At 46.8% G+C, this 283,603-nt stretch overlaps 11 protein-coding genes, 1 long non-coding RNA gene and 2 pseudogenes across 26 annotated transcripts in view; 8 read left to right on the forward strand and 6 right to left on the reverse strand.

Moving 5' to 3' along the window:
• The first annotated feature begins 17,402 nt into the window (after positions 1-17,402).
• Positions 17,403-96,655, forward strand: RNF24 (ring finger protein 24). Of its 2 annotated transcripts, none has more exons than XM_070419967.1 (6): positions 17,403-17,480; positions 51,885-52,034; positions 64,984-65,026; positions 67,505-67,546; positions 77,386-77,465; positions 96,482-96,655. In XM_070419967.1, the coding sequence occupies exons 2-6, from the start codon at positions 51,892-51,894 to the stop codon at positions 96,630-96,632; spliced, it is 459 nt and encodes a 152-aa protein (XP_070276068.1). In that variant the 5' UTR covers positions 17,403-17,480; positions 51,885-51,891; the 3' UTR covers positions 96,633-96,655. The 2 variants fall into 2 exon arrangements, with proteins under 2 accessions (XP_070276068.1, XP_070276069.1); XM_070419968.1 differs by lacking the exon at positions 96,482-96,655 and adding an exon at positions 78,174-83,777.
• Positions 86,153-122,359, reverse strand: PANK2 (pantothenate kinase 2). Of its 2 annotated transcripts, none has more exons than XM_070419965.1 (7): positions 122,058-122,359; positions 102,338-102,690; positions 96,090-96,343; positions 94,858-95,034; positions 90,938-91,061; positions 89,267-89,392; positions 86,153-87,240 (listed from the first exon to the last, which is right to left on the reverse strand). In XM_070419965.1, the coding sequence occupies exons 1-7, from the start codon at positions 122,314-122,316 to the stop codon at positions 87,190-87,192; spliced, it is 1,344 nt and encodes a 447-aa protein (XP_070276066.1). In that variant the 5' UTR covers positions 122,317-122,359; the 3' UTR covers positions 86,153-87,189. The 2 variants fall into 2 exon arrangements, with proteins under 2 accessions (XP_070276066.1, XP_070276067.1); XM_070419966.1 differs by having other exon boundaries at positions 96,090-96,270; positions 102,481-102,690; positions 122,058-122,351.
• Positions 122,360-122,596: 237 nt separating this feature from the next.
• Positions 122,597-124,371, forward strand: LOC139013726 (uncharacterized). Its single transcript, XR_011472114.1, has 2 exons — positions 122,597-123,001; positions 123,697-124,371. It is a non-coding gene; the product is annotated as an uncharacterized lncRNA (long non-coding RNA).
• A 10,803-nt stretch (positions 124,372-135,174) lies between these two features.
• On the reverse strand, positions 135,175-156,214 carry MAVS (mitochondrial antiviral signaling protein). 3 transcript variants are annotated; one of them, XM_070419972.1, is made up of 7 exons: positions 156,125-156,214; positions 152,022-153,612; positions 150,497-150,671; positions 148,814-148,986; positions 147,923-148,079; positions 145,251-145,750; positions 135,175-144,330 (listed from the first exon to the last, which is right to left on the reverse strand). In XM_070419972.1, the coding sequence occupies exons 2-7, from the start codon at positions 152,136-152,138 to the stop codon at positions 143,875-143,877; spliced, it is 1,578 nt and encodes a 525-aa protein (XP_070276073.1). In that variant the 5' UTR covers positions 152,139-153,612; positions 156,125-156,214; the 3' UTR covers positions 135,175-143,874. The 3 variants fall into 3 exon arrangements, with proteins under 3 accessions (XP_070276073.1, XP_070276070.1, XP_070276072.1); XM_070419969.1 differs by having other exon boundaries at positions 152,022-152,198; positions 156,125-156,213; XM_070419971.1 differs by lacking the exon at positions 156,125-156,214 and having other exon boundaries at positions 152,022-154,364.
• A 7,491-nt stretch (positions 156,215-163,705) lies between these two features.
• Positions 163,706-174,267, reverse strand: AP5S1 (adaptor related protein complex 5 subunit sigma 1). Its single transcript, XM_070421449.1, has 4 exons — positions 174,222-174,267; positions 169,046-169,377; positions 167,041-167,229; positions 163,706-164,859 (listed from the first exon to the last, which is right to left on the reverse strand). The coding sequence occupies exons 1-4, from the start codon at positions 174,231-174,233 to the stop codon at positions 164,433-164,435; spliced, it is 960 nt and encodes a 319-aa protein (XP_070277550.1). The 5' UTR covers positions 174,234-174,267; the 3' UTR covers positions 163,706-164,432.
• LOC139014784 (small nucleolar RNA SNORA48) lies at positions 172,018-172,162 on the forward strand (annotated as a pseudogene).
• A 4,654-nt stretch (positions 174,268-178,921) lies between the features above and the next one.
• CDC25B (cell division cycle 25B) lies at positions 178,922-189,158 on the reverse strand. Of its 4 annotated transcripts, XM_070419973.1 has the most exons (16): positions 188,833-189,158; positions 187,633-187,742; positions 186,981-187,032; positions 185,156-185,197; positions 184,947-184,983; positions 184,637-184,759; positions 184,413-184,535; positions 184,099-184,230; positions 183,615-183,695; positions 183,346-183,522; positions 183,101-183,196; positions 182,483-182,545; positions 182,263-182,361; positions 181,937-182,070; positions 181,191-181,302; positions 178,922-181,039 (listed from the first exon to the last, which is right to left on the reverse strand). In XM_070419973.1, exons 1-16 carry the CDS (start codon positions 189,033-189,035, stop codon positions 180,899-180,901), a joined length of 1,725 nt encoding a protein of 574 aa, XP_070276074.1. In that variant the 5' UTR covers positions 189,036-189,158; the 3' UTR covers positions 178,922-180,898. The 4 variants fall into 4 exon arrangements, with proteins under 4 accessions (XP_070276074.1, XP_070276075.1, XP_070276077.1 ...); XM_070419974.1 differs by lacking the exon at positions 182,263-182,361; XM_070419976.1 differs by lacking the exon at positions 187,633-187,742 and having other exon boundaries at positions 188,833-188,847.
• A 3,082-nt stretch (positions 189,159-192,240) lies between these two features.
• LOC139014368 (ubiquitin-ribosomal protein eS31 fusion protein-like) lies at positions 192,241-193,566 on the forward strand (annotated as a pseudogene).
• A 7,158-nt stretch (positions 193,567-200,724) lies between these two features.
• On the forward strand, positions 200,725-203,587 carry CENPB (centromere protein B). Its single transcript, XM_070419977.1, has one exon. The coding sequence runs from the start codon at positions 200,946-200,948 to the stop codon at positions 202,758-202,760; it is 1,815 nt and encodes a 604-aa protein (XP_070276078.1). The 5' UTR covers positions 200,725-200,945; the 3' UTR covers positions 202,761-203,587.
• Positions 203,588-206,334: 2,747 nt separating this feature from the next.
• Positions 206,335-210,109, forward strand: SPEF1 (sperm flagellar 1). 5 transcript variants are annotated; one of them, XM_070419980.1, is made up of 8 exons: positions 206,335-206,944; positions 207,966-208,077; positions 208,353-208,509; positions 208,711-208,750; positions 208,881-208,941; positions 209,086-209,209; positions 209,304-209,407; positions 209,670-210,109. In XM_070419980.1, exons 1-8 carry the CDS (start codon positions 206,824-206,826, stop codon positions 209,860-209,862), a joined length of 912 nt encoding a protein of 303 aa, XP_070276081.1. In that variant the 5' UTR covers positions 206,335-206,823; the 3' UTR covers positions 209,863-210,109. The 5 variants fall into 5 exon arrangements, with proteins under 5 accessions (XP_070276081.1, XP_070276082.1, XP_070276083.1 ...); XM_070419981.1 differs by having other exon boundaries at positions 206,335-206,932; XM_070419982.1 differs by having other exon boundaries at positions 206,335-206,766.
• A 1,005-nt stretch (positions 210,110-211,114) lies between these two features.
• LOC139013734 (small ribosomal subunit protein uS14-like) lies at positions 211,115-218,674 on the reverse strand. Of its 3 annotated transcripts, XM_070419988.1 has the most exons (4): positions 218,163-218,674; positions 215,840-216,136; positions 214,812-214,952; positions 211,115-213,313 (listed from the first exon to the last, which is right to left on the reverse strand). In XM_070419988.1, the coding sequence occupies exon 4, from the start codon at positions 213,303-213,305 to the stop codon at positions 213,135-213,137; it is 171 nt and encodes a 56-aa protein (XP_070276089.1). In that variant the 5' UTR covers positions 213,306-213,313; positions 214,812-214,952; positions 215,840-216,136; positions 218,163-218,674; the 3' UTR covers positions 211,115-213,134. The 3 variants fall into 3 exon arrangements, with proteins under 3 accessions (XP_070276089.1, XP_070276090.1, XP_070276088.1); XM_070419989.1 differs by lacking the exon at positions 215,840-216,136; XM_070419987.1 differs by lacking the exon at positions 218,163-218,674 and having other exon boundaries at positions 215,840-216,703.
• A 212-nt stretch (positions 218,675-218,886) lies between these two features.
• ADISSP (adipose secreted signaling protein) lies at positions 218,887-231,274 on the forward strand. 2 transcript variants are annotated; one of them, XM_070419986.1, is made up of 7 exons: positions 218,937-219,007; positions 223,620-223,641; positions 225,284-225,399; positions 226,781-226,923; positions 229,217-229,355; positions 230,229-230,351; positions 230,593-231,274. In XM_070419986.1, the coding sequence occupies exons 3-7, from the start codon at positions 225,381-225,383 to the stop codon at positions 230,691-230,693; spliced, it is 525 nt and encodes a 174-aa protein (XP_070276087.1). In that variant the 5' UTR covers positions 218,937-219,007; positions 223,620-223,641; positions 225,284-225,380; the 3' UTR covers positions 230,694-231,274. The 2 variants fall into 2 exon arrangements, with proteins under 2 accessions (XP_070276086.1, XP_070276087.1); XM_070419985.1 differs by lacking the exon at positions 223,620-223,641 and having other exon boundaries at positions 218,887-219,007.
• Positions 231,275-231,618: 344 nt separating this feature from the next.
• HSPA12B (heat shock protein family A (Hsp70) member 12B) lies at positions 231,619-251,946 on the reverse strand. The gene is made up of 13 exons (XM_070419978.1): positions 251,844-251,946; positions 246,090-246,149; positions 243,700-243,797; positions 242,030-242,154; positions 239,106-239,292; positions 238,667-238,771; positions 238,276-238,392; positions 236,229-236,403; positions 235,328-235,414; positions 234,724-234,828; positions 234,370-234,628; positions 233,741-233,844; positions 231,619-233,157 (listed from the first exon to the last, which is right to left on the reverse strand). Exons 2-13 carry the CDS (start codon positions 246,130-246,132, stop codon positions 232,496-232,498), a joined length of 2,067 nt encoding a protein of 688 aa, XP_070276079.1. The 5' UTR covers positions 246,133-246,149; positions 251,844-251,946; the 3' UTR covers positions 231,619-232,495.
• Positions 251,947-277,101: 25,155 nt separating this feature from the next.
• The window catches only part of SIGLEC1 (sialic acid binding Ig like lectin 1), an 18,739-nt gene continuing 12,237 nt past the window's right edge, over positions 277,102-283,603 (forward strand). The window contains exons 1-7 of the mRNA XM_070419990.1: positions 277,102-277,168; positions 277,446-277,805; positions 278,090-278,386; positions 279,559-279,825; positions 280,113-280,367; positions 282,376-282,675; positions 283,345-283,602. Of these exons, the coding sequence (XP_070276091.1) occupies positions 277,120-277,168; positions 277,446-277,805; positions 278,090-278,386; positions 279,559-279,825; positions 280,113-280,367; positions 282,376-282,675; positions 283,345-283,602 (1,786 nt within the window). The 5' untranslated portion in view covers positions 277,102-277,119. The remainder of the gene's footprint in view (positions 277,169-277,445; positions 277,806-278,089; positions 278,387-279,558; positions 279,826-280,112; positions 280,368-282,375; positions 282,676-283,344; position 283,603) is intronic.

Raw genomic sequence — 283,603 nt, forward strand, 5'->3', positions numbered from 1 at the left:
ACCACTGTCCCCTGTCTGCGATGCTAACTTTTCTGTAGAGGCTGGGGGCAGAGCATAGTAATGTACTATTTGTCGGTCCTGATGACTATGGGAGGATCCAAAGGGTAGAAAGATATGAAGGAAGTAGTAGAAGGAAGCCACAGCGACTGTCTCCTCCAGCCTTGGCCCTCCCAAGTTTCAGGTCAAAGGTGAGACAGGTCAGTAGCCAGGGCAGTGGACTGGGGAAACAGACAGATAGCTGAACAAACTGACAGAGCAGTTTACAGCAGATGCAGAAGGTCACCTCCCTAAAGATAACATCTATTGTGTTTCAGCTCCAGACCCAGAAAAGCATCAAAACCAAGTGGGCAACACCGGGACCAGCTGCAATGACTAACGACCCTTTGCCCTGACACTGACCAACCAGTGGAGGTCATAACCTGAAGGAGCACCCCTAGAAAACTGATGAATATTCTGCTGAGACCCTCCCCTGAGACCCTCCCCTAAGATTCCTGCCTGCAAGAGAGAGAGAAACGCCTCAACACAAAGGACCCAGCTCATGCTCTCCCTCCCAGGAGCACATCCAGGTCTTTCTCTCCCCTCTCCTCTTCCCCCATAGGCCTGCATCTCCTAACTCCACGGGACCCCACAAGGCTTGCAACCAGGGCAGCCACGGGCAGTGGCAGTTCATCCCAGGCAAACCCCTTGAGCTTGTCCCCAAGACCCCCTTTTCTCTGACTTTTCGGTGAGCCAAAGCAAACCAGCCTAGGCTCACTTCCCCAGCCCTTCCTTGTTTCACTGTCCCCAGCTTTAGCAAACATCCTCTAAAATTCACCTGGACTCGTGTTGTGAAATTTTTCCTGCACGAAGTCAAGAACTCACACACTAGCGGCCAGTCCCAGGCAGACCCGCTCAAGGCCAGGTCCACTTTCTAGTAACAAAGGGAGACATGGGAGAGGGTTTATCAGCAAGGAGAAGGGGGACAGAGGAGGAGGAATGAAGAAAAGGGAAGCTCCAAGGAGGAGAGTGGGGAATATAGGCTTCAAAGCTGCTCCCCTGGCCAGGTGGGCTGTAAGGTAAGAGCCTGGCAAGCCTCTCTCAACAGGTGGCAAAGATCCTGCAACCCCCCCATTATCCGCTGCCAAGAAAAGTCTTTTCTGCCTCATCTACCCACCCACTTGCTCCTTTATATCCCCTTTTTTCCTATCACACCTGATTCTCTGACTCCATGCACTCCCCCTCGTTTGCCCACTGTTTGTATCTCCAGTGCAGAGAATTTTGCCCAGTACCTGGCAGCAGCTCAGTGTTTATTACATGAATTCATGAAAGGCTTTATAGAAGTTGCAAATATATAATTCTTCCCCAGACTGCTACCAGCCCTATGCTTATACTGATCACATGCAGGCACTTCCAAGTAGGAAACCATGGCCCCATTTCCCATAACAGACCTAGTTTCTCTTTTTCTCCTCCCTGGTCTCAGAGCACTGCCTCCTCCCCTCTTCCTGCAATTCTAGACACTGTGAGAAGGCTCCACCCACCCTCCAGGCCACACTCCCTTCCTCTATTTTTATCTCTTGTGCATTCTTGGCGGCCTTCATAATTCCCTCTGGAAAATCCATGGGCTCCACCCTCACCCTGCCTCTCTGCAGCCCCACCTCAGACAGGGCCACTTCCTCAGAGGTGGACCCACCCTACCCGTCTGCTCACTGTTCCTCCTGTTCCTTCAGGCCTGGTCATTATTACCCTCATCTCACTTCCTTCACCTCCCTCCCTCAGACACACACACACACACACACACACACAGGCACACACACATGCATACACAAGCACACACATGCATATACAGGCACATATAAACACACACATATACACACACAAACACATACACTATACATGCACACATTATATGTATAACATTTTTTTTTTTTTCACTGAAATAGGGTTTCCTCTGCCCATTTCTTCATTCTATATGATAGCCCCTTTTGTCACCTTCCCTTTACCACAAAGTACTGGCTTACTCTAGACAGGTGTTGCCAACTCACATCCCCTTTATTCTGAGAGCTTGTTTGGAGGTTCTAGCAGGGGAGTGCAGCTACTCGTATACCCTTGACCCATCTTCTCCTCTCCCAGCACGCAGCTTTGGGGGGGATCGGTGAAGGAGGAGGGGGACACCCCCCTAACCAGCCAGATCAGTCCGGTCAACCCTGGCAATCAATGGGGTGATAGATGTCGCAGCCAGATCATTCTCTTTATTCTGGACCTTAAACTGTGGGCACTGTGGCAAGCACAACAATGGCCCAGTCCATGTCCTAATCTTTAGGGCCTGTGAATATGTTACCTTATATGGCATAAGGGTCTCTGTGATGCGATTAAATTAAGGATTTTGAGCCCTGGCCATTGTGGCTCAACTGGATGGGTGTGGTCCCGTGAGCCAAGGGGTTGCCGGTTCAGTTCCTGGTCAGGGCACATGCCCAGGTTTCAGGCTAGATCCCTGTTAGGGGGTGTCAGGAGGCAGCCCATAGATGTTTCTCTCTCTCTCTCTCTTTCTCTCTCTTCCTCTCTCTTTCTCAAAACCAATTTTTTTAATCTTTTTTTAAAATTAAGGATTTTGAGTTGGGGAGCTTATCCTGGGTTATCCAGGTTGGTTTGATATAGTCACAAGGTTCCATATAAAGAAAAGGGGGAGGCAGGGAGGTCAGAGAAGATGTAATGATAGAAACTGAGGAGAGAGAGGGAAATGTCAAGGTGTTACACTGCTGACTTTGAAGATGGAGAAAGGGACCACAAGCCAAGGAATGCAAGAAGCCTCGAGAAGTTGAAAAGGCAAGGAACCAGGTCTCCTCAACAAAGCCCCCAGAAGGAGCACAGAGCTGCCAACCCCTAGATCAGTGGTTCTCAACCTTTAAATACAGTTCCTCATGTTGTGACCCAACCATAAAATTATTTTCGTTGCTACTTCATAACTGCAATGTTGCTACTGTTATGAATCGTAATGTAAATATCTGATATGCAGGATGGTCTTAGGCGACCCCTGTGAAAGGGTTGTTCGACAGCCAAAGGGGTCGCAACCCACAGGTTGAAAACCACTGCCCTAGATTTTAGCACAGTAAATCCCATTTTTGGACTTCTGACCTCCAAAACTGTAAGGTAACATGTTTGTGTGGTGTTAAGCTCATTTGTTACAGCAGTGATAGGAAAATAATATAGGCATCAATTTACACAACTCCAGTAGCTGTTCATGGCAGCCCTGTCTGGTGCTGCCCACGCACGCCTTTGCTGCTTGCGGTCTGTCTGTGACTGAAGGATAATGGTGCCCTTTAACAGTTGCCATAGTTTAGGTTCCCACAGAAGCGGACTCTGAAACAAGAAATTTGATGCGAGATGTTTAATTAAAAGGTGATGCCAGGCAACACTGGTAGGGGAGTGAGACAAAGAAGGGAAGGCAGCCAATAAAAGTGCATTATTACCAAGTTACCAATCCACAGAGGAACTCAGAGCCAATGTAGAGCATGCCTCAGTATTATCCTCACCCTCCCCCCAACCCCCACAGGAAAGGGAGCTAGGGTGTTTCTATGCCTACTGCCATCAGTCATAGGTAGAGGGCTGCCTGGAGGTGGTGAGAGAGTATTCTGGTCTCTGAACAGCACAAACAAAACCCCTTACATGCTTTGGAGAAAGCCCTGAGGCAAAGAAATATGCATTCTAGTCACAGAGCACACTGAAGACTACTCAAGCAGTGAGGTGTGCGCCTAACCAGTCAGCAGTGTGTCCCCCACCTCAGAAAGGTAGCATCCCTATACCTGTGGTCTTCATACCTTTCCTGACTAGACTGGAAAGAATATGGGCTCTGGGTTCTAATTCATACAGCTCTGTGGGATTTTGTAGGCTGCCTCTCTATTTGGGTTTGTCTGGGGTTTTATCATGATTAATGTGAGATTAATGTGAGAAGCAATATTGTACCCTTCACAGTGCATGACATCAGGAGGTACATATAATGTCAATAGGGTTACTACTAGTGATCTTAACCTTGAACCCTTGGTTAAAGTGGTATGTGCCAGGTTTCTCCACTTTTATATTTTTCCTTTATACTTAATAATATGCTGGGGAGATACTTTGAGATTTTGTTTCTCATCAAATTTTCTCCCACTAATTTTAGCAACCATGAGTGGATCTTGCCTGTAATTGTTATTACCATAAGGTTTGCTTAATGGTGATTTTCTACTTCCCTTCTTTTTAGACCTAGTTTTAAGTTCTTTTGCACCTTAGTTTCCTCATCTGTAAAAGGGATAATAATTTTTCCTGCTAGAGACAAAGAGCTACATTACATATGGATCAAAAGATCCATCTACCAGGAAAGCATGAGAATCCTAAATGTGCATACATCAAAAAGAGCTTCAAAGTATATGATGCAAAAACTAAGAGTTGAAAGGATAAATAGACAAATCCATAATAATTATAAGTGGAGACTTCCTACTCACAGAAAATAATAAAACTATTAGAGAATCAACAAGATGTAGAACTGAACAACACCATCAACCAACAGGATATAATTGGCATATAAAAAATACTGCTGCCCTCCTGGTGTGGCTCAGTGGTTGAGCCACCTATGAACCAGGAGGTCACAGTTCGATTCTCAGTCAGGACACATGCCCAGGTTGCAGGCTCCATCCCCAGTGTGGGGTGTGCAGGAGGCAGCTGATCAATGATTCTCTCTCAACATTGATGTTTCTATCTCTCTCTTCCTTTCCCTTCCTCTCTGAAATCAATAAAAATGTATTTTTAAAAAATACTGCACTTATCTATAGCAGAACACACATTCTTTTCAAGAACTCATAGAATGCTCGCCAAGATAAACTAAATCCTGGACCATAAAACAAACCTCAACTAATTTAAAACAATCAACATAGACAACAGTATGATGATTACAGGAGGGAAATGAGGGTGGGGAGAGATAGAAGAGGATAAATGGAGGATAAATTGTGACAGAAAGATACTTGACTTTGGATGGTGAACACACAATATACAGATGATGTATTATATAATTGTACACTTGAAATCAATAATGGAAAGACAACATGAAAATCTCTCAAATTTAAAAACTAAACACACATCCCAATAATCCATCATCAAAGAGGTCTCAAGAGAAATTTTTAAAATATGCTGACCTAAATTAAAATGCAACATATCTAAATTGGTGGGATATAAATAAAGCAGTGCTCAAAGGAAAATTTAAAGTGCTAAGTGCTTAACTTAGGAAAGAGAAAAGGTCTCAAATCAATAATCTAAGCTCCCACTTCAAAAAACTAGAAAAAGGAGAGCAAAATAAACCTGTCAAGCTGAAGAAATGAAATAATAAAGAGCAAATATCAGTGAAATTGAAAATGAGAGGACAATAGAGAAAATTATTGAAACAAGAAGCTAGTTCTTTGAAAATTTTAATAAAGTTTATAAACTTTTAGCAAGACCGATGAAGATAAGAAGGGAGAAGACTAATATAAGCAATATCAGGAATAAAACAGGATATCACTTCATTTCTAAAGCCATTAGAAGGATAAGAGAATACTATGAAAAACTTTATGCTCAGAAATTTGACAACTTAAAAGAAATGGACCAATTTTAAACTACCAAATTTCAACCAAGCTGAAATAGATAATTTGAGTAATCCTATAACCATTAAAGATATTGAATCTATTATTTAAAAGCTCCTGAAAAAATTCTCCAAGTCCAGATGGGAATTCTAACAAACACTTAAAGAAGAATTAACACCAAATGTTACACAATCTCTTCCAGAAAATAGAAGTGGGAACATTTTCCAACTCATTTTATGAGGTCAATATTACCCTGATACCAAAACCAGACAAAGACTATACCAAAAAAAAAAAAAAAGAAGAAGAAGAAGAAGAAGAAAGAAAGATACATAAATGATGAATAAGTTTGGAGATGTAATGTACAATATGGTGACTTATGGTTATTATAAATTAACAATACTATATTATAGTTAAGAATAATATATTGTATATTTGGAAGTTGCTAAGAGAGTAGACTTTAAAAGTTCATACATACAGCCCTAGCTGGTTTGGCTCAGTGGATAGAGCATTGGCCTGCGGACTGAAGGGTCCCGAGTTTGATTCCGGTCAAGGGCACATGCCTGGGTTGCGGGCTTGATACCCAGTAGAGGGTGTGTAGGAGCCAGCCAATCAATGATTCTCACTCATTATTGATGTTTCTATCTCTCCTCCTCCATTCCTCTCTGAAATCAATAAAAATATATTTATAAAAGTAAAATAAAATAAAACAAAAAAACAACACAAGGGATCCTTGTGGTGTTCTAACTGTTCTATATATCAACTATGGTGGTGATTACATGAATCTACTTATGTGACAAATTACATAAAACTAAATACAAAACATACCTGTAAAACTGGAGAAAACTGAGTAAGATTGGTATATTGGATCAATGTCAATTTCCTGGCTCTGACATTGTGCTATAGTTATGTAAGATGTAATCAGTGGGGGAAACTGGGTGAAGGATACAAAAATTTTTCTGTATTGTTACAACTTCATCTGAATCACCAATTATTTCAAAATTAAAAGTTAATTTTAAAGAAAGTCCACTAAGAAATAAAACCTAGAGGAATGTATGTGCAGACAATACAATATGACTGAGAGAATGCGTTTGATTTGAGAGCAAGCAGTCACCCACACCTACACTAGAATAAATTTATAAACTAGGTAGTGAGGAGAGTTACATGATGGTGAAAAGAAGCTCTACATCTTGCCTTCTTCCCGATAACAGTGTGGGAACTACAAGGGCAGAAAGAACCGTCTGTAGGGTTCAAGGTGGCAAGAAGACACCCAACAACAACAACGAAAAGACTGCTCAACAAAGATGGCTGTGTGCACATGGGAAGTTGAGCCAACCCTGTCAGGGTTCCTCAAATCCAGCAAAGTGTGGAAGTAATAGAATGAGTTGCATACATCTGTGAATAGCCCAGAAAAATATGAAGTGTCCTGGATAATCCATCATGTCCCTTTGACGCATCACAGAACCTTAGAATACCCTATGAGTCAAGAGGAGCACCGGAGTGGGCTGAGATATCCAGCCCCCAAGGAATCATGCAGTCAAGGATGAGAGTTGTGCTAGAAAGGATTCTTGTGAACTGATCACCAAAAACAAGGTCAAAAGAGCACATCTCCTATGATGCTGAGGTGGACAGTGATGATGCAGACAGGACGTCATCTGCCAGTGCTTTGGATTCCTGAAAGCCTCCTAGAAACTCAGCTGACAGCTGACTAACATCAACACAGAATGAAATACACAATAGGAGTTGTATTGGTTTCCTTCCTTTCCCTGTCTCACCTCCTAATTCCCCTAATAGGTGCTTCCTGGAATCACCTCTCACATCAACCACTTGCATTTGAATTGTATCAGAATCTGCTTTGGGCGATAACTAAAAATAAGGTGTTAATTGCTGATCAGTGTCTCAAACTAAATGCACTGTGTTAAATAAAAGAAGCCAGACTTCAAAATGATTCCATTTATATAACATTGTAGAAAAGGTAAAACTATTAGGATAAAAAATAGATCAGTGGTTGCCAGGGGCTTGGGGGTTGACTACAAAGGAGTAGCATGAGAGCATTTTTTTAGCGTAATGGAACTGTTCTGTAGCATGATTGCGGAGTGGTTACATGACTCTACAATTTTCAAAACCCATAGAACTGTGTATCGTGAAGAATAAATTTCATATAAGTACAGATCGCCGTAAAAACACATAGAATTCACTTTGTCTATCCTTCACATGTACAGAGAATGATCCTTAGGTCCAGGAAGGCAAAGATACTTTCCCAGGTCCCACAGCTACTTCAAGACAAAGCCAGGACTGGATACCAAACCTCAACAGTATTAGGCTAGTGATCTTTCTAACAATAAGTGGGGTCAATGTCATTTAGCCAATTTACCTCAAAAGTCTGTGCCTGTAAGAAAAATTTGTTATGAAGATGGCACAATGGCAGTGATCATCTTGGTGATGACAATCCTTATTATATCTGTGTCTTGAGTCTCTCTGCTCCAAGTCTCCTCAATTTACCTTATATCAGCCTTGTGGGGATTCCCATATTTCTGCCTGTGTTGGATCCCCTGCTTCCTGTATCCTGTATCTTTCTCTTTGCTTTACTCCCTCAGTTTGGTAAAGTACACACTTCAGTTACTTCCTAGAAAAGGAAGCTTGAGATTTTGCGTATCTAAAATTGTCTTTATTCTACTTGTCTCTTGATTGATAGTGTGGGTGGGTATAGAATTCTAGATTGGAAACAATTTTCCTTTAAATTTTTTAAGATATTACTCTAGTATTCTACCTTCCAGTGTTTCTGGAACAGTTCCAGTGAAGTGTGAAGCCATTCTGATTCTTGGGACTTGCTAATAGCTGTTGTTTTTTTAATTCAACTTGTGGGTTCTTCTTGTCCCTATGCTTCTAAAATTTCATAGATACATACCTCAGTTGGACCTATTTTTAACCCATTGCACTAGGTATACATGATGGGCCTTTTCAACCCGGAAATTTGTTTTTTCAGTTTGAGAAATTTGTCTTGAATTATCTCTTGGATGATGTGCTCCCCTCATTCTGGAATGCCTGTTATCAGATCTTAAATCCTCTGTACTATTCCTCCTTCATTCCTCTTTTCTTTCTTTGCTTTGGCTTTTTCATTGCTTTGGCTTTTGGGTCTATTTTTTGGGAAATCACCCAGACTTTATTTCCCAAACCATCTGAGTTTTTCATTTATGCTATCATGTGTGTTTCTCATATTTTAAAAGTTTATTTTTGTTTTCTTTCTTCTAAGGTAGCATCTTATTCTTTTTTCATAGGTGTAATATTATCTCTTATCCTTGAGAATGTCTTGACTTTTTTCCAAGTTGCTTTTTCTGTTTATTTTGATTCTTAGTTTGTGTGTTTATTTTTTTTTATTTGTTCTCTGTCTCCCATGTTATCAGTTTTCCTCAGATGTCTAGTAATCTGTGGTAGATGTTATTGGTATCCTGTGGCTACCCCCAGCTGCTGTGGATGTTGGTTGTTAATAGAGTTGCCCCTTTCTCTAAAACAGCAATTTCCAACCTTTTAAAATCTCATGGCACACATAAATTACAAAAATTCTGCAGCACAATGGCCAATCTGACAAAAAAATAGGTATAATTTTGATTGATTTACAAAATAATAATAATAATAATAATAGTAATTGCCTACCCCTTTTGCTCCAAAGTGACTTTTTAAAAAATCAGGTACCTATCCTTGGACTTCTGGTACCAAGAATTAACCCATCAGACACAACCTTATTATGTGACATGACCAATAAGATGCAACTCTATCGTATGACCTATATATTTATGGTTCAGAGACAGGGCATTCACACCAGAGAGCTATTGTTGTGTTGGCTGTTGTCATTTTTTAAACTTGACAATCTAAGGGGAAAAAGGTCAGTGCCCCTGACTGGTCAGGTGTTGCATGTTTTAAAAATTCTTGTGGCACACCAGTGTGCAGCACACTGGTTGAAAATCACTGCTCTAGAGAATTGACTTCAGCCAGGAGTTGCCAAGTCTGGGAGGTTATGGCCACTTCCCTGGCAGCCCAGAGCCCATGATTAATATATGGACACACAAAAAAACCCCCTCTTGCATTAAGGTGAGATCAGTTCTGTGACGCAGTTCACACTCCAGGGTTCTCTGTGGGATCAGACTGAGGCGAGACTCCAGCTGAGACCACAGCCTTGCTCTTAGCTCCTTCCACTGCTGCTTTTAGAGAAGTGAGACGCGTGGTGGGGTGGGAAGGAGGGCTTCTCCTGAGAAACCACTCTCAATCAATCACCTGCACCTGAATTTCCACCTCAGCCTCTGTTTATAGCAACCTTGGCTGCACATTAGAATCACCTGGGAATCTTTTTAAAATACTGATTTCTGGGCCACATCTGGGCCACATGTTTCTTTGTTACTAATGTTGTGGCCCCACCCCATAAGAAAGAAACAGAATTTCCAGAGGATGAGACCCAGAAATCAGGATTTTAAAAAGATTCCCAGGTGATTCTAATGTGCAGCCAAGGTTGAGAACCACTGGTTTATAGGCAACCTAAGACATCATCATTAGCTGTCTGTTCTTAATTAAGAGTAAAGTTTATTGAACGTCCTGAATGTGAGAGTCAGACTTGTCAAGTCAGAGATTCACTGGAGGTAGATATTGGTGGTCATTTATTGGAAACGCCCATGCCAGTCCCCAAGTTCTTTCCTTTAGGGCTGGTCAGAGTACCAGAGAAGAGGGGTAGAGTGTGGCTGCCAGTGATTTGGGAAGTGAGCAGAAAAGAAAGCTGAGAATCTCAGCCTGCAGTAAACAAACACTCACTTAATGGCCCTGTTCTTCACCTGGAACTTTGTTCTCAGCTGTGCCCGGTGTCCCCAGCCCAGAGACCCTCTGTTTTACCCCCTCCAGACCAAGTCTCCAGCCCTCTGCCTGGTGGGAGAGGGCCCCGGCAGCACGAGGGTGTGAGAGAGGAACGAGGACTTTAACTGCTTTCCAATCACCTTTCACCCAGTTTTCCTGATTTTGGCTTGCTCCATTCCAGAGGTATCTAAGACTGCCAATTCCTTTTTTTTTTTTTTCAATTTTAGTATTTACCATGAAAGTAGGCCTATTCTTAGCTTTCCCTGGGTTTCAATTTTCTTGTGACTGCTAAATCAATTACCATTCACCCATCTGTTTTCCAGCTCCCAAAATTCTTTTTGCTATTGTCTCTTTTGTTCTCTCTGTCCTCATAAGTTTGTGTCTTTTTAAAAAAATATCTCCTTATAATAGTTTTAGTGGGTTTCAGAAGGGAGAAAAAGTAGATCGTGTATTGAACGATCTTTGTTACTAATGTTGTGGCCCCACCCCATAAGAAAGAAACAGAATTTCCAGAGGATGAGGCCCAGAAATCAGGATTTTAAAAAGATTCCCAGATGATTCTAATGTGCAGCCAAGGTTGAGAACCACTGCTTTAGGATGAGGTGATAGTGGCTGAGAGCTATTTGGGTAGATTGGATAGGTTGAAAAGAGGAAAGAAATAAACCACTATAATTCTTATTTCCTGGAATGGTTGTGGGCAAAGTTATCATCCCACTTCACTTCCTCCTTCAATCTCAGACCTAAGAACCCAAAAAAGGGAAAAGGTAGTGACACAATTGGGTGGAAGAACTTAGGAGGGGCAGGAATTGTGGTGATGATAGTGGTAGAGGCTGTGTACCCGATAGCAGGAGGATCTGAGTTAGGCAGCTCTCCTTGCTGCACAGATGTAACTGGAAAGTTCCCCAATGGAAAAAAGATTGGGAGACCCAAGATGGCAGGTAAACCCCGGTACTCACTGCCTCCCACAACCACATCAAAATTACAACTAATATACAGAACAAGATAGTGAAAACCTATTTGAAGAAATAATAACAGAAAACTTCCCCCACCTGGTGAAAGAAATAGACTTACAAGTCCAGGAAGCGCAGAGAATCCCAAATAAGAGAAACCCAAAGAGGCCCACACCAAGACACATAATTAAAATGCAAAGGGTTAAAGACAAAGAGAGAATCTTAAAGCAGCAAGAGAAAAGCAGTTGGTTACCTACAAGGGAGCACCCATACGTCTTTCAGTTGGTTTCTCAAGAGAAACTTTGCAGGCCAGAAGGGAGTGGCAAGAAATATTCAAAGTGTTGAAAAGCAAGGACCTACAACCAAGATTACTCTACCCAGCAAAGCTATCATTTAGAATTGAAGGTCAGATAAAGTGCTTCCCAGACAAGAAAAAGCTAAAGGAGTTCATCACCACCAAGCCAGAATTACAGGAAATATTGAAGGGTATTCTTTAAGAAAACAAAGACAAAGAAGAAGAAGGAGGAGGAAGAGGAGGAGGAGGAGGAGGGAGAGGAGGAGGAGGAGGAGGAGGAGGAGGAGGAGGAGAAGAAGAAGAAGAAGAAGAAGAAGAAGAAGAAGAAGAAGAAGAAGAAGAAGAAATATGAACAATAAAATGGCAATAAATACATAGCTATCAACAATTGAATCTAAAAATCAAAATAAACAAACAAGGAACCTAATGAACAAAATAAACTGATGAATAACAGAACCAGAGGCATGGAAACATGGAACAGACTGAGGAATCTCAGAGGGAAGGGGGGTGGGGGCAGGAAGAGATTAACCAAAAATCTTATTTGCATATCTGCATTACCTACGGACACAGACAATAGGGTGGTGAAGGCCTGGGGCAGGGTGGGAACTGGGTGGAGGGGGGCAATGGGGGCAAAAAGGGGGACATCTGTAATACTCTCAACAATAAAGATTTTTTTAAAAAAGAAAGTTCAGCCCTAGCCGGTTTGGCTTGGTGGATAGAGCATCAGACTGCAGAACAAAGAGTCCCCGGTTCAATTCCTGTCAAGGGCACTGTACCTCAGTTGCAGGCTCCTTCCTGGCCTGGGCCCTGGTCAGGGCGCATGCAGGAGGCAACCAATCAATGTGTTTCTCTCACATCAATATTTCTCTCTGTCATTCCCTCTCTCTTCCAATCTCTCTAAAAGTCAATGGAAAAATATCCTCGGGTGAGAATAAAAAAAAAGAAAAAAAAGGAAGTTTCCTGATGGTCATCTATAAGCAATGGGAAGTCAATGGATACATACTCCAGCCTCCTTCATCATCAGCTGGGAGGACAGTCTGAGGATGTTACCACAAAGTTTCTCAAGATGGAGCCCAGTTGCCCATGACAGTAACTGGCCCATCAACACACCTTAGTATTGGCTTCTCTCCCTTCCATATCTTGCTTTTTCATTTATTTATTCCTATTTCTTGGGATCACCTCCCAAGTAAATTACCTGCATCCCAGTCCTTGTCTCAGGGGCTGTCCTTGGGAGAATTCACTCTAAGACAGGTGTCCTGCAATCCAAACACGAGTAAGAGCAGGCTGTACCCCCTGAGAAATTATGCTTCCACTTCCTGTCTGCATCTGGTCTCAGATAGAAGGAGCTCACCACACGGGATCCTAAGCACATTTATGTTTTTAGGAGCTCTGAGTTCTGTTTGGGTCATTGGGCTTATATGTGCCAAAAAAGGCAACATAGATTGTTGATGCCTGGAGAAACAGAATGCTTGGCTTCTGCCTCAGATAGAAAACGCAGCTCAGTTCAAAGCTACTGTGCACATAGGAACCTACACTTCTCCCCCACTCATACTGTTTCATAGTCATGCCCACACATCCTGCGAGGCAATTCCATCACTCTAAGGGCAGGGTCACACCACAGCTAGGAGTCCACATGGGCTATGAGGAGGGGATGACTACTGGGAGGATTCTAGTAGGAGGAGACCCAGCAGGAGACTCTTTGGAAATCTCCTATGAAAGGGTTCAGGGAACATAGGACCACATCTCTGTCTCTTACAGAAACGTGAGACTCTTCTGCTGACCCAGTCCAAGGGGTCAAAGCATTGAATGGCCAGCCCTTGAAGGGATTATTCAGATCTCTAGATAATTAAGCAGTCAAATGGCCAATACAAAGGATGTTTTTCTGAGATAGTGTCCACCACTCAACATATGGATAGGCCCCACTAGGTAGGGAGGACAGGTAGAGAAGTTGGCTACAGACAACCTTTGATTTCTAGCTTTTGTATGAAAGACTGATTTTTGCCTTTATCGGTCAAACAGTCATTCAAAAACCTTGTATTGAGCCCTGGCTGGTATGATTCAGTTGGTTGGCGCATCATCCCATACACCAAAAGGTGGCAGGTTTGCCGAAACCGGTTTGGCTCAGTGGATAGAGTGTCGGCCTGTGGGCTGAAAGGTCCCAGGTTCGATTCCGGTCAAGGGCATGTACCTTGGTTGTGGGCACATCCCCAGTGGGAGATGTGCAGGAGGCAGCTGATCGATGTTTCTAACTCTCTATCTCTCTCCCTTCCTCTCTGTAAAAAATCAATAAAATGTTGTTGTTTTTTTAAAAAAAAAGGTGGCAGGTTTGATTCCAGGTCAGGTCACATAGCCAAGTTGTGGGTTTGATCCCCAGTTGGGGTGCATGTGGGAGGCAACCGATTTATGCTACGTTTCTCTCATATCAATGTTTCTCTCTCTCTCTCTCTCTCTCTCTCTCTCTCTCTCTCATCAATAAAAACAAAACAAAAACCTGTATTGAGCACCACATCCAAGATGAATAAACTCAACCTCTGCTCCCACTACAGCTACCATCAGAAAGCTGCTATTCCAAAATTAGTCATAGACATTTCATTTGAAATTAGATATAATTTCTTTCCCAAAAGGTAGAGGAGTCTTAAAGGACTTCTGATCATGTGGGTAGGGGCAGAGTTTTCTGAGAAATGGACTGGGGATAATGAAAATGCTTTAAAGGAAGTATAGTACAGGGAGAAGATGAGAGAAAATTGGGGGAGGGAAGGTAGAGAGAAAGAGGGTCATCCTCTGAAGGCCTAAACAGTGAAGTCTTTCCCTCCTCCTCCCACCCTCATTATGTGGAACAAGGGAACATGTTAGCTGAGAAAGCAACTACTTTAAGTTCCTGGATGCCTGCTGTTTGGGGTACCCACCTAAACTGCCATTAATAAATAAACCCACACCCCACACCCCCTATGCATTTTGCCTAGAGAGGGGGGTTTGGGAGTGGTGACGGGGGAGTAAAACCTTCTGTATCACTAGGCAAATAGGATGATGGACTAGCAAGTAAACCTCCAGCTAGAGATACCAGGAGACCAAAAACTCTGACTTCTATCCCAAGAGGGAGAAGGAACAATCCACTGTGAGGACAGAAGGGCAGGATCCTGTCATATGTATTGTGGAAACTGTGTGGCCAGGTTTCACCTGTCCAGTCCCATGGGGAGACTTTCTCTCTGACTCAGTGGGCAATTGGGCTAGCCGATGCCTCAACAAAATTTTCATAAGATGGGCTGCCCTGAAAATAGCAACGGAACACAGACCTACTCCTTACATCCTTACATTCTCTCTCCCTCTCTTTTTTTCTCTCTCTGCCCTAATTTTCACAAGGACAAAGGACTTGAAGCTGGAGCCACTCCACCCGCTAATCTACAGCCTGTTTGGACTAGTGAATTTCTAGCCAAGCTTCCTAAGCAAACAAAACAGGTTTCCAAACACTGGTCAGGGGAAGGGAAGCCACAAGAAGGGAGGAGAAAGAAAAGGAAGCTCAGCCTTTCTCTCCTCTGTGGAGCCTCCTCCACCCACCAGTGAACATCACCTCTCCCAGTGACCATTGCATTACCACTGTGCATTAGTCACCTGCGAGGTCTGGAGGAAACATTGTTCCTACTACTGAAGGGCTCACGTTCTGGTTGAGAAGGAAAACATTCAAATGAGTAGGAGCCCTAAGAGTGCATGGTGCTGAGAGAAAAGTTGGTACAGGGTACAGGTGAGTATTCCAAAAGAAAGTCTGTCAGCCCTGACCGGTTTGGCTCAGTGGATAGAGCGTCGGCCTGCAGACTGAAGGGTCCCAGGTTCGATTCCGGTCAAGGGCATGTACCTTGGTTGTGGGCACATCCCCAGTAGGGGGTGTGCAAGAGGCAGCGGATCGATGTTTCTAACTCTCTATCCCTCCCCCTTCCTCTCTGTAAAAAATCAATAAAATATATTTAAAAAAAAAAAAAGAAAGTCTGTCAACAAGGTGGGAACGGGAAGGAAGACTTCATTTAAAAAGTGAGTTTTGAGTGTTCCAAGATAAACGGTGCTTTCATAATAAAAAGAACAGCAAGAACACAGGCACTAAGGGTGAACATCGTATGGTGCTGCTCTGGAAATGGCTGGAAAATCAAAGTGCCAAGTGGGTCAGGAAAAGGGAAAAGGACAGAAACATGTGCATGTCATGTAAGTTGATTTGACTTCAGCAATAGCCCTGGAGAGAGAAGAGGAGGCCTGATTTAGACAAAGTGAGAAGTGTCAGTAAATCAGAGTTGAGGCCTGCTCCAAATGGGAGCTAGGATGAAGGGGGAGAGGGAAAAGGATCCTGAGGTTCTTGGCTTGAGTGGCAGGGGGGAGAGGTGTTGACAGGCAACGTTGGAGGAAGAATGCATCTCCCACATCTTTCCTTTTGCCATACTCTACCTAGCACATGCCTTCATCCATCTCTCACTTTGGGGACTGTGACAAGTGGGTAACTTCTTGATATCTGTCTTTACTTCCCCCTTGCTTTGGAGGTTTATGGTTTGCCAAAACGGAAGGAACTTGCCTGCAGGCCCTTTCCGTGATGACTTTTGCTTCCCAACATTAAGTCATTGAGCTGTTTATGGTTTATGTGAGAGGCCTGGAAGGTAGGAGAAGGAAGGAGAACCTCAAGGGGCACAAGGAGACTAAGGAAAAGAGAGACAGTCATTTCTGTAAGCCCTGAGCTGCCGTGCCTACACTCTCAGCTGAGGAGCCTCAGAGGGGATAGCTGTAAGCCTGCAGGAGGCTCCCAGAATCACCAAAGACTTTTTTTTAGCCCAAGACTGACAGAGCCAAACGTTTTGGAAACAGGAGGGCGCCTCCACAGAATACACTGTCTCCCAGAGATACTTCCCCAGACCCTCAGAGCTGCGTTGGATAGAACCTAGGCCTTAGAATTAGACAAGGGCTGGGGGAGGGGGTCAATTGGGGGAAAAGGAGACATATGTAAAACTTTAGACAATAAATAAACAAAAACAACATCTGAGAATATAGAAGAAGAAAAACAAACAGTTGCCGATCTTGTAAAAAAAATGAAAGAAGAAAGAAAGAAAGAAAGAAAGAAAGAAAGAAAGAAAGAAAGAAAGAAAGATTAGACAAGGGCTGAGCCAAGGTCAGTTTCTTGACTGCCCTGTGGAATGGGAGCTGGGGCTGAGGGGACTAGGTCAATGCAAAAAACAAAGGGATGCGCTCTTTCCTGCATTCTTTCCACCCACTGGGCAGATCCTGGATCTCATTCATCACTGAGGTGCCAGCACTCAGCCGCGAGGACCTGCAGCAGGCGAGACAGATGGAGGAAGGGGGCGGTGAGCACGTTATTTCCATCAAACTAATGGGAACACCTGTGCCCTGGGGGCTGGCAGACTGGATGCTAGGAAGCAGATGGCGTTCCAAGGTTTCGCTTTTAAACATGCTTATAGGACATGCAAAAGTACCAAAGATTAAGCGAGGGGACCTATTCGCAGCAGCTCCGCCCGTGGGATTTCCCCAGCAGGCGAGATGGGACCAGGACCAGCCCAGCAGCACGGCGCCTGCGCACTGCAGACCCTGAAGCCCGAGCGTCCTCAGCGAGGTGGGCGGGGGAGGCCGGGGCATCCGGGTCCCTCACCCCGCCCCGCTGCTTGAATGAGAGGCGCGGCGCCCGCCCCTCCCCCGCCGGGCCCGCCCCTCCCCCGGGCCGCCCCGCGCAGTCTGCCGCCGCCACCTCAGCCGCACTCGGTCCGGACCGACGCTCTCCACCCACAGCCTGCCGCTCGGCTCTGACGGTCCCGCAACGCCCGCCGCTGCCTCCGCCGGCGCTCCCGAGTGAGTGAACCGGCGAGGGCCGCGCGCCGAGGCCCGTCGCCCCCGGGCTGGGGCTGAGGGGACCGGGCGGGTCTGGGTTCGGGATGCTGAGGAGACCGCGGGCCCGCGCCAGCCTCCCACACACTCACTCCGGCCCCTCCGGAGGGGGGCGGGGAGGAGCGGGACCGCGGCCCCGGCGGGGCGGGGCGGGACGCGGAGGAGGGTCCGCCGGGGTCGGAGGGTCCGCCGGGGTCGGAGGGTCCGCCGGGGTCGGAGGGTCCGCCGGGGTCGGAGGGTCCGCCGGGGTCGGAGGGTCCGCCGGGGTCGGAGGGTCCGCCGGGGTCGGAGGGTCCGCCGGGGTCGGAGGGTCCGCCGGGGTCGGAGGCTGAGTCCAGCACAAAGGGCTGCGCGGGCTGTCACCGGGAGGTCACAGGGAGAAGGTTCGTGGCGCCCCGCACGCCCCGCATGCCGGTGGCCGGCGTCGGGCCCCGGGGAGTGGGAGGCGGCGGGGATGTGCAGGAAGGCGAGGCTGGCGAGCGCGGCCGCCTCCTCGGTGTTGGCGGTGGGAGCGCGCCTCGGGGAGCGCGGCGTGGCAGTGTTTTCCTGGTCCCCATCCGCTCCTCCCCTTTCTTTGTGGCGTTTGTCTCGTGGTCGTTTGTCACTGTGTGTACCGCTGTGGTCTAGGGTGCGAGCTCCCGCCTCGGCTCCCTCGGGGCGAGTCGGGCGGCGGCCTCCCGGCTGCGGGTGGGGAGCGCGAGCGCTTGCACACGCCGGGGAATGAAGGACCCTTCTTTGTTTGCAGAAGCCTAATGGGGTGTGTGCGTGTGTGTGTGCGTGCGTGTCTCCTGTGCAGTGAATCCGAGATCATTAAAAAGGGTCTGAGGAAGAAAGGACTTATTACTTCATCAGACTTTTACCCAGTTCTGTCCCTGATGTTCTTTCAAACAGTGTTTTGTTTGTTTCTGACTGTAAAACCGGTGGGTTTCGGTCATGGAAAATGTATGTCTGTATTCCCGTGGATCTCTGTGTTTAGAGCACATTGTTCGGAGGGCTCGGTTAATGACAGAATGCTGGGGGGGGTGGGGGGGGCCTGGGAACACTCCGGCACACGCAGGACACTGCTTTCGGGTGTCGCTCGTTTGCCGTCTGTCCCTGTGCTCATGCACGTGTATGGAGAAGCGCTCCGGGACGTCTAGGACCCCGTTTTCTCAGCTCCGCGGTCCAGGAAGGTTTTGTTTCTCCCTGCCCCGCGTGAAGGAGAAGGCGGCCCAGCAGGTTCTGTCCACCTTGCTCTTGTTCTTAATGCGTTGGCACCGGGCTTTATTGCATATGATTACCCTGGCATGTGCCCTTGCTTTGATCCGAGTTTTCTTGTCTTCTGTGGTCTGGCTGTGCAGCCCAGCTCAGTGGCTCCTCTTACCGGACCACTGGGAAACAGAACACCTTTTGTCGTCGCCCTCATCCCCAGAGAGAGAAGGAAACTGCAGGTTCCCACAGGCGTGCACTTGGTCAGTCAGACGAGCTGCCCGACTTTGTCGTCTTCCTAAAGTCAGGAGACCCCGAGTTACAAGCTGATGGAGACCCTTTAAAAAGGAGCCATTCTCATAGCACCCCAGCTATTCCTTGCTATTTCCTTTGGACTTTTTTTTTTCTTTCTCTTTTTAAACCAGATTTTTATAAGCTTTAGGAGATAGTTGATTGCATGAGCTTTTACAATATTTTTTATAATTCAGTTTTACCCGTATAGTTTTGTAAAGTGATGGGAAAGTAGTTAAAGTTAGTGATAAGGAACACACCTCCAACATATATTTTTGTGGTGATCTTTGATTCAAAATAGTGGCGGTAAAAATAATTAGAAGGGCTTACTGGATGATATGAGTAATTGAATTGGTTCAGTTTTAAGATTCTCGTGAAGATTCTTTTTTAATCACGTGTATTTTAATTTGTGGTAGTTTTCAGTACAAAACAAAATGTAAAGTAAGCAATCTTCCACAGCATTGTTTATTCCCTCTATTAAAAACATCTGCTTTTAATTTGAAAGGGGAAGCTTTCCGTCCGTTGTATTGGGATCCATTATTCTTTGTAAAATTCTTACCTGATGTTAGCATGGTCAAATTCTTTTTTTTTTTTTTTGTAAATGTTAAAATTAGTAAAAGTTGACTTTTCAATTTGGAGAAGTTTTGGTTTTATGAAATAAAATTATAATAAAAGTTTAATATCAATGATTTTTACTCAAAATAAGTTAACTTAAAAACAAGGGCTTCATTGATTTCCTTAACTGGTATCACTAATATTGAAGCAACTCCAATAATTTATAAACTGCCCACATTCAATTTTTTATTTTTATTTTTTAGGAATCCCCTTAAAACAAACTATAAGGGGAAGTCTTAGATGAACAAAGTAGTAAAACCGGAGTTGTCGCTGAAATAGGCTTGCATAGTACCACAATATTGTGGAACTTTAATTTTGCAAGAGTGACTTAGCTATTGTTTGAATCAACAAAGGAACCTAAAAACATCCTGGTCTTGTTCAGCATTCTGTTAACTAAATCTTTACCAACCCATAGTTTAGCATTTCCTATAGTAAGATGATTTTAAAAAGAATTCTAAAGTAATGTCTGTATCATCGAAATAGATTAAATTATGTTAAATGCTGTTTTAGTAGTAAATATATTCTTTATATTCATTAGAAATACCAATATTGTTATGTCAGTGATGGTAATAGCAGGTATGGTGACAGTTACCCAAAACGGGGATACATTACCCCCCCAACAATGTCTGATAATAAAAAGTAGAATGTTTTTTCTGTTGAGCATTTTCTATCAATATTTGTTTTCTGTTTCAAATGACAATTTAGTCTAAAATCAGTAGCAAAGTAACATTATAATGTATTGGACTTAAGCTATGTGAAATTGCCATTTTTTTAGATTGGGGAGTAGTAAAAAAATCAGCAATTTTATATGGTTCAACCACTTTCAACTCTCAGCAGTTCTTTCTGGTATTTACCTTTATTTCTATTTCATTTTTAATGTTTAAACTGCTATTTCTTTATTTTTCACCTTTGGATATTTGGGTATTATCTATTTTAGAAGTCTTTCTACCCCCTACTCATACTTAAATTTTATAGTTCCCAGTTAAGTCAGTTTTCAGTATTTATATGACTGTGACAATGTACCTGTTATTCACAGATGAGCCAGGTAGGATCTAATATTACATTTTCTTTCTTGTACAACTTTTGTTTCTCTTGAATTAAATAATTACCTCTTTTGTTTTTCATTTACTTTTTTTCTATGTACCAGTTACTAATTCATCCTCAAATTCTATGACAAAACTAATAGTCTTTCAGTATTTTCAAATAATCTGTTTCATTCTTTTTTTCTAGCTGTCATCTAAGACTTTCCTTTATCATTTTGGGAATTCCCTTTGCCTTCTTCCTGTGTTAGATCCTTTATTTCCTGAATCCTGTGTTTCCCTCATTCTTTTTTTTTTTAATTTTTTTTTTTATTGATTTTTTACAGAGAGGAAGGGAGAGGGATAGAGAGTTAGAAACATCGATGGGAGAGAAACATCAATCAGCTGCCTCCTACACACCTCCTACTGGGGATGTGCCCACAACCAAGGTACATGCCCTTGACCGGAATCGAACCTGGGACCCTTCAGTCCTCAGGCCGACGCTCTATCCACTGAGCCAAACCAGTCAGGGCTCCCTCATTCTTTAGTAGCTTCCCGAGAAAGGGCGCATACAAACTGAAATTCCTTCCTAAATTCAGAACTTGCATGTCTGGAAATGTCATTTTACCCTCACACTTGAATAGTGGTTTAACTGAATATTGAATTCTAGATTGAAAATTAGTGTTCCTCTTTTGAAAGCATTGTTCCATTAGCTTCCAGTATTGCTCTTTTTTAAAAATCCTCACCTGAGGATATTTTTTTCATTGATTTTTTAGAGAGAGGGAAAGACAGAGAAATGTTGATGTGAGAGAAACATATCAATTGGTTGCCTCCTGCGCTGCCCTGACCAGGGCCCAGGCCAGGGGCTGGGGGAGCCTGCAACCGAGGTGCATGCCCTTGACCAGAATCGAACCTGGGACCCTTAGGTGCCTATACTCTACCCACTGAGCCAAACCGGCCAGGGCTAGTATTGTTCTTGAGAAGTCCAATGCCATTCTAACCCCCATTTTCCTTTTTCCTCTCACTCTGAAAGATTTTAAAATCTTTTGTTTATCCCTGGTGTTTCTGATATTTCATGATGTTTCTTAAAACATCTTTTTTTTTTGCCATGGGACAGATAACATTTTTCTCAAATGACTATATGGTATATATGTCCATGCAAACACTATACACACGTCCCATCTCATCCAATATGCTATTCTTTATGGTGTTGACATGTCTCCATCAAGAGGTGGGGGTCTTTGTTTCCTCTCCTTGAACCTGTGCAGACATAAATGCTCTCCAGAATGTTGGGTCTTAAGACAAAATCATAATTTAAGAGCACAGCAAAATGATCAAGAGCATGTACCTTGTGTGTGTGTGGGAGGGGGAGGTAGGGGGTACCTTTTTATTTTTTACTTTTAAATGGAATCATCACTGAAAATGTCAGCATCAGAGAAAATTTCTTCAAGCAGTGAAATGCAGTCACCTTTGAAATCAACACAAAGACTACCAGGTACATTTTTAAAAATCCACCGTAGGGCGTGGCAAAACCATTCATGACCAAAAAAGAAACACTCTTTAAGCTTCACGATGAAATATGTCACGACTAAATATGACATGTATTATTTGCAACAATTTCTGTGATGAGAAGATAGACAAATGGAGCTATGTAAACCACAACTTGATTGGACATTGTCAGTGACTTTGTGTTTATCTCATAGATTTTTTTTAACCCATCAATTTTTTTTTTTCTATTTACAGCTCCTTCTCCCTCATCTAGCTTTTCCATGAGTGGCTGAATATTACTGGAGAACTTCAGAGTCATGATTAAAAATCTGAAGTGGGCTCTCAGCACCACCCAGGAAAAAGCTACGAGATTCCTAATAAGACTTTTTTTGCCTATGACTATTTAATAATTTCTCCCCACTCTTTAAACTCATGCACAGCCCACCCCTTTCCATACTGATAAGCAGGCCTCATACTTCATTTAGAAGTATTCAGACAGATACCCTTCATCTTTCCATCACTAAATCTAGAAATTTACCTTCCTTAAGACTCATGTTTTCTGTTTCTATCAGAGGTTAACTCCCCTCCAACTGTATTCCCTCATACCTACTCAAGGACTCGACTCCTGCATTTGAGCCCTCTCTAGCATTAGCAACTCTCCAGGGTACCATTCATATCAACATACACACATGCTCTGATATTGCCCATCTTTGAAAACTGAAGAAAAAATTACAACAAACAACTTTTCTCTGACCTCGCATTCATCTCCTTCTGTTTACTTTCATGGTTATATGTCTCAAAAGAGAACTCTGTATTTCTTCCCTACCTCCTGTATAATACATAGCACTCTCTGAAAATCTGTTGTTGGCTGATATTTTTGTCTCTTGCCCCCCATTGGAAGGTCAGCTTCAGGAAGGCAAGGATTTTATCTGTTCCCACTATGTCCCCTAGGACAGCAACTGGCACAAGTACCTACTCAATTATATTGGGGGGGGTGGGGGGGGGGAGCACAACTGACATTTTTAATCTAGTAGAGTGAATAGCTCTTTCCTTTTAAGTTTTTCTAACAAAGTCAAGTTTTTTTTAAAGATATTTTTATTGATTTCAGAGAGGAAGGGAGAGGAAGAGAGAGATAGAAACATCAATGATGAGAGGGAATCATTGACTGACTGCCTCCTGCACGTTGGGTCAAGCCCGCAACCCAGGCATGTGCCCTTGACCAGAATTGAACCTGGGACCCTTTGGCTGATGCTCTATCCACTGAGCCAAACTGGCTAGGGCAAGTTTTATTTTTAATTATTTACCACTTTTTGCTACACTTAGAGTGAAAAATTATGAAGATTATATTAATGATTGAATTTTCCCCTACATTACGTTACATTAAATTCTTTCATAAACATGATTTCATTGGCAGTCTTGCACCTGGATTCTGGAATCAGACTGGTTGGAGTTGAATTTTAGCTCTTTCACTTTTTGCCATGTGACCTTGGTAGGTTTCCTAACCTCTCTGTTTCCTCATCTGCAAAATGGAAGCAAGAGTATAGTACCCAGCTGATATGTTTGTTATGTGGATCAAATAACATGTAAAATGCTAAACTCATTACTTGATGTGGGTGTAAATCTAATGAAAAATCTAGTTATTTGTATAGCCTTCTTCAATTTCTAATATTTGATCTGACTTAGTCACTGTAATATTTTTTGTCCAGAGTACTTACGTCTCCTAGAGCAGTGGTTCTCAACCTTGGCTGCACATTAGAATCAGCTGGGAATCTTTTAAAAAAATCTTTAAAAGATTCCCAGGTGATTCTAATGAGTAGCCAAGGTTGAGAACCACTGCCCTAGAGTATGTTGGCTTTAAATGTGATTCAGCTGTTTTTAGTTTTATGTTCGTTTGTTTTTTTCTGATTCCTTGCCTCTCTATTACCCAGATTATCCCAGGTGATAGATGGGTAAAATGATCTACAGTTGACACATGAGCACCCCACAGCACTTTCCAGTAGTTTGATCATTTGATTAATCATTTTGATCACTTGATAAAATATTATTGCAAGCCAAGCCCTGTTCTTTATTTGGCTTGCCTAGGAATGAGGTTCCTTCTTCATGTTATTCCACATTAAGTTTTCTTATTTCTGGAAATGCAATACATCATCAACAGATTTTTTTTTAAGTAGTTATAAGACTGTTGTTTTCACTTACTAGTTAGCTGGGAATATAAATATGTGTAGCAACACAAAATCCACTATGAGGGCCAAATGAGGGATAAAGACAGGCTCTGTAGAAGTTCAAAGTAGGAAAAGTCGTGTCCTGCCAACCTTAAGGAATTCTTACAACTTTTTTGCATGTTAAAAGGTTTGTTTTAACCTATTCCCATATTATTTGTTTTTATTTTGAAAGCTTGCTTAATAATCATGGGAATAGTTTAGATTTTAAGCTGATAATATACAAGCTAAATCCTAGAGCAGTTTTTAATTTTAGAAATTGTTTCTTGACATAATTAACTTAGCAGTTACTCTGCCTCTTTCTTCTCTTATCTAGGTAAGCAGTAGGGACTCCAATTACCTGAGCATTTTTGACATCAGAGTGTGGTGTTGGGTAAATTTAGGGTTCAAAAAGAATGCCAGATGGGTTAAAGGAATTGTGAGCACTCCAACTAGTGCAGTCCATTGAAAGCCAGCTGGCTGAGCCTCATCTGCTCTGGAGGTAGGAACCAGACACTTTGTTCCATGCCAGCTGGCCCAGGAGTAGCTGGCCAGTGGCTTTATTTTGGTTGGCCATTCCTGGGAAAGCCAGCCTGGGACCCTCCAGCTGCCCTAAGGATCGTCTGAAATCAGAAAGTTGCTCTGTGCTTCCATGATGCTCTAGGGCAGTGGTCTGCAAACTGCGGCTCGTGAGCCACATGCGGCTCTTTGGCCCCTTGAGTGTGGCTCTTCCACAAAATACCGACTTCTGCGCATGGGCCACGAAGTTTCAATCGCACTGTACGTGCGCGCCTGCACGTGGTATTTTGTGGAAGAGCCACACTCAAGGGGCCAAAGAGCTGCATGTGTCTTGCCAGCTGCAGTTTGCCGACCACTGATAGGCAAACCAAAAAATTTATGAACTACCTGTATCTCCTATTGTTCTTACCCAACTCTAAGCATGAAAAATTATGCTCAGCACTCTAAATTTGAAATAGAATTTAGGTATCATCTCCAAATAGGCTCTTCACCTTGGACTAGAAGAGATTGGCAAATAATGAAACACCAGAGTATGAGCTAATTTAGTTTATGGGAAATGGGTGGGAAGGGAAGTCAAAGGTGTAGGCTTCCATTCTTTTCCTTTAGCGCAAAAGAAATTGCAAAACTTTTTCAAAATATGTTGAACATCTCATGCTTGGCGGTAATTAAATGAAAGTTTTTGCTTAAACTTATTGTCCCTGAAAACAAGCGTTAAGGCATTTTTGTGGTAGTAAGAGAGATATTTTAAAAATCATAGTATATCAATAGCCAGGGGCAATATTATACCCAGAAAGTCATCTTTCACCTCAGCTAATCTATGCCAAAAAATCTTTTATGCTAATACTTTACATGCATTGCTTATTTACTCCTTACAGCATCAACCCTCAAAGAGTTGTTTATGGGTGATAAAACAGAAGGTCAGAGAAGTAACCTTTTCAGGTTCACAAGGTCAGAGGCCAGGTTTAAAACCCAAGCCTTCAGTCCTAGCTGGTTTGGCTTAGTAGATAGAGCATCTGCCTGTGGGCTGAAGGATCCCGGGTTGATTCCTGTCAAGGGCACATGCCCGGGTTGTGGGCTCGATCCTTAGTAGGGGATGTGCAGGAGGTAGCCAGTCAATGATTCTCTCTCATCATTGATGTTTCCATTTCTCTCTCCCTCTCCTGTCCTCTCTGAAATAAATAAAAATATATTTTTAAAAAACCAAGCCTTCATCCTTTAGCCCACCAGATAGCATAGTTGATGTTATCAGTTTTCACAAGAATATATCTCTTTATTATTTAGATACTATCCTGCACTGGCACTTTTGGAAGACCATTGATAAAGGAAATTCAGAAACCTTTGCAGAAAATAGCTGGAGAATAATGAGACATTTGGGGAGCATCTATATTCTGATGCTCTTGAAGTAATCATTGCAAAACTACTGCAATAAATAAAGATGAAGAAAATAAAAATGACTTGTTAGACTTAGAATGGGACAAAAGAGCTATATAGTTTCATAAGGTTGCCATAACAAATTGCCACAAAATTGATGGCCTAAAACAACAGAAATTTATTCTCTCACAGTTCTGGAGGCCAGAAGTCTGATGACTTTCTGGGTATTGACAGTGCTTCTATACTTCCTCCCAAAACTAGGAGAGAGTGATTCTTCCAGCTTTTGGTGGTTCCATATGTTCCTTGGATGTAGCTACATAACTCCAATCTCTGCTTCTGTCTTCACATAGCCTTCTCCTCTTTCTCTCTCTAATAAAGACACTGTCCTTAGATTTAGGGACCACTGGATAACTCAAAAATGATTTCATCTCCAGATCCTTCACTTAATTACATCTTCAAAGACCCTTTTTCCAAATAAGGTTACATTCACAGGTTTCTGGGGCTATAACATGAACATTTTTTTTTTGAGGTGGGAGGTGGGGGTTACCATTCAATCCACTGCAGTGATAAGCACTTCCTTAGTGATTTTCATTTTGACTGCTGCATCACACAGAATCCCATATTAGACAGGTATTCGGTAGATCGGGATACAAGGTGGGGAAAGGTATTGGAAGTATAGAAGGACTGAAGTTCAGAGGAAGGTTAGGGGAGTCAAGGAAGGCTTCATAGAAGCTGTATTGCTTGTGACAGGTCTTGAAGGATCAATAGACTTTTTTCAGATGGTTGGGGTAGCCTGGAATATGCAGATAGTAATAGTTGCAAAGATAAGGATCCTTCTTCATTTGACTGAAGTATGGTACTTCGAGAAATAGTGGAGAATAGAGTTGAGTAGCCTAAGCCAATTCCTAGGAGGCCTTTAATGTTAGTAGATAAATTTGTATTTTGTTTAGAGTTGCTTATCCAGAGCACTGTATTACAAGGGTTTCTAACAGGCCTTCATAGTTATTATAAACACTTTGAAAAATAATGTAGTGTTTTTTTTTCTATAGAAAGATTTTCAGGTTAAGAACCACTGCTCCATTAGAAATAAAATGTTGCTTTATGCTTTGAAAGATGTCTCTGGAAGATTATTGATTTTCTGTTTGGTTTACTTTACTTGGAAGATAATTTGAAAATGGAGCTTCAAAGAGTCTTAGTCAACACTAACTGAAGAATACGTTATAAATTTTGCATACTAAAAGTTAAAATACTCTCAGAGATGTGAAGTAGGTCCTGCGTTCATAGAAAACTGATCAATTACACAAAAAGAAAAACAGCATTCATTTCAAAATGCAGCTATGACTTGTTTTTCTCAATTTTCTCTATTTCAATTCACTACCACCATCCATTTAGAACTCCAGAATTATATAAAATCATGGCACAGTTCTGAGGGGAGAAAACAGACAGCTGCATTTCTAAAAGTTGTGGTTTTTAAAAAATATATTTTGTTAAACTGTTTGTTCTCTACTGTGGGTTTTCAGTGGAATATACTTCAGGACTAAAACTATGTATTATACCGCTGTCCGACTGTTTTAGTCCGATCAGGCTGCTATAACAAAATATCATAGTCTGGGTGCCTTACAAGCAACAAAAATTTCTCACAGTTCTAGAGGCTGGGAAGTCCAAGATCAAGGCCCTGGCAGATTCTGTGTCTGGTGAGAACCCACTTCCTGGTGCATAGACGGTACTTTTTGTTTGTCCTCAAGTGGTGAAAGGGATAGGGAAGCTGTCTGGGGCCACTTTATAGGGCACTAATCCCATTCATGAGGGCTCCATCCTCATGACCTAATCACCTCCAGATATCATCACACTGGGATTTAGGTTTCAGTATATGAATTTGAGGCGGGGGGGGGGGGGGGGGAGCACAAACATTTAGTCTATAGCACTGACCATGTGATACAAGGAGAAAATTGATGTTTTCCATATAACTGACTCAATTTCTAAATAATCAAATGCTTTGTTAATTTTTTCACTGATCTATTTATATTCTACCTGAGATTAATATTACTTAATTGATTTACCTGTACTTTTTTTCAGGCTTCTCTGCTAAATTTTTTTAAAGATTTTATTACAAAACACTGTAGAGCCCTGACCAGTTTGGCTTAGTGGATAGAGCGTCGGCCTACGGACTGAAGGGTCCCAGGTTCAATTCCGGTCAAGGGCATGTACCTTGGTTGCGGGCACATCCCCAGTGGGGGGTGTGCAGGAGGCAGCTGGTCGATGTTTCCCTATCATCGATGTTTCTAACTCTCTATTGCTCTCCCTTCCTCTCTGTAAAAAATCAATAAAATATATATTTAAAAAAACAACAACAACACTGTAGATACACTCAAAAGTAGATAGTACAACACACCCCTATATGCCCATCACTCAGTTTCAACTATTATCAAGATTTTGCCATATTTGTTTCATTTACTTATTTTTCTTTTATCTTCCTTTGCTGAAGTATTTTAAGCAAATCCTGGGCATTTCTGTATATATACCCTGACATACTTCTATATGCATCTCTAAAAAATAAGGATATTGCCTTATAGAACTAAAATACCATTCTCACACCTAATAAAAGTAACAATTACACCTTGGTATCATCTAATAGTAGATCCTATTCAGGCTTGCCCAGTTGTCTCAAGAATATCTTTTTAGAGATGGTTTGTTCATAGTGGGATTCATAGTCCATAGATCATACATAACTGGTCATTTTGTCTCTCATGTCTATTTTGATCTAGGGCAGTTTCTCCTCCCTCCCTCCCTCTCTCCCCACCTTTTAGTGTGTGCCATGAACTAGTTGCAGGAACCGGGTCAGTAGTCCTGTGGAACTTCTCACATTTGGGATTTGTATGTTTGCTTCATCATGGTGTCAGTTTGTTGCTCTGTTCCCTTTGTTTCTTACAAATGGAAGTTAACTCTAGAGGCTTGATTAAAATCAGGTTTAAGTTTTTTGGCAAGAATGCTTAGGAGGTCTGTTGTGTCTGGCTATGCCACTACTTTTGAAGTTAAAAGACCCTAGTGATAATCATGTCAGTATCATTTGTTTCCTCCTATGTGGCAAAATGGTGATATTCTTATTTTGACATTTCTTCCACATTTATTCACAGTTGTATAAAGAAGACCTTTGCTTCATCAACTAGGGCTGTTTGGGGTTACCCTGAAATACATTCTGTATGAGGGACTGCCAAGTAATTTTATACTATTGTATTCTTGATAAAAGATAATGAGTTTGAATAAGAATAAAAGGAATTGAATTTATCTTTTGATTTAATGAGTGTTACAATAAAATTCTGAGTACTACAGCAAAATGTGGATGATTGCTTTTCTTTACAAGTGAGATGTGTTTACCCATTGCTCTGAAAGTTAAAGGTGGAGATATATAAAAGCCTTTTTATACTGGAATCAAGCGGTGGAAAGAATACTAGATTTGGATTAAAAAACTGAGAGATCTCTGGAGTTAATTTGGCTCAACCCCTAAATGTATAATCCATTCATTCTGCATAGACTGGGGTGTGTGTGTGGGGGGGGAGTGTATAAAATATTGTCAGCATTTTCATGAAATTGTTTATAGACTAAAGAAAACAAGATTATGTGTTATCGAATTAATGCTTTAAAATGTTTAAAGGCAGGGAGAATTCTCCACTGAATATTATTCTTTTAACTTAAATTACACTTCATGGGAGAAAGTTCTAATGATCATAGTTTCTCATAATACATACCTCTTGTTTAACTTCATGGCTTCACATTTTTATTCAGCACAATTACTGAATAAAGTTATGCTAAATAAAGCCTTACTTATTTGTCCTCCACTGTACCTTAGACAAGTTTGTTTTTAGTTGTCATCTGAATATGTGTATTCTGGGAAAAGTAAACTTGATATCAAATGAAAATTAAACAGGTCAGTGTTCTTAGGTTAGTTACCATTTCTAGACAGCCTCTAAACATCATTTGAGAAGGCCATTAAAAGTATATGCTAGTATGATTTCTCCTTAGGTAAACTTTTGCTATGATTATATTGTTTATTTAAAAATGATAATACTGTGGGTCTTTTGGGAATGATAAAGAATGTCATTATATGAAGAAAAGCTTTGCTTAAGGGTTGCATACTTTACTGGAGTAAATCTGAATGATCCTGCTCCTTTGGAACAAACAGTGCTTACTGGTTTCCAATTGTATTTAGCTTTGGGTTGGAATTTGAAAAAATGAAAACCTAAATAAAATAGGTGAAGTTCCCTGACTATTCAGGTGAATACACAACAACAACAACAAATGTCATTATAAAGGAATACCTCAAAAGATCATGGATAAGAACAGTATACTTATTTTAGTCTGTTGAGCTAAGCATAAAAGCTGATTATTCCTCATTAGGACACTAAAATGGTTTTAGTGCTGAAAATTACATTTTCCTGTTGAATTAAACAGATGCTTGTAGAATACCTACTGTGTGCAAGTCATTAGACTAGGGAAGTGGTCGGCAAACCACGCCTCACGAGCCACATGCGGCTCTTTGGCCCCTTGAGTGTGGCTCTTCCACAAAATACCACGTGTGGGCGCGCACGTACAGTGCGATTGAAACTTCCTGGCCCATGCACAGAAGTCGGTTTTCGGCCTGGGCGAGTCTATTTTGGAGAAGTGGCGCTAGAAGAAGGGGGTGTCGGTCGACAGGAGACGCGGTGCATGGGGGCCGCGGATACGCAGCGCAGGGGAGGTACATTGTTTTGAGGTACGTTCACTGAAGTCGACCCCTTCCAACTCTCCCATCCACACTCGTCTTGTATACTTGTTTCAGATAGAGTGTGGATGGGAGAGTTGGAAGGGGTTGACCTCAGCGACCGTACCTCAATCAGATTGAGGACGTTTTTAGCAAAGGCCAGCTTAGGAGTACCCTAATTAAGTTAATAACAATGTACCTACCTATATAGTTTAAGTTTAAAAAATGTGGCTCTCAAAAGAAAATTCAGTCGTTGTACTGTTGATATTTGGCTCTGTTGACTAATGAGTTTGCCGACCACTGGGCTAGGTGTTCAGTAGTAGAGTTGATTTCAATATTTGACAGAAGATAGAAAGAGCCCTCTAAAAGTTGTTTCAACTATGTTATTTCATCCTAACTTAATATAACCAATAGTTTCTGGGCTTAGGCCTCATCATGCAGCCTTTGTCCTATTTTCTTGTTTGTTAAGTGCTGTGTGGGCTAGAGAGTGGTGAGCACAGGGATTAGTGGGGTTGAAGCTCTGCCCTTTGGAGGCCCCAAAACATAGATATATATATATATATATTCTCCTTTTCTGTCCTCTGCCAGAAACCACCCTTTCTGTAAAGGGTGGTTTTTGTCTGTTTAGGGATATTTCAATTATTTCATCCAGTATGCTGCTTGGATTTACCATCTTACCTTTATTTATATTAATACCAATTTATTGAATATCTTTTAAGTGCCAGGTATTGTTCAGTCTGAATTTATAGAAATTCCACATCTTGTGGTAAGAAACTTTATTATTAATGAAGCTTAATGAAGTTAAAACCATTACAGTTAATAAAGTTAAGGTATATAGTTCACTTGTGGATTTATTAGATCTGAGGTTGTAATTTTAATATTGTTCTGGAAATTTTACATATGATCTCACTTAAAAGATCCTGTAAAGCTGAACAGAACTGGCTCCTCATGAAGAACTTCCTTCAGGCTAAGATAACTCACCACAAATGCAATGAAATTGATGGAGCCTGCATTTAGATTTTATTCAGACTAACCTCTAGCTCTTAATAAGTTCTGGGATTTGAATAAGTTCTGGCCCTACTATTTGTTAATAGTGTGACCTTGGTGAGTCACTACCTCTCAGCTTCAAATAGACATATTTATAATGGAATGCTTCATAGTTATTGAATTTATTGTAATTGAATAACTTCAGGGTTATTGTGAGTGTAATTTATCTTCTTTAATAAAGTGCCCTCGTAATGATTGTTGTTGTTAGGCAAGGGATGGGACAATGGGTATGTGAAAATAATCTCTGCTACATCTCAGTTCTCTCCTTTTCACAAACATGAGATCAGTTATGCTGCCAGCTTTGTCTGGATGCTGAGCTGTGGCTGGTTAGAGGTTCTATTGCACTAATGGTCAGATGATGTAAAAAGTTGTGACTACTTAACTGCCCTACATACTTTCTTTTTAGGAAATTGTGGATATATAATTTTTTTTAAGTATATTTTTATTGATTTCAGAGATGAAGGGAGAGGGAGAGAGACATCAGTGATGAGAAAGAATCATTGATTGGCTCCCTCCTGCATGTCCCACACTGGGGATTGAACCCTCAACCTGGCATGTGCCCTGACCGGAAATCGAACCGTGACCTCCTGGTTCACAGGTCAACACTCAACCACTGAGCCATGCCAGCCGGGCTGGATATATCATTTTTGATGGTTGTCTTAAGTCAGTTCTCTCCCCTCTTCCCCTTTTTAAACAGCTTTATTGAGACTTAGTTTATATTCCATATAGTTCACCCATTTAAAGTATACTGTACAATGTATATTCATAGAGTTGTGTATTCATTACCACAATCAATTTTAGAACATATTTGCCCTAGCCAGTTTGGCTCAGTGGATAAAGTGTCAGCCTGCAGACTGAAGGGTCCCAGATTTTATTTCAGTCAAGGGCATGTACCTTGGTTGCAGGCTCTATTTCCCCCCAACCACCCCCCCCCCCACCTCCATCCCCGTCCCCCACTTCCTCCCACACTGGTCTGGGCAAGTGCTGGAGGCAACTAATCTATGTTTCTCTCTCTGTCTCTCCCCAACCCTTTCACTCCCTCTAAAAATCAATAGAAAATATCCTCGGGTAAGGATTAACAAAAAATTAAAAATTAAATTTTAGAACATTCTCTTTATCATCATCCCAAAAAGAAATCCTACTTCCCTAGCCATCACTCCCCAATCTTGCCACTCCTTTCCTGGCCTAAGCAATCACTAATCTACTCTTTCTGTCTCTCTAGATTTGCCTATTCTGGGCCTTTCAAAATGGAATCATATAATATGTGGTCCTTTGTGACTGGCTTCTTTTACCTAGCATGATATTTTCAAGTACTACCCATGTTCTCTTTTTGTCATATTAAGGTGCTCAGAGGGACACTGACCTATCCTGTAGGAAGAAGTGATGAAGTGACTCTTTTTCTAATAAAGAAAGTTGACTGGTGTTCCATAACTGGTGTCCCAGTTGCAAAGATGAGAAAAGCCCTATAAACATTTACTGTAGCTGCAAACCAAAGAATGGTGTTCTAGTGTAGAATGTGGAAAAGATTTATGCCATTTGTGTACATGAATAATGTCATGATTGTTTGTACATCTTTCACTGTGGATAATAATGTGTAACTCTACAGGTGTATTTTAACTAAAACTGTTGCACCACTGTCATTTTTATTTGCTATTTTCTTCTCTCTTTTTTTTAAAAACTGTAAAGCACCATACAAATATAAGGCACTATGCTTTATTGTCCAATCTCTCTGGGACTCTGTTTCCCCATCTTTTAAAAGCAGGAATTACATTAAATTGGTGTTTCTTCTTTTTTTATTAAATTTATTGGGGTGACATTGGTCAACATGAGCATATAGGTTCCTGGTTTGGGTTTCTATGTTATAAGATCTGTATATTGCACCATGTGCCCACCACCCAAAGCTATTTTCCTCCTGTAGCTAATTTTCCTGCTGAGTGTTCTGCATAACTCAGACAAATTATATATAATGCCTTTAGTTATATGCTACATATTTTATCTTTATGTGAGCCTGATGAGCTAAATGCTAGGTATTTTATTTAGGGATAAACAGTGATTATGTATTAGTATAAATGAGTTGTTGGAAACAGGATATATGTAAGTACAATCCTCAGAGCATATGTTCCCCTCAAATTTGTGGCTGTAGTAAAAAAAAAAAAATCCCAGCCATTTGATTTTGAAAAACTCAACCTCTCTGTGGCTCAGATTCTTCCTCTGTAAAAGTAGGGCAATTGGGCCCTAACCAGTTTGGCCCAATGGATAGAGTGTAGGCCTGTGGACTGAAGGGTCCCGGATTCGATTCTGGTCAAGGCACGTAGGTTGCAGGCTCAATGCCCGGGGCGTGAGGCACCCAATTGATGTGTCTTTCTCACATCAATGTTTCTCTCTCTCTGTCTCTTCCCCTCCCTTCCACTCTCTCTCTAAAAATCAATGGAAAAATATCCTTGGGTGAGGATTAACAACAACAAAATAAGTGGGGCATTTGGACTAATGCAGCAGTTCTCAACCTGTGGGTCGCGACCCCTTTGGCGGTCGAACAACCCTGTCACAGGGGTCGCCTAAGACCATCCTGCATATCAGATATTTACATTACGATCCATAACAGTAGCAACATTACAGTTATGAAGTAGCAACGAAAATAATTTTATGGTTGAATCACAACATGAGGAACTGTATTTAAAGGGCCAGAAGGTTGAGAACCACTGGACTAATAATTAGTGCTGACGTTCTTTAACTCATGGTTCTGTGAAAATAATTGGTAAATGTGTTACTGATCATTCCAGACTACTTTCTACATCACATAAAGAAAATTGAATTGTAGCCCTAGCCAGTTTGGCTCAGTAGATACAGTGTCGGCACAGACTGAAGGGTTTTGGGTTCTATTTCAGTCAAGGGCACATATCTCGGTTGCAGGCTTAATCCCCGACCCCCGTCAGGGACCATGCGGGAGGCAACCAATCAGTGTATCTCTCTCACATCAATATTTCTCTCTCTCTGTCTCTCCCCCTCCCTTCCACTCTCTCTAAAAATCAATGGAAACTATTCTTGGGTGAGGATTAACCCAAAAAAGGAAAATTGCATTCTAATGTCTGTTTTCCTGTGTTCTAATTAGGATCCATGGTCTGATACTCCAAATTGTCTATTAATACAAAATAATTTAAAATAGTACTCACCTAGAACATCAGTATGTTAAATAGATGGGTTCATCTGTGACAGAAAACCCAGAATAAGTGCCTTAAAATGAGATTAAAATTTATTTCTCACTCATGTAAAAGTTGGCACAGATGTGGTATAGAGCTTCATGGCATCATGGATCTTTTACAGATTATCCCTTTTTCCCTCTTAGCACTCTGCCCTCTTCTTAGGTGTAAACCATATTCTTATTGAGCAAGATGGTGACATACACAGGAAGCAGGATGGAGAAAGGGATGAAGTAGAAGGTAGAAGGCACCTTCAGTGCTCTGTTAAGCATGATTCCCAGACATTTCTATGTGCATCCATTGCATTGGCTAGATTTGAGATATGTGGCCATTCACAGCTGCAAGGAAAGCTGGAAAGTGTAGCCATGTGCCCAGCTAAAAATTCTAATTAGAGTGGAAGAAAGGGAGAAAAGATTTTCGGGTTTGGGGAGTCTCTACTATAATCTGGTTAATGATAAACAAAAGAGAAAACTAAGGAGCATTTGCAATTACATCTCTTCCTTCTTTAGTAGCTGTTTCTAGTAGGTGATATTGGTTCTCTAAATGGAAATGTCCTTTTAAAGGAGAAGAGCTGACACCGTCTTGGAAACATCTCTTAAGAATGTTATTTTTGCCCTAGCTCGGTTGGTTGGAGTGTCGTCCCATGCATTGAATGGTTGAGGATTCAATCCCCAGTCCGGGTGGTTGTGGGAGGTAACCAATTGATGTTTCTCTTTCTCTAAAATCAACTTAAAAGAAAATAAATAATAAAAAATTTAAAATATTGTTAGATGTCATTCTCTTTTCTGTAATTGGGTTAACGCACAAGGATTTTCCAAGAGAGAATTCTAGATATATTTCCTAATTTTAATTCATGAGTTTATATTATGATTTATGAGCCAGCCTCTTGTGAGTTCAGTAACCCCTGGGGAAACTGATCAAGCCGAGAATAGACTCAACCGTACAGTGAACATACTGGGAACATATAACTGCAAGGCTTCATGTGACCTGAACCACCCCTCTCTCATTCCTGATCTTGAAGGGAGGGAAATCACAAACTTGTATAGTCTTACTATACCCATCTATAAAATCAAAATAATAGTGTTTAGCATGATGAATATGACGGGTGTGCTGGGGCTGTGGTCTCCTCTCCGCGTTCCGCACGGAGGGGGAGACTTGAACCGATTCGTGCAAGTAGGAGGCGCTTTCGGGATTAAAGAATAATGAAAGACAGACATAAAATAGATTAAAAGCTTGGGCTGGGTGTGGTGCCTGCCCTCTGGAGGGACAGGCACAGAGAGCCTGCCCTCTGGAGGGACAGAGCACTCAGAGAGAGCCAGCTCCGAAAGCTGATTTATTATATACTCGAATTACAGGAAGTTACATCACATCTGGGTGAACCTTTGACATCATGAGATCCATCCCCTGAACACTGGGCGGGAGAGTCAGACTGGGTGGCGTCCAGTCTTTGACTGGTCCTGCCCTCAGGGAGTGGCTCTGCCGTCCCCCTGAGTCCCAGCTGACGTAAATTAAGCCAAGTGTATTCTAACGGCCCTTAACACCAGTGGTCTTATAAAATGTTTTAAAGTAGGAAAGAACTTCCAGGGTTAATGATATGGCAAGTCTTGACTCTTAAAACCCCATTTAGAGAATTATTCATGTTTCTAGATTGTGGCCTTTTCAGAATTTTTGAGAATAAATAATCAGCAGAACCAGACTATCCTCCAGAATATTGAAATAATATATTTCATCTGCAGCATTCTCTCAGCTGCTCCATTACCTGCCTGAAATCATCTTAAGGATGAAGTCTTCCCATCTCTCTCTTAAAAGAACAAAGTGATCCCAGTAAACAAAGGAGACCATGCTTAGGACTATAATATCTAGAAACTTCAGTTCATTTTCACCAGTGTCAAAATACCAGGCAGCCTGTACACTTTGCTGGATTCATAACTATTTGAGGCTTGCTCAGTGAGTCATGAGCATTCAGATGCTGCTTTATGGCTGTAGAATTATCTTATAAAAGTAAGATCTCAAAACCAATAGGCTTTTGATTTACACAGATTAGCCATCTGGAAATTGTGTTGAAGAAATGCAGCTAAACTAATGACTGTTTCCCAAAATTCCCTTCTCAATCTGAGTCACTTCAGAAAGGAGTCCACTTGTGGCCCAGGCTCAGAGATTTGGATCTGAACCAGCATGGCCCAGGAAGATGAGGCCCAGGCTCAAATTATCCCTGACTCAGGAATATTCAAACACTAACCTCAGTGCCAACCTTGCAACAACAACAAAAAAAGACCTTGATCATGATGATGAGCACTCCTGTATGCCAGGCACATCCCCCAGAGACAGATGTTGTAATTTGCCTTAGTTTACACATGAGGAAATTGAGACATGCCTATGGTTCCGGAGTGGGGAGTAGCTAAGCTCAAGTCTGTAGTTAATGCCTCAGCTATGGCATCTTCCATGAAGCCCTCTGATGTACCCTCATTTCCTGATTAATGAATTTCTAAGCCACAGAGACATTGTTTTCTCTTATTTTCAGGGATGTGTTTTTCATTTGTTAGCTCGTTCTCGTTTTACCACTCTAGAATTGCTTGTGTTTTTACTAAACTTCCTTGTTTCAGTTTCAATACGTATAACTTATACATCTAAATCTTTCCTCTTCAGGGATCCTAAGCTCCTGTATGAATTCTGAATAACTGGTACCTTTTCTAGAATCTGAGAATTCAACAGTAAATTATTGGAATTAATGTGCTCAATCCAGAACCCTAGAGAATGGGAGGTAACCTATCAAGGTTTATAAAGGACCCTCTTGCCACTTCTCTCACAGTAACTTGAACAGGGTCTAGAGAATGTACCTTCCCAAGGGTTCAGGGTTTGAAATAGAGTCACCCAAAGCTCAGTAACTTTTTTATGCTATAGTTTAGAAAGGGAGATGAAGGAACAAAGGGGGACACCTGTAATACTTTAAACAATAAAGATAAATTTAAAAAGAAAAAGGAAAAAATGGAGGTCCATATGTAGAGCAAATTCAGCGCTGTCTAATAACTTTTTGTATACTTGGATTTAGTTATTAAATTACCCAGTCTGTAGACTGAACAAACTTAAGTCCTTTAATTTAAAACCAAATTAATCTTTCATGACTGCTCCATTAAACAGAGTTGTATTGATTTCTATCTGGTACCCTGTGCTTTTCCAGGGAATTATAACTGATTGTTGTTTTATTTTCTATGAACATGTGTCTTAAATACAGTTGACTGTCTAGATTATCACAGCCAACTCTTCCCTTTATTTATTTTGTAATGGATTTTAGAGAGAGAAAGGGAAAGAAAAACATTGATGTGAGAGAGAAACATCGATAGGCTGCCTCCCACATGTGCCCTGACTGGGGATCAAACCTACAACCTGGGTGTGTGCTGTGACCAGGAATCGAACCCATCACCTTTTGGTGTATGGGATGACACTCCAACCAACTGAACCACACTGTCCAGGACAACTCTTAGCTTTATTTAAAGAGTGGCTCTTGTTTTGGTTTTTAGGACCACTCTGGCTCTTTATTTTAGGGTGTTTCTTGGTTATCACATAGATCCAGCAGTTCCCCAGGGTGGGTTTTCAATATTCAAAGCTATTTCCAGAAATACCATGACATTTTCAAAATCAAATAAACCTTTATTAGTTTTAAAGACACAGTCTGTGTCACAGATTGGGGAAGACTAAAGAAACATAACTAGGAGAAACCAAGATGGCGGCATAGGTAAACACTGGAGTTTGCTGCCTCGCACAGCCACTTCAAAAATACAACTAAAAGACGGAACAGACATCACCCAGAACCACAGGAAGGCTGGCTGAGTGGAAATTCTACAACTAGAAGGAAAGAGAAAAGCATACCGAGACTCAGAGGAGGTGCGGTGCGGAAGTAAAATACTAAGGTACAGAGGCGCACGCCGAGCGGGCTGGCGGCTGAGGGCGCAGTAGTCTTTTTCAATCGGGAGGGAGTCTCAGGCTCTGAGCTCCAGTTCCGGGCGAGTCTCTGGGAACCTAGACTCATACGGGAGAAGCGGGACTGTCTGGCATCGGTCGGAACTCGAGGGCAGCTTTCTCTTGGAGGTACTTGTAGCAATTGCTGGGACACTGAGAAGCGGGGCCTCTGAAGGCACGACTGAGAGCAGCCATAACTGCTCGTTTGCTGGATAGCCTCAGGCAGAGGCTAGATTAGCACCTCCCTAGAGCTCCAGGACAGAAGTTCTCCCACTGCAGACACAGCTGATTCTCACAGCCAATTGGCCTGGAGGTCAACCCCTCCCAGTGTTACTTACAACAATCAAGGCTTAACTACAACAAGACTGTGCACAAAGACCACAAGGGGGAGCACCAAGAGTGTCCTCAGGTAATTGGGGAGGCTGAACCACTGGGCCCTAGAGGACACTTAGCACAGAAAACCACTTTATCAACACAAGGAAGCATAAAAAATGCGGAGACAAAGAAACAGGACACAAATGACAGAAATGGACGAAAGCAAACGACTGGATATAGAGTTCAAAACCACACTTTTAAGGTTTTTCAAGAACTGTCTAGAAGCCGCCGATAAATTTAGTAAGACCCTCGAAAAGACTGGTGAGGCCACCGATAAATGTAGTGAGATCCTCAAGAAATCTAGTGAGACCCTCGATGTTGTGATAAAGGACCAACTAGAAATTAAGCATACACTGACTGAAATAAAGAATATTATACAGACTCCCAACAGCAGACCAGAGGATCACAAGAATCAAGTCAAAGATTTGAAATACGAAGAAGCAAGAAACACCCAACCGGAAAAGCAAAATGAAAAAAGAATCCAAAAATACGAAGATAGTTTAAGGAGCCTCTGGGACAGCTTCAAGTGTACCAACATCCAAATTATAGGGGTGCCAGAAGAAGAGAGAGAGCAAGGTATTGAAAACCTATTTGAAGAAATAATGACAGAAAACTTCCCCTACCTGGTGAAAGAAATAGACTTCCAAGTCCAGGAAGCGCAGAGAACCCCAAACAAAAGGAATCCAAAGAGGACCACACCAAGACACATCATCATTAAAATGCCAAGAGCAAAAGACAAAGAGAGTATCCTAAAAGCAGCAAGAGAAAGAAAGTCAGTTACCTACAAGGGAGTACCCATACGACTGTCAGCTGATTTCTCAACAGAAACTTTGCAGGCCAGAAGGGAATGGCAAGAAATATTCAAAGTGATGAATACCAAGAACCTACAACCAAGATTACTTTATCCAGCAAAGCTATCATTCAGAATTGAAGGTCAGATAAAGAGCTTCACAGATAAGAAAAAGGTAAAGGAGTTCATCACCACCAAACCAATATTATATGAAATGCTGAAAGGTATCCTTTAAGAAGAGGAGGAAGAAGAAAAAGCTAAAGATACAAATTATGAACAACAAATACACATCTATCAACAAGTGAATCTAAAAATCAAGTGAATAAATAATCTGATGAACAGAATGAACTGGTGGTTATAATAGAATCAGGGACATAGAAAGGGAATGGACTGACTATTCTTGGGGGGAAAGGGGTGTGGGGGATGCGGGAAGAGACTGGACAAAAATCTCGCACCTATGAATGAGGACAGTGGGTGGGGAGTGAGGGCGGAGGGTGGGGTGGGAACTGGGTGGAGGGGAGTTACGGGGGGGAAAAAAGAGGAACAAATGTAATAACCTGAACAATAAAGATTTAATTAAAAAAAAAAACATAACTAAATACGATGTGGGATTTTGGATTGGATCCTAGAAAAGAAAAAGAACATTAGTGGAAAAACTGGTAAAATTTTAATAAAGTCTACAGTTCAGTTAATAGTGTTATATCAATGTTGATTTCCTATTATTGTACTATGGTTGTATAGGATTTTAACATTAGGGAAAGCAAGGTGAAAGTTATATAGAAATTCATACAACTTTTCTGTAAATCTAAAACTATTTCAAAATTAAAACTTTATGTAAATATATATATACTGATCCAAAGTGTTTGTGAATTATGATATTGGCCTTTCTTGAGGTTCTCTAAGGCAAAGATGACCTAAATACATCAGTATACTAGCACACTCACTGCCCATAGGAACCAGTGACAGAAATTGTTTCAAATATTGCCAGTCTGGTGCAAGCTTAGTAAGGCCCATGGAAGGCAGCAGGATCTCATGGGAAGCATAAGGATTTGGTTTCAGTCCTGAGTTTCAGTCCCTCTTTACCACTGACTAGTGGTTTCAGTTTGGCCAGCCAACTTGACCTTTCTGAGTCTCAGTTTCTTCATCTGGAGGAAATAATTCCCAGCCCATGGAGATTATAAGGATTAAGTGGGATTTATGTATTTGAATGTTAGTCAGAAACTCTAAAACACTGTAAAATGTTCATTTGATTAATATCCTAAGGAATGGTTTGGGGGGGCGGGAAGGATTCCCTAGTTTTGGAGATTAGGCTTAGGCTGGCTCTCCTGAGAGTCCGCCCCCCCCCCCCCCCCCCCCACGCCGCCCTCTTAAAGCTTGCCTTTTATTTCTTTCTCCTATTTCAGCATTATTTTGTGCTCTTTTTCCTACATACTCTTAATTAAGAGTCCCATCCTTAGTTAATTAAAAGACTGTAAAGTAAATAGAAATTAATAGTTAAATGTTAATAAGCAGATTATTTGTGAAATTACAGTGCATGTATGGTTGTCTGCAATAGGAGTCAGAGGGGAATATAAGACATCAAATTTGAATCCTTCTCCACCATCAAGTTCTCATAAAGGCCTGATGGAATTATTTAAATTGAAAATAGAGACTTTATCATCACACAAAAAATTAGACAAAAAATCTTTATGGAGCCAATACAGAATAATTCCTGGGAATCTGGCAGAGTAACAATAGACCCACCAAAATAACAAACATCTGAAATAGAATAGTGTTTTAGAAGACAAACTTCAAGTGTGATAGCAAAGATAGCACCTCAGACTTGATTTAGAAACTTTGGTAACACCAAGAAAGAGAAAAACTGTGCACAGATCCAGAGAAAACAATGGGAATAGGAACAGGAAGGGGAAAAAAACTGCAGAAAATGGAATTGCCAATAATAGCGTGGAAAATGATAAAAGATACAAATACTATTAAAAGAAACTGGCTAGAATTTAAGAAAAAGAAACCCTGAAGACTGTGATAAAAAGTATAAAGAAATTTACAACCTGCCTTAAGGGGAAAAAAATGGTATCAAAATAATGGAGTGGTCAGTAAAATTGAGGCTAGATGGAGAGATCCAGATTAAAATACAGATGGAGCCCTAACCGGCTTGGCTCAGTGGATAGAGTGTCGGCCTGCGGAGTGAAGGGTCTCAGGTTTGATTCCGGTCAAGGACATGTACCTTGGTTGCGGGCACATACCCAGTAGGGAGTGTGCAGGAGGCAGCTGATGGATGTTTCTCTCTCATCGATGTTTCTAACTCTCTATCCCTCTCCTTTCATCTCTGTAAAAAATCAATAAAAATATATATATATTTTTTTTAAAAATACAGATGGAACAGACAAATAGGTTATAACAAATCCTATGAATCTCAATTTTTGCACCTACAGCTTCCCTCTAAATAAAGGGGGTGAGGAGTGTTGCAATTAGGAGGATACCTCAGAAAAGGAAAACTTGAGGATATTATTATAGAGAAAAATAGACTTTTGCCTACAGATTGAGAGTTTGTGGAATTTTCCAGATTTGGCACTTAATGATATTATACCTACTTATCAGTTTCTTAAAACTGGAAATAAGGAAAAACTATCTACTGGAGAATAAAAGATAAGAATGACCAGACTTTGCAATTTGGGTTATAGAGAGAGAAGATGCATTTAGGGAAACATTTACGAAATACCACCCAATTTATCGTGCCTAGCTGTCTGCCTTTTGAAGATAAAAGATTTTGAACCCTGATATCTTAGAAGAATTTCCAATAGCCAAGTACCAGAGAAGATTACAAAAGGAATGCAGAGGAAACTTCTGAAATATAGGTGGCAGAGACTGGAGTACTTGGAAAGAAGTGAGGTAGTGAAATCATCCATGACTGGCAGCTTAGTTAGGTATTTGGGCAAAGAACTTCTCAATGAAGGATTTGTACCTGCACTCCAGGTGTATTTCAGGGTCTGGACCTCTAAAAGTACAGAAATGAAACCTTCCCTTAACTCAGGGATATAACCAGGGCCTAGGAAAACCTTGCTAACCAAAGCTGTCAGGACTGCCAATTTATAGATTTGTCATGAGAAATGGAATTTTCAGGTGAGCTTGAACCTTGATTAAGCACGAATAAAATTTTTGCACTCTTTGTCACATGGGGAAAACAGATTAAAATCATTGTATTACTTTGGTGAATTTAGAGTTAGAATAAAGAAACATAAGTGTTATAAGCCCTAGCTAGTTTGGCTCAGTGGATAGAGCAGCCGTGGGCAAACTACGGCCCGCGGGCCAGATGCGGCCCGTTTGAAATGAATAAAACTAAAAAAAAAAAAGACTGTACCCTTTTATGTAATGATCTTTACTTTGAATTTATATTAGTTCACACAAACACTCCATCCATGCTTTTGTTCCGGCCCTCCGGTCCAGTTTAAGAACCCATTGTGGCCCTCGAGTCAAAAAGTTTGCCCACCCCCTGGGATAGAGCGTCAGCCTGGGGACCAAAGGGTCCTGGGTTTGATTCTGGCCAAGGGCATGTACCTTGGTTGCAGGCTCCTCCCTGGCCCGGGCCCTCGTCAGAGCTGGTGCAGGAGGCAACCAATTGATGTGTTTCTCTCGCATCGATATTTCTCTCTGTCTTTCCCTCTCTCTTCCACTCCCCCTAAAAATCAATGGAAAAATGTCCTGGCGTGACGATTAACAAAAAAAGAAAAAGAAAAGAAACATAAGTGTTTAAGTGTTTAAGAAGTGTTTCTCTGCTAACGTTAAAGTATTCTTCCCTGGTGTAGTGCTTTCTGGTGGGCCTGTAATGTCTAAGTCGTTTGATATTCACGCTGGATATGGCAGGAAATGTATACTTAATTCTATACATATAATCTCTGCTTCTCTACAGACAGATATGTACTAACACCGTCTCCTTTTAAATCATTTAATACCATTGTCTCTATAGCTTTTATGTAAAGATGTAGGCAAATATTGGTCAAGTACATCACTTTAAATTTATTTTAAATTCAAAACATACAAAAGGATTTATCTATAGATATGACTGCCCTCCCTAGGGTACTTGTCCTCTCACCAAAAGCAGCTTGCATTATCAATTCTTGGATATTCTTTCAGGGATAGTTTAGCATATTCAATCAACTTTCTGTATTCTTTAGTAGTGACATCTATCAAATCCAACTAGTAATAGATGTTTGTAGTTTTATCAGTGACATGGTGCTGTGGGCTGAGCTGCAGAGCCTTCACGTCTACCCCTGATTGTTTTTTTTGTTTGTTTGTTTGTTTGGTTGGTTGGTTTTTTAAATATATTTTATTGACCTTCCACAGAGAGGAAGGGAGAGAGAGAGAGAGCTAGAAACATCGATGAGAGAGAAATATCGACCAGCTTCTTCCTGCACACCCCCCACTGGGGACGCGCCCGAAACCAAGATACATGCCCCTGACCGGAACTGAACCTGGGACCCTTCAGTCCTCGGGCCAACACTCCATCCACTGAGCCAAACCGGTTAGGGCTACCCCTGATTGTTAATACCAACATATAACATAAACCTTCCATCTAATTCTCTCAGGCTCAGGTTATTGCAGTAGGGCCAGGCACTGGCCAGTCCAGTGAGACCACACTGGCTCAGCAGCTGAACTTTAGTCACAGGCCTGAGAGAATGATCTCTTCTGCCATTGGTTCCTATACTCTAGCTGAATAGAACAGGGATGTATCCTGGTTACTTGTATTTATAATTTGTTCCTGTGACCACCTTAGATTATGTTAGAAAACAAAAAGATTGCACCTTCTGAAGTGCAGTGTTTGGGCACTGTCCCATTGGGCAGGGTCTTGAGAGACAACTTGCCAGTTTGCTATTTTGTCAGGAAGATGAGCTAGAGGTCCAAAACAAAAGTTATATTTGGTGATAAGTATTCTTTATAATTATTTTAGGCTCTGTATAAGTTAAAAACCCATGTAGAAAGTCACTATAGTCCTGGCTGGGTGGGCCAGTCACTTGGAGCACCATTCCGTACAAAAGGTTGGGAGTTCAATTCCTGGTCAGGTCACATACCTAGGTTTTGGGTTTGATCCCAGTTGGGGCACATACAGAAGGCAACCAATCAATGTTTCTCTCTCACATCTATGTTTCTCCATTCCTCTCTCTCTAAAAATCAATAAAAACATATCCTCAGGTGAGAATTTAAAAAATAGAAAGTTACTATGTTTAGTTGCCTTAGTGTATATTTTACAGCTAGTTTTTCTTAGAGTGCTCACTGCTCAGAGCTGAGTGTTCTGTGAGTTTTTTATTAAGATTTATTTGCATGCAGTCAGCTGGTTGTATCTTCCCTAAAAAAATTTTCTAGGTTCAGATCCAAAATAAATACAGATGCCCCTTGTCTTATAATGGACTTACATCCCAGTAAACCCTTCATAAGTTGAAAATATCGTAAGTAAAAAATGAATTTAATACACCTAACTTACTGAACATCATAGCTAAGCCTACCCTACCTCAAACCTGCTCATAACACTTACATTAACCTTCAGTTGGGCAATTATCTTGAGTTTCATCTCAAGAGTAATTGTCTTCCTTTTACCAGAAGCAGAGACACAGATAGGCATTTTGTAGACATTATGGGGTGTAAAAACACAAAACATGCCCAGCCAGCATGGCTCAGTGGTTGAGCATTGAGCTAAGAACCAGGAGGTCATGGTTTGATTCCAGTCAGGGTACAGGCCTGGGTGGTGGGCTTGATCCCCAGTGTGGGGTGTGCAGGAGGTAGCTGATCAATGATTCTCTCTCATCATTGATGTTTTTATTTCTCTCCTCCCTTCCTCTCTGAAATCAATAAAAATATATTTTAAAAAAAACAAACACAAAACACATCCAAAAAACACTGGCAACACAGCACACTGTGGAGTATCAGTTTTTACCCCAGTGATCGTGGCTGACTGGGAGCTGCAGCTTGCTGCCACTGCCCAGCATTACAAGTATCATACCGAATATCGCTAGCCTGGGAAAAGATAAAAATTGAAAAGTACAGTTTCTACTGAATGCATATCACTTTTGCAACATTGTAAAGGGGAACCATCATAAATTGGGGACCATCTATATACAAAAAGAAGTTGATTTTCTCTATGCTGGGAATAACCAACTTAGAAAATGTAAGGGAAAAAAAAATCCCGTTCATAATAGGAACAAAATATATATAATAATTGGGAATAAGCTAAAAAAAAGTGTAAAACCTATATGAATAAAGCTATGCAAATCTGAGAAGCATAAAATCTAGAATAAATGAAAAGACATATCATGTGTTTGGATATAAAGACCCATTCTCCCTAAAGAAAGCTATAAATGTAACATACTGTTGGTTAAATTCCCAACAGGATTTTTAAAAATTTGTTTATCTCAAAAAAGAAATTGCCTTGAAAATATTAAAAAGGAAGAGTAATGATGAAAATATTGACCTATTTTGTGTATGAATTGTTGTTATGCTAAAGTTATATTAAAACAAAACATTGAGTGCTAAAGCAGGACATAATAGACAGAAAAAAGGGAACAGACTACAAAATCCAGTAACAGATCAGGCATGTGTAAAAAGTGATTCTGAAAAAGGTACAGTTTAAGGCAGTGGAGAAAGAATTTTATAAATGCTATAAAAAGAAATGACTGGCCCCTGTGAGGTTGAGACGGCCCCGGTGAGGTTGGGACGGCCCCTGTGAGGCTGAGACGGCCCCAGTGAGGTTGAATCGGCCCTGGTGAGGCTGAGACGGTCCCGGTGAGGCTGAGACGGCACCGGTGAGGTAGAGACAGCCCCAGTGAGGTCAAGACGGCCCCGGTGAGGTTGAAACGGCCCCAGTGAGGTTGAATCGGCTCCAGTGAGGCTGAGACAGCCCCGGTGAGGTTGAGACGGCCCCGGTGGGGTTGCGACGGCCCCGGTGGGGTTGCGACGGCCCCGGTAGGGTTGCAACGGCCCCTGTGAGGTTGAGATGGCCCTGGTGAGGCTGGGACGGCCCCGGTGAGGTTGAATCGGCACCGGTGAGGTTGAAATGGCCCCGGTGAGGTTGAAATGGCCCCTGTGAGGTTGAGGCGGCCCCTGTGAGGCTGAAACAGCCCCCATGAGGCTGGGACGGCCCATGTGAGGTGGGGACAGCCCCTGTGAGGCTGAGACGGCCCCTGGAAGCTGAGAAAAATACCACATGAACTCACTCATTTATGGATAATAAGAAACATTATAGACTGATGAACAAAAATGGATACAGAGGCAGAGCAGCATTGAGCAGAATGTCAAACTACAGTGGGAACCCTGGGGAGGGTTGTGGGGAGTAGGAGATCAACCGAAGGACTTATATGCATGCATATGAGAATAACTAATGGACACAAGACACTGGGGGGTGGGGGAAGCCGGGGGAATGTCAAGGGGGAGAAAAAAGGAGACATGTGTAATACTCTTTGTAATACTTTAAGAAATATTAATTAATTAATTAATTAAAATAAAATAAAATAAAATAAATGACTATTTAGAAAACAATTTTAGGTCTTTTTTCCATGCCATGGAATCAGTTACATTTAAATATTTTAATTTAACATGGAAAACCATGTAAGTATTAAAAGAGAATATAAGTGCATATTTCTATAATCTGGTATGAGGAAATCAAAGATAGAAACCAGGTTCACAGTTCTATTACACATCATCTATATGCTGTATAGTATGTTTACCACCCCAAGTCAAGTCTCCATCCATCACCATTTATTGCTCCTATATCCTCCACCTCCCTCCACTCCTTACTCCCCACCACCCCCTGACAATCACCACACTGTGTCCGTGTCGATGAGTTTTCGCTCTTTTTTTTTCTTCTTTTTTGCTTAACCCTGTCATCTGACCCACCTGGCCCCCACTCCCCATCCCCCAATCCCCACAGCTGTCAACCTGCTCTCTATCTATGAATCTGTCACTATTTTGCTTGTTAGTTCATTTTGTTCATTGGATTTCACATATGAGTGAAATCATATGTTACTTCTCTGTGGCTTATTTCACTTAGCACAATGCTCTCCAGGTCCATCCATGCTGTCTCAAAGGGTAAGATTTCCTTTTTCACTGCTGAGTAGTATTCCATTGCATAAATGTACCACAGCTTTTTTATCCACTAGTCTACTGATGGACACTTGGCTGCTTCCAGATCTTGGCTATTGTAAATAATGCTTCAATGAACATAGGAGTGTGTATATTCTTTCAAATTAGTGTTTCGGATTTCTTTGGATAAATTCCCAAAAGTGGAATATCTGGGTCATAAGGCAGTTTCATTTTTTATTCTTAAAAATATATATTTTTATTGATTTCAGGGAGGAAGGGAGAGAGAGAAAAACATCAAGATGAGAGAGAATCATTGATCGGCTGCCTCCTGCACACCCCACACTAGGGATCAAGCCCACAACCTAGGCATGTGCCCTGACTGGCAATTGAATCATGACCTCCTGGTTCATAGATCAACGCTCAACTGCTGAGCCATGCTAGCCAGGCCCACTGCTTTCCACAATGGCTGCAGCAATCTGCATTCACACCAACAGTGCAGGAGGGTTCCCTTTGCTCCACATCCTCAGCAACACTTGTTTGTTGATTTATTGATGATAGCCATTCTGACAGGTGTGAGGTGATATCTCATTGTGGTTTTAATTTGCATTTCTCTGATGATTAGTGACTTGAACATCTTTTCATATGTCTTTTGGTCATCTGTATGTCCTCTTTGGAGAAGTGTATATTCACATCTTTTGCCCATTTTTTAATTAGATTGGTATTGTTGGTTTTTTGGGTTTTTTGGTGTTGAGTTTTTTAAGTTCTTTATAAAATTTGGATATTAACCCCTTACCAGATGTATCATTGGTGAATATGTTATTCCATTCAGTGGATTATCTTTTCATTTTATTGATGGTTTTCCTTTGCTGTGCAAAAACTGTTTAGTTTCATGTAGTTCCATTTGTTTATTTTTTTGTTTGTTTCCAGAAAAATATTACTAAGAGAAATGTCAGAGACTTTACTGCCTGTTTTCTTCTAGGATTTTTATGGTTTTTATGTCTAACACATAAGTCTTTTTTTTTTTAATCGTGGTCTTTTAAAATTTTTTATTGATTTTAGAGAGGAAGGGAGAGGGAAAGAGAGATAGAAACATCAATGATGAGAGAGAATCATCTATCAGTTGCCTCCTGCACGCCCCCTACTGGGGATCAAACCTGCAACCTGACCATATGCCCTGACCAGGAATGGAACCATGACCTCCTGGTTCAGAGGTCGACGCTCAACCACTGAGAACACTGGCCAGGCTAACATTTAATCCATTTTGAGTTTATTCTTGTGTATGCTGTAAGAAGGTGGTCTAGTTTCATTTTTTTTTTTTTTTGCATGTATCTGCCCAATATTTCCAACACTGTTTATTGAAGAGACTGTATTTTTACCCCACTATATGTTTTTTGCCTCCTTTTCATCAAACATTAATTGACTACAAAGGCCTGGGTTTACTTCTGGGCTCTCTATTCTGTTCCATTGATCTATATGTCTGTTTTTATGTCAGTACCATGCTGTTTTGATTACTATGGCTTAAAGCAGTGGTTCTGAACCTTCTGGCCCTTTAAATACAGTTCCTCATGTTGTGACCAAACCATAAAATTATTTTCGTTGCTACTTCATAACTGTAATGTTGCTACTGTTATGAATCGTAATGTAAATATCTGATATGCAGGATGGGCTTAGGCGACCCCTGTGAAAGGGTCGTTCGACCGCCAAAGGGGTTGCGACCCACAGATTGAGAACCACTGGCTTAAAGTATAGTTTGATATCAGGTAGTGCGAGTCCTCCAACTTTGTTCTTCTTTTTCAAGATCACTGTTGCTATTCATGGTCTTCCATGATTTCATATAAATTTTTGGAATATTTGTTCTAGTTCAATGAAATATACCATTGGTATCGTAATAGGAATTGCATTGAATCTATAGATTGCTTTGGGTAGTATGGACATTTTAATGATGTTAATTCTTCCTATCCATGAACACTATATAGGCTTCCACTTTGTATCTTCTTCAATTTCTTTTTATAGTGTCTTATAATTTTGTGAACACGGGTCTTTTACATCCTTGGTTAAATTTATTCCTCAGTATTTTATTCTTTTTGAAGCAGTTGTGAATGGGATTGTTTTCTGGTAGTTCATTATTGGTGTATAAAATTGTTTTTTTAATAGAGTTAGAAATATTTATCTCATTTAAGAAAAATAACAGCATAAGCACAACAATAAGTGATCACCAATATTTGGTTAGGAAGTAATAGGGGGTAGTGGAAATTGTGACAAATGAGAGCATACTGATCTCATCCCAGGCATGCCCCTCCTCCCCTCCCAATTGTGCAACAACATGGCAGTTTAGAGGCCCCAAAGCCACTCAGTTCCAAGCAATTGTTGCCATGCAAGCATGCAGCCTCAGAATTATCAGATCATCTGAGCTTTTCTCATGTAAAGCTCCCAAATTTAAACTGTTCTCAGTTGTTAAAACTTTGTATAGGTGCCGGGCCAGTGTGGCTCAGTGGTTGAGCATCCAGCCATGAACCAAGAGTTCACTGGTTCAGCCCTAACCAGTTTGGTTCAGTGGATAGAGTGTCAGCCCGCAGACTGAAGGGTCCCGGGTTCAATTCAGGTAAAGGGCACATACCTCAGTTGCAGGCTCAAACCCCAGCCCTGGTCTGTCCGATGTTTCTCTCTCTGCCTCCCTTCTTCCCTCCCTTTCACTCTCTAAAAATTAATGGAAAAATATCCTCAGGTGAAGATTAACAAAAAAATAAAGTAAAAGAGTTCACCGTTTAAATTCCCAGTCAGGCACATGCCCACGCTCTATCCCCAGTAGGAGCTAGCTGATCGATGTCTCTCATGGATGTTTCTATCTCTCTCTCCCTTCCTCTCTCTCTAAAAATCAATAAAAACATTTTTATATATATATATATTTTCCCCCTCAGCTGTGTTTCCTTTTTTTTTTAATTGTTTAAAGTATTTTCCCCCAATTGACCTCCCTCCTTCCCCCAAAAAACATATTTTTTTAAAAAAAAAAATTGTGTAGGCAAAACAAAACATATTCATAAGGCCTCAAAGTTAATGAACTCTGGCTGTATAGTTTTGCTTTTGGTTTCAGGATTATGCTTACCACTTTAAATGAGTTGAGACACTTTTCCTTCCTCCTCCTTCCCACACCTCCCTCTCTAGATCTGTAATTCTCTGGATAACAGAGGAATTATCTATAGAAGTTTAGTTTGACTTCCACATCCATTGCCCTCAGGGTCAGGGGCCTTTTTGTGAAGACAGAATTTTATATTTCCGGATTTTTTCTTGAGCCAGTTTTGGTAACTTTATCGTGGGTATGTATGTATCCAAAAAACCATAGTTTATATAAATATATAGGGTTTGGTACTCTTCAGGAATCCACTGAGGGTCTTGGAATGAATAGTATTCCCCAGGGATAAAGAGGTACTACTGTGCATGTACAAAGATGATGCTGTCTTGGTTCTTAGTCTTTATAACCTAATTTTTAAAATTCTTTTTCCCCCCACAGTTCATCCATGAGCTCGGATTTCCCACATTACAACTTCAGGATGCCTAATATTGGATTCCAGAATCTGCCTCTCAACATATATATTGTGGTTTTTGGCACTGCTATATTTGTCTTCATCCTTAGTTTACTCTTCTGTTGCTACTTGATTAGGTAATCAATTTTCATTCTGTGTTACTTTAGAATATGTTAAACAATCACTAATAAATTAACTTTCTCCCCTTAGGTTAACAAATGTTATAAGTATTGTAGGGGAGGAAGAAAATTTCCTCTTCTAGGCTCTTTCAGCTGGTCTAATAATCAAACTGACACAAGATAGATTAATAAGAGAAAAATAACCAGATTTAATTACATACGTACATATGGAAACCCCACATACATGGGAGAGTCAGAGACCCCACATACATGAGAAGATTCAGAGACAGAAAGTTAAAATGAGGTATATGTGGCCTTCTGAGCTAAGGATGAGATAAAATGCCTTGGGGCTTCAGAGGGGAGGAAGGTCATTTGAAGGAAAATAAGATGAGCAGATGTTCAGTAATTACATGTTTGTCCTGCCCTGTAGGTCATAAAATATTATTTATGGTAATAACTGTTATTATAGACAAAGCACCTAAGTTAGATTCTTTAAGGAAGAGATAAAGATTTCTCTTGACCCACAGAGCCTCAGTTGCCTTCAGCTCAAAATAATCTACAAGTCAAAGTAGCACATCTTAGGGAGGCCTGTTCTGAACCACTTCAAAATGATAATTAGCAAATTTTTATTTTTTTCTTTCTTTTTTTTCTTTTCCTTTTAATTAGCAAATTTTTAAAACTTAAAGTGGCTTAATACTTTAACATTCTATGAGTTACTGGTCAATAAAACACCTTTATACAGTCTTCAATCCTATTTGTTGATAGGATGTTTTATTGTAGGAGAAAATTGTTCTCATTTGTTTTTCCAACATATTAGCATCTGAACTGGATACACTTCTGTCATTGTCTGTCTCCAAGATTTAATCTACTTTCACAAAGATTTCAAAATTGCTTTTCTGGAGAGTGCTACATCATTGTTAGCTAAAGTCGTTAAGGATTAGAAAGCAATCTCCAAATAAGATCCAAGCCTTTAAACAAATTCTTGTGGTCTCTCAAGAGTATTTTAAGCCCTGGCTGGTTTGGCTCAGTGGATAGAGTGTCGGCCTGCGGACTGAAGGGTCCCAGGTTCGATTCCGGTCAAGGGCATGTACCTTGGTTGCAGGCACATCCCCAGTAGGGGGTGTGCAGGAGGCAGCTGATCAATGTTTCCAACTCTCTATTCCTCTCCCTTCCTCTCTGTAAAAAATAAATAAAATGTATTTTTTTAAAAATTAAAAAAAAGAGTATTTTAAGCTCCTGTTTGTGTTGAACTGATCAGGTGTTCAGGTGATTGATTATCTGCATAAATCACAAAGTATTCCACAAGCTCTGCAGCACATGTACTGACAAGTAATGAAGGGTAACAGGTCACTTAAAGGAGTAATGGATTTGGCCAGTAAAGATTCACAGTTGACTAATTCATAATTGTTTAAGCAAGCATTTTTCTCTTTTTAAGTATTTAAAATAGGGCCTAATTTTCAAAGCCAAACCTTAGACTATAAAAAATTTTATAGTGTATTGTTCAAAGAGCTTTATGAAATAAAATAATAGAAAATTAAATGTTATTATACAGCTATACTAGTACATCTGATAGTTTTTAGTGTTTGTACAGTATATTATTATGGTTAAGATAAATACGATCATCAGATTATCTTTCAGCAATAGTTCATTATTGCCCCCAGTGTTCCAGGGTACTTATTTACTGACAGTCAAATCTGAGTGAATTTAGTGTGTAGTTTCTAATTTTCTGACAAGTGAATTTATATTCTTCACAGAAGGTGAATCTCCTCTGAAGTTCTCACAAATTTAATCACTCCCTGTATCTTATAGATATGCTGGCTGCCTATGATTTTTTGGTCTTGCTTAGAGAAATAAATACTTAGCTAATATAATTATAGGATTTAGGAAACACTTTAAAAAATCTGTTTATTACTAGAAATTGACTTTTCCTAACATTTCTTTAATAATTGTTTGATAAATGTTATGTAAATATTCAGCTTTTTTTAAAAATTAGGGAATTAGCCATAATTAAACAGGACCTCATAGCATTAAAATATTCCTTTTTTCCAAACCTAATAAATTTTTTTGGAAATTTCTCTACAAATACTGGCTTAATTCAAATTTGTGAATTTAATATTTGAAACCGAATTATTTCTTAAAAGAAGATAAAAATATTTTAAAAGATTAAGGAAGAGCTTATATAAAATATTCTAAAATGTAGATAGCTCATAGTACAGTTTTTATTATTATGTCAAAGAATTAATTAAGCCTTAGATTTTTGTTTGCTTTAGGAAAAATACTAATATACCAGTTGTGATTCTGGGTAAATTTTTTGAGAAATAAGTTATGAAACACTATTTTACCTCGTATTTCTTTCAGTAATCAAGCAAGCAAAGGGATAAAGCAAAAAAATCATAGCAGTTGTTTTTATGCTATGATTTCATACTATGATCGCCCTGCTGGTCGCCCTGCAGAGGGAGGCAACTGGTGGCAGCTGGGGGTGGGGCTGGCAAGTGGGCAGTGCCAGGCTGGCCAAGGCAGGTGCCAGTGGGGGGGCCCCCCCGATCACCCCGCCGGTCGCCCCACAGATAGGCCCTGATTGCCAGCCAGGCCTAGGGACCCTACCCGTGCACAAATTTTGTGCACTGAGCCTCTAGTTTTTAAATATAACAAGTTCTTCAGCACCTTCCTAGGGAGCTCTTCTGTTCTCATGCAGAGAGATCCCTCCAGTCATAGCTAGACTCATCAGAACCATTGGAGGAACACAGCTTAGATCTAAACTAGACACCCTCTACCAACCACAGTCTTACACAACATTTTAGTATAGAATCTGTTGCCCATGACAGGGCTATAAATAGATCACTACTGGAACACAAAAGGACTCTTACCTTGCTAGGAGTTATCCTATTTTATAATGAATCATATAATATTCTAATTTATGTTTGTTATTTATCTCTCTCCCTGGATAGAGTCTTGTCTGTTCTGTTTGCTGTATCCCAAACACCCAAAACTGAACAATATCTGGCACAGTATCGGTACTCAATAAATGTTTGTTGAGTAAATGAAAGTATGGTGTTCCTACTAGGAAGTCATTAGTTACACACTGAAAAACAAGGGTAAAATTAAAAACTAAAAATGGAAGGAAAATATTGAGTTACCTAATAGATACTAGAAAGTCTTGAACCAAGACAATGACAGTAGAGCTAGAGAGTGTGGGTGTGTTATGGATGGTTGTGAAAAATACTGGGGAGGTAAAAATCAACAAAATTTGGTGACTGGGCATTAAGGACAAGGAAATTATGAGCTTAGAACTTTTCCTGGACTTTTAGCTTAGCTGTTGGTTGGATAGCAATCCCTTCACAGAGATAGAAAATGGATGGCCAAATTGGGTGAAAGGATAAAGTTTCTGTTTCACACATGGGAGAACTGTATTCCCTGTGTAACAGTCAAGATGTTTAGTATATAGTTGGATATATAGGTCTAAAGCTTATGAAAAGTCTGGTCTAAAAATAGAGGGTCATGTAATAATAGGTGGAAGTTGAAGCCAAGAATGTCCCCTGGAGATAATGTGTATAGTGAAATAAAATGGATGCAGGACAGAATCCTAGGGAAACATTAATATTTAAGAAGAGCCCTTGACCTGGCTGGGTAGCTCAGTAGGTTGGAACATCATCCCAATACGCCAAGGTTGTGGGTTTGATCCCCACATACAAGAAGCAACCGATGAATGTATAAATATGTGGAACAACAAATCAATGTGTTTTTTTTTCTCTCAAGTCAATTTTTAAAAATATATATATATTTTATTGGTTTTTTACAGAGAGGAAGGGAGAGGGATAGAGAGTTAGAAACATTGATCAGCTGCTTCCTGCACACCCCTACTGGGGATGTGCCCGCAACCAAGGTACATGCCCTTGTCTGGAATCGAACCTGGGACCCTTCAGTCCGCAGGCTGATGCTCTGTCCACTGAGCCAAACCGGTTAGGGCTCAAGTCAATTTTTAAAAAAAGAAGAAAAGCCCATAAAAGAGACTAGGAAGGGGGATAGCAGGAGAAAGAAGAAAATCATGATAGAGGTGCTCCACAAGTAGGGTTTCAGTGGATTGAGTCAGTTGTGTCAGCAGGAAGGTGTAATAAACAAGATATTTGTTAATCGATTGTTTACATTATCAGTAAGGCTTCTGGTCAACAGTAGGTTATTAGTAATTAAGTTTTTGGGGAGTCAAAAGTTTTATGTGGCTTTTCTTTTTTTTTTTTTTAATTTTTATTGATTTTTTACAGAGAGGAAGGGAGAGAGATAGAGAGTTAGAAACATCGATGAGAGAGAAACATCGATCAGCTGCCTCCTGCACATCTCCCACTGGGGATGTGCCCGCAACCCAGGTACATGCCCTTGACCGGAATCGAACCTGGGACCTTTCAGTCCGCAAGCCGACGCTCTATCCACTGAGCCAAACCGGTTTCGGCTATGTGGCTTTTCAATTGTGCAGGAAATTGGCATCCCTAACCCATGCATTGTTCAAGGGTCAGCTTTACATTTGACAATTAGGTTTGCATCCATAATCTTATAAAAGTTTCAGTAGCGTGGGTACAGGGGCGACAAAAGGTAAGCTATAATGGGACAAAGCTTCAGCAGCAGGTAATAAATATAACATCTTTGAAGAATCTTGGCTGAGAAAAGATGCGGGGGAGGGGGGGGAGTTTGCTCTAGAAATCAAGGAAGTATTTTGGTGCCTGATTATGTTTTTAAGTTAGAGATTTATAATATAAACTAGAGGCCCAGTGCATGAAATTCGTGCATGGGTAGGGTCCCTAGGCTTGGCCAGCAATCAGGGCTGATCTGTGGGGAGACCGGCAGGGCAATGGGGGGGGGCCCCCTGCTGGCACCCACCTTGGCCGGCCTGGTACCACCCACTCGCTGGCCCCACCCCCTGCCGCTGCTGCTGGTCACCTCCCTCTGCCTGCTGGCACCCGCCTTGGCTGGCCTGGTGCTGCCCACTCACAGGCCCCGCCCCCCGCCAAACAGTTGTTCCACAGGTCGTTCCGCTGTTCGGTCAATTTGCATATTAGGGTTTTATATAGATAGATATTCTATTTATAGGTATTAAGGAGAATGAGCTAGTTACGGAATATTTGTGAGAAATAATGAATCGTGGAGATGAAAAGAGACATACCTAAAAGTTATAGCACTATTATTCGTAAGCAGGAGAATACCTTCTTAAGACAGGGATGAAGGTAACTTCAGAAAACAATACATATGTAGGAATGTGGGGCTGGGAGTGAAAGAACTGCATACATGGCAACCTCTTTCTTTATGAAGTAGTTGAAAATGGTGGGGAGGGAGGTGATCGGGTAAAATTTGAGAACAGTGGCAAGCTTTTAAAATAGAAGCTTAGAATACTGAGCTTGAATATGTAGAATTAGAGAACAATGTGGAGGGTTTCATTGAGAATGGAGACCACAGATTTGTAGCAGCTGTAAGCTACATGGTTTTATCATTTTCTTTAGCACTGTTCAGCATTGCTAATCATACTCTCTTAGGTATTTTTTTAGGAATTAATATTTATTAAACACTTAATATATGTCAGACCCTGTGCTGTGCACTGCAGTTAAATAGGTAATTTTAGTATCTTTATTTTACAGAAGTTAAATAATTTTCCTACAACCACACATACACAGAAGTTGGTTAGAGTTGAGACTGAAATTCACTTGTATCTGACCCCAGAGCATGTCCTCATAATCACTTAAAAAATAATAATAAATTGTATTTTTCAGGCTTCATTCAAAAATAACCATTTCAGGTTTTCATAATCATTTTCAAAAGACAGATTTGCATATTGAGGCTATTCTAAAACCATTATTTTAATTTTGAGCCTGAAATTTTTAAATGAAGACTGTACCTGTTTTCCTTTTTAAAAAAATACATTTTATTGACTTCAGAGAGGAAGGGAGAGTGATAGAAACATCAGTGATGAGAGAGAATCATTGATCAGCTGCCTCCTGCACACCCCCTGAAGCCCAAGCAACAAAAGAAAGAATAGATAAATTGGACTTAAAAAAATTAAAAATATTTTTGCATTAAAGAACATTATCAAGAAAGTAAAAAGACAAACTTTAGAATGGGAGAAAAATACTTGCCAATCATATCTGATAAGAGATTAACACATGTTTTAAAAACTCTTACAGCTCAACAACAAAAAGACAGCTGAATTGCCCAGCTGGTGTGGGTCAGTGGTTGAGCGTCAATCTATGAACCAGGAGGTCACGATTCTATTCCCAGTCAGGGCACATACCCAGCTTGCAGGCTTGATCCCCAGTGGGGGGTGTGCAGAAGGGAGCTAATCGGTGATTCTGTCATCATTGATGTTTCTATCCCTCTCCCTTCCTCTCTGAAATCAATAAAAATATATATTTTTTTAAAAAGACAACTGAGCTTAGGCCAGTTTGGCTCACTGGATAGAGCGTCGGCCTGGGGACTGAAGAGTCCCGGGTTCGATTCCAGTCAAGGGCATATACCTTGGTTGCAGGCACATCCCCAGTGGGGGCTGTGCAGGAGGCAGCTGATCGATGCTTCCCTCTCATCGATGTTTCTAACTCTCTATCCCTCTCCCTTCCTCTCTGTAAAAAATCAATACAATATATTTTTAAAAAATAAAATAAAAAGACAACTGAATTGAAAATAGGCAAATGACGTAAATAGTCACTTTTCCAAAGAAGATATACCGGGTGGGGCAATAGTAGGTGTACAGTTGTTCATATGGAAGATATTACAATAATTAATAAAAGAATAAACTTTTGCATACTCACAACTATTAACCCACTTTTGCCCTACCCTGTACAAATGGCCAATAAACACATGAAAAGATGTTCAACATTATTGGTCATTAAGGAAATGCAAATTAAAACCACAGCGAGATACCACTTCACACCTAAGATGCTGTACTCAAAAATATGGAAAATTACAAGTGTTGGTGAGGATGCAAAGAAATAGAAACCCACACATGTTGCCTGTGGTAGTGTAAAATGGTGCAGCCACTATGGAAAAGAGCTCAGCAGCTTCTCAAAAAGTTAAGCATAGAATTACTATATGACCCAGACATTTCACTTCTAGGTGAATACCCAAGACAAATGAAGAGCTATGCCTACACAGAAACTTATACAGGAATGCTTATAACAGCATTATTCATAATGGTCCAAACATGTATAAAACCCAAATGTCCATCAACAGATGGATAAACAAATTGTAGCATATATTCAGCCATAAAAAGGAGTGAAGAACTGATGCATACTACAATTAGGATGAGCCTTAAAAACATTATGCTAAGTGAAAAGCCAAGCACAAAAGATCACATATTGTATGATTTGTTATATAGACATACATATTTCTATCCATAATAGGCAAATCCGTAAAGACAGAATGCAGATTAGAGGTTACCAGGAGATAGGAGAAGGGGGACTACCTAATGCAGTGATGGCGAACCTATGCCACGCGTGTCAGAGGTGACACGCGAACTCATTTTTTTGGTTGATTTTTCTTTGTTAAATGGCATTTAAATATATAAAATAAATATCAAAAATATAAATCTTTGTTTTACTATGGTTGCAAAGATAAAAAAAATTTCTATATGTGACACAGCACCAGAGTTAAGTTAGGGTTTTTCAAAATGCTGACACCGAGCTCAAAAGGTTCGCCATCACTGACCTAATGAGACCACTTAGTGAGATCTCATGTTTTTTGGAGGGTGATGAAAAATTTTGAAACTAGAGAGAGCTGGTGGTTGTACAACATTGTGACCACACTAAACACCACTGAATTATACAATTTAAAATGGTTAATTTTATGTGAATACAAATAAAGGAGTATTAAAATTTTTTATTAAAGGAATAAGAAAACTGACTCAAGAAGAAATAGAAAATATTAATAACTATATACCTAGTAAATTGAATGTGTTATTAAACATTCCTACAAAGAGACTACAAGCCAGGTAATTGCACCAGTGAATTCCTTCAAACAGTAAAGAAAACAATACTTCTTAAATGACTTCCAAAGAATAGAAGAAATACTCAACTAATATAATGGGAACAGCATAATTTTGATTAAAATTATACAAAGCCTCACAAGGACATTACAAAAAAGGAACTTACAGACTTATGTCTCTCATGAACAAAATATTAGTAAATCAAATTCAGGGATATGCAAAAATGGTAGTACATTATCTTCAAGTGGACATTATTCCAGGAATGAAGGTATCAACACAATATACCACATTAACAGTAAAGAAAAAAAATGGCAGGGGGAGTGATGGGGGAAAAAATTTTATAGAGTCCCGCTGGTGTGCTCAATGGTTAGTATCAACCCATGTACCAGGAGGTCACCAGTTCAATTCCTGGTCGGAGCACATACATGGGTTGCAGGCTCAATACCCAGTGGGGGGCATACAAGAGGCCACGGATTGAAGTTTCTCATTGATGTTTCTCTCTCCCTTTCTCAAATCAGTAACATATTTTTTTAAAACCACCAAAAACTAATACCTATTCATGATTTTTAAAAATCAAAAACTAGGATACAAGGGAACTTTGTTTATTTGAATCAAAGTTATGCACAAAAAATCTAGAGAAACATCATACTTAATAGAGATGGGTTTTTATTTTTAGTTATATAATTTTATTTTATGCATTTAAATTTTTTTTAAATCTTTATTGTTGAAAGTATTACATATGTCCCCTGTTCCCCTCCATTGACCTTCAGTAGTGATGTCACCACTTTTATTTGCCATTGTATTAGAGGTCCTAGCCAATGCAGAAAAAAAAGAGTAATAAAAGAAATGAAATAAAAAATAAAGAAGTAAAATACCTAAAGATTATAAAGGCAGAGTTTAAACTGTCATTATTTGTAGACAGGAAGATTGTATATATTAAAAAATCCAAAATATTCTACAGATAAACTATTTAAAAATAATAAGTGAACTTAGCAAGTCATTAGATACAGGACCAATATACAAAAAATTGTTTTTTCTATGTAGTAGCAATAATGAATTAGAAAATTAAAAAAATTATAATTTATAGTAGATCAAAACTTACTAAAATCTAGGAATAAATCTAATGAAAGATATATAAGCGTTCTACCTAGAAATGTATAAAGAGAAATTAAGATATAATAAGTAGGATCATAGATTGAAAACTCAATCTTGTAAAGATGTCAGTTTTTCCCCAGTTGATCTATAACTTCCATACAATCTCAGTCAAAATCCCAGTAGATTTTTTGTGGAAACTGACAAGCTCATGAAATTGGTATGGAAATGCGAGGACCAAGAGTAGCCAAGAAGTCCTCATAGCTTGAGGACTTCTAATACCAGATCCCAAAACTTGTTACAGAGCTCCAGTACTTAAGACAGAGTGCTATTCACCTAGCACCCAGATCCTGCTTTCTAAATACTATTCTCCAGTAAAAGGAACCAAGGTTCTTTGGAAGAAGTGGCTAATTCCACAAATGGGGCATGGAAAATACAAAATGAGCCGGAAACATCTTTCAGTGCTAATAAGCAAGGAAATTCATGGAAAAAGATGAGGGCACATTAAAAGGACACAGAAGTTAATCCGATGAAGCTCCTAAAGGCCAAACCTAAATCAATGTGAGCAATAAAATAAATAATGATCATATTGAATTCTAACCCATAGACTAAAACAAATATCCATGAGTCATAGTGATATAAAAAAATGAGGGAGAAGCGACTTATGTTCCTTACAGAAGAATTCCAGTTAATAATTATGCAAGGAATTAGGAAACTACAAAGCCACCACCAGGCAAACACTACAGTAATTGTTGCAAGCAAGATGAGTGCTGAATCAGTGGGCAAAAGCTTGAGAATAAGTAGGATTTTACATAGTTTCAACATCTCTCCCCCAAGATGTTGGTCAGTTTCAAAAAGGAAAATAATAACTACAGTGGAGAGACCCAGTAGACACTCCATGAACAAGTGATCATGGTTAATATGTCAAAATCTTGAAAGAAAAGAAAAACTAAGGCTCCTGCGACAGATTGGAAGAGGCTAAGGAGACATGGATTGGGTCATAGAACAGGAAAAGGATATTAGTGAAAAAAACTGGTGAAATTCAAATAAAGTCTCTTATTTTGTTGATATATCAACATTAAATCAATATATCAGTGTTAATTTACTTGCTTTGATTTTTGTACTATGGTTGTGTGAGATGAACATTGGAAAAACTGGGACTAAGGTATATGTGAACTCTTCTGTAAATCTAAAATTATTTCAAAATACAAGTTTTTTTTAAAAACACACACACACACAAAAAAAAAAACCTAGCATGGTATTGAAAACAAGGTGCATCAGTTTCCCAGGGCTGCTGTAACCACCTACTACAAACTGGGTGGCTTAAAACAACAGAAATTTCATCTTACATTCTGGAGGCTAGAATTTCAAAATCAAGGTGTCAGCAGGGCCATGCTCCCTCTGAAGACTCTAGGGTAGGATCCTTCCTTGCCTCTTATAGCTGCATTACTTCTGTTTCTGTCTTCACCTGGCTTTCTTCCCTATGTCTGTATTTCCACCCTAAATCCAATATGCACGCTGCATCCAGTATGACCTTATTTTAATTAAATAATCTGCAAATACTATTTCCAAATAAGGTTATATCCTAAGGTTCCAGTTAGATATAATTTTTAAGGGGACACTGTTCAACCTAGTATACAAATATGGGCAAATAGACCAGTGGAACAGAATAAAAACTCTTGAAATAGACTCACATATTGTGTCTGACTTACAACAGATGTGCCACTGCAATGCAGTGGGGGAGGAGGATCTTTGTAATAAATGAGTCAAACAGAAATCTGCATGTGGATGAAAAGAATCTTGACCTCTACTTCAAATCATACATAAAGACTAATTTCAGAATATATATATATATATATATATATATATATATATATGTATATATGTAATAGGTAAAATAACAAATTGTTTTCAAGAGAATATCTTCATGATCTGGGGGTAGGCAAAGGTTTTTTTAATTGGACACAAAAAGAACTGACATTATTGGGACTAGTTGATAAATTGGACTTAATTTAAAATAAAAGCTTCTGTTCATCAGAAGATACCATTAGGAGAATGAAAAGGCAAAAGCCCCAGAGTAGGAGTAGATAATTACAGTACACAGACCAAACAGAGGACTCACATCTAAAATATATAAGGAATTCCTATAAATCAATAAGAAGAAGGTAAACAACTCATTTTTTTTTAATGGGCAAAAAATCAAACAGGCATTTCATAAAAGAAGATATCCAATTGGGAATAAGCATATGAAAGGGTTCTGCACACCATTTGGGAAATGCAAATTTAAACCAAAATGAGATACCACTAAATACCCACTAGATTGGCTTAAAATTTTTGAACCGACCTTACAAAGCAGTGGCAAAGATGTGGAACAACTATAACTCTCATGCTTTACCCACAGGAGTAGAAATTGGTGCAAGCACTTTGGACCAACAGTTCTACTCCTAGGTATATACTCCACAGAAATGAGTCTGTATGTCCACTAAATGACACATAGAAGAATTTGTGTAGCAGCTTTATTCATAATAGCCTAAAATTGGAAGTAATCTAAATATCAACAGTAGAATGGATAAATTATATTTATAGTGTTCATACAAAGGAACACTATATGTCAGTCAAAAAGAGAATTACTGCAACAACATAAATTTCAAAAGTAACTGTTGGCTGAAAGAAGCCAATGCAAAAGAGTGTATACCAAATGATCCATTTATGTGGAGTTCAAAAACAAGCATCATCCTATATAATAAAAGGCTAATATGCAAATAGACCAAACGGTGGAACAACCGAACAATTGGTCGCTATGACGTGCGCTTACCACCAGGGGGCATGTGTGGAACATGGCAGGTGTTGGCTGCAACAGGATGGTGGAGCAGGTGAGTGGGGGAACCAGACCAAGGTGGGGCACCGGTCGCTGTCATTGAGATGAGCCTCTGGTGGTTACTGAAAATACTTTGCTCCTGTGTGCTGCAGTCCTGCCCGGCACTCGCATCTGCTGCCGGCGTTGGGCCTGCTCACACCCACAGCCGGTGCCAGACCCACCACTCCCACCCGCTGCTGGTGCCTGGCGCCAGTCCTGATCATTCAGCTCCATTAGCGGGTGTGAGCGGCAGCTGCTGGCCCTGATCGCCCAAGGGCTTCTCCACCTCCCCCTGCTCCTGAGGGGCAATCGGGGCAGCAGCCACCACTCGCACCCACTGACGGTGCCGGCCCCAATCGCTCTGCACTGTCAGCACTTGGGAGCGGTGGTGGCGGAAGTGGGGCTGCCTGCAGACAGGACAGAGGGAGGGATTGGGTGGGATCACAGAGGATGGGCTGAGACCCAACCCTGTGCCTACTGCAGCCTCACAGCCCACAGTTCCTTTCAAGGTGCACGAATTTGTGCACTGGGCCCCTAGTTAATCTATAATGATAGAAATCAGGATAGTGGTGACCTCTTTGGGTGGATATTGATTGGGAGAAGTCATTGAAGGGGTGCTGTAAATGTTGTGTACCTTGACTAGATGATAGTTACACTGGTATATATAAATGTGTATGTGTATTTTTTAATTCACTGAATTCTTAAGGTTTTTGTAATTATTAGATGTATATTATACTTAAAATTTTAAATAAAAAATGTATATTAAATATTGAAACAAGTGGACTATCATCAACATAAAAATTGAGGCTTCATTAAAATATTTGTTGAGATTTGGTTTTAATGAGATTTTACTTGAATTTACATTTAGATATCATTCTATGGTTCACTGTTCACTTACTCAAGACATGTAACAGATGTGTCATTTGGGTGTATTCCAGGATAAAGACTCTGGATTTTAAACCATAAATGATATAAACTGATACCGAAATTAGCAGTTTCCTTATTTTTTTCAAATTGTTGTCTTGGAAATCTCAATATCACATTGTTCATTTGTCTTTTAGGTTAAGACATCAAGCACACAAAGAATTTTATGCCTATAAACAGGTGAGAAATTTACTTCAGATTGACTTTGATAGTGTTTTGTACCCAAAAAATGAGAACTCAGATTTGCACTCATTTTAAACTAGGACTTGTGTTCATTTTAGCATTTTATTTGCCAGTTTACAGTAAAAATAGATCAACTTTAAGTACTCTTCTTTCTAATTATTTGAAGTTATAGAAAGTTCACATGCTACAATAATATAGTTTAACAGGGAACTTAAGCTAACATTTTGCTAAAGAGAAATGCTGTAGCTTATAATTCTTAAAGGTTATATTAAACTAGTGGCTCAGTGCATGGATTCATGCACATTGAAAGGAAATTAATTAGAAGAAATATTTTAATATCACTATTCTCCCTTTCTCTATAATAGAACTATCAGAGATGAAAGAAAATTAGTAAAGTGTATATGAAAATAATATATAAATTAATAAATAACAACATGATATAATAACAACAAAGACATGATAGCCGCTTTCTTTTAGCTTCAGAGTGTCAACAAAAACAACCAAATTCACAATCGACGATGACAGATAGGAACACACGCACGCGATTGGCGCTAGCGAGAGCTTTATATGTATCACATATGTGCTAGTCAACATTTATTTTTAAATTGCCAGTGCCCATCATGTGTACCTGCCAGTTGGTCAGACGGACCTATGATCGGTCACTTAGCCTTTTATATATATAGATGAGATTCCATTAAATAATTTTTTTACCTCCCTCATTAAAAACATACAACTTCCTCAGAGATGACCAGCTCTGTTCTAGTGATCTCATCTCCTCCCCTTTTGTACTTTAAATGTTAGCTAATGTCATACCACTAGAAGTCTACTTGGATCATCACTGGTAACCCTTGCCCCTTTGTACTGTCCCTTTACTGATTTGTTCTTTAAAGTAATAAACTTAGCTTTACTTGAAAGCAAAGTAAAATTTCTTTTTTTCTTACATGTGTCATCCATTAACATTTTACCACTGATACCAAACAGTGGGCCTAGTTGTTCCTTTTCTTTTGAACCAAAGCGTGAAATTATTTTGTTGTTCTTAGCTTTTTGGGGAAAAAGCTTCAGCTTTTGTGGGACAAGCTGCAGCTTATTTTGGTCTTTAACCTTTATGACATGATGTTATAGAACCATCTCACCAGTTTAGGATTATATATCATTTTCTCCATCTTTTGTCTGTGTCTCTGAAATATGAGCTCATGGGCGAGTTTCTTAGATGTTGACATTGATGTCATAGGTAACCCCACACTCTTCCCTATAGGTCTCATGTGGGATTCATACACAGGCTGGAATGTTTTAGTTTTCTAAATAAATGAATCTTTTTGTCTCAGTTCTTTCACGATCTTGACAACCTACAAGATATTTGTATGTAAAAAAGGCTAACTAGAAAGTAAAATTGGCCCTAACCGGTTTGGCTCAGTGGATAGAGCATCAACCTGTGGACTGAAGGGTTCCAGGTTTGATTCCAGTCAAGGGAATGTAACTTGGTTGCGGGCACATCCCCAGTGGGAGGTGTGCAGGAGACAGCTGATCGATGTTTCTCTCTCATCGATGTTTCTAACTCTGTATCCTTCTCCCTTCCTCTCTGTAAAAAAAAATCAATAAAATATATGTATTTTTTAAAAGTAAAATTGGCCTTGCTGGTCATTTAAAAGGTGAAATTGACTGATAGAACTATTAAAGTCACAAAATGTGGTAAAAATTGTCCTTTAAAAATACTGACTTTGAAATGTAATACATTCCTGCATAACTAGATGGTAGCTTTTGGTTGTGATTTCTGAAAATGTGATTTGCCCTCAAAACTATTTTTGATTCAGGTATATAAGATACTCAAAATAGAGATTTTTCCCAAATTTCACTTGTCTGTTTTTTCACTTGAAGATGACATATAATTCTAATAAGCTAAGTTTATTCTCAGAACTTTTCAATTTAAGTAGTCATTTGCCCTCTTGTCATTTGGCATTCCTTTTAACTGATATTCAGTCACTGCAAAGTCAGATTAGAAACAGCACCTGGATAAGTTTTAAGCCTATTTACATAACTCTAGAGAGAAACTTTTCTGAGGATAGTGATGTATAATAATGAGCAAAACTTCTAAAATTAAGATTGATTTTACTTTTTAATCTTCAATAATTACTAATTAGTTAATCCCATCAGTCAGTGCTGTGCTTTACTGAACCATAAGGCAGTCAATTTCCTACCCTGTGTTTGTACTTAGTCTATATGGGCATGTGTTAATGTCTTTTCCCAAAATTTAATCTATTGTCAAAGAGACTATAAAATTGCTTTCCAGAAGAATATTGCATCATTGTTCAATTTCAAAGAATGTTGATAAAATGTTCTATCTCAAACTGTAAAAGAAATTCACTTCAATACTAAATAAGAGGGGAAATTAGCTATATATACAAAGAAAACTAAGTATGAGAAATTTTTTTAATTACAGACACAAATGGGCATAAAAACATACTTTTTGTCTTACAGGTTATATTAAAAGAGAAAGTAAAAGAACTGAATTTACATGAAGTAAGTTGCCTAATAAGTATTTTAATCTTTTCTTGAACTGTTTTCTAATAAAGTGGTATGCTATGGTATGCTTAAACATCTTTATTTTCAGAAGTGGAAAAATATTAAGTTTATTTAGCCTGGTCAGAGTAGCTCAGTTGGTTGAGCATTGCCCTGTGCACCAAAATGTTGCAGATTCCATTCCTGGATAGGGCACATACCCAGGTTGTGGGTTCCATCCCCGGTTGGGGCATTTACAGAAGGCAGCCAATCGATGTTTCTCTCTCACATTGATGTCTCTCTCTCTCTCCTGTCCTCTCTCTAAGCATGTCCTCAGGTGAGGATTTTTTTAAATTAGGTTTATTTTGTCCTGTCCGGTTTGGCTCATTGGATAGAGCATCGGCCCTTGGACTGAAGGGTCATGGGTTCAATTCCGGTCAAGGGCACGTACCTCAGTTGCAGGCTCAATCCCCAGCCCAGGTTGGAGCCCGGGGTGCATGCAGGAGGCAATCAATTTATGTCAGTCTCTCTCACATCCATGTTTCTCTCTCTCTTTTTCCCTCCACCTCCCTTCCACTCTCTCTAAATATCAGTGGAAAGCCCTAGCCAGTTTGGCGCAGTGGATAGAGTATCAGACTGCAGACCAAAGGGTCCCGGGTTTGATTCTGGTCAAGGTCACACTTTGATTGCAGGCTCCTCCCGGGCCCTGGTCCTGGTCGAGGTGTATGCAAGAGGCAACCAATCAATGTGTTTCTCTCACATAGATATTTCTCTCTCTGCCTTCTCTCTCTTCCACTCTCTCTCAAAGTCAATGGAAAAATATCCTCAGGTGAGGATTAACTATCTAAATAAATAAAATTTGGTTTATTTTGATCAGCTTAATAGAATATTTGAGGATGAGGTCATAAAAATCAATTGTGTGAAGACTTTAAGAGAATAACATAACTCATATTTTTAATAGGGATGGTGCCCACGTAAGATTGCATAGCAGCAGGGATGCTGCTGTCTGTCAATGCTCTATGAATAGGAGATAGATATGTTGGTTTTTCTACTCAAGGTGAATTTGCAGTAATTTCACTCTTAAAAATGTTCCCAGTAGTTCCTTCTTACCAATGTTACAAAAATGGCAGTGATTATTTCTTGGAGGTAGGAGTTTGGGGAGATAAGGCAGAGTAGTGGAATAGGGAAGAACACACAGGGAGAGGTATATCCTTGGGATTATCTCGTGTTGAGGTTGCATGGTGTGGTCCATAGGAGTTCCCTATGTAATTATGCTTTGTAACTTAAATACAAAAGTGTGTGTGTGTGTGTGTGTGTGTGTGTGTGTGTGTGTGTCCCCTGATGTATACCTTAAGACACATAGTCTGTAAGAATTCTAATTTTATTCCTTGTGTTGCCTCTTTTAATTTTAGGGCCCTCTCTCTTTCTGAGTTTTTGAGTTGGTGTTTAAAACAAGGATTTGGAAAGTTGCACATGTAATATCTGTTTTCTTAGATTAACTGTGGTGAAGCTACATTGCCCATCTCTTCTTTAAAGATAGATTGTGAAATTATTTGAATAATAATAAAAATGATTTATATTGTTGAACACTTTGAAATCCTTTGCTCTTTCTGCATATTTTTAATCAGAATTGATATGTTACAGCATTTTAGGCCTAACCTTGAATTAAACTCAAGCATCAATTACTGTTTGATTTTTTAAATTTCCCAAAAGTTAACTTTGGCACATGGCCAAAATTAACATGAAGTAATAGAGGGTGATCCCTTTTCTGTTTAGGGTCTCTTCTGACATACATTAGCCATATTGAATAACCAGGTTTGTCAGGAATAGAAGTCTTCCTTATTGGTCTGACCCATTGGTTTAGAGTCTTTGTCCTAAGTGCACTGTGTGGCAGCATTGTCTATCAGAGTTAGTACCCCAGCTGTACCCACCAATTTCAATTCTGTTGGGTCTGACCAAGCTACTGATTTACCCTTCCCCTGCTATTTAAAACTATGGCTTGGAAAACCTAACCTTGCTCTACAGCTTGTGTTTAGAGGCATTATGCATTTTTCACAATTCATTTGGTTCTTTCCAGCTGCATTTTTTGGTAATGACACTATTTTTTGTCAAACTTTTGTGTGTGGGTAGCCTAATTATACAGTGATTTCAGTATGAATACTGTTATTGAATAATTACAATAGTGAAAAATCAGAGACAAGCTAAGTGTCCATCAGTAGCATAATGAATAAATTAAGCATGATGCACTGGAAGATCACCCACGTAAGAGAGGGAGAGAGGAAAGAAAGGAAACCTGATACAGTGACTCATACAATGAGGTACTATAAAGCAGGCAAAATTAAGGAACAAGTCCTATCTAGAAGTATAGCAATCAACCTGGAAAAATCTCTAATGGGATCTTGATAAAAGCAAGTTGCAAGATGATATAAATGTTTATATCATATATGTAAAATGAAATAAACACTAGGTTTTTCATGGGTTTTGTATGCAAACTGCAAAGTGTTTTACTGTTTGAGAAGGACAGATAATGATCACACAGAGGAGGAGAAAAGAAGAAAAAGATTAGGGGAAATTGGTCGAATGGAAGTCAGTTTTATATGCAATGTTCTTGATTTTAAAGAAGGAAAATAAGTTAACATTAAATTTTAAAAATAATTTTTAAATTATTGAATACATAAAACATGTCAGACACTGTACTAAACCATAGAGACACAAAGAAGCATAAAATACATACTAATTTATGCTCTCAAGAAGTCTCACAGAAGAGCGTGTAAATGAGAAAGTCATGGAATGTGCAGAGGGTGCTATTACCTGGTATATACACTGAGAGGTCTGGTATCACATGATCCATGATCTTTTTGGCTTTTGCTCTCATACGGGAGCCTTCCTGGGACCTTTCAGACTCAGATGCCCAGGCACCACCCCACTCCACCCTACCTCCGACAGTGTCCTAGACAGTTAGCTCTATATCTGTGACTATTTATGTCATTTTTTTGTTTATGTTTTTCCTACCAGTCTAGGAGTTAGGCAACACTTATAAGTGAAGCTAAAGGGTGATATATACATATTTAAGCATCTATACTAATAATAGAGGAACATGCAAATTGTCTGGGGCGCCGTCACAGTAACAGTAATGACTAAACAGCAGGCTGCATGGGGCAACCAGGCCGGAGTGGAGGGGGCAGTTGGGGACGACCAGGCCAGCAGGGGGGACAGTTAGGGGCATCAGGCAGGCAGGCAGGTGAGCAGTTAGGAGCCAGCAGTCCCAGATTGTGAGAGGGTGCAGGCTGGGCTGAGGGGGACCGCCCCCCCCCCCCCCCGCACAAATTTTGTGCACCGGGCCTCTAGTCTGTCTATAATAATAAAAGCATAATATGCTAATTAGACCGGACAGCCGAATGACCTTCTGGACGTCATTCCAGACGTACTTCCGGACGAAGCCACTGCGGCGGGGCCAAGGCAGAGGTGGTTAGGAGTGATCAGGGAGGCAGGTGAGCAGTTAGGGGCGATCAGGCAGGCAGGCAAGTGGTTAGGGGCAATCAGGCAGGCAGGTAGAGTGGTTAGGGGCGATTAGGCAGGCAAGCAGTTAGCCAGCAGTCCCGGATTGCCAGAGGGATGTCTGACTGCTGGTTTAGGCCCATTCCTGCAGGGATCAGGCCTAAACCGGCAGTTGGACATCCCCCAAGAGGGTCCCAGATTGCGAGAGGGTGCAGGCCAGGCTGAGAGACCCCCCACTCCCGTGCATGAATTTCATGCACCGGGCCTCTAGTATATATATAAAAGCTTAAGCGACCTGTCGACTGGTCGCTGTAATGTGCATTGACCACCAGGGGTCAGTCAACTTGGACAGATGAAAAGAGAAACAGGCGATTAGTCTATGAAAGACTGCAAGTAGGTGGGGCTGAGCTGCAGTTCTCATTGAGAGGCCAGGCTATCTGCCCAAATTTCACTGCTCCCCAGGGAGGCGCGGCACCCCGACCTCAGTCAACCCCTCCAGCTGCGTACTCCCCAGATAGCCAGGACCATGGGATAGAGGGAGGGAAAAAAGAGACTGCGAACTCCATCCCTAGCACCCACCTCCTCCTATCAAACTGGAGCCACTCCAGGACTTGCAGGAAGGCATATGAAGTGGGCAGCCTGGCCACACAGCTACCGCGACTCCTCATTCTGCCCTGGGCTACCCTTGGGCACTCACCCCATTTCTCTGAGCCTCAGTCTGCACCCCCAGAGAGGCCGCGGGAGCTCCACCCTAGGAACACACTTCTCCATAGCTGGGTGTGGCAGACCAGGAGATGCAAGGGGCTGCAGTGGAAGACGGGGGCCAGATGCTCAGCTGACCGGGTTGAGTGGGGCCAGGATGAGCAGGAGCAGCTCCTTCCCAGCCACCTGCTACTTCGCGCACTATCACATCTCTCGGGGGATGTTGGATGCCAATTTCAGCCCTATTGCCGCAGGCCACGCCCAGGGACCCATTTGTGCACTGGGCCTCTAGTGATAATATACAGTGGGGCCTTGACTTACGAGTTTAATTCGTTCCGTGACGGAGCTCATAACTCAAATTACTCGTATGTCAAATCATAAAGTGAACGAGTGAGACACGTGATGCTGGGCTGATGTTGTGGCGTTCACTGTGATGTTCGCTGCGCCAACCAGCGGTGGGGTATCTGAAGCTGGCTCATAACCCGAATTTTAGCTCGCAACTCAAAACAAAAAATCGGCCGAGAGACGGCTCGTATCTCGAAAAACTCATTAGTCGGAACACTCATAAGTCAAGGCCCCACTGTATTGTCTTTCTATAAAGAAAAATATCCTTGCCAAAACTGGTTTGGCTCAGTGGATAGAGCGTCGGCCTGCGGACCGAAAGGTCCCAGGTTCGATTCCGATCAAGGGCATGTACCTGGGTTGCGGGCACATCCCCCGTAGGAGATGTGCAGGAGGCAGCTGATCGATGTTTCTCTCTCATCGATGTTTCTAACTCTCTATCTCTCTCCTTTCCTCTCTGTAAAAAATCAATAAAATATATTTAAAAAAAAAAAAAAGAAAAATATCCTCTCTTAAAACTCATAGTTTACCCTTTTTTTTCTTCCTCCACCTTTTAACAGAAACATAAATATAGAGGAACATATTTCTAAAAAAAAAAACAAAAAACAACATGTTTCTAGTTCTAACCATGCAAGTGAGATAATAAATGGCATCTGATGGATCGTGGGGTCAAGAGAAACAGGTGCCATGGAAGCTGTGACACACTGGGACATGCAGGTACTGTGTAGAGGAGTTGCTAGCACTCAATGCTAGCTAATTGTTGCCATGGGGACAACAGTTGTTGTCAGATCTGGGGCTTTTCAGGTGAAGCCTGAGAGTCTTAGCATTAGTCTATCATCTACTTGCTGTTTGCATTTATTCTTTGATTTGTTCACCACAATGTCCCCAGCTCTGGTTATGATGAGTGGTTGTTTTCTCCATTAAATTTCTTTTGCACCTTTGTCAAAAATCAGATGGCCATATTTCTGTGAGTCTGTTTCTGGATTCTCTATTCTGTTCCATTGATTTATTGTCTATCTCTTTAGCCTTAATTACTATAGCTTTTTAGTAAGTCTTAAAATCAAGTAGTGTAATTCCTTCAACTTTATTCTTCTTTTCCAATACTGTTTTAACTAGTTCCTTTGCTCTTCCAAGTAAATTTTAGCATCAGCTTGCCTATATCCTAAAAAAAATCCTGCTGGGATTTTGGTTAGTATTGCATTAAATCTATAAATTACTTGGGGAGAAATTGGCATCTTTAACCATGTCAAATCTTCTAATTTATAAACATATTATGTCTTCTCATTTATTTCTTTTTTTAATCTTTATTGTTGAAAGTATTACAGATATTCCCTTTTTTCCCTCATTGTCCCTTTCTAGCCCACACCTGCCCCCTACACCAAGCCTTCACCCCTCTATTATCTGTGTCCATGGGTTGTGCATATATACATACAAGTTCTTTGGTTGATCTCTTCCCACCCACCCACCCACCTCCTCCTTCCCTCTGAGATTTGATAGTCTGTTCCATGCTTCTATGTCTCTGAATCTATTTTGTTCACTAGATTCCATATATGAGTGAGATCATGTGATACTTGTCTTTCTCTGACTGGCTTATTTCACTTAGCATAATACTCTCCATGCTGTCTCAGACTGTGAGAGGGATGACTGACTGCCGGTGGGCCTAAGCCAGCAGGCGGACATCCCCCAAAAGTTCCCGGACTGCAAGAGGGCACAGGCTGGGCTGAGGGACACCCCCTCTCCAGTGCACAAATTTCATGCACCAGGCCTCTAGTATAATTATATTTGAACTGAGTTTTCTTATATGCAGCACATAGTTGAGAAATGTTTTTTGATCCACTCTGCAAATCTATCTTTTAATCGGTGTGTGTAGAGCATTTACATTCAATGCAATTGTTGATATGTTTAGAATTAGGTCTACCATTTTATTATTTGTCTTCCACTTTTTCCTCTCTTTATTCCTTTGTTTTCCTTTTCCTACCTTCTTTTCAGTTACTTGAACATTTTTAGTATTCTTTATTTATTGTGATTTTGACTATTTTTTGTATAATTTTTAAGTGATTTCTTAGAGATTACAAAAAGAATCAATATTTTCACACTTCAATTGGAATGTAGAAATCTTATATCCATATAGACCTTTTATGCTTTCCCCTTTATGCAATAGCTGTTATAGCATATCTATATACATTGAAAACCCCACCAGACATTGTTATATATTTTTACTTTTAACCACTAGATATATTTTAGAGAATTTAAGACAGGAAGAATAGTCTATTATATTTATCTAGATAATTATCATTTCCATTGCTCTTTATTCCCAGTGTTCCAAGTTTACTTCTTTTGTCATATTTCTTCTGTCCAGTGACCTTCCTTTAACAATTCTCATAGAGCAGATCTGCTGGCTATGAATTCTATTAGTTTGCCTTTATCTGAGAATATCTTTATTTTACCTTCATTCCTGAAGGTTGTTTTTGTTGGATATAGAACTCTGGGTTGACAGTTCTTTTCTCTTACCACTTTCAAAATGTTGTGCCACTTTCTTCTGTTTTTTTATGGTTTTCTGATAAGAAAACCCACAGGGAAAAAAATATTTGCAAATCTTATGTCTGATAAGAGTCTAGTATTCAGAATATATAATAACTCTTACAGCTCAGTAATAAAAAGCCTACAAAATAAAATATCTGCAAATATTTATCCCAATCTTTTACCCTAAAAGGGTCTTTTGCAAAACAAAAGTTTTGATTTGATGAAGTCCAATTTGTCAGGTTTTTTTTCCTTTGGATTGCCTGTGCTTTAGGGATCATGCCATGCTTCTGTGCCTATGGATGTCTAGTTGCTCTGACACCATATTGGAAAGTAAAGCTCATTTGCAAAAAGTGATCTTTAAAGTTGTAAAATCAGGCCCCGGCCGGTGTGGCTCAGTTGATTGAGCATTATCACACACACCCAAAGGTCTTCATTTTGATTCCCAGTCAGGGCACCTGTCCAGTCAGAGTGCATACAGGAGGGAACTGGATTCTCTCTCTCACATTGATGTTTCTCTCTCTTTCTCTCTCTCCCTCTTACTTCTTCTCTCTGTAAAAACTCAATTAAAAAATATATTTTTTAAAGTTATAAAATTAGTTTGACCCTTCAGGGAGCTTCTAAGAAGTCAGACCCAAGGCTTTCCTCTTTGTGATTGTCCTTGACTTTTGGTCCCTTTAGCACTTAACATGTCAGAATTTATCTTGTGGGATTTTTTTTTCAGGTGACTGTGGTTTTAGAATGAGGGATCCTGGAAAAATAAGCAAATAAAAATGAGTGATTTGTCAACTTATTGTCCTTTGGTAGGATCCATGCTGGATTGGAGCCAGCAGTCCTGACCGTGTTTCGGAAGGCTGTGCCGGGAGGGAAGCTGGGAGTTTAAGGCCATAAGGCCTATTACACAGCCAGGAGATGGGAACATCATTCCCCCTTTACAGGTGGGAAGCTGAGGTCCCAAAAGGTCACGCCAAAGCTAGAGCTGCTAGAGTCTCATCTTTACCAACAGCGTGTTCTCAAACTTCCTCCAGAATAAAATGGGCTTGAAAATAGTGCTCCGATTGCAGCATTGGGATAAAAGTCACTGATATTGGTAGACTGCCGTACTGCCTCCTCAGCTCTGGTCCCACCAGCCTGAGTTGGTAACAGTCCTAAGAAGGAGGTGGACAGGTAGTGTCCTCACGTTACACAGATAAAGGAACAGCTGGAGAGGCATCAGAATGGCAGAGATCACGCAGCTAGTGGGTGTCCAAGCCAAGGCTAGTGGTCCTGTCTTCCTCCCTGCACTCCTGTCTTGGCAGTAATGCCAAGTCTGATAAGATAGTTACTCTTTCTCCCCTTCCTGAAGATCCTGTCTGCTATATACACAAGGCCCTGAGGGAAGAATGTTGGAAGGCCAACATTCATGGTACTGGCCATGGGGCACCAAGAGCCACATGTCCTGTCACGTAACCTAAGAAGACTGGGTTACATGTCGTAGGTTACAAACAAGTGAAAGAGAGGCCATGTCATCAGTCTGGGCAAGAAATGTTCATAGTTGAACCAGGACAGGGAAGCAAGAGAGAAGGAATACAGCACATCAGTACAGGAGACCTGGGACCCAGCCCAGCCACACTCATCAACTGCATGGCCTCAGGAAACATGGTGATTGCTCTGAGCTTCTGTTTCATCTGTAAAATGGGTAAAAGTGGTGGTAGTTGGTGTCCCTGCGCACTGGTAAGTGTTCAAGAAGTGGTGGCTGAACCCCAGCTTCTGGGTGTGAAGGAGAAGCCTGTTCAAAGCTGTGGAGCCTGGCCACCTGTCAGCTGTCCTGGCCCCATTTGCACATTTTCTCCAGTTTAATTCAGAGACTCTTGAACAAATTTTTTAAAATACGTTTTTATTGATTTCAGAGAGAGGAAGGGAGGGGGAGAAAGATAGAAACATCAATGATGAGAATCATCTATCAGCTGCCTCCTGCACTCCCCCTACTGAGGATTGAGCCTGCAACCCAGGCATGTGCCCTGATCAGGAATCAAACTGAGACCTCCTGGTTTATGGTCAATGCTCAAACACTGAGCCACACCAGCCAGGCTTGAATAACATTTTTTTAAAATATATTTTATAGATTTTTTTACAGAGAGGAAGGGAGAGGGATAGAGAGTTAGAAACATCGATGAGAGAGAAACATCATCGATCAGCTGCCTCCTGCACATCTCCTACTGGGGATGTGCCCACAACCAAAGTACATGCCCTTGACCAGAATCGAACCTGGGACCTTTCAGTCGCAGGCCGACGCTCTATCCACTGAGCCAAACTGGTTTCGGCTTGAATAACATTTTATATGACAAAGACAGATACTGACCGAAGGACAGTGCCTGAGTGAGGGCATGTTACCAGAGAAAGGAGAGCCCCAGGGCCTGCCCCGGGGCATGAGCAGTCCCTGACAGAAGCTATGCTGCTGAGCAGGCAGAGCACCCCTGCAGAAAGTCAGCCCCTGGGCACACCACAGGCAGATTCCATCATGTCCAGCCTAGCTAGTGAGGACTAACCTAAGTCAGACCCTTCTGATTCACTAAAGCAAAGGAAACTGCCTTTTGCTTTCTTTCTTCTGCCACCTGCCCTTCATCTTTGAAGACATGTGACAGGAAGAGCAGGAGGCTCTTCAGAAGACCTTGCCCAGTCAGCCTCTTTCATTCACTTAAACTGTGGGACATTGTAAACCCCTTCAAATGGCTGGGCCTCAGGGGCCTGCACTTTACTTTGTGACCTGGGAGAGTGCTTAGCAGATACTTTTCCTCATCTGTGAATTTATCTTTCAGCTCTGTGCAGTGTGTCTAGAAGACTTCAAGCCTCGAGATGAGTTGGGGATTTGTCCGTGTAAGCATGCCTTCCACAGAAAGTAAGTATTGGCATGGAACTATTTAAGGGAACCTGAGTTTGAGGCACATCAACCAACTTACTTGTGGGCTTGGAACAGTGCCAGACAAGCTTGAAGGCTTCATGATTGGTCTACAGTGCAGAAAGCACCCTACAGGGTGGGGTATGTGTACATGGCACTGGAGGAATTGGGGTTGTGGGACATGAGCACCGCAGCAGGACTTTGGGCAGAATGCCAGACAAGCCCACACCTCCTGGGAGCCCAGGTTATAAAACCACTATTTAATGGAATGTTCTAATGAGAGCTTCCACTCCAAAAAACTTACGTTAATCAAAACTGTAGTTATTTTAAATCAAGATAGATGAGTCTGAATATAAATGGTAGTGTCAGGCTCTCTCCTCCCTCTTCTTGCAAACATATTCATATTCCCTCTTCTCTTGCAATTTTATGCATTTTGCATGTCTATTAGAAAGTATTTCTCCTACTTTGCACCACCCTCACTGTACTTCCTCCTTTAAGAAACCATGATGACTGAGGGGGTAGCATCCTTGGAGCTCTGGCTCCTTCAGTGGATAAAGTGGTTTCTCCATGGAGGATGGAGCTCATTAGGACCTGGCTGTCCTGGGCAACAGATGTGTTCAACATGCAAAATGTGTGGGCGGGTGGGCGGGCTGGTGTACCGTGAGCATGGGACTGATGTCTTCCCTCCTGTGGTGTCTCGTTCTGCAGGTGCCTTATTAAGTGGCTTGAGGTTCGGAAAGTGTGTCCACTGTGCAACATGCCAGTTCTGCAGCTGGCCCAGCTGCACAGTAAGCAGGACCGTGGACCGCCACAGGGGCCCCTGCCAGGGGCAGAGAACATTGTATAGCTCACCACAGGATCAAACTGTTGCAGGACCCACGCTCACAGAGGCAGGCGGAACACACATGCAGGCACCAGCTGCCACTTCCTTTGCCTCATGAAAAACTCCTGGGCCAGCTAAGCTAAGACCCAGACTTCTGGGTCATGTGACAACCAAAGCTGACAGTACCCATGTCCCACGCCAAGAGAAGAGAAGTTAAATGAGCCTGCAGGTTTGGTTCAAGGAGCTTCATGACAGTCTCTTGCCAACTCAATTACATGCTGTCGTCCAGACACTTCTCTCCATGTCAGGTGACTTGTCAAGCAGAAGGGAAAGATAAACACAAGTGCTAGAGAAAGGAACTGAGGGCAGGTCTTTAAAGCCACCCACACCCCGCCCTGTGGACAGATGAGCTTCTATTCAGACTGTGCATGCCTGAGCAGCAGCAAACCTTCCCGGCAGCCCCTGAGCCAAGCAAAACCAGCAGTTACCTCAGCCGAAGCACGACCGGTTGCCTGGTTGGTGAGACAGTGCCAACAAAGGCTTTTCACCTTATATTCCTTTGATAAAATCATCTTGGAACCCAAGGGCTGTGGTTACAGTGCCCCTCACCATCACTTCTCCCTCAGTTTTACATCTGCTTATCAAGTTACCTAAGCTAAAAACATTAGATGCGCTTGGAAAGGCCTGGTCAGAAGCCATTTCCTCTTATTCCACACCCACCTCACCAGTGAGGCACAGCCAAGCTGCCCATCAGGGGCCCCCGTGGGCCTGGGCCTCTGAGCCCTTGCTGTCCCTGTGCCCCAGGGGGCCTCGCAGAGCTGCCCACATTCCCCCATTCAGTGTGGTTCCAGCATAGCTGCTGGTCTTGGCTCACTGTCTTGGGAGGGAGCCCCTGGGAGCCCTCAGACAGCTGAGAATGGCTAGTCCTCCTGGCCATGCTGAGACAGGAGGATGCCGGCTCTCTTTCCCCTTCTTGCCCTCTCTCTTCCTACTTCAGAGAAAATGCTGGCATTGACTTTTTAACGACTTAAAACATCCCAAATAAGATCCCTCTGTAATTCTTTAGCCAGGGACCCACTTGAAATTGTAAATAGTTTCAGGAAGCTCCTGCAGGGCTGTTCACTCACTGGTGTGTGCCTCAGTATTCGGACTTGCGAAAACTAATTGCTATTGCAAGTATCTTTATAGGAGAGAAATGCATGTTACTCTTTGGCTCTTTCTGTCCAACTTTTCTAGAAGTGACTCAGAGTCCTTTAGATTCATGAATATTGTATAAATTAGCTAAGAACTTTGTAGTTCTTTTCCACAGCCCTGTTCTCAATCTCCTTCCATTCTAGAGATGGGTTCCTTGTCATCAGCTTTGCCTCTGCTCCCTCACAGGTGTGAGGGGGGCGGTTTCTCACTGGAAATGCTGTCTGCATGGTATGGAGAGATGGAGAAAGCTTTGCAATTCTGATGATGGCACTTATCCAAGAACTTTTTCTGGAATCCAGCCTCTACCGTCTTAGAATGGGAAAGGGAACCTGTCCGTGGCTCAGGTAGCTACAGTCAAAGGATGAGGAAAATTCCTATTAACCTAGGAAAGTGCTGGGCAGAATCCAGTTTGGAAAATTACAAGTCCACTTGGTCAAAATTGGCTGTTTCCGTGTGACCTAGCGTATGGTATTCCTATGGTATGCCAACTGGACTGTTTCTTAAACAGGGCAAGTAAAGTGTGGAATATTTTTATGTGAAAGCCTTAGCCTGTTTGGCACCCATGAAAAGAACTATTTGTACACTTGGACTTTCACCGTTTCTGCGTTCTCTGTAGCATAATCGAGTTGAATGCTGCAAAGCACCCAGTTTACAGTGAAATATTGTTAGTGACCAAGTAGGCTTGCTTCTGGACTAGCCTAGTTAATGACCACCAACCCATCATTTTCCCTGGAATGGTGTTGAGACAAATGTCATCTTGTCATTATGGGCTTCGAATAAGAGAATTTTTTCCCCTCAGAGGAATGCTTGTGCTCTATACTGCAGATTTCTTCCACTCAGTTCTGTAGGATTATAGCCTTCCAGTTGCAGCCTTTTTCTGTCCCTGTGTCAGTAACAAGGAGGCAGCTTCACCAAGTCCCTGTGTTTATAGGGAGGCTCATTAATTCATTTCACTGTGTCACAGCTAAAAGCAGAGGTCATTGGTATGCACTGGACCAGAGGTGCAAAGCCAGACAGTTTAGAGGAAAGCTTGAGAAGGCTGTGCCCTCTCCACTTGGCACCATAGTGGGTCTGCTTTGCCCCAGGAGGTGCCACTAATATGACCTCAACACTTGTGAATGTGGGGAGGCTTTTAAAAATGCAGCATTTCCACTCCGATGGGGCTGGACATTGACGTGCTGAGTGCCCGCTCTGCTCAGTCATCTCCCCTTTCTTGGTGTGGTGTCCTTTTGCAGCATAGCCATTGTCACTTGGCAGTTAGCAACACAACCTGAATGCATTTGCCACCCACATTTGGGCCCTCCTCCAGCACTTCCCTGTACTGCACGTGGCTAGCAGCGGTTAGTCACAGCATTGTCTGACAAAGGTAAATTTCCATCTGGACTTTTTTAAAAGAATGAGTCAAGGATACCTTAATACATTCGGCTCAGGCTCACACCTCACAGTGAGGCTGCTGTCCACATTTGTCTGAGTAGGTGACCTTTTGATAATCTATAGACACGTGGGGACTCTGATCTGCTTTTGGGCCACTGGCTAATAACATTTTTTTTTTTTTTACTTAACACATCTTAAGTAGCTCCAAGATTGGATGTTACTTGTGTGCCATGGGTTAGTGGAATAGAACTCAGCCCGTTCACCTGGTTTTAGAAATGAAACAAAACCAGCCTGACTTGGTTCTTGGTTGTTACATTTACTTTGAGACTGTGACTTGGTTAGGCCTATTCCAGGAAAGGAGCAGGACAAGACAGAAATGACCAGATTGGTACAGGTGGCCCATGGATGAGGGCATCTGGGCTGAGGGATACCAGGGACCTCCCACAATTGTCATATAGCCAGTTCTTCCCAAGTCTTGACAAATGAGTCTTTTCCCCAATGCCAAGCCCCTTGGATCCTAACCTCGGGCCCTTTCCATAGCCTGACTCCAAAGTCTGTCATCTCCATGACCTCATCCCACTCTGTTAAGCTGTTCTTAATGACTGTAGAAATTACTGGGAGGCAACCCCAGAGCTCTGGACAGAAAAAGTGATCAGACTGATTTGAAGCATCTCTGTCACTCACCAGCCAGGTGCCTTTCTGTCAGTTCTCTTATCCATCACCCAGGGACTATACTGGTGTCTATCTACTGGCCCTTGCAAGGATTAGCTGTGTCCAGAGCCTGGCAGGTGACAGATCTGAGTCATGGGAGCAGATAATGGGCGTTTGTCACGCAGGTCATGTGGGGCTCTTGTTGTCCCAGGTCTGCTGGCTCCCTTCCTCTTCCCCTCACCTCCATCTGCCTTTGCACAGTGCTCCCTGATTGGTTGCTTACTGTGGATATCTTTTTAAATTTAACTCTGAATAGGTAATCCCTTCCCACGGTTCATAAATCAGTCTTCCTTGTATCCCTGACCTCCAGCAAGCCCAGCTTCTCACCCATTGAGCATCTAGTTTTGCTCCTTAATGTATCCTCCCAGAGGTCATTTATGTATATACAAGTGCACACACGTGTATGTGTGTGTGTGTGTGTGTGTGTGTGTGTGCGCGGAAGGGGGGGGTGTTCTTTTTGCTCATGTGATACTGAAGTACATTCAGGAGCATTCCTATTCATATGGGAAGAGCTGTACCAGAAGTCAGAATATCTGCAAAACGTGAGCCCAGAATGGGGGATGATCCTTTTACAATCACATTCCTTTTGAAAATGGCTTTTTTATTATTGATTGCAGCACACTGGAATTCTAGTTTTCTATACAAATCAGAAACTGCAGTCCCTCCCTGACTCCTACCACACATGTCCAGATGACTGGAGCACAACCAATTTCCAGACTTGCTGATCTGTGACAGGACACACAAGAGCAGGCTCTGTAGCCAAGAGCAGCAGTGCAGGCCCAGCAATTTTGCAGCCACCTGGACAAGCTGCCCCACACCATCTTGGCTAGTTGCAAGGGAAGCCTGAGTGCAGCAGTGATGTCTCTTAACAACTCTCTTGCTTTCTTAGGCGAGCACCCATTTTTGAGGCAGGAGTTCAAGCAGCAGCAGCAACTGAAGGCTGAGGCACCTTTCTATCTTGTGAGGCAGTTGTCTCAGATGTTGCTAAACAAGTAGGTGGTCAGTCATAGATGTTCGGGTACATGGGTCAGGCTCCTTTCCCCTCCCACTCTAAAACATGCTTCCCCTAGTTTATTCCTAGCCCAACACTTTTCACTCAATGACATTCCCCATCTTTTAAGAAATATTTTAAGTTCATTTTTGCCCCTAGAGAATATGGAAATTAAAGCTTCCTTTAGGTAGCCATGGGGCCATGGACTGGTGCCTCTTGGTCCTCACCCACCTCCCAGTGTCCTGCCACCCAGAGTTTCCCCAGGATTCAGTGCTTTTTGCGCCCCTGACCTGAAACTTGAAAAGGAATTGCAGGGAACCTCCACCCTTCTGTCATGTGATGAATCTCTGGCCCTGGGTTAGTCTTTCACATTAGCTGTTAAGAACATGAGTAAAGGACATGTCTAAATTAACGGTGTATAAATTTAGGTGAAATTTGCAATTGATAACCAAAATATGCTGGGTCATGGTTCTTTAGTAGATAAGATTAATGTGCTTCCATTTGAGAGTATCAAGAGGAACATAGAAAGGCTTGGTCAGTTTTCCAGTTGTTTTAGAGCCCACTTGTTCCAAGATGCTAATTGTTTTCTCCGTTTTAGACCAAACATCAGCATTCTTTGCTTACCAATCCAGGGCTCACTTCTGTGGCTACAGGGACAAGGAGAACACCCTGCCTGCTCTAGGGGCATGTACTCAGAAAGGAAGCCTGCCAATGTAAAGGGACTTGTCTGTACTTTGATGTAGCTCCTGTGCCAGTACAAGCCTGGTGGATCAGCACCGTGGGCCAGCTGCACACCGTCCCTGTCTGCTCCTTCCCTCCCAGGTTCCGAGAGAAAAAGGAGGCAGATGGGACCAGTGTTGAAGTCCCTCCTGGTGACACCGTCTTCCAAGATAGTGTTCCTGATCATTGTTGTCTCTGGTAACAGATCACTGCCAGGAAGGAAGGTAGTTTAGCCATGTAGTCTAGCCCACTGGGGTTCATTCACTAGACATTATGTAACTCCCTCAATAAAAGGTTTATGAAATACTGAGCCTCAGGTTTCATAGACGTGTTTGTACACTAAGAATTCTGCAGCAGAATATTTTTAAACATTCGCAGTTTTTTGTAAGCTATATTTTTGTATATTTAATTGCTATTTTAAAGTTTTAATGCATTTTTTGCTAATTACTCTTGTTTAAAAAATAAAACATGCATGTAATTGACTTAAATGTAAATAAAGAGCAGATTTTGAAAACTACTTAATGTTAATCATGTACCCACTGGTGGACACTCACGCCCCACGTAAGCTTGTGTACCAAGAGTGGGAAAGTCAAGGTGAGTAGGGCACAGCAACAGGTGACTGTGATGAAGGAGCTCCTGGCCTGTCCCCCCACTGTGTGAAGGTCAGAGGTGATGAGTAAAGCACTAGGCCACAGTGAGGGAGAAAGCAGAGAAGCCAAGGCCTCACCTGCCACTGGCCTCAGCTTTGCAGATGCGGCTGGACACAGGTAGTTTCCAAAATACAGGCACTAGTCTCAGGGGAGTAAAGTGTCAGAACTAGGCCATTCCTCACACCCCTCACTACACCCCAGACCTGCAAATAAACTTCTATTAGGAAGGAAAAAAAACATCTCTTGGTCCAAAGTCACCCTGTGGTAGCTGCTATTTCTCCTCACCAACCCTTGCTAGGACTTCCGCGGATCGATCAGCTTCTGCCCCATAGCTTTGGGGAAACTGTTCCCCTCGAGGCCATCTCTGGGCCTCCTCTTAACCCTCAATGCAGGTGTCTGGAGGGCTCCTCTCCCGTCTCCTGAGCAACAGACCCCTAGCAGCCCCCTCTGACTTCGCTTCAGTTTTCTTCGCAGCCTTTCCCTTCTCTGCCCATCAACTAACTGTTATTCTCACTCTACCTTGGTATTCACTAAATTCCCACCTACAGTTTGCCCACCTACATACACCATCATTCTTAGGTATGTTATCTACAACCCAAATATCCAGTTGCTATTTGGTATCAATTACAGCTCAAAACCAAGCCCCCCCAATAAGCTTATGCCCTTATAGAAACTTCCTCCACCATATCCTATCATCACATCCCAATACTCAACCCTCTAACCATCCACCTGTCCCCACCGGGCCACCTACTGCTCCCATTTTCGTGTAGGCCTCTAGTGGGGAGCGTGGGGTGGGACCCTCAGGCTACCATCTGGAGGGCAGATTGCAAAGGACAACTGCTGAGATAAGATGGCAGTGGTATAAACTAGGGTGGTGGCAATGGTGAATGGAGATTGGGTTTACGTGCATCTCAAGCTGGAGGGAGTGAAGATGAGGGGGGGGTGCGGGGGAAAGGATGTGGATACTTCTGTGTAGGGATGGCCTTGGAGACAGATAAGTAGAAAGAAGGGAAGGAATTCACTGCCTTAGGACTGGAGCTCAGAGGAGGTGCTGGGCATAGTACCTTGGAAGTCAGAGTCAAGGTGAGTGCTGATGACTGCTTAGGAGGAATCAGGACTGTGCCTGGAGCTGGCAATGTCAAATTGTTGCTCTCAAGCTGGCAGAGACAAAGGGGTCTGGAAGGCAGAAGGAAAAGCAAGAGATCCTCCACTGTGTTAGAACTGAGGAAAGCGAGGACATAAATGTCTGTTAGATTTAGTAACGAGACTCAGTGGACCTATCAAGAGCCCTCTCATGGAGTGACAGTGTGAGCTAAGAACCACCCACAAGGTGAGTGGCAACTGGGCCCTCGGAGGTAGAAGGCAAATGCAGAAAGAAGAGGGGACTCTGCCTGTGACCTCAGACAGGTTTGCTGAGTTGTGGAGGTCACAACAGCTGCATGAAACAACCCACGTAAAGCACTGGCACAGCCTCTAAAACAGGTGGGACCCACAACACAGGAGGTGGGGCCTGGGTCTCCACTAGAAATGGCTCGGGCTCCCTCCCCTTCTCTCCCTTCTCCGCCCAAGGAAGCAGAGACGGCCTGGGACAAGAGGGGCTCGAGAAACACGACTATGTTCCAGCGAAAGGGTACTAGCACTGTCGGTGGTGGCTGTGGGAAAGGTGGAGCCACCAAGTGTGTATCTGCAAGTGACAGAGAACAGAGGACAGGATAGGGGGTGAGGGGTTGGGGCTCAGGCTGAGGCCAGGAAGGGGCAGCAGCAGGGAGACCCAAATGCCACCCAAGGGCTACAATTTCCATCTCCCGCAGTGTCCCTCCAGCTCTGCGGCCTGCATCAGGGAGCAGCACCCTCAACCCACGGGTGCCGGAACTGTGCGCAAAAGTGGCCACCATCGGAGAAATGACCATGCCCTCACAAACATGGGCACGGGCCTCTGCTGCCCCCACGCGGCCAACACAGGCGGCCAAAGGATCCCAGCCGACCAGGGAGGAGCACCAGCCCAAGCACCTCCTACCTGAACGACCCAGCCCCGCCCTCTGCACCCTTCCTTTTTCCCAGAACCCTCCCAGGCCAGCCTCCTGGCCGGAGACCACATGGGCGAAAGCGCAAGGCGGCCCCAGAGCCTTGGAGTTTCTTTCTAGTTCAAAAACCACTTTATACAAACCTTCATTGCCTTCAACAGCGATGCAGGCACCAAATAAGACACAAAGTAAGACACAAACATAGTTCAATCTCTAAGGGAAAGATTTTTAAAAATTATTCTGCACAGCAGAAAGAAAAGGTCCAAAGTCAATCTATATTAATACTCAGCTCAAAACCTGTCTCTCAAGCTGCCTTTTGAGCCAGCCTACCAGAGCAATCAGGGCTGCGCCTGGGGCTGCTAAGTGCCAAGACCAGGAGTGGGTGAGAAAGGTGGGAAGAACCCCGCCCTGCTCCCCTTAAGTTAATGGACACCTCAATTCCTTGGTTTCTACTTGCCTAAAAAAAGTGTAACCAGATTCTCTCCCCAGTTCCCTGGGGAAGAAAATGAAGCAGTCCCTTTTGTCTGGTTTTAGTTTTCCAGATTATGTCTTTTGTAGTAGCTTACTTCCATCAGCCCAATACTCAAGGTAATTCTGTTCACAGAGGAAATCTTGTCTTTCCAAAGAGACCTTCCTAGGATTTATGGTATAAAGTAACCTGCAATTGTCCTTTTAAAAGTTGCTGAATTGTCCAAGTTACAGGTATTGAACTAACCTGCCCAATTAAGTTTGCAGAACCTTGAAATAAAACATTTTTCAATATGTTCACACAAAGGCTAAATGCTCACCGGAGTTAATGCACAGGAGATGATCTCCAAGGCCATACTGTCAAAACTGTGATTAGATTATATAACACATAGTAGCTTTCCTTACATTTAGCAAGTTCAACAGGATCCCAAAACACAGTATGCTGAACACAGAATAGCTCTCCCCTGAAGTGGCTCCAGTGAGTGACACTGAGTTTCAAAAATATATAGCAGGTATTATAGCCTATCCTCACTGCCATGGACATGGTCCACTTTATATATATATACACATATACATATATGTCATTCCTTACTGGGTACTAGTTTAGGCTGAATTTTTAAGGGTTTGTCTTGATGACTTAGAAAAATCCACTTGTCCTTTCTTGCTTTGATTCAGGTAATACACAATCATAAAATTAAGTCTCTTAAAAAAACAAAAGTTCACAGATCCCATTGTGGAAGGTTCCAGGAACCCCCTCCCCAGGTAATGATCAGGGGATCTTCAACAGCTCAAGGAGTGCTCCAACGGCTCCAAAATAACCCTGAAAGAAAAATAACACAAAAAAAGAGCAATTCTCCTTAGAATTATTTAAATTGCCATAAATATGATTATGTTAAAGCCAACACTGCCCTTAATTCCTGACACCCTTTTCTGAGCACCCATTTTGCGGAGCCCAATATTTTTGATCCATGTTTGGGAATTTAAAAATACTGTTTTTGATTCACAGTTCGTTAAATCCATGAATACGAAACTGATGGGTACAAAGGGCCACTGTATTTACTGAAAAAAGATGCACGTATACACGGACCTGCACAGTTCAAACTCATATTGTTCAAGGGTCAATTGTATTTCAAGACTTCAGAAAGCCTAAAATAATCTAAGTTCCATATGTGCAGAAATCAACACGAGAGTCAGAAGCCTGAATGCAAATAGAAAACAGAGACGAATGGACCAGCAATACTAACCAGAGAGGAAAATTAAATCAGCAGGCAATAAAAATGACAATATAAAAATCAAAATTTCATAAAGGGTTCATATTATAACTGTGATATGAAGATATAAGTTAAAAAAATTTTACAAAGTTACCCTAAGAAATTAATCTCCTCCCTGGCCAGGTGGCTCAGTTGGTTGGAGCATCATCCCATACACCAAAAAGATTGCAAGTTCGATCCCCAGTCAGGGCACATACAGGAAGCGACCAATAAATGTTTCTCTCACATCAATGCTCTTTCTCTCTCTCCAAAATCAATAATAAACATACCGTTGGGTGAGGATTAAAAACATAAAAAATAAATAAGAAGTTAATCTCCAGGATCTACCTAGGAAAAGGTTCAAAAAGAGGTAGAAATTCAGGAGAAAAGTTTTATTAAACATGACTTTTTTATTCTAATATGAAGCAAAACAAAACAAGTAAAAGTTCACAAAAAGCAGATGTTAAGGTATAAAAAACAATAACTCAGTACTGATTTACTAATATAACATTAGAAGTAATAAGTTAGATGTCTTGAACTTTAAGCTTTTGATATGGGGAAGTTGGGCACTTTGGGTTTTAACTATGAACTTAATCAACTTAAAAGACAAATTTAAAGCTAGTTTAAAGGAAAAGCAATCTATAGCACTTTACATCCTACTTTGATTTCTGTTGATTCATATAAACTGTTAAAAGTGCACATATAATTTTAAAAGATGTTCATGATAATAACACCACTATCTAAAATCCAACAACACTTGAAATCGTTCAACTGCCCCACAACCAAGGGGAGGAAAGAGGGAGCCCCTTCCATAGCTCTGGTTCTATTTTTTCCCAAAACTGAAGAAACAAAAAGGCATTTTCCAAAAGAAGACATCAGGTTGAGCAACTCAATGATTCTTTTCTATTGTGTCATTTCTAGCCTGTCTACATATTAAGTTTTTATGATATTGTGGTTCTAGTCCTGGAATGTTTTTTACTGATCTATTTTTCAGAACAGACATCTTAAATAAATGGCATGTGAAAATATCAATACATAAAAACTGACATCAAAAAATGAAAAAAAGCAGAACCCAGAGTAAGTGCATTTATAAAGTACAATGGGAAAAATATAATGATGGCTCAGAAATATGGCTGAATGTTAAGTCTTCTTTCTTGCCCTGGCTGGTTTGGCTCAGTGGATAGAGCATCAGCCTGCAGACCGAAGGGTCCCACGTTCAATTCCAGTCAAGGGACATGCCCGGTTTGCCAGCTCGATCCCCGGTGGGGGGCATGCAGGAGGCAGCCGACCAATGATTCTCTCATCATTGATGTTTCTATCTCTCTCTCCCTCTCCCTTTGTCTCTGAAATCATTAATATATGTTGTTGTTTTTTTTGAAGACTTCTTTAATATTGCTGAAGCTCACAATGAGATTAACCAAAACTCTACCTTGCATTGAATTGGGTAAGAAAGAGCTTTTAAACATTACAATCAAAGTTAAACCCAATATCATATAATTACAAAAATATGTAAGTACTATTTCACCTCTACTTCAAATTCCAACACAATGTGAACTGCATGCCCTGTAACATATTGCAGGAAATAAGTCTGCTTACCTCGTGTTCCGAAAAAAGTGCTTTCAACTGTCCCTTGGACCAATAATCCAAAGCATATGCCAAAAGCCGCATGGCGATCGTATTAATTCTCAAGAAATTTCCAACAAATACCACCTGGTTAATATTCTGAGCACATCAAAAGAAGGCAATTAGTTTTCATCTTAATTTCAGTTCTCTCATAAAATCTACTCCAAACAGAGACCATGTGCATATAGTTTTTAGAAGCAAATTGACTTCTGATTTTAAAAAAGTATTTATATTTAATCCAATTGATCCAGGACTACTTAATTTGATGCCCACACAACTCTGGACCCACTTGAAAGCATGACAGAAAATATCACAGGAGAAAACAGATAGGAAAAACATGTGTATTAAATATGACAAACAATAACTACTATTAAAGTTTTGTACAGATAAGTAAAAGAAAAAGACCCAATTCAAAGAAGGAAAATGACACAAATAGGCAAAATTATACAATAAATATAACGGAAAAGAAATTCAACCTCACTAGTGATAAAAAGAAAGTAAAAAATTTAGACCTATAAATTAGCAAAACAACTAACTGAAATTCTACCCCCAGTATTAGTCAAGTTGTGGTAAAACTGACCCATTTATTTATTGCCGAAAATAATCTAAATTGGTACAGCCCTACTGCAAATAAAACACCTTGGCAATACCTATCAAGATTCATAACATGGTCATAGTCTTTAGATGAAAAACCTCACTCCTGATTAAGTCCCTTATCAAGAATAAAATTCACCAAGGAAAAGTTTCACGTTTAAAATGCTTTACCACAGGGCTGTCATTGGCAAGCAACCAAATGCCAATGACTTATATAAAAAGGAATCCAATCATACAGCCATGAAGTTTATATTTATGTAAAAAATAGAAAATGTACACCAACTAAAATCTGAAATACATAAGCACAGGAAAGGGAACATGCAATAAAGAAAATAGTGTTAACATAGTCAAATGAACAATTTTTTTTTAATTACTTGATGCTGATACAGACTTTTAATTTAAAATGAAACAATTCTTTTGTACCTTTTAAGATTTCCTTTTTAAAGCCACATGTCTATCTTATCTGTTTAGAAGAATAATTTTAAACAAAAATATATAAATAGGGACAAGCTATAAAACTGCACCAACTGGATCCCCAAGGGAAGGCCATTCTTGGTTCTTTCATAGCCCTGTACAATGCTGCTTGACCTGAATGCTACAAGGCAGCACTGTAAAGAAGCTGAAAGCACAAAGACAGCTCTGCTGCGGTGGAGGGGGAGCAGGGTGGGCAGTGCTTGGCCTGCTCAATCTTCTCCCAGCTTCAATGACTTCCTCTGGATTCCTTCCCAGGAATTCTAGAGCTCCACAATGAGCATGGAGTCTAGATTCAGCATCACTAGCCATCATCACCACCCAATAGTAGTCCCCCCACCATCTGGCATACTGGCTACCTTCCTGACTTCTAGATAGTAGCAGTGTTTATTTTCAGTAAGGGGGAAAAAAAAGTCAATTAAGATTAATCTACATGTGAAGAGTTTAACTTCTCCAATGAAACTAACTCCACTACATATGACTACAATTAGACCCATTTGGGCAAAACAGATGTTGTATACATGGTGGGGCCCACTTAGGATGTTGTCAGAGCAACTACAGAAATTCATGTCCCCTTACTTCATTAAGGGCACACATTCTTGCTATCGAGCCAATGTTGTTGGTGATGGTGATCAAAGTTGCTCTGGCGAGGTCCTCTTTACTGACAGCCTCTCGCTTCTCCTTGCTCATCATGTTTCCAAAGCTGTGATGGGGGGAAAAAAATCCCTTTGATAAACCAAAGGCAATACAGCCCAACAGAACTCGAATGTTACTTTACTAAGATAAAAGTGACTTTTGACTTTTAGAGCAATGTTACTCAAAACTTCAAACTTTTCATTAAAAAAAAAAAAAAAGGAGCATCTGCTCAAAGAGAAATACCACTTCAAAGAGAACCCTCAAGCATTCTGAATGAGCAAATGGCTTTCCTTGTGGTTTCCACTGAAATATATTGAGCTTTGATACCAGATATGCACATATTGTTAGATTTCATCAGATGCACTGTAATGCACCACTGCTCCTTCTGCAACCAGGGAAAATTCCAGAAAGATACCTCTATTAGCAATCAATTCCTCCCAACTGCCCAGCTGTTCCATTCAGTTAAAGGGTCACATTCAAATCTGGTAAACTGCTTTATCCTAACAAAGCAAACTATAGCCAACCAGTCCCAGAGTAATCGAACAGTTTCAGATTTCTCTAGAACAGCTATTCTCAACCTGTGGGTCGCGACCCCTTTGGGGGTTGAACAACCCTTTCACAGGGGTCGCCTAAGACCATCGGAAAACACACACAGATTGTTTTTGTGATTAATCACTATGCTTTAATTATGTTCAATTTGTAACAATGAAAATACATCCTGCATATCAGATATTTACATTACAATTCATAACACTAGCAAAATTACAGTTATGAAGTAGCAACGAAAATAATTTTATGGTTGGGGGTCACAATATGAGGAACTGTATTAAAGAGTCGCGGCATTAGGAAGGTTGAGAACCACTGCTCTGGAAGATTAAGAGCTTCAAATCACCTGACCTGCAGAACTGCACATTAATAACTGTGACCAGAAAACAAACCCAACCAAACAGAAAATGAAGTAATTACCAATAAGCAAATGCTGCAAAGACAGAAAATGAAATCTACAGCATTTACAAAGTACCTAAAATTAGTAAACAAGCATGTGTATGACTGCCTTTTCTATTATTAAAAACCATGTGCCCCAACGCGCACACAAAAATTCTATTTCCAAACAAAATATAAAATTAAGAAAACAATTCAACTTAGAATAGCATCAAAGAGAACAAAATACTTAGAGATATATTTAACAAAAGTATAACACTTCTACCCTGAAAACTACAAAAACAATGGTGAAAGAAAAGACCTAACTAAGCAGAAAGACATGTCATCTTCTTGAATCAGAAGACTACAGTCAAGCTGCAATAGTCTCCAAAATGATCTACAGATTCAACACAATCCCTATCAAAATCCTAGCTGTCCTTTTTTGCAGATATTGACAAGCTGATCCTAAAATTTAGACAGAAAGTTAAGGGACCCAGACGAGCCAAAACAATCTTGAAAAAACATTGCAGGACTCACACTTCCCTATTTTAAAACGTAATACAAAGCTGCAGTAATCAAGGCATAATGATAAACATCAATGGAACAGAACTGAGTTCAGAAATAAATTATACATTTATGAACAACTATTTTCAACAAAGGGGCCAAGAGAAGTCAATAGGGAAAGAATGATCTATTCAACAAATAGTGCTGGGACAACTGTACTTCCATACACAAAGGAATGAATTTGGACCACTGCCTCACACCATATACAAAAAGTAACTCAAAATGGATCATTGACCTAATATAAGGGTTAAAACTATAAAACTCACCCAGCCAGCGTGACTCAGTGGTTGAGCGTTGACCTATGAACCAGGATGTCACAGTTTGAATCCTGGTCAGAGCACATGCCCAGGTTGAGGGCTCGATCCCCGGAGTGAGGCATGCAGGAGACAGCTGATTAATGACTCTCTCTCATCATTGATATTTCTATCTCTCTCTTCCTCTCCCTTCCTCTATGAAATCAATAAAAATGTATTTTTTTAGCCCTGGCCGGTTTGGCTCAGTGGATAGAGCGATAGCCTGCGGACTGAAGGGTCCCAGGTTCAATTCCAGCCAGGGGCACATGTCCGGGTTGCGGGCTCGATCACCCCCAGTGGGGACATGCAGGAGACAGCCAATCAATGATTCTCTCTCATCATTGATGTTTCTCTCTCCCTTCCTCTCTGAAATCAATAAAAAATATATTTTTTAAAAAGTATATATATATTTTTAAACCCTATAAAACTTTTAAAAGAAAATACAAAAGTAATAAATCTTCATATTCTAAGGTTAGGCAATAATTTATTATATGTAACACCAAAAATAAAAGCAAGGAGCCCTGGCTGGTTTGGATCAGTGGATTGAGTGTCGGCCTGGGGACTGACGGGTCCCGGGTTCGATTCTGGACAAGGGCACATGCCTGGGTTACAGGTTCAATCCCCAGTAGGGGGCGTGCAGGAGGCAGCTGATCCATGATCCTCTCTCATCATTGATGTTTCTATCTCTATCTCCCTCTCCCTTCCTCTCTGAAATCAATAAAAATATATTTAAAAAATTAAAAAAAATAAATAAAAGCAAGGAAAGAGAACATAGATAAGATGTACTTCTTTTTATCTATTTAAATTTAAAACATCTATGCTGTAAAGGACACCACCAAGGAAGTGAAGACAACTAACAGAATGGGAAAATATATTTGCAAATGACAAATTTGCAAATACAAAATTGTATTTGATAAAGTACTTGTTTCTAGTACATATTAAGAATTCTTACAACTCAATAATAAAAGACAAATAATTCAACTACAAAATGAGCTAAAGACTTGAACAGACATTTCTCCAAAGGTAGACAAATAGTCAATAAGTACATAGACAGATGTTCAACATCCTTAGTCATCCTTAGGGAAATACAAATCAAAACCAGGAGAGATCACTTGACACCTTTAAGGCAGTTTAAACCAAAAAGACAATAAGAAGTGTCAGCAAGGATGTGGATAAATTTAAATCCTTATATATTACAGGTGGGGCTGTAAAATGGTGCAGCCACTGTGGAAAACTGGCAGTTCCTCAAAAGATTAAACATAAGAGTTACCACATGATCCAGCAATTCCAGTCCTAGGTATATTCCCAAGAGAATTCAAAACAATATGTCCACACAGACTTGTACATGAATGTTCCTAGCAGCATTATTCACAACCAAAAAGTTTAAATAACCCAAATGTTTATCAACGGATATATGGATAAATAAAATGTTATATATCCATACAATGAAATATTATCCATCAATAAAAACAAAATACTGATTCATGCTACAACATGGATGAATCTTGAAAACATTAAGCTAAATAAGTCAGTCACAAAAATCACATATTCTATGATATCATTTATATGAAGTGTCCAGAATAGGCAAATCTATAGAGACAGAAAATAGATTAGTGTTTACGAGGGACTGTAGGGTAGGGAAATGTGGAGTGACAGCTAATGAACACAGGTTTTTTTCTGGGATGATAAAAATGTTCTGAAATTGGATTGTGGTGATTACTGCACAATTCTGTAAATATACCAGAACCAATAAATTGGACACATTTAACAGTTGACTTTATAATATGTAAAACTGCTTAAAAGGAAAAAGATATACCGAATTTTTTTTAAATTTTATTTGAGAGAGAGAGAGAGAGAGAGAGAGAGGAGAAACATCAATGTGAGAGAGAAACATCAATGGGTTGACTCCCGCGTGTGCCCTGACCAGGGATGGACCCACAGTCTGGTTATGTGCCCTAGCAAGGATCAAACCTGCCACCTTTTGGTGTACAGATGACGCTCCAACCAACTGAGCCACACTGGCAAGGGCAACCCAATATTTAGTATTTTATTTCTGCATCTCTTAGAGAACACATGTCCCCTTACCTTGAAGCCACAGCCCAGCCTGGCAGTCCAAACCTCTCATAGTCCCCTCCATAAATGTCCCGGACTAGTTTATCCACTTTGGTGCTATCTCCACGAGATGCCATTTCAAGAGCTTCTTCAAAAGTGGTACAGCCAGTAAGCAGACAGCAGAGACCAAAAAAAGTTCCTCCTCCAAGACTGTGATTGAAAACAAATAATATGATTATAACATTTTTTACAATAGGAAGGTAATATTTATGAACTATAAAACAATATTCACATGTCAATCTACTCTTGCCTCAACCCAATCGTGCAGAAGCCACCAGTGAGAAATAAGTCTGTGAAAAGATAAAAACAGGTCCCTAATAGACACCTTGAAGGTATGCATTCATGTGCACCAACAAGCAACATGGCAAAATACAGGGCCCACCTCTCCGCCCATGTCTCCAGTTCAGTCTGGGCATCAGCTGAGATCGAGAAACCTCATGTATGTAGTATCAGCCCATCACACCTAGGACCACGTTGGTGCCTCCTCCCTTTCTCTCTCCAAGTGCATGCCCTAAGCCATCCTCATTCAAGCATCTTTTTTTTTTTCTTTTCATTCAAGCATCTTGTCACCCTGGCTCATCAGCTCCCTACCCAACAAGAACTCTTCCATGAATGTGTTTTCCCCCAAAAAATTATTTTTCATTCCTTAACTCACACCAGTTAAAAAACTTGTTTACCCCATTCCCACCTCCTAGTTTTTCTTCAAGTGATCTCTGATCCTTAAAGTGCATTCCTTTCTCATCTGCCACCTAATTCTCCCTTTCAGACCACCCTCCCCCAATCATTTTTCTATTGCTCAATATCTCAACTTCTAAATTTCACATCATCCTCGGGCCGCGCACCCGGGCACGTGTGTGTTTATACGCTTGTACAAAATCTAGGATCTTGCCTTGCCTTCTCCTTATACACTCCACTGAGCTTTGCTTACTTTATGGTATATGCACACCATACACTATCTGAGGGCAGGGACTACGGGCTTAATGAGTCTGCTGATGAGACATTTTAAGAAACGTGGAGCAATACAGATGAAAGAAAAGTAGGTCATGAAATCAGAAATTTCAAACAGAAATAACATTTGTTTGCATAATCCCAGGAAAAGTTTTATTTTTTACATAATTTTAAACAGATTCTTAAAGGTATACTTACATGCAATACCTAAAAACTCAGTGTTAAGCCATATGATATCAAGAATATAAAAGACCTACCTGGTACCAGTGACGCGCTTGTAATTATCTTTGGAATATACTGCTAAGATGCTAACCCCAGAGCCAATGTTCACCAGAAGCAGAGGGTATGGATTTTTCAAATCAAACGGTAACTTCTGACATTTTTCAGAATCAGCAGGGTTTTCAAAGTAATAGCACTGTGACCGTCCATTGAATCCAACTGAATCAATGTATAAAATTCCTTTTATTAAGCAATCTAGTTCATCAAGTTTGCAAAGCTGAAGCTCACCTATCTGTAATAAAATAAAATGTTTTCAGACTTTTTAACAAGCCAAACAGAAATAAAAACTCCATTTAATAAGGCATCCCATCTATATTAAACAAATCATAAAGGCACTCAAGGATGTGTAATATCTGTGCATGCTTTACAGAACGTATCTGGAGACAACAAATAGGAATGGACTGATAAGACAGACTCCTGCTCCCACAGACCCAAATACACTCTACCTACAAACCACTGCGGCAGCTGGAGCAAGGTGCCCACACCCAAGCAGAAAACAAGATGTCTGCTCACAGGCATGAAGCAGCACAGCCAAGGTCACAGCCCTATCGGAAAGCAGGCCCCCAAAATCTAAGTGATGCAAGCACCTGGTGACACTTGGCGGGAGACACAAAGACTGACGTCTGCCTTCCAAAAGACCATCTTCAAAGCTATGGAACAGTAACAAAGTAGGCCACACTTTATTATCAATAACCTAAAGCCAAAAGGCTGCAAGTGGCCAATGAGATGGTTAAGATTTTTCACTAAATGAGTTAGACTCTGGAGGATATGGAAATTTTAGCAGAATCAGAATTTAAAACTTTATTAACAACTTCATTTCATTTAAATAATAAATAAATGATTAAGCACAGCAGGCATGGCTCAGTGGTTGAGCGTCCATTGATCTATGAACCAGGAGGTCACAGTTCGATTCCCAGTCAGGGCATATGCCCGGATTGTGGGCTTAATCCTGTGTGGGGCTTGCAGGAGGCAGCCAATTAATGATTCTTTCATCACTGATGTTTGTTTCTCCCTCTCCCTCTCTCTCTCCGCCCCCCCTCCCTCCCTCCTTCCCTCCCTTCCTCTCTAAAATCAATTAAAATATATGTGTTTTTTTTAAAAAGGTTATGGGTTCAATTCCTGGTCAGGGCATGATACCTAGTTTGTGGGTTTGATTACTTGGTTGGGCACTTATGGGAGGCAACCAATGGATGTTTCTCTCTCACATCAATGTTTTCTCTCTCTCCCTCCCTTCCTCTCTCTCTATAATCAATAGCAGCCCTAGCCAGTGTAGCTCAGTTGGTTGAGTGTCGTTCCATGCACCAAGGTTCTATCCACTGAGCCAAACCAGCTAGGGCTCAATGTTATTTCTCTCTCTCTCACCCACTTCCTCCCTCCCTCTCTCTCTCTCTCTCTCTCTCTCTCTAAAATCCATAAAGACGCCCAACCTGCATGGCTCAGTGGTTGAGCATCAACCTATGAACCAGGTCACAGTTTGATTACCGGTCGGGGAACATATCCAGGTTGTGTGCTCAATTCCCAGTGTGGGGCATACAGAAGGCAGCCAATGAATGATTCTCTCTCATCACTGATATTTCTATCTCTCCCTCTCCCTTCCTCGCTGAAATCAATACAAATATACACATATATATATTCACACACACACATATATATGCATATATATGTGTGTGTATATATATAAAACAAACTCAATAAAGACACATTTTAAAAAATAAATTAAATATAACCAATAAGCATATACCCAGGTGAAGATTAAAAGGAAAAATATATATTAAGGTACTCCTCTAACCAAACCCAGGCCCTTGAATTGTTCATCACTATCCTTATTTCATCTGCTCAAGCCCTCCCTGCCAAGACAAATTTAAATATCGACTTCCTAACAATTGAATCTCAAGCGCTAGCATCTTCATTTCTTAGGTAAGTCAATACTTTTTAATGTTTTTATTGATTTCAGACAGATGAAGGGAGAGGGGGAGAAGGGGAAAGGGGGAGAGGGGGGAGAGGGGGAGAGGGGGAGGGGGGAGAGGGGAGAGGGGGAGAGGGGGGAGAGGGGGAGAGGGGGAGAGGGGAGAGGGGAGAGGGGGAGAGAGGGGGAGAGAAAGAGGGAGAGAGGGAGAGAGAGGGGGAGAGAGGGGGGAGAGAGGGAGAGAGAGAGAAACATCCATCCGCTGCCTCATACACAATCCATACTGGGGATTGAGCCCGAATCCCAGGCATGTGCCCTGCCCGAGAATCAAACCAGTGACCTCCTGGTGCATGGAAGGACATTCAACCAACTAAGCCACACCAGCTGGGCTTACACTGTCATTTTACACTGGTGACCTATTAGAATCCTGAAGTACCTACCCCACTGTGCTATTATTCCCAATGAATCCCAGCCTAACTGATAGATGACAATGCATAAGTCATTTCATTAACTAAAGTTACTAAATGTAAGTTTTGCACCAACATGCAAACTCAATGTGAGGAAATCTGATTCATTTTTTTTTTAAAGGGTAAACCCAATATTTTAAAACTATTTCAGAGATTAAGCTTTGACAACTGTCAAGATAGTGGTGTAGGTAAATGCAGTACTCGCCTCCTCCCACAAGCATGTCAAAATTACAACTAAACTACAGAGCAAGCATCATTCAGAACTACCTGAAATCAGGCTGAATGGAAGTCATACAACTAGGGTTTAAAGAAGAAGCCACAGAGAGACTGGATGGAAAGGCAGAGACTCAGAATTGGCTGATCCCACACCCATGTGTAACGGATAAAAACTGGGACAGCTATCTCCACGGCAGAGGTTCCCTCCCATCCCCACCCCCACCCCCCCCCCCCACACACACCATTCCCCCTGCCCAAAGTTTCATTACAAGGAAGGTAAGTCCCCATAACTTCAGGCTGTAAAAACCAGCGGGGATTGAAGACAAATAGAGACTCTTAAAAGCAGCAAGAGCCCACCCAGTGTGGCTCAGTGGTTGAGTGTCAGACTATGAACCAGGTCAGGGCACATGCCTGGGTTGCAGGCTCGATCCCCAGTGTGGGTCACACAGGAGGCAGCCAATCAATGATTCTCTCTCATCACTGATGTTTTTCTCCCTCTCCCCCTCTCTTCTTCTCTGAAATCAATAAAATGTATTTTCAAAAAAAGCAGCAAGAGAAAAGCAATTAGTTGCCTACATTGTCTACAAAGGAGTTCCCATAATACTGGCAGCTGATTTCTCAACAAAAACTTCGCAGGCCAGAAGGGATTAGCAAGAAATATTCAAAGTGATAAAAAGCAAGGACCTACAACCAAGATTACTCTACTCAGCAAAGCTATCATTTAGAATTGAAGGACAAAGAGCTTCCCCGACAAGAAAAGGCCAAAGGAGTTCATCACCACCAAACCAGTATTACATGAAATGTTAAAGGGTATTCTTTAAGAATAAGAAGAAAAAGATTAAAAATATGAACAATAGAATGGCAATAAATACATATCAATCAACAACTGAATCTGAAAGACAAAATAAATGAACAAGCAGAACAGAAACAGACTCATACTTAGATACAGAGAACATCTTGATGGTTGCTAGATGGGTGGGGGGGCATAGATGAAAAGGTGAAAGGATTAAGAAGTACAAATTGGTAGTTACAAAATACTAGTAGTCATGGGATGTAACATACAGCATAGGGAACATAGTCATTAATATTCTAATAATGTGTGTGGTGTCAGATGGGCATGAGATTTATCAGGATGATCACTTAGTAAGTTATGCAATGTCTAATCATTTCAGGTGTACACCTGAAACTAATATAATGTATGTCAACTGTAACTGAAAAATTAAAAAACTATCTAAAATTTTTTAAACTATTTTACTGTGGCTTATTAAATACTAGTATTAGTCAATTCTAATAATTAGTCAGTCCTAACAAAAGAATTTTATAAGCATTTCATTTTCATACTTTTCAAGGACAGTGCTGGTACATACAAATGAGAAACCCCAACAGCTTAAGAATTCCTAAGATCTAATATCTACTTTGCCCTGGCCAGTATTGCTCAGTGGTTTTAGAGCATCAGCCCATGCACTGAAGGGTCACAGGTTCGATTCCCCATCAAGGGCACATACCTGGGTTGCAGGTTCTATCCCCAGCCTTGGTTGGGACACATGTGGGAGGCAACCAATCGATGTATCTCACATCAAGGTTTCTCTTTCTCCCTCTCCCTCTCCCTTCCTCCCTCCCTTCCACTCTCTCTAAAGAATACTGGAAAAAATATACTCAGGTGAGGATTAACAAACAAACAACAATAAAATCTACTTTGCACGCTCTCCTTGGAGTTACCATACAACACTGAACCTCTGGTTAACAGCCTGAATGATTTTCAAATATGTTCCAAAGGGCATCTCTGCAGGGTCCTGAAATAGAGAAGTTTTCCCCTTTACCCATCAGTTATGATCCTTCCACAAAGAAGGGGAACCTTCTCTCCTCCTGCTACTTTCCCCTACTCACAGGTGAAAAAGAAACCACTGAAAACCAACAACCAAGGGAAATTCAAACAAAGAATATAAAACCTTGTTTAAAAATTCATTTTTTAAATTCAATTCTATATGATTATGATCAGTTATGGGAGAAAGTCAGGAGATAGAGGACAAAGAGAACAAGGTCATAAATCATACAGTGACACACAGAGGGAAAAAGAAATGTACACTGACATAAGTAAAGGCAGAATCTCTAGAATAATATTCTCATCGGTGGCATTAAAAACATGGTCACTGAAGATATTTTAAATCTAAAGATCAGAGTCTTGGTCAGTTCACTTATCAATTCTCTTACCTACAACCACATCCACTTTCAAAGGACCTAGCCCCAAGGTTTTGCACACAGTGTTCACTGAATGAAAACAAAATCAAGTGCCCAAGTCCACTCCCCGAGTGTCCAGAGATTCCTGTTAACAAGCGTGCTGCACAGAACACAGCAGAAGGCATTTGAGGAGAGAGAGAAGGCTATGCTGCAAACCATCTCCAATTAGTTTTGAGACCTGAAAACCACCACTCTGAAACAGAGTTCCTTGGCTTTTTTCTTTTTCTGTTATTTGTAAATTCCTGGGTGGTTTTTTTTTTAAAGTAAACTTGCCAAGAAACAATTAAGGGGACAAGAAAAACTAAAGGGAAAAAAGATTGGAAACAAGTTTATGACATGAAATGACATTACTTTTTTAAAATTATTCTTCCAATCTCAGTGTCCAAGATTTTCTTTTAATATATATATTTTATTGATTTTTTTACAGAGAGGAATGGAAAGGGATAGAGAGTTAGAAACATCAATGAGAGAGAAACATCGATCAGCTGCCTCCTGCACACCCCCCACTGGGGATGTGCCCACAATCAAGGCACATGCCCTTGACCGGAATCGAACCCGGGACCCTTCAGTCCACAGGCTGACACTCTATCCACTGAGCCAAACCGGTTAGGGCCAAGATTTTCTTTGTAAAAAAAAATATTTTCACTGATTTCAGAGGGAGAGAGAGAAGGTGGGAGGGGGAGGGGGAATGGGAAGGGGGAGGGGGAGAGAGAGAGAGAGAGAGAGAGAGAGAGAGAGAAATGAAGGAAGGAAGGGAGGGAGGGAGACAGCTGCCTCCTGCACACCCCCTACTGGGGATCCAGCCTACAACCTCCAGGTTCATAGGTTGATGCTCAACCACTGGGCCACACCAGCGAGGCTCAACGTTCAAGATTTAATGACCTTGTCTTGGCTGGTGTGGCTCAGTTGGTTGGGTGTCATTCCATGCACTGAAAGGTTGCCAGTTCAATGTCTGGTTAGGGCACATGCCCGGGTTACGGGCTCGATTCCCAGAAGGGGGTATGCAGGAGGCAACCGATGTTTCTCTCCTTCTCCCTTCCTCTCTCTCTAAAAATCAAAAAGATCTTTAAAAAAAAAGAAAAAAGATTTAATGATGTTGTTTCTATTTAATCGCCTACTCTGCTTATCACAGTGTCACTATTTTTTTCATACTAAAAGAATTAGAAAAAACTGTTTTTAGTACTTCTGGTTCTCACCATTTCATCTGAATTGTGCAAAAAGTAAACTATACAACAAAATCTCTAGATGGCTAACTCCTATCACTAATTTGTATTTAATCTTAATTTGAAAAGAATATTCACATTCCATTAGGGATGGAAATGATTCCACCCCTTGCTACTGGTATTATTTTAAACAATCAGATTCCCATAAATTGTATATAAGCTAAAAAAATGCATACTGTGAGAAAATCCTGCTCAAATTTGTACGCTCCACCTCCAGTGGCACAAAAGACAGTGTGGAGACTTGAGAAGTTTTTATCTCTGCCCATTTGAATAAAAGCAGGCATGTCATGAGTGGGAAAGCGTATAAAGTGCAGATTGCCTTTGCGTCCACACAGAGTCAGGTCCTTCAGCTCCAGGTGCACATCCCGAATACCCGTGGACCCATAAGCCACATTGGAGGTCAGGTACTTCCGAATGCTTTTAAGACTTTCCACTTCTTCCTCTTCTTCTTCAGCAGTGATATCTTTGGGTTCAAAATAAACCAGCTTGACTAGGGTTCCACCAATATCCAAGCCAAACCATGGAAAAACTAAGTGGGAAAGAAAAAAAAAAGTCAGAACAGCTTTTTCATGAAAACTAAATTTACACTTACTAGAATCGAAACTTATTTCATATCCTGAGGTTACCCAGGAATATATAAACAAAAAGGCTTTGGGGGGGCCCAGCTGGTGTGGCTCAGTGGTTGAGCGTCGACCTATGAACCAGGAGGTCACGGTTCAATTCCTGGTCGGGGCACATGCCCGGGTTGCAGACTCAGTCCCTAGTGGGGGTGTGCAGAAGGCAGTTGATCAATGATTCTCTCTCATCATTGATGTTTCTATTTCTCTCTCCCTCTCCCTTCTCTGAAATCAATAAAAAACATATATTTTAAAAAAGATTGAGAATAAAAATCTTCATCCTTGCCCTTGGCTTAGAAAAGAAAAGTTGGAAGTTTTCGGAGCTCTGTTAGTACTCAAACTAATAAGCTCCACGGTTCAATTTCTCTCAAAACCTAATGTCCTTAAGAGGTTTCAATGGACTTCAGTGAAACAGATGTTTCAAAATTAATATCTGTTACCAAAAAAAACTGTCCAAAAATAATGGCCTCAAGAGATGGACTGCAGATATACATGACTTCCCCTCCCACCTTAAACCCCAGAAGTAACTAAAGATATAGACTTATTGATATATTTGATATATTTGGGTTGTATATCTGTCAAAATGCATGGAACTGTACACTTGTAAAATATATTGATATATTTTTCTAAAGTAATTCTGGAAACAAGAAGAGATACTATCATTAGAACAAGGTTGATAAAGGCAATAACTGTCCAGAAACCTCAAAAGAGGAAGGCTGTGTGGCTCAGTGGATGAGCGTCAACCCATGTACCAGAAGATCCAGGTTCGATTCCCTGACAGGGCTCATGCCCAGGTTGCAAGCTCAATCCCCAGCAGGGGACATGCAGGCGGCAGCCAATCGATGTTGATATTGATATTTCTATCTCTCTCTCCCTCCCCCTTCTTTTCTCTCTAAAATCAACTGAAATACATATTTTTAAAAAACAGAGGAATGCTATAATAATTAGCAGCAGCTATGAAGGTGTGGAGAGCATGTGGTGTTACCCCAAGCTATAGATGGGGTGACTGTCATGGGAAAACAGGAGCTCTGGTGCAGTCATGCGTGACCTGGTGGGGAAATGTGGCACAACTGGACAGGCTCTCTACTTCCCTCTACTGAGAACCACTCCCCTTCTCCCGCTTCTTCCAGCCAACAGAGGCGATGAGCACAGGCACTTGAGCCCAAGATTTAGGACAGCATTCAAGTAGCTGCTATTACCCAGAAAAAACAGGTGTCCAATTCTGGCCATATGACCCATCTCTCCCCTACAGTCCAATCTGACAGAGTGGTAAACAGACACTGCATCCTCTGACAGGAAAACAGCAATCCTCATACCAGAGAAAACACTTTACAAACTAGAATCACCAGAAGGGAAATCAACACCACAAATAACAAGAAGCTAAACAGCTGAAGAAAGAGTTGCAAGAATAAACAGGAGACTTAAGAATCATAAATATCACCGTGGTAAATGAGATCTCATCCATGAAAACTGAATAAGACACCATTTTTTAAAAAATGACAAATTGCCTGGCCAGCGTGGCTCAGTGGTTGAGCACTGACCTATGAACCAGGTCACAGTTCCATTCCCGGTTAGGGCACATGCCCAGGTTGCAGGCTCAATCCCCAGCATGGGGTGTGCAGGAGGCAGCTTCATGGGTGTATATATCTGTCAAAATGCATGGAACTGTACACTTGTAACGAATGTAGTTTACTTTAAGTAGATTATAATACCTCAATAAAGACATGTTTACAAAAAAGGAGAAAAATTGATTTCCAAAATAAAGCTGAACAAGTACATTCAGCAACAAAATAGGCATAGGAAAACAGAAATTCTTCCAAAATGCCTCTTAAGTATGAAGGTAAGATAGATATACAGAATATAAAAATAGACTCCAACACCTATTTTATATGATTTCTAGAAATTTTCAGGGGAAGATAGGACACTAATCATGAGGTTGAAAGATCCACTAAGTGTTAAACAGAATCAATTAGTGGAGAAAGGAGAGACTTAGACATGTACTGAAATTTCAGAAAATCCTAAAAATTTCCAAAGGAAAGAAAGTGAATTCCTACAAAGATACATAAATCACATAAGGGTGAAATTAGACTTCATCAGAAACACAGATGCTAGAAGACAATGGAGCAATAGCTTCAAAGTGATAAGGAAAAAGATTTTGGAACTCATATCCAGACAAATCAGCTTTCAAGTGGCAGTGCAAAACACACTTTCACACATAAAGGAGCTCAACATTTGCTACCCTAAGACCTTTTCTGAAATAATTAGGAAAATACACTCCAATATCATCTTAAAAGCATCGACGACCTATGAAGTGCAATGATAAGCAAAAGAAGCAATAAAGCCCAGCCAGCTTGGCTCAATGGGTGAACACTGATCACAGTTCGATTCCTGGTCAGGGCACATGCCCAGGTTGCAGGCTCCAACCCCAATAGGAGGCATTCAGGAGGCAGCTGATCAATGATTCTCTCTCATCGTTGATGTTTCTCTCTCTCCCTCTCCTTTCCTCTCTGAAATCAATAAAATAAAATAAGAAGCAATACATGCTAACTTTTAGAAAAATAAGTAATCTGGAACTAAAATACTTACATGATTTCAACACAGGAAGTAGAAGAGGGAAGAGAAATAGAGTGAAGTGAAAGCAAGCAGCAGTGCTATCTTTTTAGGGAAAGGAAGATATGAATTCTCATTAATTTTAAACAATGAAGAAGTAATGGCTTAAATGCATTAAACCATCCAGAAGAAGAAAAATGAACATATGATCTTCAAATAAGTGGGAAAAAATCAGTTCAAAAATAAAGAAATAATAAAAATATGATAAACACAAAAATTTAAGTGATGGGAATGAATGCAAACATGTCAGTAATCACAAATAGGTCACATTTCTCTTTCAGATTGAAGAGGGAATTCAATTATATGCTTACTCTAAAACAGGAGTCCTCAAACTTTTTAAACAGGGGGCCAGTTCACGGTCCCTCAGACCGTTGGAGGGTCGGACTATAGTTTAAAAAAAAAACTATGAACAAATTCCTATGCACGCTGCACATATCTTATTTTGAAGTAAAAAAACACAACAGGAACAAATACAATATTTGTATTTGCATGTGGCCCGCGGGCAGTAGTTTGAGGACCCCTGCTTTAAAAGATACATCTAAAACAAGATTATACAAGTACAGTGAAGATGAATAAACGGTAAAATACCCACACTGGAGTCCCATAATGAGGAAGAGTTGGATGGATGCTTTAAGATAAAAACAGCTTTCAGTCAAAAGTAGTCATATCAAAATCTTAGGGGAGAAACCAAGATGGCGGCATAGGTAAACACTGGAAATTGCTGCCTCGCACAACCACTTCAAATATACAACTAAAAGAAAAAACGGACATCACCCAGAACCACAGGAAGGCTGGCTGAGTGGAAATTCTACAACTAGAAGGAAAGAGAAAAGCACACTGAGACTCAGAGGAGGTGCAGAAATAAAGTGCAGAGGTACGGAGGCGCACGTGGAAAGGGTTGGCAACTGAGGACACGGTTGTCTTTTTCAATCGGGAGGGAGTCACAAGCTCCTGAATGAACTGAACTCCAGTTCCAGGCGAGTCTCTGGGGACCGAGACTCATACGGGGAGAAACTGGACTGTCGGGCATCGGGCGGAACTCGAGGGTGGCTTTCTCTCAGAGGTGCTTGCAGCGATTACCATGGGACACTGAGACCCGGGGTCTCTTAGGGCAGAGCTGAGGATCAGCCATAGCTGTTTGCTCTGCCCTGTTGATTCCCTGAGACCCCGCCCCACCCAAGCTGTGTGCAGAGGCTTTTGCATATGAATGGCCTGGCCCTTTGCAATCTAAAATTACCTAACAAACTGCAGCTGGGTCAGAGAGACCCAGAACTTCCAAAAGAAGGCCCAAGGCCGCACAGCAGCTTGCACTGCTTCACAGCTGGGCCTATCTGGGCACCTCCAAACCCCAAACAAAGAAGAGGAATCTGCAGATCTCTCCATAGCTCCTGCTGGGTAACCTCAGGCAGAGGCTAAATTAGCACCTCCTTAGAGATCCAAGAGCCAGTGTACCCAGTGGTCAGAGTGGGACCATCCAGATTACAACTCCTCAGATCCATAAGGGACACACTCTGGGGGCAGACTCAGTGAGCACCAAAGCCCCACTGAAGCAAGTCTTGCTCCATAAGGGTGGCTCCAGCACAGAAGTTCTCGACCGTAGACACAGCTGATTCTCACAGACAATTGGCCTGGAGGTCAATTCCTCCCAGTGATACCTACAACAATCAAGGCTTACCTACAACAAGACTGTGCACATAGCCCAAAAAGGGGTGCACCAAGAGTATCCACCTCAGGTAATTGGGGAGGCTGAGCCACTGGGCCCTATAGAACACCTAGCACACAAAGCCACTCTATCAACACAGGGAAGCAGCCAAAATGAGGAGACAAAGAAGCAGGTCACAAATGACAGAAATGGAGGAAGGCCAACTACTGGATATAAAACCACGGTTATAAGGTTTTTCAAGAATTTTCTAGAAACCGCCGATAAATTTAGTGAGACCCTTGTAAATCTAGTGAGACCCTCGAGGATATGAAAAAGGACCAACTAGAAATTAAGCATACACTGACTGAAATAAAGAATATTATACAGACTCCCAACAGCAGACTAGAGGATCACAAGAATCAAGTCAAGCCGAAACAGGTTTGGCTCAGTGGATAGAGCGTCAGCCTGCGGACTGAAAGGTCACAGGTTCGATTCCGGTCAAGGGCATGTACCTGGGTTGCGGGCACATCCCAGTGGGAGATGTGCAGGAGGCAGCTGATCGATGTTTCTCTCTCATCGATGTTTCTAACTATCTATCTCTCTCCCTTCCTCTCTGTAAAAACTCAATAAAATATATTTTTTAAAAAAAATTTTAAAAAAAAAGAATCAAGTCAAAGATTTGAAATATGAAGAAGCAAAAAACACCCAACTGGAAGAGCAAAACGAAAAAAGAATACGAAAATAGTGTAAGGAGCCTCTGGGACAGCTTCAAGCATACCAACATCCGTATTATGGGGTGCCAGAAGAAGAGAGCAAGATATTGAAAACCTATTTGAAGAAATAATGACAGAAAACTTCCCCTACCTGGTGAAAGAAATTGACTTACAAGTCCAGGAAACGCAGAGAACCCCAAACAAAAGGAATCCAAAGAGGACCACACCAAGACACATCATAATTAAAATGCCAAGAGCAAAAGACAAAGAGAGACTCTTAAAAGCAGCAAGAGAAAAACAGTAAGTTACCTACAAGGGAGTACCCATATGATTATCAGCTGATTTCTCAACAGAAACTATGCAGGCCAGAAGGGAGTGGCAAGAAATATTCAAAGTGATGAATAGCAAGAACCTACAACCAAGATAACTTTACCCAGCAAGGCTATCATTCAGAATTGAAGGTCAGATAAAGAGCTTCACAGATAAGAAAAAACTAAAGGAGTTCATCACCACCAAACCAATAGTATATGAAATGCTGAAAGGTATCCTTTAAGAAGAGGAAGAGGAAGAAAAAGGTAAAGATAAAAATTATGAACAACAAGTACATATCTATCAACAAATGAATCTAAAAATCAAGTGAATAAAAAATCTGATGAACAGAATAAACTGGTGAATATAATAGAATCAGGGGCATAGAAAGGGATGGACTAACAATTCTCAGAGGGAAAGCGGTGTGGGGGTGTGGAAAGAGACTGGAAAAAATCGTACACCTATGGATGAGGATAGTAGGCGGGGGGGTAAGGGCAGAGGGTGGGGTGGGAACCGGGTGGAGGGGAGCTATGGGGGGAAAAAAGAGGAACAACTGTAATAATCTGAACAATAAAGATTTAATTTAAAAAATAGTAAGATAAATTTTAAAAATCTTAAGCACCTCACTGAAGACTGACAGAGTAGTTGACTTACTAGTACATATAGAAACCAGGGTACTGTAAAAGTCAAACCTATGTTCCAAGACCAGCACTGCATTTAACAGGGGCTACGCTCACAAGATGAAAGGTACACCTCCAAGATGAAAGGTGATCTACCAAGAGAATAAGATTCACAACTCTCATCCCTATGTTCACTAGGAATTTATATATATATATATATATATATATATATATATATATATATATATATATTGCAGGCCCGGTGCACAAAATTCGCGCACGGGGAGTGGGGGTACCCTCAGCCAAGCCTGCACCCTCTCCAATGCGACATCCCTCTCACAATCCTGGACCGCTGGCTCATAATCGCTCACCTGCCTACCTGACTGGTCACCTCTAACTGACCCCCCCCCGCCAGCCTAATCACCCCAACTGCACCCCTGCCGGCCTGGTTGCCCCACACTGCCTGCTTGTTCAGTTGTTTGGTCATCCCTCACTAACCCCTCTGCCGTCCTGGTCACCCCATGCAGCCTGCTTGTTCAGTCATTTGGTCGTCCCTCACTAACCCCGCTGCCGTCCTGGTGACCCCATGCAGCCTGCTTGTTCAGTCGTTTCGTCGTCCCTCACTAACCCCCCTGCCGGCCTGATTGTAGGCAGCCATCTTTGTGAGGGTGTGAGGGTTAATTTGCATATTACCTCTTTATTATATAGGATACATATTCATTAATTAAATCAGTGGGTAGAAATCGCTGGCACCATTTATTTAATTGGTCTGCCGCATTTATATAGTTGAATTTGGATAAGCAAAATAAATGCTTGGACAATGCTACTCCACTGTATCAAGCAAATGTTAACAGAAACAAATACAATACTAGGAGACTAAACAGAATTCAAACAAAAAGCACTGAAGGGACAACAAGGAATTATGTCATTGTATAAAAAATTAATTAATATGATCCTACCATACTTCAAAAAAACAAGGGTGCCCTAGCTGGTTTCTCTCAATGGATAAAGCGTCGGCCTGCGGACTGAAGGGTCTGGGTTCGATTCCAGTCAAGGGCACATTCCCTGGTTGCGGGCTTGATCCCCAGTGTGGGGTGTGCAGGAGGCAGCCGATCAATGATTCTCTCTCATCACTGATGTTTTAGTCTCTCTCTCCCTCGCTCTCTGAAAATCAATAAAAATAAAATTTTAAAAATATATCTATTAAAAACAAGAAGAAATAGACAAATCTAAAAATCACTGTGAGAATGACACAAATCTCAGAAATTTGTACACATAAACAAATAAAGCTGTACAGAGGATTTAACTATCACAGCTAATATGGTGATGATTTATTAAACACAAATATAACTCTGTATCAAAAAACCAAAGATACTTTCCTTTCAAATACCCATAAACCATTGACAAAAGTTAACTGCACTAAGAACCTCAAATTCTAAAGAACAAAAACAAACCACGTTTACTTTCCACAATACCTCAAAATTAGAAATTAATCCAACAGACAAAGAAATGTATCCACCTACAAATTTTAAAATCCACTATTATTAACTCTGAGATTAAAGAGAAAATCAAAACACATGACATTTTAAAATGAATAACAATGAGATCACTCTATATCAAAAAACAATATGATATACCCAAGGTGATACTCAAAGGGAAACTTCTAGCCTTAAATGTGTATTAAATGTATTCAAAAACAAGAAAAGCCTGAATAAAAGGAAATGTCGCATACAATTTGAAAAGGAAATGTCACATGCAATTTGAAATGCTAGAAAAAGAATAAGCAGACTAAACAGAGCCAAAATAAACAGTAGTAAAGATAAAAGCAAGGTGTAAATGAGATTAGAAAAAATATCTTCACCATGAACAAAGCCATACAAGGATTGATCAATAAAATCAAGCTTTCAAACAGCCATCAAAACAGACAACTTTATGATAAATATACCAAGAAAAAAAGAGAAGATATAGCTTTTCCTTTTAAAATTTAAAAAAAGATGAGCCCTAGTTGGTTTGGCTCAGTGGATAGAACGTCAGCCTGCGGACTGAAGGTTCCCAGGTTCGATTCCGGTCAAGGCACATGCCCAGGTTGCAGGCTTGATCCCCAGTAGGGGGGCATGCAGGAGGCAGCCGATCAATGATTCTCATCATTGATGTTTCTATGTTTCCCTCCCCCTTCCTCTCTGAAATCAATACAAAATATTTTTTTAAAAAAAGAAGAAAGAATACATAACAAACTATCCAAATAAGTTTATATACAACTTTAGAACAGTAAGTTTAAAATGTAAACTGAAACAGGGGATTAGCTAAAAAAAAAAACAGAGTACAAAATGTGGCTTAAAATAAAGTGGAAAACACAGAAAAGCACTGCTAAGATATAAATCCCAAACAAAACAATAAAAAATCACCAGGCCCTAATGGTGTCCATGAAAAACTTTAGGAGCTTCTGGGGCGCACACACACACACACACACACACACACACAAACCTAGAAAAATTCCTAAGTCATACCTTATATCGAAACTGTAAAAGTATCACACACAAACACAAATGCAAAATCATGAAATTATTAAACAAATAGAGGCCTGGTGCACGAAATTCATGCATTGTGGGGGAGGGGTCCCCTCAGCCCGGACTGCAAGAGGGCACAGGCCAGGCCGAGGGACCCCACCGGTGCACGATCAGGGCTGGGGAGGGAGGTTGCCAGCCAGAGACGGACCACGGGAGGGCTCCAAAGCGTGTCCGGCCCATCTCGCTCAGTCCCGATCAGCAGGACCCCAGAAGCAAGCTAACCTACCGGCCGAAGCATCTGCCCCATAGTGGTCAGTGCACATCATAGCAAGTGGTTGAGAGGCCTTAGCATATCATTAGCATATTACGCTTTGATTGGTTGAATGGCTGACTGGACGACCAGACACTTAGCATATTAGGCTTTTATTATATAGGATAGAATTGAGTTATGCAATAGGAGTAACACAACCACAGCCAAAAGAGATTCTTCTCAGGAATGCAAGGATAGTTTTCACATTAGAGATTCAATTAATGAGGCTTGCTTACATTAATAAATTAAAGGAGAAAAAGCATGATTTCTCAATATATTCCAAAAGAAAAAAATTAAGAAAATCAAACCAACAGAATAAAAAAAATTTTAGTATATTACCAAAAAACAAATACCAATAGCTTTTCCCCTATAAGAAAAACCGCAAGAAAATGACATAAAAATGTCATGCACAACAAAAGTCATAAAATGTTTAGAAATAAATTTAATACTAAATACATATGATAGCTATTAAAATGGTGTGCTGTAAGACATAGCAGTGAGAAGATGTATCCTGTTCCAGGAAGGAAAATTAAACATTATTAATCATTCAATTTTCCCCAAATTAATCTAATAATTGTGTCAGTGAAATTCTAAAGAGAACACTGTGGTTGACTCCTCAGCAACCATTCTAACTCAATCCTAGGGAGAGTCCTGAATTTTTTTTATACCAACAGAAATTCTATTCCCAGTAACAAGACTAACTCAACCTGGCAAGAATTACACAAAGTCCTTGGCACCTAGCAGAACAAAAAGTTTCTCACTCTTAAAAAGGCAACAGTGCCCAGCCGGCGTGGCTCAGTGGTTGACCATCGCCCTATGAACCAGGAGGTCACGGTTCGATTCCCGGCCGGAGCACATGCCTGGGTTGCAGGCTTGATCCCCAGTGTGGGGCATGAAGGAAGCAGTCTATCAATGATTATCTCTCATCATTGATTTTTTTTTCTCTCTCTCTCCCTCTCCCTCTCCCTTCCTCTCTGACATCAATAAAAATGAATTTAAAAAAAGAAAAAAGGAACCTCAGTTCTTGAACTTAATTTATTCCGGAAGGCTGTTTGAAAAGTTATTCGTTAGAAAACCAAATCATTTTTTTCCCATTAAAAATAATGTAAATTGAATTAATCCATTCCAGACCCCCAAATGATTCCTTTTTAACCGTTTTTATATACAGTACAAGTCGAATGTACTATTTATCTACACTAATAAAAGAGAAAGATGCAAGTTGACCATACCTTTGCGACACCCAACAGCCAATCAGGGGTGAGTAGGCAAATAAACCCAACAAAGATGGCGGGTTGATTTGCATACACAGGCGCCGAGTGGCTCGGAGTAGGGCGGGATGCTTGCGTCGCCATCGCGACGACACAGGCTTTCCACACCACCCCAGCCGCTCAGGGCCAGTGGCAGCATGGGAAGGCGGAAAGGCGGCTCCAGGCCAGAACAAAGGCAGAAAGGTGGCTCTGGGCCAGAGCGAAGGCGGTGCCGGCAGCCAGGGGAAGGAAGGCCCATTCTTGCACGAATCTTTGTGCAGCAGGTCTCTAGTAATCTATAAACAAATACTTTTTTTAAATTGATCAAACCACCCCCTACTAGCCTTAAAGAATTTTTCATATATCACTGCCTCTGAAATGCTGTCACAGGCTGCTTTTTGTTTATCCAAATCAACAATTTTTCTACCTGTTCAATTGCCTGTGACTGTTGTCTTGGGAGCACTTTCACACCCTTAGCAACATTAGCACTCTTGATGGTCTCTGTATGTTTTTAAATTGTGCTAAATGGTTTCACCAGCAACAAACGCATTCTCTCCTTTGTTGCCTGAGATGCTTTTTGTCCTGGTGAGGTATCGGCATGAAAGGGTTGTCAGGTCTAAAACTGAAGTTTTGTTCCACAACGAATATTTTTTCAGTGAAACTTGCTCAAGAACCAAACTGATCAAGAGATCGGAGACTTCCAGAACAGAAGTTTGACTGTAATTGAAGCAAGAAGTTTCAAATTCCCATTTTCCTACTAGTAGTGCTATTCTTTGACCACCAACTTTAGGATAATGCCAACCTAATGGATAGGAAAGAGGCACAGCACTCCACCAACAAACATTCACATCAACAGGACTGGAATCTGAAGGTTTGGACATGTATCCAAAACCAATGGAAGATTTTCTAACGCCTAAAGCAAATGAAGCCTTATTCCTGCCTGTTTCCTTAGATTAATGAAACATTAATACATAGCTATTAAGTAATCATCTATTAACAGCCAAACACTATTAGGACTTTATTACATAAACTCATTTAATGTTTACAATGACTATCAAGTTAAGTACTATAATCATCCCACTTTATAGCTTAAGACCTAAAGTGCAAGCCCAGACAGCGTTGTTCAGTGATTTGAGCGTTGACCTATGAACAAGGAGGTCACAGTTGAATTCCCAGTCAGGGCACATGCCTGGCTTTATCCCCAGCAGGGCGAGTGCAGGAGGCAGCCAACAATGATTCTCTCTCATCATTGATGTTTCTATCTCTCTCTCCCTCTCCCTTAGGTTCTGAAATCAATAAAAATATATTTTAATAAATAAATAAATACAGTGCAAAAGAGCCCAAGGTCACACAGTCAAGGATAGATAGAGGTGGGACTCAAAACCAAGATTTCCTAAATCCTTTAACAACTATCTTTTCAAAGGTAACTGTACAACTTAAGAGCAGAGAATACATATTCTTGGGTTAATAAGAAAATAAAATTAAAAAGCAGTTTAATAAAACTCACATACTTTAAATAAAAATTAGCAACATATAAGGAAAAAATAGAAGCAAAGAGAGTACTCAGTTCATCTCCTTGGTAGATAGCCTTTAATGGTTTCTGGATTTTTCTCTGAACCACTGATCAAAGCCTTTTTCTAATCTAAGAACTAAGGCACTGAGAGGCATGGGAGGTCAACTAGACATATACTCTCTGAAAATGGCTAAGGGAATTGTCTCAGGCCATACAATTCTGTTATTTATAGGCATCTAGCCTATCTAAAGGGGCTTAGATTCCTATCATTCACTGTGAGACTACCACATCTACACTAATAAAAGAGAAACATGGTAATTGGCGTACGACCGCTACCCTTCCCATTGGCTAATCAGCATATCCTTATGCAAATTAACTGTCAGCCAAGATGGCGGCCGGCAGCCAGGCAGCTGGAAGCGAACATGAGGCTTGCTTGCTCCAGGGACTGCAGACTCCAACGTTCCCCGCCTGCGCTGCTGGCCTCTGAGTTGCAACTCTAAGAAACTATGTACTATGTTGCAAATAAGAAGCTGAAACCAGCTTTCAGCCAGCCGGGATCTCAGAGCTGAAGTTATACATTGTTTCGATTATAGAACGGCAAACAAACCAGATACGAAGCCTCAGAGCTAGAGCCAGAGCTAAAGCTGGCCCAGAATAAAATTTAAAAAAAGGAGCGGTTCGGAGTTTCAGTCAGCCTGAAAGCAGCCCTCAGCCCCTCACCCAGACTGGCCAGGCACCTCAGTGGGGACCCCCACCCTGAAGGGTGTGTGACCAGTTGCAAACAACGATCATCCCCTCATCCAGGCTGGCCAGGCACCCCAGTGGGGACCCCCACCCTGATCCAGGACACCCTTCAGGGCAAACCAGCCGGCCCCCAGGCCTCTATCCTATATAGTAAAAGGGTAATATGCCTCCCAGCACCGGGATCAGCATGACAGGGGGCAGCGCCCAAACCCCCTGATCGCCCTGCAGCTCTGTGTGTGACAGGGGGCGGGGCCACAACCTCCCTATCCGCCCTGCTCTGTTTGTGACAGGGGAAGGCGCCCCAACCCCGATTGGCCCTGCTCTGTGCGTGACAGGGGGTGGTGCCGCAACCTCCCCATCGACCCTGCCTTGAGTGTGACAGGGGGCGGTGCCCCAACCCCCCAATCGGCCCCACCCTGAGCGTGACTGAGGGTGGCATTGCAACCTCCTGATCCGCCCTGCTCTGTGCATGACAGGGGGCAGCGCCCCAACTCCCCAATCAGCCCTGCTCTGAGCCTGACCAGGGGCTGCACCTAAGGACTGGGCCTGCCCTCTGCCACCCAGGAGCAGGCCTAAGCCAGCAGGTCGTTATCTCCTGAGGGGTCCCAGACTGCAAGAGGGCACAGGCCGGGCTGAGGGGACCCCCCCCCCCCCCAGTGCACAAATTTTTGTGCACCGGGCCTGTAGTATACTATATATAATGAATACTTATTCAAAATAATATGTGCTCCTGAATGGAAAAGTCAAAGCAATTCTTGCCATACCATCACATTCCTCATATCTCATCAAGAGAACACCTATTATATCTAATTAATTAGTGAGTCCTTCCATTAATTTTCACTGATATTTTAGTCTGTTTGCAGCCCTTTGCATATTAAGACCTCTTGATATTAAGACCTCCAAAATACTCAGTCTAGACAATGTATACTTGACACAGGACACATTTCTAGAAAGAATTTAAACTATCCCTCACAGATTATTTATGTAAAACCATCTTTAGTACAATGCCTCTCATAATAGGTCCCAACAACTGCTATGCTTTCCAATGGGAAACATATGATCTATAAAAATGTTCTTAATTCTCCAACATGTGGTGAAGATATTGTAAACGCAAACCCTAGGCTGGTCTACACAGCAATCCTTGTCCTCACATTGAAAGATATTATCTTAGGCCCTTGGCCAGGTAGCTCAGTTGGTTAGAGCATTGTTTGCAGGTTCGATCCCTAGTCAGGGCATGTACAAGAATCAACCAATTGCCCTAACTGGTTTGGCTCAGTAGATAGAGCATCAGCCTGCAGACTAGAAGGTCCCAGGTTCGATTCCAGTCAAGGGCATGTACCTTGGTTGCGGGCACATCCCCAATAGGAGGTGTGCAGGAGGTAGCTGATCGATGTTTCTCTCCCACTGATGTTTCTAACTCTCTATCCCTCTCTGGAAAAAATCAATAAAATATATATTTTTTTAAAAAAAGAATCAACCAATGATTGCATAAATAGGTGAAATAAAAAATCTATTTTCTCTCTAAAATCAATAAATTAAAAAACAAAGAACTGTATTTTGTCCTGGCCAGTATGGCTCAGTTGTTTGGAGGGTCGTCCCGTACACCAGAAGGTCACAGGTTCGATTCCCAGTCAGGACACATAACTAGGTTCAATCCCCGGTCAGGGCACGTACAGGAGACAACCGATTGATGTATGTCTCTCACACTGATGTCTGTCTGTCTCTCTCTTTCTCCCTTTCTAAGTCAATAAAATTAATTAATAAAAACGATATAACAATTATTCTTATTCACAAAACAGTTTTAACTCAGGGGCTAGATACTTAGAAAATACAATGCTATAAAATCAGCAGGCTCAATACTAAACTTTACATTCAGAAAATATAGACACACAAAACCTAATATAGACAACTAAAAACTGCAAGATGACTTTCACTTTTAAATGTTTTTTAATTGATTTTTTTTTTTTTTTTTTAGTGAGAGAGGGAGAGGGAGAGAAAGATAGAAAAACATCAATTGGCTGCCTCCTATATGCCCCTAACTGGGGATTGAGCCAGAAACCCAGGCATGTGCCCCAATCAGGAATCTAACCAGAGACCTTTTGTTACAGGGGAGGACACTCAACCAACTGTGCCACACCACACCGGCCAGGGCAGTTACTTTCCCTTTTAGACAGCAAAACTTAGGCCATTATTTTAAAAAGGGGATTTTCACTTCCTAGTCATTCTCACTGACATAAATTAAGAAAGAAAAGTACCTGAACAAAAAGATTTCCCAAGTTATAAACCTAAAAAATGCTAAGTTATAAATAAACTTAAGCCCAAGGAACATCATTGATCTTTTAAATGACAAGTTAAGATAGTCATTCTTTTTTTTTTTTAATTAAAATCACAAGTAGCTTTTTTTTTAAGTATATGTTATTGATTTTTTACAGAGAGGAAGGGAGAGGGATAGAGAGTTAGAAACAGCGATGAGAGAGAAACATCGGTCAGCTGCCTCTTGCACACCCCCTACTGGGGATGAGCCAACAACCCAGGTACGTGCCCTTGACCAGAATCGAACCAAAGACCCTTCAGTCCGAAAGCCCATGATCTAACCACTGAGCAAAACCAGCCAGGGCTAAGCAATTACTTTTAATAGCATACATCTCTTCTTGCTTATGGTTCCCCCAGATAAACAGAAGTTTGGGATACCAACACTGAATAACTGTATTATCGTATTATCTAAATACATGATTCATACATTAGGTCCCTTAAATAACAAAATGTATCATTTTATTTTATACAGCTGCATAATGGGACTATTTTTAGGACCTAGTTAATGTTTTATATATGTTATATATCCAAAAGAGGGGTCATGTTTACTTCGATTTCACTTAAAGTTAGTAAGCCAAAAGGCATCCTCTCCCATTTGTCTCTCAAAAATGGGCTACAAAGCAACATATTTAACCTTTTCCCTAGCTTCTATTGGGCAGCCCTTCCTAATTCCCCAACTGAAAATGGAACACTGCATCTGATGAAGGGCAGTCTCCCCAGGACCCAGCACCAGTTCCATTCTGCCAACACTGATGCTCTCCCAAAGCCAAGGAAAAGCAATCCATTTTCTAGTTTAAAATTATCAAGCTACAAACAAAAGCTTTATTTTCTAAACTAATGGAGGTTAAGGATATTCTATAATTGGGATGAGCCCAAAATCAGCTAAGTCCAAAAGATCTCCCAGGCAACTACAACCTGCTTGGGAGTCACCTTGAAAGAGCCAGCTCATCCCAAGTGCTATGGAACACTCTGATCCTGGGTTCTCACATCTCCTGCATATCTGGGGCCTTTGATTAAAATATTACATGAGTATATACATTTGTCAAAATTGCACTTTACTGTATATAATCATACCTCATTAAAATTTGAAAAATTAAAAGGTGCATGTTGAGAGTTTCTTTAAACTTCTGAGTGATTTCATATCAGACCACTGCTCTGGATTAAATCACATTCCAAAACGGGGTAAGTCAAGAATACTGGGTCTGAATTCAGACACCTAGAACCAAAATACATCTCCCTTACTAACTCACTGCATGCCCTTGGACAAAGGGACAATTTTACGGAGCCTACTTCCTTATCTGGAAATTAGAAAAAAAAAATATCTACTTCACAGGATAATTGTGAGACCTAAATGAGATGTTTATAAAATAATTGGCGTAGTTTCTAACATCAACAAGTAAGCACTATGTTACCATCATTAGCATCTTTGTTTCCATCATTTTAAACCAATCTTTATTTGGTATTTCTCTCAATTCTAAAACACATACTCCACCTAATCTAAAACTTTTAAAGAACTTCTTAGAGCCCTGGCCAGTGTGGCTCAGTTAGTTGGACATCGTCCTGTGCCAAAAGGTTGCCGGTTCAATTCCTGGTCAGGACACATGCCCAGGTTTCAGGCTCAATCTCAGGTAGGGGGTGTTCAGGAGGCAGCCAATGGATGTTTCACTCTCACATCAGTGTTTCTCACTCCCGCTCCCTTCCTCTCTCTCTTAAAAAAAAAACAAAAAAAAACAATCAACTATTCAAAAATAAAATAAAGAACTTAGACATACACATGCCTAGCCTCACCCTAATGACTGTGATGTGTTAAGTCTGGGATGAGGACAGTTTTGGGAACCACACTCCTGTAGGGAACATGTATGGCAGAACATGACTATAACCAGAGCCCACAAGAACTCCTAAGATAAAATGAATAGCTCGTTCTACTTTCAAATGACAAGTAGTATTCTACCTTTAGACTATTGTAATAACGTCAGAACAATGTTTGCTAACCTCAAAAGAAAAGTGGCATCCCCTCATACCCAACTCTCCCAATAATAAATACAGATTTAGTCTTTATTTTATCAAAAGTTAAGAACAAAGGTTCCTCTTTTTAAAAAATGTTTTTATTAATTTTAGAAAGACCTAAAAAGAAGTAAGAGACAGAAGACATTGATGTGAGAAACATCGACCAGTTGCCTCTCACATGCGCCCCAACCAGGGATTAAACATCCCGAATGTGCCCTGACCAGGAATCAAACTGGTGACCTTTTGGTGCACAGGACAACACTCAACCAACTGAGCCACACCAGCCAGGCCAAGGTTGCCTCTTGAACATGGGGGAGCTGGGGGAGGGAGGGGGGGTGTGCTGACCTCCATGCAGTCAAAAATCCATATAACTTGACTCCCCAAAAACTTAGTTGTCCCACAATATCTAAGGGGGAGTGGTTCCAAGACCTCCCGCTCCAGATACCAAAACGTGAGAATGCTCAAGTCCCCTGTATAAAATGGCACAGATCAATACACACACTCAGCCCTCTGCATCTGCAGATGGAAAACAGTACAAGTATTTATTGAAAAAAATCCTCATGTAAGCAGACCCATGCAGTTCAAGCCCGTGTTGTTCCAGAATCAACTGTATATTCTTGGAGGGTTCAGCAGTCTGACACGCTGCCTCGCCCTCTAACAGGTGCATCCTGGCACAGTACAGAAAGAGCAAATGGGAGGAAGAACAATACTTTATTTCTTCAGCAGGTCTCTACCTGATGACACCAAACAGTAGACAACAAAAAAATAAATCCTACGACATGAATATTTGTCTTAGTTCCTAAAAGAAGTTTCTAAACCACCTTATATAATGCTACCCCACCCCCTATACTGCCTACGAAACCACTGTTTTTCAGAGTGGTCTTTGGTGTCACCTGTTTCTGAATGATAGGAGGAGCTTCTTAGAACCCTCTCCAGATTTTGATTCAAAAAAAGAAAACTGAACCCAAGGAATCTGCATTTTTAATTCCCCTGGTCATTTTTTATGCTCAAAATTTGGAAGTACACAATAACTAGAAATTTTCACCTCAAGTAAGAAAACCTTGAACACAAAAGATCATGATTATGCTTGCTCTTAAGAGTAATGAAGAAATATCTACTAGAACATGAACAAACTGTAGATCATGGCGGTCAAGAGAAGATGCTATGAAGCTAAAATACCTGAGTTTAGAGTTCTGTTCACTAGCCATTTGACACCAGGTAAATGGGCCCCAGTTTTCTCATCTGTAAAATGGAATACTACCACCTACCTCAGAGTTGTAAGGACTACTGAGTTATTAAATCTCTCAGAAGTGTCTGAAAATTTTTTAATTAAAAAATAAAGTTTTTAGAGAGCCTGACCCATGCAACACTCAAAAAATACTTATTTAGAATCCCTGTGGCCAATGGCCACAGACAGCTAGCTATAAGGCTGTGATTCTTATTTGCTGAATCTCTGGAATTTGCATCCATATCCAATGATTCACAAAACCATTAAGGATCGAATGTTTTGCACTGCTTAAAAATCAGGTGCTCCTCAAGTAAAACACAAACCAGGTAAATTGGCTCTAAAAATGGTATAGGTTGAGAGCAGATGCTTTCCACATCTCTTTAAGAGGACAGGAAAAGACAATATAACTGAAAATTCCCCAAACCCTTCATGGCAAAATAGGGCTCCATTTAATCATTCAAATCCGTAAGTTGAAAGTAAAGCAACTGGGTGGCTGGACCAAGGTACAAGACCATCCCAAAAAAAACTAAAACTCACTCATCCTGCCACTTTTCACTCTCATAATCTGCATTTAAAACAAGCTGATTTCCTGACATAGGAATCTGGCTACAACAGGAAGAAAAAAGTCTAACCATATGTAAAATGCTACTATACTGTAATGCTCATATTAGAGTATCAGGACAGAGGATACTTTCAACTGCATCAATGGCGCTAGCTAGACAGATGGCCTGAACTGAAGACATATAATGGGGAGGAAATATTTGGGCTAGATCTGAACACGGGGAAAATAAACTAATAACAAAATGGAGAAAACGATTCTCTGGAAGAGCGTGTGCCAACTACCAGGGCGAGCTTCAGGAAGATTAGAATCCCTCAAAACAAACAAACAAAAAAAGCCTTAATGCCCAGAATGCTCCAGTCCTGAACTGTGAATACCGGCAAATAGATGTAAAGAATATAGAGGAGGTAACTGGGTGAAAGATGACCCGAATTCTCACGGGGAGGGGGAGGGTACAGCCAAAGCTTAGTGCACAGAACACGGAATCCAGTCTTAGCCTTGCAGCAACTCAAGGGTCAATTAAGCATGTTCCATTAAGCCCGAAATTTCCAGACAAAAAAGAGATGTGTCTTGGAGAGCAGCTCTTTGAAAATCCACAGAAGACAGACATTGGGGATTCAAAGGATTTGGGGGGAGGAGGGAATGGAGACGAGTCAGAAGAAGCCTTCTCCAAGATGAAATCCTGCGACTCGCGGTGCAAGAACGCCCGAGGAGCTAAGAGGGAGGAGGGGTCTGGGAAGGAGCCCTCCACGCCGACCAGCAGGTACCGCGCCCGAGGGCCGAACCCCGAAGCCCCGGCGTTTGGGGGGGCCCCAGGCCTCCAACCCGCCCTCTGCCCACGCACCAACCTGGGACCACCGTGCGGGGGCACTGTCCCCCCGCGACCGCGCGGGAAAAACGGCGGCCGTGCCGGAAGGGGGCAGGGCGAGCCGCGAGGGCGCCCCGCCGGGCACTTACGCGGCCGCTTCTTCCTCAGGCTTTCCACGCGCTGGCGGGAGACCGAGGTAGCGCCGCTGTAGGAGCCGTGCCGGTCCCGCCTGGCTCCCTCCGCCGAGGTCCCGGCCGCGGGGACCGACGTGCTGTTCGCCCGGCGCCGCAGCGGGTCCTGCCCCCGCCCATCTGGCTCCTCGGGCGCCGGTTCCCGGGTCGACGAGGCGGAGGGAGCGGCGGCCCTGCCGTGGCGCTCCATGGGCGCACGCAGCCGGCCCGCTCCCATCCGCAGCAGCCGCTGCTGCCGCCCAAGCCAGCCCCTCGCTGCCGCCTTGGCGAGTCCAGCCGGAGCAGAGGCGCACCCTCGGCCGGCCGCCTCTTCCGTTGCGACAACGCGCAGCAAGCCAATCCCAGCGGGCTGGGGGCAGCCCGCAGGCCTCGTGTCCAATCGGCTCCCTGGCTCGAGGCGGATTGACTGCAAGTTCGTCCAATGAAAGACTCTCAGGAGGGGGGAGGGCGGTGCAGGGAGCGGGGGAGGGGATCCGGGATCGGCGGAGAAGGAAAAGGCGGTGGGGCTGACAGGGGAGCGATGGCGGCGCCGCCCTATGGACGCGTGGGTGGAGTGGCCCCCACCCTGGGCGGAGAGGTCGGCGCCCCGGGAACCCAGAATTCTCCCGGGATGCCGCCGCGCGCTCCCACGCCAGGCCGTGCCCCGCAGCGTCTGTTGGCGGACGGACGGGCTGCAACTGCGGCTGGCTTGAGCCTTTGTCCCTCGCCTGGTCCCTCCGCTGCGGTGTAGGGAGGACTCCCGCCCCGCTGCGCCGTTTCTCACTACCACCCTCCTCCCCCGGCACCGCCACTGGCGTGTTCGGGCTAAACCCCCTTCATTCCGCCTGCGCTGGAGAAATGTTCCCGGGACCAGAAGGAATGATAGGACTGGGGTTGGTCTCTATGACAACTGGAAGAAAGAGGTGGGTTTATAGATCCTTCGCCATTCTCCTGTAGTGGAGAGAACGTGGGACCCGGGAAGTATGGCTGTCTTTTTTTAAGGAGAGTCTGGTCCCCACTTTCTGTGTAGTGCCCTAGGGGACATAGAAAGATTTGGGGGCCGCCTTGGAGCCTGGGGGGAAGAGGGTGCTTTTTTAACATCTTAATTGCCTTCTCTTTGGGGGGCGAGAACATGGTCACCTCCAGTCCTGAGATCCCGACCTCTCACGTCTACCAAAGGCCCTGCCAAGCACCCCCTCTCCCAGAGATTACACAAGCCTGTTAGGATCCTGCCCCCACCCCCCACCCCCACCCCCAACTTTCAAGGCATTCCCTCACTCCGTCAAGTTTAACAGGGCTGTGGGGTTATCTCGTTTGCTAATTATTTCCTTAAGTACCTCCCCTGGGGGATTTTAATGGCCCTTGGTTGATAGCCCCTATTTTCCCTTAATGACTGCTAGTAGCCGACTGAACCAGAAAGATGAGCTTTTCTCTTGCCAGTTGAGTAGAATTACCATGTTCACTGCAGACTTGCTCCCCTCACTGTAGGAATAACTCTGGAACCCCAGTTTCCTAACTCTGGAAATTCCAGTTCCTGCAGGAAGCCCAGGTTTTGAGTTCAATCCCCAGTGCGGAGCATGCAAGAGGCACCCAATCAATGATTCTCTCTCACCTGCAGGAACCAAGAACAACTGTAACTACTCTTCCAAGTCTCAGTGCCCAGCAGTGCCTATCTTTCTGCCTCCTCCCCACCCCACCACCACCACCACTACAAAAAGTACATATATGGGCCTCCTGACCTGAGGAAGCTTCTATCCAAGTCTGTGAGCTCCCATAGATCATCCTGAGGAATCAAAGAATCATCATCATCTGAGGCTGTCAAGATGAATTTCAAAACCACACCTGAAATATGTTTTATTACCGTTTACAGAGTGCCTTTACATCTCATTTATTCCTCCCAGCAACATTTGGATGATGAGGCAGTTTACCCAGAGGTACACAGTTTTTAAAAATGACAGAACCTAGACAGACTTCTGAGCAGTTAGCTACTCTGCCTTATGATAATCAAAAGAAGGCATGGATTCAGTGAAAGTCCAATACATTCCTGGAAGGCTTTGGCTCCTCTTAAATACATATGTGTAATTAAATACTAATGTATCTGTGAACTTGCTGACAATCTGTGGCTATCATTAAAGTTTATCCAAAATAACAAATGAAGCATATACTACTTGCAGTTAGGCAAGATGTATATAACCCTAAATCAAAAATGCAAATTGATCCCTGGTTAGAGCACATACAGGAAGCAACCAATGAATGCATGAATAAGTGAAATAGATCATTTCTTTCTCTCAAATCAATTGTTTTGTGTGGTTTTTTTTTTTTTAGTTTTTAAGCCCGGCCAGTTTTGCTTAGTAGTTGAGCATTGACCTATGAATTAGGAGGTCAGGGTTCGATTCCTGGTCAGGGCACATGCCCAGGTTTTGGGTACAATCCCCAGGGTGGAGCATGCAAGAGGCACCCAATCAATGATTCTCATCATTGATGTTTCTATCTCTCCCTCTTCCTTCCTCTCTGAAATCAAGTTAAAAAAATTTTTTTAATAAACATTAAAAACAATAAAGTTTTTTCTCAAGGCAAATAAATTGAGCAAAAGAAGCCAGACACAAAAGAATGTATCCTATATGATTCCATCTATATGAAGGTCAATATTCACAAATGATATTGCAATGATTCTCATTAATGTTTCTATCCCTCTCTGAAATCAATAAAAATATGTTTAAAAAATAAAAATCAATAAATGATATTAGAAGTCAGGATAATGATTGCTCTTGGGGAAAGGGGAGAGAGAACTGATGAGAGGATAGCAGGTAGGTTTATAGACGTTGGTAATGTTCAGTTTCTTTGGTATGGGGGTAGTTACGAGGGTATGTTCGCTTTGTAGTATTTCATTAAGATGTTCACTTGATTTGTACAGTTTTCTTGTATATGTATTATGCTTAAATAAAACTTTTTTAAAAATATATTTTATTGCTTTTTTACAGAGAGAAAGGGAGAGGGATAGAGAATTAGAAACATCAATGAGAGAGAAACATCGATCAGCTGCTTCCTGCACACCCCCTGCTGGGGATGTGCCCGCAACCAAGGTACATGCCCTTGACCAGAATCGAACCCGGGACCCTTGAGTCCGCAGGCTGACGCTCTATCCACTGAGCAAAACCGGCTAGGGCTATGTTTTCATTGATTTTTAAAGAGAGGAAGGGAGGAGGAGAGAGAGATAGAAGCATCAATGAGAAACATTGATCGGCTGCCTCCTCCACATACTGGATCAAGCCCAAAACCTGGGCATGTGCCCTGACCAGGAATCCTCTTGGTGCATGGGTCAGCGTTCAACCACTGAGCACCTGACCAGGAATCCTCTTGGTGCATGGGTCAGCGTTCAACCACTGAGCACACCGGCCAAGCATAATAGTTTATTTTTCAAGGAGAGCATTATTAAGTTCTTCATTACTTCTCTCAATTATTTACCCTTGGGGAGAAGCTAATTTTCTGGTGTACAACCAAAATAAGAAGCACTAGGGTCATGGTAAACATTGTGCTTCAAAGGAACTAACCAAATTCATTGGGTTCCACTGGTGCCAGGAAAATGAAGGGTGTAGCTCAGGCCCCTTTCAAACACAAGACCTTTTTTTCCTGAGTGTATTGGTGGGAATTTGGAAAAACCTTGCCTACTGTGTCTCCCAAAGGGCAAAGAAATGAAGAATATGAAGTTCTCAAGCCTCTAAACATTCTTCCAATGCCTGGCCCCTGACCCAGAGTTCACTTCTGAAGAAGGGTAGAGATGGTGGTGTGTGTGTGTAACTAGCATGTGGCTTTGTGATGGCCTCACCAGAGCTCACAGGCAATATAAAAGTACTATTGCCTGCTTTCACAAATAAGACTCAACTTAGAAGAACAAAGAAAGAAAATTCAAGATGAAATAACAATGAGTTTAGACCGCAGAGTTTCCTAGATATGGAAAATGCCTATTCCTTCCCAAGTATTGAAAGGACTGAAATTTTCTCTTAGTTTTCAAGAACAAAGCCTATCTTTGACTAAATATCCCAGACTTGAATACTATTACTAGGTAACCACTAATAGTTCTGTACTTTAATAATTGTTAGAAAAGCAGTGTGTGCTCAAATAAGCTTGGGAGATATGAGATAAAGTTTAGAGCAATTTTTTTTTTTAGTATATTTTTATTGATTTCAGAGAGGAAGGGAGAGAGAGAAACATCAATGATGAGAATCATTGATTGGCTGCCTCCTGCACTGTCCCTACTGGGGATCAAGCCAGCAATCAGGGCATGTGCCCTTGATCGGAATCAAACCCGGGACCCTTCAGGCTGCAGGCCAAGGCTCTATCCACTAAGCCAAACCAGCTAGGGCTAGAGCAGTGTTTTAAAGCTTTTAATATGCTGAACAGCATGTTGAATCTCCAAGAGGAAACAGGTATGTAGCTATCTTCCAAATGTAATTGACCATGGAACCCTTTTTTCACAGAATTTGTTCCTCAGACACTGCGCAAAATTCATCTCGGTATAAAAATCACTTGCATCTCTGTTATATTAACAGCAATGAAGATGATAATTCTTTCCATTTTGAAAGCTTGAGAGCTAATATTTCACTCCCAAATAAACATTTTGTAAAAGCATCGGCTTTCTGAAAACAGGTTTGTCCTCTTTTCCTTTAAACAGTTCCTCTTTCCTTAGTTCTCTTAATAGTATTACGTTGCTATTGCCCTGTGTAACTTGATTCTTCCCTCTCATTTGCCCATCTCTCCTCTAGACTGCAATTCCATGAGGCAAGGACCCTGTATCACTGGTTTGTCACTGTGCCCAGAAGGCCTCGCACAGTGTTCTTAATGTATTTACTTATTTTAATCCTCACCCAAGGATATTTTCCCATCGATTTCTTAGAGTGGAAAAGAGAGGAAAAGACAGGGAGAAATATCGATGTGAGAGAAATACATTGATTGGTTACCTTAACCAGGATCCAGGCTGGGGAGGATCCTGCAACCGAGGTACATGCCCTTGACCGGAATCAAACCCAGGACCCTTTGGTCCGCAGGCCAACGCTCTTTCCACTGAGCCAAACCGGCTAGGGCTTTAATGAATATTTTTGGTTGAGTGTCTGAATCAAAGAAAAGTCAAATTGTCCCTGTCTGAAATACCTTAAATTTGAAATTTAAAAGTTCAAATGGCTTGGTAGTTCAGTTGGTTAGAGTATCATCCTGATATGCCAAAGTTGTGGGTTCCATCCCAGTCAAGGCACATATAAGAATCAACCAATGAATGCATAAGTAAGTGAAACAACAAATCGATGTTTCTCTCCCCTTCCTTTCTCTCTCTAAAATCAATAACTTTTTTTAAAAAGGCTCAAATAAGTGAGATCTTAACCATAAACTCCAAACAAATCTAATAATTTGTAAAAATAAACACATGGGTCCTGGCCGGTGTGGCTCGGTTGGAGCATCGTCCCATGCACTGGAAGATCACCGGTTTAATTCCTGATCAGGGCACATATCTAGGTTGCAGTTCCGTCCAGGTTGGGTTACTAGTAAATATGTTGGCAACTGATAATGTATTTCTCACATTGACGTTTTTCTCTCCCTCCCTCCCTTCCTCTCTAAAATCAATAAAAATAAAATTTTTTTAAATAAAAATCTCTCCAAAACACCAATACTGAAGGATAAGGTATGCATAGTGGCCTAACTCTCCTGGACACTGCAAAAGTTAGAGCAGCTAGGGTTCTGGAAAGCTAACAAATCAACCTGACAAACCTAAAGAGCCATTGAGTTCCTGTTATGTGCACAGCTATCATAAGGCAGTGGGGCTGACGCTGCGCGTGCCAAAGGAGGCAGCTGCCTGTGTGGTGCAAAGTAAGGAAACTTCCCTCACCATAGGAGGAGGAATGTATTATGCGGTTGATAAATTTGAGAAGGAACTGGGCATGTTTTGCTGGGCCCTAACTCCCTTCCCTGTGGTTGTCGGGGAGGGGCTTGTGGAGTGTGTGTTGTCTGGTCTGCTAACTGTCACCTGGTAAGAGGCCCCCCGCTGTGGGAATCGGGGGGGGGGGGGGGGGGGGCGGGGAGGCCTGAAGTATCCGGAGCCACTGAGAAGACTGTCAAATTCAAGACTTGATCACTGAGCCATCTGCCTAAAACCATATTCAGAAGTTTAAAAAGATGGTATTTTGATTACTCTCTGATTCCTATCTCTGTCTCTCAGAAAAATAAAAGGATGCTTTCGGCCCATAAACCAGCACTCTCTATTCTTCTTACTGTTTCTGGGGCTTATGGGTAATAAACACCTTGAAAGAAGAAGCTGTTTTATTTTTTGTATATTCTTCCCCAGCCTAATAGATACGTGACAGCACACAGTGGGCCATCATCTGTGAAAGTAGAACTAACTCCAGATAAGGTCGTTGGAGCAGGGTGTAAGGTGGCACCGGGTTGCTCTAAATTAGCTGTCACTGATGGCAATCAACTCCTGCCTAGGAGCCAGCTGGGTAATCAGTAGGTTAGTGATGGTGGAAGAATTCCTCAAAACAAGCAGACTTCTGGGACAGTTTGCATCCCAGGTTGCATATAGTAATCACTTGGGGAGCTTTGGGGGGGAAAAGATAGCCAGGCCACATGCAACCCAGACAAATGAAGTTGGCATTTCTGCAGGTGGGACCAAGCATCAGTAGTGTTTAATAATCCCCAGGTGATTCCAATGTGAAGTTAAGGTTGAGATTCAGTGTTCCAGGCTGGCCTTTCTTTAGCATAATTAGTAGTTTGTAAGAAATACAGAATTTCAGGCCCCACCCCACACCCACCCTTAATGCATTTTTAGCAAGAGCTAAAAATGACCCATATATGTCTTGAAGTTTGGGAAGTCCTAGTGTAGAATACAGCTTTGCAGTCAGCTGAATCTTGGTTCTAATCGTGGCTACACCAGCTCAGTGATAGTGGACAAGCTAAACCTCAGTTGAATAAACTATGACAGATTCACACAACAGAACACTATGCAGCCATCAAAAGGAATTTTAATATCTCTAGATACTATGGAGTGATTCTCACAGTATTTTAACTGATACAAATATAGAAATATATTGTTTTAATAGAAAAAAATTTTAAATGGGCTTTGGGGAAAAATTAAAGAATATATAAAGAGCAATTAGCATTGTTTCTGTACATAGTAAGTGCTTAACAAATATCTGTTATTGTTATTTCTCTGTTGGTGCAGTTACTAGCTGGTAGCTCAGAGAAATGATGTGGGTGCTATGGCTCTGTGGTTTTAGTGAGGTACTTAGGGAAGTCTCATGCCATCAGGACACAAAAGAAAAATGTAGGCTTCTTAACCTTTTATTATGGAAAACTACAAAAACATACAAAAGTTGCCCTAACTGGTTTGGCTCAGTGGATAGAGCGTCGGCCTGTGGACTGAAAGGTCCCAGGTTCGATTCTGGTCAAGGGCATGTACCTTGGTTGCAGGCACATCCCCAGTGGGAAGTGTGCAGGAGGCAGCTGATCAATGTTTCTAACTCTCTATCCCTCTCTCTTCCTCTCTGTAAAAAATCAATCAATAAAAGAGCAACTGGACTTAAAAGAAAATTCTTTAAAAAAAAACATACAAAAGTCAAATATCGTGAACTCTCACATTCTGATCACTCTACTTCAACAATATTGAGTTCATAGTCTTTCTTTTTTCATGTATACTTTGATTGATTTCAGAGAAGAAGGGAGAGGGAGAGAGATAGAAATATCAATGATGACAGAGAATCATTAATCAACTGCCTCCTGCACTGCACACCCTCTACTGGGGATCAAGCCCACAAGCCAGGCATATGCCCTTGACCAGAATCAAACTTAGGACCCTTTAGTCCACAGGCTGATGCGCTATCCACTGAGTCAAACCAGCCAGGGCCATAGTCTTGTTTCATTTTTACCCTCCCCACTTCCACACCTCACTAGATTATTTTGAAGTAAATTCCAGACATAATAACTTCATCAGAAATACTTCAATATGTACCTATAAAAGATAAGGACTCTTTATAATACTCCCACAGAACCATTATAACACCTAAAAATTAATAATTTCCTAATATCTTTAAATACTAGTGTTTAAATTTCCCTGATTGTCAATCTTTTGTTACAGTTGTTTTGTTCAAGCTAGTATCCAAACAAGGTCCAAACATACTACATTTGATTGTTTCGTTTCTCAAATCTTTTTTAACTTATATGTTTCCCCTCTATTTATTTTCCCTTGAAATATATTTATTGGAGAAACCATGTTGTTTGTCCTGAAGAATTTCCCATATTCAAGATTTTGATGACTTCATCCTTGTGGTTTAACCTGTTCTTCTGTTCCCTATATTTAGAACTAGGGGCTATATTCATATTTGCTTCCTTTAAAAGAATTTTTTATACGTGATGCTACTTATTACTATTTATCTCATCAGGAGAACAGAAAAATCCTATTTAACAACATTAACAATGTATTTGCATTATTATCTTTTTTTGAGATTGGTTAGTTGGTCCAGGGATCATCCGACTGGTCCATCTATACCAGCGGTTCTCAACCTGTGGGTCGAGACCCCTTTGGGGGTCGAACGACCCTTTCACAGGGGTCGCCTAAGACCATCAGAAAACACATATATAATTACATATTGTTTTTGTGATTAATCACTATGCTTTAATTATGTTCAATTTGTAACAATGAAAATACATCCTGCATATCAGATGTTTACATTATGATTCATAACGGTAGCAAAACTACAGTTATGAAGTAGCAACAAAAAATAATTTTATTGTTGGGGGTCACCACAACATGAGGAACTGTATTAAAGGGTCGCGGCATTAGGAAGGTTGAGAACCGCTGATCTATACTAATAAAAGGGTAATATGCTAATGAGACTGGGAGACCTTCTGGAGACCTTCTGGATGTCATTCCGGACAAAGCCAGGGGCTTGGCCAGCCTGCAAACTGCCCCCAAACGGCCCTCAGCCCCTTGCCCAGGCCAGCCCCACCTCGCAAGGGGACCCCTACCCTGATCTGGGACTCCCTTCAGGGCAGATCAGCCGGCCCCCACCAGTGCACCAGGCTTCTATACTAATAAAAGGGTAATATGCTAATTAGACCTGGAGACCTTCCAGGCATCCTTCTGGACAAAGCCATGGTGGTGGGGGCAAGGCAGAGGTGGTTAAGGATGATCAGGCCAGGAGGGGAGGGCAGTTGGGGGGGAGCAGGCCAGCAGGAAGGGCCTGTAGAGGGCAAGCAGGCTGGCAGGGGGGGCAGTTGGGGGCAAGCAGGCCAGCAGGGGAGGGCAGTTGGGGCTAGCAGGCTGGCAGGCACAGTGGTTAGGGGTGATCAAGCAGGCAGGCAGGTGAGCGGTTAGGAGTCAGCGGTCCCCTGAGGGGTCCCAGATTGGAGATGGTGCAGGCCGGGCTGAGGGACACCCCCCCCCATGCATGAATTTTTTGCACTGAGCCACTAGTCCATTATAATGTTTTCCATCACCTTTTTACCTACTGGTTTTAGCAGCTATTTGTGATACTGCTTAATGATGATACAGCCATTATTTCATTAGGGGCTGCAAAATTGTGACATTCTAATCTTATTGTCTCTTTTGCACTTAATAACTGTAATTCTCTTATAACAAAGAAACTTCCTTAATCAACTCCTTGGTACCCTGAAGTACAACTTGTATAGAAAGGCAAGATTGATTCTTTTTATTGACCAGTTTTCAGAATGAGTTGGTTTCCTATCATCCTCTAGAGCAGTGGTTCTCAACCTTGGCTGCACATTAGAATCACCGGGGAATCTTTTTAAAATCCTGATTTCTGGGCCTCGTCCTCCGGAAATTCTGTTTCTTTGTTCCTAATGTTGTGGCCCCACCCCATAAGAAAGACAGAATGCCCTAACCGGTTTGGCTCAGTGGATAGAGCATCGGCCTGCAGACTGAACGGTCCCGGGTTCGATTACGGTCAAGGGCATGTACCTTGGTTGCGGGCACATCCCCAGTGGGGAGTGTGCAGGAGGCAGCTGATCGATGTTTCTCTCTCATCGATGTTTCTAACTCTCTATCCCTCTCCCTTCTCTGTAAAAAATCAATAAAATATATTTTTTTTAAAAAAGAAGAAACAGAATTTCCAGAGGATGAGGCCCAGAAATCAGGATTTTAAAAAGATTCCCAGGTGATTCTAATGTGCAGCCAAGGTTGAGAACCACTGCTCTAGAGGCAACTAATGAATTATTTTCTTTTTAGTATTAGTATAAACTCATGCATTTTGTGATGAATTTCAATCCACTGGAATCACTCTTCTCTTTGATATTCAAATTGTCCCACATTTGGCCCTAAGTGGTTTGGCTCAGTGGATAGAGCATTGGCCTATGGACTGAAGGGTCCCAGGTTTGATTCCCGTCAAGGGCATGTACCTTGGTTGTGGGCACATCCCCAGTAGGGGGTGTGCAGGAGGCAGCTGATCAGTGTTCCTCTCTCATCGATGTTTCTAACTCTCTATTCCTCTTCCTTCCTCTCTGTAAAAAAAAAAAAAAAAAAAAAAAAAAAAAAAAAATCAATAAAATAAAAAAATTGTCCCACATTTGGCCAGTAGAAGCCATCCAGATGGACTCCTCAGTCACTTAAACAAGACTCTAGTAGTCTTAAATAGTTTCCTTTATCTGTGGTATGACAAGAGTTTCCAACCTCAACTCTTGAAACTTCCTGCCTATATGTTGAGTCAGCCATTTCTTCAAGCAGTAATTGTTCCTTTCAGTGAGAAGTGGTATTTAAAGGCCACTAGGAATGCTCATTGCTATTGTGTTATTCATTGTTTCCAGGTTCTTTTGGTGGGTAGAACTAGAAAATACATTTTTAAAGAGAAAACTATATTATGACTTTATATTAATATTTTCCATTCATTTTTTAAATTTTTTTCTTTATTGATTAAGGTATTACATATGTGTCCTTATCACCCCATTAACACCCCACCCCCCCACTCATGCCCTCACCCCCCTGGTGTCTGTGTCCATTGGTTAGGCTTATATGTCCATTCATTTTTAAGGTTACAGAGTTTGGGGTGGTTGTTTGTTGGGTTTAGTTTGGTTTGGTTAATCCTCACCTTAGGATATTTTTTTCAATGATTTTTGTAGAAAGTGGGAGGGAGGGGAGAGAGAGACACATCAATTGGTTGCCTACTCATGCACTGGGGCAAGGGATCAAACCTGCAAACTAGGTATATACCCTTGACTGGGAATCAAACCCAACAGATCCTTCGGCCTCAGGCTGACGCTCTAACCATTGAACAACTGGCCAGGGCATGTTACATTGTTTTTACTTAATTTTTTTGATGTTATATTTGTCTTTTATCTTACCTGAAAATCTAAGTTTTTTAAAAAGTGTTTTATTTCAGAGTGAGAGAGAGAGAGAGAGAGAGAGAGAGAGAGAGAGATCCATTTGTTGTTCCACTCATTTATGCATTCAGTGGTTGATTCTTGTGTTCTTGTATGTGCCCTGACTGGGGATTGAACCTGCAACCTGATGTATCAGAACTGTCCCTAACCAACTGAGCTACCTGGCCAGGGTGAAAATCTAAGTTCTTAAAAATGTTCACTACTGCCCAAACCGGTTTGGCTCAGTGGATAGAGCGTTGGCCTGCGGACTGAAAGGTCCCAGGTTCGATTCTGGTCAAAGGGCATGTACCTGGGTTACGGGCACATCCCCCTAGGAGATGTGCAGGAGGCAGCTGATCGATGTTTCTCTCTCATCGATGTTTCTAACTCTCTATCTCTCTCCCTTCCTCTCTGTAAAAAATGAATAAAATATATTTTTTTTAAAAAAAATGTTCACTACTTTTTTGCTTTATCATTAAATATATAGATATTAGTTTCAGAATAAAAATGCCAATATTATTTCCAACAATATGGTTACTAAATACTGTTTAAGATTTCTTTGTAGTTCTTTTTGCACAAGGGATGAAAAGTCAAATTGCTGTGCTTTAAAGTTGTTTGAATTCCCCTTGTGTAGCTCAGCCATCAACTCAATATGAAATCGAATCCTTATTTTTTCCATTTTGATTCCATTTTTAAGGAAATATGTTTACTTAATTTTGTTATATGGTTATATAAAACAGTAACATGGTTCCAGTCAATAAAACAAGGTATATCCAGAGAAGTCTAGCTTCTACCCTTGAACTCTTCACTGTTTCCTGCAAAAGAGTATCGCTGGACTCGCAATTCTAAGGACATCGTGATAGCAAGTAGAAAAAGGAGCAATTCTTTTAGCAATTACCAGTTTCTCTCTTTCCAAATTCCTTTGGATAGGCCTCCAGCAAAAAGCTGATTTCCAGCTGTTCGTTATAATGAAAGGAGTTTTCTTTCTTCCTATGTTACGTACAAGAGAATTGATTAAATAGAAGACAGCACTGATTACTGGGAAATCAGCCATTCAGATGGCCAGGCAATGGCACCTAGGGGTGGGGGAGGAGGCAGCACCGCAGTGTCCATCTGTGCCAAGGACACTCAAAGGGCTTTGGAAGAGGGAGGATTTGACATCACCTGGTCCAGCCTCACGGTTTCTGGGTTCAAGAAGGTAAAGGACGCAGGAGTTGGACCCAGAACCAGAACCCAGGGCTTCCTCCCCTTCTTTCCCATCCCCTCCCGTCTTCCTCTACCCACTTCTACCCTTTTTGCCACCCCTGCCTTATCTGTACCTTTTTCAGTATGTATATTTTACTTTAATAAAAAGGTGTGACCCTGGCTGGTTTTTCTCAGTGATTAGAGTGTCAGCCCTCCGACCCAAGGGTCCTGGGTTCTATTCCAGTCGAAGGGCACTTTACCTGGGTGCAGGTTTGATCCCCGGCCCCATGTGAGAAGCAACCAACTGAAACTAATTGATGTGTCTCTCACATCAATGTTTCTTCCTCCCTCTCTCTCTCTCCCTCTCTCTACTCCCTCCCCCCTACTCTCTCTAAAAAAAAAAAAGGAAAAAATATCAAGTGAGGATTAAAAAAAAAAAAGTGTGGCTTTGGGGACGGGTTTATTTTTTGTTTTTGTTGCTGTTGTTTTTTACAGAAACTGCATTAAGTAGAAGAAAGGTACTGTCCATATAAGAAATGTTCAAACCTGTAGAAAATTTTTATGAGTTTATTTGAGTCAAACTGACGACAAAATCTCAAGGAATTGAGAAAATGTTCTGGGAAATGGCAGTTCTACCACTTATTTTATACATCAGAATCAAAGGAGAAGCCGAGAAGCAGCAGTTCAGGGGGCTACATGAAATCCATTGGTGACAGATTAGGGAGGTGAGAGAAAGCAAAGCCTCCCTACATTGGTGAGTATAGGATATTTAACATGATTAACAGGCTAACAATAAAGGTGAAGGGTTCTGTGGTCTCCTGTTCTAGTGCAGTGATTGTGCCCTGAGGGGTCTGGAAAAAGCAAATTACCCTGACATTCCAAAGGTATCTATAGTAATAAAAGCGTAATATGCTAGTTAGACCGGATGTCCTTCCGGACAAAGGTGGGGCTGCCGGGTGCTGGCAGCCAGGGGAAGGAAGGCCTACTCTTGCACTAATTTCGTACATAGGGCCTCTAGTGTTTTCATAAATAAAAAAGACAACAGACAGGCCCCGTTAAGATAAAGATTGACCTCTGTAAAGGAAGATACTGGCCAAGGACATGGCTAGACACCATGACTCAATTTTAGTTAGAAAGTTTTTTTTGTTTTGTTTTTTAATATATTTTTTATTGATTTTTTACAGAGAGGAAGGGAGAGGGATAGAGAGCTAGAAACATCGATGAGAGAGAAACATCGACCAGCTGCCCCCTGCACACCTCCCACTGGGGATGTGCCCGCAACCCAGGCACATGCCCTTGACCGGAATCGAACCTGGGACCTTTAAGTCCGCAGGCCGACGCTCTATCCACTGAGCCAAACCGGTTTGGCTTAGTTAGAAAGTTTTAATTTCAAACCATCCTGTGTGGTTACTTTCGGTCTCTGAGTTTGTAAGGCTGCCACACAGGCCTCCCCTGAGCTTCTCCAGTTTAGTATGAGGCCACTTTTTTGTCCACAGTATTCAATAGGTTTTTAGAATGCAGGTGAAGAGATGGGGATTTACACTGCAGGGTTTGGGGTAAGCCATGGCAATCGAGGAAGGCTGATAAATGAAAGGGGTTTAATCAAAGAAGGCTTCCAATAGGAGCTGGGCTTTCAGCCAAGCCTTATAGGAAAAAGGAACCTTGGCAGGTGTAGTAGCTAAGCAATGACTAGGAGCTGACTTGAAGCAGAACACTCTAGCCATTGGACTCATGGTGGTACCACTGGAGAGACCCAGAGCTGGAGGCAGTGTGTATGTGCCAGCCCCTCTTATTCCAGCAATAGAGGCCCTTCTCAGAGCTCGTGCTCTTCCCTCAGAGAGACTTAATACACAAATGTGTTATAGGCAGTTAGACATGAGCAGAGCAAGAATGATGATGGGCCAGGTACAGAAACTCACCAGGGCAGAAAGCCCGGGATGCCTAGCAAGGAGCAAAACTGGGAAAGCAAGAACCTCACCCCCAGGTTAACCTTTCCTTCCCTAGCATTTCACTGGTCATGTGGTTTGGACCCCAGGATCTTTTCCTCCCTAAAGATAACATCTAGGTCCACGTTGTATTTCAACTCCAGGCCCAGAAAAGCAACAAAACCAGACAAGTGACACAGTGGCTGCCTCAGGACCAGCTGCATTAACTAATGACCCCTGCTGCTGCCAACCAATCAGTGGAGACTACAGCCCTGAAAAAGCACACTGGAAAACTGATTAATATTCTATTGAGATCTACCCTAAGATTTCCACATGCAAAAGAGAGAGAATGGCAGGGGAGCAGCCCATGCCATTCCCTTTCCCCCTTCTTCCCTCTACCGGTCCACTTGCAACCAGGGGAGCAATAGGCAGTGACAGCTCGTCCCATGCTAATCCCCTGAACCTATCTCCAAGGTCCCCTTTTCTCTGACTTCTCAGGGAGCCAAAGCAGCCCAGCCTAGGCTCTCCTGTTACTTCTTCTATATCCTTCCTTGTTTCACTGTCCTAAGTATATTTTTGATGTGGCCAATAAATTCTTACTTACCTTGCTATACTTTGTCTCTTGATTGAAATCTTTCCTTCAAGAAGACAAAAACCAAGATCTTGTCATCTTGCCGGGAGCAAGTGGACAATGGCCAGACGGTATGTGACAAAGAACTCTGACCAAAACTTCTGCAGTAACCAGCCTGGAAAGCCAAACCACAACCTCTGTAGTAATGGGCCCAGAACGATCAGGATGATCAGGACATCATGGTCAATGTCTGCCAGCCTCTCCCCAATCCCAGCAACTCCCCTTCCTCTCTTCCAACTCAGGGCCAACCAGAGAAAGCCAAACATGCTCCCCAACCAACCACAGAGATGCCCCTCTTCTAGTCTCACCCTTCAGTGTCCTAGGCAAACACCTCCAATCACAGCACGCCTGAGCCTCCTCTCTTTCCTCACCGGAAAGCTTGTTCACTCTCTGCCTTTGAGTCCCTCCCTGCCAAATGCACTTGGTGGTAGCCGACTATCTGAATAAATAGCTTCTGTTTGTTTTCATTTGGGTGATCTTGGTTTATTTCCATATCTCCAACAGGGAGTCTGAACACAAAGTGAACATATGCATGAAACCAACTCTCAAATCCAGTTCTATCGTCACTGGGTTGTGCCACCACATCATTAGTTAATCTTTAAACTTCTACTTTCTTGTATTCTCTCCAACTCATCCCCTGACAAAAGCAGGCTGAACTGAAGGGTGGGAATTCCAGGGCTAGCTAAGCCTGCCAGCAGGAATCAGATAAAGAACCCAAGAACCACCCCAGCCGGTTTTGCTCAGTGGATAGAATGTGAGCCTTGGACTGAAGGGTCCTGGGTTCAGTTCCAATCAAGGGCATGTACCTTGGTTGCAGGCTCGATTGTGTGGGCAGGAGGCAACCAATTGATGTGTCTATCTCACATCGATGTTTCTCTCTGTCTCTCCTCCTCCCACTCTCTCTAAAAATCAATGGAAAAAACATCCTTGGGGGAGGCTTAACAATAACAACAAAAAAGAACCCAAGGACCACCACCAAAAAAGCAGTTTATGCCCCAAAAACCCAAGATAGCAACTAAAACCCCTTCCAAGCAACCTTTTGATGAAATTTTCTTAATTAGCATACTAAAATTCACACTCAGGGGCGGAGATTTAACATTAAAATGAGACGTGATGTATGCCTAGGCATGTTCCAAGCATGTTTGAGGACTGCGCATACTTCCTTGGAAATTGAGAACCCTCCACCCTTCCTCAAAAATCCCCACCCTTGAACCCACCTATCTCCCCCCAGACTCTTTATTACTTTCCTAATTACCCAGAATTAGGAACAAGAAATCACTAGAGCTTTCAATATCCTTCTCTATTCCTTGGCCAAGGAATAATTTCTGACTTGCCTTACCGAATACCGTCTCATCCTATTGATGAGACACAGTACAGAGCAACCACAATTTGGGACCCCTGACCAGCAGGGGTCAGTGACACTACACCTCCCAAAGGTGACCATTCTGACTTTCAATGCCATGGATCAGTTTTCCTTACTTCTGTGTTTTTTATATGAATTGAATCATACAGTGAGCATTTGTTTGTGTATATTGACTTCTTTTGCTCAATGTCATTTCTGTGAGATGTGTCCATATGGTTGTGTATCATATGTTCATTCATACTCATGGCTGTATACTAGCAATCTATTGTGTGACTTTACTACAATTTACATGTCCATTCTACTATGAATAGACATTTGAGTCGATGCCAGTTTAAAGCTATCATGAACAGTGCCATTAGAAACATCCTTGCACAGGAAGACAAACAATCCCATTTAAAAATGGGCAAAGGACCTAAATAGACACTTCTCCAAAGTGGACATACAGATGTCCAAGAGACATATGAAAAAATGCTCAAAGTCACTGATCATCAGAAAGATGCAAATTAAAACGACACCTGTCAGAATGGCTACCATCTACAAATCAACAAATGACAAGCGCTAGTGAGGATGTGGAGAAAAGGGAACCCTAGTACATCACTGGTGGGAATGCAGACTGGTGCAGCCATTATGGAAAAACAGTATGGAGTTTCCTCAAAAAATTAAATATGGGCTCTAGCCGGTTTGGCTCAGTGGATGAAGTGTCAGCCTGGGGAATGAAGGGTCCCAGGTTTGATTCCAGTCAAGGGCATATGCCAGGTTGTGGACTCGATCCCTAGTGGGGGACGTAGAGGAGGCAGCTGATCAGTGATTCTCTGTCATCATTGATGTTCCTATCTTATCTCTCTCTTCCTTTCCCTTCCTCTCTGAAATCAATAAAAATATTTTTTAAAAAATTAAATATGGAACTGCCATTTGACCCAGTAATCCCACTTCTAGGAATATATGCTAAGAAACCCAAAACACCAATCAGAAAGAATATATGCACCCTTATGTTCATAGCAGCATTATTTACAATAGCTAAGATCTGGAAACAGCCCAAGTGCCCATCAGTAGATGAGCACTTTTATACCATGAAATACTATGCAGCAATAAAAAAAGAAGAATCTCTTGCCCTTTGAGATAGCATGGAGGGACCTGGAGAATATATGTTAGTGAAATAAGTCAATCAGTATCACATGATCTCACTCATGTGTGGAATCTAATTAACAAAATAAACTGATGAACAGAGTGGATCCAGAGACATGGAAGCATGGAACAGAGTGTGGAATCTCAGAGAGAAGGAGGGTAGGAGGGAGGTAATCAACCGAAGACCTTTATTTATATATGCATAACCCATGGACACAGACAATAGGCCAGGGGCAGGGGGCAGGATAGAGGGGGTCAATGGGCGGGGGGAGGGGACATATGTAATACTTTCAACAGTAAAGATTTAAATTTAAAAAAATTTATACTTGCACATATTTTGGTAGACATAAACTCTTGTTTCTGTTGTGTACAGACCCAGAAGTGGAATTGCTGGCTCATAGGTTATGCATGTGTTCAGTTTTAGTAAGTACTGCCAGTTTTCCAAGAGGTTATATACCAACTTACATGCCCCCAGAAGTTCATGAGAGTTTGTTACTCTATAGTATTTTCATCAACAGTTGATCTTGTCAGACATTCTTGTTTTAGACTTTCTGGTAGTGTCTTTGTAAATTTATACTTAATATTTTTCTTATTCCCGACCAGCTCCATGTGTTACTATTTCGGTATTACAATACCAAAATAGTAACACATGGATTTCGGTATTACAATAATTTTTAAGAAGATTTTTAATTGATTTTTACAGAGAGAGAAAGAAACATTGATGTGAGAGGGACATATCAATCGGCCACCTTCCACACGCCCCTGCATGGGGGGGATTGAAACAAACAATACAGGCATGTACCCCCACCAGGAATTGAATTGAACGGAGGATATTTTTCCATTGATTTTTAGGGAGATTGGAAGAGAGAGGGAAAGACAGAGAGAAATATCGATGTGAGAGAAATACATTGATTGGTTGCCTCCTCACACGGCCCAACCAGGGCCTGGGCCTGGGAGAAGCCTGCAACCCAGGTATGTGCCCTTGACTGGAATTGAACTGGGACCCTTTGGTCTGCAGGCCGCTGCTCTATCCACTGAGCAAAACTGGCTAGGGCTGAACCGGCACACTTTTGATGCATGGGACAATGTCCAACGAACTGAACCACACCGGCCAGGGTTGGTATTATAATTATTAATAATACATAACTGACCCAGACAATACTCCTCTCTTCCCCCCCATCCCCACCTATGCTTCAAGAACACTCTTTTAGACCACTCACTATTGTATTGGAAACAATAAGTGGTGGAAGGGGACTCTTAGGGTGGGTTCTTTGGTGTATTATTCTGCATCTCCATAGCCTTTCCCAGTACTCTGCACACAGTAGGTATAATATAAATATTGTATAAATACGTGAAAGGATGGTATGAAAACCTATTTGTCTCCACCACACTCTGTGAGCCATCTCTAATCATTGGAGGATATGCAATAGGTGTCTTCCTCATTTTAGGCCTTAGACCCAGTATGGGGGATCCTTTATTAAACAATGTCTGCTAGCCCTGGCCGGCTTGGCTCAGTGGATAGAGCGTTAGCCTGCCGACTGAAGGTCCCAGATTCGATTCCAGCCAAGGGCACATGCCTGGGTTGTGGGCTCAATCCCCAGTAGGGGGCATGCAGGAGGCAGCCGATCAATGATTCTCTCTCATCATTGATGTTTCTATCTCTCTCTCCTTCTCCTTTTCTCTCTGAAATCAATAAAGAAATATATTTTTAAAAATAACAAAAACAAAACAATGTCTGTTAAACCAAATTGGCTTCCAGAGGACTGGCATTTTAGGCTTACCCTACCTGACACAGCCTTAGGCCATTGAAGCTACACACATGATGATTATAGTCATATTGTTACATCTGAGACTATATTCATTACATTGTATGTTAATACACTATTATAGCAGGTGGCAGAACTTGGCACACTGGGCAGGGATGTGTTGGTATGAACTCTCTCTAAATGGGGTTCCTGGCTCCAAACTATGGGTCATGGGCATAGAGAATATCTAGCTCTGGGGCTCAGAGGCCAGAGTTTTCCCTCCCAGTCTTGCAAACTAGCTATAGATTGGGTCATAATGGTACCGCTTTAATAGGGTCATTGTGAGGATTAAAGGGGTCAATATATGTAAAGTGCTTAAGCCCAGTGCCTGGCACACAGTGAAGTGTAGGGTTAAGTGGTAGCCCGCCCCCCCCTTTTTTTTTCATTACTGCTGTTAACAGTAGCAGCAGCAGGAATGAGTAATGCTGAGTGACCATGTCCAACATCAGGTGTGAACTTCGTGGCCCTGGGCTACATGGAAAAGAGCAGAAAGGTGAGCACAAGAGGCCTATGTAATCTTGGTCTATGGAGAGTTATCACTTCCAGCACAGGTTAGACCAGGAATCCTAGACACCACTTTCCTGGGACGGATGAAAGAGGGCTGTCCTTGGCCATCAACTTTAAGACAGTTAATTGGTGGAAAGCAAGGACCTCAAGGCCTGAGGCCCCATTCCTAGGAGACTCCTGTGAGAGCAGGCGCCGTGCTGTGGAGTGTGAATCTGGCTTGGCATGGGAACTTCTGCCTGCTGGAAGGGCTGTCCGAGCCTAGAGGAAGCCCCTGGTGCAAAGGGGCAAGGTGCCACCGGACACACCCATCAACTGTCACCTCCCAGGTGCTTATCAATGAAGGAAGACACTTTGGTCCCCTCCTCCTAAGACAGAGATCCAGTACTAGTCACACTCTGAACTGGATGCCACCCACAGAGACCAAGAAACCAAGAGGGGTCTGGCCGGTGTTGCTCAGTGGTTGAGTGTTGACCTATGAATCAGGAGGTCCCAGTTTGATTCCTGGTCAGAGCATATGCCTGGGTTTCAGGCTCAATCCCTAGTAGGGGGCATGCAGGAAGTAGCTGATCAATGATTCTCTCTCATTATTGATGTTTCTCTTTCTCCCTCTCCCTTTCCTCTCTGAAATCAATAAAAAAAAATTTTAAATAGGGTTGGGATGAGGCCGTAGGGTCTGAGTCTGCCTCTAAAGCTGTAGCCAGGTGCTCCAGCCCTTCCAATTTGAATGATGACATGTTTCCCAACCTTAGTAAATGTCAGGAACCATTCTAAGATTCATATAAACTCATTTAATCCTCACAACAACACTAGGAGAAATATATATACATATACTTATTTGTTTATTTTTACTATTCATCCCTCTTTCACAGCTAAGAAAACAGGCACAGAGGTTAACACCCTGCCCAAGAGCACAGAGTGAGTGAGAGGCAGAGCGGGATTCAGGCCTAGGCTACTCTTACCCACTGGGCACTCTGCCTCTCATGCCCTCATCTCTATCAGAGTGGGCAGGGGAGAGGTGGGAGAAGCAATTAGTGGCCACCTCCTCTGGGCCAGGCACTTGACAAACACCTGTATGCTTCAATCTCATTAGAACCCAGTGAAGGATGAACCATGATACTCACAGTCCATGAGGGAGAGCAAGACCAGAGCAGTTTGATCATCTATTTGCCCAAGCCACACAGCCCAGGAAGGGGTGAAGCTGAAATCCAAACTTCAGCCTGAGTCTGCCCCAAAGAGGGCCCCTCCCCAACCTGCATGGGGATGGGGACCGGGAGGAAGGGGAAGCAGAGAAGGGGGTGAGAAGACTGGAAAGGGGCCTTCCCAGGGGTCTATGGGATCCTCCAGGCTCCTCCCCACCCTGTCCTGGCATGGGCAGAGAACACAAGGGGCAGGGGACAAGAAGCAGCTCCAGTGTTCTCTCATTGCTCTCAAGGCAATGGCCTCAGGAGCGAGGTCCTGTGGACCTCCCTCCCTGGACACCCGTTAGCTGCCAGGGACCAGGGCAGGATGGGGGTTAGGGTTGGCCAACCCTTTGCACTCTTCAGCAGCACCTCCTGATCCATGGCAAACATAGATAAGGCGTGGACAGAGGGACCTCCTCCAGAGAACAAAGGCGACAACCCAGATTGCTGGGCGGCAGGTCTGGAGGGCACAGGACATATGCCTGAGCCCAGAAAGCCAAGGATGGTAAGGAAGCTGCAGAATGCACCAGCTGGACAGAAATGCTGCCTCCCAGGATTCAGTCAGCAATGGCACGGCCTCCCCCGAGGGCTGCAGCCCCCTCTGACCCAGCCTCTGCCAGACCCAAGGAAGGGACAAGGAGAGTAGGACTAGCTGCATGCCTCAGGACAGGTGTATAAATGGGAACAGAGCAGATGCATGGTGGGAAGGGCAGAGGGCTTCACTGGTGTAGGCGTCGCCGGTACAGCACAACTACTAGGACTGTGGCCAGGAGCACCCCTGCCCCGGCAGCAGCCACCCCAAGCCATGGAGCCCTCTGAGCCTTCCCATCACACATCCCTTCCTTCTCTTCCTTGAGCTGGGAGGCAGCGTGCAGCCCAGGACTGCCTGCCAAGAGGTCAGCGCTGGGACCCTCAGCTACATGGATTCTAAGGATGTCCCCTGACATGTACTCGTTCTCCTCCGGAGTGTTGTCAGGTCCTGAGTCTGTGTTGTTGCTGTAGCTGATGGCAAGGTCCGCAGAGCAGCCAGAGAATGGCTGGCTGTCTATCTGGGAAGAGAGCCCGCCTGGCTTGCTCAGCTCCAGCTCTGAGCCCCAGCTGTTGGAGCGGCTGTCTGCATAGGGTGAGCTGCCTCTAGCAGTGGCACTTGTGGGCGCTGGAGACACTGGCGTCTCCTGTTAAAAAAGAGAGAGAGAGGATGGAAGGGCCTGGGGATGGCAAGCCAGGTTGGACGGCCCCATTCCTAGGCCAGGGCATGAACTAGCACCTCAACCTTGTAATTCCCAGCCCATTATACCTATGAGGTCACCCTCTTAGGAAGTCAACCCACCAATAGTTTAGGAAAGCAGTTAGGGGGAGGCGACCCAGGCCCTGCAGCAGCATCAGTGGTGACTTCTTCCAGGGCAGCCCTGTCCCTACTCACTGGCTTGCCTGTGAATCCAACCCCACCCCTGGGAGCCCTTGGTGTGTACGGCCCCTTCCTGAACCAACATTCAGCCTGGGCCTGAGGACCATGGAGTGGCCAGCCACATGGGCTTGGTTCCTCTGGGCAGATAGCAGCAGTAGGGTGATATGTGCAGGCTCCAAGAGGCAGCTGTGGGGGCTGCTGGGTCAGAGCAGCTGCCCAGGCTGGATGGGATGGGACTGCTGTCTGTAAAACCCGGGTCATGGAGGGGCAGAGCAAAGTGTCAAGGCAGACAGGCCATTCCGCTCTCTCTCACTGCTTCCTCTTCTGCAAAACTGAATTACTAAGCTTACCAGGGGAGATCTAAATGGATTAATGCGTGTGACCAGTGGGGGTGGCCCACCTTGTCCGACTCTCCTGAGGTATCCACACTTAAGAGCTCTAATGATGGTTATTACTCTAAAGCAGCGGTCGCCAACCTTTCGGACCTCACGGACCACCAGTGGTCTGCGGACCACCGGTTGGTGACCGCTCCTCTAAAGGACATGGTGTGGGGTCTGGATGAGGCTACTTCTCAGCTGTGCCTATACCCTCAAAAAGAGGCTCTGAACCAGAATGGAGACTGGCAAGGGCCCAAGAACAGGGCTTTGGAAGGGGCCTGGATCACTGCTTGGAGGGGTGAGGACTCACCTCCGAGGGTCTGCTGCTACTCCTGATGGTGGGCGCTGTGTTGGCAGGCACCTTGCTGGACACGGAGCTCGTGGGCATCCTGTGGTCAGGCACCACGCCAGTAGGTACCTTGGGTGACACTGTGCCAGCAGGTGTTGAACTGATAGGCAACTTGGAAGGTGTTAGACTGGTGGGCACATTAGAGGACATTATACCGGGGGTCTTTGAGCTGGTGGGCAACTTGGAAGGCACTGTGCTGGTAAGTGCTGAGTGGTGGGGCACCTTGGAAGGTGCTGTGCTGGTGGTCACAGAGTTGGTGGGTACCGCTACTCCACTGGAGCAGGTGGTAGTTTCAGCCTGATCACTAGCACCCCCTGCAGAGGAGGAGAAGGTGCCAGTAGACGGAGCTGACACTGGGGGTCCAGGCAAGCGGCTTGCCCTGGCGGTAGAACGGGCCAGGGGCTGGAAGGAGACAGTTGGAGACACAGGCCCATGGGATGATGTAATGCTGGAGACCATGTCTGCAGGTGGTAAGACAAAAGAGGAAACACAAACCCACGGGAGGGCTGGGATCAAAGAGCTGGAAAAGGGTCCCTCTGCCCCAGCTCACACCATCTCTATGGCATCAAGGCTTCTCAACTTCCTACCCAGTCCCTGTGGTCACTGCTCCCAGGCCTGAAGGCCCAACAGCTACGGACACATCCTTGGTCCTGTCTATCCTCAGTCCTTGACCTATAGCACTGAGTCTGTTCTCTCACGAGAATGAAATGGTCCATCTCTCCAACAGCCTCTAGCACAGTGATGGCGAACCTTTTGAGCTCGGCGTGTCAGCATTTTGAAAAACCCTAACTTAACTCTGGTGCCGTGTCACATATAGAAATTTTTTGATCTTTGCAACCATAGTAAAACAAAGATTTATATTTTTGATATTTATTTTATATATTTAAATGGCATTTAACAAAGAAAAATCAACCCAAAAAAATGAGTTCGCGTGTCACCTCTGACACGCGTATCATAGGTTCGCCATCACTGCTCTAGGAGCTTGAATATCATTAATTATCTGCTCTGCTTCTGCTCCTCCTGCCTGGGACACATCCCCTTTCCTCCTTGCCTGCCTTTTCCATCTCCTTCCTAGCCTGGTGGGATCCTAGATGTTCTTCCCATTGCCATCTTTTCTCCCTGCCTCACCCCAGCAGGACAATCCTGGACCAGGGCAGCAGGATGGCTCAGGCAGAGCTCATACCAGTCACGTGGTCCCAGAGGCCCAGCCAACCCCCAGTGCGTGCAAATCTCCTAGGAGGCCTAAGGGCTTGATGTGTGCGTGTGTGTGGGGGGGGGTGGGAGGGCGGTGCAGGCACAAAGCCACCCATGGAAGGAGGGCCTGCCCTGGGGGAAGCAGAGGGAACAGGGGGTGATGGTCCATGGGGCAGTTGTCAGGATTTTCCATGGAACTCTGAGAATGCATACTCCACACCCTACAGCTGACAAGGGCCAGGAGTGCTTCTGATGTGCCCACCACCCCAGATATAACACCACAGAATCCTGTGGAACCTGTCCACACACAAATGAAATCGAAGTGCCCTTTGCCTCTCTTGGGTCCACAGCAGCATTTCCTGAAAGTTATTGCATGGCAAGCTGACACTGCAAAAAGCAAATGGGTGCTTGGGGCAGGGTATGAGGTGGCAGAAGTATAGGGCCACTAAGATGGCTTCTCTGAGCCTTTAACTGCTCATGTGCCTTGTGGCTGTCCCGGGGGCACCGAGGGCTGACCGGGCACCGGTGTCATATGGAACACAGCTTGGGAAATAGTGGCACAGAGAGATGCCAGCATGGAGGGTCAGAGTGGACAGCTCTACATACCTAAGGGGGAATCCTGAGGTCTGGTGTGGGGATTCAGGCCTTGGCTGATAAAGACCATACTTCCGCTGGGGGCTGAGAAATTTTAATGATTTTCTGGGAGCTTGAGACCATTTTAGGGCAGGCAGTGCCTAAGTGCTCCCCTGCCAACAGCAGCCCTAGCCCTGTACTCTCCCTCTGCACTGTCCTCCAGGTACTGGCAGATCCCTACACAGTCCCTTTGGTAGAGTGCAGAGTAGCCCCAAGTCTCTTCTCCTACCTGTATCCATGCCCTCTGAAATGTGACTGTCAGTCCTATCATCTAAGGATGGAATGTTCCCTACTCCTTGACTCTGGGCTGGCCTAGGACTTGCTTTGGCCCATACAATGAGGCACGAGGAACACCATGCCAGTTTTGAGCCTGTGCCCCAAGAGCCCTCTCTTTCTCAGAACTCTGCTCAGCTGCCATAAAATGGGCTTTTTGCTGAAGGATGAGACTCACAGAAGAGAACCAAGGTGCCCCAGACAACAGCTACAAGCAGAGCTTATGTGTACGTTAGTGTGTACACAAGAGGGAGTTCAGCCAAGATCTGAACTAGTTGTACCAGCCCAAATTGCTGACCCACAGAATCATGAATGAAATAAATGGTCAAATTTTAAGCTATCAGGTTCTGGGGGACTGTTTGTTATACAGCAAATGCTAACCAATACACCCTCTAAGGAACTGGGTTTCTCCCTGGGGTAAACTCCCTTCATTCCCACCCTTGCCTCTTGTCTAAGAAAGCCAGAGGGGCAACTCTAACCCTCACCCTCACTTAGAGATCAGAGAGGCCCTCGCCTCCAGATTCTATACGTACCTGTTACGTGGGTATTGCCCAGTTCTTTTTCCTGCTCCTGAGGCCCACTGGAGGTCAGGGGGCTGAGGGACGCCATGTCAGAGGAGGGCTCCTGGGGGCCACTGAGCCTCCTCAGGTCAGCCCCAGAGCTGTCTGTCTGTGGGGACTTCTTTGAATTCTGCAAGAGGCAAAATGTGAATAAGGCAGCTGCTTCTCCCAGAAGCTGGCAAAGGATAGCTTATGCTTGGGGGTGGCTCCTAGAGGCCCCAGGCCACGCCACGGAGCACAGGAAACAAGAAAGCCACTGCTTCGGCTTCAGTTATAGCCAGACCCTCTCTACAGGTGACTCTGAACCCACCTCATAGAAAACACACACACCATCCCCTGGGGAGTCCCTATCTATCCCTCTGGTCTTGTAGAAAGGTCCCCCTCTGTAAGGCCATTGCACAAACCCCTTTCTTGGGCTTCAAATCCAGTTTGGTGTCTCCAGGACACCCACTGCCCATTCATCCTATCCCAATAGAATCAGCCTTCTTTCCCCCAAACTTCACTTTATTGGCAATAATTACAGCTCCACCATCCACCCGCTACCCCATCACCTCCTACTACCTTTCGCCCCCTCATCTGGTCAACCCCTAGTCTCTCAACATCTCACATGCACCATTGCAAAGACCTCAAACTGTGACCGCACAGCTAGTTGATGAGAGGATTGGGCTGTCACAGAGTGAAGCCTTGGCCAACAGTCTGGGAGCTGGTCTGGGGCAGATCCCATTAGGGGAGCCCTGGGGTTCTGAGCAGAGATTAGGCACGATTTGTGGGGTGTAGGAGAGGGCTTCTGGAAGGCTGGGTGAGCAGAAGTAGGCAGATGGCAACACAAAAGCAGGGGGCAGAAGGCAGATCGTGAGGACATACCTCTCCCGGGGATGCTGGTGACTGGGTGTCCTGGACAGGCATGGGGTAACTTGGCTCCTCGTCTCCGTAGCTATTGTGAGAGGCACTGGGGGCCACAGCGGGTGTGGAGGGCCCTGGTGTCTCAGCAGGAACTGACGGCGGCTGCGGTGGGGCTGGGGGGCGTCTCTGGCTCACTGGAGGACAGACATAGTGATGTCAAGGGGGAATCAGGGGTGTTCCTAAGCACCTAAGCAGTGACAGGAGAGGTGCTCTTGGACCCCCAGGGCCATGGCTGTCAAAACCCCCACAGCTGTCCTGATATGGCTGGCACTCCTCAGAGGAGACAAGCTTCACTGAGTGGAGGCAGAAGTGGGAGGGAGGCAGGGGTTGGGGAGGACGAGGAGAGGAAGGTGGAGCAAGACAGAAGGGGAGAATGTGGGGTGCCTCGCTGGCCTCACACCACCCAGACTGGCTTCGCTGTCCCCAGGCGTTCTGGGACCCAGTGGCTTTCTCCTCCTGTGGGTGGCTGTCACCACCAACTGACCCCCTACCTGATGCTGCTTCCTCTTCAGCCCCTCTCCTTTGCCCCCATCACCTATCCCTGGCCCCACCATGGTGGTGTGTACGCAGGGAATCACTGTTAATCTCCACAAATAAAGAGACAGGTTTGGAAGGAAGGGAGGGAGGGACAGAAGGTAGAGAAAAATGATAGAAGACCAACAGCATGGTATTGTAAGGCTATAAATCTAGGCAGGGCTTCAGGAATGGTCTCTAGGCTGAAATATAAATAGGGCTGGCTTGCCTTTTCTCCTGTTTCAGTCCCTCAGACCCTGACCTCACAAAACGCCCTAGGGCCGTGGTCGGCAAACTCCGTCCTGGGTTCTCTAGCTCAGGGCTTTGCATGAATTATCTTATTTAATGCAATTATTCCTACTCTGCTGACGAGGAAGCTGAGGCTTTGCAAAATATCACGTGCGGGCACGCATGTACAGTGCGATTGAAACTTCGTGGCCCATGTGCAGAAGTCGGTATTTTGTGGAAGAGCCACACTCATGGGGACAGAGAGCCGCATGTGGCTCGCGAGCCGCGGTTTGCCGAGCCACAGTTTGCCGACCACTGCCCTAGGGGCATTTGGCCTGACAGGGGGTATTGAGGGGAGCTCAGGGGTAACTGGGTGGGGAACCTAGAAGGCTCTAAGGGAAGAGAAGAGATGTGGGGAAAGGAAAAAAGAAACCCAGATAGAGAAAAAGGAGACAGTAAAGGGAAGGAAAGAGAGAAGAGTGGGGAGAGAGAAGGTGAACTGAGGGAGAGGAGCCAGGAGAAAGTGAGAACAGGGGTGGGAGGCAAACATCACAGCCACAAAAATGAGAGGAGGCTCCATTTGCTGAGCACAGGGAGGTGCTCAGCCCCACTAAGCACCCCACATGCTGACATCCCAGGGCATCCACCACAGGCCCATGCGGTACATGTTGCCATAAGCCCTGTTTTACAGAGAAGACTGAGGTTCAGAAAATTAAGAGACCCGGCCAAAGGGACACAGCTAAGTAGCTAAGTTGGGACCTAAACCCAGGTTTGTCTACTGCCCCGGAGTGATGGGAGGGAGGGTGACAGAGGAAAGGAGGAGGTGCAGGAGTGAGGGGACAGGGAGAGTGGAGGGCAGGGGAACAGAGGGGCTCCAAGAGCAGGGCCAGGGTAGGGGCTTACAAGGCAGGTTGCTCTGATAGACGCGGTCCACTTCGTCAGCAAGAGCAGCCAGCTCACAGGCCCTCAGTGCCCAGATGAGGGACTCCACCCAGCCAGTGCGCCGCTGAAGGCTGTTGAAGAGATCCCAAATGGTGTTCCGGTTCCCCTTGAGTTCGAGGTGGGCCCGCAGTAGGTCCTGGAAGACACAGTCCGTGGCCCTGCTCAAGCCAGGTGGCCCTGGCCCTTCTCCCACTCCAGAGGGGACAGCTACAGAGAGGGGCCCCAAGCAGCCACAAGAGGGAGGCAGCCATCTGACACTGGGTCAGAGCCCAAGGCAAAGTTAGGGTTTGAGTTCAAGTTTAAAGGCAGCTATCAGGAAAGAGGCTCGAACTGTGTCCTGGGTTCTCTAGCTCAGGGCTTTGCATGAATTATCTTATTTAATGCAATTATTCCTACTCTGCTGACAAGGAATCTGAGGTGTGGCAGAAGTAAGGCAGCGAAGATCCTTCAGCAGCGAGGCAGGATCGGAACCCAGTGAGTCTGATGCCAAAGCCTGGGGGTTGTTTATACAGCCTCCACGGCAAAAGGGTTTAGATTAGCAAACGGGAGAAAGGTGTGTAGGAAACTGCAGATGACGAAGGGCTTGACGGAAAGGAGAGGAGACCAATAATAAGGACCAGGGAAGGGGAGGAGCTGGGGAGATTCTGAGATGAAGCAGCAGCTGCAGAGCTTTAAATCCACCTGAATTCCCACATAAAAACAAGCAACCAGATAGCAGAAACAAAACCCACAGTTGTTGCTCAGTGGTTTGAGCATTGACCTATGAACCAGGAGATCACGGTTCGATTCCAGGTCAGGGCACATGCCTGGGTTGTGGGCTCAATCCCCAGTAAGGGGAGTACAGGAGGCCGCCAATCAATGATTCTCTCTCATCACTGATGGTTCTATCTCTCCCTCTCCCTTTATCCCTGAAATCAATAAAAATATCTTTTTTAAAAAAGAAAAAGATGGTTCTGATAAAAGTTTATGTGGGGCCCTGGCCGGGTTTGGCTCAGTGGATAGAGCGTCAGCCTGCGGACTGAAGGGTTCTGGGTTCGATTCCCGTCAAGGGCACATGCCTGGGTTGTGGGCTCGATCCCCACTAGGGGGTGTGCCGGAGGCGGCAGATTCATGATTCTCTCTCATCGATGATGTTTCTATCTCTCGCCCTCTCTGAAATCAATAAAAAAAAAATATTTTTTAAATAAGGAAGTATGTGTATCATTTAAAAAAAAAATGTTTGTGTGGGGCCCAAAACCCAGAAATTTCAGGCAGCCACTGCCGTATTGTTGAGCACTGCACCAACACGACACCAGAGGGAGCCCAGGAAAGTTGGAAAGGCCACCCTGAACCATACTTCAGTCTGAAAGTTAGGAAAGAGGCAGGACAGGAAGTGGGTTAGACAATAGGGAAGGAAGGAGTTGGCTCTGGCTTGGGTGAGGCTCTGAATTCCGCAACCCTGCCCTCCCCCTCCCTCCAGTCTGACTGCTGCCAGGCCCTGGCTCACCTGGTCACTGGTTGTGAGGCAAGACAAGTAAGGCAGAATCTCCAGAACAGGAATATGGTGAAACTTGCGGTAATTGCGGCGGATGTACTCGAAAGTCTTCTCCTCGGCAAACGTCATCACTCTCCAGCTCTGCAAAGGAGGGCTCTAACTCGATGGGACTGAGAGCGAGGGAAAAGACTGGAAGAAAACAGATCACACATGACAGCAGGAGTGCAAGCGGGGTTGGAAAAAGGCAATTCTTTCTTTCTCAACTCTGGAATTCTGGCCTTTTCTCTTTAATCACCCTATTTTATTGTTGCCTGAGTCTCAGAGGCCCTCAAGGAATTTGCTTAAAAACAAATTGATGACCACAAACATCAGAGCCAGAAGATCGAGGGTCCATCTCTGCCCTGCAAGTTGGTCAGTGTTGGGAAGGGCCTGGTTCCTCACCATTGTCCCCAAGTCTGTGTGTGCCCCTAGCTGCTGACAGCAGGAGGGCTCCAACTAGACGTGCTGCTTCTTTGAAGTACACTGAGAAAAAATGAAGCAGCAGCCCAACATGATAATAATAGGACCCATCCTACTTGAAAGGTAAAGAAAATTAAGTATTAAGAAAAGAAGGGGGCTTGCTAGTTAGTGGAAGAGCAAAGGGTGAGGTTCTTTCCAGAACATTACTGCAGGCCTACCATTTAAAGCTTGCTACATACATGTTCTTCAGGTAGGAGGCTGAGTTCCACTTCCCTGAACTCACTGTTGACCTGGGGCAAGTTACCAGTCTTTTCCAGGCCTATCCTCACCCCTAAAATGGCTCAGAGAGCTTGTTCTGATAATACAGTAGTTCTGCCTTGTAAGCTTGAGGTCTCAAATACAAGCAATTGCTGCCAGTCTCTTATGTAGCACTTAACACAATTTGCAATTATAGATGCATTTGTTTGATCATTTCTTATTTGCCTCCCCCTGGAGAGAAATGCAGGGAATGCATTTCTCTACCATCATCCAATTTATATTTTACTTCGTGGGACAGATAACAAATCAGTAAGCGCACATATAAATAAGAATCCCGGGTGGTAATAAAGGTTACAAAGAAAATAAAGCAGGGTACTGAGACAGAGCCGATGCAGAAGGGTACGCTGCTTGAACTGGGATGGTCTGAGAGGCCTTTCTGAATTGGCCACATTTGAGCTGGGCTCCTTCCTGGCTGTGAGATTGGTATTTCTGACCGAAGGCACAGCAAGTGAGAAGTCCTAACGTGGGAACGAGCTTGGCATGTTTGAAGAAGAGAAAGCAGGTCCAGGTAGTCCAGGTTTAGAAAGCTAGGGGAGGGGCAGAGATCAAGGTCAAGGAGGGCCGCTTATATATAGCATTATAGGAAAAACGTTGGGCTTTATGTGGAGTGAAACAGGGAGCCACTGGAGGGTTCTGAGCAGGGAAGGGAGAGCGCTTGATTTCTGTTAAAGACCTCTCTGGCGGTTGTGAGGACCTTGGACTGTGGAGGGGCCAGGATGGAAGCAAGGAGACAAGTCACAGCAGGGGACAAACAGATGGTGGGTATGGCTAGGATGGTAACCATGGAGGTGGCAAGAGATGGCTGGATTCCTGGTGTTTTGTGGACCTGGGAGGTGAGAGAGAGAAGAATCAGGATGACTTCTTGGGCGCTGGGTGGATGGATGGTGCATTAAGCCAGCCAGGGATATCAGGGATAGGAGCAGTGTCAGGGTTTCCCGAGCTCCGTTTTGAACAAGTGAAGCTTGAGATCTTATTGGATGTCCAGATGGGTTTTCGGGGAGGGAAGTGGCCGAGGAGAAGGCCAGGCTTGAGTGAGACCACTGGGAGACAGTGCTGCACAGCAGAGAGTGTTCCAAAGCTGCTGAGGCCACCAGTCTCTCACACAGGAAACAGGACAGCAGTCCAGTCTATGGACCTCACCACCTCACACTGCATGACTTGCTTTGCCAACCGGGTGGTACGTTCCTGGTGGGGCAAGTGCCAATGAAAGAGGTCAAGAGGTCAAGGGGATCACGGAGGTGGGGCAGGGGTCCTCGGAGACTTCAAGAGATGAGCAACGAACAACTCCGTGGTAGTTAATAGACCCTTTTCTCCTTCCCTCCATGGCATCCAGAGAGGTACCAGGCGTCAGGTGATACATTCTTCTGCATTGTAGCCTCAGCCCTTAAGACTCAGAGTTTGGGGGGCATGGGTTTATATGTATGGTTCCACTCAAAAGAAAGGAAGTCCAAATATACTGACAGCTATGAGAGGGGCAGGGGTTGTGGAGCTGGGTGAAAAAGGTGAAGGGATTAAGCAAAAAAAAAAAAACCCACCTCATAGACACAGATAACGGTATGGTGATTACCAGAGGGAAGGGGGGGAGAGAGGGGCAGGGAAGGGGGGGAGGTAGTGGCGAGGGGAGATAGAGGAAAGTATAGGGGGAATAAATGGTGATGGAAGGAGACTTGACTTGGGTGGTGAACACACAGTACAATATACAGATGATGTATCATAGTATTATGCACCTGAAACCTATATAGTTTTATTCATCAATATCACCCCAATAAATTCAATAAAGAAGAAAAAATAAAGGGTTATGGAACAAAGCCAGAATAATTTTTAAACATTAAAAAGACTAATATTGGCCCTGGCTGGTGTGGTTCAATGACTAGAGCCTCCGCCTGCGGACTGAAGGGTCCTGGGTTGGATTCCGGTCAAGGGCACATGTGTGGGGGGACACACAAAACACCTCACAGACACAGACAACAGCATGGTGATTACCAGAGGTTTCCCGCGGAGGCAGGAGCTGAATAGTACAGATAAGAGAACTGTACAAGAATCAGACATTCATGATAAAAGTGTCACTAAATAGTGATTAAATTGTTTAGAAGGCATTATTCATAAAACTAGCTTCCTATGAGAAAATAATATTAGATCCTAATTTTACACAATGGATAACAGAAAACTCCAAACAAATTAAAGTCCTAAATATAAAGGGTAAATCATAAAGAGTAAGTGTAGAGAAACATGTTTTAAAGAACTTCTAACAAAATATTTGAGACCTTAAGCATGGCTCTGTGTTCATTCCCAAATATTCCAAATAAAAAATTAAGCAAATAATAATAAAAAAGAAACAAAGTCCTTATGTGTTCACATTTATTGAGGACCACTACAGGCAGGCATATCCTAAATGTCTTTCATTTAATCCTTGCCACAATGCCATGTAAGAAGAGATGTCAAATTGCACATTTGACCAGCGGCCCTGACAGATTTGAACCTAGGACTTACTGCCTCACTGCGTTCACCGTACACCCTGCAGGGAAAGAGGCCCTGCAGCAAGTGAAGCTCACAGTCCCCGTCTTCAGTTTCAGGGAGGGGCCAAGGTCACCGCCCTGTGTGTGTGTGTGTGAGGGGGAGGGGGTGTCGATAGGTGCGGTGCGCCGGGGAGGATGTTACATTTAGTCCGCAGCTCGGTTCTCAGGTCGCTGACTCTCCTTCCAGATGTCTTTGAGGCTCCACTGCATCTACCCGGAGAACGCTGTTTTGGGGTGTTTTGTCTTGTGTGTGTGGGGTTTTGCATTTTTTCTCAATGTTTTCCTGGTACATCTTGATGGTTTCCGGTGTCCGACCCCACCGCCCTGGGGCTGAGCGCGCTGCAGAAACGTCCCCTCGCCGGGAGGGGTGAGCCGCCCCGCCTCGGCTCCGATGCCCGGATTCCTGGGCCAGACCCAAGCTCGCGGAGGGCGGGAGGCTCGCTCTTCCAGGAGGTGTCACCCCGAAAACTGTCAAGTCTCGGAGGAGGGCGGTAACTCGCGTCGGTAAATCCGGAGTAGGCCCCGCCCGGGGGTCACCCTGAGCCTGCGGGCGCCTGGAGCGCAGCAGCCGGAGCCGTCTCCCTCCGGCCCCAACTCCCGCGCGCGCCCCGCGCCACCCACCTCCCGACCCCCCGGTGCTGGAGGCGGCGCGTGGAGCCCCCGCTGCCCCGAGCCCCGCGCGCTCTGTCCCCGACCCCGACCCCGACCCCGCGCGCCCCAGACCCCGTGCGACCCGGCGGCCCCCGAGGCCAACTCGGCTCCTGCCTCCGCGGGAAACCTCTCGGAAAGGCGTCCGTGCGTCCTGACCCCACCGGACCTTACCTCCCGGAGCCACCACCCGGCGACCTGCCGACCGCCCGGACAGCCGCCGCCTCCAGCCGGAACTCTCCCCGCGGGAGGGAGGCGGGGCCACTGCCGGGCGGCAGGGGCGGGACTCGCCGGGCTCCCGGGGGCAACTGGGCGGTGGCAGCGGGCGCTGGGCCTCGGTTTGGGGCTTGGATCCGCTGGGCCCGCGCTCCGGACCGACCGACCGACCTAGGTTCTTGCTGGGGCTCTAAGGAGCAGGTTGTTTTCTCTCCTTGTCCGTCTGTGCACCTTTCAGGGCAAGTCCCGGGTCTGGCTAGAAACCGAGTGGGCGGCCCACCCGGTGGTTCCCACGCTTCCTGCGCGAAGCACCCCCTCTTCCCGCGGAGTAGATTAAGGGGTGAGGGGGTTAGGTCGTTCGCTCTTGGACGCCCAGGGCCTGGCTCACGGTCAGTGGTCTGTTAAGTGTCCGGTGACTCGCAAAGTTTACATGGATGCGAGAGCCCGGCCAGGAGACCGCGCATGCTGGGCCCCGGGAGGCAGGTTCCAGGCGCAGGGCATGAGCGCCAGGGTTGGCTCGCCCGGCACCCTGGGTGTGGGGAAGGTTTCTTGGTCCCCGTGGGTACCTCCCCGCAGTGCTTGCCAACCGCCGGGTCCTTCCTCTAATGGGGCAGAGGACACTTGCTGGGCACCTATGTGTTCCAGGTACAGTTAAAGTCCGTTATCTTAGGGCCCATTAAATCTTTCACAATAACGAGATAGAATGGTGTGGGGGAGTTTTCTGTTTTAAAGAGAAATTTAAAGATTTGGGGATGTGTTTGGCCGTTACTAAAGTTTATAAACATAAGCCAACCCTATCACCACTCCTGGGTATGCATCTACCCAGAAACATACACAATAGATAATGTTCATAGTGGCTTTAAAAAAAATGTATATCTTTTCATTGATTTCAGAGAGGAAGGGAGAGGGAGAGGGAGATAGAAACATCAATGATGAGAGAGAATCATTGATCGGCTGCCTCCTGTAGGCCCCACACTGGGGATGGAGCCCGAAATCCGGGTATGTGTCCTGACCAGGAATCGAATCGTGACCTCCTGGTTTGTAGGTTGAACTTCAACCACTGAGCCACACCAGCCAGGCCATAGTGCCTTTATTTTCAATAGGCAAAGTTTGGAAACAACCCAAGGATCCATCAGCAGGAGAATGGAGAGAGAGACAAACTCTGGTGTGCTCACATCATGGAATAGTATACAACAGAGAAACAGAACGAACTATTGATACACACAACATGGCTGACTCACAGGATGAATGGGCACTGTGGCCAACCAAGCCATGCTCTCTGTCCCCGGTCACAAAGTAAAGTCCAAAAACAGGCAAAACTCATCCACATAAATAGAAATCAGCCCACCAGGAGTGGCTCAGTTGGTGGAGGGTCATCCTGTGCAGAGGGGAGTGGGGGTGGCAGTTGCCTGGCCCATCCCCCCAGCAGGCATGTGGGGAGGCCTACAGATGGATGGATGTTTCTCTCTCACATCAGTGTTTCTCCCTCTAGCTCTCCCTTCCTCTCTCTAAGCATGTCCTCAGGTGAAAATTTTAAAAAAGAATCAAATCACTAGTTACCTCTGAGGATGTTGAGGGTAGCGTACAAGGGGGCCTTCTGGTGGGAAGGACATACTGCGTATCTTGATGTGAGTGTTAGGTACATGGGCTTGTCCATATGTACGCATAAGATCACTACACTTTATGCTGCAACTTAAAAAAGACAGATACCCGAGGGGTTAAAAGTTTTGGCCAAGATCACATGCAAACGCTGAGCACATACCTGTCTCTAAAGCCGGTGCTCCCAAACTGAACCGTAGGAAGATGCCTGAACACTTTTCAGATGAGATTTTATTCTTTTACTTGGTAACTTTGTGTACATTTTACAACATTCAGCATTTACAAAATGTTAACATCACACCTAAACTCAACTGTAATAAAGCCAGCTCTGCCTTGTTTGGCCAAGACAGGGTGAACGTTGATTGGTTCCAAAATTATTCCTGCCTGCTACTGACCCCAAATCCAGTGACTTCGTATCTAATTCTTGTAGGCAGAGCATTGGAAGTGTGGTGACTTGCTTTCAAATGCAGTTATTACCCGTTTTTGCTGGACCTCACAGGACATTAAAAAACAAAACAAGAAAGGGAACAGCTCCTCAAAAACACTGTGAGATACTTAGTCCATTTGGGATGTTATAGCAAAAATGTCATAGCCCCAGCTGATTTGGCTCAGTGGATAGAGTGTCGGTCTGCGGACTGAAAGGTCCCAGTTTCGATTCTGGTCAAAGGCACATGCCTGGGTTGCGGGCTCGATCCCCAGGGGGTAGAGGGGGGAGTGCAGGAGGCAGCTGATCAATGATTCTCTCTCATCATTGATGTTTCTATCTCTCTCTCTCTCTCTCCCTTCCTCTCTGAAATCAATAAAAAATATATATTTTAAAAAACATATAGACTGGGTGGCTTAAACAGCAAACATTTATTTCTCAGTTCTGGAGTCTGGAAGTCCAAGATTCAGTGTCTGGTAAGGGTCTGCTTCCTGGTTAATAGGCATAGTCTTCTCACTGTGCCCTCAAATGGCAGAAGGAGCAAGGGGGCTTTCTGGGTTCTTCTTTAAAAGAAGAACCAGCCAGTGTGGGTCAGAAGTTGAGTGCTGACCCATGAATCAGGAGGTCTCAGTTTAGTTCCTGGTCAGGCCACATGCCTGGGTTTGGTTTCAGGCTTGATCACCAGTAAGGGGTGTGCAGGAGGCATCTGATTGATGATTATCTCTCATCACTGGTGTTTCTATATCTCTCTCCCTCTCCCTTCCTCTCTCTAAAATTAATTTTTAAAAAACTTAAAAAAAAAAGAAAAAGAAGAGCAAGTACTAATTCCACTCCTGGAGGCTTCACTCTTACAACCAAATCACATCCCAAAGACCCCACCTCCAAATCTCCAAATACCACCACACTGGGGATTAGATTTCAATATATATATTGGGGGGAGAGAAGAGGAGGACGGGCAGACATAAACATTCAGTTTATAGCAGATATCAATCATTAAGATAGCTATTATTATTAAAACAAACAGAAAATGGCAAGTGTTTGGGTCAAATAAAACTGGCTATTTATATTACCTTTTACTGTTGATTGCATACCACCCTATTACATGAATAGAATTCACTGATTATTGCCCATTTATTACTGGAAGGGCGAATCCAAAGAGTGATCTATATGCTCCCTCAGTGAGGGCCTTGGAACCCTCCTCCCCAGGAAAGCTCATTCCCAGGCAGGTGGCCATGTCTGCAGGCCAGTGCCCCAAGGAAGGCTGTGGCTCATGTGGCTCCCATGTGATGACTCGGCAATCACCAGCTCACATTTCCTCTAGGCAACAAAGTCAGGCCCAAAGATAGTGCCAGAGGGCCCAAAAAGAGACATGTTCTCATGTCCAAGTCCCTTCAGGGAACTCTTCAAAACTGAACAACAAAATATGATCCCTACCTTTACAATCTCATTTCATGTAAGTTTCTAAACTGCTGTTCTTTAAACTTTTATATTTTCATCTGTTAGTTTTAGTACAGATGTTAGTAAAATATATGTACTCAAATAAATCTGGGGGGGAAATTAATATATGCTCATATAGTTCATATAAGGGAAAACAGACATGTTGGGTGAAGAAAATCAAAATCTGTACTCAAAATGCCACCCCCCAGACAAAACTGCTAGTGATGCTCTGGTGTCTTTTCTTCTAGTATTTTCTTTTCCTCTGGCTTCAGTGCCCCTTGCCTTGACAAGCCACATGAGATGGCTCAAGTCATGATCTAGGATATGACAGGGTCTCTGGTAGGAGCCCTATCTCAGTGGTCTCAGGAGAAGCGGGGCCTTGGGCCATGTCAGCTCACGGGTCAGTCCCTGCTGCATCCAGCTCCTCCAGAGCTGTCCAGCCCCTGTAGTCAGCATGGCCTCCTCATCAGCCCCTCAGGAGCTGCCATCATGCTATTCATTCCTGAGAACCACTGGCATAAGTTGCTTGGCAACAGACATTTAAATGGGGGCTGGTGGGAAACGGAAAGGAGTGCATGAGCAGGACATGCCTTTGAAGTTAGATATCAGAATTCTGAAAATTCAGGCTTCCTCCAATGCAGACGTTTCCCCGGCCACATCCCTCCATGGCCCCAGCTTCCTGCCACACTGCTGGTGCCCTGCCTGCTTTCAGCCCTTCTTTGCTGTCTCTCGTCTTAGGGCCCTTCCCCCAGGATCTGGAGCTCAGTGAAGAAAACAGAAACCACTCTAGATATTATGTGCATGGAAGAGTTTTTTTACATGATGCATAATTTACATTCCATGAAATACATCAATGTTAAATGTGCAATTTGATTAATTTTTATCCAAGTAAATACCTGTGTGACCAGCACTTTGATCAAGATCTGGAATATTTCCATCTCCCCAGAAATTTCCCTTGTAATCCTTGTTTATTAATCTCCACCCCCAATCATTATTCTGATTTCATCACCACAGTTTAGTTTGACCTGTCCTTGAATTTAATATAAATGGAATCAGATAATATATACTATTTTGTGTCTGGCATCTTTCACTCAACATGTTTTTGACATCCATGTATGTAGTTGCATGTATCAGGAATTTGCTTTCATGCTGAGTCATAGTCCATTATATGAATACTAGAGGCCTGGTGCACAAAAATTTGTGCATTCAGGGGGTCCCTCAGCCCGGCCTATGCCCTCTTGCAGTGTGGGACCCCTTGGAGGATGTCCACCCTAGTGGGGACCCTCACCCCATGGAGGTTTGGCCAGCCTGGGTGAGGGGCTGATGGCTTTCAGGCTGGCTACACCCCCTTTAGGGTGGGGGGTCCCCACTGGGATGCCTGGTCAGTCTGGGTGAGGGGCTGAGGGCCGTTTTCAGGCTGGCCAACAACCCTGGTGACGTAAGCTCCCAGCCTCTCCTTTCTTTCTTTTTTTTTTATTCTGGGATTTATTTACCTTCTATAATTGAAACTTTGTTGCCTTTAGCGGAGGCCTGCGGAAAGCTTGGCTTCCTCCATTGCCAGGGGCAACCCACTCCTGCTCGCTCCAGCTCCGTGGCTGCAGGCCGCCATCTTGGTTGTGTTAATTTGCATATAGTCACTCTGATTGGCTGGTGGGCATGGCTTAAAGCATGGTGAAAGTACGGTCAATTTGCATGTTTGTCTTTTATTAGTATAGGATATCACAATGTGTTTATTCATTCTATATTTTAATGAACTATTTGGGCTTTTCCAGGTTCAGGCTATTAGGAATAAAACTGTATGAACATTCACGTATGTCTTTTTGTGGAGTTACGCACTTATTTAAAAAGTGCTGGACAATAGGGTAGGGCATGTTTAGCTTTATTAGAAGCTTTCAAACATTTCTGTGAGGTGTTTGTACCACTTTACACTTCCACCAGCAGTATATTTATTGATGGTTCAAGGTGCTATAGTCCACGCCTCTTCTTCACCAACACTTGACATAGTCAGTTAGTTGGTTGCAAAATTGTGAGGGGGCTGGAGCAGCCGGAGTCAGGAGGCTGCTATCGCAGTAATTGACTTCGAGAGCACATCACCGTAAAACCATGGTCAGAAGTGAGGGGGACACTGCTGCCACCCCCGGCTCCATAGAGCTCTGTCTCAACATCTGGTTGATACAGGAATACTGAGTCTGGCTGCTGAAACTGGCTCTAGAATTGTCAGACTTTGGTATATAGTCATAACTCTAGCTGCAAAGGAGTCTTGGAAATGTAGTTTTTTTTCTTTCCAGCCTCTGCAAAAGATAGGAAAGCACCCTGTAGGGAAGGAGAGGGAGCCAGCTGTATCAGTTGGCTTTTTAAAAAATATATGTTTTATTGATTTTTAGAGAGAGGAAGGGAGAGGGATAGAAAGATAGAAGCATCAATGAGAGAGGAACATCATCAATTAATCGGCTGACTCCTGCACGTCCTACTGGGGATCGAGTCCGCCACCCGGATATGTGCCCTGACCGGGAATCAAACCGTGACCTTCTGGTTCATAGGTCAACACTCAAACACTGAGCCACTCCGGATGGGCTAATTTTTAATGTAAGCAATAACACTGTTATTTTCTGAGAATTCGTTCTTGTTCTCTGCTGTTCCCGTCTTTGCTCTATGGGAGTGATATCTTCCTGAATCTAATTACTGAGAATAGTAATTAGCCCCCCCACACCCTTTTTAATTTTAATTTCATTTTATTTACCATCCCTTTTTTAAAATAATTCTCTCATGTCCCCTGCATGGTTTTCCTCTGAAACCATTTTTATTGTTTTTTAATTTAGTTTCGCTTTCCCCAGATGTCTGGTGAACTTTACATTAAAAATGAGGCAATAAAAAGCACTGAGGAAGTTGTGTGTACATCTTCTGGCTAGCTCCCTTTCAGGGTGTCCACGTGGGGGACTCACCCATAGAAGAGCCTCTACAGGCTGGAAGGGTTTTCATACATGGGGCTGTACTGTTTCCTTAGATGAGTGTGGTGCTTACCCTGCCTGGTTCAGGCCAGTGACTCCTTGGGCTGTCTGGTAAAATCCAGAGGCCAGAACAATGTGTTTTTGGGGGGTTGGGGTTGTGTTTTTTTTAATCCTCAATCAAGAGCTACCCTCAAAGGAGGCACAAAAGGGACAGAGGTATAGCCGCAGACAAGAGGGAGACCTCCCAAAAGGCCTCTTGGGGGCATCCTTAACCATGAAGGCTCAGACACCCAGCTCAGGGCCATACAGAAAGGCATTTGCTCAGAGGAATGGATGTGCATTAATTCAATTCACAGAAATGGAGGGTGAAATTGTCACTGGGTTGTGCCACATTAATCTTTAAACTTCCATTAACTTTCTTGTATTCTCCCCGACATATCCTCTCACACAAGGAGACTGAACTCATCAAGAGAAGACAGCTAAGCCTGCAGCCTAGAACCAGATGAGAAATCCAAGGACTACAACAAAGAAACCGGTTTGTGCCTTGGCCGGATGGCTCAGTTGGTTTGAGCGTCGTCCCATACACCACATTGATGTTTCTCTTCTCTCTCTCTCTCTCTTTCTCTCTCTCTCTCTCTCCCAATCAATCAATCAATCAATAAAAGCATATCCTTGGATGAAGATTAAAAAAACACTGGTAAGCGCCGGAAAAATCCAAGATGGCATCTGAAACCCCTTCCCATGTAACCTTTGACAAACTTTCCTTCATGCCCAGGGATGGAGACTTAACATTAAAATGATACATGCAATGTATGGCTAGGCCTGTTCCAAGCATGTTTGGGAACTGTGCATGCTCCCTTGGCAAGCCCAGAACCCTCCACCCCTCCTTGGGAATCTCTGTCCCTGAGCCTGCCTAACTACTCCCCCACGAAAGCCTTTAAGACTTTCCTAGGGGAGGGAGGGAACAGAGGTGGAAGAGGGCATAGAGGAGATTAATGGTGATGGTAAAAATAAAAATAATAAAATAAAATTAAAAAAGACTTTTCTAACTCTCCAGAATCGGGGAGAAGGGATCTGTTGAGCACAACTCGTCCTTCTCAATTCCTTGGCCAAAGAATAAACACTCTGATCTACTTTACAGAACAGTTTCATTTTATTAGCGTGAGCAACACTGAGCAGAACCACCACGATCTTGGGTCCCTGTCCTACAGGGGTCAGTGACAAAATCATATAGTTGGTGCTTTTAATTCAAAATGAGAAAGATAACATCATGCAGGCCAGATTTCTTGCACCCACCCGATGGCACCTTCTCTCCCTGCGGATGAGGGAAGCGCATGATTATCTTGAGGCTGCTTGGCAAGCATGGACTGAGCCCAAAAGGACCTATAGAATCCCCCTGAATGACTGACGTATTTGTGAACTGTGGTGGAGCTGAGTCTCAGACTCCTTTTGTATTGTGATGACTGTGGGTTTGGGGAAAGAACATGGGCCGAGTTCCAGGCAGCTGATCCTCACCATCCCAGCACCACCCTAGCACTCGGAGCTGGCGCACTGTAGAGGACTGGAGGATGGGAATGGGAGAAAGTGGAGTCAAGGACGAGAGGGGCTGCCCTTGGTAGCAGTCTGAGCAAGTCATGAGGCACCTCCAGGCACAGACTGTTCTGTGATTCTTCACCTCTACCTTCTGCCCTGCCCCCTTTTCTGCCAGCTTGTCCCATCCACTTGCCCTGGGTGTGGCCGCACACCAGAACTGGGAGCAGGCTGGGTAGGAGGTAGAAGCCAAGTTTTAACAGGTTGTGTGTCTGAACATCCTTGTCCTTCCTCAATGCCCTCTCGCAAAGTCCCACACAGTGAGCGGTCAGCGGGGCCAGGCAGCACTGAATTCCTTCTCCAGACTCTGGACAAACTGGTCATTGAGGAAGAGCAGCTGACCGTGGGGCAGGAAGCGGGTGAGGATGCCCTCGATTCGGTCAGCCCGCAGCAGGAGGTTGGTGCCGGGGGCCAGCAGCCGGAGATGGTCGAGGAGGAGGCGTGCCAGCAGCCGAAGCGTGTTCTCTGCCAGCAGCAGGTTCTCATGGGCATCCAGCACCAGGGCGAAGCCTAAGGAGAGCGCTCCCAGCCACACCACTGTCCGAGGCTCCTGGAAAGGGTCCCCTGCCACCAGGCGGAAGGCCCCCCGAGGGGCCTCGTGCAGGGGCATCGGCTCATCTGAGGGCTGGGGCTGCAGATCCGTGGGCGGCCTGCCGGACGCCTGCTGCTGCAGCCGGCACATGGACTCCACCTGCCTGGGGAGAGTGGGTGGGTCACCGACTTCTGTCATCCTCCTGACCATCCGTGGAGCTGGGAGCTGCCACTGTCCCCATATCTCAGATGTAGAAACTGAGCCCCAAAGAGACTAAGTGACCTGCCCAGGGCCACAGAGAAGGAAGTGTGAGCTGGAACAGAAATCTAGACTCCAGCCTCCTGGCCCTGAACCACTTCACTCAGTGTGGCCAAGAGAAGGCATGTTTGGTTTTCTGTGCCACAGAACCGGGCAGAGGTCCAGAGGAACAAGAGGATGGCAGAGGTCTGACACCAGGTTGTCTCAGAGTGTTAATCCTCCTCCCAGAATGCACAGAGACCAGATTTTGACACCCACTGACTCAGTCTGGGATGGGAAGGTCCAAGCCCAGGCACTCCAACTGGAACAGTGTTTCCCAAACTGTCCTCTAGATCCCAGGCTTTTGGAAGGCTCTGAGCATGAGGACTTCCTTTGCACCGTATTCTCTCTCCTGCTTAGAGATGTATAAAGCCTACAGGCACACTAAAGGCCCTGGGAATTCTTGCACTGCAGAGCATGTCTAATCTATACTGGTGTTTGCTGCCTACAGTCAAATCCCACCTCTATTGCCTTCTAGCTGCATAATCTTGTGTAGGTTACGTTCCTTAAACTCTCTCTACTTCAGTTGACTCATCTGTAAGGTGGGGATAATAACTGTACCTATGAGTTCATACACATGAAATGCTCAGAACATAAATGCTTAGCACATATTTCAGGTTCAATAAATCTTAGCTATAGCAATAATAAAGGCATTAATACTTTCTTTAACCCTTTTTCACATAACACTTGTGAACAACTATAAAAGAGTCTTTGGGCCGAAACCGGTTTGGCTCAGTGGATGGAGCGTCGGCCTGCGGACTGAAAGGTCCCAGGTTCGATTCCGGTCAAGGGCATGTACCTGGGTTGTGGGCACATCCCCAGTAGGAGATGTGCAGGAGGCAGCTGATCGATGTTTCTCTCTCATCGATGTTTCTAACTCTCTATCTCTCTCCCTTCCTTTCTGTAAAAAATCAAAAAAAAAAAAAAAAAGAAACATTAATCATGGTCTGTTAACCATGATTGTTCTGTTCTTTAAAAAAAAAAGAGTCTTTGGAAAATGCGACTCTAAAACTTCCTCCCTGATTCTTAGTCCCCCTGTTTCTTGTGCTCCCCAGAAAACCTATCACAATTAGGCATGTATTCAATGAAGTTGTGGGGCTGATACCATTGTAATTAATCCAGTTATTAATTAGCAGGAAAGGAGCAGGGGGATGGCCAAATGGTAAGAGTGTGCCATTTGTGCAGCTTTGCCAGGAAGCTCAAAGCCACCGGTCTATTCCCTGCAGATCTCTGGGGGAAGAGTCTGTACAGGCGAGGAATAGAGCATGCCCAGTAAAGTATAGGTGACATAAAGTCTATTCTGTCAGTTACAGCTGGGAACAATTCATTGGTCAGAGCAGGTGTGGCCACTGCAAGCACAGGAAGATTTAAGATACTTAGCTCCTGCCCTAGCTGGTTTGGCTCAGTGGATAGAGCATCGGCCTGTGGACTGAAGGGTCCCAGGTTCGATTCTGGTCAAGGGCACATGCCCGGGTTGCGAGCTCGACCCCAGGTGGGGGTGTGCAGGAGGCAGCCGATCAATGATTCTCTCTCATCATTGATGTTTCTATCTCTCTCCCTCTCCCTCTCTGAAATCAATACAAATATTTTTTTAAAAAAAAGATACTTAGCTCCTACACAAAGGAGTTCCCTCTCTGTCTCTCAGTTCGCTCGGGACTCTTGTTGCAGGGGATTTGCTCCTTGGCTCCCCTGCATTTTCCCACGTGGTTGCCCATGTAGACCCCACCCACAATGGACTAATGGACTGTAACTAGCCTAATGCTGTGCGGGACCCAGCGCCACCATGGAACGGAAACTCTGGACACTGCCCTTGCTTCTAGCTCTGCTGAATCTCCAGCTGCATCTCTTCCTGGACTGGATGAAGGGAAATGGGATCTTGGGAATGCAGGGATGTAATTCCACGTAAATGAAAATTACTCATCCTCCTGGGCAAGCCTCAGAAAATTATTTTTGTCAAGAGATCCTAAGGACCCATCCCCAGCACCCAGTGAGGAAAGGGATCCCCCACTTCCACCAATAACAGAGCGATACTAGGTTATGTGGTTACCTGGCCACAGCCAAAATCTGCTCCTTGCAGAGGAGCCTGTCCCTCTCAGCACCATGTGGTCGTGGGTCATCAGGTGAATTCTCAGCACCGAAGACGCAGGAGTAGAGCACTCGGCAAAGGCCCTCCTCTGCCTGTGGGGCCCTCAAGGTGTGGATGAGGAAAGCGTGGACCATGGCTCCAGGGTGGGTGCTACAGGGAAGCCAAATACCTCAGTGAGATGAGTGTGAAACCCCCAACAGGGGAGGCCAGGAAGGATCTGGCCCAGCAAGGTCTGGAAGTCTGTATGGAGGCTGGTGTGGCTGGTCACTGGTCCTCCTCAGCCACCAAGACACACCCCCAGCCTCTGAATAAGTCTGGCCAGCACCACCTCTGCCCATAACAGCCTGGGGGTGAAGAAATCTGACAATCTCAAATTCAGTTCTACAAAACAACTGGCCAGGAATCTGCAAAAGTGTCCAGGTCATGAGAGTCAAGGGAAGCTGGAGAGCTGCTCCAGACTGAAAGACTAAAGAGACCAAAACAGTTGAAGGCAAGGTATGTTCCTGGATGGGATCCCGAGCCAAGAAAAAGGTAGTTTTGATAAAGGGCATTATTAGGACAACTGGAAGCATTTAAATATAGACTACACGTTAGATAATAGTCTTGATCAATATCTCCTGATTTTGAACATTGGGTAATGTCCTTCTTTGTAGAGAATACACTTATACTGGGCCGGTAATGCCGGTATGCCTCAGTGGTTGAGCATGGACCAGTGAACCAGGAGGTCATGGTTGGATTCCCGGTCAGGGCACATGTCCAGGGTTGCAGGCCAGATCTCCAGTAGGGGGGCGTGCAGGAGACCGCTAATCAATGATTCTCTCTCATCACTGATGTTTCTAACTCTCCCTTCCTCTCTGAAATCAATAAAAGCATGTTAAAAAGGAAATACACACTGATATACCTCTAAACATAGAGGTAAAGGGGCATCACATCTGTAACTAACTTAATTATCACTGGGGATATGGGAGTTCTTTATTTTTTTAATCCTCACCCAAGGATATTTTTTCCATTGCTTTTCAGAAAAAGTGAAAAGGAGGGAGGGGGAAAGAGACAGAGGGGAGAGAGAGAAAACTTTGATGTGAGAGAGATACATCAATTGGTTGCCTTTCCATGGGCCATGGGGGTGGGGGGGCGGGGAGGCACAGATCCTGCCACTCAGGTGCGTGCCCTTGGCCCCCAATGGAACCTGCGACCCTCCCATGGGCGGGTCCACACCAGGGGCTGGTAGGCGCTTTAACCCCTTTAGAGTCACACCGGCCTGGGCACGGGAGTTCTTTCCTTAAAAATTCTTAAAATGTGAGATTTCAAAATAAAGACTAAATAATAATGATGATGACGATGATCATGATCATGATGGTGTCTGACTGGCTCCATAGCCAGCCAGGGTTCAAAGGCAGGGGGTACACAGTATACAGATATTTGTAGTTAAGTATAAATAGACCATCGATTTTTTAAGTTTTCTTATTCTTATTTTTTATATATGTTTACTTTTTATTTGTTTTGTTTTAAGAGAGAGAAACATCCATGGGTTGCCCCCTGCACGCCCCCTGGGGATGGAGCCCACACCCCAGGCATGTGCCCTGACCCTAAATTCAACCCGTGACCCCCTGGTTCACGGGCAGAGCTCAACCACCGAGCCACACTGGCTGGGCAACATCTTCGACTTAATCTGGTCAGACAGGAAGAAGGTTCGCGAAGGCGCTCTCGGAACCGGAGCCGACTGACCTCCATTGACCTTCTAACCAGAAGAAGAACGCGTCATCAGCCCTCGCCATGGCGTTTCCCCCATAGAGAAAAGGCAGCAGCACAGACCCTTGACGTCACTGCCTCGCGCAACCCTGCAGCCCAGTGCATTCTGGGGGTTGTAGTTCCTTGCTCCAGCCGGCGAGGGCTAAGCGGGGGTACCCTCTCGTGAGTATGCTACCCGTTCAGCCCCCTGCCGCTGTCCTCGAGGCGTCGCACTTACCCTTCTTTCTGCTCCCGCAGGCTTCTAACAGGCCGCTTCGCTGACGGGGGAGCAATGGCGGCCGCGCGGCCTCTAGGCGCCTGCGCACCCGAGTCGCGGGCGCGTGCACGGGGGTGACGGGCGCAGGGTGCGGTGCTCCGTACGCCAGGCGGGGGCGTTCCAGGCGCTCCCACTTCTGGACATCCGGCGCGGGCGACCTTCCTCCTCCCACGTAAGACTCGGAGCTCCGAGCTCCCGGCGTTGCCCACGCCCGTCTCTCCTGGACCGGGTATGCAGGGTTCGTCCACTGGCTCCGGTGGCCGCGAGGGGGCGCAGCGACCCGTCCCGTGGACCTTCAGGAAGAGGCGGGGGGCGGGGGGGCAAGTCATCGCCGGAGGGCGGGGTTCCACCCCCATGGTCTCTGCCAGCCCTGTGAGGCTGGCGGGACCTGAACGTGGAGCCGGAGTTCTCAAACAGACCAATATGCGTGGGAATCACTGGGGCGTCGGATAAAATGCAGATCAGTGGTTGAGCGTGGACCTATGAACCAGGAGGTCATGGTTCGATGCCCGGTTGGGGCGGGTTGCAGCTGGATCTCCAGTGTGGGGCATGCAGGAGGCAGCCAGTCAATGATTCTCTTATCATTGATGTTTCTATCTCTCTCTCCCTCTCCCTTCCTCTCTGAAATCAATAAAAACAAATTTTTTAAAAATGCAGATTCCTGGAAATTATGACTTGGGGGAAATACGCATATTTGTGCAGTTTGGGGGGTGATTCTGGGTTGTGGTTCCTGCAGTGGGTTAAAACTAGGGTTCCGTTTGGAGTAGAATGATTTAAATTCTGGTCCCAGCCGTGTCGCCAGCTGTGTGTCCCTGGCAGGTCAGTCACTTCCCAGTGAAGTCCATAGGATCTAGCAGGCTGACCAGTCTTCCTTTCACACTCCCACCTCTAACAAGCTCCCTCCTTGTCATCAGAGGCATAGTGAAGAGGCTTATACCTTAAACTTGAAAGGAACACAATGCAGTGCCAGCTTCCAGAGCCCCAACGGGGTAAAAGCCCCAACGGGGTAAAAGCCCCAGTGGGGGCTTGGCCGAGAGGTGTTTGGGGCCCCACAAGGTGTCCTGGGTCTCAGTGCCCGCCTAGGGTGCTCTCCACCGCACAAATACTCCTTTTCTTTACCTCTTGGCATGTGAACTGCTGGAGCCTCCCCAGATGTGTCCCAGTGTTCTAGTTCTCAAAACCAACACCCCCCCCATCCCCCACCCCCTACACTGACTGTTCCCTCAGCCTGGAAGGCTCTTTCCTTTTTATCCTTCAACATGTGCTCAGACCAAAACTTCGGGAAGCCTTCCTGTCCAAACAACCCCTTAGCCTTCAGGTGCCCCTTTTGCACCCAGGGTCAGCCTATGATAGTGATGTCCCTGATGGGGATCCAGCCTGATATGGTACTCAGCTAGGGCCATGCACAAGGAAGGCCTGGAGCCAACCCAAACACAGTCCTTGACAACTGAAAAAATGAAGGACAGAGTGCCAGGGCCTTCCAAAGGCATGTACTCTGGGCCCTTCTGCCTCTAGGCCTGCGCAGGGGGCCACTGAAGGGAGCCTAGAGGGGTGGGCAGGGCATGTGGGCATTTTGACCACAAGTACAACACACAAACTTATTTGTGGATGGAGGGGCAGTACCAGAGTGTGGGGCCTCAGCCTTAAGGCTGGGGTGATGTTGGCTCAGTTCCTGATCCCAAGTCCCTATCACTCTCAGCCAGGACTCATGTCTGCCAGCTGATTACAGCAGAGAGCTGGCAAAGGGCTCTGGTCACTGGAGGCCACCTGGCATCCAGAATACAGTATTCCGGCCTCTGTCTACTCCTCAGGCAGTGAGTCCAGTCCAAGTCCCAGGCCACTGGGGGGCCGGCCTGTGTGAGGTGCATGGAGGAAACGGCAGGGAGCAGCTGGCCTGAACCACTATGCTGAAGTCAGTGGGGGACCCAGATGAGGTGGTGTCCAGATAAGTGGGGCAGTCTCAGGTGCCATTCCTGACTTTTTACCCCTCAGCCAGCTTATGCCCCCGAGATCAAAAGCCATGTGCTCCCTGGCCAGTGTGGCTCAGCTGGTTGGAGTGTCATCCCATACACCAAAAGGTGGCATGTTTGATTCACGGTCAGGGCACAGACCCAGGTTGAGTTTGATGCCTGGTCAGGGCAAGTGCAGGAGGCAACCAATGGATGTGGCAATGTTTCTCTTTCTCTCTCTCTTTCCTTCCCCCCTCCCTCTCTCCCTCCCTCCCTTTCTTTCTCTAAAATCGATTAAAAACAAACAAACAAACAAAAGTAGCCACAGGGACACGACTCGTTAAAAAAAAAAAAAAGCCACCCAACCAGTGTGGCTCAGTGATTGAGCATCGACCATGAACCAAGAAGTGACTGATCAAGGCACATGCCTTGGTTGCAGGCTCCATCCCCAGTAGGGGGCATTTAGGAGGCAGCTGATTGATGATGTTTTTCTCTCATCGATGTTTCTATCTCTCTAGCCCTCTCCCTTCCTCTCTCTCTCTAAAAAAAATCAGTAAAAACATATCTATATACATAAAAGCCTAAGTGACCGTTATGACCGAACGACCAGAACAATCCGTCAACCAGTCACTATGACGTGCACTGACCACCAGGGGGCAGACGCTCAACGCAGGAGCTGCACCCTGGTGATCAGTGTGCTCCCACAGTGGGAGCGCTGCTCAGCCAGAAGCTGTGCTCATGGCTGGTGAGCGCAGCTGTGGCAGCAGGAGCATCTCCTGACTCAACAGCAGCAGGGAGCTGGGATGAGCACAAGCAGTGCAGCACCAGCACCGGCTCGGGCTCCTCCTGCTGCTTGGCGCACTGCTACATCCCCCGAGGGGTCCTGGATTGTGAGAGGGCACAGGCCAGGCTGAGGGACCACCCCCCTTCCCATGCACGAATCCGTGCACCGGGCCTCCAGTTTAAAAATAAAAAGCCATGTGCACCCCCTGGCAATGGGCAAGGAGACACCTGATTGCTGGTGTGGCTCTTATATCAGCCAGGGGCAGAGCAGATGTACAGTCCTTAGTTCATCCTAGCTTGATGCCTATGTTTGTGGCCAGAGCTGTTTCATGCATGGGACACATAAAAAAAAAACACAAAACAAAAAGAGCCATGTGCTGAGGACAGTGAGGCGGGAAAGAGCCTGGGTCGCTGAGACAAACACAGCCTTCTTGCCGAGTGAGGAACACACACTTCGGTTTTGTGAAACTGCTGTGTGGGGCTTCTGTTACATGCAGCCTATCTCCTTCCCAGGTGAGGCAGCAGGATGGAGCTTGGCGTGCAGTAGGCACTCAGTAAATCAATACATTTTGGCAACTATTAATCCAAAGGCAGAACAGGAAAGCAGAACTAAAGCAGCTGGGGCCTTCTGGGCTGGTGGCAGCCCAGGGCAGGGGGATGGAGAGGCTGAACTTCCCAGTTCTTCGTGGGGTTATAAGGCCTCTGAAGAAAAATGGAGCAGTCTGAGTGATGCGGGCAATGTGTGTGCATGTTTATGTGTGTGAGGCTTTCATAGTGATTACCCTAGAGATTGGGGTGGGGCCAGGCCCCCAGTTAATATGTAGCGATGTGGGTTTGCGGGATAGGCATAGATGGGTGTGTGTGTGACAGAGACAGACAGACAAGAGAAGGAAGAAAAGTAAAATTAAATAAAGCACAACAAAAAAAATTAAAGGAGCCTGAAGGAAGCAGACAGATGGCTGGATTTGAGGCCTGTCCCACCTGCCTAAATGTGACTGGGGGACAGGGGGCATGGGCACAGCTTCCTGTCATTTTCCCTCCTCTCCCTCTGGCTGTGGGCAGAGGGGACTATAGCCTCACTCCCCAGCCCTGCTCTTCTCAGTGGTCTTCTGAGTTTGGCGGAGTGCCTACATACAGACCCTCACATCGGCCCCTTCCCCACATCCTAGCCCTCCTCTGCTCTCCACCCAGGACAGTGGCCAGCAGCCTGGTATTTGCCTCTTTGGCTCCCTTGGTGTCACCACTAGGATACACTTGATGACCGTCACTGACACCATTTGCAAAGCAGGTTCTATTCCCCACCTACCCAAGCACAGCAGGGTCCTGAGCTGCTGGTGGGCAGCCTGGCTTGGGAAGTTCTGCTGCTTCTCCCAGACATTAGGACAAAGCCCCAGGTCCCACTTCCACATCTCCAGACGCAGGACAGCCCTGTTGGTTTTCGACAGCTGGAAACCCTTATCAGTGATCTGTGTAGACCCCAAGACTTCAGGCCACACCAGTCAAGCCACCGCCTACTTGCAGAGAGCAATTAGGTGGAATCGGCCAGCCTCAGGCAATGGATTTTTGATTGACTTCCTGCTAAGGCTATCTAGCCATTTCTGGGAGATAAAAGCAGGAAACTATTCTCTGCTTTTTAGAGAATACCGGCTAGCTGAGACTTAGTGGATGTGGTTGCTCTAGAATAAAGGGGACCAAAGTTGGGCAAGGCTTCTCCTTCAACCACTGAGCCAGGCTGGCCAGGCAGGAGGGGCTTTATTATTTCCATTTTACAGATGAGGAAACTGAGGCATAGCAAGATCAAGTAACTTTCACCATGTTACACGTGTGCAGAGGCAGATGTTCATGTCAAAAGAGATTGATTTTAGCCTGCTCCTTCCCCTCCCCTTGGGTTTCCCCTTCTTCCCCTGTCCCCTCAGGGTCACCCCAGAGGCTGGCTTAGCTCCTGCCCCCAGCTCCTGGAGGCCATCAGCTTAGCACTACAAGCCTGGGAACTTCTTCCCACCCAGATTGGTGACTTCCTTACCCAGGGCTCCCAGGCCCAACCCAGGAAGCTCCCTCCCAGCCCCCCCTTCAGTGAGCCCCAGGGCCTATGGAAGTAGTCTTGGCTGGGCACCAGGAAGACTCGTCCAAGTGTGATTGGCCCTTTCAAACGGCGTCCTCGTCTTGCTTCCTGCGGGGCTGGGAGCCAGGAGGCCCCACGAGGTGGCTCAGGCCCAGACACGTGAGGCCCTTTCCCCTCCCGCTGCCCCAGGCATGCTGACTCAGAGCCGGGCAGCTGCGGTTGCCACCCCCTCCCAGCGGAGGGTGTGCGTGCACTGTGGGCTGGGTGGGGCAGAGGCAATCCCCGAAGCGATGCCTGACACCCACACACATTCCTGTGGGACTTGGGTGGGATTGCTTCTTACCTTCTTTCCCATAACCCACTGTCTTCTTTAAACAATAGGCTGTGAATAACTTCCCATCATCCACCGTTCTCTCGGGCCTGACTTTCATGGCTGCAGAACAGCCACTTCTCCATCACTACTCAGCTTCCCTCTCCTGATTGTTTCCAGATCCCACGTGGCCACGGACCTCCCCCTGTCTCAACACCCTCTGCATCAACAGTTTATTGCCTCTGGAAAGTACGGTGCCTGTGTGTTCAGTTCCAGGGATAAAGACTTTTTTAGAAATGACAAGTTTTCTAGATGGTTGTGAGCTGTCAGTGGATGGATACAAGCCAGTGACACACAGCCAATTAACTCCAGAGTCACTGTAACTTTTTAAAAGACTCTGATGAGAAAAAAAAAAAAAGCAAGGCTAACATTTCAATATAGGAGAGTCAGAAAACAGGCTGGGTCTGTGAGCACCAGCCCGCTACTGCCATGCCGTGGCTCGTAGAGTCAGCCTTGACAGCAGAGCTCTTTGCCATATGCAACAATTAAATTCTCCGGTTAAGAGAGAGAGAGAGGTTAAAAGTGACCAATTCTGATGAGAATGTGAAGCAACAGAACTGCAGGTGGGAAATAAGTTGGCATAGTAACCCTGGAGAACTGTGTGGAAAATACTACAGCTGAACATACACACTATAACCCAGCAATTCCACTCCTGGGTATATTTTCAGTACAATTGAAATAGTCCCAAATAATCCATGGAGGGCAGAATGAAAATGACCAACTAGTACAGTGGGGCCTTGACTTACGAGTGTCCCGACTAACGAGTTTTTCCGAGATAGGAGCCATCTCTCGGCTGATTTTTTGCTTTGAGTTGACAGAGTAATTTGAGTTAACGAGCTCCTTAACGAGCTCCAACACGGAACGAATTAAACTCGTAAATCAAGGCCCCACTGTATATTTTGATTGCGGTGGAGGTTACACAACGGTGTGCATTAGTCAGAACTCATAGAACGGTACGCTGAAAAGGGTGAATTTGCATATAAATCATATCTTAATAAAAAAGAAAATTTACTGTCTGGCCGGCAAGGCTCAGTGGTTGAACATTGACCTATGTACCAGGAGGTCACAGTTTGATTCCCGGTCAGGGCACATGCCCAGGTTGCAGGCTCGATCCCCAGTAGGGGGCATGCAGGAGGCAGCCAATCAATGGTTCTCTCTCATGATTGATGTTTCTATCTCTCTTCCTCTCCCTTCCTCTCTGAAATCAATAAAATATTTTTAAAAAATTATTGATTTATTTTAGAGAGAGAGGGAGAGAGAAAGAGAGAGAAACATCAGTATGTTGTTCCACTTAAGTATGCATTCATTGGTTGATTCTTGTATGTGCCCTGACCAGGGATTAAACCCGCAACCTTGAAATATTGGGACGCCACTCTTACCAACTGAGTTACCCGGCTAGTGCTATACCTTAATTTTTTAATTTAAAAGTCATAAAAGAAAAGTATAATGAATAATTCAATTTAGGAGTATATTCATATAATGGAATATTACACAGTGAGGAATAAAGTACCGCTAAAGGAAACATGAATGGGTCTCAAAATTATTATGCTGAAAGAAGCCAGACACAAAAGAGTAAGAGCTCTATGATTTCACATGTAGGAAGCTCTAGAACAGGTGAAACTAATCTGTGATAGCGGTCAGAATAGTGGTGACCTCAGAGTTAAGGTAACGGGGAGGGACCATGAAGAAACAGATTGGAGACACTCTTGAACCTTGAGCTATGTGCTGGTTCTTCAGGTCTCTGCTCTATACTTAACATGTGTGCCCTCGAGGAAGTGTTGACTATTCAACTGAACACACACACACACACACACACACACGAAAAAAACATTATTTTGTCCTGGCCGGTGTGGGTGTGGCTAAGTTGGTTGTGCGTAGTCCCATGCATCAGAAGGTGCTGGGTTCTATTCCTGGGCAGGGCAAATGCCTGGGTTCCTGTCTGAATCCCCAGGAAAGGATGCAGGAAGCAGCTGATGGATGTTTCTCTCTCACATTGATGTTTCTCTCTCTTTCCCGTTCTCTTCCCTTCTCTCTAAAATCAATTTAAAAAAACAAAAACATCATTTTAATTTTATTATTATTATTTTTTAGTATGAGGTTTACTAAAGCTGGGGACAGTGAAACAAGGAAGGGCTTAGCATAGAAGAAGCAACAGCAGAGCCGAGGCTGGGCTGCTTTAGCTCATAGGGAAGTCAGAGAAAAGGGAGTCTTGGAGACAGGTTCAAGGATTAGCCCAGGTCCAGCTCCCACTGCCCACGGCTCCCCTGTATCCCTTAGAGCCGTGGTCGGTAAACCGCGGCTCGCGAGCAACATGCGGCTCTTTGGCCCCTTCAGTGTGGCTCTTCCACAGAATACCACGTGCGGGCGTGCACATACAGTGAGATTGAAACTTCGTGGCCCATGCGCAGAAGTCGGTGTTTTGTGGAAGAGCCGGTATTTTGTGGAGGAGCCACACTCACGGGGCCAAAGAGCCGCAAGTGGCTTGCAAGCCGCAGTTTGCCAGCTGCAGTTTGCTGACAACTGCTTTAGAGTTTAGGAGACGCATGCCTGTGGGGGAAGGAGAGAAGGGACGGAATGGCACAGGCACTTTCCCCAGAGGGAGAGCGCGCTGAAAACATTATTTTTTAAAATTGTCATTGCAAGTTACCTGGAGAGCAAGTCCGATGATGTCCAGACCCTGGGCCTGCCCACTGACTTGGCTAGGCCTGGCACAGGCCAGATTCCCACTTGCGCCCAACCGCATGCAGCTCTTTAACCACGTGAGCCGGCCGCACATGGTTCCTCGCAGACTAGAATTCCTGCCCCACCCTGGCCCAAGCAAAACAACCTTTAAAATTGGCCAGCAGCCCAGGATTTAAACCACTTCCTTGTCTGATCCTCTTCCCTTTATGAGCATCCAGGAAGAGAGTTAAAGCTTCTCTTGCTGGAGGGTTGGGGGATCAGGGACATAGAAAGGGAATGGACTGACTATGCTTGGGAGGGGGGGAAAGGTGTGGGAGATGCGGGAAGAGACTGGACAAAAATCGTGCACCTATGAATGAGGACAGTGGATGGGGAGTGAGGGCGGAGGGTGGGGTGGGAGCTGGAAGGAGGGGAGTTATGGGGGGAAAAAAGAGGAACAAATGTAATAATCTGAACAATAAAGATTTAATAAAAAAAATAATTAATAAAAAAACTCTTACTATAAGAAATAAAAAAAAAAGCTTCTCTTGCTGGAGGGTTGGGGGATTGGGCACCTCTGCTTCATCCCTTGAACTTCCCAGAGTCAGAAGGGACCCTGGCCTGATTTGGAAAGGGGAACCCCTCCCCCAGGCTCAGGCCTGCACCAGGGCCTACTCTTGTGGAAGTTTTGTCTCCTGGCTTGCCCCCAATCCCCTCCCTGCTCTCCTCTTCTGTTTCCCCTGCAAAATGAACTGAAAACTGCCCTGGTGATCGGGAGATAACATATAAAAGTGTCTGGAGCAGACTGCGTGCCCCGTGACTGCAGTTATGACTCAGATGGTGGGTTATGAGGGCAGACATGGCTGAGCGTGTCAGCACCTGGCACACAGCCTGGGCTTTGTTAGACACGCAGTGCCCGTAGCTCCCTCCTCCCCATGTGGTCTGATCCAGGCAGATGGAGTGGGAAGAGTACACTCAGAGCTGAAGCCAGGCAGCCCAGCCCCACCCCCCTGGCTGCTCTGGGACCAAGGCAGGAAGTGAGGAGTGAGACAGTCCTGGACTGCTGGAATGCCTACTTTGAGTATATCTGCTGTGTGACCTGGGGCAAGTGAGTGCCCTCTCTGGGCAACCAGATAGGGGGAGTCAGGAGACCATCTGAGCACTTAGGGTGGGGCAGACAATTCTCAGCAGGATAATGCTCAGGGCTCACTCTTTTACTCGGGGGCCTGCACAGCTGTTTCTCCGTTTCTGGGGCAAGCTCCCTCACCCAAAGAAATGTTGGCCTTTGTGTCAGCTGCCTGCTTGGTGGATGGGGCGGGGGTGGGGTGTTTTGTGTGTGTTCTGGAGTCTTCAGGGCCCCACACTCCCTGAGCAGAGGCCCAGTCCCCAGGTACCTACATACACACACAGGTTGTGTCCTTGCAGGGGGCTCTGGAGCAGGAGTAAAAACCAATCCTTTAGGTATAACAAACTTGGAGGTCAAGCTGAAGACAGGGCAAGTGTCCTTTAGACTCAGCCTTGGAACCTGGAGTCCCTTCTAACTGCTAGAAATAGCCTCCACTTCCCCATCTGCAAAACGGAGTGAATAATCATCCCACCACCTACTTCGGAAGGTAGATGAACTTCCACAGAAAGTGGTAATGACTCCTGCCTGTGTGTACTCTGTACCAGACAGCATCTTATGTGTACATTTGCAAAGGAGTCCCTGCAATCACCAACAGCTCACATTGGTGGGGATGGGGGTGGGGGTGGGGGGTAATTAACAGAGCAATGGTATTCCCAGAGGATTTCCTGAGACACCAGGTTTGGGCCTGGGACCAATTCTACCAGATTGGTGGTTTCCCATTTGCTGATCTTGAACTCAACATCTCCTAGGTCAGCGGTTCTCAACCTGTGGGTCAGGACCTCTTTGGGGGTCCAAAGACCCTTTCACAGGGGTCGCCTAAGACCATCGGAAAACACATATATAATTACATATTGTTTTTGTGATTAATCACTATGCTTTAATTATTTTCAATTTGTAACAGTGAAATTAGGGGTCACCACAACATGAGGAACTGTATTAAAGGGTCGCGTCATTAGGAAGGTTGAGAACCACGGTTCTAGGTGGTGGAAGCTCTGTTGGGCACTGGGGATACTGAGGAAATCCATTTCCCTGACAGGGCATTGGATTGGTAAATTGGTAGACTTCTGAGAGTGACAATTGAAATTGAGTCTTACAAGAGGAATAACAGATAAGGGAGAGCCTTTCTGAGGGTGGTGCAACAGATGCAAAGGCAAGGAACTGTGAAGAGCAAGGTATGGAGCATTTGTCAGAGGGGAGCAAGGAGGTGGTGAGCAATGAGTTCTAGTTTACTCTTGCCTTCTTGGTTCAAAGTTTAGGAAGGCTGCTTGAGTAGCCAGATGAGGGGAAAAGTCTCAGCAAAACTTGGGAAGACAGGACTTGACCGATTTGGCTCAGTGGATAGAGCGTTGGCTTGTGGACTGAAGGGTCCCAGGTTCGATTCTGGTCAAGGGCACGTGCCTTGGTTGCGGGCACATCCCCGGTAGGGGGTGTGAAGGAGACAGCTGGTCGATGTTTCTCTCTCATTGATGTTTCTAACTCTCTATCCCTCTCCCTTCCTCTCTGTAAAAAATCAATAAAATATATTAAAAAAAAAAAAAAAAAGACTTGGGAAGACAGCATGAGGTAGCCTCCCCAGGAGTCTTCCAGCCCCAATCTGCCCAATCCCACCATCTGCATCTGCTGTGGTCTTGTCAAGGGCTCCACAGAACACAATGCTGGTTGCTCAACTTGTTCAGTGCTTTATTGAAACAAGGCCCTAACAGATGACTCATCAGGACCTTCAAGCACAGCCCTTCCCACATCCTGAGATTAAAAAGTCAGAGGTGGTTCTGACCTTGGTTTAGCTGCCACCTCGACATTTCCTCTTGAATATTTTCAAACCTTAAAGTGTAAAGATTTTGTCCGGACAGACACATATACACTCCTGCCGAAGGCTGTCACGCTCACTGACATGCTTCCACCCAGTGGTCTGTGTGTGAGGTGTGCATCTACAGCTCTCCATCCATTCATCATTCATCCGTTTGTCCATCCATCCGTTCATTCATGACAAGACAGCAGCAAGTTCTCACAAGTCAGGCCCCCAGGGTTCACAGCAGTGGGGGCTGGGCTTCCAGTGAGGTTAAGGACGCAGGCCTTAGCCCTCACCCAGGGGCCCCCAAGTATAACATCCCTTTCTGAGGCAACAGAAGACAGGCCAAGTGGGTAATTAAGGTTTGAGTCCATAACCCCAACTGGACCCGGAGAGCCTAATGGGTACCTTTGGGTGGGGCAGCCCTCCCTCCAGGTGACCGCTTGACCACCTGTGAATGACCTGAGATGGGCAAAAAAATCAGACAGACAAGTCAGGCATGCAGGTAACACTGAAACAGGAAGAGTAAGAGCTTATGTTTGTGCTGGAGGTGTACGTAAGGAGGGACAGGAAAGAGGGAACGAGGAAGCAGGAACACGCAGACAGATGTAGGAGTGCTACTGAGGGCCAGGGCACAGTGCTACTCCTAGGGCAGGGAGGACGGCCCTGGCCCATCTTGGGGCTGTGGCTTCCCTCAGCCTCAAACATGCAAACAAAGCCTCTAGGAAAAAAGGGGACTTTTCTGGACACAGGGAGACAAAGGGTTAACCCAAACAAGGAAGAAAAGAAGCAAAAGATTCCTGTTGGACACAAAATACTTCCTTTGAGCTGGACATAATCCAGTTTCACTGTCAACAGGCTGGGTTCTTCTAGGAGCTGAGGTGTGGGTAGAGGGGTGGCACCAGGGTATGGAGGATGGTTGGAGTGAGACAAGGGGATCAGGGCTGGGGCGCATGGACAGGACACCCTCACTGTCCTGGGGCCTCCAGCAGATCCTCACTATTACAGGCCTCTGGGTAGGTGGTGCCCAGGCCACTCAAGGCAATGAAGGTAGGTGAGTCCGTGGCTGGCCTTTCACTGGTCCTGCAGGCGGCTGCAGAGCTCCCTCCGGCTCCGCTCCCCAGCCCAGCTGCGCGTCTTGAGGCGGAAGGTCCTCAGCTTGTCCTTGAAGGCCTCATGGTTCATGGGCCGATAGTCTTGGGGTTCACAGAAGGTCTAGGGCAGGATGGGAGAGGGCAATCAATATGGAGGAATGGGCAATTGGGGGGGCAATCCTCCTTTCTTCTCTTGGGGTGTTGCCTGGCCAAGCCCTTTCCCTGCAGTCCAACCCTCCCCCAGAGGCTGTGGCCATCTCTGCCTGCGGTACCGGGTGCTGCGGGAAGAACTCCTTGTAGCCGCCTTTGAGGATGTACATCTCAGGATAGTAGAGGCTGGGGTAGTCATTGATGGTTCGATCTCGCTCCCTGATGAAACGGCACCTGGGACCAATGGGTGTGGGAGTCAGAGCTGGGCATGCAGTAGGGTGGACCTCAGGGAACCTGTTCCCTGCACCCACTCCTTTGAGCGCCTTGGGAAGGCTCGAGAGCAGGCACTTTTAGGTCAGTCCGGCTCCTGAGCACTGGAGAGGCTGGGAGTTGGAAGGAAGAAGGAAAACCAAGGGAGCCTGTTTCTAGAAGGCAGTTGTGGAATCATTGTTAGTGTTATCTGGTCTGGGCTGGGAAAGGGGAAGAAGAACAAAGAGAAGTTGCCAAAATTCAAGAGATCTGTTCAGGAGGTCTGGACAAGACTTGGTGCGGGAAGGAAAGGACATGTGAACACCAGGAGGGTCAATGTCACTGAGGACTGGGACAGGGTCCTTGGATTTTAAGGACACTGCTGAAGGCTTGGAATCAGATCTGGGGGTGGGGGTGACAATGGGTAGAGGGTGAGGATTGATGGGAAGGACTGCAGGAGGGAGACAGGGGGAGGGTGCCGTGCACAAGGAAGCAGGGATGAGGTCCACTTCAGGCGGTCAGATGAGCCAAGAGGCCCAAGCCAAGGAGGGGCTGGGCTCAGGCTCTTGGCCATAGGACGGCGCCAGCACCCACACGCTTGGGTGGAGCTGGGACTCACATGCGGGGCCCACGCTCAGATGAGAATTCACAGTGGAAAATGAGGATGATTCTCTTGTCCAGGCTACAGGGTGTGATGGGGCTCTGCAGCAGGAACACCTCGGCGTCCTGTTCCAGGGGCAGGTTCACAGCCGTCTGCAGAGTAGCCGGAGGTCAGGCCACTGCCCTGGGCCTGGCTGGCAGACCCCGCCCCTAGGCAGTTCCCATCTTTCAAAAGGGTGACCCCCACCTCTTGCTGGGCAGGACCCTTCCCCACAAGAGGGCGTCCCCACAGAGGAAGGATAGAACTGGTGGGTCTTCAGCACCTCTCTGGTCACCCTGCCTCACCTTGATGTGCCCGCCTTCATACTCATAGGGGTATCTGCAGTCCACAATCACAAACCTCTCCACGATGTTGCTGAACTTGCCCATCAGCAGGGCCACCATCTGTGGAGGCCACAGAGATGGGTTCCAGCAGGCCAGGGGCTGGCTCCTAACCCTACCCTACCCAGTGCTTGCAGCCTGTTCTCAGCGAAGGTTAACAGACGAACAGCTCATCTGCACATACCGTTTCTGGTGCGATGTACTTGAGGTCTTGGTGCTTCCCATCCACAGTCTGTAGGAGGAAGGCCTGCACGAAGAGGGGAGAGAGAGAGCTTGAGAAAGAGAAGAGGAAGAAGGTGAAATGGGTAAGATGAGGAGCAGGAACTGTCCACGGTGGTCACTGTCCAGGATGTTCTCAATCTCCATCGTGACACAAGCCCAAGAGGCCACACCTGATTCGACCTTCAAATTCAGCTCTGATTCCCATAGCAACCGAGAGGAGCCTTTTGGGTCTGATGCCCCAGGAACAACCTTCCAGGGGAAATGAAGGGAAGCAGAAGCGATGGACTCCTGCCTCTACCTCCAGTTCTGCCAAGCCTGGGAATGAGGCCCGAGGAGGGTCAAGCTAGACGTCCGTTTGGAAATGTTTTCCAAGGTGGCGACATCACTGATGCGTGGACACACGTGAGATAGAGTCAGGAGACCGAGTAGAGTCCAGGTGAGAGTAAAGGACAAAGGACGACAGTATGCAAAGGACAGAGCAAAGGGGCCTCTGGTGAGAGAGGGTGGCACTGAAGCAGCTGCTGGGCTAGGGGGCTACAGTTGGCAAGGGGTGGAGCCTGAGGGTCTTGCCAGCTGGTACCTTAGAGTAATCCCCAATCAGTTCACGGTGGTCACTGTCCAGGATGTTCTCAATCTCGTCGTGACACAAGGACTTGGAGCGAAGGACACGGGCTTTCTGTGAGATAGATGGCAGCCAAGATCAGGGGGGAGCTGCCCCTCCAGGCCCAGTCTGGCTGGTACCCCCCTTGCCTGCACCCTGGCTGAGAAGGGCTTGCAGGGTAGACTGGACAGGTGGCAGCCCTGCCCCAGGAGGAGGGCTCTCACAGGTTCCTCGGCCTCCTGCTGCTCCTCCAGAGGGGTCACACTTTTCCTCCGCTTGTTCTGTATGGGCAGGTCCCTGTCCTGGGGTCGCTCTAGTCTCTTGAGGATGGGCCGGATCACACCGCAGGGCATGGACGGAGAGCGGAAGAGCCGCCGGCACTTGCTGAACATGATGAAGTCCTGGCCAGGGCAGTGGGTCAGGGGTCAGAGGGCTCAGCTCCTGCTTTCCCCCAATCCCACCTGGAGGGTAGGGGGCCACCCCAGAAGCTCACCTGCTCCTCCTCCTTTTCCAAAGTCTTGACCAGTGGGGCGCTAATGAGGCTCTCCATGCCTGGGGGAACTGAATCATCGTCCTGAAGCCAAATCAACAAGGATATGGGTCACACCAACAGGCACAGGCCAAATCCCTCAGGCCCCAGTCCTACAGCGCAGCCTTCTCTGGCCTTGCCAGCACCTCCACACTGGGCAGCCCCCCAGAACCAAGAGAGGGCAGGGACCCTTCACTGCTGGGGCTTGCACAGGACCATGAGAAGCCGTGCAGGGGCACATTCCCTCTGCCCTGCCCATCCTCCCCTCACTGCAGCACCCGCCACCTGCTCTTCTCTGATTGGCCAGAGGTCAGGCTGGGACTCAGTTACTTCAGATTCTTCTGACATTGGGATGCGGTCAGAGTCTTGCTGCAGGAGCTCAGAGCTCTCCTCTGGGACATCCCAGGGCGGGGAGATGTAGGGGGCCTGATGGAGCAAGGCTGCCTACCTCTAAGTCATCCTCCAGGATGTCCACAAACCCATCATCTTCGTCAGGAACTCCCGTGGTGGGGGTCAGGGGGAAGCGCTGGGCCAGGGGACTCAGCTCCTCTACTTCCATCTTCCGCTCAGGGGTGAGGCACTTGTATGGGTGACGAACAGATGCAGGCTACTCAGTGGTGGGGACCCAAGGCAGTCCCCACCCCTCTCCTTCTGATAAAAGGTTCCCCTGCCTCAGGCTCAATCACCCTCCCATCCCCAGGCTGCCTTCGGGGGCACCTGCCCTGTGTGCCTGCCCTGCAAGGGTCAGCTCTCCCGATGTACCATCAAGTCGGGGGCCGAGCTGGGCCTCTGGGCAAAGGCTTCTCTGCGGTTGGCCCACTCAGCCAGAGCATGGGCGTGGTTGGGATGTGTGGGCTTCCATGGCATCTTGAAGACAAACCCATCCTGTGGGCGGGGGGAGGTGGCGTCATCACATGCCAGAGCACCACCCAGCATGCCCCTCTCTCTCCCTGGAGTGGTCCCACTCTGGCCTGCCGGAAGCGCACATTCTCCTTATCCTCCTCAGAGCTGTGGGCAGTTTGGTCACACGCCTCGCTCTTCTTCCAGCTGCTAGGCGCTCGGGCATTGGTGATGTTCCGCAGCACAGGGCTGTGGCCCAGAAGCCTCACCTGGGGAGCCAGGGGGGGCAGCAGGTACTGAAGGTTACCTTTCTCTGGCACCAGCCCAGGCCCTACCTTCTCCCATCCCTCCCCTGAATGCCCCTGCTCACCCATTCACCTCCCAAACTCCACCTCCCATGGCCAGACCAGGAGTTGGGCCTTAGAACCCTCCTGCCCTGCCTCGGAGAGCACTCACCGGCAAGGACTTGAAGCGTCGGATGGGGAACTGCTTGCTGCAGAAGGAAACAGGGACACGTCAGGGCTGGAGAGTCTGGGACCGTCGTGGTGAGCATGCAGGGTGCCCCTCCACCTGAGCCCTGAGCACCCTGCCCCTGCCAATGGGGGCAGAGGTAGCCTATGGTGGGTAGACCACCGGAGCCTGTAAGGGGAAGCCCAAGCACTTACCTTCGAACGAACCGGCTAGCTGCCTGGATGGCCTGCTCAAACCTAGGAGAGAGAAGGGTTCCATGCAGCCCACCTCCCACTACAGCCCAACACCCACCTCCAGCATCAGGTCCCCAGTCCACAAGACCTGAGGACCAGGGCTAAGGACAGTGGAAAGGGGAAGTAGGAAGAATGTCAACTATCTGGGGACCCAGCTATTGAGGAGGGGGGAAGATGAGAGTCAGCCTGGGATTTTAAAAGCTCCCTGAATGGAAGAGGGCCCAGAGAATGGCAGCAATGGAGACAGCTGGGGTAGGTCAAAAGGTGGCTGAGCGTTACCCAGACAACGGTCATGCCAGCCTGCCCACAGGCCTTCCACCTGTATGCAAATCACCTCAGCGGGGCCATATGGCCGCCAATGTGGGTGTCTCCAGGGCCTGGATGCCAGCAAGGCTGGGCTTCCCTCCCCTTGTGTGGGGCTCTCTGGGCTCCCCCCAGGACAGCGGCCTGGTTTAGTGTGCCCTTGGATCAGCCAGTTTGCCATGCCAGACCCCCTAGTGACAAACGTGTAGGATTACACCCTCTTCTCCCTCCTGTGGAATTTTTCAGGACCCAGCCCCTGTCCCACCCCCTCCTCCTGCCTGAGGAGAGGCCAGCAGGCAAGGAATTCCAACAGATGTTCCTTTTGAGGCTGGAGCACAAGCTTCTGTAGATAGGCCCCACCCCCTCTAGCTATGTTACCAGAGACCACCTGCCATGCAGGGCTTTGTGCATCTATGCGTACACTCACACTCACACACACATATGCTTCTTTCTGAGAAACTGTGTAACCGTCAAAGCAGGTGCAGCGGGGGCGGGCATTGAGGACTAAAATGCCAGGGGGTTGGGCCCCAAGGGGTAGGCAGGTGGCTGTGCCCAGACAACCTGGCATCAGGGATGACCAATTTCATAGGCTTGGTCTCCAATCTGCACCTGAGCCTTGGGGTAAAGCAGGGACAGCTCGTTGCCACCAAAACCTAACCTGCAGGCCCTCCGCCCAATTCTCTTCTCGTTTCCTGTTTGTGAACAAACCCTGTAGCCCAGCCTAGTCTGATCAAAGGCCGTGGGAGGAAAAACAGCCACTGCCCTAAACTCAAAGCCATAGTCCCCCAGCCCAGGCGGGGGATGCCCAGCTGTTCTCACTAATACCTGGCAGCTGCTCTCCCTGCGGAGGCTTGAACAGCTGGATGGGACAGCTGTGCTCTAGAAAGTACTACTCCTGCCCCACAACCAAGGCGGGTGGGATCTAGCCCACCAGCTCCCTCTCCAGTCCATCTCTCAAAGAGCCTGGTCCAGGGGTGGACAAGAGGGTCAAGTGTCACTGAAGCCAGAGGTTGCTGATAGGATGGCCGAGAGCCAAACCAGCCTGTAGCAACTATTTTGTGTGGCCTAGAGTGACACAAGTTTTGAATTAGTTGGACCATGTTTTAAAATTGTGGTATTTCACACACACACACACACACACACACACACACACACATGTATAGGCAGAAAGGAAAACAGGACACATACCAGCCTATGTTCCCAAAAGGGCTGACTGGCGTCAAGTGTTGCTGCTCCCAGAGGCCCTGTCCCCACCACCCTGGCCCTGAGCCTACTCTCAGATGTTCCTGTGAGAACAGACCCTTCTCCGAGACAGGGAGCAAGCAAGATCCCAGAACTTGGGAAGGCCAATGAGTCCCCCCACATGGGGACCCAGGGGGGGTCTGTCCACTCTCCCAGGCCTCCCCAGTGAGTGTACGCTACAGCTGGGATTCCCAAAGGCAGGTGCCAAATCCTGTAGTGGGGATCCCTCTTCTTTACTCACGTCTGCTCCGCCACCTGGGGGTCCATGGGGCTGGGAGAATCCATGCAGAGCCCTGAGGGGACAGAGTGCTTTGGTTTGAAAGTAGTGCCATTTTCTGTACTCTCCCCCACCATGTCCCAACCCTATTCAGAGAAGGGGAAAAAACTGTTTCTGTTTTAAATCTCGACACATTAAAAAAATGAAGCAAAACCCACCCATGGACCCCAACAGCCCAGGCTGCCCCCCAACTGTCCAGGCCTCCACTCCCTATTTGCTATGAAAACACTTCTACATGGTTTGTAAATCAAAACTTCGTTAAGCATTTTTCTTGAACTGGTTTAAGATAATTTGTTCTGGAAGAGATAACAGCCTTTTAAAAGGAAAAGATTATAGCTGGGGGCAAGTGAGTGTTATAAAATAACCAGCTTTCCATTCTAATGCCTCCCAGGTGGGGCTGTGGTTCAGGGGCTTTGGTTTTAAATAGGTGAGATCTCATCTCCTGCGGAGGCCCCGCCCAACCACCGGTTCCGCCTGGATGTGGTGAGCCCCGCCAGAGGAGGGCAGGGGAGGCTTCTCAGACCTCCCGGTTGTTGGAAGGACATTAGTCTGATTGGCAGGGAAATGAGGAGGCTCAGGCAGCCCCCCAAAGTCCCCTGGCACCCCTGGGCCTCACCTGCATCAGAAGATTCAGAGGACTCAGACGACAGGGAGGATGCTGACGCTCGCCGCGGGGACAGGGATAGGCATGTGTGCAGGCTGCCTACCTGACTCTTTGGGGCCTCCCTGGGAAGGGAGCAGGGACCCAGGGAAGTAGAAAGGTAAATGGGGGGTTCAAGGGCTGGCTGGCCCATGTTCCCACCAGCCACCCACTTCTGAAGGGCCCATCCAGCTTCTGCACTGCCCCAAGGTAGGCGATGGCATGGAAAACCGGCCCTCTTCTCTGTAGGCAGGCTCCTACAGAGGCCCTAAGTGTCTTCTCTTCGTTGGTTGGTTTAAGAAAGATCCTCCTGTGTACCGGGGGAGGTGACCCCAAGACAAGAGGAAGGAGCTGGGCTGGGGATCACCCTGGGGGTGATCCTGGGGGTGGGGCAGTAGAGCAGCCTCCAGGCAGCGGTTCTCAACCTGTGGGTCTCGACCCCTGAAAATACATCCTGCATCTCAGATATTTACATTACGATTCATAACAGTAGCAACATTACAGTTATGAAGTAGCAACGAAAATAATTTTATGGTTGGGGGTCACCACAACATGAGGAACTGTATTAAAGGGTCGCAGCATTAGGAAGGTTGAGAACCACTGCTCCAGAGCCTTTAGGCTCCTACCCATCCACCGGCCTTCCTAAAGGGGGAGCCAAGACTTGGGGTTTGTCGCTGGGAGGACAACCCAGCCCGGACCCTGCAGGTAACTCAGGGAGCAGGACCAGTGTTTAACCCTATAACCCCCAGGAAAGAACTAGGGGTAGAGGGAGCAGGGGCAAGGGACCTAGGAGAACTGGATTGCTCTGCCTTCTAGTTCCCCTCCAGGCTCACCATCCCCTGCCTGGGGCAAAATGGTGGCGACAGGGGCAATAGGGAGGCAGCATGACGGAGGCACATAGAGGGAGAACGAGGAGGAGGAGGAGGAGGAGGAGGAGGAGGGGGAAAAGAGGATCTTCAGAGTCTGGTGCTGAATAAGAACAGGTCACCTAGGGTGTAAGCCGCAGAGTCCCGGCCTCACCGCCCTTGTCCCGGGTCCCCAAAGCAGGCTCTCCCGGGGATGCCTCCTTACTCGCCTCTCGGATTCGGATCCCATGGGGGGTTCCCCAGGAGGCCCGGGACCAACACCCCAGTGCCGACTTCTCACCCCACACCCGGCCTCCTTGGGGCGCCCTACCTGCCGAGTCCAGCGAGGTCGTGCATGGTCTGGGTGAGGGTGGCGACCGGCGAGAAAGTGGCCGCGCGCTCCGGGGTCCCCAAGAGGCCCTGAGCTCCCCGCCGGAGGCCCGGGAGGTGGCTCGGACGCTCTGCGCCCCCGCGCACGCCGGCGGGACTGAGAGCGGGGCTCGGTGCGGCGGGGTCCGGCTGCAGCAGCTCCATCGCGGGACACCCACCCACGCCGGGCACAGCTGGCCCGGACCAGGTGGGAAGCGGGCCTGGGGTGGAGGCGGGGGGGAGGGAGGAAAACGGGGCCGGAGCGAGGGAGGCGAGGGAGGAGAGGGAAGCGGGGAGGGCGGGGAGGGGCGGAGGGGCGCGGGGATCAGCCACCCGTGCGGGAAGCCTCTGCCGCCGCTGCCACCTCTGCTCCTTATATATTCGAAAAATAACAGCGGCCGCGCCGCCCGACGCCGCCAATCCGGGCGCGGGCTAGAGGAGGGCGGGCCGGAGGGCGGGACCCGCGGGGGAAAGGCGCGGAGGCGAGACCCGCCCGGCCCGCTCAGTTTCAGGCTTCGGTGGCAGCGGAGGAATTGGGGTTCCTCCCTGGCCCCACCCCCCGCACCCCACCCCGAGGTCAGGGCCTGAGCATCCTGGCTTCCCAGGTCCCGTTTCTCGGGATGTGGTTTGGGGTGACCCCGAGCGGAGCGGGCCCCACGGGGAGCCTCGGGAGGGACCGCCGCGGTTTGATGTCATTTACGAGCACCGCTAGGCAGTGCGAGGCGCCGTCCCCGGAGTCGGCGGACGCAGGGGCGGGCTCTGCGAGGAGGCTGTGTTCGCCACCTTACGGATGGGGACACCGCGGTGTGAAGTTCATGGGCGCATTCAAAGCCGCCCGGCCGGGCAGCTGGTGGAGCCGAGCTTCTCCCCTGGCACCTCTGCCCGCGCAGCTTCCCCGCCCCGAGACGGGCACCCCCGGAGCCCAACTCCCTCCAGGAGCCCCCAGCGTAGGAGGTGGACCCGCGGTGGGGACCGACGCGTAACTGATGGGCGCTTCCGGGGGTGGGGGTCCAGGTTAGAGGTGACCCCAAGGGGCCCAGTTTTCTCTGGCTGCACCAGAGGAGGCTCTGATGGGTGGTCTTGCCAGGGGTTCTGGTGGCGAGGGTGTCGGTGACCTCAAAACCCAGTTATGAAGTATCTCCCGTCCGTTGGTGGTTTGACTAATGTGGTGCCAATGGGCATCACACTGTTTAATTGGTGTCTCTTTGATCATCTGGGAGGCGGAACTTGTCACTAGTTTAAACTGAGCAGCTTCTAATTATCTAGTCACCTTCCAGCGAGCCCGCTGTCCTGGAATGAGGCAGGAAGGCTGTACCCAAAATCAAGTGGGCGACAAGCCGCTTTTGCATCCTGCCTTCCCAGGGAAGAGGAGGTCTTCGGCTGGGAGGGGCGGGCCTCTGGCAGGCAGGAGCTGCAGCCTTCCCCCTTCCCCTGCAGTTCCAACCACCCGACCTTGGCTGCAAAAGGGAGGGCTGGCAGTAGGGGTTCCCAGGGGCCTGCCAGGGAACAGACCTGTAGAGGAAGGGGATGGAAGACCCAGTCCCACCTCAGAGGGATGACCTGGGAGGGGATGGTGACCCTTCTCTCAACATTCTGCCTAGCTCCTGTGCTGTGCCTGGAGCTATGCTATGTGCTGGGCAGGAAGGCTGAAGTTTCAGGTCAAGAGTCCAGCTCCAAAAAAAAGAAAAAGAGTCCAGCTCCGAACCTCCAAGATTCAAGGCCGTGACTGCCTGGGGGTCGGTCTCCCACCTAAAAGACTAGAAATAAAACTGCCCTGTGCCCTAACTGGTTTAGCTCAGTGGATAGAGCGTCGGCCTGCGGTCTTAAGGGTCCCAGGTTTGATTCCGGTCAAGGGCATGTACCTTGGTTTCGGGCACATACCCAGTAGGGAGTGTGCAGGAGGCAGCTGATCGATGTTTCTCTCTCATCAATGTTTCTAACTCTCTATCCCTATCCCCCTTCCTCTCTGTAAAAAATCAATAAAATATATTTTTAAAAAAACTGCCCTGAGGGTTTCATGGTCAAAATCAGCCCAGCTGGGGTTACCCACACATTGCTTCTACAGGGTGTGCAGAGGTGGTGGGAGTAGGTGGGGAGAGGGCCGTTATATTCCCGTCCCTGAGCTCCCACAGTCCTGTCACCTCTGGGCCAGCGGAGAGGAGCCAGGACCACAGAGGGGTCACTCCAGAGCATCCCACACAGCAGCTCTGTGTATCTTCCTGAATCTCCTTTTGCCAATTAGATGTGTTAAAAAAACACACCTCGTCAATAAAAATAAGCTAAAAGAAATTGCAGCCCTAGCGGGTTTGGCTCAGTGGATAGAGCGTTGGCCTGTGGACTGAAGGTCCCGGGTTCAATTCCGATCAAGGGCACGTGCCTGGGTTGCAGGCGCAATCCCCAGTAGGGGGTGTGTAGGAGACAGCCTATCAATGATTCCCTCTCATCTTTGATGTTTCTATCTCTCTCTCCCTCTCCCTTCCTCTCTGAAATCAATAAAAACATATTTAAAAAAAAAAGAAAAGAAAAGCCATTGCAGGCCGGGTGGGTGGCTCAGTTGGCTGGAGCATTGTCCTGTACACCAAAAGATTTCAGGTTCAATTGCAGGGCAGGGCATATACTGAGGTTCAGGTTCGATGCTGGGTTGGGGCATGTATGGAAGGCAGCCAATCCATTGATGTTTCTCTCTCTCCCCAACCCCACTTCCTCTCTCTCTCTAAAAAGATTAGTGAATATGTCCTCTGGTTAGGATTAAAAAAAAAAAAAAAAAAGCAATTGCAAACATCATAGAGGATCAACTCCTCCCATCCAGCCACATTTCCGGGCTGAAAGCTCTGTCTTCCCATGGAAAAGAATGACCTGGCATCGGACTGTACACATCAAGCACTGGGCTTGGTTAAGGGGTGTGGCGTGACCCAGGGGCACTGCCAGAGAGGAGGAAAAATTACCACATGCTCGTAAAATCCTGCTTCTCCAAGCCTGTTAACAAACAGCATCTTTGTAGGACTAATTTTTCTGGTACGTTTTTTAGGGGGTCATGGATTGTGACATGTTAAATGGTTTTTGTGGGGGGTTTTTTAAATCCTCATCCGAGGATATGTTTTCTTTTTAAATTATTATTATTGAGTTTTATAGAGAGAGGAAGGGGGAGTGAGAGAGAAACATCTGTTGGTTGCTCCTGTATGTGCCTTGACTGGGGACTGAACCTGCAACCTTTTGGTGTCCCGGATGCCACTCCAACAACTTAGCCACCCGGCCAGGGCAACGTGTTAAATGATTTTTAAAAATTGGTACATGGGCTGCGGCAGCCCCAGGAACCGTGTGGGCCTGCGCTGCGCTCTTCCTTTCTGATCCGCGTGGAGTCACTACCAAGATGCAGATTTTCGTGAAAACCCTCACGGGAAGACCATCACTCTGGAGGTCGAGCCCTCAGATACAACAGAAAATCTAAAGGCCAAGATCCAGGATAAGGAAGGAATTCCTCCTGATCAGCAAAGACTGGTCTTTGCTGGCAAGCAACTGGAAGACGGACGTACTGTACTCTGTCTGACTACAATATTCAACATTCATCTTCGTGGTGGTGCTAAGAAAAGGGAGAAGTCGTACCTCACTCCCAAGAAGAATAAGCCTAAGAGAAAGAAGGTGAAGCTGGCTGTCCTGAAGTACTACAACATGGATGAGAATGGCAAAGTCAGTTGCCTTCGTCAGCAGTGCCCTTCAGATGAATGTGGTGCTGGAGTGTTTATGGCCAGCCACTTTGACAGACATTATTGTGGCAATGTTGTCTGACCTATTGCTTCAACAGAAGACAGGTAATTGTATTTGCTTCAACAGAAGACAGGTAATTGTATTTGGGTTAATAAAAGACATGAACTAACATTAAAAAAAAAATTGGTACATGGTACCAAAAATTCAGACAAAAAATAAAATGTAACTGGTACAAAAAAGGTAGTGATCATTCAATCTCTCTCCCCAGAGGCAGCCACTATTATAAATTTGTTGCATAGTCTGTAACAGTCCAAGCCAATAGAAACATAATGGGAAGCACAAATATGAGCCACATGTGTAATTCAAAAAGTTTTAGTAGCCACATTAAAAATTAAAAAGAAATAAAATTTTATTATTTTACTTAATTTAATGTATTAAAATATTATCATTTCAACATATTAACATAAAAATTATGAATAATACATTTTACATACTTTTTTCTGGTACCAAGTCTTCAAAGCCCAATGTACATTTTACACTCACAGCACATCTCAACTTGGACTTGGGATGTACTTTTCAAGCACTGGATAGTCACATATGAGATTAGTGGCTACCACAGTGAACAGGGCAGGTCTATATATTTACAAGCATATGTATGCCCATATTTTTATAAATACACAAACAAAACATGAAACATTGTTTTACATCTTGCTTTCTCTATTTTACTTGGAGATAGATCTATATTAGTACCATAATGATATATATTTATTCAATTCTCTAATGCTGAACATTTAGGTTATTAGTTTTTGCAATGATGCAGACGGTACGCATTGCATGAATTCCTAAAGCGGAAATGCTGGAAAGTATGGACCTTACTCATTGAAACCTCCTGTTCTCTTTTCTCAGTCTCGTTTCCTCAAGCTGACTGAGCTATCGAAGAGCATGGACCATGTCTTTTACCTCTCCACCCTTCTCCCAGCACCTCAAATAGGCTCCAGCCCCAGGTTGGCCTCTGTCCCCAATATTCCACTTCTAGGGATTTCTCTTAAGGATATGACAAAAGTACACACTGATGTATGTATGTTCATTGAGTCATTTTTAATAACAACAAAACACGGAGCATAAAGTGGGTGTCCTTCAACAATGGGAACAGCCAATGAGGGTGCAATACCTGTGTAATACCTGCAGCCTTTATTTTTTAAAAAATATTTTTATTGCCAAAACCGGTTTGGCTCAGTGGATAGAGCGTCTGCCTGCGGACTCAAGGGTCCCGGGTTTGATTCCGGTCAAGGGCATGTACCTGGGTTGCGGGCACATCCCCGGTGGGAGATGTGCAGGAGGCAGCTGGTCGATGTTTCTCTCTCATCGATGTTTCTAACTCTCTATCTCTCTCCCTTCCTCTCTGTAAAAAATCAATAAAATATATTTAAAAAAAATATTTTTATTGATTTCAGAGAGGAAGGGAAAGGGATATAGAAACATCAATGATGAGAAAGAATCATCGACCAGCTGCCTCCTGCATGCCCCCTACTGGGGATGGAGCCTGCAACCTGGGCATGTGCCCTTGACTGGAATCTAACCCAGTACCTTTAAGTTCACAGGCTGATGCTCTATCCACTGAGCCAAACCAGCCAGGGCAACCTTCAGCCTTTAAAGAGAACAGGTGCCCGGCTGGCATGGCTCAGTGGTTGAGCAACAACCTATGAATCAGGAGGTCATGGTTTGATTCCCTGTCAGGGCACATGCCCGGGTTGTGGACTCGATCCCCAGTGCAGGAGGCAGCCAATCAATGGTTTTTTCTAATCATTGATGTCTCTGTCTCTCTCCCCCTCTCCCTTCCTCTCTGAAATCAATAAAAATGTATTAAAAAAAAAAAAAAGAACAGGCACTGGAGAGTAGGAATGCCTGACACCCTGCTGGACCCAATAAGTAACTGAATGATTACATGTTCAGCTCTTGGAAAATGGTCTTTGGAAAAAAGGGTTCCTAAAATAAAAGAAGTTTGAAATTCACTGATGTAGATATTTATTGACATGAAAAGATGTTCACAATATTGGCTACAAAATATTATGCTAAATGTTATCCTATTAATAACAATATGCACAGAAAAGTGTCCTTTAAGGATATTCTCTGAGTGGTGGACTTAAAGGTGATTAAATGTTGTCCTAGCCCAGTGGTAGGCAAACTGCAGCTCGCGAGCCACATTCGGCTCTTTGGCCCCTTGAGTGTGGCTCTTCCACAAAATACCAACTTCTGCGCATGGGCCACGAAGTTTCAATGGCACTGTACGTGCGCGCCTGCACGTGGTATTTTGTGGAAGAGCCACACTCAAGGGGCCAAAGAGCTGCATGTGGCTTCCGAGCTGCAGTTTGCCGACCACTGCCCTAGCCGATTTGGCTCAGTGGATAGAGCATCAGCCTGTGGACCAAAGGGTCTCTGGATTCGATTCCGGTCAAGGGGATGTACCTTGGTTGCAGGATCCTCCCTGGCCCAGGGCCCTGGTCAGGGCTCCTGCAGGAGGCAACCAATTGATGTGTTACTCTCACATCGATGTTTCTCTCTGTCTCTCCCTCTCTCTTCCATTCTCTCTAAAAATCAATGGAAAAATATCATCAGGTGAGGATTAACAAAAACAAACAAAAAATAAATAAATAAAGGTGATTAAATGTTTTTATCCTCAAAAATTTCTGTATTTTAAAATATTTTCCAAAGAACAGGCATAATTTTCATTTTTATTTATTTTTTTCTGGCTTCCCCCAACCCCAAAGACAGGAGGGATAAGGAAGAGAGAGATAGAAACATCAATGATAGAGAATCAATGATCAGCTGCCTCCTGCATGCCCGCTGCCAGGACTGAGCCTGCAACCTGGCATGTGACTTGATCCTAATCAAATGGGATTAAGCCCAACCAACTGAGCCACACCCATCAGGGCTGTTTTCATTGTAAAGGGACTGTTAGTACTTGCTTATTGAAGAAAACTTGGAAAGTTCAGCAAGGTACTGGGGGTGAGGGGAGCCCACCCACAGAGCAATCACCCAAACACCCATTGATAAGCAGAATGGGTGAGGATAAGCCAGGAGGGATATATGTCACATGGATGAAATCTCCAAAACGTAGCAAGGTTTCCTGGAGATGTGTGGAAAGGAATCCTCAGACAGGTGGCCCTACATTCACCTTTGCACGGGGACCATACACCCATTATGGGCCAAGCACTGATCTGGCCTGCAAAGGGAAAAGTCTCCCACATTTTCTTCTGGATCTTGTGATTAGAGGAATATTTTTTTCTATCTCAGGGGTGGGAATAGGCTCTCTAAGTAAGACACAAATCCCAGAAGCATTACAGGAAAAATTGATAGACCTGCCTACCTAAAGATTTAAAACTTCTCATATCTAAGACTCCCTAGACCCATGGTCGGCAAACTGCGGCTCTCGAGCCACATGTGGCTCTTTGGGCCCTTGAGTGTGGCTCTTTCTAAGCCTTAGGAGGACCCTAATTAAGTTAATAACAATGTACCTACCTATATAGTTTAAGTTTAAAAAATGTGGCTCTCAAAAGAAATTTCAATCATTGTACTGTTGATATTTGGCTCTGTTGACTAATGAGCTTGCTGACCACAAAGGGCCTAGACTATGTTAAAGGACAAATGTAGAATATATTTGCAATATACTTAAAGATTTTGTTCAGAGATGAAGAGCCCCTAAAAATTTAAAACACACACACACACACACACACACACACACAAACAAACACCAAATATAAGGGATACATGAGCAAAGATCTGACTAGAAAATCCAAAGGATTCAAATGGCCAATACACGCATGAAACGAGAAATGCACACTAACCAGCAGTGAGTTACACTTTCTTCCCTTGGCTTCCAGACACCATACAGGCTTGGTTTTCCTCCTACATTTCAGCTGTTCTTCACGAGTTTCCCTTTTTAAAAAAAGAAAATATTGCCGGCTGGTGGGGCTCAGTAGTTGAACCAGGAGGTCACGGTTTGATTCTCCATTAGGGCACATGGCGGGATTTTGGAGATGATTCCCAGTAGGGGGTGTGCAGGAGGCAGCCAATTGATGATTCTCTCTTATCACTGATATTTCTATCTCTCCCTCTCCCTTCCTGTCTCTGAAATCAATAAAAAAAATAAATAAGAATATATTATTGCTCTGCCAGTGTTTCTCAGTGGTTAGCATCATCCATGCATCAAAGGGTCTCAGGTTTGATTCCCAGTCAAGGGCATGAACCTGAGTTAAAGGTTCGATCCTGGCTCTGGGCATGTGTGGGAGACACAATCAATGTCTCTCATAAATGTTTTTTTTCTCTCTCTTTCTACCCACCAGGGGGCAGACAGTTGACCAGTCGACCAGTTGCTATGACGTGCACTGAGCACCAGGGGGCAGATGTTCTCACCAATAGGTTAGCTTGCTGCTGGGGTCCGGCCCGATTGGGGACTGAGTCAGATGGGCCGGACATGCCCTGGAGCCCTCCTGCGGTCCCTCTCCAGGCCCCATGGTGCACCGGTGGGGTCCCTCAGCCTGGCCTGCACCCTCTCACAAAACCAGGACCCCTTGGGGGATGTCGAGAGCGGGTTTCAGCCCGATCCCTGCAGGCCACCAAGAGGGACCCCACCCGTGCACAAATTTATGCACCGGGCCTCTAGTATGTGTGTGTGTGTATACACACACACACACACACACACACACACACACCCCGAGTGTCCAGATTATTATGACCACCTGACGTTTGTAGGCAAATTAGCTATAATTTCATGCTGAAGTTGCTAGAGGGTCAGACCATTATAAATAGGGAAGCAGGTTGTTTACCACGACAGTAGAAGTGATTTTTTTCTGAAGATATAGGTAAACAATGTGATTTAACAGCCTTTGAATGTGGGATATATTTGAACGTGAGTGGCCAGATTATTACGACCACCTGACGTCTGTAGGCAAATTAACCGTACACTGCATCGTATGGGATATGGAAGCCGAAGGCCTGTTCGAACACCTTTGCTGTCTGCAGTTACCAAGATAAAACGTCTCCAATTCGCACAGGAACACAAGGATTGGACAGTCGAGCATTGGAAAAAAGTCATGTGGTCTGATGAATCAAGTTTCCAGTTGCATCATGCAGATGGCAGAGTGAGAATTTGGCGGAAACAGCATGAAAGCATGCACCCCACATGCATGAGTACAGCGCTTCAAGCTGGTGGGGGCAGTGTTATGGTTTGGGGCATGTTTTCCTGGCATGATTTGGGCCCTTTAATTCATGTGGAACAACATCTGAATAGTACGACATACCTAAGTATCATTGCTGATCAACTTCATCCTATCATGTTGATGGCGTATCTCAATGGAGATGGCTTCTTCCAACAAGACAATGTGCCATGCCACGGTGCTCATATTGTGCAGGAGTGGTTTCAAGAACATGAGGGAGACTTTACCTTGCTTAGGTGGCCCCCACAATCACCAGATCTCAATCCAATTGAGCATTTGTGGGACGACGTTAATAGAGCCATCAGGCAGCTGGTTCCACAACCATCAAACCTCACAGAACTGGACAGTGCTATTCATCAGGCATGGTGTCAGATTCCTTGCATCACCTTTCAACATCTCATGGAGTCAATGCCAAGAAGAATTGCAGCAGTATTGAAGGCAAAATGTGGCCCAAGGAAGTACTGATGGGTGGTCATAAAAATCTGGCCACTCACGTTCAAATATATCCCACATTCAAAGGCTGTTAAATTGCATTGTTTACCCATATCTTCAGAAAAAAATCACTTCTACTGTTGTGGTAAACAACCTGCTTCCCTATTTATAATGGTCTGGCCCTCTAGCAACTTCAGCGCGAAATTATAGCTAATTTGCCTACAAATGTCAGATGGTCATAATAATCTGGACACTCAGTATATATATATATATATATATATATATATATATATATATATGTATATAAAGTATAGTTGACATACAATATTATATTAGTTTCAGGTATACAACATAGTGATTTGACATTTATATATGTACCTTTTAAAATATATATATTTTTATTGATTTCAGAGAAGAAGGGAGAGGGAGAGAGAGACAGAAACATCAATGATGAAAGAGAATCATTGATAGGCTGCCTCCTGCATGGCCCCTACTGGGGATCAGCCCACAACCCGGGCATGTGCCCTGATTGGGAACTGAACTGTTACCTCCTGGTTCATAGGTCAAGGCTCAACCACTTAGCCATGCCGGCCGGGCAACATTTACGTACCTTATGATGTGAATACCACAATAAGTCTAGTAACCACCTGTTACCATACAAAGTTATTATATTATTAGCTATTTTCCTATACTGTACATTACATCCTTATGACTTATTTATTTTATAACTGGAAGTTTGTACCTCTTATTCTCCTTCACCCCTTTCACCCACCACCGCCCACTCTCCTCTCCTCTGGCAACCATCATTTTGTTCTCTGTACCTATGAATCTGTTTCCGTTTTGTTTTGTTTATCCGCTTGTTTTGTTTCTTAGATTCCACATGTAAATGAAATCATATGCTATTCATCTTTGATTTATTTCACTTAGCATAATACCCCTCTTCGCCCATCCATGTTGTCATGAATGGCTAGCTTTCATTCTTTTTTTGTGTTATGTCTTAGCAGTATTCCATTGTATACATATACCATATCTCCTGCATCTCATGAGTTTCTTGCTAGTTCTTTCTTGAGCCCTTAACCTTGGAGAGCCCAGGGCACAGTCCTTGGTTCTCTTTTCTTCTTTGTCTACATCCACTCACTTGAAGCATCATCCAGCTCCAGGTCCTCACTCAGCCTGTCTGCCTGGGGGTCACAGCCTTCCTCTCTACCTACTCCTTATGTTAGTGTAAGAGTTGTTGTTTTTTTTTTAAATGATTTCAGAGAGGAAGGGAGAGGGAGAGAGAGATGGAAACATCAATGATGAGGAAGAATCATTGATCGTCTGCCTCCTGCACACCTCACACTGGGGATTGAGCCTGCAACCTGAGCATGTGGGTGACTTCCTGGTTCTTAGGTCCATGCTCAACCAGTTGGGCAGTCTAAGAGTTTTTTGATTGCTTGTTTGTTTTATTGATTTTAGAGAGAGAGAGGAAGAGAGAGAGAGAAAAACATCGATATGTGAGAGAGAAACATTGATTAGCTGCCTCTAGAACGCACCCTGATCAGGGATGGAACCTTCGAACTTTCAGTGTACTGGACAATGCTCCAACCAACTGAGCCACACCCTAGGGCGCTCTGAGAGGTTTTTAAAATACTGTAGCACATTCAATGTTTTAAGAACTTCATTTTTATGTGTTTGGTTCAGGAACAAGAGGCTTCAGGGATTCATGTGTATGTGTGCCTATGTACTAGTATATACATGATGTTATTTTTGTAGGTACAAACACATTTATGACTATATGCATGTGACACACTGAGATGTTACAGTGTTTATGAATTGTGGGATCACCATCAAATAGATTTAAAACTGGTGTTGCTATTATAAATGTGTAACAATAAGCTACATAGATTCTAGTTCATCCATAATTGGACCAATATACAACAATTAAAAAGCATGTTGGCAATACTTTACCGATATGGCAAAATTCTAATCACTCGATGCCAGGTAAAACTGCAGGAGATGCCAGATATACAGTCTAATACAGTCTGATGCCAGTTTTATGCAATAAAAATTTTTAAAAAGAAAACTGCATGTGCCTAGAGAAAAGACTGGCACTGTATAAAAATGTTACCTGCGCATCTCTCCAGGTATTGGAGTGAAAGGGGAATTCTAGTTTCCTGTATTTTTCAGTTTCCGCCAAAAACGTGGATTATTTTTACCTTAAGAAAACACAAAACACAATTGTTATTCTTTACAAGCTGCAAATCGCTGCTCACCCGGCTCAGTGGCCAGGCACGGCGCCCCTGTCCCCAGGTCACCGGGATCCCGAGCGCGGGCGGGTCCAGCAGGCCGCAGCGCCCTCCGGCGGCCGGTCCGGGGTGGCAGGGAGGAGGGTGGGCGCGGAGAACCGGGAGGCGGTGCCGGGCGTCCCCGCGCTTCCCGCGAGATCCCGCTCCGCCCGCTCCGCCCCGCTCGCCGCGCTCCCCGCGCCTCGCCACTTCCTGCCTTCGGTGCCCGCGCCACCCGCCCTCGTCCGCGCTCGCCGCCTGCTGCCCGCCGCCCGGCGCCCCCGAAGGTGTCCCCGGCCCGGCCGGGTCGCCACCCTGCCGGCTGCCCCGCGAGCCGCTTTGTCTCGGGCGGGGCGCGCGGGAGAGGCCGCCAGGTGCCCCCCGCCGCGGGCCCGGGTCCCCCGCCCCGGGGAGGCGGCGGTGGCGCCCGGCCCCGGGGCGGGGGGCGCGCCGGGATGGGCCCCAAGCGGCGGCAGCTGACGTTCCGGGAGAAGTCGCGGATCATCCAGGAGGTGGAGGAGAACCCGGACCTGCGCAAGGGCGAGATCGCGCGGCGCTTCAACATCCCGCCGTCCACGCTGAGCACCATCCTGAAGAACAAGCGCGCCATCCTGGCGTCGGAGCGCAAGTACGGGGTGGCCTCCACCTGCCGCAAGACCAACAAGCTGTCTCCGTACGACAAGCTCGAGGGGCTGCTCATCGCCTGGTTCCAACAGATCCGCGCTGCCGGCCTGCCCGTGAAGGGCATCATTCTCAAGGAGAAGGCTCTGCGGATAGCGGAGGAGCTGGGCATGGATGACTTCACTGCCTCCAACGGCTGGCTGGACCGCTTCCGCCGGCGCCACGGAGTCGTGTCCTGCAGTGGGGTGGCCCGCGCCCGCTCACGCAGCGCTGCTCCCCGAGCCCCAGCAGCGCCCGCCAGCCCGCCGGCGGTGCCCTCGGAGGGCAGCGGCGGGAGTACAGCGGGCTGGCGCGCTCGGGAGGAGCAGCCGCCGTCGGTGGCCGAGGGCTACGCCTCCCAGGACGTGTTCAGCGCCACCGAGACCAGTTTATGGTACGACTTTCTGCCCGATCAGGCCGCGGGGCTGTGCGGCAGCGATGGACGGGCTCGCCGGGCCACCCAACGCCTGAGTGTGTTGCTGTGCGCCAACGCCGACGGCAGCGAGAAGCTGCCCCCGCTGGTGGCGGGCAAGTCAGCCAAGCCCCGTGCTGGCCAAGCCGGCCTGCCCTGCGACTACACCGCCAACTCCAAGGGTGGTGTCACCACCCAGGCCCTGGCCAAGTACCTGAAGGCCCTGGACACCCGCATGGCTGCAGAGTCTCGCCGAGTCCTGCTACTTGCTGGCCGCCTGGCTGCCCAGTCCGTGGATACCTCAGGCCTCCGGCATGTGCAGCTAGCCTTCTTCCCGCCCGGCACCGTGCAGCCACTGGAGCGGGGAGTTGTCCAACAGGTGAAGGGCCACTACCGCCAGGCTATGCTGCTCAAGGCCATGGCTGCGCTAGAGGGCCAAGATCGTTCAGGCCTGCAGCTGGGCCTCATGGAGGCCCTGCACTTCGTGGCTGCAGCTTGGCAGGCAGTGGAGCCTTCTGACATAGCTGCCTGCTTTCGTGAGGCTGGCTTCGGGGGTGGCCCAAATGCTACCATCACCACTGCCCTCAAGAGCGAGGGAGAGGAAGAGGAGGAGGAAGAAGAAGAAGAGGAAGAGGAGGGAGAAGGGGAGGAGGAGGAGGCAGAGGAGGAGGAAGAGGAAGGGGAGGAAGAGGAGGAAGGGGGGGAAGGAGAGGAGTTGGGGGAGGAAGAGGAGGTGGAAGAGGAGGCTGATGTTGATGACAGTGAGGAAGAGGAAGAGGAGGAGGAGGAGGAGGAGGAGAGCTCTTCTGAGGGCTTGGAGGCAGAGGACTGGGCCCAGGGTGTAATGGAGGCCGGTGGCAGCTTCGGAGGCTATGGTGCCCAGGAGGAGGCCCAGTACCCTACCCTCCATTTCCTGGAAGGTGAGGCAGACTCTGAGTCGGACAGTGAGGAAGAGGAGGACGACGATGAAGACGATGACGATGAAGACGATGAAGATGAGGATGGTGATGAGGTGCCTGTGCCTAGCTTTGGGGAGGCCATGGCCTACTTCGCTATGGTAAAGAGGTACCTGACCTCCTTCCCCATCGATGATCGTGTGCAGAGCCACATCCTCCACTTGGAACACGATCTGGTCCATGTGACCAGGAAGAACCATGCCAGGCAGGCAGGAGTTCGGGGTCTTGGACATCAAAGCTGAGCCACTGGGCCTAGCCATGCCCCAACCCAGATGTGGCAGCACCAGCCCAGGGCAAAAGGACTCTTTGGGCAGCTGCTGTGGATGGAGCCAGAGTAGGGAGCCCCAGATGCTACCATCACTTTAGCGATGTTCCCCAGGCCCTGTGAACAAGCCCAGTCACCTTGGTAGGGCCCAGGGTTGGGGTCAGCCTCACTGCCTGCTTATTGCCTCTTTCTCAGAGTCCTCTTTCCTCCCCATTTGCCCCTGAACTTGGGGGACCAGGTGGGGAGCTGTCCGGTGCTACCACACCATGCCATCAGTGGACTAGGCCACAGCAGCCACCAGGGATGGGCCCTGGAGGCTCCCGGCCAGACAGTGCCTCTCCCCTCTGCCGTCCACACCAGGTCTTTGGTGGGGGGGACCCCAAAGCCATTCTGGGAAGGGCTTCAGAGGAAGGTCCAGCCTAGGCCCCTATGAGGCTGGCAGCCCCCCATCCCTGCCCCCAGACCGCCTCAAGAAGCACAGTCTAACCACAGGCTCCTAAGCCTGCTTCTGCCTGCTTTCCCACCTCCCCAATCCCTTTCTCTGGTCCAGCCCATGTTACTTTGGCCCTTGGTTTTCTCAACAGATTGGAGGTTCCCAAGAGGCCCTCCAGGGGAGTGAAAATGGGCATTTCCCCTGTGGGCAGCTGTAGGCCCCATGCCTCTCCTTCCTCCTGGCAGGGTCCTATCTTGGGCAGGGGGCCTGGGTCTGGGCCCAGAGTCCAGTTGTCCAGCTGCTCCTTTCCCAGTATGAATTCAATAAATCCATCCACTCCCTTTTTGTGGGGTGAATGTTTTAACAGCCAAGGGTGCATCATCCTTCATGGTTTGGGCTTGCGTCTGTTTTGGGGACACATGCTTTCCCAGTTTCCTTTGTTCCTTGCTCTGGTGGGACATTAAAGCAAGTGTTGAGTGAGTGGCCACAGCCTAGGCCCTGACTAGGGTGAGAGGCCACCTCTGTGTCTAAATGCGATCTAGACTTGGGGAGGAAGGCGTCTTCAGTGCACCTGCCTGGGCATGGCTTTGAGGAAGCCAGGCCTACTGCTTTGGGGTCAGTTGACGGACAGGAGGGAGGGAGCTGCAGTCTCTGTTGGGCTAAATTAAACTATGTAGGCACCGGGGAACTAGACCTCTCAAGGCTCATTCAAAGTCATTTAAGGAGTGGGGCCAGAGGGCAGAAAGAAAGGGGTGTTAGGGCAGCTCCTCTGCTACCGGTTGGAGTTTGGAGGGGCATACAGGTGCCTCAAGAGGGCATGTCCAAGCCTGGTGGCTGTCCTTGTGGACAGTGGCAGGAGAAAGGTGATATTGCTGGGGAGATTGCACCCCCCAGGAAACTGAAAATGAGTTAGCAACTCCCTTTGCAGTGCCCTCCAGTCCAAAGGTGAAGACAGGCCCCTTGATGATCCTAACCCCTTTCTTTTTTTCAGGGCCAGTCTCGCCTTCCTGGCCCTCCAGCATTGAGGCCTTCAGGCCCCAGCGGTTCCACCTAGGGCAGGGCCTGAGCTCGAGCAGGGAAGGGAGCTCTGGGCCCCAAACCGGTTTTCCCACCTTGGCTAGGGCTGGCATATCACCCCTCTGGTTCCCTCCCCACCCCCACCTCCTTGCAGTTCCTCTCTCCACCCTAGAATGTAAAGGGGGTAGGGGGCTATCCAGGTAATCTTGTCTCCTGCCTGCCCTGGGTGTGGTCTCTTCTAGAAAGGCAAGGCCTCTAAGTATGATTTTGTTAACGAAGAAACATTCAAATCTGTAAATACTTTTTGTGAGTTTATTTGAGCCAAATTACTGGGAAGCAGAATCTCAACATACTGAGATAATGCTCCAGAGAATGGCAGTTTGTTGCCTTGTTTTATAAATTACAATCAAAGGAGGAGGCATAAGTGGGTTACATGACATCTATTGGTGATAGATTAGGAAGGCAGAAGAAAGCAAAGCAGGAAAACCTCTGGGATTGGGTAAAAAGTAAAAGGATAGACGCGTGCTTATTTTTACATGGGTGGATACAGGATAGTTAACAGTCAACAACACGATAACAATGAGGTAATTTATAGTTTCGCCCAGGTGCATTGGTTGTGCCCTGAGGGGCCCAGAAAAAAGGAAGTTACAAGTTACCCTGACTTTTCAAAGGTATGTTTATTGTAGATGCAAAAAGACAATAGGCTCAGTTAAGATCAAAGTTGATCTTTGTCAGGGAATATACCGGCCTAGGACATGACTATCCACCATAGACTGCTTTTTATTTTAAAAAGTTTTGATTTCAGACCATCCTTTGTGGTTACTTTAGGTCTCTGAGTTTGCAAGGCCGCCACGCAGGCCTTGCCTGAGTTAGTCAGGTTAGCATGTGGCCCCTTTTCATTCACAACTTTAAAACAGAAAGTGGAGTCACCGCTCCACCCTTGGCTTTCCTCACTCCTGACACACAGATCCCTTCTAGGCCTTGGAAGGCTTTGAAACTAAGTGACAGCAAACAGTAATAGGGATTCCCCTTATAGTCATTCCCCCCACCCCCATCAATGCCTTGGAGAGGAGACCAGAAAGTCATGAGGGAGACCACCTATCTCCTGGCCTGCTTTGGAGTAAGTAGGTGGGAGCAGTAGCCTTCTCCCCAGGTGGCCCTGGCCAATCCAAGTCCCTTACCTCAAATAACAAGGCAAATCCTTTCCATTTGTCTCCTGCCTATAAGAACACCTCTTTTGCTGCAACTGAGATCACCTCATTTTTTTAATATACATTTTTTTTATTGATTTCAGAAAGTAAGGGACAGAGCTAGATAGAAACCTCAATGATGAGAAACATTGATTGGCTGCCTCCTGCACGCCCCCTACTGGGGGGAATCGAGCCTGCAACCCGGGCATGTGTGCTTGGCTGGAATTGAACCTGGGACTGTTTAGTCCGCAGGCTGACCCTCTCCACTGAGCCAAACTGGCTAGGGCAGATCATCTAATTTTTGATAACACCACATCTCAGGTGCTGTGCTAAGCACTTTAGATGCTTACAACGCCCTTATGCGGTAGGTAAAACCATGAGAAAACAGGCACACCGCTAGTGTGGAAGCAAATGTTCTCCCCACTTGAAGTTGCTCTTTACTTATACTCTGCGCCCTTTCACTAAGGAAGCACCCATCTTCCTAATCCTCCTAAAGGTAGCCCTCTTGAAATGGAACTGGTTGCTGAGGTCAATTTCTAACCCATGGAAGAATAGCTTTTGGGATGGAGATGAGGGATGTGGAGTTCTTGCAGCTCTTATATCTATAAACTCCTGTTCCAGCAGTCCCCATACAAATACAGGTCTTCTGTAAATACCCTTCCTATTCTGCTACCTATTACCCCATTGAAACAAATAGGTGAGAACTATCAGTATTTTACAAAGAAAGCTAATAGGGAGGAGTTAAATTACCTGCCCAAGGCACTGGCCTTGAGCTCTGGTGTTCTCCCTGGGAGTCTGCGTTTCATACTAAATTCCCCACCAGGATACTGCTGGGACTGGGCTGGGGATGGGAGGGGCTGGGGGGTGGGGATGGGCCTATGAGCACAGAGCCTTGAGGAGGGATCCAGCAAGGCGGTACTCTCACAGAGTCCAGATGGGAAGCAGCAGATGCTGCCTTCACTTGGGACTGACCGCTACATAATCCAGAAGGGGGATCCCAGTCCTGGGGATGCTGGTGCAGGGTTCTGCGGGCCTGGTTGACTTTGGAAGGACCCAGAGCGAGCCAGTAGCTGGTCAGGTGGCCTGGGCAAAAATTATTTCTTCTTGGGAGACGGGGAAGACAAGGCCACCTATAACCGCCTTTTCAAATCTGGAGGCCTGAGAGGAGGTAACCGGGAAAAACTACAACTCCCAGAAGCCTCTGCTCTCTGGAGTCAAGGATGGTTGTCATGGTTTCAGAAAACAATATGGCCTCTCCCAGCTGGGACGGGAGTCTCCGGGTTAGAGAGGCAGAAGCGGGTCTGGACGCCCTCGGCGGCGAGGGAGGAGACGCTTGAGCGGCCGTGAGTTTGGGACTGGACGCTGCCGGCTGGATCAGCCTCCCTTTGCCGAGGGTGCCAATGGCGGGCAGTGTGGACGAGGAGGCGCTGCACCAGCTGTACCTGTGGATAGACAACATCCCTCTGTCCCGGCCCAAGAGAAATCTCTCCCGGGACTTCAGTGACGGAGGTGTGCGCCTGTGTATGTCCACATTTCTGTCCTGTATGCACGTGTGTAAGGGGTCTTTGTGCAAACATATCTTTACGCTTGTGTGTGGCGTTGTCTATCTCCTAGGACTTCAGTTGCAGAAATGAGTCTGAGTGTGTGAGTCAGTGACTCTCTCATGGGACTTAATGACTAAGGTGCATATCTGTGTATGTATTTTTGCATCTCTGCGTGTGTGCATGCACATTGCTATATTCTATATGTTTATCTTATGGGAGTCAGAGTGTGTGCTCCTATGTGTATTGACATATTTTGTCCTGTATGTATGTAGGGGAGTCTTGTGTGTATATGTGTTGCTTTGTGATTGTGAAGGTGTCTGTGTGTTTAAGATTGTCTCCTGGGATTTTAATGTGTGACTCTTTGTGCTTCTGTGTGTATGTTGGTGACTGTCTCTTGGAACTCCAGTGATGGAAATATGTGTATGTGTCCATCTCTCTGTGTGCTATATGTGTGCTTGGACGTGTGTGTAGTGTGTGTGTGTGCTATGTGTGTCTGGACAGGTATGTATCCTGTGTATCTACACATTCTATCCTATGTGCATATCTGTAGAGGGATCTTATCACATATGTCTATGTGAGTCTGTGACTTTCTCCTGGGACTTTGGTGTTGTGTGTGTGTGTGTATCTATATGAATGCGTAGGATGGAGACCCAGAATCCTGAAGGGCTCCCATGGAGATTCCTTCTCTATCAGGACACCAGAGACCACAGTTTTCAAATGCCCTGGGTTAATGGGGAAGGAATGTAGCCCCTCTGGAGTTTGCTGGAGGCTTAGTCTCCAACTGGTCACTGATCTCACTTCCTTTTCCCCACCCTCCCCTGTCCTCTTTCACCCCTCTCTTCCTATCATCCTTTTCCATTTCCATATCTCCACCTCTCCACTTGGCCCCACCACTCTGCCACCCATGATTCTCCCATTCCACCCATTTGTTCTCTCTTCCTCTTCTCTCTTTCCCATCCCCACCTCTTTCATGTCTGCTCCCACTCCTACTCCTTCAGTCCTGGTTGCAGAAGTCATCAAGTTTTACTTCCCCAAGATGGTGGAGATGCACAATTATGTCCCTGCCAACTCTCTCCAGCAGAAGCTCAGCAACTGGGGTCACCTGAACAGGTAGCAGAATATCTGGGTGCACTAGCAGGATGTCTAGGCCCTACCCTGGGCTCCCAGGAAGGGCTGCCCCAGCCCCTCCACCTCCTATGGTCTCCACAGCCCAGGCAGACAGAATTGTCTGGTGACAAAATTAAGGGACTCTTCTATTGGGGAGGTGAAAGGTAACTTGGGACACCCAAGAACAGGGCCCAGGTACGGTGCTCTTCCATCCCCTAGGGCTGTGCACTTAGCACAGCAGCTGCCGCACCCCTCTTCTACCCGTGTCTACCCTCCAGGAAGGTGCTGAACAAGCTGAATTTCTCGGTGCCGGAGGACGTGATGCACCAGATCGTGCAGTGCACCCCCGGCGTGGTGGAGTTGGTGCTCATTCCACTGAAGCAGCGCCTGGAGGAGCGGCGGAGGCGCAGGAAGCAGGGCTCCGGCTCCTTACAGGTGCCACCTACTCAGGCTTCTTCCCCCCGTGCTCTGAGGGAGCTTCCCAGCCTGCAGAAAGCCCCCACCGTGGCTATAAGTGCGGAAGAAGGGTGCCTGGTTAAAGGGAGCCTGGCCTGGGGGACGGTGGGTGGAAGGGACACGGGGCCCTTTGGGGATGGGCGAGCAGGAGCTCACAGTGGACCCCGGGGCTTCTTTTAGGAGCTGGTTCCCCAGGATGGCAGTGACTACATGGATGTGGGTAAAGTGGCTTTTACTTTTCCTCCCTCCCAGGGGGAGCTTTTCTCTTTTCCTTCCTTGGGGGGAGGGAGGAGGGAAAGACAGGAAAATAGGACTCCAGAAGGGTTACTCCACCACTTACCTCTTCTCAGGTTTGTCCCAGAAGCCCCGAGGGGAAGGTGCCCAGGACACGCAGGGAGGGGGGCAGCTCAGGTAAGGAAACTGGGGGTTCCTGACCTTACCAGACCAGGTAAGGAGGTAGGGAAGGCAGGAATGGGCTAGGGGAGTGGGGAGACCTGGCCGTGGGGCCCTGGAAAGATGAGGGCCAGGCCTCCTCTAAGCTGCTTCCCACCCCAGGGGGGGCCGGCAGCCGGTGCCCCGGCGTCCTGGGTATAGCCAGGTGCTGCACGGCGACCCGAGCGTCATCCTCCAGATTGCCGAGAAGGAGCAGGAATTGTTGGCCTCGCAGGAGACTGTGCAGGTGGGAGCCCTGGGAGGTGCGGGGGGTTGGGGCCTGTGGAGGACGGGGATGAGGACAGGGGGTCCCTGGGTTTGACCTCTGCGCGGCCGCCCAGGTCCTGCAGATGAAGGTGCGGCGCTTGGAGCACCTGCTCCAGCTCAAGAACGTGCGCATCGACGACCTCTCCCGCCGGCTGCAGCAGGCGGAACGGAAGCAGCGGTGAGCTGAGCAGCTGCTCAGGACGCAGGGATGCCCCAGTGTCTGCCAGAGCCCTGAAAAGGCCGACACACCCACAGAACAGCCCATGCACCCACAGAACGCGGACTAACGGGGCGGGAAGGGGGCGGGTCCAGCTGCTCCTAAGAGCCTCCGGGAGCCCCTCCCTCGGGGTGAGGGTGAGCATGGTGGGTGGGTGGTGGGACAGGAGCCCTTACGTCTGAGCACGGAACTGAGCCACCTCCTCCCACTCCATCCGGATCAGGAGAATGGACCACTTTCCAGAACCCAGAACCCGTGTGCGGAGGCCTGGTGTGTACCCCAAAGCAGTGAGAGACACCAGGCGCTCTATTTTGGAGCTCCCTGTGCTGGGCTTTGCGGGATGGTCCCCCCACTGGGTCCGCACCACTAGAACCGGGTCCCCATCCAGCTGTGAGGACAGTGATGTCTCCATCTAATTCTTTGTGCCCTGGGCCGTTGGGGAAGTGATGGAGTCCCTGGCCTCTCCTTCGCGCTCACCTGGGACCCATTTGGAGGCGGGAGGAGGGCAGCTGCTAGAGAGGAAGGGAGGAGGAGGGATTCAGCCAGGTGTGGGAAGACATCGGCTGTGCCTATACCAAATCGCCCTCCCCTCCCATGAGGTAGAGTTGAGACTATTTGGGGTATATGGGACAAGGCTGCCCCCATTAAAAGCATTGTGCTCTCTCTCTTGTGCTAACCTTCTCTCTCTGCCTGGATCCTTGTGGGCAGTGAGGTCCTGCCTCCCCTTTGCTGCACCCTTCACCCCTTGAGGGCCTTTTATGCCCAGAATGGGTCTTGCCTTGTGGGCAGCTGGGCCCTGGGTGGCCACTGCTTTTTAGGCTGATGATAACACATTGTCAGGTCTTCTGCACTAGGAGAGTCTGACTTCTAACACTGGCCTTACTAGACTGACCCCCAAATCCACCCTCACTGTCTCCTTTAACTCTGTCCAAACCCACATTTCAGATTCTCTCCAAATGTAGCCACATACTCACCCTAAACCATGCCCATGGACTGACTCCTAAATGTGTCCTCTGTATGACTCTCAACCCTGGTCACAGACTGACCCCAAGTTTTATGGGCTGAAGACAAGCTTAACTCCCAACCCTGAGATACCATGGCCATGTGTGACCCTAACTCTGACCAGTAACATTGAACATTTGTAAATCCTAAACCACCTACAATTCTGTTCCTAGGCATATATGCAGCATATACCCAGGAGAAACTTAAGCTTCGTGTTCTGTGTTCTGGGGCACATGTATAGCAATGTTTATAGCAACACATTTTGTAATAGCAAAAGAGCTGTTATCTATTACTGTGTAACAAATCACCACACACCTAAAGGCTTAAAACAGCATTTATTATCTCATATTTTCTGTTGCTCAAGAGTCCAGGGATGGCTTAGCTGGGTCCTCTGCCTCAGGGTTTCTCACAAGGCTGCAATGAAATTGTTAACCAGAGGTGTGGTCTCATCTGAAGGCTTGACTGGGGAGGGACTCACTTCCAAGTTCATCTGGTTGTTGACAGAGTCCAGTTTCTTGTGGACTGTTGGAGTGAGGGCTTCAGTTTCTTGCTGGTTGTTGGCTGCCCTCATTTCCTCGTCATCCAGCAAAGGAGAGAGTTAGATGCTAGCAAGGTGGAAGTTATAGTCTTATCTAATGCAATTACAGAAGTGACATCCATCACATCTGTCATATTCTATTTATTTGAAATAAGTCACTAGATCCAGCCGACATTCAAGGGGAAAGGAACACATAGGTTTGAATACCAGGAGGGAGAGATCAATGGGAGCCATTTTAGAAGCTGGCTACAAGGAGGAAAAAGCAACAGAAGATAAAATCTAGGATAGGGGTTACTTCTGAGAGAAAGCAGAGGGCAGAGATGCAAGAGGCACATTGGTAGATATAAGTTATTTGTAATGTTTTAGTTCTTGGGGCAAGTGGTGGGTTTACAAGTGTTCACAAATGGGCTGTTTATGGACAAATGGGGAGAAAGTGTGAGGTTATTTATTTTTCTGAACCATTAAAAAACAAACAAGGATTATGTGGTATCCAATTCTATTTACCTGAGTTCCTAAATTAATACAAATAAAAAACTGATAACTATTCATGACCTTGGTCTGTGCCCTTCCCTTGCACTCAGCCTGGTCTTAGGTTAAACACTGGCTGCAGCCTGGCCCTCTGTCTTACCCAAATCAACTGCAGCCCTGCACACATACTGACCCAATCTAGCACTGTTCTCTCTCCATCATCTGCATTGGGTCTTCAGTGTTCTGTTCTCTAAATCTTTCATCCATGGATCGTATTTGTACGCTCCTGTGTGTGGAGCTGGAAGGCATGGTTTGTAGAGGGGTCTGAGGATCAGGGTGTGGGGTAGGGCATGGTTCTGCCTGACAGGAGCACAATGGACCCAGAATGCAGGTTCAGCGATTGGGGTTACCCCCTTAAGAGTCTGCTGACCTCCTCCATTAGCAGAGGCTAGGCCAGGTCCTGGAGGTTCTTCCTCCTTGAGTCCCCCCCACCCTATTCTTACTATCCAGATATGCCTGAATCTGTTTTAATATCTCAAAACCCTACAGATCAAACCCCAAAAGCAGTGGAGAATTTTATTGAATGTTTCTTGGGAACAAATATGAAGGTGGATTACATCACACATTATGTCTATAACACTTTTTTAAACATCTCTCTTGTTCTCTAAACTTCCCTTCTGACAGCCACTACCATATTTTTCCCACTCTGCTCCTCACTCCCCTATTGCCTTTCTGATCCACAGTAAATCAGATTTCTTCTGGTTCATTCATTCATTAATTCCTCAAATGTTTATTGAGTGTCTACTATGGACTAAATACCAGGAACACAAGGACGACTATAAAACATGATTTTTATCCCATTTTCACAATCCTAGAAGGGGAAAGGCATGTAAAAAGGCATTTTAACATTTTTTTGTTACTTAATATTTTGAATAGATCAAACAAATCATTATAAAACATAAGCCCGCCTGGTGTGGCTCAGTGGTTGAGCATTGTCGACCCATGCACCAAGAGGTCGAAGATTCTATTCCTGGTCAGGGCACATGCCTAGGTTGCAGGCTCAATCCCTGGTGGGGGGCATGCAGGAGGCAGCCAATCAATGATTCTCATCATTGATGTTTCTGTCTCTTCCTTTCCCTTCCTCTCCGAAATCAATAAAAATATTTAAAATATACATTTTTCAAAAACATAAAAAGTGAAAACTCTCCTTGGTCCCCTACACCTCTGATAGATAACCTTTTTCTTTAGTTTTTGCATATTCTTCCATAGTATCTTAATGTGAAGACAAGCAAATATGCACATTTATTGTTATCTTACCCCCATCTTTTTTAATATAAAGAGGAAGCAGATTATCCACTCTTTTCTGTATTTTTAAAAAATTATTTTATAGCCCTAACCGGTTTGGCTTAGTGGATAGAGCGTCGGCCTGCGGACTCAGGGGTCCCGGGTTCGATTCCGGTCAAGGGCATGTACCTTGGTTGCGGACACATCCCCAGTGGGGAGTGTGCAGGAGGCAGCTGATCGATGTTTCTCTCTCATCGATGTTTCTAACTCTCTATCCCTCTCCTTTCCTCTCTGTAAAAAATCAATAAAATATATTTTAAAAAATTATTTTATGTACAAAAAGATAGCATTCTGTCATAAGACAGATGTCTTGAACGACCCATTCATGAAGTTCACTTAGTCCAACTTAATGAAGCCTATGTCCTTCACGTACTGACAGAAACACTGGTGACACATGTTGAGGCTGTATTTCCAGATCACAGTGTGGCGGTTTGAGCAGCCGCAGCAAGAAGGAGAACCCTGGTGGAATTTCCTCAGATGGCTCCAGGAGAGTTGCTGGTGACCCATCTTGCTCTCTGTGTAGCAAAACAAGGCAAAAGGCTCTTTTCTGTATCTTGATTTTCCACTCAACACGGTCTCTTTTAGATATGTGATGGTCAATGTTGTGTGCCAACTGGACTGGGCCACAGAGTGCCCAGACATTTGGTCAAATGTTACTCTGGGTGTTTTCTGTGGGGGTGTTTTTGGATGAGATTAACATTTAGATGGGTGGTCTGAGTAAAGCAGATTGTTCTCCCTGTTGTGAGGGGGCCTCTTCCGATCAGTTGAAGAAGGCCTGAATAGAATAAAAAAGCTGTGTCTTCCCTGAGTAGGAGAGAATTCCTCCTGCCTGACAGCCTTTGAACGGGGAGATGGGCTTTTTTGTTTTGTTTTGTTTTTGCCTTTGAACTTTAACTGAAGCATGAATTCTTCCTGGGTCTTGAGCCTGCCAGCCTGTGGACTGGAACAAAACCATGGGCTCTCCTGGGACTCCAGCTTGCTGACTCATCCTACAGATCTCGCAACTTGCCAGCCTCCAGGATTGCATGAGCTACCTCATCTATCTCTGTCTCCCATTGGTTCCGTTTCTCTGGAGAACCTTGACTAATGCAATATTTTTCCATAACAGTATGTACTGGTACATTGAAAACTTCCAAATAAAATTCAATTGTCTGTACCAAATTTAATCAGCCCTCTATGGACGCTTGGTTTATTTTTAATCTTTTATTAATAATACAACAATAAAGAACCTCACACATTCATGATTTAATGTTGTGTACAAGTATATCTGCGCGATAAATTCTAGAACTGAGGTTGTCCAGTCAAAGGATACATACATTTGCCCTGGCCGGTGTGGTTCAGTTGGTTGAGTGTTGTCCTGTGCACTGAAAGGTTGCTGGTTAGATTCCTGGTCAGGGTACATGCCCAGGTTGCTGGTTCAATCCCTGGTCAGGGTATGTGTGGGAGGCAACCAATCTATGTTTCCCTCTCACAGTGATGTTTCGCTCCATGTCTCTTCCTCTCTCTCTCTCTAAAATCAATAAAAACATATTAAAAAAAAAGAATACATATATTTGCAATCTTGGTAGATACTGTGAAATTGTCATCTACAAGGGCATGGTTCAGAGCAAAGGCTGACATCTGGTGGCCCGTTGCCCTGCTTTGGTGTGCAGTGCTGTGTTGTTACAAAATTTCTAATTTTTATATTGATGAGGATGTGAAGTAACTGGAACTCTCATACTCTGCTGAGAGTGTGAGTACAAACATTTCAGATCAGTTTGGCAGTTTCATATAAAATTAAGCATATGCCTATGCTATTGTATGAGTTCAATCAGAGAAGCAGAAAGACTTTGTTACAGGGACTTGACGTCAGGTTACTATTAAAGAGGCTGTTGTTTTGCACCTGATTCTGGACCTCAAAGTTCACAGGTCAGGCAGTTGGGAAGGAAGGATGGATATAAAGTGGGGAGGAGAACGGATGAGTTGGAATCCATGAGCACAAGCTGGAGCCCTCAAGAACAAACTGGAACTCACCTTAGTTCCCACTGCCTCCAAATTTGATGATGTGGGTGTCGTGCTGGAGAAGTCGGTGCCCTTTCCTACCTGGCCCAGGAGTCAGAGAGGCTGAAGGAGGATCCAGGGCAAGGTGGAGCAGTTATGGGACTGGGTGCTACCCTGCCAATGAGATGAGCCAGCAGATCAGCAAAAAAGTGGATAGGCAGGAGCTCCAGACCTTGCAGGTGTAAAAACCAATATAGCCACTGTTTTCTTCTACCCTCCAAATCTCATGCAAAAATCTGTTGTGGACCACCCTAATTAGAAACACACATGGAAGAGAATTCTGGGAAATGTAGTTCATTCTAAATTGGTACATTATAAAACCACCACAGCTATGTTCCAGCAATTCCATTCCTCAATATACATTCAAGAGAAATGCATCCATATGTTTACCAAGACATGTACTAGAATATACACTATAACATACAGTAGTCCCCCCTTATCCACCGGAGTTACCTTCTAAGATCCCAGTGGATGTCTGAAACCTCGGAGAGTACCAAACCCTACACATCTGTTTTTTCCTACACATACATAGCTATGATAAAATTTAATTTATAAATTAGGCACCATAACAGATTAATAACAATAACAACTAATAATAAAATAGGACAATTATAACAATATACTGTACTAAAAGTTATGTGACAGTGGTCCCTCTGATACCAATCTCATAACAGAGTTGACTACTGTGACTAATGGGTGGGTAGCATATATAGTGTGAATTCCCGTAATGGGCAGGATGGAGCAGGACAGCACAGGACTTCTTTGTGCTACTCAGAATGGTGCACAATTTAAAACTTATGAGTTTATTTTTGGAAATTTCCATTTAATACTTTGGGATCATGGTTGATGGCAGGAAACTGAAAACACAAAAAGCTACATCACAGTTCAGAGAGGGACTGCTGTAGCACCAGACAGTCCACAGTCAGCAGCTAGTCTGTGTTGGAAAGAGCCAGGGATGGATTTGGGAAGTTAGCTAGAAAGATATAAGAATGCAGGCCTACCTTGTTCTTGAAGGGAAGATGAGTTTGGCCCATGAGAGGAGAGTAGGAAGGGCATTCCAGGTGTGAAGGTAGCATAAGGAAGGTATATGAAATCAAATATCTTCACAGATCCAGAAGGTAAAATTAATGTGAGAAGCCCAGTATGGTTCAGTAGTCAAGCTTTGAACCAGTAGATCACAGTTCAATTCCTAAGCAGGGCACATGCCTGGATTTTGGGCTTGATCCCAAGTAGGGGGCATGTAGGAAGCATCCAATGGATGATTCTCATCATTGATATTTCTATCTCTCTCTTCCTCTCTGAAGTTAATAAAAAATGAAAAGAAAATTAATGTGAGAAAATAGGGATTGGTGGGAACTATGGCAAATTGATGTGCCAGCCTTTGGTGCCAGGCTGGAATGTGAGTCCATCTTGTTAGATCTTCTGATATTTCAAGAGAAATAGAGAGAGGAAGAGGAAGAATAGAAAGAGGGAGGGGAGGAAAAGGAGGAAGAGGAAGAGGAGGAAAAGAAAAATTAGAATTTTTAAAAGCCCACCTAAGCTAAACCAAATACAACTGTAGTTTTGGGCCCACTGTCTGCCAACTTTATAGCTTGAAGAATAGAATAGACATGGGAGTACAATTTTTAGATGAAAAGGGGCCACATACTAAACCTGTCAAGCTCAGGGGAGGCCTGTATGGTGGCCTTACCTACTCAGAGACCTAAAATAACCACATAGAATGGTCTGAAATGAAGACTTTTAACTAAAAGCAGTTTATGGTGGGTAATCAAGTCCTAGGCTAGAATCTTCCTTGACAAAGGTCAATTTTTTTTTTCTTTTTTAAAAATATATTTTTATTGATTTCAGAGAGGTATGGAGAGGGAGAGAGAGATAGAAACATCAATGATGAGAGAGAATAATTGTTGGCTGCCTCCTGCACATCCCCTAGTGGGAATTGAGCCCATAACCTGGGCACGTGCCCTTGACCCGGTATGAACCTGGGACCCTTCAGTCCGCAGGCCGACGCTCTATCCACTGAGCCAAACCAGCTAGGGCACAAAGGTCAGTCTTTACCTTAGTTGAGCCTGTTTATTGTCTGTTGGCATCTATGACAACATACCTTTGGAATGTCAAGGTAATTTCCTTTTTTCTGGACCTCTTTGGGTGCAACAACCACACAGAACAGACTACAAATTCCCTCACTGTTATCATCATGATAATGGGATTTTAAAAAATTTATTTTTAAAATATGTTTTTACTGATTTGTTGTTGTTGTTGTTATTTTTAGAGGGAGAGGGAGGGAGCGAGTGTAACTTTGATCAGCTGCCTCCTGCAAGTCCCTTACTGGGGATCAAGCCAACAACCTGGGCATGTGCCCAAACTGGTAACCTCTCTGTGCACAGGACAATGCTTAACTAAATGAGCCACACAGTCAGGGCAATCATGAAATTGTTGACTGTTAACTATCCTGTACCCACCCATGTAAAAGAAGTATGTGTCTATCATTTTACCTTTTACCCAACCCGAGTTTCTCTCCTCCCCACCCCCCACCTTTGCTTTCTCCCACCTCCCTAATCTATTGCCAATAGATTTCATGTAATCCACTTATGTCTTCTCTTTTGATTATAATGTATAAAGCAGGGTGCAGAACTGCCATTTTTCGGAGCATTTTTCTCAATCCGTTGAGGTTTTTCTTCCTGGCAATTGTCATCAGTTTGGTTCAAATAAACTCATACAAATTCTCTGCAGGTTTGAACGTTTCTTACTTTGACAAATTGGAGGGGAAGCATAGTAGAGTGCATGGAAGGTGGGATTGGGTAGTGAGAGAGCATCTGGCAGGAGCTGGCGGGCTGGGTGGAAATCTCCCAGTGCCAGCACCTGAGGACAGCATCAAAAACTCCAGAATGCGCAGGAGTCACCCAAAAATCTGCTAAAAAGTTTGTGAGGCTCTGCTGGAGACAGTGGCAGAGCAAGGAGCGCTTTGCAGCAGAGTAGCACTCGATGGAGACAATAGCTCAGGAAGGTTAGTTTGCCAACAGCGTGCAGACAAAAGCACAGGGTAGGAGCCTTGGAGGCTCCCAAAGGCAGCGATCCGGTCCTTCTGAAAGGATGCTGGCCCTCAGCCGCTCAGGCCATCTCTCCCCTAGTCACGTTGGACGGAGGGCAGTGCATGCTCCGGAGGGCTCCCCGCGGGCACTTTAGGGACTCTGTCCCCGCCGGGAAATGGTGTGTGTGTGTGTTCAAGCACAGGCAGGCGGAGGTGCAGCTAGAGCCGCTGAAGACTCTCCCACCGCTACCCCCTGCCTCTCGCTCCTCTACTCCCGGGAGGCGCCCACAGCCCACCTTGCAGCGCTGAGCTAGGGACATCCTGCTGCCAAGACATCTGCATCCTGCTGCCATGACGACCGCCTCCTTGGAGACCCGGTGCTGAGGCTGCGGTCCCGGAGGGCCCCTGGTTCTCCCCACCCCCACCCCGCGTGCCTCCTTTGTTCTGATGTTTATCTCGGCGAGCAGGGCTCCCAGGAGGAGTCTCAGGTCCGCGCCCGAGCGCTTCCTTCGAGATAGGGGGTAAGGGTGGGAGGGAAAGAGGCCAAAACCCAGGGTTCGCAGAGCGGCTCCTGGACTGGACCTAGAGATGCGCGAATCGATGGCGGAAGCAAGCTAGGGAGCGACTTTCGGGTGCCCCACCTAGCCCTGAGCCCCGCCTTCCGACCGCTGGAGGGGCAGAGCCTAGGGGAGGCCTTTCCAAGTTGAGGCAGAGGCGGGAAGTGCAAACTCCACAGGGGGAAGTGGGACGCGGCGGGACCTCCTCCAGGCACTCCTCCTTGCCTGTCTCCCTTCCGCCCGGCGATGGCCCCAGGTTACGTCGGGCGGCCTCGCTGCCTTCCTCACCGCACCTCCCCGGGCCCTAAGCGAGGGCTCGCACTGCGCAGGCGCACGGCCCTGCACGTGATGCAGTGGCGCAACGCCCGTTGGCGGTTCTCTGGCGCCCGCTTATTGGTCTGAAGCAATCCTCGCCCCACCCCCTCGGTCCACCAATGGGTGGAGGCGGGGGCGTGCCCGAGAGGCGGGTGGGTGCCACTCAGGACTCCCTCCTCGTGCTCGGCGTTGAGACCCCCACTGCCGCCGCGATTGCCACTGCCCCCGCCTTGGTAGTCCGGGCTCGGCTCCGGGGTTCGCCTCGCACGGTAAGGCCACCTCTCCTTCCGCTACCTGCCGGTCCCTCCCCGCTCGCGGAGATCCCCTCCCAGCGGAGCCTGTGTCCTAAGCAGTCGGTGCAGGAGACCCCATGCGGCTGGGGCGGTGGAGGGGCGCTCGGTTGTCGGGGCCGGCGCTCTAGCATCTGAGCTGGGGAGATGCCCGGCCCCGGGGGCGCGGTGACCGTCAGCCTGTGTAGCTGGGGTATCTCTGTGGGGCGCTGTCTGGGGCACGTGTGACACTGTGAGGGCGGGGGCGTAACGGGGTCAGCGCCACCCGCATCCCCCCACAGCTGCAGCCCCTGCCTCGCTGTGTGACCTTGGGCGGGTACCCTCTCTGAGCCTCCCGTGTCTCGGCACCCTCAGGTAGGAGGGCGGTGATGTCGGGGAGTGCGGGCTCCAGAGACTGCGTCAACAGAGGTCATGGTGGGGAGGGCACAGGATTATCTTTGAAGACAGAGACGCTGCCTCTCAGACCGGGAGGGATGTGATGGGGGTTGGGGGTTGGGGTCCTTTACCCTCATTTGTCCTCGGCGAGGAGGAGAATGGGGCGGGGATGGGGGCGCCACATCCTTGGGGATGGAGGCGGGAGAAGATACAGGTCCTACACCTGGCCCCCTGGTGCATCTAGGTTCTGAGCCCGTGTTCCTGTGAATGAACAGGGGCCCCGCTGGACTGAGGAAGGAGGCATTGGATCGCCTTTCCTCTTGCTTCTCGGCATTAGGAAGCAGGAGTAGAACTGAGGAAAGTCAGGGGCAGCTGACAAACCCTGGACCCTGCCTGGCCTTTACTAGTTGGGACCGCCAGGGTGGGGCAGGCAGTCTGGACGCCGGAGGGAATCCAAGCACCCTGAGGGCTTGGGGTAGGGTTTTTTTGGGGAGGGGATGCTAGATAGAGGAAGGCAGCTCTTCTTGGGGAGATAGGAGGGTGTGGCATGATGGATGAGAGAGAGAACACTCATACCTCTCCTTACAAGGAAATGGAGTCACATCCAAACTGAGTTGATATAAAACTGCCACAGCCATACCTGACTTCCGGTCTTACCTTCCCAGGCATTGGTCTAAGTACGTGGGTCCCCACTGTGTTCAGTCTTTGTTGGGTTCTGGAGCCAGCAGGTCAGTGGCCCCAGTGGGCAATCTTTTTACAAGGTTGAGCAATTAAAAAAAATGTCTTTATTGATTTTAGAGAGAGGAAAGGATATGGAGAGACAGACATTGATGTGACAAACATTGATCATTTGCCTCCTGCGTGCTCCCTACTGGGGATTGAGCTAGAAACCCAAGAAGGTGGTGGTTCTGGAGCTCCACCTGCCATAGGCCCTCCTTCCAGTCTGGAGGCGTGGGCCCCAGTGCAGGATAGCCTGGAGTGACAGACAGCACCCTGTGGGGCAGGAGTCTAAGGGGCTGAGAACTCTGGGTTTCTGTGTAACTGTCCGTCTGTCCATCTGTCTACTCACTTGTCATTGTCCCTGGGCCTGTTCTTCATGCCAGAGGCTTCACTGGGCCTGGCTGAGCCCTGCCCTGGATAGGGTAACCTTGAAGTAGCAATTCTCTCTAAAGGTGAGAGGGACCTGAGCTGGCAGCATTCTGTCCTCTAGAAAGAAGTTTCCCCCAATTTCCCTGAGAGTGACTGAGAACCAAAGAAACCCTTAAGGCCCTTTCCAGCCCTCCCCATCCTGCGGCTTGTCCCTGGTACCACCCCTGACCTGTTAGTAGCCTATCTAAGGGGAGTGGGGGAGGACGTAATTTTTTTTTTGCTGGGCTGGGGGTATTTTCCAGGATTGTTCACATCTGCCTTGTGAGTTCCTCTGGTTTTGAGGACAGCAGGCTCCCAGCAGTCTGTTCTCTGTCAATCCCTGGGGACCTGCCTGGCCTGGGAGTGGAGGAGGGGGACAGCAGGATGGAGGTGGAAAGGGGGAGGGAGGCCCCTCAACCCATGAGCTGTATTCTGAGAAGGCTGACGTCCCGGGGGGACCACCCTGAGGGCCATTCCTGGCTGTTCCAGGATTGCCTGAAGTCCTCTCTCTCCACAGTGCTGCCCTGAAATTGCCTTTGCTTCCAAAAGCAGGCCTTTGGGGGTTTGCTTTTGCAAAGGTGGGGGTGAACTGGGGAGCGTTGTCACAGCTTCAGACACCAGCTGCACCAAACCCTCTGAGGAAGAGGCCACTGCTTTTTCCTGTGTTACAGATGAGGAAACTGAGGCACAGAGATGTGCAGTAACTTGCCTGGGCAGCCTGAATCTGGACCAGGACTGCTGGGCTCGGGAACCATGCTCCTGCCCATGCCCCTGCTGGCTCCAGAAGGCTGTGCAGCTGGGGGCATACTCAGGACTGGGCTGGCACAGGAAGGGGCCTCGCAGTTCCCTGTGGACACAGTGCAGCAGGGGGATGCTGGACACCTCCTCCTGCTTCCGATAAGGAATTGTGTGAAGAGTTTGGCTTCCAGGGAACAGCCTCCTGCTGTGAGAAAGGAGGCTCGCTTCTTCCTGGCTCTGGGCCCCTGAAGTCACTTGCTTCCCCCTCTGCTGGTCAGTGCAGGAGATGCAGGTCCTACTCTCTGGCTTTATGCAGGCCCTACCTTTTGGGCTTTCCATGTCAATGACGGAAAGCGTTGATCACCAGTTGATGGTGGAAAGGCTAGAAGGATGCCTAGTGGGAGGCTATACTCTGAGATGGGGGAGGGGTGTGCCCTCCAGGGCAGAAGTTGGCTAAGAGAGTAGGGCTTTCCTCTTCCTGAGAGCATTTGGTAAGAGAGTTGCCAAGAGGGCCCAGCCAAGGCCCCGACTTGGGCTCTGCTTAGTTTGGTCATTCATTCATTTAACAAATATGAACTGAACACAGGTTCTCCCTGCCAGGTGCTGGGAGAGTTTGGCCAAGACAGAGTTTGGCAAAGACAGTTACTGCCCTTGAAAGGGAACATAGATATGAAATGATCCCATAAATGAGAAGGGGATCCTTTTAAAGGTGTTTCAGGCCTATGCTGGGATGGGCAAGGGTGTGGTGGTGTGCTACCCTAAGAAAGTATGCTGGGGCCGAGATCCAGGCCTGGGGGACAGGATTGTTCCAGGCAGGCAACATGCAGTGCATTGTGGGGGAAGACAGGGAGGGGGCCCTGCAAGTACTGGGTCAGAGTGTTTTTGTGAAGAGTCCCCAGGAGCCTTTGCTGATCCGCCACTGGTTACGAGTTTCACCAGGGCCTCCAGAAAGTATCTTGGGAGATTTAGGGATCTTGTGGGCATTGGACAGTCATTCCCCCTGCAGAGGTGTAGCTGGAACAGCCTCTTTGGAAAGTAGGAAGGTGATCTGGTATCCCTTACTCATGGCCATTTTTCACATATTCTGAGTCCATAGTTTCTGAAGGTGGATGGAGTGGATGGGGTGAGGATAGGCTTCTCTCCTAGAGCCAGAATCCCTGGGGATAAGCAGACCCAGAGCAGCCCAGGCCAGAGATGATGAGTGGGGGCATAGTAACCCTCCTTGCACTCTGAGTGGGGCCTGGGAGCTAGCCTCCAAGGGGATGGGGATGTGTGCTGGCCTGGCCTGTACCTGCTGTGGTGACTCCTGCATTCCTGAGACCCAAGCCTTGCCTTGCCTTGCAGCCTCCTTCAATCAGGGGTCCTGGCACCCAAGCTGATCACCGTGCCCATGAGGCAGGGTTGGGCCTGGGTGGACTTCTTGAACTGGGAAGTGGGAAGGGAAGTGAGGCCGGTGTCCAGGCAGCTCAGCGCCTGCGAGACCTCCAGGTCATGTCCTCCGCTGGCCCAGCCCCTGACTGTGAGGCCACCAGTCTGTGGTTTGTTTCCCTTCCTCATTCCCTGGACTAGCTGAGATCATTCGTGGGTCACTCATCTCCCAAATACTTCAGTGTGTATCTCTGAAAAATAGGACATACTTCTCTACAGAATGCAATTTCATTATCTCACCAAATAAAATAAGCTCTTATTTCGTAATGTCGTCTAAGAACCAGTCCCATTCACATTTTCTAATTATCCCCAAATGTATTTTTTATGGGTAGTTAGAAACCCCCTACCCCATTTATTTTTCTTCTCACAGCTGGTGTAGTGGAAAAAACCAGGTCATTTGTCCCATAGAGTCCCTGCCTTCTTGGTCTCTTTCTGTGTTAATCTAGAACAGCAGTTGGCAGACTTTTTCTGTGAAGGGCCAGATAGTAAATAATTTAGTCATTGCAGGCTATGTGGTCTCTGTGGCAACTACTCAAACTAGTTTTTTTTATTTTGTTTTGTTTTTGCAAAAGCAGTTTTAGACGATAGGTAAACAAATGAGTGTGGTTGTGTTCCCATAAAACTTGACAAAAAACAGGCAGTGGCGCTGGCTGGCTGGTTGGTTGGAGCTTCCTCCCATACACTGATGAAAGGTGGCAGGTTCGATTCTGGTCAGGACACACCCAGGTTGTGGGTTTGATCCTCCGACAGGGCGGTCGGGCACCTGCGGGAGCAGCAGATTGGTATTTCTCTCATTGATGTTTCTCTCTCTCTCTCTCTCTCTCTTTAAAATCAATAAAAAACAAAACAGGCAGCAGCCCTGTAGTCTGTTTTTTGCCCATCCCCTATCTAAAAAACTTCTCTTCCTTTATTTTTCTTGCAGTTCAGAAAAAACAACAAAACAGGTCAGTTGTCCTAAAGACTCTCCTGCCTTCTGGGTGTGTCTCATTGCTTTCTTGTGGAGTCCTTTAATTTGTTCCTCTAACCTCTGTGTTTTCAATAAGCCAGCAGTTGGAGCTGGGGCCTTGATTCGATGCAAGTTAGACGTTTTGGGCAGGTGCTGTGCCCTTGCCAGTGGTGCTGTGATTTGGTGCTGCCTCACATCAGGAGGTATCAGTGTGTCAGCTCCCATTGTGAGTGAGGGGCGATTAACCGGTGCCTGGCTGGCTGATGTCACCTCTCTCCATTGCAAACGTGTGTCACTCCCCTTAAGAACTCTAGGTCATCTGTTGGTGACACGTGAGCATCTGTAAGCATCTACTTCTGTCAACCTTTTTCCTCTGGTTTACCATCCACTGACTCACTGCCTCCAGCGTGAGTTGGGGGTTGCAGAATTACTTGGCATTTGGTCATTTCTTTGTTATTTAACAGCGAGAGTTCTTCTGTAAAAAAGAGCTTTCTTTTAACCACCAGGGCAATTTCATTACGGGAAAGGCCAGGAGACAGGCTGAATTATTTCTCGTTATTGCCAATTTCAGAGTAAAGAGTTAGGGCATTGTCACTGTCAGTGGTGACAAATGAGGGTTTGGGTTTGTTTGTTTGGCTTTCTCTCTCCTTTTGTTCCTAATCTCTGTGACTGCTCTAGTTTTATGTATTCCATCTGTTTCCATCAGTTGCACTCATTATTCTTTTTAAAAAAATGTTTTTATTGATTTCAGCAAGAGGGAGAGGAAGAAAGGGATAGAAACATTAATGATAAGAGAGAATCATCGATCGGCTGCCTCCTGCACAACCCCTACTGGGGATTGAGCCTGCAACCCCGACATGTGCCCTGACTAGGAATTAAACTGTGACTTTCTGATTCATGGATTGCCCAACCATTGAGCCACACTGGCAGGCTCATTATTCATTTTGATGTTGAGATGATCCCAGCTCAGCCCACGGGGACCGGGCTGCTCACACAGGCTTCCTGGGCACCTCCGCTGTCCCTGCCTTGAAGCTGCCTACTTTTGGGGAGCTGAGCTGGGAAGGGCAGTCCCCTTCACAGGTGTCTGTTCTGTATATGGCCCTGGTCAGTCACCAGTAGGGAAAGCCCCAAGGACACGTCTTATGTAGACCCCCATTTTTGCTCCCCTCCAAACATACTGTTGACTCTGACTTGGACCCAACTTATTGGGTGTATGACCTGAACACTGTGGACTCTGGCTGCAGGAGGGTACACCCCTTGGTGTCACCAGCTCTAGAACTGGCTCCTGGAAAGAGCCAAAGAAGTCCCCTCCTTTCCAGACTGCCCCTCCTGTCAGCCTCAGGTGGCCTGGGCACATGCGTTCTGTGCTGGTGCTTTGGCACCCAGAAGCTGCAGCTCCGTGCATGCCAGTTGGGCCCTGGGTCAATAGGGTGTCAGGCGGGGTGAGGGCTCTTGGTGAATGTGGGGTGTGGGTAGAGGAGTTGGGGCCAGAGCTCCTTGTGCTAGAGGGTGCAGGCACCACTTGGGCTGCTAAGAGCAGCAGGGGTTTGGGTCCTTCCTAAAGGGAAGTCTCTGTTCTCAGGCCATGGGTGGACCTGATCCCTGCCTTCCCACTCCCTTCCCCACTCCCTACCCTACAGGCTCCTGCTGCTGTCCTTGGAGCATGGGAGGCTGCTGAGCTTACACAGCAGGGTCCAGAAGGAGCTGCGTGTCTCCCCCGTGGCAGGGAGGGCATCCATGGCTGCAGCCAACAAGGGTGAGTGCCGTCCTGGCCTGGTGGGGTTTACAGGGTCTTCCAGCGGGTGCAGGTGAGAGGGGTGTTATTGCCTGTGGGGCCTGCATTGGCTGTGTGTGTGTGTGTGTGGGGGGGGTGTGTGTGGGTGTGTGTGTGTGTGTGTGTGTGTGTGAATGTGAGCAAAAATTACATTAGTAAATGCACCAGTGTTTATGCCAGGTCCTAGGGTACACCCAAGCCCTAGCAGGGAATGTGGGGCCCCTTGGTGTGCTGGAGGTATGAGCCCTCATGTCCCTGTGTTCCAGCCTCTGCGTTGCACTGTGGGGGTTGGAGGGACATGCGGGGCTTGGGTGAGCACTGAGCTTGGCGAGGTGGGTAGAGCCACAGAAAGGGATTTTGGGTTCATTCAGAGTCAGAAGGACTACTGGAGGGTGTTAGGCAGGGGAGGCTGGTGAGATTTAAGGGTCGGGTCTGGGGTCTCAGCAAAGAATGTGGCAGTGCCAGGCTGGCTCCTCTGGACCTCCACCGAGCGTGTAAGAATCCAGGCCAGGGCGAGGCCAGGCCCTGCACCAGGAGGACTCTGAGCAGGGCTCTTGGGAGGCCTCGGGATGGTGGGGCCAGAGAGGACTGGGGTCTTGCTCTTGGTAAGACAGACCTCGCCCAGGACTGGCTCCTGATACTCTGCCTGTCTCAACCCCTGCCTCCTGGCTTTGGAGAACCTGATCCCTCTGGGGACAGCAAGGGTCTTGTGAAGGGTCACACAGACGAGGGGGTCTCTGGGCAGGGTCCTGGAGGCTCCCCTGGGTTCTCCTATCTTTCCTGCCAGTGATCTGGGACAAGTTAGGGGCAGCGCAGCCTCTCCCAGGTGGTGGGCTCAGTGTGGGGTTTGCCCCCTTTTGTTTTTCCCACTCCCAGACAGGTCTCAAGGAGCCTGTCCCTGTCCTTGCCCCTCACCCCGACCAGGTTGGGGTCATCAGGAGTGGCAGACAGGGACCTCAGGCACAGGCATACCTGGAAGAGAAGGTCCCAGAGATGGGGAGCGTGGCCCTGTGGAGGAGACCCCTGGGGAGGCTTCCTGAGGCCAGGGCTGGGTCTTGGTCCACCTGGGGCTAGGTGAGAGTCTGGAAGACTGTCTCTTCTTGTGTCTGGTGTCAGCCTTATTCCCTAAGTGAGGTGTGATAGTAGCCAATTCCCGACGCCCATTCTTTGGGTATTTTTTGTGGGAGGACTGGGCCTCAAGCCTCATGATCCCCAGAGTCTGGTAGGATGTGGCCTAGCCTTGAAAGTGAGTGCTGTGTGATGTCAAGGGCACTTGCAGGGGGTAGGGGAGCAACAAGGAGGAGTCATTTCCTGGGGGTAGAGGAAGCCCGCAGTCCCTGGAGCCGTCTTCCACTCTGCCTAGGCAACAAGCCCAGAGTCCGGAGTATCCGCTTTGCAGCAGGCCATGATGCGGAGGGCTCCCAGAGCCACGTCCACTTCGATGAGAAGCTGCATGACTCGGTGGTCATGGTCACCCAGGAGAGTGACGGCAGCTTTCTGGTTAAGGTATGTGCACGGCTCCCCTCCCCCATTAGTCTTACTTCCTCCACCTCCTTCTCAGCCCTGCTTGGCTTCCTGGGTCTGTCAGTTCCACATCCTCTAAGTTGAGGCCTGGGTTCAGGTCCAGGCCTGCTAGTCAGGCTCTGTGACCTTGGGCAGTTCACCTCAGCTTCCTGTTCTCTGAAATGAAGACAATTCACATCCCATAGAGTTGGTTCGAGAATAAAATGGAAGAATGTATTTATGTTACACAATTGGGAGACTAATTTTGCTAATAACAAGGTATGACTTTATTTTCCTTTTTTGCCAAACCGCTGGCTAATTCAGCCCCATGTTTTCTGCTCTTTGGAGCACACCTTCTCCTATTGCTCACATTTCACACACCCTCCAGAGTGGCTTCTCCAACTCTTGGGACACTGTTGGATCCCACATCCACTTGGGAGGGGCAGGAGAAACTCTCTGAAGGGAATGGATTGGGGGAAACAGAGAGTGACGCCCTCAGGTTGGACAATAAACCAGGGCTCCAAAGTTGAGCAGGAATGCCAGGGGAGGGGGGCATCTGGTCCACCGAGACCACTCTGAGGAGGGGCCCAGATTCATACCCATCTCTGCCCAATCCTTGCTCTTTCTCCTAGGACAGCTTCCCCAAGGGAATAAACAGAATGAAATAAAACTTAAAAAAATAGCCCTGGCTGGTTCGGGTTCACATCGATGTTTCTCTATCTTTCTCCCCTCCTACCCCACTTCCATTCTGCCTGAAAATCAGTGGAAAACATATCCTCGGGTGAAGATTTGAAAAAAATCTCTCCCTGTCCCCCACTCCCCATTGCAAAATCTATTCATGTCTATTACAGAAACTTTGGAAGATAGAGAAAACTATAAAGAAATTTAAAAGTACCCACAATTTTAGAATCTAGAAATAACAATGGTTAATATTTTGATGTGTGTCATTCTAGTTTTTTTTTTTTTTTATAGCTTTGTTTCCATAAACAAAAAGCTGGTATCACAGTGTAACACTGTTTTTTGCTTGCTTCTGTTGTGAACCGTCTCCTGCCTCTATCAGTAAATCATTTTCCACGAGATTCTACAGCTGTATTCCATTATATGTATCATCGTTGATTTAGCTGACTCCCTATTCCTGGTGTTACTGCTGTTTCTATTTCTTACTGTTAGAAAGAGGGCAGTGATGAGTATTTTTTTGCACATCTTTGAGTATTTCCCCTGGAAAATTCTGCAAGTGGTGCAGCTGCATCACAGGGTCATCCTTGGCAGGCCCAGCCAGAAAGCTCTCTTGAGAAGTGTATCCTCCACCTGCAGAGTGCGGGAGCCACACGGACTGAGCTTTATCATGCAGTGGCATCAGCCTGATCCCATTGAAAGGCTAAATGTTCCATGCAGCCAACCCCAACTGGCCCCCAGGGACAGGGCCCTCCGGCCCCTGAAAGCATGAACAGAAGAGTGTGTGTGCATGTGAGCTGTGGGTACAGCTGCACCTCTGTGCCTCCTGGACTGGCACTCGGTCAGCCTGCCTGCTCAGCAGCCACCTTGGCTTGTGACCCTTCATACGGCTGGAGTTTCCAAGGATGGCGGCTATCCCAGAGGGCATCGGTTGCCAAGCACTGTATGGACAACAGAAATTGCTTGGACCCTGAGTCGGGCCTGTTGGACACAGTGAGCCTTTGAGTGGGCAGGCAGGCGTCCATGTTCAGATGCCAGCAGGCAGGCAGGAGCCTGGGTTCAATGGCTGGTGCCAGGTCTGTGGGCCAGCTCTGGACTGACACAGCTGGTCTCGTGTCAGTTTCTAATTCTAAGCCAGCCTTCATTCTGTGCAATTTGTGTTGCCCCATGCCTCCACATGAGTGACTGGAGGACCAGTGTCCCTGACCCAGGGCTGTTGGCTCTGGGCAGGCGATAGTAGTGATGGGGGCAGGTGGATGGCCCCTTCTGGGCAGTGGCTGGTACCTTGCTCTGTGCTACTCATGGTAAGTGTGGCCAAGAGGCCTGTAGCCTGTCATTTCCCAGCTTCCATTTCCTTGTCTATAAAATGGGCCACTGAGGAGCTCTGGGGCCCATGAGACAGATGCTGAGGAGTGTGTGGCCCAGCTGTGAGGTGAGGTCCTCGGGGAAAGACCTGGAGTCACCAGGCTTGGGGTGTGGACCAGCTGGAGTGGAGGGGGCAGATAGACCCCCTAGGATCCCCAAGGAAACAGGTGCAAAGGCCCACAGGATCATAGATGGCATGGGCCCTGGGGGAGGCTGTAAGTGAGGGTGCTTCCTTCCTCCATCCTTCCTGCTGCAGGTTGGCTTCCTGAAGATCCTGCACAGGTATGAGATTACCTTCACTCTGCCCTCGGTGCAAAGGCTGAGCAAGGACGTCCGAGAGGCACCTGTCCCCAGCCTGCACCTCAAGCTCCTCAGCATCATGCCTGTCCCAGAAGGTGCGTCCTCTGCTCAGGGTGCTGGAGGCTTGCCTTCCTCCAGCAGGGCCTGGGTGTGAATGGGAGTGAGAACATGGGATGCTCTTTTCCCCCCACGTAGTGGGGACAGGCAACTCAGCAGCTGGGAACATGACGCCTTCTATACGGGCTTACAGTGTGGCAACTTGGCAGGTCCCTGGCCCCAGGCCTCACTCCCTGGACAGAAGCTCATGGGCTCACACTGTTGGCCTATGTCTGCCCCACTGCCTGATAGTTCATTTAGCGGGATGATGGGAGCCACTGAAGAACTGGCTCTGGACCTTAAGACCTCCCTCCCTCATGTCCCTCAAGAGCAACCTGCTGGAGCCTTAGGAACTTCAAGGCTCCCTCCTAGCCCCCACCTGGGCTTTGGGCTGGGTGCTGCCTCTCCCTACCCTGCTAGCTTCAGCCCCCACTCCCTCCATAGGCTAGGGCATCAGTTTCACTGTGTGCTGAAGCCCCAGCTTCAGTCACATGTCCCCCCACCTCCTCATGACCTTACCCTTAAGTGGATTGAGCAAACTCCCTCAGGCCTTTGCCTCTTGCCACCTAATCTGCTCAAGTCCTGGCCTGCCCACCCCCACTTTCCAATCAATCACTCCCTCTCCTTGCCTGCCTTTTTGGGGAATCAGCAGTCCCTCCTCCTAGAAGCCTAAGTTTGACCCTTGGAGCCTTAATGGGGTGGCCACAGGCCTGAGGCATGTAGAGTTCATTGAAGAATGGGAAATTTCTCGTGCCTGCACCCCAGCCCCAGGAGCCCGGGTCCTGGGCCATCCTTGCTCCTTTGGAGGAGGGAGCCAATGAGTGCTGGGAGGCAGGGGCTGGAGGCCATGGAGTTGCTGATTGCCTGGACAGGTTACAGCATCAAGTGTGAGTACACAGCGCACAAGGAAGGCGTCCTCAAGGAGGAGATGCTGCTAGCCTGTGAAGGTGGCACAGGCACCTGTGTGCGAGTGGTGGTGCAGGCCCGCGTCATGGGTGAGAGTGCAGGGCGTGCATCTGGCTAGGGGAGGGAAACACCTGTTTGGCCAAAAGGGGATTCTACCTCCCTCCTGTCTGAAAAAGGGATCCTTGCCATGGCTGGGGTTCCCCACCTCCTTGTTGAGTGTCTCCACCCCCCCCCCCCCAATAGAGCCCAGAGAGAAGGTGGAGGGGACCTCTTGGAATGGGTGGGGCCAATGGTCCAGCCTGGCATACTGACTTGAAGCCTACCTTGCAGACCGGCACCATGGCACACCCATGCTGCTGGATGGTGTCAAGTGCGTGGGTGCTGAGCTAGAATACGACTCGGAGCACAGCGACTGGCACGGCTTCGACTGAGGCCCACGCCCCCACCCACCTTGGGGCCCCTCAGCCTTAATCTCCACCTCATCTCCCCAAATGCTGCATGATGGTGTGGCTTCCTCATCTGTCCCTAGGATGGGCATGGGGGTGGTGTGTCTAGGAGCCTCCAAGCTGGGGCCTTGCCCACGCCTCTCCTCTGCCTTCATTCATGCCACCTCCCTGCCTCTCCTGTGTCTTCCTCTTCCCACTTCCTCCTCTCCATGTGCCTCAGTCTCCTGCGGGAAGAAATGGGTTGAGCCCCCAAGGAGGCTATCTGAGGAGGGGTGGGGGGAGGGGGAGGACCTAGGGTGGGCTTTACCGATCCCTCCCCACTTGCAAGCCATAGGAGCTCCAGCCAGGGCCTGGAGAGGAGGGAGCTGGCTGTGATGTCGTCATTTCCATTACTGCTGCTGCTGTCTCATGTAAGCCGCCTCTCCTGCCTCCTCCCTCTCCCACTGCTGTCTATGGTGAGTGGAGGGAGGTGCAGTTCCCAGCTCCTGCACCCAGGTGTGTGTCACTGGTTTTTAAACAATGGTTGGGATGAAACCCTAAAGAAATAAAACTTTCAGTGGATACCAGAGACCAGTGGAATGTTTGTTCTTCAGGGTCCTGAGAACGCCCAATCCCTTAGACTCTGGGCCAAGGTAGTTCTACTCTTAGGAGGCAAGGGACTGTGTGGTATTACAGTGCCTAGTCCCCAAAGAGCTGTCTGCAGGTGATGGCATTTTAGGCCTGAGAACAGTTGCCAAGAGAGTTCAGATGTGGAGGGCCCTTCTGCCCAGGCCAGAGAGAGGAGTTCTGTTTGGGATACTTGACAAGGAGACACCAGCATCCTCGTTCTGGTCAGTTCCCAGCCTCATGCACAGCTGAAAGCTTTCTCCCTTTTTTCAGGCCCCCTCTACTACATAACTGGGGTTCCCTCTTGTGAGGTACCAGCATAGATGCTTTATTGTCACCTCGGGCAGGTAGCGCTGTTGCATGTCCTGGACGGGCAAAAGGGCACATAGAGTTGTCTGGCAGAGCTGAGACAGGCCTTAGTATCCCCTTTGTCCTCCTAACGCCCCTCCCCCATTTTGTGGCTGGGATAGGGTTCAAGTGGGTCATTCACAGGTTGCCCTTGGAGCCTTCATCTGTCCCAAAGGAAAGCCCGCCCCCAGCATGCTTCCCACATTCCCTCACAAGTGCCTTCACCCTGTATGCTTCTCATTAGCCTGCTACTGCCCTTTCTACAATTAACAGTCATACCTGGGTGGTCAGCACCACCCCAGGAAGGCCCTACTACCCCTGTCCCTCTTGTGTCAGCTTCCAGTCATTTTCCTGTGGTACCGGGCTGCTCTGCCCCACTCCCTGTGTGGCTTGAGCCCACCAATCGGTGCATTGCGCCCAGTCCCAGCCAAGCCCCTTCCTCCTGCTGCCCCTCTGCTATGGGCCTTGCCTGGCCTCTCCCTCCCAACTGCATCCACCCCCCACCCCCAGTTCTGGCCAGGATCCAGTCATCTGGAGCATTCTGCCTTCGGAGTCACGTGTTCCCTGTGGGTGTCCCGATCAAGCCTCCTTGACCCCAGTCCTTGGCAGAGCCCTTCAGCCTTACAGTCAGTCTGGGCCCAATCCCAAAGCTAGAGCCTCTGGATGTTTCTCCACCCACCCTCCTGCGACCTCATCCCCCCGGGCAGGAGGGCGGGGTAAGGAGCGCTGATACCAGAACTAGGATGTTTGTACGCCCTGGCCAGGTCCCCTGCGCCCCGACCGAAAGTGGGCGGGGTCGGACAGAGCCTGGCTGGCAGCGCGCCCCGGCGCCTTCAATTGGAAAGAAAGTCAATGGAGGCTCGCACCGAGCGATTGGTGCTGACGTCGACGGCGGTGACCTTAATTTCGGTGTCACCAAACTGCATGGCGGCACGGATCTCGCGGCGGCCGGGGGGCGCACCGGCGGCGTCCGGGCCTCCGTCAGCGGGCGCGGGTTCGAGCTCCAGGTTGAGCGCGCCACACTTGCGCACGCCGGGGTCGGTGATGAAGCGCGCGTCCTCGGCGGCGCAGCAGTACAGGTTGATGAGCACGCGCCGCTGGCCGGGGCGCGCCGGGCAGTAGCTGCGACGCACCTCCTCGCCCAGCGCCACCGACTGCTCCGCGGCCACGAAGCGCTCGAAAACGTCGGTGCACCAGCGGCGGCCGTCGCGGACCAGCAGCTTGTCCGGCGGGTGGCGCCCGTCCACGAAGCGGTTGAGCACGCCCACGCCGTAGGTGAGCGGGGAGCGGCGCACCCGCACCACCCCGGGCGCCTGCCCGAACAGCACGGCGCCCTTGAGGATGGTGAGGCCCACGTCGTGCGGGACCACCACGCGCAGGCCACGGGGGCCCAGCGCCGCCTGCACCGCGTGCTGCAGCACAGCTGACTCGGCGAAGCCGCCCACCAGGAACAGCAGCTTCACACCCTGCACCTCCGGCCGCGCCAGCAGCGCCTCTGCGGGATGGGGTGGAGGTGGGGGGAAAAGGAGGAGGGAAGGGGACGAGAGGGACAGCCTGAGCTGCTGAGGCTACCACCGCGCGGCCACTCCTCTCCACCTGCCCGGCAGTTAGAAACTAGCCATCTCAACTGTAAAACGGTTGCCCTATTTTGATGAATAAAAACACGGAGCGCTTTCACTGAGGGCTCTGCCTCCCCAACAACACACCCCTCCCCCACATGGAGGCCCTGAGAGAAGGATATGCACCTGAGAAATGCCTACTGCGCACAAGACACTGGGCTCTTTAGATACTTCAGCGCCTTTAAATCCCTGTGATAACGGTTTGGGGAACCCGATACTATCACCCCATTTTATCAATTGGAAAACTGAGGCACCAGAGGTTATTTAACTTGGCAAGACTACACACAATCCCTCCTAGCTCTTAATTCCCAAAGCACCGACTCCTCCAGGGTTCTAGATGACTCTGGGTCTCATTCCAGTGTATGGATGTGTGGGGTTTCCAGGCACTAATAGGGGCAGTTATTCCCGCACCTGGGTGTGTGTGGGGGGGTAATGGAGGACCCGAGCTCAGGCGCTCACCTATGTGCTGGATGATCCCGGTGACTGTGGGCTGGAAGAGCTCGTTCATGGCCTCGCAAGACATCCTGAGCATCCCCTGTGAGGACCACTTCACGAAGTTCACGCTGCAGGTGAAGGGGGTTCAGGTCCAGATGTCAGTGTCCTGGGTACCACTGTTGGTCCAGGCCTACGTGCCTGGGCACTGGCTGCACGTTATGTGTTACCCCAATCCCCACTCTCCCAGGGGCTTCAGCCAGGGCCTGCTTCTGTTCCAGGCATGAGGTCCCGGGAGAGGAGCCTCCCTAGTCTCCTAGCACAGTGTGTGTGCGTGTGTGTGTGTGTGTGTGTGTGTGTGTATGAGTGAGTGTGTGTGTGTGAGAGTGTGAGTGTGTGTGAGTGCGTGTGTGTGGAGGTGGAAAGGGGAGGGAAGATAGACATTGGCCCTTTTCCGAGGCCCATGATGCCTTGCTCCAGTTGGGGCCGCTTCTTCTAGCTGGGCTGCTCATGCTCCGCCCCCTGCCGCAGGGCTGGCTGGAGCTGCCGGAGCTGTGCTTTAGGCTGACTCCCACTGCTCCCTGCGGCCTACACCCTCCCTTACAGGGGCCTTCCCCATCCGCACACCCCGCCTGAGCCCATGGCCCCCAAGCCACCTGCTCCTGCGCAGGGCTGTCTCCACGTTGTGGCCTCGCTGCTTGCGGTAGAAGTCGATGAAGGAGAAGGGCAGTGAGATGTTGAGCGCCCCCGCACGGTGAGGGCCTGCCGTGCGTTTGCGGGCTTCGAAGGCGATGGTCAGATCTACCCAGGCTGCTGGCCGTTGCCTTTTGAAGGTGGCAATGAAGTCCACGCCGAAGATCCGACCCAGCAGCTGCTCGAAGGCTAGGTCCACGCCCACTGCGCCATAGGGGCCACCTGGGGTGGGGCAGGGGATGAAGGGGGCGCCAGTGCAGACATCTGGACAGAGGGCATTGGCGGCTGGGTATCCAGGGCGCTGCCTGGCTACTCACCCGACGCCTTGTAGAGCTCCTTGAGGGTGCCGTGGGGCTGCTCCAGCTGGTGCACCGTCAGGTCCACCGTGCCTCCCCCGCAGTCTGCCACCACGTAGCGGTCTCCTGCAGCGGCGAGCGTGAGCACACCCTGTGGCCTGCCTTGCACCCTCAGCCCTGCGCCTCCTCCCGACCAGCCTCCAGCCCTGCTCCAAGCAGGTCCTGAGTCCTACTTGCAGGGGTGGCGATGTGGAAGTGTGAGAGGCTTCATTCAGGTTCTTGAACCTAAGGCCACCGGCTAGGGGCACGAGGTGTGTGTGTGTGTGTGTGTGTGTGTGTGTGTGTGTGGTGAGGGTTGGGAGGGTTGTGGGGGGCGAGGGGGGGGGCACAGAGGGGGATGGTCCAGGGCTCTGCAACTCTGCAAGGAGCATGAGTTAGGGGCATGGTTGTGAGTGGGGTGAGGGTGCAGGTGACTGTGAAGGGACTGCCAGGTTAGATATAGCAGATGTTGGAGGGAGGGGTTTTTAGGGGCTGGAGCCAACTTCCTGAATGTTCCCTTCCTCCTATCAGTATATAGGGGCCTGGAGGGCCCAAGACATATCCCACCATCTCCCGGTCTCCCCACCTGCTTGCAACTCTGCCCACAGCTCTCCGACCCCCGACTCCACCAGGAACGTGCGGCTGTGGCGGGACCTTCGCAGCTGCTCGCGGGCTGGGGGTGGAGGGGGAGCAGGACAGTGAGGTTAGAAGGAGGTGTCTCAGCTACCACGCTCAATCCTCATCCTCCCGCCAACGCCCTCCATGAGCACCCGGAGCAGCTGGCGCTCCTGAAACTCCTGCTCCACTCCTGAGTGGGAGAGGGGGTGCTGACACCCTAAGGGTCTGGAGGAACCTGATGGGAAATCTGCTTGGTAACCAACAGCTGAGGGAAAGCACTTCTGGCTGCAGGACCAGGGCTCAGGCTGTGGAAAATCAGGGCTGGGAGGGTCTGAAGGAGCTGCGTGTGTGTGCCAGTAGGTCTCGGGGGACCCAGGGAGCCCAGGACTTGGAGCCTCTCCCTGTCACAGTGAACAAGGCCGACTATAGCTGTCTCAGTGCCTGGTCCTGCAGCAGGAGCTTGGGGCTGGTGTGGGGGGTGGAGGGAGCTGCTGACGTGCCATGAGGGGAAGGGAGGATCCAGGGGTTGTTTAGGGGAAAGCACCTGAAGACCACCCTTGGCTCAGAGGGGGGCTGACTTCCTCCTTGGTCAGTACCCAAGCACCCTTCCACAGGATAGGCTATCTCCCCAGACCCCAAACTCAGGGCTGGGCTGAGTCCTCCCTCCTCAGACGGTCCTCGCCAAGGGCAAGGTGAAACCTCTGCCCTGGGATTGGGCTCCCCCGGGTCAGGGCTGTGCCTCCGCATTCCACCGGAACTGCAGGTAGGATATTTCTGCCCTCTCGGGGGCTGCTCCAGAGGAGGGGGGCCTCTCCTCCATGCTGGACAAGGCTGAGTCTCTGGTCTCAGGGACCCTGGAGATGGCTCACCTTGTCGGAAGCTGGAGTCGATGGAGCGGCGCTCGCCCAGGCGCCCGCTGCCTGGGGCCCGGCAGCTCAGGTCTAGGAGCTGGTGCAGACGCAGCTTGCGGCAGTAGACCGAGGCGGCCTCAGGCTCCAGGGCGATGAGCAGTTGCTCTGCAGTCTCTCTGGACACCAGGCCCGCCTGGAGAGAGGTGGTGGGCAGGGCCAGGAGCACCGTGGGCTGTCACACCTAAGATGGCGCCCAGGGCAGGCACCCAGGGCCTGTGGGGGCTCCCATCTCCTCCCCATCACACCCCACGCATGCTAGCCCTTCAGGCCCCTGCGTGCTGCACAAATTTGGAGCTGTCCCACAGTTGCTCTGTGAAGAACACCAGGGGGTTACCCAGCAGGGAGAGACCCTAGACAGAGTGGAAACCTAGAGCACCTTGATATCTGGCCCTCTGAGCTGCCCAATGTGGCCTGGGCTGCAGCAAGGTCCTCTTTACAGGAGCAGGGCTGGCTGGCCAGCTGGGCACTGGCCGAGGGTGTTAGTGGAGACTCTAGCATAGTGTGTGTGTGTGTGTGTGGGGGGGGGGCGGGGGCGGGGAGGGAATAATGGGCAGACCATCAATCAAATGAGATGGTGGGGACCCCTTTGGCTCACTGAGCCCTCCTCCTTCACCAGGCTGGTGTCACAGTGGCCACAGGCCTCCCCACTCCCAGGGGAACTTTGTTTCTGGGGAATCTCATGTAGGAGGAAGGAAACTCCTAGTGAAATTCCAGGCACCAAGACAGGCCAGTTGAGGGGAGAAAAACATTTGGGAGCTGTTACTTCCTGCATCAGGATGGGGGAGTCCCTGTGGAAAGTCTTTTATGATTCTGTGGGATTCCCTGGATTCTGACGAGATGGAGGGTGGGGAGGGGTAGGTATCCAGACTTCCTGCCAGGGCCAGCCCTTCCTGAGCTGGCAGCCAGGGACCGGAGTGGGAGGGAGCAGAGTGGGTAAACTGGCAGGAGGAGGGGCACTATGGCTGGGGGGGCGGTGTTTGTTCTAGCTGGGCACATCCTCACTTTCATTCTGGTCTTTGCAGGGGGATGCCCACTAGGCTTAGGGTTAGCTTCTTCCAGTGATAAGCATAGGCACCTGGGCGCATGCCTGACCCATAGGGGGCCCTGGTATCCTCCAAGGGGTCTACAGGCAGCCCCGAGACCCCTTTTGTAGGTCCTAGGGCGTCCTCCAAAGCCCCAGGGTCGGGACCAAGCAATGAGTGTTCCTCTGGAAGGCTGTTCCCTTTTCTCTCCCCCCCACCCCCCATCTCTACTAGAGAGGCGGTGCCTGAGCTCCACCCATCTCTCTCCAGACCTTTGGGCATCTCTTATGGGAGGAAAACCAGCAAACACTGGCCCAGACCACCTCCCTTCAGAGGTTCCTGTGCTCAGGAACTCACAGTGGTTGGGGCTGTGGGGGTGGTGGATTCCTGAAAATACTGATGCTGGATGAAGTGCATGTTCTTAGTACCCTGCCCAGCTACTGGGAGTGTGGCTGCTCTTGGCTCATGGCTGCCCCCTTCTCTGGAGCTGCCCTCAGCCGAATGGGAACTGCCTCACTTGGAGAGGATCCCCCTCTACCCAGTAACCAGTAACAAAAAGCTGGTCCCCTTGCCTCACTGTGGCCAACACAGGAGTACAGTTCTCCCTCCAGAGCTCTCCACGGGGTCAGGCTGGGGTCACACTCCACATCCCTGCTCAGCTTCCCTCACCCCCTTTCTCCTAAGAGCCCTTCTTCAATAGACCAATGCACAATTCCCATCCTGGGCTCTGCTTTTAGGAAACCCGACCTAAGACACTGGCTAAGCTGGCCTGGGCAGTGCCTCTTGTCCCTCAGTCCTCTGTTCCTGCAGCCACCTCCCTCCCCCAGTGGCAACAAACCGCCAAAATGCCCAGCAGGTAAAGGCTGGAGGTCTTCCCACAATGCATCTCTGGTCCCACGGGTGGTGGGTGAATGAGGGGATGTATGGGGCCATCCCTGGGGCCCTCCCGAGCAACATCCACCCCTCTGCCTGCGTGTCCTCACCAGGTAGGCAGCCTCCCGCATGAACTGCTTGGCGGGCTGTTTCCAGATGGCGGGCACCGTCAACACCCAGCGCACAGTGTCCTTCTCTGGCAGCGAGGGGCACTGCTCTCTCAGCTCCTGGGGCAGGAGGGGCAGTGAGATGAGCGCTGGCTTGAGTAGGGTGTCCTCAGCCCTCTGTGGGAGCTGGAAGAACTAACCAAGCCTCAGGAAGGGCTTTTCAGCAGAGTTGGAAAAATCCCTAATGCTAACCCCTCCACCAACACATATATGGCCCATGCAGGCTCTCCCAGACAAGAAGGCAGGGGAGTGGAGAAGATGACCTTTGACCTCTGACAGGGGCCAGGGATAGCTAAGGGGAAAGGGTGGGCCTGGGGACGGGGCCGCAGCGCACCTGAAGAGCATGCTCCTTGAAGAAGCGCAGGGCATGGGCGAACACCTCCAGGGCAGGCATTTTCTTTCCATTTACCGCCTCCAGCTGGGTCTTCAAGGTGAGATCCTGGCAGGGACACAGGGCCACTCTGCAGAAGGCCGTAGTTCTGCCCCCATTTCCTGACGACCTCTCTCTTAAAACCACCCCATTTCCTGGTGCTTACCCTCCTGGGCACCGTCCCACTCCCTATAATCTCACTTTAGTTCTGACCCCAGCCCCTCTTTAGCCCCACCTCTCCGCTAACCCTATCCACACCCTCAGCCATGCCTTCATCCCTTCTTTACTTCCAAGCTCCATCCCTTAGCCACCACACCCCATCCACCCTCCATTAGGCCTGCCCCTTCCCCTCCTGACCCCGCTTCCCTGGCTGGAACTGGTCCTGAGCCAGAATGTGACTCACAGTGGCGCTGTGGATCTTCATCTTGAACTTCTCGAAGTAGAGCCAGTCCCGAGCCTCCTCGGGGTCTAGATCGTGGTAGTAATCACGGGCAGTGTAGCCAAAGCTGTGAAAGGCACCCTCCGGGGTCAGCAGGAGGCAGGTGGGGGTCTTCTGGTGCGCCACGCCGGGGTCCCCGCCCTCCCATTTCCTGTAGAGACAGGGCTATCAGTGGGGTCAGCAGCAGCCCTCACTTGTGGGGGAGGGTTGGATAATGGCGTTGGGGTGAGCTGTGTGACCTTGGCAGGCCTCTTAGCCTCCCCTAGTCTCAGTCTTCCCTACTGTAAAATGGGAATAATAATAGTACCTGCCTCTTGGGGTTCTTGTGAAAAGAAAGATGGTGCTTGGAATCCAGTTAAATCTCCATGAATGCTGCTCTTGGATCCTCCCTATTCATGGGGCTACGGGACACACCTGGCATTCTGGGTTCCCTTCGTCATTTGACCTGTCTCCCTGCACCCTTAACACGAAGCAGCAGGCCATCATCCATCCATCTGCCTGGGTCTGGCTTCCTCATGTGTCTCTCCAGCATCCTAGCAGAGGCCTTCTCCCTGCCAGCTAGTTCGCCTCGCTCAAGGCCGTCCTCCACAACCAAGCTCCTTTAAGGCATTCATGACATTCCTATCTGACCCACCTCAGCAGCAATACCCCAGCTGACTGCACCTCTGCCAGGTCCCTCAAAACCTGAATGACATTCCAAACCTCCCTATTCACAGGCACATGCAGACCTCCAACCAGAACTCCCTGCCCAGTTCTCTGACCTGGAAATCTTCCCTGGTTTCCTGACTCCTCTAGACCAAGCTTGTCACTGTGGTCCTTTGGGGAAGGTACTGGGAATCCAGGTAGAAGAACAGTATGTGCCAACGCTTAAAGATGTGAAAGAACAGGAGAACTAGCTGTAGGTTAGCTCAAAATGCAGCAGGAGAAAAGACAGGAGTGTTGAAGTCAGCTAAAGAAGAACATCAAATGCCGTATTGGAATTCTCTCTTGCTGGGGGTTAGGTTGGGGAGTGAAGAGGCATGATCACAGTGGCCTTAAGAAAGGTCACAGGTCCCCATGTAGCAACAGCCTGGAGGGGAGGGAGGGCGGAGAATAAAAACCATCCAGGTGAGAGAGGGTGGTGGCCGTGGAGAGAAGTGGATGGGTACTCCAGAAACATTAAGGAGACAGAAGTGATGGGACTGGCTGGCTGGTAGGGGTGGGGAAGGCTTGGGAGGAGGCCAGGACGTCCCCCAGTGACTTCCTGTGACTGTCACCTCCACAGGAAAGAGGCAGTGTCCCTTCATGTGTCCTTGGCTCCAGTATGGGGCGCAGCGTGGCCTCAGCTGCAGTGTGCTGACCCTAGGGGACTGTGCGTGCTCAGAGCTGTTGTGGCTTCATGTGGGTATGGGGGAGCAGAGAAAGGGGAACAACAGTCCAGGGACCTGACTATCGGTCCCTCCATCCACCCTTCCATCCAGCCTCCGGGGCCCTGGGGAAGCCCCTGACCCCCCATTCCAGTCTGGGTTGGGAGCTTTGGGGTCTTCTAGAGCTCCACCTATTGGCTGCAGCCCCACTAAGACACACTCTAAGGATCAGGGTCTGCAGGGCTGGAGGGAGTGTTTAAAGAAATGTTTTGTTCAACTAAAACTCGACATCAGGATGGATTTTTTGACCATCTCTTTCATAACAACTGTGTGACTTGTGTCAACTCGGTTAGCCCTCTGGTCCTTCATGTCCTTGTATTTCATTTGAGATGTTGGACCTAGGAATTTGCCTCTAGGAATCTACTCCATAGAAATCTCAGCACAAGTTTTCAAGGGAGGAGATTCCTTGCAGCATTTTTTTTGTAATAGTGAAAAATTAGAGACCCCCCCCGCAAAAAACAAAAGAAAACAAAACAAAACAGAAACCATCAGTAGAAGAATGGATAAATTTTGAAACATCCATACTATGGAATACTATGCAATGTTAAAAAGAAAGTGGTAGCTTTATGTATTGACATGAAATGTCTACAAAATAGTGTTGAAAGTTTAAAATTGGAAAATTGGCCCTGGCCAGCAAGCTCAGTTGGCTGGGCATTGTCCAGTACACCGAAAGGTTGCCAGTTCAATTCTGGTCAGGGCACATGCCTGAGTTTCAGGTTCAATCCCAGTAGGGGGCGTGCAAGAGGCAATCGATGAATGTTATGCTTTCATATTGATGTTTCTCTCTCTCTCTCTCTCTCTCTACCTTCCTCTCTCTCTAAAATCAATAAAAAATAAAAAAGGCAAATTGTATGATATTCCATTTTTACTTAAAACACACATACACAGCCGAAACCGGTTTGGCTCAGTGGATAGAGCGTCGGCCTGCGGACTGAAGGGTCCCGGGTTCGATTCCAGTCAGGGGCATGTACCTGGGTTGCGGACACATCTCCAGTGGGAAATGTGCAGGAGGCAGCTGATCGATGTTTCTCTCTCATCGATGTTTCTGACTCTCTACCCCTCTCCCTTCCTCTCTGTAAGAAATCAATAAAATATATTTAAAAAAAAACAAAAAAACAAAAAACAAACCAACAAAAAAAACACACATACACACATATATTCATACATATATGTGTGTACTAGTATGTGTTTGTAAGCAAGCCCAGATATTTGTGTACTTTCCTGTATGTTTTTTATATCTCAATAAAATGTCTTAAAATTAAAAATAAAGCCCAACATTTCCTGCAGAGGGCAGGGAACTGCTCCAATGGAGGCTGGGGGCACAGGCCAAGGGCCATCCTCCAAACTTTTACCCCAGAAGGGAGCCCAGACTTGGGGTGGCAGGAGCTCTGAGGGTACCCCATGTCTCCTCAGTGACAGTACTTCTGGGACCAGGCCCAACCCCTCTCCCCCGACCCAATCTCACAGCCCAGTGGCCCTCACCTCATCATGTGGATGGCCTCAGGGTCACTGGCAAAGCTGAAGGCATAGCCACTGGAAGTGGTACCGAAGTCAATGGCCACCACCACAGAGAAGGAGGCCTGCTGGGGGGCTCGGGCCTCAGGCTTCTGCAAGTGCAAGACCTAGAGTTAGGGAGCAGCCCAAGGGCCAGGCTGGGTGTACATGGGAGCCCCTCCCCCCCCTTTCCTGACTGAGGTCCAGCCCATCCCTGGTTTACCTCCTCCCACCTGCCTGCCTGGGCTCCCCTCCCTTCCCAGGCTCCAGGCTGATCCCTGGAGATGCCAACTGCCTCTCAGGCAGCCCTGCGCAGCTTTTAGCTCAAGCTCCTGCTTTCCTGGCTCCTGGTTCTCTGCCCACCTTCTGTCTGCACAGCCTTAGCCCACCCCCATCTCACACCATGTCACAGCCCGGGTCCAGCTGGGAGCAATTACGCTCCTCCTGGCAGCTTCACAGCACATGGACCTGTGTCTATTTGTTTTTTTTTTTAATTTATTTATTTATTTAATATTTTAATAATTTTTATTTCTTAAAGTATTACAAAGAGTATTACATATGTCTCCTTTTTTCCCCCCCTTGACATTCCCCCGACCCCTACCCCCCGCCCCCCCCCGCCCCGTGTCTTGTGTCCATTGGTTAATCTTATATGCATGCATATAAGTCCTTCAGTTGGTCTCTTAATCCCGCCCCCCCCCAACCCTCCCCAGGCTTCCCACTGTAGTTTAACATTCTGTTCAATGTTGCTCTGCTTCTGTATCTACCCCTGTTCATCAGTCCATACTGGTCCCCTTTATTTGTCCCAACCTCACTGGAGTAGTCTCAACCTCACCAGGGCTGTCTGAGCCTCACCAGGGCCGTTTCAACCTCACTGGGGCCGTCCCTACCTCACGGGGGCCGTTTCAACCTCACCGGGGTCGTCCCTACCTCACGGGGGCCGTTTCAACCTCACCGGGGTCGTCCCTACCACACCGGGGCCGTTTCGACCTGACTGGGGTCGATGGACCTGTGTCTATTTGACCCTGTTGCTCTTTGTGGCCACAGTGACACAACCAGACTGTCGGTTTTGTGGCAGAGGGGAGAGGCCCCGTGCACGTGCCCAGAGTGGCCCCTGCCTTCTCCTAGGCCTGGCTCCCTGAGAACAAAGGGGCCCCCAGGCTTGATAATTTGGGTGAGGCTGTCTGGGGTGAGATGACCCAGTGAGCTTGGGGGAGGGTTATGTCCTGGATAGTTCAAGCTAGTAATTTCCAAACTCTGTATTTTTTAGCAGCGTGTCTCCTCTTCCTCAGGTGGGGCTATACTAGACAGGAGGGGGACGGGGCAACCCTGGGAGGGGCAGTGCAGACCCTGAAAAAACCATATGCTCAGAAATACGCCTGCCCCAGGCGGGTGAGCCGCAACAGCCCCTGGATGTCATCCTGGAGGGGGTATTTGGGTGTTAGTACTGGGGCTCACCTCAATAGAATTGTTACCCCTTTAGGGCAAGGTCACTTAAGGATAACCCTTCTGCAGAGAGCATGACTGGGGTGTGCTGGGGCAGGAGGCAGTGGTACCCGCAGCCCTGCCCCGGCCCTGCCAGGTCTTGTTTTCTGGAGCACCCCTCCCCCCTTCCACACCACTCAGGCCACCCACCACACAGATGCCCACACCAGGCTTACGGGAGACTGCGAGGGTGTGAGGGGGGCAATGCCACAGCTTTCCTGGGTCCTTGGGGAGCCGGGTGGGCTGGGGATGGGGGACCGCTCTGGGCTGGAGCCTGCAAAGAGAGGGGAAAACATTGTGGCACAAGCAGGGTAGGGGGCTGGCAGCTGGGCCCCAGGCCTGGGAGGTTCTCCCATCGGTCCTTGCTGGGCCAAGGCAGGGGTGCCCTGCTGAAGAAGGGGGATGGGTGGGAGGGGAGGAAGGACAGACTGAGCAGGGACACCTGAGGCAGGAGCAGGCTGAGGGCTTATGATCGGTTAGAGGTGACCATCCCTGGAGGATGACCCATGCCTCACCTGGGGACTCCTCATCTCCCCCAGCACCCCTCAGACACAGTGGGGGAGGGGAGAGACCGAGAAGCAGCATATGTGGGGGCAGACTGAGTGCAGAGATAGAAGAGCAGGAGAGATGGGGTGGGTGAGCTCCTGCCTGGGGTGGGGTGGAAGGTGGAGAAACCAGGAAAGGTGGGGAGCTACAGACCTAACTGCTCCCCTCCCCCTAGAGTTCAGCCACGTGGTTCTCAGAACCTGAGAGAGCAGCCCCCTTCTACTAGTAAAGACACATTAAAAGATCTTGCCTGGGAAGTATTAACCCACCTGCTGTATTCCCCAGACCTGCTCCTTCAGATTACCACTTGTTCCGATCGATGGCACACACACTTTCTGAGCAGCACTTCAAAACGTATGAAGTGGAAAATTGGGTCTCTGAATAGTTTGCCTCAAAACAAGAAAAGTTCTATTGGGACGGTATCCACAAATTACCTGAAAGATGGGGGAAATGCATAGCTAGGGATGGACATTACTTTGAATAAAGCACTTTTGATGTTTCTCTTGAAATTATCGTATTTTCTTTGATTACAAAATCCGTATTAACCGGTTAATAATTTGGATTGGCTATTAACTGGTTAATATTGCCAATAGAACTTTTCTTGTTTTGAGGCAAACCATTCAGAGATCCAATTTTCCACTTCTTCCTACGTTTTGAAGTGCTGCTCAGAAAGTGTGTGTGCCATCGATCAGAGCAAGTGGTAATCTGAAGGAGCAATACAACAAAATAGCATACATATCAAATCGCATACATATCAACATATGTGTAACTCCATCTATTGAAAAAAATCCACATTATTAACCGGTACACCTAGTACTCCCGCCAAGGGCCAAAGACAGGCCCAGCTGGCTGCCTGTGAGGATCAAGGCAGGGCAGCACCGCCCCAGCCCAGCCCTGAGCTGAGGGGTGTCCACAAAAATAGGAAGTGAAGCCCAAGTCATCCCTCCGACACCCCCAACAACACATACACTTGGAGCCAGCATTGGGGAGCATGAGGCCCCAGTGAGCCTCTCTCACAGGCCCAGGACTGAGCTGGGCCTTCAGTGGAAGGAAGCAACACAGCCCCAGAAGGCAGCCCAAAGCCTGGCTTGGAGGCTCAGGCAGCTCAGGGGTCTGTCTGCTAGACATCCCCCAGGTGTGGGCTGGTGGCCCGTCACCACCACTCTGGGCTTTCCTAGGGCTCCTGTGAGGAGGACTGGGGCTGCCCTGAGATTCAGGCAGGGGGATGAGGGGGCTGGTGGAGTCTGGCATAAAGACCCATGGACAAAGCAACTTGTTTGGCTTCAGGCTGAGCCGGGGCCCAGGGCCTGTGCTCCCTCAGCGGCTGCCCTGGCAGTGGCCCTGACAGCTCCCAGCCCTTTCTGGCCTTGGGTACCCTGGGAACATATGTGAGGGGCAGGAAATGAAGGGGACTCTAGAAAGTGCCTGGACAGGGCTGGAGTCTGTCTTGGGGTGCTGGAGAGGCAGGGGCATTTTGGTCACACCCTCAGAGCTCCCTTTCCTCTGGCAACCAGCATAGGCTTAGGCCCTGCCGCCAGCTCTAGCTTGAAGGGCCAAGGCGCTGTGTGGTGTGAGCCTGGGAAGGGAGGCAGGAAGGAAGGCCCAGCCCACCAGGTCTTTGTGAGTGGACTTCCTGAGGAGTGTCCCTCCTGCCTCCTGGCCTCCCGCCCCTGCACACACACACACACACACACACACACACACACACAGAATTCTGTGCACATAGACCTACTTGCAGATATACACAGTCTCACACAAGGCCCTGTGCACAGAGATCTGCCCACAGCAAACAGATAGATAGACAGACAGACAGACACACACACACACACACATGTGCACAGGGTCCCATGAACAGATATGTTCTGTGTGCACACAGGAGTGAAGCGTGCACAAACACACACACACACGTACACAGTCCTGTGTGCACACACATAGACTCTCAGGAACTTCTGGGAGAGGCACCCCTGACCAGACAAGGGCAAGTGGAGGGTGGGTGGGGGCAGAGGTGAGGGATTCTTACCAATGTACAGCCCCTGCAGGCCCACCTCCGGGACAGCCAGCATCTTTGCAGGCCCTGAGGCTGTGAACAGGAACAGACATGCAAATGACATTTATTTGTTCTTTTGTTCCCTCATGGAATGCTTACTTGTTTTATTTATTTATTTTTGGCTGGAGTCTTTTGAAGCAAATACCAGACACCGTGTTGTTTCACCTATAAATTCTTCAATATGTCTCTCCAACAGATAGACTTTTAAAAACATTGCCACAGCACCATTATCATGTGTAACAAAATTAATTCCTTAATCTCATCTAATGCTCAGTCCACCATCCCAGCTTTTCTCAAAAAGGTCTTTTTTTAACAGTTGCTTTGTTGGAATCAGGATGGTCCTAAATGTTTTTGGTGCCCAGTCTGTGCCAGGTGCTGGGGGACATCAGAGGCAGACCCAGAGAGACACTGTCTCTGCCCCAGGGGCCCACAACCTGGCGGGGAACTGCTTATCTATACTAATAAAAGGGTAATATGCTAATTAGACTGTGAGATCTTCTGGATGTCCTTCTGGACAAAGCCATGGTGGCAGGGCTGAGGCAGAGGCGGTTAGGGGTGATCAGGCCAGCAGAGGGGGCAGTTGGGTGCAAGCAGGCTGGCAGTGGGGGGCAGTTGGGGGCGATCAGGCTGGTAGGGGGAGGCAGTGGGGGCAAGCAGGCCGGCAGGAGGGGCAGTTGGGGATGATCAGGCCGGCAAGGGGAGGCAGTAGGGGGTGAGCAGGCTGGCGGAGAGAGCAGTTGGGGGTGAGCAGGCTGGCGGGGGGGCAGTTGGGGGCGAGCAGGCTGGCAGGCAGAGTGGTTAGGGGCAATCAAGCAGGCAGGCAGGTGAGCAGTTAGGAGCCAGCGGTCCCAGATTGCGAGGGGGTTGTCTGACTGCCGGTTTAGGCCTGATCTCACAGTCAGACATCCCCCGAGGGGTCCCAGATTAGAGAGGGTGCAGGTTGGGCTGAGGGACACCCCCCGTGCATGAATTTCATGCACTGGGCCACTAGTAATCAGATAAACACCCAAGTGGATTTGATGTTACAAATGATGCAGTCAAGGTCACAGCTGGTTACAAGTGCGGCAGAGAGGAGAACATGGTAAGGCTGGAGAGAGGGGCTGGCCTGGCCCGGCCCTGCAGGCAGGCCCTTGTGGACCCTATTTTAGATTTGGTTTTACATAAAGGGCAACAGCAAATCTTGAACGTTTTTTTAAATATAGTTTTTAAATTGATTTCAGAGAGGAAGGGAGAGGGAGAGAGAGATAGAGACATCAATGATGAGAGAGAATCATTGATCGGCAGCCTCCTGCAGGCCCCACACTGGGGATCGAGCCAACAACCATGGCATATGTCCCAACCAGGGCTCAACCGTGACCTCCTGGCTCATAGGTTGATGCTCAACCACTGAGCTACACTGGCTGGGCAATCTTGAAAGTTTTGAAGTGGCAGAGTGGAGGTGGGGGCATGACTGGATTTGTGTTTTTAAAAGTTCCTCTGGCTGCATGGGGGTGTGGGATGCAGTGGGACAGTATGGAAGCAGAAGCCCAATCAGGGCTCCAGGTGACTGATGATGCTCATGGCTGTGTATCTTGAAACAGAAGTAGGTACAATTAAGTTAGAGGTTAAAACCAACAGGGCTGATGGAGGTGGCAGGATTGGATATGGGGATTAGGGAGAAGTTGTCAAGGATGACAGTATCTGATTCAAACTGGCAGGTGGGTGGTGAGATGGAGAACACTGGAGAAGGGCAAGTTCCCCTGACCCCTACCCTACCCACAGACACAGGCCTGCAGGGCGCAAGGGGCAGTGTTCTGGCTGGAGTTCAGGAACTGCCAGAGGAGCCAGAGGATATATGCTCTAGAGGTCAGGGAGAAGCTGAGGTGGAGATGTGTGTCTGGGGGTCATTGGCAGAAAGCAGAGTGGGGGAAGGGAAGGGAAAGGACCCTTCGCATAAAGGCTGATTCCAGAAGGTGGGCTGGCTGAGGAGACCTAGATGCCTGCTGTGGTTTCATGGCATCTCAGTTGTTAGATGAGACTGGAACACCTGTTTGAATGGCCCAGGGCTGCATTTTGGTGGGATGATGAGAAGGGGTGGGAGTCAGGTAAGCCTAGGTGAGGAGAGAGCAGAGGGTAGGCGAATGGAGCTAGCACTTCCAGGAAGGTGGCTGAGATCAGGAGCTGATGTATGGGCAATACCCGGAGGAGCAAAAAGCTTAAGGGGAGCTGCCCAGAGCCCACTCCCTCTCTGTAGCCAGGAAGTTTTGCTAATAGAACACCAACAGACACAGGTGGGCACTGTCATATCCCCCGCCCCCGCCCCCCGCCCCCCCCCCCACACATATACATCCTTGCTAATGCACAGTTCACACAACTCAGCCCCGTCATGCACAGACATCCAGGCATGTCCAGGATACTCCGACATGGCCAGGACCATGGAGATTTCCAGAAACATTCAATCCTGCTATCATTGGAGGTGCAAAGTTGGATGTCCAGGAATCAGAATCAGGGGGAAAGACAGGGGCGGGTCATGGGCATTCACCGAGCACAGAGATGCTGAGAAAGGGAAAGCAAATAGATGGGGTGTGTACAGGCTTTGAGAGCCAAGGACAGGAGCTCAGGGTGATGGAGTGGCATGCTGGAGCTGATTCCCACCAGCTGGCAAAAGCAGATTCTCTACATTTCTTCCCAATTCCACATTCATTGACATCACATTGGTAGCTTGAAATCAGCCATGGTGGGAGCATTTACACCACAGAAATTGGCAAACACTACAAATCAGGGTTTTCTCCCTTTTGTAGTGTTGACTGTAAAACATTTACCAGCACACAGTGGATCTAGGCCACAAAGGAGAAGCTGGCAGCCCTATTTGTACATCATTTCAATTCTTCAGCAAAAATTTACTGAGCATTTCTTTGTGCCAACTTCTGAGCTAAGTGCCGGAGAAACACTTTGTTGAATGAATGGATGGATTTTCTGGACCAAGGCGATTATACCTGGAGGAGAAACAATCTAGAACCACCAGGAAAAAAGAGTTAGGAGTCGTCACTCTAAGCTGGATTCCACATCTAAATTGAGTGCCTATAATCTCGCCAGCTGTCTGAAGCTGGTCCAGTTACCTTTCATTCCTGAGTGTGATTCACTGAGTGCCTTACACTGGGGTCTCAGGGCTGGCGAGGACCCATTATGGCATCTGGGTGGAGTGTATCCTGGTTGCCTCTCTGTGCCCTGGTGCCTTTTCTGCAAAATGGGTCACACAGGGGGCTTCTGAGGATCAAGTTCAGGTAAAAAAGGTGGTTGAGCCCTGGCCGGTTTGGATCAGTGGATAGAGCATCGACCTGGGGACTGAAGGGTCCCGGGTTCGATTCCAGTCAAGGGCCGCTTGATCCCCAGTGGGGAACGTGCAGGAGGCTGCCATTTGATGTTTCTATCTCTCCCTTTCCCTTCCTCTCTGAAATCAATAAAAATATGTTTTTTTAAAAAGTAGGTGGTTGACAAAAGGCAGGGAGTTGGACAGATGTGAGTATTCTTTCCCTTCATGATGTGTATTCTGAATTTCTCTTCTTAGAAGATTTTGGTCTTATTGAGAGTTTACTCTAGTCATGCTTCATTCTTTAGGGAGGGAGGGAAGACCGAAATCAATTTGTGTTAAAGAAGGAGGATTCTGCCAGCTGGCATAGCTCAGTGGTTGAGCGTTGACCTATGAACCAGGAGGTCCCGGTTCGATTCCTGGTCAAGGCACATGCCTGGATTGTGGGCTCGACCCCCAGTGTGGGGCTGATCAATGATTCTCTCTCATCATTGATGTGTCTATCTCTCTCTCCCTCTCCCTTCCTCTATGAAATCAATAAAAAAAATATTTTTTAAAAAAAGGAGGATCCTGCTGATTCCTTGAGAGGTGGAGGTGGAGGGAGTGGCAGCACCATCTGTCTTCAGGACATGCCCCCCCACCCCATCATGCACACACACTCAGAACTATTTAAGGAGAATGATGAACATGGGGCTCAGGACCACCTCCGCTCCCAAAAGCTGTGTCTGGGCAGAGTCCATGGCTGGAAATGGGGTGAGGAAGACGCTGTCCCAGGGGCCTGTTACTTTCAGATTACTGCTGCTTGCGTTTAAGAATCATTGGGTGGGGCAGTTTGATTTACACAGAAAGTAACTTCATTTCCTAACTACAAGCACAGGCTAAACTCTGGCCCCAACCTGACCCCTACCCTACCCACAGACACAGATCCTTAACCCTGCCCATGCACTGACCCATTCTTGCCCTCGGACTGATGACCCCTGGCCCTTGACCTCATATTGACCTCTAATCTTCAGCTTCACCATGACTTCTGGCACTGACTTCTATCCAATTGACATGATCAATCAGTCATTGGGGATCAGGACAGGGTGTGGCTGAGTAGGGACTTGAAACTGGAGACCCCCATCCTAGAGAGTCCCCCCAAATCACAAGGCCTAGGACTTCTTGCCTGATGGAGAGAATTCTCCAAGGATCTATTCCTGGGGTGAGGGTGTTGAGGTCGAGGGCACGTGATGTTGCTGGATTTCAGGGCTCCACATGTACCTGTCCTCTGCCCGTGAGGACAAAGAGACCACCCAGATCTTTACAGCTCCCCTCTCTCTCCCACCTATTCCCAGCTTCTCCCACCCACTGCTCTCTCTCAGCCTCCTGCCAGCCCTTTAATGGCACAGGACTGGACTCAGCAGGCAAAGGGAGGCCACAGGCATGTCTCTCAGGCCAGAGAGTGGGCCCACCAGGGCCCCAAAGGCAGATCAGAAACCCCAAAGGGCTGCTCCAGTCCAGTCTCTCCTGGAGGGACCGGTGGGAGGCTGCCTCCTTCTGCACTGGGGCAGGGGTGACAGAAATGGCCCCTCCCGTCTTCCCATGCATCCTGCCCCACCCAGTGGGTCCTCATCATGGGAGCAGCCAGTTCATAAACAACCTCTGTCCCACAGAGCCGGGGCCCTGCAGCCCCTCCCATCCTCTGCCCACCATTCCCCCATCACCTCCCTTACCTTCTGGGCAACTGGCTGCCTTTGCTCTCACAGGGAGGCCATATTTTAGCGCCCACTCCCTCCCAGGCTCTCTCCACCACACAAGCCTGCTTCACAGACAGCTCCACCGGCCTGCAGGGAGCCCAGACCCACCCCACCTGGACCCGGAAGCTAGCCTCACAGAGGAAAACCAGAGTCCCCCGCTCAGGAGGCCAGACCCCAGTCTGCAACTGTGGTACCCCGGCCACCCAGCCACTCTAGACCTTCTGGGACCACAGGGCCCGGGACCAGCGCCCCTCCCCAACACACACACACACACACACACACACTCACACACACACGCACACACACGCACACGCACGCACACGCACGCACATGCACACACATGCACACACACACACACCAGGTATCTACCTCAGGTCTAGGCACCCTGCCCTCCACAAATGGGCCCCTGGTGCAGCCCCCGAGCCTCACCACCCCCACCCCCAACCCCACCCCCACCCCACAGCAAGGAGTCTGTCCCGCCCCTCACTCTGCGGAGTGTGCGGGGTCCCGACGCCTGGAGGGGAGCCCACAGCCACAGTCCCGCTGGAGAGAGGGCCTTGCGATCTGTCCCCAACCCGGCGTCCCGGGCTCAGGAAGTCTGCGGCGGGGTCCCAGCCGACAGCCCAGGACGGGGCGGCCCGGGGCCGGAGGGCTGACCTCTGCGCCGTCCTCCCCTCCGCCAGCCCCTCGCCCGGGACTCACCTCCGCCCTCCGACAGCGCGATCTGCCTCCACCGCGACCGCACAGCCCGCGGCAGCGCCCTGAGCGGCGTCCGCAGCCCTCGACGTGCCCGTCCCTTCGCCGCCCGCCCGCGCCCCGCACCGCCCGCCCCGCCCGCCGCCCCCTCCCCCAGGCCGGATGGCCGCGCGGCTGCGCCGCCGGGTGGGCCCCGCGCTCTCAGCCCAGATGTGCGAGGCCGGGGCGGGGCCTGCCTGCGCGGGGCCTCCGCCGAGGGGCCCAGCCTGGCCCGGCGTCCAGGGCCCCTCCCCGAGCCTCTCCAGCGCCTGGCGGCCGGCTCCCCAGCAGCCCGGGGGGTGGGGTGGGGGAGAAGGGTGGGGAGCGGAGAGGGAGGGAGGGGAGAGGAATTCCATACCCCTGGTCGGCCTCCTGCGGCTCGGCGGCGGAGGGGCCCCCTGCCTGCCCCGACAGGGCCCCCTGGGGCTCTGCTTAGGCGGCCCACGGGGAGAGCCGACATGCCGGGGAGAGACAGCCCGCCCCAGGCCCCTCACAGCACCCTGTCCCAGACCCCCAGGCCCTGGACCCAGACCACCCACCCTGCCACCCCCAGCTTGGTCTCTAAGGGTGAGAGAGACAGGAGGCCCAATGAGGGTGCAGGCAGCCCTTGGAGTGGGCCTGGCTCTGTCCTTGCTGAAGTCTGGGGCCTAGAGAGAAGGGTGCTCACCGGCTGGGTCCCCACTGCCCTCAGGGGCTCACCCAGAACTCACCTGACCTCCTCTTCTGTGGGGTCGCACAGACTTCGTCCTGACCTAACCCAGGTCCTCTTGGGGATACTGGGATGTGGCCTCCAAAAAGGGGGTCTGCAGGGTGGAGCCCCCCTTTGCTAAGCCCCTGTAAGGCAGCTGAGTGTGCCCCCCAGGACCTCCTTTAAAAAAAATTTTTTTTTATTGATTTCAGAGACGAAGGGAGAGGGAGAGAGAGATAGAAACATCAACAATGAGAGAGAATCATTGATCAGTTGCCTCCTGCACTGGGGATGGAGCCCAAAGCCCAAGCATGTGCCCTAACCAGGAATCCAACCGTGACCTCCTGGTTTATAGGTCGATGCTCAACCACTGAGCTACTCTGGCTGGACGAGTATTTGTTATTTGATTTGAGAGAGAGAGAGAGAGAGAGAGAGAGAGAGAGACATCAATCCATCAATCCATCACCTCCTGTAGGCGATCGAACCCTAGGTAAGTGCCCTGACCAGGAATGAACCTGCAGCCATCTGAGCCACTGGCAGGGCCCCAGGACCTCCTTGTTCAGGCAGGGCCTGAGCAGGCCCCTCCCCTCCACCAAATGTGCCCCAGAGGCTCAGGGTGGCTCAGCCCAGCTCTCCGCACTAAGGGACCTGGTCTCTCTCTGCTCTCCCAACCCCCTCCCAAGACAAGGCTCCCACAGTTCTTTGAGCATCACAGTTGCCTCTCACTCCAAACCTTTGCAGGGGCCATTTTTCCTCCCTCCTCCTCTCTGCCCAGCTAAAAGGCTCCCCAGCAGTGTTGTCACCTCTCCTAGGCTTGTTGTCCTTATTGGCAGGGCCACAGCCCCAGAGCCACCTGCAAGGAGGTCGGGGGTAGGGGGAGTGCTGCACTAGACAATTTTGGGTGTCACTACCTGGCCAGTAAGCCAGCAAGGTATCTAGTTAGCAACCTCCACTGGCTGCTCTGAGTGTGGGTATCTGTTGGTGTGGCAGTATGTGTATGTGTGTGGGTGTGTTTGCTTGTATCTGTGACTGTGTGTATATGTATGTTTGTGTTTGAGTGAGTCTCTTGTGATGTGTGTATTATTTAATATTTTTATTTTTAAATATATTTTTATTTTTATTGATTTCAGAGAGGAAGGGAGAGGGAGAGAGAGATAGAAACATCAATGGTGAGAGAGAATCATTGATCAGCTGCTTCCTGCATGCCCCCTCCTGGGGCTTGAGCCCGCAACCTAGGCATGTGCCCTTGACTGGAATCGACCCGGGACCCTTCAGTCCACAGGCCGATGCTCTACCCACTGAGCCAAACCAGCTAGGGCTGTGTGTGAGTGTTTCTATTTGTCTGTCTGTGAGTGTGTAACAAGTGTGTGATGGGGGCTAGCGGGCCTTCCTCTCAGTTCTGCGGTTGAACAAAGCCTGGGAGGATGGGAGTGTGGCTGTTTGTGAGTGTATGGGGAAGAGGCGAAAGGTCTGGCCCCTCAAATGCAACCTGCCTCTTGTTTTTCATTTTTCCTCCCAGTTTTCCTCTATCCCCATCTTTAGCTCCACAGATTGGCTCATCTCTGAGGAGCTGGCAGCAGGCTCTGAGCAGGAATGAAGACTCATGGGTGGGGATCTCTGGGCGCCCTCCTGCTTGGCAGCCTTCTGCCCTCCCCCTCCTCCATGTCAGGCCCCCTTAGCTCAGCCTGACTTGGGAGTCACAGGCCCCCACCCTTGGGCAGCTTCCAGTCTGACACAGAGGACAGCAAATAGTCCCCATGAATCCTGCTCCAAGTTAGAGGAGGTTCGAGTCAATTGCCATCAGAAGGTTTGGGCCCAGGTGGGCGTGGACAAGTGTCCTGCAGAGCCCCTGCCCTTCACTGTCCTCTCTGTGCTCTTGCACCTCCCTCCTCTTCCCTTGGGCACCATTGTGGGCCCACCCGCGACCTCAGCGGCTTCCTGCTTCTCCCTGTGGGGGCAGCACAAGGAAGATCAGCCTCTGAGAGTGTCCTCCTAGACCCGTCTCTCTCAGGCCAGGCTTCCCTCCTCTGGCCTTTGCTCAGGATCTTGTCCCGTGGGTGCCAGTGCTGCCAGCCCTGCTCCTCCGGTCCGTCCCTATCATGCAACTAGAGGAGACTTTCAAAGGTGCAAATCTGGCCTGGCCAGCATAACTCCGTGGTTGAGCGTCAACCTATGAACCAGGAGGTCAGGGCTCGATCCCCAGTGGGGGGTGTGCAGGAGGCAGCCAATCAATGATTTTCTCTCATCATTGATGTTTCTATCTCAACCTGCCTTTCCCTTCCTCTCTGAAACCAATAAAAAAATATATTTTTTAAAAAAGGTACAAATCTGGTCCCATTGCTTCACCACTCTCATACTTTCCATGGCTCCCCATTAGCTAAAGCAGAAGATCCCAGGTGTGGACTGCCCTTGACTGACCTCTCAAGCTGCCCTTCCCAGCCCTGACCTCCAGCCTCATCCCCTGCCCCTCCAGCACACCTGCCTCCTGTGCTTCTGCTCCTTTGCTCCACCTGGGCCAGTCCCGACCTGCTTGGAGGAAACATCCTTCTCTGTTTGGACACCCGGGGAGAAACTGGCCCTTTGGGTCCTTTTGTGGGTGCTGTGTCTTCTCGGAGAGCCCCCGCCCTGGTCACCACCAGGTGGGCATTTAGGAAGACTTTGGGTTTGGGAGGCAGGAGTAAGGCTCTCCTTTCCGGGGGCCCGCTGCCTGGCCTGGCCCAGCAGCTTTAGGGCAGAGGTGACCTTTGTCTTTAGGACACGTCATCCCCCACCTAAACCTATGTGTGCTGAGGGGCTGTGGAGGAAACTTCTCAGTCTTCTCTCCACCATGCCCAAGCCGGCTGCTTGCTCTGCCCCAGAGCTTGGGGCACATGCACACACACATGAACTCAAGTGCGTGAGCACCAGGGGGGAGGTTAGATGCCCCCACAGCCTACCTCAGAAGGAAGGGTAGGGTAGGGTGGGCAGAGCTTATATATATATATATATATATATATATATATATATATATATGCCTAAGCGACCATTAGGGCACAATGACCAGAACGACCAGTTGCTATGATGCACACTGACCACCAAGGGGCAGATGCTCAACGCACAAGCTGCCCCCTGGTGGTCAGTGCACTCCCACATGGGGAGTGCCGCTCATCCAGAAGCTGGGCTCTCGGCTGGCGAGCGCAGTGGTGGTGGCGGGAGCCTCTCCCACCTCTGTGGCAGTGCTAAGGAGCAGCTAGCTGAGCAGTAAGGAGCAAGGGGTCCTGGACTGCAAGAGGGCACAGGCCAGACTGAGGGATTCCCCCCCCCCCCCGGCCCCAGTGCATGAATTTTGTGCACTGGGCCTCTGATATATATATAATTGATTTCAGAGAGAGGAAGGGAGAGAAAGACAGAAACATCAATGATGAGAGGGAATCATCGATTGGCTGCCTCCTGCACACCCCCTCCTGGGGACCAAGCCCATAACCCGGGCATGTGCACTGACCAGGCATCAAACTGTGGCCTCCTGGTTCACAGGTCAATGCTCAAGCACTGAGCCACACCGGCTGGGCATGGGCAGAGGCTTTTTACACCAATAGACCCTGTTGACTGTGCCTCCTGGTGTGCTGGTACCTAGTTGGGTACCTTATGCTGCCACAACGCCCTGTGGGGAGCAGGGGGAGGACTCTCCACCTTCATTCCACAGAGGAGGAAGGTGAGACTTAGGCCGAACAGAGCACAGGCCCAGGGGCAGTCCCAGAGTCTGTGCTCATGCCTGGGCCACATGTTGCAGGAAGCTGGTGAGGGGAGGGAGTCCCTGGGCACCCAGAGGCAGATTCCCCGAATGGCTGGGGGCAGGAGGTGGGGCTCCTGGGACAGAGGCCTCTAGAGTACTCCTCTATCAGATTCCTGAGGTGCAGGCTTCCTTCCGGGAACTGCTCCACCTGCCTCCACCCTGGTGGACTTCCTCTCTCTGGCTCACAGCCTCTGTCTGCATAATTTCCCTCATTGGGGATGGGAATGTGGGAGGCCCTGCCGTGGCCAGGAGTTCAAGGCTCAGCCTTGGTGGTGCCCTACCTCTACTGTTGCAAGGGCAGCTGGCACCTCCTCTTTCATACAAAGAGGGCCCTGGGGTCCCACCTCCCTAATACCCTGCCCCGTATGACACTGCCCCCTCCCCCACCCCCATATCTAAGAACTCTGCATGGACACTGCCCACAGGCAGCCCCTTCCCCAGTGTGATGTTATTAGAGCTCCCAGCGGGGTCACAGGGGCGCTTTCTTGGAGGAGGTGGTCCTGGTCTGAGCCCTGAAGGATGACCGAGAGAGTTACTCATGTGGGGAAGCAGGAAGGGCAGGCCAGCAGAAGGAAAGGGTGCAGACAAAGGCATGGGTGGTGGAGTGCACAGGAGTCAGAATGGAATGGACAGGATCAGCCACGAGCTGGATGAGGGGCTGGGTGTGCGTGTCCCTGGTGCTATTTTTGTGTCCTACCTCAGCAGGCACCCTTGGCCCTTTGCTCAGGAAACCCCAACCTTACTTGCTGCACTTGGGTACCTTCTTGTTTGGGGTCTTCGACCTCTATTCCAGACCCCTGGGAGTTTGGCTTCATTGCACAATTTTCTCTCTGCTCACCCCTTCACTTAGCTCTGGTGACACCTCCCCTTGCCAGCCCCTGCCCCACAGAGTTACCCTCTGCTAGGGTGTAGGGGTACAGAGACCTGGAGGGAAAAGGAAATGTTGGTGGAAGATGATAATTCCACTTCAGTCATGGCAAGCTGGAGGAGATTATGGGCCTGCTGTGTAGACGATGCTGGCTGCTTCCTCCCTCATGTCGATTCTCTTTTTCTTAATAATAGAATCTTCTCTTTTTAGCCACGCACATGGCCACCCAGCACAGAGAACGGATTTCCCAGCTTTTCTTGCTGCTAGGCTTGGACGTGTGACTAAGTTCTGGCCAATGAGATATGTTATGTGGCGTCTTCCAGCCTTCAAACACTGCTGTTGGTTGCCCATTGTTCCTCGTGCCTCCTTCTGCTTTTCTGCATCTTGCTGCCTGGAATGTGATGGAATGACTGTAATTCTAACTACCACGTTGGACTATAAGGTTGAGGGACACACGCTCATGATAGTGTCACAGGGACCGGCAAGGACACTGGCATGGAGTAGAGCCCCCATGCCAGCCGAGGGCTGTGTGCTTCTAGTCTTTTACATGCAAAAGAAACACACTCTATTGTTCAGGATACCGTATTTTCGGACTCCGTTACTCACAGCAGAATGTAATCCTACCCGAGTCGACCCCAAGGAGAAATGTTGACGAGGCAGTTGGTACGCAGATCTGCAGCTCGGAGCAGAGTTTGGAGTTGCGGGTAGAGATTTGGCAGCCATCCGTATGGAGATGGTAATTGAAGCCACGCGAGGGATGAGATCACCCAGGCAGAGTGTGCCCATGACAGCCGATCCTAGCTTTTCCACTCAGCTTCATCCACCCCTTCCAACACCATGTCAGGAGGATTCGGTCTCCCCGAAGGCTTCTTGGCTTTGATGATGCAGAGTGAGGATGGAGGGAGGCTGGGAGGAGATAAAAGGTGTAGAGACTAGGGTTTGAGGAGTGCTTTCCTTTTTTAAATCTTCATTCGAAGATATGTTTTTACTGATTTTAGAGAGAGAAGAAGGGAGAGAGAGCGAGAGCATGCAAGTGAGCTCTGCCCAGTGGGCTCAGTGGTTAGAGCATCGCCTTGCACACTTAAGGGTCATGGGTTTGATTCCTGGTCAAGGACAAGTACCTGGGTTATGGCTTTGCTCCCTGCCCCTAGTCAGGGTGCGTGTGAGAGGCAACCAGTCCATGTGTCTCTCACATCAGTGTTTCTTTCTCTGTCTCCCCTCCCTCTATCACTTCCACTCTCTCTGAAAAAGCAATGGAAAAAAATATCCTCGGGTGAATATAACAACAACAAAAAAATTAAAGGGAGAGAGAGAGAAACCTGAAACCTAAGAATGTGCCCTGACTGGGAATTAAGTCCGCAACATTATTTGATTATGGGATGACTCTCCAACCGAGACACCCAGCCAAGGGCATCGAGGACTTGCTATTCATTCATCCATTCATTCATTCATTTATTATTAATTATTTAAAAACTAGATGCCCGGTGCACAAAATTCGTGCGGGGGGGGGGGGGGGGCAGGGTCCCTCAGCCTGGCCTGCATCCTCTCGAAATCTGGGACCCCTCGGGGAATGTCTGACTGCTGGTTTAGGCCTGATCCCACAGGGATCCCTAAACCGGCACTCGGGCATCCCTCTCACAATCCGGGACCACTGGCTCCTAACTGCTCTCCTGCCTGCCTGCCTGATCATCCCTAACCAATCTGCCTGCCTTCCTCATCGCCCCCAACCACTCTGCCTGCCTGCCTCATCGCCCCCAACCACTCTGCCTGCCTGCCTCATCGCCCCCAACCACTCTATCTGCCTACCTGATCACCCCTAACTGCTCACCTGCCTGCTTCATAGCCCCTAACTGCCTCTGCCAAGGGGCTTCATCTGGAAGGACACCTGGAAGGTCATTCTGCTGTCTGCTCGAATTAGCATATTATGCTTTTATTATTATAGATTATTATAGATATACTAGAGGCCCAGTGCGGTTAGGGTCCCTAGGCCTAGCCTGGCCTCCGTCGCATGGTCTCTGCCACCCAGGGACGCTCGGTGATGCTTGCAGCCCCTCTACTGCTCCGTGAGGCTCCCCCCGCCCCTTGACTGTTCCGAGAAGCTTGCTGCCACCCTTCGAAGCTCGCCGCTGGACGCTCTGCGAAACGCCCCCCACCCTGCCACTGCTTCGCAAAACTCCCTGGCCCCAAGACTGCTTCGCGAAACTTGCTGCTGCCCAGGTGACTGCTCCGCTAAGCTCATGGCCACCCCGTGAAGCACCCGCCACCACTGCTCAACAGTCCCCAGTCCAGGCCCCGCCGCCAGCTCCCCCTCATGGTAAGCAGCTTGGAGGCCAGGGACCGAGAGGTGCTCCATGCACTTCATGGTGACGGGTCACCGGTTCGGTCGTGATGGCACCTAGCTTTTTATATATATTAGGGTATATATATATATATATATATATATATATATATATATATATATATTTAAATATTTTTATTGATTTCAGAGAGGGGGGGAGAGGGAGAGAGAGAGAGATAGAAACATCAGTGATGAGAAGGAACCAATTGGCTGCCCCCTGCATGCCCCCTACTAGGGATTGAACCTGCAACCTGGGCATGTGCCCTTGACCAGAATTGAACCCAGGACCCTTCAGTCCACAGGCCAACACTCTATCCACTGAGCAAAACCAGTTAGGGCTAAAAATATATTTTTATTGGTTTCAGAGAGGATGGAAGAGGGAGAGAGATAGAAACATGAATGATGAGAATCACTGATTGGCTGCTTCTTGCATGAGCATCAAGCCTGCAACCTGGGCATGTGTCCTGACCAGGAATCAAACCATGACCTCCTGGTTCATAGGTCAACACTCAACCACTGAGCCACACTGGCCGGGGTATATATTTAAAATTTATTTTTATTTAAAATGTTTTTATTAATTTTATAGAGAGGTAGGGAAAAGGAGAGAGAGATAAAAACGCCAATGAGAGACAAACATTGATAGGCTACCTCCTGCATGCCCCCTACTGGGGGGTTGAGCCCCAAACCCAGGCATGTGCACTGACTGGGAAACGAACCAGTGACCTCTTGGTGTACGGGACAACGCTCAACCAACGGACCCACACTAGCGGGTGAGGAATTTTTAAAGAAAGAATTGTAGGAGAAACTATGGTGTGTGACAGGCAACGTGGGTCAGAGAAGAAAAGAAGATTTTGTAAGATGTTGCAAGTATCCCTTTTATAGTACTCAAGAAAATACTTAAACTTGAAACATTCGGAAATTACTTTTTGGTCGCTAGACTAGACCTCTTCTGTCGTCATCTCACCTGAGACTGGTCCTCTTGGATGATGGCTTTAGAAGTGTTACCACACAAGTAACAAACCCCCTTAGAGCAGCGTAAATAAGGAACACAGGGGCGTGTATGTCCTAGGATCTGGGGGCAGGGGAGCGCATCTGGGCTTCACAAGTGCCTGGAACAAGTGCCATCAGCCAGGGAGCTGTGGCCCTGGCCACTTTCTTCCCTCTGTTGCCACGTGGACTCTCCTCTCTGCTGCTCTCTGCATGTCTGTTACATTCTTCTCTTGTTGCAAACTGCCTTTTTAAAAAAAATTAAGGCTTTATTTTATTTATTTATTTTTAAAAATATATTTTTATTGATTTTAAGGAGGAAGAGAGGGAAGAAAGAGAGAGAGGAGAGAGAGAGAGAGAGAGGGAGAGAGAAGAAACATCAATGATGAGAGAGAATCGTTGATTGGCTGCCTTCTGCACGCCCCACACTGGGGATCGAGCCCACAACCCAGGCATGTGCCCCTGACTGGAATCGAACCCGGGAACCTTTAGTCCACAGGCTGATGCTCTATCCACTGAGCCAAAGTCTTGGCTAAGGCAAGACTTTATTTTTAAAACAGTTTTATAAAAACATTGAGCAGATAGTACAGAGTGTTCCTATCTATCTTTCCCATACAGTTTCCCTATTATTAACATCTTGGATTAGTGTGGTGTATTTGTTACAATTAATGAACCAATAGTGTTACCTTATTAGCTAAGGTCATAGTTTACGTTAAGGTTCACTCTTTGTGTTACACATCTATGGGGTTTTTTTATTTGTTTGTTTTTTTGAGAAGGGAAGGGAGAGGAAGAGACAGAGAGAAACATTGATGTGAGAGAGACGCATCGATTGGTTACCTCCTGCATGCACTCTGACCAGGGCTGGGGAACCTGCCACCGAGGTACGTGCCCTTGCCCGGAATCGAACCCAGGACCCTTCAGTCCTTGGGCCGACGCTCTATCCACTGACCCAAACCAGCTAGGGCCACATCTATGGGTTTTGACAAATATATATCATAGTTCACCATTACAGTACCATACAGAGTATTTCCACTGCCCTAAAAATCCTCTGTGGTCCACCTATTCATCCCTCTCCTCCTCAATTTCTGGCAGCCACTGATCTTTTTGCTGCCTCTAAAGTTGTGCCTTTTCCAGAATGTCAAACAGTAGGAATCGTACAGGATGTAGCCTTGTCAGATTGGCCTCTTTCACTTAGAAATCTGCATTCACGTTTCCTCCATGTCTTTTCATGGTTTTGATAGTTTATTTCTTTTTTTATTCCCGAATAATATTCCATTGCACGTATGTAACACAATGTATCCACTCACCTACTGAAGAACAACGTGGTTGCTTTCAGTTTTTTGGAAAGTATAAATAAAGCTGCTGTAAACATTCGTGTACAGGGCTTTGTGCAGACACAAGTTTTCAACTTAGCTGGGTGAATATCCAGAAGTATGGTTGCTGGGTTGTATGGGAAGACGAGGTTTAGCTGTGTTAGAAACCGCCAAACTGTCTTCCAAAGGGATTATACCATTTTGTGTTCCCATCAGCCAAGAATGAGAGTCCACACCCTGGTGAGCATTTGCTGCTGTCAGTGTTCTGGATTGTGACCATTCTAATGGGTGTGTGGTGGGATCTCATTGCTATTTTCATTTGTATTTCCCTAATGACATATGATGTGGAGCATCTTTTCCTATGCTTATCTGCCACCCGTATATCTTCTTTGGTGAGGTGTCTGTTCAGATCTTTTGCCCCTTTTTAATGGGGTTGTTTGATTTCTTATTGTTGGGTTTTAAGTGTTCTTTGTGTTTTTTTGGATACAAGTCCTTTATCAGATATGTGTTTTGCAAATATTTTCCCCCAGTCTGTGGTTGTTTTTCATACTCTTAAGAGTTTGTCTTTTGTTTTTTCTTCTCCTTGCATGTGATCATCTCACAGCTCCTGAATCTATTTGCCCTTCATTCCAGCTACAAGCAGGTGCCAAATAGGGTCTCTCATTTCCAGTTCCACATTTTTGGGAGAGATTATTATTTGACCAGTTTGGCGAAGTGGGGAATTAATTATGCCGGGATGGGGTGGTGGCATTCAGGTAGCCGGAAGGGAGGCTGGGAAATGTCACTCCAGCCCCTGCAGTACAAACAGGAAGCCAGGCTAGAAAGAGGTGGGAAGGGAGTGTCTACCTTCCATGGGCCCATAGGGGGTGGGGCCTGGGGGTAGGGGTGGGGTGGGGGACTTCTGATAGGGTATAACAGGGGCCCTCAAACTACGGCCTGCAGGCCACATGCAAATACAAATATTGTATTTGTTCCCGTTTTGTTTTTTTACTTCAAAATAAGATATGTGCAGTGTGCATAGGAATTTGTTCATAGTTTTTTTTTAAACTATAGTCCGGCCCTCCAACGGTCTGAGGGACAGTGAACTGGCACCCTGTTTAAAAAGTTTGAGGACCCCTGGGGTATAATATGTGTCGGTAAAGAAATTCAACCAGTACAGAATGGGACAAAGCAAAAAACACACACACACAATTCCCTACACCCAGTTCCACTTCTCAGAACTTTTTCCATTTTTAGCTATTCCAGAGTTTTAACTTCAGAGTATTAAATAATATGTTTGCCTCTGTTTCTCACTGTAGTAACTCAAGAGAGCGAGGGAGAGAGAGATTGAAACATCGATCAGCTGCCTCCTGCATGTTCCATACTGGGATGGAGCCTGCATCTCCGGCATGTGCCCTGACAGGGAATCAAACCACATGTCCTGACAGGGAATCGACAATTCTTGGTGCGTGGGACAAAGCTCAACAAGCTGAGCCACCCGCTGGGCCACACAGTACTTCTTGAGCCCCAGCTCTAGAGAAGGACAGTTAGCCCCTCCGTGCCATCTGACACCTTCCTTCCGCACCTCCTTCTAATTTCTGTTGGTTTTGTCTTTACATTCCCATGATCAAAGTTTATAACACTTATATGTTCTGCAATTATAATGAAATCTTCCATTCTTTAGCTTTAGTTTGATTCTGAAAACTGAAAACTAACCAATCATGATGATATAAACATTACTTACTGCAGAACCAAGTCATGAGAAAGCTCCAACTGAGATAGCCCCTCTGCTCCGGCAAGGGGAGTATTTGCTGTCTGAAACGTTAAGTTCAAGCGCAGTCTCTCTCTCTCTCTCTCTCTCTCTCTCTCTCTCTCTCTCTCTCTCTCTCTCTCTCTTTCTCTTCCCACAGTCTCTTTTCTTACACTCCGCTAATTGCTCAAAATCATGCCTCACAAGTGTTGGCTTCATATCGGGCCCCTGGAATAGATTTTGTTGTTTCTGGTTTTCTAATTGCCTTTCTTTTTCCTTTCTGAGAGAAGAAACAGATGTCACCTCCATTGTGTGGCCACAAGGGTCCACTCGTCATGCACACTTCCCCATGCCCGGCTCCTTGGTGCGTGTAGTGACGTGGGGTAGCTGCTGATGTGTTTACCCAGCATTCTTTTTGGGAACTGCTGCTCCCTTAGTCCAATTGTGTGACTTGGGTTGTTTTCCAGTTGCAGTGCCTTTGGGGTGGGCTTATACCCAAGGTCTGGCAGTTTACCTTGATGGTGACTCATCTGAGGTATAGACACACAACTGAGGCATGGATTAAGGGAGTCCGTCTATGGGATTTAATCAGTGGATATTGAGAGAGAGAAGCACCCACCCTTTTAGCTTCAGGTAAGGCTTGATCCAGGGGCTCCAATGATGTCATCAAGGATCCAGGGTCACTATATATCTTTCCTCTGCCCTCAATGTTGTCTTTATCCACTGGTTGTTTATGGTGGACTTCCAGCAGGAATGAGTTCTTCTTATGTCGCAAACGGGAGTGTTGGTTGTGGTTGCTAATCCCATCCAATCCAAAGGATTTGAGAATACTGCGGGGGTGGGGGTGGGGTTAGAGTATTTTATTTTATTTTATTCATTAAAAGAAGAGTGAATTCATTTTGAACACCCAAAACACAAATGTTCACACTCTTTTCTATTGTTTTTTTTTTTTTTTTAAATTTCAGTGATTCCATTTTAAATTCCCAAGGGTTACATCTTGCTTTATTTTCGTCACTGCCTCTTTTTGTTTTATGAATGTAATAGTATTAGACTATTCTTTCAATTCGTCTGTTCTTTCAATTATCTATTTCCTCTGGGATCAGTTTGTTCCCTTTTTGTTTAGCTTATTAAAGAGGCAGTGTAGCTGAGTAGTTCAGAGTATAATGCAAGAGACAAACTGCCTGAGTTCAGAGTCCATCTCTGGCCCCTCACTCGCTGTGCAAACCTCAGCCAAGTTATGTCACCTTTCTGTGACACAGTGTCCTGGAGAGTCAAAAGAACAATAGCTTCCAGCTCAGAGGGTCTTTTTTTTTTTTTTTTTTTTTTGAAATTTCTTTTGAGAGCCACATTTTTTAAACTTTTTTTATTTTTTTTTATTTTTTTATTTTTCGCTTAAAGTATTACAAAGGGTATTACATAAGTGTCCTTTTTTCCCCCCCGCCCTTGACAAGCCCCTGCCCTCCCTTACCCCCCAGTGTCTTATGTCCATTAGTTATGGTTATATGAGTGCATACAAGTCCTTCGGTTGATCTCTTACTCCCCTCCCTCCTGTCCCCCAACCCTCCCTGGCTTTCCCACTGCAGTTTGACAATCAGTTTGAGGCAGCTCTGCCACTGTATTTATTATTGTTCAAAAGTTTGTAATGGTCTTAATTATCCATGAAAGAGTGAGATCATGTGGTATTTTTCCTTCATTGACTGGCTTGTTTCACTTAGCATAATGCTCTCCAGTTCCATCCATGCTGTTGCAAATGGTAGGAGTTCCTTCTTTTTAACAGCAGCATAGTATTCCATCGTGTAGATGTACCACAGTTTTCTAATCCATTCATCTACTGATGGGCACTTAGGCTGTTTCCAGATCTTAGCTATGGTGAATTGTGCTGCTATGAACATAGGGGTGCATATATCCTTTCTAATTGGTGTTTCTGGTTTCTTGGGATATATTCCTAGAAGTGGGATCACAGGGTCAAATGGGAGTTCCATTTCCAATTTTTTGAGGAACCTCCATACTGCCTTCCATAGTGGCTGCACCAGTCTGCATTCCCACCAGCAGTGCACAAGTGTTCCTTTTTCTCCACATCCTCTCCAGCACTTGTCATTTGTTGATTTGTTGATGATGGCCATTCTGACAGGTGTGAGATGGTACCTCATTGTTGTCAGAGGGTCTTTAAATGAGTTAAACACCGCCAGGACTACAGAACCCAATAGCTATTTGCTATTCTTTTCTTAATCCTTCTCCTTTCCTTGTGTTCTTTATTGTTTTTATTTTTATTTTTTTCCAGCTGTCTGGTAATACCTGGTGACCAATTCATCTCTATGAATGAGGAGCGAGGCTGTTGCTATGGGCATCGATATAGAGTACTTCCTGTGCCCTGGACTGTTGGTAGTGGGGGGCACAGAGGTCCACATGGCTACTGCCATCCCTTCGAGGTGTGTTGCCCCCCTTAGAGAACCCACTGCTGTGCTCCATACCTGCTCCGGCCTCTGGGTCAGCTATCTCTCAGGCGTGCTTCGGCCATGGTTTCCTCTGCCCCCATTTGTCCCTCATTGCAATCAGCCCTTTCTCTCTCTTCCAGCAGTCAATCAAAATCCCTGGGCAGTTGATGTCCCCCACCTCCAGCCATCCTGCCCTCAGCCTATGGGCTTTTTTCCTTTTCCATTCTGTGCTTTTGGTGGCATTTGAGGGGCTAGGGGTGGTAGAGACATACATGTTCCCAGTCCACCATCTAGAACTGGAAGTCGGTGCAGTGGTTTAAAGGTGTCTAACTCAGTTCAACTCTGCACAGATGGGGCCCCTTGGGGCTGCAAACATTCACACTGGACACCCAGGGCCTGAACAGGAAGGAGAACGGGAGGACCCACAACTTGGGCCTTTTAATTTTCTTGTGAGGCCTCTGTGGGCCTTGGTGGGTCATCCCACAGACTGAAGGCTGGTTTGGGGAGAAGGATGGCCCTTCAGTCTCCCTAAGAACCCCAGAGCCCTCAAACTCAGGGAGCAGAGGAGAGCGAGCACTGCATGAACCAGGCAGGAGAGGCAGAGGGACAGACCACAGGCTGCTGGAGAGACTGAATGAGTGCAAATTTGTACTTTGGGTTAGACTGCACTTTGGGGGGAAGAGGGGAGCACGCCGTCAGTCACTCTCACTCTGCACTCACAGAGCTCATCTTATATTCCAGGCCCTGTGGGGAACACGTCACACAGCTGTCTGGAGGACTTTAGGTGCAGAGTGGTCGAGTGATCACACAGGGTGAATGTCTGCATTTGAACTCAGCTCTATGCAGGGCCCAGGGGCTTAACCACTGCACTGCGGAACTCCCACCTGCCCTGCACTGACCTTAGCAGCATCCAGAACGTCTCCCGTAGACTACCTTGCAATTGGGTCTGAAGATAAAGTTGAGGAAGCTGGGGATTCTGGCTCCCTCTGGGGGAGACAGGAGGTTCTGCAGAGAAGCTGTCAGCCTAGGGCTGGGATCCCTGTAGATTAAAAAATGAATGATAGAATTATGGTCTTGATTTCACCATATAAGGGCAGGGCTTTATCGCCCTCACCCCCCTTCTTAGTAATGATCCCCCCAATATTTAAGTGGGCACATCATCTATTGGAATCAAGGCATAAGGCCATGTGATACAGGCAGAAATAAAATGTGTAATTTAAGTAGTGACTGAATGAGTGGAAGTAGGTGTAGCTTTAAAAGATAGGGGTTTGTTCTTTCTTCCATACTGCTTTCTGGAATTCAGATATAATGGTTGGAAATGAAGCAGCCATCATGGACCATGAGTGGAAGTAGCTCTTTGAAGATGGCAGAGCAAAAAATTGAGAAGGGGTCTAGTTTCATGATGATTGAACCATTGCCATATTAGCCTTAGATGCCCACACTTACTCGAGGTATTGAGATATGCTTCTATTTTATTTAAACCACTGTTATTTTGAGTTTCTTTAGCCAAACCATGTGTGGTTTTCTTATTTGAAAAAATTATACTGATTAATTCCAGAACAAATGTAAAAAACTAACAAAATTTTACTCAGAATAAAACCATTAAGCCACTAAATGAAATAATTTATTCGCCAGATATCACTTCATACTCAAGATTTCACATATCCAGCACTGCTCTTTCTCAATTCTGAAAAGTTCTATTATCTTAAGATCGTAGGACAGATTTTGATCTGATACATTTAATTACAATGAGATGAAATTTCTGGGAGAAAATTACATGGGAGAGACCAAGATGGCGGCGTAGGTAAACACCGGAGACCGCTGCCACAAACAACCATTTCAAAAATACAACTAAAAGACGGAACGGACATCACCCAGAACCACAGGAAGGCTGGCTGAAGAGAGACTCTACAACTAGAAGGAAAGAGAACAGCAAACCGAGGCTCAGAGGCAGCGCAGTGTGGAAAATACAAAGGTACCGAGGTCCGCGCGCAAAGCGGGCTGGTGGCTGAGGGCGCGGTTGTCGTTTTCGGTTGGGAGTGAGTCTCAGACTCTGGGCTCCAGATCCGGGCGAGTCTCTAGGGACCCAGACTCAAACGGGAGAAGCGGGATTATCCGGCATCAGTTGGAACCTGAGGGCAGCTTTCTCTCCGAGGTTTGCAGCGGCTGCCGGGGTTCTGAGAAGCAGAGCCTCTGGGAACGGGACTGAGAGCGGCCATAACTGCTCCCTCCGCCCTCCCTGTTGATCCCGCCCCGCCCAAACCCTGCGCACAGCCATTTGCCAATCGCCTCAGGCAAAGGCTGGATTAGCGCCTCCCCAGAAGGCAGACGTTTTCCATACAGCTGATTCCTACAGCCAGTCGGCCTGGTGGTCAAATCCCTCTAGTGTTAACTACAACAATTAAGGCTTGGCTAGAACAAGACTGTGCACAAAGACCACAAGGGGGTGCACCAAGAAAGCATAAAAGATGCGGAGACAAAAAAACATGACAGAAATGGAGGATATGGAGCTAAGAATTGCAATTTTGAGGGCTTGCTATAAACTTGTGCAGAGCCTCACGAAAACTAATGAGACCCTCGATGCTATGATAAAGAAATTAGAAAGTAAGCATACACGGACTGAAATAAAGAATATTATACCAAATAGCAGACCAGAGGAGCACAAGAATCAAACCAAAGATTCGACAAAAAACACCCAACTGGAAAAGCAAAATGAAAAAAGAATCCGAAAGTGTGAAGATAGTGTAAGGAGCCTCTGGGACAGCTTCAAGCGCACTAATATCAGAATAATAGGGGTGCCAGAACATGAGAGGCAGCAAGATATTGAAAACCTATTTGAAGAAATAATGACAGAAAACTTCCCCCACCTGGTGAAAGAAATGGACTTACAGGTCCAAGAAGCGCAGAGAACCCCAAACAAAAGGAATCCAAAGAGGACCACACCAAGACACATCATAATTAAAATGCCAAGAGCAAAAGACAAAGAGAGAATCTTAAAAGCAGCAAGAGAAAGAGACTCAATTACCTACAAGGGAATACCCATACGACTGTCAGCTGATTTCTCAACAGACACTTTGCAGGCCAGAAGGGAATGGCAAGAAATATTCAAAGTACTGAATACCAAGAACCTACAACCAAGATTACTTTATCCAGCAAAGCTATCATTCAGAATTGAAGGTCAGATAAAGAGCTTCACAGATAAGGAAAAGCTAAAGGACTTCATCACCACTAAACCAATATTATACGAAATGCTGAAAGGTTTCCTTTAAGAAGAGGAAGAAGAAAAAGGTAAAGATACAAATTGTGAACAACAAACATGCATCTATCAACAAGTGAATCTAAGAATCAAGTGAATAAATAATCTGATGTACAGAATGAACTGGTGATTACAATGAATCAGGGACATAGAAGGGGAATGGACTGACTATTCTTGGGGGGGGGGGGGAAGGGGAATGGGAGATGCGGGAAGAGAATGGACAAAAATCGTACACCTATGGATGAGGACAGTGGGTGGGGAGTGACGGCGGAGGGTGGGGCGGGAACTGGGAGAAGGGGAGTTATGGGAAAAAAAGAGGAACAAATGTAATCAGAACAATAAAGATTTACTTTAAAAAAAAAAAAAATTTCTGGATATAGAAGTCCAAGATATGTTAGACTTTCCCCCCTGACCTTTATTCCTTCTATCTTACAACCTCCAAATAATATGGATACAGTGCAGATATGCAACTACTTTGAGCCACCTGCCTCAAGGTGGAAATGTCAGTTGTCTACTCTCACCCTCAGTTGGGCTTGGGATGCAACTGAGGGTGAGATACGGTAGAACAGGGACCCGCGTTGGGCAGGATGGTGGTTAGGATTGGGATTGGGGTTACTTTCATGTAATGGTAGATGTCAAAGTTGAGTGCCTACCATTTATGGCCAAAATTGTTGGGAGAATAGAATGAGTGGAATGATCATTGTTCTTTCTTTCTTTCCTTCTTTCTTTCTTTCTTTCTTTCTTTCTTTCTTTCTTTCTTTCTTTCTTTCTTTCTTTTTTAAGATAAGTTGTAGGTTCACAGCAAAATGAAGGAGAGATACGGAGACTTCCTATATGTCCTCTGCCCCCACACATGCATAGCCTTCCCTACTGTTGCTAATGAGCAACCACAGAATTCTCAGGGGCATCCAACAGTAAACACATATCTTCAGGTGGGCTCAGGTCTAGCGGACTTTGGTCGGGCCCAGCTGGGCTTCATTCCAGGCTGTGGGGTTGGTCTCACATGTCTGTCCTCTTTGGACCAGCGGGCCAGCTGGAGTATGCCCTTTGCATGGCAATGGCAGAAATGCAAGAGGGCAAGGCAAACTATGGGAGTATGTTTCAAGACGTTCTGTCATGCCCACTCACATCCTTTGGCCACATAAGTTTTGGCTAAGACCAAATCGATGGGTAAAGGAGTGTGCTTCGCTCACCATGAAGCTATGGGATAGATGAATGTGGTCTGCAGTAGAAGGGTTGGGAGTCTCTGGACCAACAAGCCTTATGTTGTGGTTGGAGGAGGAAGCAATGGGCTGAACCCAAGATGAGGAGTGATATAGGGGCTACAAAGAGGAGAGAGTGATAGAGACCTAAGTTCTGTGGGGCCCGAGGATTTCAGGATAGAATGTCAGGAGACATCTGCTTTGGATCCTGGGATCCATCCGATTCAGGGTTTCATGTCCTTTTTTTTTAATTTTAATTTTTATCAGCACATGAGGTTTTCCCATAGGATAGAGGGAGGCTGATCTGCCATGGCCGGGCTCCCTACCACTACAGATAGGCAGGGGCTGAGATGAAGTAAATTTAAGTTACAAAAACAAAGAAATGTGTTGTCCCTTGTATCCAGGATTGTTTGGAGCAATTAACATGTGTCCCATATGTCCAGTGCTTGGCACATAGTAGGCCCTCAGTAAAATGGGCTCCAGTGTTACAATGGTAACTCTCCTGTGCTAGGGTCTTTCCTTTTCTACCTCAGTGGGTGTCCCAGGTATCAGGGCCCCTGTGTTCCCTACAACTAGGACCTGCTTCTTGCGGGGGAGAGGGGGTTCCAGTATGGCATGGGGGTGCCGAGAGGCTCCCAAGGGGTCTGGAGAATCAACACCTCGGTCTGGGTGCCCTGGAAAGCTCCCCTTCCCCAGGCGATTTCTGTTGCCCATTTCAAAGCCAGTAGACGGCATTTGTGGGTTATCTGTCTCTCAGAGTTAAATGTTTGGGACTTCCCACTGATATAAAGATATTGTGCTCCCGGGATTGCCCAGCTGTACCCCGATCTCCCTGGGTTTGCCTCCTGCCCAGTTGTCAGGAGGAACAGTTTGCAGAAAGCTCCCCTCCACTCTCAGACTCCCTGAAAAGGCCAAGCGGCCCCAAAGAGAGGGGTGAGCAGATCCTCCATATCCCTCCACTGTGCCTGAGAGGAGGCTAGAGCGTGGCCCCGGATCCCACTTTCGCTTGCTCAAGTCCCTTGGTGCCCAGCCTGGCCGGGGGCCTTCCCCTGCCAAGTCTTTCCTGTCCTGGATTGCGAAAGGCCTGCAGCTGCCTCCCCGACCAGCCTCCGGGCTGGGCAGTACAGCTGAGGCTTTGGGAAAAGGAGAAGCAGCTCCCGAGGCCGGGTCTCCTCTCTCGGGGTGACAGAGCCCCGGGGGGCAGGCAGCACCGGAGCATCTGGCCCTCCTTCCTGTTCTCCTGGCCTGCGGTTCACCAGCCTTGCAGCCACTTCCCCGTGGAGCAGGTACTCCTGTCCCTGGGCCTGGAGGGCGAGTGGAGGGATGGGAGCGGGGCTGGGCTGAGGTTGGCTGGGGGTCATCTGGGTGTGAGAGCTGGATGCCAAATCAACCCAAGCCCAAGACACTAATCAAAGCTGCACTTCTAACCTAAACCCTTTCACAGCTCCAAATCTTCCCAACCCACATCCCATTCCCAGTCCCAGTCCCAATCCCAATCCCAGTCCCAATCGCAACCACCATCCTGCTCACCGCAGGTCCCGGATCCACCCTATCTCACCCTCCATTGCATCCTGACCCCAACCATTTACTAATCACCGGCCTTTACCCTCACCCCAAACCCATCACTCTCACCTCCATGTCAACCCTCCATTACATTCCAAATCACTGCCTAACCATCACCTTCACCCTAGCCCAACTGCAGCGCAACCTTCATCTTCCCCTCACTCTAAGCCCAGTCCAGTCCCCGTCATTTATCTCGGCTTCATTTATGTGAGCGCAGGATCCTAGCACAGTTCGGCAAAGTGCGGGGGATGGGTGCTCAGGCTGAAAGCATTTATAACCAGGTTAAAAGGTGAAATTTCTATTGCCCATTTCAAAGCCAGTAGATTGCATTTATGGGTTATATGTCTCTCAGAGTTAAATGTTTGGGACTTCCCACTGTTATGAAGATACTGTGCTCCCGGGATTGCCCAGCTGTACCCTGATCTCCTATCAGTGGGCAGACCACTCCAGCTGGCTGTGCCACCCCGTTTCCCTCCTTCCGCCGCCTGAGAGGGAAGTTGGGGAGAAGCCCTGGTCTGGGAAACAGAAACTGAATCCTGCTGAGCTGCCTGCGGTGAAACTGTTTTTACCTTTCCCCCCCAGGCTGGACTTGGCCTCTGGGATCAGAGGTCAGGCACTCAGCGTCCTAATCCACCCTCCTCAACTGTCCTGGGACACGTGGTCTCACAAGGACTTTACCTGCTCACTTGCTCCAGCACAGGCAGCAAGCATGGGTGCCCACCATGTGACAGGCCACCCCTCCTAACCCTGATGCAACCTCTACCATTTCTGGGTAGGAGTGAGGATTTAAAACTCTGCCTTCAGAGCACCCAAGACCTGGATGCAAAGATGGACCTCAGGAACTTCCTGAGGTCTGGGGAATAATACTCTCCCAAATGGTCGTTGCCTAAGGGTCAGGTTGTTTTAGAGCTGTGGTGCTCTCTGCCCCCCAATATACCCACCCCTCCCTTAAGACCCACAATCTTCCCTCTACCACCAGGGGGCGCTGGTACCAGGACACAGCTTAACCCAAGTCTTCAGTACCAGACTTTCTTTTTCTTTCTTTCTTTCTTTCTTTCTTTCTTTCTTTCTTTCTTTCTTTCTTTCTTTCTTTCTTTCTTTCTAATTCTTTATTGTTGAAAATATTACATATGTCCCCCCCCCCCCCAATTGGCCCCTTCCAGCTCCCCCCTGGCCCCAGGCCTTCACCACCCATTGTCTGTGTCCACGGGTTATGCATATATGCATACAAGGTCTTCGGTTGACTACCTCCCACCCACCCACCCTTCCCCCCCATCTTCCCTCTGAGATTCCTCACTCTGTTCCATGCTTCCATGTCTCTGGATCCACTCCGTTCATCAGTTTATTTTGTTACTTAGATTCCACATACAAATGAGATCATGTGATACTTGTCTTTCTCTGATTGACTTATTTCACTTAGCTTGATACTCTCCAGGTCCCTTCTCAGAGGGTAAGAGATTCTTCTTTTTTACTGCTGCATAGTATTCCATGGTATAAATGTACCACAGCTTTTGTATCCACTCATCTACTGATGGGCACTTGGGCTCTTCTCAGAGCTTAGCTATTGCAATGCCAGCCTTTCAAACAGAGACAAGGGTCTCCCGTCTGGGGTTCTTCTTGCCCTTCTTCTTTTCCAGAAAAGTTCTGTGGGCCGAGATTGATTTTTAGGCTGAGCTATTAAGATGGACTCTGGTGGCTGGGCTAAATTATAGGTGACATTTACATGATGTAACTTTGTGTAGTTCTAGAAAGAGTCCTCCTCTCAAACGTTCCAAAATCCCTGTTCCATTCTGGGAACAGTATGTTTAAAATCCCACCATTCATCCACCATTAGGTTCAGCATTGCCCTTTCCAGGGCCCCAGATGGGAACAGGAAGGGGAGCTGTGGATATCAGCAAGGCATGTGCATGTTGTCTCGCTGATGTCCTAGCTGTAGAAGATCTGACCCTGACATCCAGCGTGGCTGTGGGCTCCAGGGCCATACCTGCCCCCAACCATGCACAGTGGGCTGCCTTTCAGCCCAGCATCCAGGTCTTGGGGCCCAGTCTGACTCTGGGAAACAGAAACTGAATCCTGCAGAGCTGCTTACAGCTGGGCCAGCATGAGCCTTTCTTATGGCCGAAGACCAGGTGTGGGTATAGCTTCCTGGGACAGGAGCAGGCCTAGGATGGCCCAAAGAACTGAGGGCGAGCCAGGGGGTCTCAGAAAATGACCAGATCTGTCTGCTGGAGCAGCCGAAGCCAGGGGCTGGGTCTCCTGAGGAGCAGTGCTCTTCAGGGCCTTCCTTTGCCTTTGCTTTGATGTGCTCTCTGCAAGGACACCCTCTTCCTTTCACACTTGGCTGAGTTCTGTCTTGTCATCGTGACAGGCCATTCCGGCTTCACCCAGGCCCCGGGTGTCTGCTCAGCACTCCCAGGTGTGCCCCCTGGTAGCCACCAGAATCAGCTGGGCTGATGCACGGGGGCTGGGAATTGTCATGAGTTTCCTGTCCCCACTTCCAGCCTCTCCAGGCCCTTCCCCTCACTCTGCAGCATCAGCATTTAGGACCAGGGAGGACTGCAAAGTTGGCAACATGGGTTTTGTATGTGTGTGTGGTAAAATGGGCAAAACATAAAATGTACTGATTTAACCATTTTCAAGTGTACAATTCAGTGGCATTAAGTACATTCACAATATTGTGGAACCACCACTGTCTATTTCTAGAACCTTTTCATCATCCAAAACATACACTCTGTACCCATTACACATGAACTCCCCTCCCTGTAGCCCTTGGAAGTCTCTATTCTACTTTCTGTCTTTATGAATTTGCCTATTTTAGGTATCTCTTTAAGTGGAATCTTACAATATTTGGCCTTTTGATCTGGCTGACTTCACTGAGCATAATATTTTCAAGGTTCGCCCATGCTAGTGTGTCAGAATTTTATCCCTGCTTATGGCTATTTCATGGTTTTTTATCCATTCATCTGTTGATGGACACTTGGGTTGTTTTCACGTTTTGGCTATTGTGAATAGCACTGCTATGAACCTGGGAGACCCTGTTTTCACTCCACCCAGGAGCAGAGTTGCTGGATCAGGCGGTAATTTATGTCTGACTTTTTGAGGGACCACCAATAGTTTTCCACAGGGGCTGCACTATTTTACATTCCTACCAGCAGTGCACTGAGCTTCTAATTTCTCCATATCCTCTCCAACATTTATGTTCTGATTTTGTTTGTTTGTTAATAGCCATTCTGGTGAGTGTGAAGTGGTAGCTCATTGTGGGTGGTTGTTGTTTTTAATCCTATTTTAGAGGGAGAGAGAGGAAGGGAATGAAAGAGAGAGAGAGGAACACTGATCAGTTGCCTCCTGTATGCGCCCCAACAAGGGCTCGAAACCAAAACCTAGGTATGTGCCCTGACTGGGAATCGAACATGCAACCTTTTAGTGTACAGAACCACACTCCAACCAACTGAGCCACCCAGACAGGGTCATTGTGGTTTTGATTTGCATTTCCCTTATGACTAATGATGTTGAGCATCTTTTCATGGGCTTACTGGCCATTTTACATCATCTTTGAAGAGATGTCTATTCAAGTCCTTAGTCCATTTTAAAAATTTGGGTTGTTTAGAGTTTGTTGTTGAGCTGTATAGGAGCTCTTTATATATTCCAGATATTAATCCCTTATGTATGATTCTAACCCCGTGATTTGCAAATATTTTCTCACATTCTATGGTGTTTTTTTGTTTTTTTACTATCTTGCTAGCATCCTTTGATTCACAAAAGTTATTTTGATGAAGTTCAATTTATCTATATTTTCTTCTGTTGCTTGTACTTTTGCTGTCGTACTTAAGAAATCATAGCCTGATACTAGGTCATGAATCTTTTTATCCATGTTTTCCTCTAATAGTTTTATAGTTTTAGTTATATGTGTTTCTGCCCTCTCTCCTCTTCAGATTCATATCTCTGGCACCCCTAAGAACCCTCATCCTCACCAGGGGCACTCCATAGCAGAGGGCCCCTCTGCCTTCTTGTGCATTGTATACTATAGGCAATTAACTTATGCTTGTGGGGTGTGTGTGGTGCAGGGCCCTAGTCCCCCCCGCCCCCCCCCCCCCCCGCCCCCCGCCCCCCCGCCATTGCACCTAAACTTGCCCTGTCACCAACTCTCACCTCTCTCTCTGCATGTTGCTGCAAAGCCTGGGGGCTGCTCTGCAGGGCTGCAGGGCACATGTCTCCACTTTCAGGCTCTCACAAGATGCCAAGGACAAGGCAAGACAGAGATGGCTCTGGTGACCACAGGGACCCAAAGGGGAAGTTTCAGCTAGAAGCTGCCTTCAAGCTGTACCTTGAAGACTAATAAAGTTTCAACAAGCAGAGATGATTTGTGGTGGGGACACAGCTTGTCAGCTGGAGAGCCCATGTGCAGATGGGACTGGCCCCAGGGTGGATGTGTGAGGAGCAGGGAATGAAGGCAGAGCTGGGAATAAGAAATTAAGACCTTTCAGGGATGTATTGGGCAATGGGGAGCCACAGAAGGTTTTTGAGCAAGGGAATGGCCCTTAAAGACAGCACTTTGGTTAAGTGCTCAATCAAGCCCCCTATGGCTTATAGCTTGTAAGGCTAGAGGTAGGGAGCTAAGTCTCAAGTAAGAAACCATTATTCTTGCTGAGTGCCTTGGAGTAAGTCACTGGGCCTCTCTGGGTTCCAGTTCCTGTTGGCTTGGGTGGCAGGGAGGGACAGGGAGGGGCAGGGAGTGGAGGGAAGGGAGAAACAACTGTTCATCTGCTCTGGGGTAGTGCCCTTGAGGGGATGGGAAAGCAGAACTTGGGGTGGGGTTGAGGGACGCCCAGAGGGTTTTCTAGTGCATTCCACCAGTGAGGGCATTGCTGGGTAAAGTCCAAGCTGTGAACGTGGGCTCCTGGCTCCCAGTGGGTGGCTGCCCCAGCAGTCCTTGGAAGCCCTGCCCTCTCAGCAGAGCCTGTTGGGGACACAGGGCTGACCCTTTGGCAGGCTCGGAGCTGAGGTGCCTGGAGGCTCCTTAGGAGCCCTGTGTGTCCGATCAATACAGTGCACACCACTCTCTTATGCACCAGGACAGGCGGGAGAACCTGCTATGGGCTACCTGCTTCAGCTTCTCCACCTGGCCGCATCCATCTCCACAGGTAAGTTGTGCTCATCCCTCTGGGCCTGGCCTCCGTGAGCCCAGCCTCTGCTGGCCCAGCAGACAGACTGTGCCTGGTCACAGGTTGGCTGCTGAGGTTGAAGGGTAGGCACAGAGAGACAGTGGCAGGGACCAGTGACCCTCCCAGAGGGACTGTATTGCTGAGGACACAGGAGAGTTTGGGGGTCCACCTGGGGCACCTTCTATAGGGCAGGTCATAGGGCTCTGCAGTGCCCCCAGGCCTGCATTATTCTCCTGTCTGTCTGTTCCTCCCTCAGTCCTGGCCTCCTGGGGTGTCTCCCGTCCCGTGGCCGTGCAGGGCGTGAAGGGGTCCTGCCTCGTCATTCCCTGCATCTTCAGTTTCCCTGACAACGTGGAGGTGCCCCATGGCATCACATCCATCTGGTACTATGACTACTCAGGAAATCGGCAGGTGGTTTACCACTCGGGGGACTCCCAGCAGGTGGAGGCACGCTTCCGTGGCCGTGCCCAGCTGCTGGGGAATGTTGAGCACAAGGTGTGCAACCTGCTGCTGAAGGACCTGAGCCCCCAGGACTCGGGCACCTACAGCTTCCGCTTCGAGATCAGTGATGTCAACCGCTGGGTAGATGCCACAGGCACAGCGGTCACTGTGACAGGTGAGGAATGGGGTGGCCTGGCTGCTGCCTGGAAGGAGCTCCCAAGCTGCTTCTGGCCCCACTGACTCACAGCCCCAACCCTTGTCCTAAACCCACCCCCAGCCCCAGTCTAGTCCCAGCTTTGTGCCCTCCGTGCATTCACCCCAAGGGGGTGGGGGTAGAAAGCAACCTCTCCTTCCCCTTGAAGTCCCCTGCCCAGGGCTCGCGCCTCAGCTGGGGTTTGCAGGGCAGGAGGCGTCGAGGGCGGTGAGGGGGAGTCCTGAGCCTCCTGTCTTTGTCCTCAGAGGAGCCCAACGTGCCCACCATTGCCTCACCGTCAGAGCTTCGCGAGGGCATGGAGGTGGATTTCAACTGCTCCACTCCCTACGCGTGCCAGCAGGAGTCCATCAGCCTGCAGTGGCAAGGCCAGGACCCAGCTCGCTCAGTCACCTCCCACTTCCAGAAGCTCATGACCACGGGCATCATCCACCGGGACACCCTCCACATGACCCTGTCCTGGCAGGACCACGGCCGGACCTTGAGCTGCCAGCTTTCGGTGGCCGGGTACAAGACCAAGGGCGAGATTCTCCTCCAAGTGCAGTGTGAGTGCGGGGGTGGGGGACACGCCCTCGTCACTGGGCACCCAGCTGTGGCTCTCCAGTGGAAACCGGTTCCTTCTCCATAGAAACAGAGCCCTCGCCCCTGCAGTGAGGCTGGGTGCACTCTGACCTCCTGGGTGGGGCCGGGGTAGAGAGACCGCTAAGCACAAAGAGCCACCTTCAAGGTCCCTTTCACCTCTTGTCCCTGAGGCCAGGCTGGGCACAGAAGGGGAGACAAAGACCCAGAGGCTTGGGGGTCAGGCAGCAAGGACCTTGGGATTTAGTCCAGCTCTGGAGGATGCTGGGGAGGCGGGGTCAACCCTTTGTGGCCTAACGCTGCTCACATCCATGGTGCTCAGGGCATCACCCGGACATGGCAAAGAGACCCTGGGAGAAAGCCGAGTTTTCACTTGCTTGAGCATCTTCCCATCACAGTACAATGGGGCAGCCTCTTCTAGAACAACCGCTGTCCACAGGCCTCAGATGGCCGACATAACCATCCACTCAGTGAGCAAACTTTGGGCAAGTTACTGGCGTCTCAGAGCCTCCCTTTTCTCATCTATGTAAGGGGCGGTAACAATAAATGCTAGTTCCTATCTCATAGAATTGTTATGAAAATTGGAGGAGTGCTTGGCACATACTAACCAGTCAAATATATTAGCTTCTACTATCTTCCTCTCTACATAGATTAAGGGCTTGAAAATGTGAGCTTTCATTAGCCCATTTACATAGTGAGAAGCTTTGAAACAAGATTCTAAAAAATGCGGTCTCTGTACTGTTGGCGCCCTCTTTACAAATGGGTTAACCATTCTCAGAGCGAATTCGACTGTCTTTGGCTCCCTCCATCAGGTGCTCTGTCCCTTACCAACAGCTACCACAGGCCACCAGAGCAAACAGTGTGGTACCCATGACCCCCACAAAGGACACAGGACATTGGACAGTGTCATGAGGCAGAAAGCCTGGAAGGCAGCGTGGGCTGGACACTAGGCCAAGCATTGCATTATTAGACTCTCAGTGGTGAAGGAAGGGATTAGGAACATAAGATGGGGTGCAGCACAGCCCGGGACAGAGGAACTAATGGGACTGATGATTTATCCGGGTGGGCTGACAGAGAGTGGGCCTCGCCCTCCCAGCCAAGGCTCCTCACCTGACACCCCACCCATCATGCCTTGCAGATGCCCCCAAAGCTGTGGAGATCCTCCCCAGCCCCTCGAAGGGGAACATTCGCCCAGGTGACCTGGTCACACTCACCTGCCAGGTGAACAGCAGCTACCCCGCGGTCAGCTCTGTGCAGTGGCTCAAGGATGGGACTCCCCTCAAATCCCAGAGTCTTGTGCTGCGGTTGCCCCAGGCAGCCTGGGACGATGCCGGAGTCTACACCTGCCAAGCTGGGAATGAAGTGGGCTCCTTGGTCTCGCCCCCTTTCAGCCTCCACATCTTCAGTGAGTCCTGGGTGAACCTGGGTCTTGACCAGAGGGTGGGGGAGGGGTCCAGGCCACAGGGCCTGAGGAGAGCCAGGTCAAATTGCCCCCTCAGACAGATGACAAACCTCCCCGGCAGGGTGAGGTGTCAGGAGGGTCCCCGTGAACAGGACAGACACAGCAGGCTCCACTGAAGGGTGTGATGTAGTCTGCGCAGATTAAGCTGAGTGGCTGCAAGCCCGGGGCTCTGAGGAGTTGGCCTGCAAGTCGGCTGGGTACCCCCAGTGTGCCCTCTGCTGCCCCCACAGTGGCTGAGGTCCAGATGAGCCCAGCAGGCCCCATCCAGGAGAACCAGACGGTGACGCTGACCTGCAACGTGCCTAAGGAAGCGCCCAGCGGGCTGCGCTACAGCTGGTACAAGAACCATGCCCTGTTGGAGGATGCTCACAGCCCTACCCTCCAGCTGCACTCGGCTACCAGGGCCGACACTGGCTTCTACGTCTGTGAGGTGCAGTACGCCCATGGCAGGGAGCGCTCTGGGCCCATCAGCGTGGTTGTCATCCGTAAGTGACCAGTGTGTGGCGGACACTGCTGGAGCCGGGCCAAGGGCTAGGGCCCCTGCAGGCAGGTTAGGTCCTGGGCCGGGTGGCCTTGAGCTCTGCACACCTGGGCAAGGCTTGGACCTCCCTGGGCCTCTGTTTCCTCTGATTTAAAATTTTTTATTTTGAAATAAGTTAAAACTTCCAAAAAGATTACAAAAAATTATCATATGCAGTACCTTTAACTTAAAGTCCCAATTTGTTGCCCTAGTTGGTTTGGGTCAGTGGATAGAGCATCAGCCTGCAGACTGAAGGGTCCCAGGTTTGATTCTGGTCAAGGGCACATGCCTGGGTTGCGGGCTCCATCCCCAGTTGGGGGCGTGCAGGAGGCAGCCGATCAATGATTCCCATCATTGAGGTTTCTCTCTCTTCCTCTCCCTTCTTCTCTGAAATCAATAAAAATATATTTAAAAAAATAAAAAGAGGACCTGGAAAATAAAAACGTCCCAATTTGTTAACATTTAGGTTCATGTGCTTTCTTTCTTTTACAATATATAACATGTGTGTATATATGTATACATACATGTACACATATATGTGCATGTATGTATGTGCACACATGCACACATTTTTTTCTCTGTAAACACATACATATGCATCTCTAGACACATCTCTATACATAAAAGCCTAATATGCCAAGTGTCTGACCGTTTGACTGTTCGACCAGTTGCTATGACATACATTGACCACTAGGGGACAGACGCTCCAACCAGGAGGTTAGCTTGCTGTTGGGGTCTGGCCAATCGGGACTGGGCAAGAGGGCCAGACATGCCCTGGAGCCCTCCCGGGGTCCTTCCCTGGCCTCTAAAATATTTCTTCTAATTAATTTCCTTTCAATGTACAAATCCATGCACCGGGCCTCTAGTATGTACATATGCACTCTGTCAGTATACATACGCACATATGTTACCTATCTAATATTTATCTATTCATCCACTCACCTATTTATATTCCTAATGTTGTAGACATGATGTCCTTTACCCTTAAGTTCCTCAGTGTAGTTTCTAAGGTCATTCTCATACATAACCACACTACAGTGATCACAGTCAGAAAATTTAACATTGATACACATCCATTATCTAATCTACAGTCCATATTTAAAGTATGCCAATTGATCCAATAATGCCCTTTATGGCAATTATTTTTTGGGATCCCGGATCCAATCTGGGATCCAGCTGCATTCAGTTGTCGTGTCTCCTTATTCTCCTTTCATTGGGGACAGTGCCTTGGTCTTTTCTCATCTTCTTGACATTGACACTTGAAGAGTACAGGCCAGTGGTTGTGTGGGTGTCCCTCCCTCAGTTCGTGTTTGTCTGAGTCCAGTAGACAGAGCCTGGAACTCGGGCAGGAAACCCACAGCCGTGATGCTGTGTCTGTCTCCGCGTCATATCAGTGATGTCAGTGTGTTCAATTGCTGGTAGAGTTCACTTTGGTCACCTGGGTGGGGTGCTGTCCACTGCCAGACCTCTTTGCCAGTATTTATTTATTTATAATCCTCACCCAGGGATATTTTTCCACTGATTTTTTAGAGAGAGTGAAAGGGAGGAGAGAGAGAGAGAGAGAGAGAGAGAGAGAGAGAGAGAGAGAGATATGAGAAGGACACGTCGATTGGTTGCCTCTGACAAGGGCCTGGGATCGAGCCTGCAACCGAGGTATATGCCCTTGACTGGAATTGAACCCAGGACACTTCAGTCCATGGTCCATTGTCCTATGCACTGAGCCAAACCAGCTAGGGCTCCCCATCTTTAAAGTAGGGTTCCTGATTCCCACTCTTGGGGTGGCCACAAGGATCGACTGAAGTGCTTTACCCAGCCCAGGGACAAAAGTTTATTCAGCCGGCACTCAGGAGCTGCTGGGGTCTCCCTCCATGTCCCAGGGCATTGTGGGACAAAGGAGGTGCAGGGGTTATAGACTATGAAGGGGAATCCAGGGAGTGCCCCTGTCTGAGGGTGACAGGCCTTTCTCCATGCAGACCCACCCCTCGCCCCTCACCTAACTGCCTTCCTGGAGATGCAGGCGGGGCTGGTGGGCATCCTCCATTGCTCCGTGGTCAGTGAGCCCATGGCCACCCTGGTGCTGTCACACGGGGGACTTGTCCTGGCCTCTACCTCTGGCAAGGATGACCACGGCCCACGCTTCAGTGTCTCCTCTGCCCCCAACTTTCTGCGCCTGGAGATCCGAGACCTGGGGCTGGCCGACAGCGGGGAATACACTTGCACAGCCACGAACTCCTATGGGAACGCGTCCTCCACCCTGGACTTCCAAGCCAATGGTAAGATGGCCATGGGGCTGGTGGAGGGAGCTCGAAGAGGAGGCCTGCTCTGGCCTCTTCCTCCTAGGAGTCCAGAGGGCTCAACTGAGGGACTGAACTAGCTGGCTCCTAAAATCACATCCAGGACCCAGGGGGTTCTGTCATATCCCAACATGGGAGGTTCATGGAAGTCAAGGCAACAAGGGAAACATGGCAGGTTGTCTTATTCCTTCTGCGTACGTTCTGACTCTGAACTTGGAAGGTCCCTCATATGCATTCATTTGTTTCTTATTTATCAAACATTTGGGGCAGATTCTAGTAGATAGAAGTCAGATTCAGGAGGCAGAATAGAGTAGGGTCTTCCAACTCTTGGTACATGTGCTACCCCTCCCTCATTCTGAGGCCACAGCAGACATAGCTAACGGATCAAGCCTCGGTTCCAGCTCAGAATCCTTCTCAGCCATGCTGCAGCCAGTTACTATCAATAGGTCAGAATGGACCTATTTGGCAATATCCAAGGCCAAACCCTCCTGATCCTCAAGAGATTCATAGATCTGACATCACAAAGCCCAGAACTACCTACAACTATCGGAGCAGGGGTGGAGGGGGGATGCTGGAGGGCTTCCTGCAGTGGGTGGCATGGGGCCACAGATGTGCAGCGGGCTGAGCCTCCCTGTCTCCTTCTGCTAGCAGCCCACCTCCTCATCAGCCCAGCAGCAGAGGTGGTGGAAGGGCAGATGGTGACGCTGAGCTGCCGGAGTGGCCTGAGCCCAACGCCTGACATCCGCTTCTCCTGGTACCTGAACGGAGCCCTGCTTCTCGAGGGGCCCAGCAGCAGCCTCCTGCTCCCCGAGGCCTCCAGCACCGATGCCGGCTCATACTACTGTCGCGCCCAGGACAGTCACAGCGCCAGCGGGCCCTCCTCGCCTGCCGTCCTCACGGTGCTCTG

This window comes from Myotis yumanensis, unplaced genomic scaffold (assembly GCF_028538775.1).
Source record: "Myotis yumanensis isolate MYYU_CA2020_CCGP unplaced genomic scaffold, mMyoYum1.0.hap1 SCAF_7, whole genome shotgun sequence".
Classification (NCBI taxonomy): Eukaryota; Metazoa; Chordata; class Mammalia; order Chiroptera; family Vespertilionidae; genus Myotis; species Myotis yumanensis.

What these genes read in the sequence shown, in the direction of transcription:
- MAVS (XM_070419972.1), bottom strand. Translation starts at nt 152,138, where the DNA reads ATGACGTTTGCCGAGGAGAAGACTTTCGAGTACATCCGCCGCAATTAC. An exon ending in CTATCAGAGCAACCTGCCTT is followed by an intron (nt 148,987 to 150,496) that starts GTAAGCCCCTAC and finishes TCTGTCCTCCAG; the next exon opens with TGAGCCAGAGACGCCCCCCA. An exon ending in GGGCAATACCCACGTAACAG is followed by an intron (nt 145,751 to 147,922) that starts GTACGTATAGAA and finishes TACCACCTGCAG; the next exon opens with ACATGGTCTCCAGCATTACA.
- RNF24 (XM_070419967.1), top strand. Translation starts at nt 51,892, where the DNA reads ATGAGCTCGGATTTCCCACATTACAACTTCAGGATGCCTAATATTGGA. An exon ending in AATTTTATGCCTATAAACAG is followed by an intron (nt 65,027 to 67,504) that starts GTGAGAAATTTA and finishes TTTGTCTTACAG; the next exon opens with GTTATATTAAAAGAGAAAGT. An exon ending in AAGAACTGAATTTACATGAA is followed by an intron (nt 67,547 to 77,385) that starts GTAAGTTGCCTA and finishes TTTATCTTTCAG; the next exon opens with CTCTGTGCAGTGTGTCTAGA.
- LOC139013734 (XM_070419989.1), bottom strand. Translation starts at nt 213,305, where the DNA reads ATGGGTCACCAGCAACTCTCCTGGAGCCATCTGAGGAAATTCCACCAG.
- CDC25B (XM_070419973.1), bottom strand. Translation starts at nt 189,035, where the DNA reads ATGGAGCTGCTGCAGCCGGACCCCGCCGCACCGAGCCCCGCTCTCAGT. An exon ending in GACGCTTCAAGTCCTTGCCG is followed by an intron (nt 184,760 to 184,946) that starts GTGAGTGCTCTC and finishes CTGGCTCCCCAG; the next exon opens with GTGAGGCTTCTGGGCCACAG. An exon ending in AGCAGGAGGCCGAGGAACCT is followed by an intron (nt 183,197 to 183,345) that starts GTGAGAGCCCTC and finishes TCTATCTCACAG; the next exon opens with AAAGCCCGTGTCCTTCGCTC.
- PANK2 (XM_070419965.1), bottom strand. Translation starts at nt 122,316, where the DNA reads ATGGGAGCGGGCCGGCTGCGTGCGCCCATGGAGCGCCACGGCAGGGCC. An exon ending in TTGAGCAGGATTTTCTCACA is followed by an intron (nt 96,344 to 102,337) that starts GTATGCATTTTT and finishes ATTTTATTACAG; the next exon opens with ATAGGTGAGCTTCAGCTTTG. An exon ending in AAGCGCGTCACTGGTACCAG is followed by an intron (nt 95,035 to 96,089) that starts GTAGGTCTTTTA and finishes TTTCAATCACAG; the next exon opens with TCTTGGAGGAGGAACTTTTT.
- HSPA12B (XM_070419978.1), bottom strand. Translation starts at nt 246,132, where the DNA reads ATGCTGGCTGTCCCGGAGGTGGGCCTGCAGGGGCTGTACATTG. An exon ending in TCAAGGAGCATGCTCTTCAG is followed by an intron (nt 238,393 to 238,666) that starts GTGCGCTGCGGC and finishes CTCCTGCCCCAG; the next exon opens with GAGCTGAGAGAGCAGTGCCC. An exon ending in CGGGATCATCCAGCACATAG is followed by an intron (nt 233,158 to 233,740) that starts GTGAGCGCCTGA and finishes CCCATCCCGCAG; the next exon opens with AGGCGCTGCTGGCGCGGCCG.
- SPEF1 (XM_070419980.1), top strand. Translation starts at nt 206,824, where the DNA reads ATGGCGGGCAGTGTGGACGAGGAGGCGCTGCACCAGCTGTACCTGTGG. An exon ending in CAGGGAGGGGGGCAGCTCAG is followed by an intron (nt 208,942 to 209,085) that starts GTAAGGAAACTG and finishes TTCCCACCCCAG; the next exon opens with GGGGGGCCGGCAGCCGGTGC. An exon ending in CCTCGCAGGAGACTGTGCAG is followed by an intron (nt 209,210 to 209,303) that starts GTGGGAGCCCTG and finishes GCGGCCGCCCAG; the next exon opens with GTCCTGCAGATGAAGGTGCG.
- CENPB (XM_070419977.1), top strand. Translation starts at nt 200,946, where the DNA reads ATGGGCCCCAAGCGGCGGCAGCTGACGTTCCGGGAGAAGTCGCGGATC.
- AP5S1 (XM_070421449.1), bottom strand. An exon ending in CTGCGGGAGCAGAAAGAAGG is followed by an intron (nt 167,230 to 169,045) that starts GTAAGTGCGACG and finishes GCTTCCCTGTAG; the next exon opens with CACCCACCCTGGAGCCATGG. An exon ending in CAGATTTTGGCTGTGGCCAG is followed by an intron (nt 164,860 to 167,040) that starts GTAACCACATAA and finishes CACTCTCCCCAG; the next exon opens with GCAGGTGGAGTCCATGTGCC.
- ADISSP (XM_070419985.1), top strand. An exon ending in ACGGCAGCTTTCTGGTTAAG is followed by an intron (nt 226,924 to 229,216) that starts GTATGTGCACGG and finishes TTCCTGCTGCAG; the next exon opens with GTTGGCTTCCTGAAGATCCT. An exon ending in CATCATGCCTGTCCCAGAAG is followed by an intron (nt 229,356 to 230,228) that starts GTGCGTCCTCTG and finishes TTGCCTGGACAG; the next exon opens with GTTACAGCATCAAGTGTGAG.